This window comes from Quercus lobata, chromosome 6 (genome assembly GCF_001633185.2).
Source record: "Quercus lobata isolate SW786 chromosome 6, ValleyOak3.0 Primary Assembly, whole genome shotgun sequence".
Taxonomy (NCBI): domain Eukaryota; kingdom Viridiplantae; phylum Streptophyta; class Magnoliopsida; order Fagales; family Fagaceae; genus Quercus; species Quercus lobata.
In genome coordinates, this window is record NC_044909.1 from 13,394,277 (window position 1) to 13,624,522 (window position 230,246).

Genomic DNA, 230,246 nt, shown 5'->3' on the forward strand with positions numbered 1-230,246 from the left:
TTAATGGGTCAGGCCCATCTACCCGGGGAGAATCCGAAGGCCCAAGCCGAGGAGGGCTATGGCCCAAGCTCGACAAGATAGCCTATGGATACCGCCGAGGACAGTTCAGTCCTCGGCAGATCCAAAGTTCCCCCCCTAGAAAAGGGGTAAAGAAGGTATAGGACGGAAACTTGGAGGAAAAATCTAAAATATCCTGGGAAAGCTGCTGTTACTGCCATTTAATGCTCTGAACCTGACAGAGCCGCATTCTTTGACTTTTACAACCATCCCTAACGACTTTGAATATGGACTGATGGGACAAGTATCAATCTTGGAAAGTTTAACCCTACGCGTGGACGAAGGACAGTGGACGCGAGCTAGTATAAAAGGAAAAGTAAGTAATCTATGGAAGGGGTTGGGAAAAATGGCCAAAAACCAGAGCCTCCCAACCCACCTCCAGGAGAAAGATTCCAGGGGTGAAGGAAAACTTAAACTCGTACGAACACCGCGAAAAACCCACCGCCTGTCAACCAGGCCCTAGCCTTCCAAACCCACGCTCTACAAATGATATTGTTAGGGGCCTTTTTACGTGCGAACCCGACACTGTTACGGTCCGCCACGAATCGCGTCCTTACAAGTATCTTGACATGATAATAAATAACAATCATCATATTATAAAGAGTAATCATTATAAAAAACAAATGTCATATATTGAAATAAGCAAGACTTATGTGCAGTATTTAGATTCTATTTCTTAGTTAAATAGGCACATGGTTAAATCTTAAGAAAAAAATCTCAAGAGCAGCACCTAAGGTACTGTATTTAAGTTTTATCATATTAAAATTTTTATCAACTTAATTATAAACTACCCCTAAAAAAAAAACTTAATTATAAACTAGCATGATTTTATTTATTGAAACTGCAAATAACTATGGCTTAAATGTAAATTATGTCTTAAAATTTGATGGACTGCTTTATTTTTATCATTTTACCTTGAAAAACAAAGAAAAGTAGACAAAAAAAAGTTATATTTCAATTTATATTCGTACTAGTAATATGTTCGTGCAATGCACAATTGAATTAAAAATTATGTGTAAATAAAATAAAATATTTTCCTAATGTTATTGAAACTATCTCAATCATTAGTGAGTCACTCGAAACTTTAATAGAGCTTATTCTATATTAAATTAATTATCTTAATAATTAAGGAACCATGTCCACATGACAAAAATACATTAATATTATTATATTGTATTAATGTGTAATATATACATATATTGAGCCATTTGGAACGAGCACACTATAAAACGTGTAAGTTTTATTATATTCAATCACCAATTTGTGTTATATATAATCAAAATAATTAAATTAAAATATTAAATTTTATTTAAATTCTATAAAACATTTGGTAATAGAACTTTAGTTGAAGTTAATTTTTAAATTCCTTGAAACTAATAGGTAGAATTTCTTGAAGCTTCTATGGTTTAACAAGAGATTTATACTCTCTCATTCTCCAAAAAAAAAAAAAAAAAAGAGATTTATACTCTCTTTTTAAGAATACAATGATGTTTGTTTAAACAAATAGGCTTCAACTACACTTGTTTTACATGGGTGTGTGTATGTATATATGTTAAAGGCCACATGGCATTTTAAGTGGCATCTAAATCTAATCAGTATTACAATTATTATTTTAATCTCATTGTTTGGCCCATTAGATTTTTTTATGTGCCATTAAATTTTTGTGACCCAATATTAAAAAATTAGTGACTAAAATGGCACGTTTAAAACATTCAAGTTCATTAATAATTTGCATGATAATTGGTATTAGAATTTAATTTAAAATAAATTGTTTTAATAATAATGAGAATGTAATTATTTGTGTAAAAAAAGATAATCATTTGACTTATTCACGTCATTTAAAACCAATAAAAATCTTCTTTGTGTTTGACTTCGTATTTCATCAATTCTAACTTGTCATATATTTGACTTTTTATTTTATTTTAAATTTTGGTTATTTTATAAGAAAAATCAAACAAATACATAGTAAATTGTGATGGGTAAAATATGAAATAGAACAAAAAGTAGTATAAAATATTTGTATTAGTTAAATTGTACATGATTTTACTATTTTTAAAAAAAAAATAATGGAGAAAAAAATAATAGTTCAACTTCTTCTTTTTTTTCAAAAGCCATGTGGATTTTATCCGGTTTCTCTAATTCTATACCCCACTTCTTTTAACTTCCGCGGATAAAAAGTAGCTTACGTTATTGAGTAATCTACGCTGAACGTTATTGCACTCTTTTTAACTTTGCGGCGTCTTGATATGAGTTGGAAATTGGAATTGCCTTTCCTTTTTCACGGTGGGCTCTATTTTTCCTTCAACTTTTTTTTTTTTTTTTGAGAAAAGTATTTTTCCTTCAACTTGAAGCCATGTTTACTGGCTGGAAAGGAATCATGTTATTGAAGACTTTGCATCGCCCACAAAATAATTATTAAATACTATATTCTAATAGTAAAATATTTATGAGTGTTTTTGTTTTCTTTGGTCACGGAAATAACTCTAATTTATTATATATGTTTATTTGTATGTAATATAATCATTCATCAATTTCACTGTACGTATGCACCAATTGGTGCGTGTTATTAGATTGCACTAGCATAGCATGAGGACTTTAAAATATAGCGTACGTGAAAATTACACGTGAGGTAAAGACTACTAGAATTTGTCACTTTATTGGTTGTTGTAGTTAAACGTTTAATCTTCATATATTGTACTCAAAAATTCATGTGATGCTTGCAAGGAAAGCTGCTGTCAAAGTTGACGATATGTATTTTAAAAAAAATGATAAATATGAAGGTTCCTTTTTTTTTGTTTTTGTTCTAATTAAGTTATTCGAAGTTTCCTTCTTCCTTTTTTTTTTTTTTTTTTTGTTTTGAGAAACCGAAGTTTCCTTCTTCTAAAAAGAAATTTATTCGAAGTTTCCTTAATTTTGTTTCTCAACAAAAATATATATATATAAATAAATAAAAACAGTGTCCCTTATATTGTTCCAATTAAGATGTATTTAGGCCCTTAAATGAACCGAATTGTTTAGGATGTGCTTGAAAGATAAAGATATTTATAATTATTTTAAGTTAAGTTCAAATAAGAGAGGTGCTACGTTCACAATATTTTTATAACAAATCATAGGTGATTAGTTGTTATTAAATGTAATTTGAACCTACCACTGAAATTACTTTTCTTCCGTAACAATCTGCTACATAAGATTTGTTATAAAAATGTTGTGAAAATATTGTGGTCATAGCATTTCTCTCAAATATAAGTTTAAGTTGAACTATTAAACCAACTAAATTCAATATTATATACAAATTTTACCCAAAAATAAAATAAAATATACAAATAGCAGTTTAAGATAATATAAACAAAATATTAATCAAACAATAATACTAGATATAAAACAAATCTTAACAGTAATATAAATAAACAATTTTCATCTAAAATTATTTAACAAGATCATAACACAAAAATCTCAATGTACCAACATATTAACCAAAACCAAAGTATTTTACCAAGTAACAACGCACAATGATAACATAAAAACAAATATTTAACAATAATACAAATTAACCACTAATTTCACACTAATTTTTTTAACAAAATAATAATTCAAAGTCCAAACACTAATTTGTTTAACAAAACGATAATTCAAAGTCCAAATGTATTCAATATTTTTTGCATCAAAATAAAGTAAAAATACAAAGTTCCTAATTGCCATAATGGTTCTTTTTTAATTTTAAAAAATTGTGAATTCTGAAAACTTTTCTTGAGATTTGGAGGAATAACACTTCATCCAAAACTTTAAAAAAATGACACTTCCTTCTCATGATATTTGAAAGAGATTAATATATTAGTCATTCCATTAATTGCAGTAATAGATATTCTAAATTTTGAAAAGATTTTCTTGACCAAACTCTATTCATAGCCCCTGAAATGTGGCTAAACATTATCATTTCTCGTCACCAAAGGTCCTAAAAAAATAAAAATAAAATAAAGAACAACTCATCAGCAAATTTTATGCACAACCCAAATAGCAAGCAACTCCAAATAGATTGGTGAACAATTTCTTTAGGTTTAAAGTTTAGATGTACCTGTGCAATTTTTTGGCTTTATTCCATTGGGAATTAGGGCGGTACTTTATTTTTATTTTATTTTGCCCCACACACTTATCCATTCAACTTGGGTAATTTTTCTAATTTTACAAATTTCATTGGATGATCGCATCTGCTTAGAGTTTCTTGTTGTTAGGGTTATGCAAAAAATTTGCTCATGAAGTGTTTTTTTTTTTTTTTTTTTTTTTTTTTTTTTTTAAGTTTGATGATAAGGAAGGATATATAGTATTTAATTTTTTACTAATCATGATTAGGGCTTGGTCAAGAGAATCTTTTTAGATTTTCGGTTTTGTTATTGTTATTAATAGAATTATTATTATGTTGATGATTTTTTTTTATAAACAATGATATTTAAACTTTTTTGAATATTTGACCATTCGCTCTAGCATGTGCAATCCCCTAGTCCCATACATACTAGATCAATATTTTAATTTTCTTCAAATCTCAAGAAAGGGGAGTGTCATTTCTTTTAAAATTTTGGACGTAGTATCATTGCTCCAAGCCTTAATGGAGGTTTTTGTAATTTATCATTTTCTAAAATTATAAAACTGCAATTATGACCATTATGAACTTTGTATTTTTACTTTATTTCAATGCAATGTTGAATACATTTAGACTTTGTATTATTGTTTTATCAAACAACTTAGTGTGAGGCACCCATGATCTGGCTCTACCTAATTTCATTGCCATATCTAAATAGAGAGCTAATAACTATTGATTGAATTAATAGAGATCAAGTATGTAAATACTAAGCACTTTTATTATTTGTTCTTTTGTCATTTTTCACAAATAAAAACTCTTTATCTATTTAGTATTAAAAAAAATGACAATAACAACTTCAAAACACTTGGACAGTATAGTTTGTCAAACACTCTTAACTGTTAAAGGCTTAAAGCTTTATTATTACTATTATTTTGGATAATCTAAAGCTTTATTATTATAATTATTATTCTATAACTAATAAACCCATGCTGGGGGAGATCTTGAAGTTCGTCAAACACTTTGATAATCACAACTCATTTTAAAAGGGACATAAATAGGTACTGCTTTTAAGATGTAGTACATTAAGTTATTCTAATCGAGTTCAAACATATAATTATGTTGAATTAATCAATGTAATTATTGCATTTAAATTTAATTAAATAATTTAATATATTATATTATATTATACCTAAGAAATTGAAACTAAATTATGCCTTTCAAAATTATATCCTTCCCACTAACTTGTTCAAAAGCGGCTGCGTGGATCATTGGATATCCTTTAGAAATATGCTACATTTTTGTCCACATAATAATTTGAATGTAAAATCACCACCCAGCAATCTCATAAAAGAAATAGTGTTCTGTTCTCTCAATAATGGTATGAAAAAAAAACGTAGACGTAATTGCTCCCCTTTTTGTCCACATGATTCTCAATGGAAGTTGAATGTGAATTCACTTAAAATATTTCTTTATAATATTGTTTTGTTTTTTCTATATTAGGTCATGAGGTCATCCATTTTTTAAAGTAATAGGGTACTTTTCATTGAAGAAACCAATAATTAAGCACCTTTCTTAGTGCTTTGTTTAGTCATATAATGGGGTTGCGTACGTGGACTCTCAATAGTGGGATTTTATAATTAGTGCTTGCCGTCAGATCCAAATGAGGTCTCAGCCACAACTTGAAAAGATGAAATCACAGATAAACTCCAATTCATTGTTTGAAGCCAATCCTAATCGCATATTCACGTTATGTAAATAGCATCGGATTCGCATCAATCAAATTTTCTAAAAGATTAAAAATTAAAAATTATATTATTAATCAAATATTTAAAAAATAAGTTTATAAATAATATATTAAATAATATTTAATTAGTATAAAATTTAACATATATATTAAGAATATAAAAAACATGTAATTTAATAGTTAAAAATTTAAAATATATAACCATGTTAATTTTTTTAAATGAAAGTTGTAACCTAAACTACAACAGACCTTTTAACCAAATTTTGTACTCATCGCAATTTTTTACTTTATGCTAAATTTTTTCCTTATCACAATAGCTCGAATGGAAGTTCTCTTTCCATTATCCGTTTTACTTGTCTAATAAATAACAAGCATTTTCAAAAAAACAAAAATGAAAAGTTTAAAGAGAGCTTAGGCAACACGTTAATCTCTCTCTATCTGTCAGGATGTTGACTTTGGATAATATTTTTTTATACATTCCCACAGAGAAGATGGTGCTTGATAGGTAGTGGGCATGTAAATGGAGCAAATAGTAGATGCCACATTGCAAAAGAGAAAGTAATTGCAGGCTACTTTTTGTAGGGTCTACCGACTCTACTCTGGTTAGAAATATTATTACAGGAGCTAGCCTAAACTTGTTAATCAAGGATGTGTTACCCAAAAAATCATTGCGTGATTTAGAATTTATTAACGCATTTGTTTTTTCATAAAAAAACACTGATAGGCTAAAATTTGAATTACACATTTTAAGTTCGGGTGAATTGTCATTTTTGTAGCTAAAATTTAATTTTTAAACAATTTCGCTCCTAAAATTCATTTTTGTTGTCAAGCTTATCTTTCAATCCATTCCCATTTTAAAAATTTATTGCTAACCATAATTTTTTTTTTTATACCAATAAGAAATTTTACTCTATTCTAATCTTAGTATACTTATACAGTGATTTTAATACAACAAGAAGATTCTATTGTTGAGAAGCAGTTTTTTAGGTTGATCACGTTTTATGCATGAAATGAGTTGGATTATTGACTTAGTTACTCATTTATTTTTTATTATTATTTTTGGACAAAGAACTTGGTTACTTGAGACAGAGGGGTAGGTAGTAGGCATATAAATGCTAAGAATTTTAAATAGCACACGCTATATTGATGAGATTTTTAGGGCGTTTGGGCTAGGCGAAGGGTATCTTGAGGATGCTTCTAAATTAAGTATGTGTTTGGGATGCGCATCTGCGCGTTCACATTTCTTTAATTCACGTTTTTAACTTTTTTTTTTTGTTTGCACGTGAATAGTAATTTCACATGGATTTATTGTACAAGGACAAAAAATTATTGTTTATCACTGTAGTAGAACTGTTTATAGCACTGTTTACATACTAAAAAAAATATTAAAAATGAATCTCACAGTACTATTCACATATTTAAAAATTATTTTATTACAATATTTTCAATTTTCAGTTTCAATAACAATAAATTCAATCTAAACTGACCCTAAAACACACCTGGAATTTAAGTTTCACACATCGCAGAAAGAAGAAAAAAACAAAAGATGCTGGTGTCTCTTCCCTGCTTTGTCTGAACTGACTGATTTTTGGTGGGTTAATTTCTCTATTTTCGGTGAAGCTGTTGCCTCAGGGCCTAGGCATCTAGCAGTAGAGTCATTTTTTTTTTTTGAAATCTAGCAGTAGAGTCATATTCATATATGTGTAGGTCTTATTTATGAACAATAAGTTTAGATCCAAGAGAAATTTTACAATCTCCCTCTTTTTTTTCTTTTTTTTTTTCTTCTTCTTGAGGTGATAAATTGTAATTAGTGTATATTAAACATAATATTAGTGATTGTTTGATATGATTGTAAAATTTATTATTATAATATTGTTGATTTATGAAACAACAATGGATGCTTTGGATCAATCCCATCAACGAAAAGTTAATATATGTTCATTTTAAGTTTTAACCAAAAAAAAAAAAATTTAATATATGTTCATCAATACATGATGGGAAAGGTGACATATTGCTCGTCACAAAGACTGGATGGTACATATTCCACGGCTCAGACCAAAGTCGAACCAAATTAAAGTCTATGAAGTGTAACATATTGGGAAATTTGTGAGCCTTCAATGTTGTATGATTATTATTAGAATAGGAATATAAAACCACTACATTGAACCAAAAGAGGTCAAACAAAAAGCTTTTCAACTAGGTTTTGTAATCAATGAAACGCTTGAACCTGGACATTGACCTCTCCACAAACAAAAAGTTCTTCAACTCTTTATTTGGTACTGTAACCAGAAAAATATCTGAGGATTGAGAGCTAGAATGGTTCATTGAGATAAAAAAATAACTAAGGCACTTTGGTAGACTATAATAGATACTGTAATGTAATAGATATTTCTATAACATAATTATTCGGTTGTTTGGTTATATTTTTATTACAATGAATAAACGAGGAATAACTATTCTTTACCAAAAGTACTGAATATTTATTCCTTCATCTTATGTAATAATTTTTTTTTTAAATTCCTAAAAAGCCATTAGTTGCCACATCTTCAAAAAGAAAGAAAATAAATTTTCCTTGTTGTTAATTATTAGCTCTATTTTGAACAACCTAAAATAAGTGTATTTTAGGAAATTTGACTTAAAAATGATTTAATTACATCTTCTTTTTATACTCTACTAAATTATGGATATATTCAGGATTCTATTCTTAAATAGTTACAAAACTAATGAATAGTAATACTTATTACATTCCTACTTAATGTATTCCTTGTAATACTTATTCTTATTCCCATGTAATAATCATTAGAGCACTCACAACAGATGTGGGATATGTGTCAAATGCTAAATATTTGGCACATATCCCACACCAAACACCATTTGACTCCATTTATCAGATGTTCTAAATGTCATATTTTTTGCAACATGCTATAGTACCGTTGCAAATTTGCAACGATACGGAATCAGAATGGTATAAGTTTTAATCATTTTTTATTCTCTTTTCTCTCTCCTCTCTCTTCACTTTATTATTTTCTCTTCTCTCTCACCTCTATTCTCTCTCATCGGTTCCCTCTCTTCTCAGCCACTGATTCCCTCTGTTCTCACTTTTCCCTTTAATTTAAGATTAGTTTGACGATGGCCATTATCATCAGAGGTGCAAGCAGCATGGGCGACGAGTTCGCTGCTCACGGCGCACGAGCCATCGTCATCGCCAACGTCCAAGACGAGAAAGGCCATCGTCATCGCTCTCCGATCTTGCCAATCTCTCTCTCTTTCTCTCTCTCTGTGTTGGTGGTTGGTTGTTTTGATTGTTATTGGTTGGCTGATTTTGGTTGATGGTGGTAGGTTGATCAGGTTGTGGGTGTGAGATTTGGGATGGTTTCAGATCGGGTTGTGGGTTGTGGGTGTGAGATTTGTGGCTGCGTAGTGTTTGTTTGAGTTTTTTTTTTTTTTTTTTGGTAGCAGTGGCTGATATTGGTGGTCGGTGGTTGATCTGTGGGGGTGGCCAGTGGTTGTGGGCTGTGGCGGTTGATTTGCGGGTGTGGGTTGTTGTTGTTGATGGTGATGATAGGGAGGAGATAATATATTATTTTAATGTATAGAATTGAAGGATAAAACATCTGATAAATGAGATGTTGTAAAATGATGTAGTAAAATAATAAAGTAGGTCTTTGGTGTAGTAAAATGACATAATTTATATCACAATTGTTGTGAATGCTCTTACAGTATACCAAACATGCTCTAAGTAAATATGAGACGAGGCATGGCATAATAGAGCTAAAAATCTTAGAAGCAACGATTAGATCTGTCAGTAAGTCAAATCATAATGAGTTGGAAGCGATCCCATGACTTTTTTGTTCTAATACTTGAATCTACCAAACTAAATCTCAGGATGCAAATAATAAAACTTCACGGTAATTCAAATCAGGAATCTTGTGGATCGAATAACAGCTTTATCTGTCCAATTACTGCAAAGGAAAATCAACACAATTCATTAACCAATAGAATTTTTAGATCCAATTCATTAACATTATGCACGGTTCAGGTTTTTTTTTTTTTTTTTAATATATATATATATATATATATATATAATAAAAATAAAAACACATGGCAGTCCACATGGCAATTTAGTTTAGTTCGTTGTTAGTTACATTAGTAATTTCCATCTATTACTTAACGCAGAAATTACTTTGACAAAATACCAAAAAATTAGGAATTAAGTTGGCACATTTCAAATATTTGAGACCAAATTGACACATAATATTAACGTTGTGGATCAAATTCATAATTTACCTAAAATACAATTATAAGCTAATTTAGGACATCAAGAAGTCCAATTAAGAAGGAGAAGGCACCACGTTGATTTTCTTGGGTTGCAATGCATAGATGGGTACTTCACATCCCGGACACAAAGGCTTTGGCTTGCAAATAATCTCAAACATATATATATATATATATATATATATACTAGCCTCTGAGCATGCACTCATGCGCATGCTCAGAGGCTTTATTTTTTTTTGGTAAAGGTTAATATAATTTGCATCTATTATAATTTATAATTTTTTTTTTCAAACAAATAAAAATGATAAACTTTAGAGATAAGTAGTAATTGTAATTCATTTTTTGAATGTGAAGGGAAAAATATCCTAAGTTTTATGAATTCTCTTTTTGAATACAAAATGAAATTTGTTATTGGACATTTATGACCCTATTTCTAAATGAAGTTACTCTTCATTGATGAAGGTATTTTTGAACCATATAAAAGTCCAGTTAAAAGAGGCAAATACTCTTATATATAGTATATATATGTGTGTGTTTGTGTGTATGTTGATAATTCGATAGTTATAACTTATAACAATGGGAGATAATTATTTGAACCTTGGACATTTCTGTTGCAAACATCAAAAGATGTCAGTTAAACTATAAGGCTCTTAACTCAAACATGTTGATTCTTGAAAAGTGAAGCAAATGCACATTACTTGGTAAAAATGTCAAACACACTTATGTTCATAGGCCTCTAGAACCCAAACACAAAGCACATGTCTATAATCTATATCTATATCTATATTCAATATTAAATTGAAGACATTTGATTGTTGGTTGACTTCATAATATTTTGCCACCAAAGTTTTGAAGACCTCACAATTTTACAGTTCATTTTTCTAATATATATATAATTGAATTTGGATTTCATTCTATATTTAAACCCCATTAGAATATTGTCACATCATATTTTCTTTAAATAGTAGAATTGATAGTTCCATATACAAATACAATCATAATAATTTTTTATTAATAACAAATATAATTATTGATTTTATATTTAAGGCAAAAAAATAAAAGAAAGAAATTTATATTACGTTAAAGCTTCATATTTATTGTTCGGGTTACCGACTAGTCTATATTTATATGTATATTAATAGGCAAAACTCAGAAAAAGTCCGATTAAAATTTCAAATTAGAGTCCAATTTTGTGCCATGTGTCAATTATTTATTTTTAAAGAGAGTTTTATTACCAAATTTTAGAATCAAATGTGAGACCGCATCATAAATATTCATCCAAATGAGTTAATGAGTACAAAAAGAACTAATGAATCTAGAATAAATGAATCGTAAAAAAAAAAAGTGTGCTTCATAATAACAAAAATTAAGATTTAATAAATAAATAAATAAATATGAAAATTTTACATTTTATACCTAATAATATTCTTACAAGACTTTTTAAAGAGTTAACAAAATATAAGAATGACAATCAATATTATTTAAATTATATATATAGGAATTATACTATGCATCTTACTGTATATCTTAAAGTGTATCTATGCCTATGCATGAGGTTTTTTTTTTTTTTTTGAGAAGGTATGCATGAGATTAAAAGCTAGTATATATTAATAGGCAAAGCTCAAAGAAACTTTAATTATAATTTGAATTTAGAATCCAATTTTACACCATGTGTCTATATTTATGTGGGGACCACATCATAATTATCCACTTAAATTTTTTAAATTTTTGTACCAAGTGAGTTAATGAGTGCAAAATACTAAAAATCTAATATTAATGAACTATATAATTAAATTTTTTTTATTAAAAAACCAATCACATATACTCAATAAAAATTACCACACATTCTATTTTAGAAAAAATTTATCATAAGTAGTATTAAAATTAGGTAAGGATTTTAATATGTGACTAATTATGTTTACTTTTTTTTATAAAATAATTTGACTAATTATTTATTTTTTTATGATAAAAATTATGTTTAATTTTAAATGTATCTGTGGGGCCAGAGAATTTGTGGTCCCGACCCACTTTCCATTAGGGCCCAAGGCCCGTGCCGAGGAGAGTAGTTGCTGAGGACAAGTAGCGAAAGTCCAAATGGCCTAGAGATGCAGCCGAGGATGACCTTCTCCTCGGCATCCCGAGGACTAAAAGGGAATAACGATACGTCATCAAAGGCAGCCTCCAAAGCGCTCCCAGAGGAAAAGACGAGTGGAATGGGACTCGCACGGGGGTGCAGTGTAGGAATGGTTCAAGGAAAAGACGTCATCTCTGTATTGAATGTGCTAACAAACATCCTAGCCACATTGATGGGAAAAGACCCCTGAACAGTGTGGCTTCGGTTATTGCAACTAACAGAAAGTGGGGGGAGGTGGCTGATGGGACATGCACTCGAGTAGTTGCCTGCCTGATCAACAGATGGTAGGTCAGGATCAACTGAGAAAGGCTATATAATGTAAGGATTCATGCGCCAAAGAAAGTGGGGAGAGGAAGTTCAATGGACAAGATCTATGGACAAACTTAGTTCACCTTTGTGCGTCCACCATGAACACCATGACTAACCACTGTCCGGTGACCAAAACCTAACCTTTTAGCCCACTCTCTACAAATTTATTATTTGGGCCTTTAACATATGAACCCAACACCAATCTGAGATCGTTACAAATTGAGTTCTTACAATTGGCGCTGTCTGTGGGAAGGCTTGTGCGATGGCACAAGCGGTGGTAGGATCAAGCCCCTGTCAAACAAGGGTCTGCGAAAGCCCCTCCATCATTTCCAGCAGACCGCTGTTGTTGCCCTAATATAAAGTCCCACTAGGGGCTACGCTTTGAAGCGCCAGTGGCACGGGTCATTCTAGGGTCTTCCAACATCAAATCAATGCTCCACGCCTTGGCCGAGGGGCTAATTCCCGAAACTTAAAGAAAATCTAAGTTTTGGACAGAGCCAAGGTATTGCATGGTCCTCGGACTCAAACCTATGGGGAAACCAACTACTTAAAGAAAATCTTAGTTTTGGACAGAACCAAGGTCTTGCATGATCCTCGGACTCAAACCTATGGGAAAACCAACTACTTAAAGAAAATCTAAGTTTTGAACAGAACCAAGGTATTGCATGGTCCTCGGACTCAAACCTATGGGGAAACCAACTACTTAAACAAAACTATAAGTTTTGGACAGAACCAAGGTATTGCATGGTCCTCGGACTCAAACCTATGAGGAAACCAACTACTTAAACAAAACTATAATTTTTGGACAGAATCAAGGTATTGCATGGTCCTTAGACTCAAACCTATGGGGAAACCAACTACTTAAAGAAAATCTAAGTTTTGGACAAAACCAAGGTATTGCATGGTTCTTGGACTCAAACCTATGGGGAAACAAACTACTTAAACAAAACTATAAGTTTTGGACAGAATCAAGGTATTGCATGGTCCTCGGACTCAAACTTATGGGGAAACCAACTACTTAAAGAAAATATAAGTTTTGGACAGAACCAATGTATTGCATGGTCCTCGGACTCAAACCTATGGGGAAACCAACTACTTAAACAAAACTATAAGTTTTAGACAGAATCAAGGTATTGCATGGTCCTCGGACTCAAACCTATGGGGAAACCAACTACTTAAACAAAACTATAAGTTTTGGACAGAACCAAGGTCTCGCATGGTCCTCGGACTCAAACTTATGGGGAAGCTAGATACTCCAAGAAAATCTAAGTATCAAGCTCGGCCTAACAACACACATGGCACCTCGAATGATGCCTTTAGCTCCCCAGAAGTATGTTCAGATACAAGTTCAACGCCCCCTGGGCGAGGGTAAGTTAAAATTCCGAGATGTGATCCCAAATATATCATATACACAACGATTCATACGTGTTAAGAAAACTAGTTCAAAAACCATGAGATTCGCAACAATAGTAAATATCGGCAAGGGCAACGAACATGTAATTTAAAGGAAAAAGGAAGAAAAGAATTTCATACATTTGGTCAAAGAGTTTAATTACAAGCAAACTCTAAAGTCCTCAAAACAAAAGGGAAACTAATTAACAGTTAAACTAGAAACAAATGCAAAGGTTGGCCAGGGCTTTTACTTCTTCAATTTCGTTTTGGCCACATCCTGAGAAGGCCGAGCAGGATTAGCCTCAGGGTCTTGGGAGATATCCCCTTCCTGGGAATGGCCTGAAGGGGCTGAACAAAGATGGCCAGCTCCTCGACACTAGAGATCTGAGCACTGACTGTAGACTTGGCAGCCTCTTGAGGCATCTCAGGATTCAGACCTCCAGGTGTTTCTGTGACCTCATGAGGCTCTTTTCCCTCAGTCGACTCGCCAGGAATGACAATGATCTGAGCAGCTTCTGACTGAGTAGCCTCAGTCTCCTGTGGAACGCTCATAGTCTTAGAGCTGGCAGAGGCGGTCTCACAGATGGCTGGATGATACAATACTCTCTCCGCCTTCCACAAGTTGGACGAAGCCTCCACCCCAGCTCGTTTGAGGGCCTCGTCCCAAACCTGGGAGCAGTATAGCCTACATACACCAGGGATCTGAGCTTTAAGGAGGGCCTGGGTTTCAGCCACTTCCGCCTCGTAACCCTCCTCCTTGGCCTTGTCCTTAGTAGTTTCGGTCTCAGTCCTAGCAAACTCAGCCTTCGTCTTGGCCCTCACGGCTTCATCCATGGCAAATTCTGCCACGCCCTTAGCATTATCTGCCTCGATCAGTTTCTTTTTCAAATCACTGATCTGCTCCTTAGCAATCTCCAATTGCTCCCCGGTAGCAAGTAGGCGCCTCGTCTGTTCCTCGGCCTGTTTTTGGGCACCAGTCAAACCTGCCTCAGCACTATCCCTGGCTCTGGTTGCCTCCTTTAAGTCCTCCCTAGCCTTCGCGAGGTCAGACTCGAAATTTTTGAGGGTAAGCGCCGCGTCTATACATTTATTGCGCTCAAGCTCGGCGGTCTTACTCTACCCCTTAACTTCTTCCTCCATCCTATAAATAGTTTGGATAGCCTGCCAATTGAAACAAACACATTATGAACGAGAATCTAGGAGCAAGAATCGACGGAGTTATTGGTTTTAGGAGCCTTACCATACCCAAATACCTCTTCATGTTGAAGGCAACCTCCTGCATCCTCATATTCTTCAACTCTCCCATATCAGTGGGAAGCAGCAGGGCCCTCTCTAGCGCGTCAGCCACATAACCACCTTCGTCGTCTCCAAGGTTCCTCATGGATGTGTCTTCCAGCAATGGCTCTCCGTGGAGTATTGGGGCGGGAAGCCAAGCACTCGGCGCGGATTGGGCATCGATCCCTTTCTCCTGACCTTGATGCCCAATCTTTAACTGCTTTCGAGCTTGTGGGGCTTCGTCCCCTTCATGAGAGGATTGAGATTTCCCCCCATCCATTGGTTCCTTACCCTTGGGACTCCTCTTTCTCTTTGGGTCAGTGGGCTCAGGCCGAGGAGGCAAAGTTGATTGAGGAGGAGTAGGAAGTTTCGGGCGGGGAGATTGTGGCTGCGACTTGGAAGAGGAAGACCTAGTCTAGACGGGCTGGGGCTGGGGTGGGGGAGTTGGAACACTGGATTACGGCTTTCCCTGTGCACCCTTCCCCGGCTGACCCTCAATGAGTTCGAATAAGCTGGTCGAGGGCTTTCTCTTAAGACCCATCTCAGCTCGAGAGGATGTTCCCACTAACAACAGTTCCACTTCAGACAAGTTGGGGTCACCCAGATCACTAAAAGGATCCTCGAATAGGTCAGCTTGGTCAAATGCCCCAAATTCCTCCTCGGACAGACCCAAATCACCTTCGTCCTCCGCTGCCTGGTGAGACGGGGAAGAGCCTGCCAACGGGATGCCCTCCGAGACAGGAGATCCTTCAGAGATCGAAAACCCGTGCTCGACTACAGTGATTGTCGGAAGCCGAGGATTGTTAGCGCTAATCACGTGCTTTGAGTCGGCAAATGACTTCTGGATGGGATCGTACCCTAAGATTTTGTGAGCGGTTTTGACTTGACCATCATCGTCATTTACAAAAACTGCCGCTTGAAGAATAGTCTCCAAATCCACCCGGTTGACCAGATGAAAGTGTCGGTGAAAGGCGTGTGGATCTGCAAAAAAAGGGATGTACATGGTTAGTAACCGAACCACACCAAATTAAGACGGCGCAAAGGATTGGCACCCTCCTACTCTCTACACCCCACCTGGTTCTCCCCCCACAATTGGGCAAGGAAGGCCATCGTGCCATTCCCCGGATACAATAAGAAAGTCTTTGTTCAACCCTTTGTTGGACTCGGAGAGGTACTGGATTAGCCAAACCCTATCGTCTCTCGTCTTCATGTAGTAGGATTTGCCCCTCAAATTTTGGAGATTGTAGTATCAATTTACGTCATGATGGGTTAATCTTAGCCCCATTTTTTTGTTTAAGGCATCTACACAACCCAGAATCCTAAACATATTGGCAGCGCACTAGGTGGAAGCTAATCGAAAATGCCTAAGGTAACTCCTCATTATCGACCCTATGGGGATTCTCATACCCCCCTCTATGAAGGCAAGAAGGGGAATAACCACCTCGCCCGTCCTTCTCTTAAGATGCCACTCCCCCTCCTTGTAGTGCCTCAAACTTACGTTAGGGGGAATCCTATAGTCGGTTATGAACTTTTCCATCGCCTTTTCAGTCTTAACCAACTTTTTCAATTTAACCATCTCTAGGAACTACTAAACAAACTCAGAGGGTGACGGGAGAAGGAGAGGAACAAGAGAAAAATAAACCCAGAAAAGAGAAAGCACAAGTTAGTGAAAGCAGAGAACTTACAGAAAAGAGTAAAGGTTCCTCGGACAGGCTTTTTGTGCTGGAGATAGACTTGAATTTAGATGAAAGTTTGACTGAACCTAGGATATGTGCGCTAGAACTCTTAAGTGCAAAAGTGAAGAGACAAATCAGTTCCAAAAATTATTTATACCTCCCATCGAAAGTAACTGCACGAATTTTTCTGCCTATAAAAGTAAGTAAATATCCACCGTTAGATCACCATCGCGCCGTTGAACGTGAGAAGCACAGAGCCGCCCGCATTTAATGAAGACATGTTTCACCTTCCAAGGCTCCAAGAACGTGTCTCGGGCAGACGAAGAGTCTCTGGAACTGATAGATGACAAGGATTGACAAGCTATGATAGAGGCTTGATGTCATCAAAACCCTACTCTCCGTCCGAGGATTCGGACAGCATGATTTTGAGGGGCTATTGTGGGGCCAGAGAATTTGTGGTCCCGGCCCACTTTCCATTAGGGCCCAAGGCCCGCGCCGAGGAGAGTAGTTGCCGAGGACAAGTAGTGAAAGTCCAAATGGCCTAGAGATGCAGCCGAGGATGACCATGTCCTCGGCATCCAGAGGACTAAAAAGGAATAACGATACGTCATCAAAGGCAGCCTCCAAAGCGCTTCTAGAGGAAAAGGCGAGTGGAATGGGACTCGCACGGGGGTGCAATGTGAGAATAGTTCAAGGAAAAGATGTCACCTCCGCATTGAATGCGCTAACAAACATCCTAGCCACATTGATGGGAAAAGACCCCTGAATAGTGTGGCTTTGGTTATTGCAACTAACAGAAAGTGGGGGGAGGCGGCTGATGGGACAGGCACTCGAGTAGTTGCCTACCTGATCGACAGATGGAAGGTCAGGATCAACTGGGAAGGGCTATATAATGTAAGGATTCATGCGCCAAAGAAAGTGGGGAGAGGAAGCTCAATGGACAAGATCCATGGACAAACTTAGTTCACCTCTGTGCGTCCACCATGAACACTATGACTAACCACTGTCCGGTGACCAAAGCCTAGCCTTTTAGCCTACTCTCTACAAATTTATTGTTTAGGCATTTAACGTACAAACCCAACACCAATCTGGGATCGTTACAAATTGAGTCCTTACAGTATCTATACGTATACATGTGTTACATGCTATTTTTTTAATAATTTGACTAATATTTATATTTTTATAATAAAAATTATGTTTAATTTTAAATGCATCCATGCGTTTGCATAGATTACATGCTAGTATATACAAAATTTGAGTAATGTTACAGACATAAACTATTTTACAATATTTTTACAAACTGCTGTTATGGCAAATTCTTACTAGTTATAATATAGGCCCATCACTAACATCACATTTTTACTTGCAATAGCTATTTGGAAAATATTAAAACTACATCAGCAATTTGTAAAAATATTGTAAAATAGTTTGTGTTTGTAGCATAAGGCATTTGACTTTTGATATTTACATGTTTCACTAAATTCTTGTAATAATATTATAATTTCTTTAAATGATAGAAAAATAATTCCATAAATAAATATAATCATAATATATTCATATTAATAACTACCATAATTAGAAAAATTTATCCTAGAATAAAACAAGAGAGAATATCATGTTTTTTATTTGTAAAGACAAGATTGACCTAAATTTTTTTAATAAAAAAACTGACTTTTATTTATTGATATTAATTAATTAAATATATATCATATATAAATATTTTTCATCAAATTTTTCTATGCATTGCATTCCACATTTTTTTTTTTTTTTGAAAAACAAACACACAGCCTTTGTGTTAGAACCCCTTTCCCTCTCCCTTGTATGTGCGTGTGTTTGTTTCTAAAAAAAAAAAAAAAAGGTAATTGTCCCATATTTCTCAAGAGAGTGTATTATGTGTAATATAACTTAGCTTATCCTCCCTTAAAAGTTACATCCCACGTATTAGCAACTAATATTTAAATACAACTGACTTTATGCTCACATCACTGCCAAACTAAAAGCCGAGTAACTCACCACCAAATCACAAAATTTCGCAAACATGGCCCACTTTTTCAAAATAGTCACATGACACACCCTCGACCGAAAAAAAAAAAAGGACCACCGTCCAAAATCATTATCACACCCGCCCCATTGGTAATTTAGCCGAAACCATGGAGAGAGACCACTCACACAAAACGCAATATCAGTAGATCCCTCCAAAATCGCCCAACAAAACTAATGCCATCATGAAAACCTTCACATGTTGTCTAATCATCATTAGGGAAGCTCAAACCCGACATGCACCACTCCCGAACTACATAGATCTCCCTAACTCACTAAGAATTCGAGTTGTTTTAAGACCACATATTTTTTTTTAATAATAATTTTAGTACTATGACTATTTATCTTTCATTTTTACTTAGATTTATCACCCAAAATCTACCACACCTCATAAATTTTCTCCACTATAAAAGCCACCATGAAACCACAAAATCGCACACATCCCTAAGAAATATGGACACAATGCAACATAGGACATCGTGAGTATATAGCAATTCTTAACAAATTAAGACACGAGATGACAAGAACACGGTAATTAATTAAAAATAAACATTTTTTATGTCAAGGAAAATAAAGAAGAAGAAAATAAATAGATTACTTAATATCATTTATATTAAAAAAAAAAAGAGAGGAAGAAATAAAATAGCAAATTTCTCATTTTATAGATCAGCTACTTGGACCCGGATCCCTCCATTTTCCAATAATTTTTGTCACTTGCAAATCTAAGAGCTTAGTTGGCTGTTCTGGAAATTATCCCAAATTGCTAATGTATGCCACGTGGGCTGGATGGGTCAACTGCCAGTCTGCCACCAATACTTATGAAACAACACAACAGTCAACAGTATGATGCTTTGGATCAATCCCATTGGCTAAAAAGTGATAAAAAATTTAAAATATTAAACATGTGATCTACCTTCAATCTTTTTTTTTTCACATTTGTCAATGGAATATGTTCACACATGTTCTTCATCGATATATGAAGAGAGAGAGAGAGAGACATATTAATCATTACACAAACTGGATGGTGCACGTTACACGGCTCAGACCAATCGCTCAAATGGTTTTCGGTTGGCTTAAATGTTCTATGATTTGTAAGCCTTCAATGTTCTATGATTATTAGAATTGGAAATTTGGAATATAAATCCATTACCTCTAATATATATATGTATGTATATATATAAAGCACATTATTAAAAATAAATCCACTACCTTGTACTTTTCAGAAGAAAAGACAGACCAAAAGGCTATTATTATTCTACAAAAATAGAACCAAAAGAGGTCAAACAACAAACTCTTTCAACTTGTTTTTGTAATCAATGGCACGCTTTCATGTACTAAACATTGACCTGTACACAAAAGTCAAAACGATCAGCACAAATTAACAAATAATTTGAGACACAATTTTCATCAAAATTTGAGAAGAAATCACCCCGAAAGAATGAGAAAACACAAAGATAAGGAGCAGTACAAGATAAAAAAAGAGAGGACAAACTTAGTTCATCCTAGTTGCACCAAAGAATATCTGAATGGTTCCACTTGTATAGCATGTCACCAGGAGCATGAATTGGAGAAAAATATCAATAGTTGCGTGAACTGCAATTCAATTTCTGGTTGCCGGATTGCTTTTTACTTTGTCTTTACAGTGAAGAGTTTGAGCTCGTCAAGGGGGGTTCCTGTGTCGCTAAGGTTGATATTTACTCACAGCAAAGGGCCTGGTGCTCTTTGTGCAGCGTCTCCCAAAGGCATAGCACCTTCCTCGGGCCTTGATAATGGGCCAGAACATAATTTGGTTCACATCCAGCATTGTGAAACCTATCATCATTGATGTAATGCACTTCTTGGCCACTTTTCTTGAATTGTTCAATCCATATGCCCATTGCAACATCTTCTAGTTTAAAAAGCTGAAAATTGTACAAGTTGACAAGGAAAAATTAACATGAGCGAAAGACCAACTTAGCAGCTATCACTAAAATACAGTTCTGTGGTGATTTAGTTATTCCTGATGCATGCATCATGGTGACACTGAAGGCTCAAATGATTCTTCGACATAGAATTCCAAACATGCTATCTTGATATACCTTGGAAATTAACTAGTATAGCTTCCCTATTGTAAGTGTACCTTGATGGCTTGCTACTTTGGTTTTTTTTTGGAAAGTGGGGTGGTCCTAAATGGAAATTTCATTTCAACAGAACAGCCAACAAAACTAGATTACAAACATCCAATTAGATGTTACCTTGGTGGAGACATAGAAGTGAGCTTTTTTAAAGCAGATGGGTAGTTATGTCAGATTGAGACATGGTGTGAGCAACATGGGATGGTAGGAGACCCCGACTCAATGTGTTTATGGATTGAACGGGATTCAAGCTGTGTGTGAAAATGGTTGAATTTGCCAGCAGTGTGAAAGGTGAATGACAGAGCTAGTGAGTGGGTAAGAGAAGGTGTATTGCAGTCTGGTCAGCGCATCTGTTTAGGTTTGAATCCTTTCACCTTGGTGTGGCAAATTGTAAGAAAATTTGGATTAGTTTCCTATGGAAGAGTTATTTAAAGTTGTGGAACCTTTTTATTCAGGCAAGCTCAGACCAAAAAACCAGCGGGATAGACTGAGAAAAGGCATCCAACAACATTCATTTACAACTCAAGTGGACCAGCATATTTCATTCCTTCTAACCCATTTGAACAAAACAGCTTTACCCCCATAACCACAAGAGAACCTCATGTCCTAACCTTGTAATAGCCTGCACCACTACTTGAGTCTCCCACAAATATTACATTGTTGAGGCCATGATCTATAATTAAAATAATTGTAAATCTGAATGCCAAGGCCTCTGCTGTAAGCAGATTAGTTGTATGGATTTTCATGGACCAGTCTTCTAAAATTTCACCCTCTTAATTTCTAAGAATAGCTGCCACAAAAGGTTCCTTGCAGCAGCAGCAGCATTTAACTTAACCCTGTTTTTGGGAGGGGAGGACCTAGTGGATTCACACTGCAAAACTTTATCCTTGCCAAGGTGGATGTTGACCATCCTCTGCACTCTCCTTACAACCTCTTCTGGCCAAATGGACACTTTCCAAAGACAACATTGTTCCTTGCCTTCCAGATGGCTTCAAGAGTAACAGCAGCTATTACATCCCATTCCTGCTTCATTTTTGCTTGCAGTCCTCCTAATGCTGATGCATTCAACAGTTTCTTGACAAACTCCCCTACACCATTAACTTCCAGAGTATCACCCTGAAATTCCAATGGTTTCCAAACCAAACTGTTTGCAAACTCACATTTCTGAAACAAATGCAGTGATATTTCATATCCCACATAAGCAGCACTCCACATCTTCAAATGACAATGCTTGCTGATCCTTCCTTTAATAGGGTTTACGTCAGCTGCTACCCTCTAAAGAAAGAACATTAGCCTTTCATGAACCCTTAACTTCCACAACTTTCACCAAAGCTCAGAATTTGTGTTGTTAAATCTGTAAAGGTTCTGTAGACAGTACATAGACTTAACAGAGAATCTGCTACATTCTGATCAGCTTTGGGCACTAGAGGGATGGAAATTTGAAAAATAGAATCGGCTGATTCCCTGTTGAAATAATAATACAACTTCAGAGGATCTCATTTCCACCAGTTTTCCCTTAATAAGCTGCTGACTTAAAGAGGCATAGCTCCAAGCTCAGCACATCTAGGCCTTGGCTTGAAATCTGGCAACCAGGGAACCCAAGTTTCCTTCCATGCATCTATATCGGTATATCCTCTCTATTCCCCACTAAGTAACAACATCCTTTTTTATTACATTTTCGTATTTTCAATATTTCTCCTCACCCATGATGCAATTCCTCACCCTGTCCTGCCTCCAAATTTTGCTCTCAACACTCAAGAGCAAATATGTATAGCTTAAATGAAGCGACAGACTCGAGTAATCCTTAGAATGACGTTCAAGACTTGTCAACAAAAATGAGAATTTCTAATCTTTCCATTGATTGTTCCAACAAAACCAAATTACCCCCCCCCCCCCCCTCTTTTACTGTACTTCTTTGTGTAAGAGAAGTTTAACCATTTATTAAGCAGCTGACACGTGTATTTCTACTAATTTATGTTAAAGAGCAATTTCAACTATTTATCAACCAAATGATATGTGTTCTAAACAACTCAAACAGACGCTTAGAAAAATTATTATGTTAGCATTGCTTTTGATGTTTGTAAGTCAGAAAATTTTACCCTAAGATCTCCTTCCTGACGGCCATGGACAATGGATTTTGTAATGATATACCAAAGTTGCTTGCAATGACGTTCAAGACTTGTCAACAAAAATGAGACTTTCTTTTATTGTACTTCTTTTTGTGTAAAAGAAGTTTTAATCATTTATTAAGTAGATGATACATGTGTTTCTACTACTTTTTTGTTAAAAAGCAATTTCAACTATTTATCAAGCAAATGATACGTGTTCTAAACAACTCAAACAGAAGCTTAGAAAAATTATTATGTTAGCATTGTTTTTGAGATTTGTAAGTCAGAAAATTTTACCCCCAGATCTCCTTCCTGATGGCCATAGACAATGGATTTTGTAATGATATATCAAATTTGCTTTTAACAAATAAGACAATGGATTTTGTAATGATATATCAAATTTGCTTTTACAATTTGTTAAAAAGTAAATTTTACCTTAAGCTCTCTTTCATGGTGACCACGAACAATGAATTTTGCAATGTCCCGAGAGATAATGTATCCTGGACCATGGGCCCATGGTGGATATGAAGCAGGTGGCCATTCCTTAAAACAAAAAGTTATCATAGTCAGGTCAAAGAGCAAAATATCATTCTTGTAAAGTGAAATCTGACAAGATGGATACCTCAGTGCTTATATACCATTTGCTGTCTTTATCCCTATGGGGTGCTGATTTGAAAGAAATAAGACCATACAAGAGTCCATTAGGTGCCTTTCCCTTGAGGCTAGAGAGAACTTCATCAATCCTAACAAAAGCATCATCATCTGTTTTCATGATAAATTTGGCAGGGAGGATTTTGGTCTGCATAGTAAGAAAACAAGATGTTTCTATAAGCAAATACAGAATTTGAATTTTCAACCATGGACTGCCACATCTAACGATAACCATAAAGAGCATAAGTTAATAAAGCAACAAAGTGCCATGTTTAGTTCTATTCAGTACTGTAACCAGAAAATGATTTGAGGACAGAGAACAAGAATGTTATTAATATATATATATATACATAATATAAGATGAGTCAAGGAATAATATTGCTAACAGCCTTAAAGTAGCAACTAGCAAGTAGAACTGTCAATAAAGTGAACCATAAAGAGATGGCAGCAATCCCATGATTTTCTCTTTCTAATATTTGAATCTACTTAACTTACCCCAAAGATGCAAATTGCAACTGTTTTCAAAGCAATCAAGCTGTAATAATCAACAAAGGGCATCAACTGGATATCCCCATATGCTTGAGCTTCTCTCCATAGCTCATAATTGACTTGGTTGTTCTTGTGCTGCAGGTTCAAAAATATTAAAGTCACCATAACACTTCCTGATCAAGAGTAAATATTGATAGATAGGACTACCATGCCCTATCTATGGAGAGTGTCATAGTATAGCAGTTTTTTAAAAAAAAATCTTTTTCAGATTAAGAATATTAAGAATGTAGGGAACGGTTGTTTCATTCTTTTTCAGATATGCAGTTTGCTTAGCAACTGCATACGGAGCTCAAGATCTTAGGCAATAGCAAGTTAGCAAACAGTGATACTTTACACAAAAAGTTTAACAAAACTTATCTCAACAGCAATAAACAATAACTTATGATTATTGTTAGAATAGTCGTTGAATGGTTAAATTCACCCTTTTATAGTGAGTTAAGCTTTTGGGGCAAATAATTTATCATGGTATCAGCACATATGGTCTTGAGTTTGAATCCTGTCTTCACTCTACCTTCCGTTTAAAAAGTTAAAAATGTCAGTGTTGGACCCCACTTATTACTGGGGATTCTGGACCCACAAGTGAGAGAGGTTGTTAGAACAATGTTTAAATGATTAAATTTTCCATTCCTAATGGCTTAAGCTTTTAGAACCAGTGGTAATCTATCAATTAGTACGCCTAAACACTCTTAACAGACAACCAGCAGAACCAGGAAAACAAGATTACAGCTTTAGATTTCCTTTAGGGAAAGGCCAGAGCAAATGGAATACTATATGAAGAATATCTTGATAAGAACAAAGTTACTCTGCACAGTCTACATTTTATCACTTACAAGGCCAATGAAAAATCTAACAGCTACATCCCCAGAGCGAACAGCCTCATATTGCATCCAAGACCTCCTCAGTGCCATACGACGCTCAAAATTATTTCCCGAAGAGAAAATCCCAATCAACAATATAAGTCGTTTTCTTGAAACTGACGGAGCTTTGAGGTGCTCTACTTCAACAACCAAATCATTATCTTCAGAAACAGGTAAGCCTTTAGCCAAGGCAGATAAGAGATCCAAACCACCCGCCACTTTGACTCTGTTAACTGACCATGGTTCAAGTTTCTGCATTGGTAGAAATTGCATCCAGGGTGGGAGTGATCACTCCTATCAAAATGCATAACTTCAAAGTATTACCCAGCTTCTCACTTTAATATATATCATATAAGTAATCTAACATCTTACCTCCCTATATGCAAAAGACGTTTCATGCCTCCCATTTATGGTCATATGAAAGCCCTCCAGACCAACCCACAATGTGGCAGTGAAGGGATTCCCTTCAACAAATGGGAAACTCACACTTCCATGGGCACTTTCCCTGGAACCATTTGTAAACATGTCACTTGTAGGATGACTTACATTCAGATTATCTTCCACACTGCTCCTGGCAATTTGTTCATTGCAAAGAACAAGTCCATCAACTGCAAATTTGTCAACATATGTTAGATATTAAATTATTAATGGCAAGAATCATTCTTTTGAATCTGTTAAAGAACACAAAAGAAAAAAAAAAAGAAAAGAAAAAAAGAAGATAATTAGTATTGAATATGTGTCTAAATTTTACACTTAGGTACAGGAAACACATGATATGAATGATTCTTCCTATGTGACTTATGTGTTTGTTCTCTGCCAATGCAAAGGATGAGACTTGAGAGTAAGGCTCAGTCGCCAATAAATCTGAAGTAAAGTTTCGAATGCATGCAAGGCTGCAATATATTTGGTTTGCACTAGTCACACTAGCAGTATTCTGACATGATGCAAATCTGGCTAATAAGAAAATTGTAATGGAACATACCTTTGATGATGCTAGCAGAACCATGAGCAGGACATCTTTCCTCTTTGCCCCAACCAGCTTCACTAGTCCATGTATTCTGAACTATAAATGGCTCCTCTGTCATATTATCTCCAGGAAGACTAACATTGAAATGCAAGTTAATAGGAGGTGTTGGCTCCCCAGAAAGTTGCGATCCTACGAGTTCAATTTGAAAGCTTCCATTTTGTCCATTGGGAATGCCAACTAAAGTAATTGAAGAATCCCCAACTAGACCACAAGGGAGCTCAAGAATGACTCCATCACTCATTGCTGTCTTATCAAGTGTACTAACAGAGTAAGGACAATTTTTATTGTTGGAGTTGTTACTGTTGCTAAACTTGGAGGCTTTTTCCTTCTCAATTGTGGAGAGTAAATCTTTCCATGCTATGGAAGCCTCTTTGACTCCATCAGCTGTTTCAGGAAAAGTGTCATTCCTGGAAAGTAGCATACGCATGTGAGCCCATACAAGCAGGGCCTTTGATTCTTCCTCAGAAATATTTTTAGAAGCATACAGATCACTGAGTCCTTCAATATCTTTAAGAGGGGGCTTTTTTAACGGCTTTGATACTTTTTTAACGGTGCCACTGTCCTTCATTTGAGAATCACTGGTTGGATGGTTTCTAAAGAAATCATATGCTGACTGCTTCTGTGGCTGGATTCCTATAAGGCTGTAACGGAGAACCAAGATCACTGCAAGAGCCACGATACACATGCCTCCAGACCACTTCTTCATTTTCAACAAATTTAAGCTAAATTAAAGTAAGAGGGCTGTAAAACCATAGGACTCTTCTTTTATCCATTTCATAAGGAATAATTGTAACTAAATATGTAGCCCTGTTCATGGATTGTCATCTTCTGTCATTGTCAAATAGTTCGGATCAAAAGGAAGCTGTAAAACAGTTTCAAATGTCAAAACAAAACAATTGGTAACATCCAAAAACAAAGCATTTTGGGCCATGGCTCAGGTAATTGAAGGTGTGGGTGGGACTAGGTTATGTCTTAGGATCAAATCTTACAAATTAAAACTCCCAAAAAAAACAAGATAAAAAAATTTTGAAAAAAAAGAGGGTTAAATCAACATTAATTGAAAAGCCCCGTAATTTGCAGAGGAAGTATAGAAAAATGAAAGATATCATAAAATTCTTAACATTTATTATTCATGACCCAAGACACAAAAAATCCTCAACCAAGCTTAATAAATCCATTTGAGTTATTTAAGATGAATCCCAGTTTTGGACTTAAAAACACACACAAAAAGAGTAAAGAACCTAAGCAGCTACGCTTCACTTTTCTTTTCCTTTTGTGTTCTCAACAACCAATTGATCGAAAATTGGAAACTGCACGGCATGGCCAATGAAACACAACCACAAAGTCATAACAATTTCAGAAGCTACCAAAGGAAATCAAACTAAAAACTTCCTAGCTTCTGTTAAACTAATGATTAATTAATCAAATTCATCCTTTCTAAATAACTTTAGCTTTTATGACTAATGGAAATTTATCATGGTATCAAAGTAGGTGGTCCTTAATTTGAACAATGTCTCCCCAGTCCTCACTACCTCCCATTTAATAAGTCAAAAATCCCACACGTTAGGCCGATTAATAATCCAATGGTAATGGCATCTTTTGTGCTGCTGGTTCAAATGCACCTCTCCCTCCTACACTATCTACTTATCTACTTATATATATATATATATATATATATATATATTTTTTAAATAAATAAAAGAGGAAAGATACTCTTTAACCCCACGGATCAAAATTCACCTACTCTCCATATATGTAAGCAAGCAAGTCCACTAACATTAACATAGCATTGTCAACAATATTAACTTTTAATTAACCATTTAAACGACCCAGATCAAAAATAAATCATCCAAGTCCATGTTTGGTGCTTAAGAATCATCTTCATGAGTTTCTAATCTTAGCTATAATAGACAAAGCAATGTACTTAAATATACAACTAAAAATCTTTAAAACCTTCACAAAAATATAGAATCATGCATACCTTACATGGGATTTCGTTCTTCAGTGGGAAAGAACAAAGAACTTGAAGATCTCAAATCTGAAAGTGGAGCAACAAAAACTTCTTTGTTTTTGTTTTCAGTTCGTTTTAGAACTCAACCAACTAAACTGACCCTTTTTTTTTGAGAAGGAAATAAACTGACCATTTGTCTTTTTTTTTTTTTGTCTAAAAATAAATTTTTTAAGCTTCAAGTTTATCTGAAACCTTTAGAGGGGAAGAGTTTTTTGAGTTGTGTTTGTTCAGGTGGGAATGAAACGAGGTCGTTTTTGGAAGGTGGCTTGTCAAATCCTAGTCTTTAGCAGTTGATTACTTGATAGTCTTAGATTAATGCTCTGTCGGAACATGGGGGTAGAAAACAGTGACTGGGATGTTGGGATTAGGATCCGGTGTATTACTAAGGGTATTGCACCGATGCAATTCACCTTCCTCTCTCTCTCTCTCTCAAATTTTGTTTACATTTTACTTTTTAAATTTTTACTTTTTACTTTTTTACTTTTATCTTTAACTGTTTTTTTAATTAATAGTTAAGATTAAAAGTTACTTTTTGCAACTATTAATCTCAACCATTAATAATAATTGCATCGGTGCAATATTTAAGATATTGCACCTAATCTCAATCCGGGAAGTTGAAGGCCTATTTGATGAGTACTATTAAGTGTTGACACTCCGGCACCACCATCTTCCAATTTAATGACTGGCATAAGATTCACGTTAAGTTTAGTGCCATTAAAAACACATGTTTAAGGTTAATAAATGTTTAATTATGAGAAGTAATGCATACTTTTTTTTAAGAAAAAAAAAAAACTTTATTTGGAAATTCATAAAGTAATGAAAATGAAACAAGTAATGAATATTTTAAAATAAATAAATGAAAATCAATGAAATGTAATAATTTTTTAATTACATTACCATTATACCCCTATTTTAAAATTAGATGCCAAATGTTTAGGGGTGTTTTGCGAGAAGGAATGTATGTTTGAGATTATAACTTTATAAGAAAACATGGAGGCATTAGTGTTCTTCCGATTCCTTTTTATTCATTCTATTATTTTCTATTTAAATTATCAAATAAAAGAATCATTTTTGATTCCCTCCATAAAACTCTCAAACAAGAGAATTGAATAAATATTCCCAAAATGATATATATATATATATATATATTTTTTTTTTTTTTCATTCATTCCATTCTCTCCTTTCAATTGGAGTATTAATGATTTTAGCTTACATCCTTACACACATAAATTTTCTGTGGTTGTTTGTGCTTTATTAGACATACTAATAGTATTTTCTTAGAAAAGAAAATGATATACTAGTAGTATGTCCTGGCCATGGACATATTTAATTAAAATTTATATATAAAATAAAATATATATTTAAAATATAGATTAAATTATCGAAATGCACACATATATTAAGTTACTTGCTGTAAGGATGGTATGTAATGTGTAAAATTTATTAATTTAAAAAAAATGATGATAAATAATCAAAATAAATTATGGAAGAAAATTAGATTTCTATCAAAGAGAATCAAGTGTAAGGCTTTCACAAAAATTCTTGTAGAATCGAGAATGAAGTTTTGCAAGTTATATAAGTTTAGACTTTAGGGTTTGTTTGGTTGGAGGGATGAAAAAGTTGGAGAATAAAAAATGGGAAATGAATAGAAAAGTGAGAGAATATAATAAATAGTTAGTTTTCTCTAATATATGTTTGGTTGGAATGATGGAAAAGTGGAGAAATGAAATTCTCATTTGTTTGGTTGAGAAAAAAAAAAATGAGAGAATGAAAAATGAAATTGGTATAAATTTACAATTATATTCTTATTAAATAAAACAAAAAGAACACTTAAAAAAAAAAAAAAACAAAATTTGTGTATGGATATTTCAATATATATATATATATATATATTTTAAAAGCACAAAGCAAAGGATCCAAAAAAAAAAAAAAAAAAAATTTGAAATTGATGGGTCATAGGTAGGAAAACTAGAATCGATGGGTTAGGTCAGGTCATGATTTTTTCATCCTTTTGTTTATTTGCCTTTTCCCCTTTAATTTTCTCTCCAATTTGGGAAGAAAATGTTTTGATGGGCTCGTGGAGAAAACTCTCGGACTCCATTAGTTTTCTTTCCACCAATCCACTTAACCAAACACTCCAATAAATTTCTTTTCCCTCTTATTTTCTTTTCTATTTTTTTCATCCCCTAAAATCCACTCAACCAAACGGAGCATTAGAATATGATTGCACCCTTTATAAAACACGTACTCAATATTTGAAGTATGGTGTGGTTCACCGTGCTTGATTTTCTTCCCAATCTTCGTCGCCCTCAATAATTATTACGAAGACAGATCATTCCTTTAAGGCTTAAGCAACTAAAAATTAAAAAATAAAAATAAAAGAAGAAGAAGAAGATCATATCATTCCTTGTCCCGGAACTCGGCATAGGCGCACATTGTCCATTTGGGCCCTCGAAACAGGCCAAGGCCCATTTGTAACCCAATTGACTTGGATCGACCACACGCCAACCCCTAGGGTCACTCTACTGTGGAAAATTCTGTGACACTACGTTTGTGTGTTATTGAAAGTTTTATGAACCAATGAAAGCTGAAGCTGCAGCTTGGAACCTTTTAATATCAAATGGATGAGAGACCTGCCAATAACTGGTGGATTTTAATTTTTGTGAAGGTGTAACGATTAGAACACAGTTTTTATCTCAATGGTTCACTTGAGCTATTTTGATTGGAATGGAGCATATCACTTTCATTTGGATCCACATGCCAATCACAATAGACCATGTCAACAATTGTGAAAAAATTTAGGAAAAATGTTTTGTTCCAAAGCTTATTATTTATGAAAAATGAATGGTTAATACTAGAGATACAACAAGGTTTACAAAATTTTTCAAGCCCAAGTATTCCATCTAGCATTGGACAAGATGCGAGATCATCACGTGTTCATTTAGGACACATGTTGTGTGCTAATCAAATACTTTTTTGTGCAACTTACTACTATGACAAGTTATGATTGATGCAACATTACTTTCACATAAAACCATTACAAACACTACTTTTATGGTATTCTCAGAACATGTTACTTCAACAATTATTAAAATCTGAAGTATATTAAAATCTGTTACCTCATCGAATTAGTCCCATGTATCAAATTGTTTTCAAAATTTTATTATTTAGTTTTCATGACATACAATATCTATCTCATATTCACATGAATCCTACAAGCATGGGACTCACTTCTATGTGAGAGAAGATATTATATTCACATTTAAGCCCTCTTGTACTTAAGGTAATGGCAATAAACACAGTACCCATGACCAGCACTTTCTACTAGTTAAGCATGATCATAGCCTTGGAGGTACCTAATGATTGCCTAAAATTAAATAGACTGGAATTACTTACAAGTATAGGCATAACTTATCAATAAAGAACCATATAAATTGAAGATTTCAGTATATTAGGTGGAGGAACTATGAACTCTAGTATAACAAGATTGTTTTTACATAATATTATTGGGAGTTTATAATACAAAGGGCAAAATCAGCAAGGCCACCTCAATGGTGCCGTCCCTGTGTAGACCATAGAAATGGGATAATGGATCATGATTCATGATGCTAAATGTAAATAAAGTGCAATAGCAGCAAATCATAACCATCTAGTCTGAAAGAAAAACTTGAATCGATTTCCCTTGATGCTGGAGAGATCTAGTAGTCTGATCCACATCTAATGAGACTAGTCACAACCTTCACCTGTGCTGTACTCATGTAAAAGCGTATCTGAATACTATAAAGAGACTAAGGGGATTCTAATCTAATAAGATTCATAAGAGAGATTACTCACTGGGCGTTTATTAAATGGGAGGTCCTCACTTGTGTGCAGAGACGGCAACATACATTTCTTTGACATGCTCAACTCCACAAAAGCACTACGCGTCAAGCTTGACTTGACTTGCACTAAATCGTGCATGTGGGTGCAAATCATAATAACATGCTCAGAATCTCAAAATATATACATGACCTTGGAATACAAAATGATGCTTGACATAATGTAATTTAAGCTTTACCAAATATACATAAAGGGATTTGACTAGGTTCATTACACAACCGTTATAAGAGACCACAATCATAAACCAAGTTTCAAAATAACTAACCAAAAGACATTCAAAAGCTATATGGTATAATGGCAATGCAATCAAAAGTCACAGACATCATAGGTGATTTGATTCATGCAACCTAACCAACAAGTGAAGAAAATAAAGCATCTGTTCAAGATCTCTGGTAATGCTAAAATGCAAAATCAAGACAGTTGCTGCCTTTTCCAATAGTTCTGTGGCATTGCCTTCACAGGTTAAATAGAACAAAAAGAATAGAAAGATTTATGCTTTTCATACCCTTTTAATCTTCATCTTCATCTTCATCTTCATATGAGTTGCTTTGATTCCAACTCCGAGTACACATCAACGCTCCCATAATATCACGCCCCGAGGACATAAGAGTCCAATCAATCTGCCTTGCTGTTGTATGATACGCATCATACGAAGTGACAATTGAAATGGGGATTGCCAATAGGTCACGAGCCACCCTAGAGAGGATTGGATATTTTGAGCTCGAGGCTCTCCACCAACTAATAATGTCAAAATCCTCAATCCATGGTAGGACAGGTTCTTCCAAATAAAAATCCAGTTCTGACTTTGGGTGCTGACCTTTAGGTTGAATGAATTGTTTGTATTCCTGCACCCAATCAAAACCATCTTTAGAACTCCCACAGCCTTCCTCAACACGTCTGATTTTAGGACAAGGACCATCACTACCTTCACACTCAAAAGAAGCTGAAGATTTACTCATAGGCTTCTCATCTTCATCAATAGTGTTTGCATATTCATCGTAAAGGGTCTGCAAGGCATCCAAAACAGCAGCGACCCGAAATTTGCCATCACTGTCCTCATATTTTAAAGAAGAAAATTCAAAATATTTCTTCTTAAAACGAGGATCCAACAGCGTAGTAAGTGCCAATAGCAAAAACATATCATTCCAGTACTTATCAAACTTCTGAAACATTTTCTCAGCTATAGGTTTGATGAACCTATCTGTGCTCATCGATTCATGAATTAAACTTGCTCGAAGCTCTTGAAGATTATGAAGATAATTGTTAGCTGTAGGATATTTTGCTTCAAACAATTTTTTTGCCACATTATAAATGCTTCCTAGAAGTTTAACAAAAGCCTCAGCTTTATGCCATACATCAGCAGGTGGTAGTTGTATCCCATGATACTCATCTCCAAAAAATTCTCCCATGGAATATAACTCTGAAGCCTCTTTTAGCCCCACATATGTTAGATGCCAAAATGGGCTTGGTTTCGCACAAACCGCAAAATCAAGCACTTCATCAATGATGTCTGCTATCTCAGCCAATGCATCCCGAACAATCACACTTAACATGTCAGCACAACAATACACATGAAATAGCCGACCATTGAGCTGGAACTTTTTCTTTTCTTGTACACGATCTTTAAGTATCTTGACTGTAGCATCATAATCATTACCATTTTTCATAGTGATCGTGAATATCTTGTTCTCAATTTTCCAGTCCGAAAGACACTTCAAAAGCACCTTGGAAGCATAATCTTCCTCCCCCCAAACACGGAAAAAACTAAGAACCCACTTTTTCACTTCCCAACCATCCTCAACAAAATGTGCTGTTAAGCACATATACTCATCACACACTGGAGTATTCAACACATCAACTGAGAGGCTGATTTGACCATTGAAATCAGCTAAAACTTGTTTAATTTTCACTTTCTCTTCCTTGAAGATTTTCAAGCACTCAGCTTTAACCATTTTGACATTGAGAGGATTGGCAAGTGGGTTCAGTGTATGAACAAGATCAAGAAAGCTGGGAACTTCAATGGCCCGAAGTGGCACATCTTCAGCACAGACCCATAATGCAAAAGCTCGGGCTCTTTTTGTGTCATCAAAAACCAGATTCTCACCCACATTTTCATTAGGACCACCAAAACTTTCATTGTCCAAAGAATGGGCTCTCACTTCAGCATCCAAAGCATTCTCTTTTGCATGCTCCCCAGACATTTCTGAAAAATATATCGCTACCAATTGAATTTTATCATGTAGATAAAGAGCTCAAATAAATTAAAATAATGGCAGATGGAAAGAAAAATAAGATCAATCCCTTTCAAATTTTCCAGAAACTAAATTACAACCATTTAAATTTGAGTGATGTAAACTGAACTCGAACAAATTTTAGGGACAAAATATGTATTTTAGCCGAGAGTAATGCTACAGACACAAACTATTTTATAACATTTTTACAAACTGCTGATATGGTTTTAGCATTTTTCAAATAGTTATTGTAAGTAAAAATGTGATGTTAGTGATGAGCTTATATTAGAATTAGTAAGAATTTGCCACATTAGCAATTTGTAAAAATGTTATAAAATAGTTTGTGTCTGTAGCATTACTCTTTTAACCAAAACTATAATCATGATACTCTAGTAACATACACGTGTTATTGCCTATTAATATGGCTTAAAAATGAAATTAAGCCCGTTGATTCTCTAAAGTACAGCTTTTTAAAATCTGACTTTCATTCAAATCTCAACTTATTTTCAGCTAGCCAAAATAAGTTATACCAAACATATACTAAACATGTCTTGAAAAGTAAACACAAATGTTCTTTAAAAAAATCCTGTTGTCTTTGCTCTTGAGAGAAAAAAAAAAAAAAAAAATCCCAATTAGTGGTCTTTTCCTTTTTTTAAAAGAAGAATGTGACATTTCTTATGAACTAAGGGATAGAAAATGAGGCTTTGATGTTTTTTTCTGTCATTATCTATCACCAAACTGAGACTATTTCAGTTGTTCTCTGTGTTAGAGATATTGACTCATATTTTGAATGGGAATGTAACATTGGTTGGTCTCTAGTCTAGACGCTAGCGGGTTAGGGTTTCTTCAAAGTCATTATAAAGTCATTGTAACCCCTTTATTTTCTGATACTAATGTGTTTGGATACCGCTTATTTTACTGAAAACTAAAAATAGTAAAATAATTTTTAAACATATGAATAGTGCCGTAGTACTCATTTTTAATGAAAGTTTTGAAGCAGACAAGGGCCTTTTCATAAGTATCCAAATGGGTACTAAATTTTGCTGTTGTTGTAGTGTAGCCATACTGCCAAACCACGCCACATAAATAATTGTGATGCTTTTCTCTCTATTTAATTAAAATATCTTTGAAGAAAAGGAAAATAAAGACAGACCTTCCTTTATACTTCACTTCAGTCCTAAGAAATATTAGTCCCAAATTATCAAGTCCTAAAATATATATTTCTACTTGAAAAAAAAATATAACCTTAAATCATCATCCAAACCAAACACGCCATATATAAAGCAAAAACTTTAAGCACATTAGCATAAGAAATAATTTCATCAGAGCGATATTTAACTAGCAAAGAAACTACGTTACGTTTTACTTTTACTACTACTTTCTTATTTGATTTTTGTACTTTTTTTTTTCCCAGCAACCAAACAGAATCTATTTCAAAATAATGAAACGACATTGATATTCAGATTAACGTATGACATACCTTATGTCGTCTTCTGAGAGAGAAATGTCTAAGAGGCTCTGCTTCAGAATTCAGACCTTTTCTTTTGGGTTTTGTGGTGTTCTTTGATTCGTTTATACTTTACAGTGACAAAGGAAGTGAGGGAGAGAGAGAGAGAGCACATTGTAAAAACGAGCTGTCGTTTGGTTTTGCGCGGGAAAAACATATCATGGATCACTAATGTTTTCCACGTGGCCTCAAGTATTAAATCGGACGGTTGAGGGTTTTATTAGTGATGGGACTGATGGGCACAAGTACGCACAAGCTTACTTGCTGATATTGTTCGGCTGAAAATTGTCAGTTTTGGGGGTGGAGAAAGTCTACCAACACCAAATATTTGAAAATTTATTAGAAAAATAAGTAAAAAAAAGTAATATAAGTAACGAGTTTATATAATATAATCAATTTACTGAATGTAAAAAAAGTTAAAAGTTTTTTGTGTATATAATATTATTTTTGGGGGGTTTTTCGGTATAAAAAGATGCTGCCAACCCATTAACTTGATGATCAAATTCATTTTTCATTAGTTGGATTGGATTTGAGTTGGGTCAAATTCAAATTTATAGGTTTTTTTTCAACTAATTTGGCCTAACTCGACCCATCATATATATAAATTTATTTTATAATCTTACTTTCATTTTCAATATGATTAATTTTGGTATCTTGATCATTAATTTTCATGAATTTGAAATTTTGAAATATAATTTAGGCAAATTATACGAATGAAAATAATTTATTTTTTAAAAAGTACTTAAATAGTTGATGAAAACCTAAATTTTTAGAAAGCAAGAAATATATTTGCACAACCCTTCGACAATCCAACCTAGGCTTATACACATGTAATAAGTTGAGTTGAGAATTTCTTAATTCAATAATATAGTGAACCTACGGCATAAACTTTTGGGATTAGAGTATATATATATTATAACCCCATGAGTTCAAGTAATTGTCTAGTGATAATGACATTCTTTATGGTAGTCATGTATGTAACATGAGTCTCATCTCCTCCTCCCTTATTATCTACCTCCAAAAAAAAGAAAAAAAAAAAAAAAATCCCCTAACCCCGCATGGTGATCTAGCACTTGCTTCCATCCCACCCCCCTGATTTACTTTCCCCCTTTATGCATTTTGTTTTAGCATCTTGAAATTCCTTGCATGTTGGGATTTTTGTTAAGTAACAAGACTGTTTTGCCCATAAAGAGCTGCTTTTTATATGAGAGATGAACATCTCTTCTCTTCCTATTTGGGTCTTCCTCTGGTTCTAGAGATGGTGTGGGCCCTCCTCTTCTCTTTCTTACGTTAATATTATCCTTGTTTATTACCACACACAAAAGCAAGCAACTCCAGTAACATAAACATAGCATTGTCAAAAATATTAGCTTTTAATAAACCATTTGAACAACCCAGATTAACAAATTAATCATCCAAGTCCATGTTTGGTACTTATGAATCATCTTGATGAGTTTTTAATCTCAGCACTATTAGCCAAAGCATTGTACTTTAGTACTTAAATATACAACAAAAAAGCTTCAAAGCCTACACAGAAATATAGAGTCATGCCCTACATGGGTCTTCATCCTTTAGTGTGTAAGAACAAAGAACTTGAAGATCTCAAATATGAAATTGAAGCAACAAAACTTCTTTGCTTCTGTTTCTTTTCTTTTAGAACTCAACCAATCAAACTGACCTCTATGTTTCTTTTCTTTCTTTTTTTATTCTTTGGCAAAATATAAATGTCAAGCTTCAAGTTTATATCTTTCTTTTGAGTTGTGTTTGTGTAGGTGGGAGTGAAACGAGGTCGTTTTTGGATGGTTGGCTTGTCAAATCCTAGTCTTTGGCAATTGATAAATGCTTTGTCGGCACATGGAGTTGAAACAGTGGCTGGGATGTAGAGTAGGAGGAAAATGCTAAAAGCTTAAAACTACTATAAATTCTATATGCATGTTGGAGGAAAAATATTTCTTAAAATTCTAATATTGATTCTTATATAATTTGATTTAAACTACCTCATCATTCAGAAGATGTAAATAAATATCGATGTGTGATGTTTTAATTATAACAAGATTTCGGTACGTCAAGTGCAGGAGCTATGAATCCCAGTATTACAAAAAAATATGTTTTTACATGATATTGGGAGTTTATAATACAAATCAGCAAGGCCTCCTCAATGGTGCCTTCCCTGTATCTATTAGTAAACCATAGATATGGGAAAATGCCTCATGATTACCATAAGCACACGAGCATGCACGCGCGCACACAGTCCGAAAGGAAAACTTCAATCAATTTCCCTTGAAGCTGGAGAGGTCTCGTAGTCGGATCCATGTCTTCTGAGACTAGCCATAACCTTCACCTGTGCTGTACTCATATTATCTGGATGCTATAAAAGATACTATGGGGATCTTAATCTAATTAAGGAGATTGCTCATTCTCCGTTTATCAATGGGTAATCTTCACTTGCATGCAGAGATGGCAATTAAAATATTCTGGACATGCTCATCTCCACAAAAGCACTACGCCAACTAGTCAAGCTTCACTCGACTAACACCAAATTGTGCATGTGGGTGCAAATCAATAACATCATGCTCCACGTCTCAGATGAACTAAAAAACATAATGATGCTTGACATAAGTAATTTTAGCTTCACCAAATATGCATAAAGGGATTTGACTAGGGTCATTATGCAACCATTATAAGAGACTACTATCATAAACCAAGTTTCAAAGTACATAATTAAAAGACATTCAAAAGCAAGATATATGGCATAAAGGCAACGCAATCAAAAGTCACAGACATCATAGGTATTTGATTTATGCAACCTAATTAACAAGTGAAGAAAATAAAGCATCTGTTGAAGATCTCTGGTAATGCTAAAACACAAAATCCAGACAGTTGCTTCCTTTTCAAATAGCTCTGGGCCTTCTGGCATGCCCTCACAGGTTACATAGAACAAAAAGATCTGCAAGATTCATACTTTTCTTACCCCCTTAATCTTTGTCTGAGTTGCTTTGGTTCCAACTCCGAGTACACATCAAAGCTCCCATAAGATCACGCCCTGCTGAGATTATATTCCAATCAACCTTCCTTGCTGTTGTATCATACGCGTCATATGAAGTGGCAACTGAAATGGGGATTGCCAATAAGTCACGAGCCACACTAGAGAGGATTGGATATTTTGAGCTAGAGGTTCTCCACCAACTAATAATATCAAAATCCTCAATCCATGGTATGACAGGTTCTTCCAAATAAAAATCCAGTTCTGACTTTGGGCGCCGACCTTTAGATTGAGTGAATTGTTCATATTCTTTCACCCAATCAAAACCATCTTTAGAACTGCCACAGCCTTCCTCAACACGTCTGAATTTAGGACAGGGACCATCACTATCTTCACCTGCAGACAAAGCTGAAGATTTACTCATAGACTTCTCATTTCCATCAATAGTGGTTGCATATTCATCATAAAGGGTCTGAATGGCATCCAAAACAGCAGTGACCTGTGATTTGCTATCACTGTTCTCATATTTTAAAGAAGAAAATTCAAAATATTTCTTCTTAAAACGTGGATCCAACAGTGTAGTTAGTGCCAACAGCAAAAACATATCATTCCAGTACTTATCAAACTTCTGTAACATTTTCTCAGCTATAGGTTTGATGAAACTATCTGAACTCATCGATTCACGAATCAAACTTGCTTGAAGCTCTTGAAGATTATGAAGATAGTTGTTAACTGTTGGATATTTTGTTTCAAACAAACTTTTTGCCACATTATAAATGCTTCCTAGAAGTTTAACGACAGCTTCAGCTTTACTCCATACATCAGCAGGCGGTATTTCTATCACATGATACTCATCTCTAGAAAACTCCCCCATGGAATATAACTCTGAAGCATCTTTTAGTGCCTGATATGTTAGATGCCAAAGTGAGGTTGGTCTCCCACAGGCCACATGATCAAGTACTTCATTAACTTTTATCTCAGCCAATGCATCTAGAACAATTGCACACAACATGTCAGCACAACAATACACATGAAATAACTGACCCTTCAGCTGGAGCTTCTTCTTTTCTTGAACATGATCTTTAATAATCTTGACTGTAGCAACATAATCACTATCATTTTTCATAGTGATCGCGAATATCTTGTTCTCAATTTTCCAGTCCAAAAGACACTTCAGAATCATCTTGGAAACATCATCTTCCTCTTCCCAAACACGGCAAACACCAAGTACCCACTTTTTCACTTCCCAACCATCATCAACAAAATGTGCTGTTAAGCACATATACTCACTGCACACTGAAGACTTCAACACATCAACCGAGAGGCTGATTTGACCATTGAAATCAGCTAGAGCTTGTTTAATTTTCACTCTCTCTTCCTTGAATATTTTCAAGCACTCAGCCTTAACCAATTTGACATTGCCAGGCTTAGCAAATGGGTTCACTGAATGCACAAAACGAAGAAATAAGGGATCTTCAATGATCTGAAGCGGCACATCTGCGGTGCAGATCCATAAAGCAAGGGCTTGGCTTGCTTTTGCTTCATCAAAAACCAAATTCTCACCCACATTTTCATCAATGTCACCAAAGTTTTCATTGTCCAAAGAATGGACTCTCGCTTCAGTATCCAAAGCAAGCTCATTTGCTTGTTCCCCAGACATTTCTGAAAAATATACAACCATTTGAATTTTATCATGTAGATAAAGAAATAAAATAAATTTAAATAATGGCAGATTGACAGGAAAAAAAAAAAAAAAAATTAATGCCTTTCAAATTTTCAGAAACTAAATTGAAACTTTTAAATTTGTATGGTCAAAATTGAACTCAAGCAACCTTCTTTGTGCTACTTTTCTCTCTATTTTCACTAACCTTGCTAAGATCTGAAATATTCAACACTCTGTTTGGTTAATTACAATATCTTTGAATAAGAGGAAAATAAAGAATAAAACCACTACTTCAGTACTATGAAATATTACTCCCAAATTATGAAGGTTTCAAATAAAAAAAAAATCATTTTTTTTAACCTTAATCACCATCCAAATGCACCATATTAAAGAAAAACTTTAGGCACGTTATAGCATAAGATATATGATTTCATTTCATCATCTGAGCAATGTTTAACTAACAAAGAAACACTACGTTTTACTACTACTTTCTTATTTGATTTCTTTGCTTTTTTTCTCAGCAACCAAACAGAGTCTCTTTTAAAATAATGAAACGACATTGATTATCAGATTAACGTATGACATACCCGGTGTCGTTGTCTTTTGAGAGCGAAACGTCTAAGAGAAGAGGCTCTGCTTCAGAGTTCAGAAACCTCCATTGTTTTTTTGGTTTTGTGGTTTTCTTTGATTCATTTATAAGAAAGAACTCAAAGAAGTAAGGGAGAGAGAGAGAGAGAGAGAGAGAGAGAGATCCTTGTAAAACGAGCTGTCGTTTGGTTTTGCGCGGGGAAAAAAAAATCATGGGGTCACTATTGCGTTCCACGTGGCCTCAATATTAGATCGGACGATTGAGGGTTTTATTAGTGATGGCCACGACCCACGAGTTTTCATTGACAAATGAGTTACAGTTTTGTTAATGGGCTTTTCATGTTGATTAACCAAACTAAGATCCAATATAGCCCAGAATAAAAATTCGATTTGTTGATAGTAGTGAGAAGTAAATTAATTGTGGTTGTATTTTGATTTTTGCTAAGTTATGTTGATTAACCAAACTGCGATCCAATATAGTGCAAGAATGATTCAATTTGATGATAATATTGTTAGTATAATAGTTACGTACTTACATGATCAAATTCTCTCTTTCCTAACCAATTAAACTTTTAAAGCAATTGATTGTACTAGATTTTAAATGATAATACTCTCCAAGTCTTTTGCATTGGGTTTGTATTGGATTTTCCAGCCGAAATACTTTATAATTCAGCTTCTTAATTAATACACACTAACTTTTTGAACAGAAAAACCAATGCATTAATGGTTTAAAGAACCAAAAATTCTAGGATCACAAACTTTCACACATTTTGCCACAACTATTCTATGTGGCGGATTATGATTGGTGGAAAAAACGTGATGAGTCCATGTAAAAGTAATAGACAACCGATCACAGTCTGTTACATAAAATAATTGTGGAAAATAATATAATAAAAGTGATCTTAAAATAACTTTTCTAGACTTCTAGCACACTGTCAATATTTGTTGGGAGAATAAATAGGAAACAAGAAAAATACCAACAACATTGTAAACTTATGCAGAGTAATGAAATTTGACAACAGCAGAAGTAAAAAAAGCTCATAAAATACTTGACTTGAGTAACGTGAATCTTCAGCATATTACAGTTGCTCTACCAAATCATTCTGAGTCACTTAGAACATAACAAATAGCTGACATTACACTAGCAGGACACAACTGTGGACTACACAATAAGGCATTCTTTACTGAGGAAGCCATCACCCTTAAAGTAGTATAATATGCATTCACTAAAGTAACTAGGCATATTAAGTAAACCTTTCAGCAAAAGTAACACAAAAAGTATGAGCCACAAGAACCAACAAAATGCACCCAATTCTAAATTAATTCATCTACCAATTTGATGTCTTCCAGCATTTCCCCAAACCCCAGAGAAGATTCAGCCATGGATTTGAGTTCATTAGGGACCCAACTCTGAGTACACATTATGGCATTTATCAAGTCTGGTTTGAAGGAAGCATAACGTCGTGGACTGATTCCTCTTTCCATGGTAAAAAATTCATCTCTGGAAGTAACAACAGACACAGGAACTGACAAATAATCACGAGCAATCCTGGAAAGGATAGGATATCTTGGGCTTGCAGCTCTCCACCAACTCAAAATGTTAAAATCCTGGGTCCAAGGCAAGACAGGTTCTTCCAAATACAAATCTAGCTCCGACTTCAGAGGTTGATTAGTAGATTCAATGAACTGCTGGTAATCTTGTAACCGCTTAGAAGCATCAGAACTAAGGCACCCCCGCTTAACTGGCCTGGGAGTCTCAATTTCTGAATTAGAATAAGTACGATTGCTCACAGGATTCTCATTAGTGGGAAATCGGGTATTATAATCATCATAGAGACTGCGAATGGCCATAAGTACGGTAGAAACTTCAGTGTTGCCATCTTTACCACCGTATTTTGAGGACGAGAACTCAAAGTACGTTATCTTATACCGAGGATCCATCACTGTAGCAATTGCCAATACCAAGAACATTTTTTTCCAATACTTCTCAAACCTCTTATGCATTTCTGTAGCCACATCTCTAGTAAGACTGTCTGAAGAATTAGTCTCCTTGGTCAAAGTAGCCCGTACCTCTTGAAGATTCTGAAAATAGATGCCTGCCGTTGAATCTTTTGTTTCAAAGACAGCTTTTGCTGCATTATATAAGCACTCCAAGAGTTTACAAATGCCTTCAACTTTCTTCCACTCATCAGCAGATGGCTTGTCCCGGTCATACTCTTCTTTGAACTCTTCCTTAGCCTCACGCTCTAAAGCCATCTTTAGCCTGTCATATACTGCATCCCACCTACTGCCACTGGATGGTTTCCCAAAGTACATTAGAAAATCAAATCTGTGAATTGTCATCTGTATCACTTCAAATGCATCCTGCACCATACGTTTGAAAATGTCAGCACAGCAATACAGACGAAATCGCTGACCATTAAATTGGAGCTTCTTTGTCTCTTGGACATAATCTTTGATCTCATCAATCTCTTTGTTTTCTACTGAGCCAGTTAGAAATGTAATATTGGCTATCTTGTTCCCAATGTCCCAGTCTTTCAGAACCTTCAAAATGGCTTCAACAATGCAATCATCGCCCACTTCACTTATACGATGAAAATTGAGAACCAAATTCATTAAATTCCAATCTTTATCAATAAAATGGGCTTTTAGGCACATATACTCACAAAACTTTCGACAACTCAGTATATCTACTGAGAGGCTAATCTGCCCATCAAGATTTCTCAATAATGGTTTAAGATTCCCTTTTATGTCCTCATAAAATTTGAAGCATTCATCTTGTACAGACGCAAAACGCACTCTCTTAAATACAGGATTACTGCGACACAATGTCTGCATTAACAACCCCCTTCGAGGCAGCACATCTGTAGTGCATGTCAAAACTGCAAGATACCGGCTTGCATTTCTTTGCTCAGAATCATAATCGTAACCATTAACACTGTTTTTATCATCTGAAGAGGATCCATGAGTGTTACCATGACCACTACCATGGTCAAATTCATGACCACAAGCATCACTGTCTCTTTCAACATCATTAGTCTGATAATTTTCATTATCTGCCTCCATATCTAACAAGCAAGTAAAACAACAGTTAATGATAAACACTGATTCAATATGGATCTAAGAAACAACAAATCTCAATTTCTGAATCTTAATGAAGAGGAAAAGAAATACACAAACCACTTTGGAAACCTTAAGGTTGAACACAAGTACCCAATGGATCTTGAACACACGACCTCACCCTCCCCTAGAATTTATAAGGGGAGGAGGTGCTAGTTGAGCAAGAGTTCATTGGCAAGAACAATTAATAGCATAAATTCCCTTATAATTTTGACAATAGATGATGGATTAAACTCTTCACTCATGTTTGGATTTGAGGATTTAAAACCAAGGATTGGAAGTCCAATTGCTAGTATAAATTCTTTGATGTAAATTTAACAACACAAAGAGATTTGAGCTTTAGAGATTTTGCCCAAACAAAAACACCCATGAAATTATAGATTTGAAATAACTTCTTCCACCTTATCATTTCAAATCCACATATTAATGCAACTTAAATCCATCCATAAATTTCATTAATGAAAAACATTTGCTAGTGATAAATTATCAGTTGTTCCAAAAGCTTGAACAATTAGGAAATAATGAATTTAATCACTTAACCAATATTCTAACAACTATTTCATACTTTATACAAGTCATTTAAACTAAATTGGTAATCCAAAATGTTTCTCTTTAAATACCTCTATCCAAATGTGCCGTTGAGGATTTTCATTCAACAAAACACTTCTGACATATGGATTTGAAATGATATCATTACATTTTATCATTTCAAATCCACATAAGTAAAATACAAAAGCACACATGAATTTCATCAATAGAACAAATTGTCCTTTCATAGTTCATTCTCTATTTATCTCATTCGACCAAAAATCAAATCCAAATACAACTCCTTCACTTCAAACACTACCAACCAAAAGAACCATAAAAATTCTTGATTAAGGAGCAATGTTGATACAAATTGAAACAACATGTTCAAATTAAGACGGGTTTAGATGACAATCTCTTCTTCAAGAAATATCCCACAGGCACGATTGTTCTACACCATCTTTTCACATAAGGGTGGATCCCATTTATGAAAGCCACATGCGGGAATTGGGATCCATCCTTATTTAAGAGAAATGTGTAGTACACTAGCTACGCTGAATAATTTCAACTCTAACAAAATCCAAAAAGTTCCACTCTTCTGCTACATTTTTAGTAGCTAAACAAATATATAACTAACTGAAAAAAGTGAGGGGCCAAAAAAAAAAAAAAAAAGGCATACACCAAAAAACTCATAATCGTAAGTATGTTTGAACTTTTATATAACAATCTATATCCCATTTAGCGTCTACAAACAAAAATGCAGAGAGAGAATAAAAAAACTCCTAAATCTGAACTGAATAAAAGAAAATTTCTTATCATTAATAAAGAACCAATAATCATACACTAACAAGTAAAGTTATTTTGATCCTAAATGACGTATTCTTTTTAAAGTAATTTAATGTTGCATACAGACACTATCCATTTGAAACAAAAAATCACAATCAGCAAGTGAAGACAGAAGACCAATCCTGGTTTGTGGGAAGAGTACATGTAATTGGTTTGATGGGACGGAAAGATTGTAAATCAAAATAGAGTACCATAAATACGTACTCTCTTCTCTCATATGAATATATAGTGAGTCTCACTAATTAAATTCATGGTACACATTAATGGTATTCCGGGAGTACCTAATAATTTTCCTAGAACCAGAAACCTTAAATAATATAATGAGAAATAAATATACCACTACCAATTGAATTTTAACATGTAGAAAATGAAATAAAATAAATTTAAATAATGGCAGATGGATGGAAAACAATATTAATATCTTTCAAATTTTCAGAAACTAAATTGCAACTTTTAATTTTGAGTGACCAAAATTGAACTTGAACAAATTTTAGGGATGAAAAACGCATTTTAGGCGAAGTTGTAATTAAAAAACTCTAGCAACATACACGTGTGCCTTTGTTTAATATGGCTTAAAAATGAAATTAAGCCAGTTTATTCTCCTAAGTACAACATTTTAAAATATCAGTTTTGTCCAGCTAAAGTTCAGTCAAATCCCAACTTATTTTCAGCTCGCCAAAATAAATTATTCCAAACATAAACTACATGTCTTGAAAACACAAGGGTCTTTTTGTTTTTATTTTTTTTAATATATTAAAGAAGAATTTGACATTTCTTATGAACCAAAGGATTGTGATCTGTGTTAGAGAGAGTGGCTCATATTCTAAATTTCTTTGAAAGAGCTATAAATTAATTGTAAACCCTTTATTTTTTGATAGTGAATTTTTAAGCTGCAGTGTAGGCACACAGCCGAACCACTTAAATCTGTGTGTTGTTTTTCTCTATATGTGCACTAACCTTGTTAAGATCTGAATATTCAATGCTCTATTTTGTTAAGGGTCCTATTAACAGTACCCTTAGGAAAATTATTAATAAACCAGAAGATTTTGACTCCATTTTCATGATAAATATAAAAATCGTCAAAAAATTATTTGCTCTTTTCTTTTCCCATAAAAAGTTTCCAAAATTATTTCCTAAATTAATACATTTAGACATCCGTTAACTTTTCCCTTTTGTTAACTACAATATCTTTGAAGAATAGGAAAAGAAAGAATAAAACTTCTACTTCAGTACTAAGAAATATTAGCACCAAATTATGAAGGGCTTCAAATAAAAAATTTCCTTTTTTTTCCCAAAAAAAAAAAAAATCAAACCTTAATCATCATCCAAATAATGCACCATATTAAAGCAAAACTTTACGCACGTTAGCATAAGATATATGGTTTCATCTCATCATCAGAGCAATATTTAACTAACAAACATAGAAACTTCATGTTTTACTACTACTTTCTTATTTGATTTCTTTATTTTTTTTCTCTGCAACCAAACAGAATCTCTTTTAAAATAATGAAACGACATTGAGATTAATGCATGATATACCTGGTGTCGTCTTTTGAGAGTGTCTAAGAAAAGAGCCTCTGCTTCACAGCTCAGAATTTTTTTTTTTTTTTGGGTTATGTGATCATGTTGTATTCTTTCATCTTTGATTCATTTATAACGAAAAAGGAAGTAAGAGAGAAAGAGAGAGAGAGAGAGAGCTCCTTGTAAAACGAGCTGTCGTTTGGTTTTGCGCGGGAAAAAAAATAATGAAGGGTCACTAATTGCGTTCCATGTGGCCTCAATATCAAATCGGACGGTTGCGGGTTTTATTAGTGATGGCCACGAGTTACAGTTTTGTTAATGGGATTTTTATGTTAATTAATCAAACTAAGATCCAATATAGCTCAGAATAAAGATTCAATTTGATGTAGTAATGAGAAGTAAATTAATTTTGGTTGTATTTTGATTTTTGCTAAGTTATGTTGATAAACAAAACTACAATCTAATATAGTGCAAGAATGATTCAATTTGATAATAATATTGTAAGTATAATGGCTACATGATCAAATTCTCTCTTTCTTTATTACTTGAACTTTTAGAACAATTAATAATTTATCATAGCATCAAAACATATGATCTTGAGCTTGAATTTTGAATCCTAAGCTATGAACAACATTCATTTATTAATAATTCTTTTTCACGGTCAAAAAGTAATGACTTTCTTTTAAGAGTAGAAGAGAGTTAAATCTCATTTCTTTACCATCTTCAAGACACCAATTTTTATTTGTGTGTGTTCCGTGGTCTTATTTGAGAACAAGAGATTTAACCAATAATAACAAATAAGTTAATTGGAAAATGAGGAGTACCATGTCATCAAAGTATTGAGGCATACATTGATTGAAATACCTGCTCCTTTACATTTGCAACAATATTGTGAAGATAATTACCTAGTCTATAACAACTCCAATGATCTTGGAATGAGTATAAAAAGAATAGCAAGGCTCAAGATTCAGGGTTCTATAATTCAACATCTAAAATATTTTTAATCCTAGGTATAAAGCCTAGAATTTTGAATGATAATACTCTCCCAAGTCTTTTGCATTGGAGTTTCCAGCCGGAATATTTTATAATTCACCTTTTTAATAATGGGAAATGTTAAATGATATTCTTAGGGCAATGGTTAACAATCCATTTAAAGAAAGTTTTTATGAGAAAAGAAGAAAAAATAATTAATATTTTGACAGCTTTTTCTATTTTCCATAAAAGTGATATCAAAACTTTCTTAAAATGAATTGTTAATCATTGTTCTAAGGGCATCCGTTAGCATGACCCTTTAATTATTACACACTAACTTATTGTCTGGCACACTGAATATTTGTTGGGAGAATAAATAAAAAACAGGGAAGAATACCAACGACATTGTGAACTTACGCAGAGTTAATGAAGTTTCACAAAAGCAGAAGTAAAAAAGTACTTTTAAAATGCTAGACTTTAGCATCGTGAATCTTCAGCATATTACAGTTGCTATAACAAATCATTCTGAGTCACTTAGTAAGAACAGAACTAATAGCTGACATGACACTAGCAAGACACAACTGTGGACTACAAAATAAGGCATTCTTTACTGAGGAAGCCATCACTCTTTAAAGTAGTATAATATGCATTCACTAAAGTAACTAGGCATATTAAGTAACCTTTCAGCAAAAGAGAGACACACGAAGTCTTAACACAAAAAGTATGAGGCATGAGAACCAACAAAATGCACTCATTCTAAATTAAATCATCTACCAATTCCATGTCTTCCAGCATATCCCCCAACCCCAGAGAAGATTCAGTCAATGATTTGACTTCAGCAGGGAACCAACTCTGAGTACACATTATGGCATTTATCAAGTCTGGTTTTAAGGAAGCATAACGTCGTCGACTGATTCCTCTTTCCATGGTAAATAATTCATCTAGGGAAGTAACAACAGACACAGGAACTGACAAATAATCACGAGCAATCCTGGAATGGACAGGATACCTTGGGCTTGCAGCTCTCCACCAACTCAATATATTAAAATCCTGGGTCCATGGCAAGACAGGTTCTTCCAAATACAAATCTAACTCTGACTTCAGAGGTTGATTAGTAGATTCAATGAATTGCTTGTAATCTTTTAACCGATTAGAAGCATCAGAACTAAGGGACCTTTGCTTAACTGGCCTGGGAGTCTCACTTTCTGAATCAGAAGAAGTAGAATTGCTCACAGGATTCTCATTAATGGGAAATCGGGTATTATAATCATCATAGAGACTGCGAACAGCGATAAGCACGGTAGAAACTTCAGCCTTGCTATCATTACCACCATATTTTGAGGATGAGAACTCAAAGTAAGATATCTTATACCGAGGATCCATCACTGTAGCAATTGCCAACACTAAGAACATTTTCTTCCAATACTTCTCAATCCTCTCATGCATTTCAGCAGCCACATCTCTAATAAAACTGTCTGAAGAATTAGTCTCCTTCGTCAAAGTTGCCCGTACCTCTTGTAGATTCTGAAGATAGATGCCAGCCATTGAATCTTTTGTTTCGAATACAGCTTTTGCTGCATTATATAAGCTCTCTAAGAGTTTACAAATGCCTTCAACTTTCTTCCACTCATCAGCAGATGGCTTGTCCCAGTCATCCTCTTCTTTGAACTCTTCCTTAGCCTCACTCTCTAAAGCCATCTTTAGCCTGTCATATACAAAATCCCACCTATTGGATGGTTTCCCAAAGTACATTAGTCTATCAATTATGTGAATCGTCCTCCATATCACTTCAAATGCATCCTGCACCATACGTTTGAAAATGTCAGCACAGCAATACAGACGAAATGGCTGACCATTAAATTGAAGCTTCTTCGTCTCTTGAACATAATCTTTGACCTCATCAATCTGTTTGTCATCTACTGAGCCAGTTGGAAATGTAATATAGGCTATCTTGTTCCCAATGTCCCAGTCTTTCAGAGCCTTCAAAGTGGCTTCAACGATTTAATCATCCTCCAATTCACTTATACGACGAAAATTGAGAACCCAATTCATCAAATTCCAATCTTCATCAATAAAATGGGCTTTCAGGCACATATACTCAGAAAACTTTCGACAACTCAATATATCAACTGAGAGGCTAATATGCCCATCAAAATTTCTCAATAATGGTTTAAGATTCTCTTTTATTTCCTCATAAAGTTTCAAGCAGTCATCTTGAACAGAGGCAAAACACACTCGCTTAAATACTGGATTACTGTGACACAATGTCTGCATAAAAAACCCTTTTCGAGGCAGCACATTTATAGTGCATGTCAAAGCTGCAAGATACTGGCTAGCATTTCTTTGCTCAAAATCATAATCGTAATCATTAACACTATGTTCAACATCTGAAGAGCCTTTATGAGAGTTAACATGATCACTGCCCTGGTCAAATTCATCATCGTCTCTTTCAACATCATTAATCTGATAATTTTCATTATCTGCCTCCATATCTAACAAGCAAGCAAAACAACAGTTAATGACAGAAAACCATCAATTCAACACTAGTTCAATAAGGATCAAAGAAACAACAAATCTCAGTATCTGAATCTTAATGAAGAGGATAAGAAATACACAAACCACTTTGGAATCCTTAAGGTTGCATGCACACACCCAATGGATCTTCAACACACGACCTCACCCTCCCCTAGAATATGTGAGGGTAGGAGGTTCTGGTTGAGCAAGAGCTCATTGGCCAGAACAATTCCTACCATAAATTCCCTTATTATTTTGACAATAGATGATAGATTAAACTCTTCGCTCATATTTAGATTTGACGATTTAAACTCAAGGGATTTGAAGTCCAAATGCTAGTATAAATTCTTTGATGTAAATTTACAACACACAAAGATTTGAACTTTAGAGATTTTGCTCAAACAAAAACACCTGTTAAATTATAGGTTTGAAATAACTTCTTCCACCTTATCATTTCAAATCCACATATTAATAAAACTTAATCCATCCATAAATTTCGTTAATGAAAAAGATTTGCTATTGATAAATTATTAGTTTTCCTAAAAGCTTAAACAATTAAGAAATTGCCAATTTAATCACTTAACCAATATTCTAACAACTACTTCATACTTTATTCAAGTCATTTAAACTAAAATTTGAAATCCAAATTCTTTCTCTTTAAAAAGCACTATCCAAATGTGCCATTGAGGATTTTCATTCAACAAAAATTACTCTAATATATGAATTTGAAATGATTTCTTTGCATTTTATCATTTCAAATCCACATATAAAGTAGATTCAATACCATACATGAATTTCATCGATAGAAAAAATTGCCCTTTCATAGTTCATACTCTATTTATCTCATTCAAACAAAAATCAAATTCAAATACAAATACTTCACTTCAAACACTTCCAACCAAAATAACCATAAAAATTATTGATTAAGGAGCAATGTTGATGCAAATTGAGACAACAAAATGGTCTAATTAAGACAGGTTTGAATGGCAATTCTCTTCTTTATGAAATTACCCTGTAGACTCAATTGTTCTTCACCATCATTTCACATAAGGGCGGATCCCAATTTCCAAAAACCACATGTGGGAATTGGGAACTATCTCTATTTAAGAGAAATGTATAATACACTGGCTACACTGAATAATTTATAATTCTAACAAAATCCAAAAAGCTGCACACTTCTCTACATTTTTTATTAGCTAAACAAAAAGCACAACAACTAACTGAAAAAAGAGGGAAAAAAAGTAATGCTAGTTTTTTTTTTAGGAAGAAGTAATGCTAGTTAATGACAAGTAATTACTGGTTCTAATCTGGGCCTACTACAATTTTTTTTTTTGGCCTAGTAACAGCCAAATATAGGAATTCGAAGAAAAATAAAAAGAAACTCATAATCATAAGAGTATGTTTGAACTTTTATATATCAAAACCATTAAGGCCTGTTTGGTACTAGCGTTTAAATAATAATTTTCAGTTTTTTGTGAGTAGAAAAGTGCGTAGAAATAAGTGTAATGTTGTTTAAAAACTGAAAACGTGTTTTTGAAATGGTGTAATAAAGCGTCTACAAATAAAAAAGCATAGAGAAGAGAGAGAGAGAAAAAAAAAACTTAAATCTGAACTTAAAAACAAAAGAAAATTTGTTATCGTTGATAAAGAACTAATAATAATATACTAACAAGTAGAGTTATTTTGATCCTAAAAATGACAGTTTTTTTTTTTGGAATGAAATTTAATGTTACATACAGATACTATACATTTGCTAAGGAACCAAAAAAGCAAAATTAGCAAGTGAAAGACAGAGAACCAAACCTGGTTCGTGGGAAGAGTACATGCAATTGGTTTGATGAGAAACAAAGATTGTAACTCAAAATATTAGGTTTGTTTGGTACACTCTTCACTCTTCAGAACCAGAACCTTAAATAATGTAATGAGTAAATGTTTTTTATTATTATTATTCTATACTACTATTTAAGGAGTTTCCCCTGTTTGGATTCCACTTTTTTCATGTCTAAGATACCCTCGTCATACCCACTTACAAGTTTTCAACTACCGAGGATAGATATGTAAATTAAAACTCCTACACTTTAAAACCACAAACTCACGTACGCTTTACAGTTTCTATCTCACTTTCTCTCTCTCATTCTTCTTCAAATTAAAGACATTTAGTTTAGCTCTACATCATCTTCTCTTTTTCTTCATATTAAAGATATTTACTGTCAAAGGCTTCAACAAATTTTCAGGTTCTATCTTTTGCAAGTTCCTCTTTGTTTTCTTTTCTTTTGTTTATGATTGACTTTCTTTAAGTTCTGCTTTTTTTTTTCTTATATGTATCACGTTAACTCTTTTTTTTTTTTTTCCCCCTTCTTCTTTATTTTAAAATATAATTTTGAAATAAATGGTTCCTTCATATACTCCACTATTGTACTTCTTAATGAATTTGTCATTTCATGTTGTATGTATTGTGATCCAAAGACAGGGCTGTCTTATGCTACAAAAGAAGTATTCAAAATCATTCTCCAACAGTTAAACAGTATGACTTCCCTTACCTCTTTTAATAGCCTTTGTTTACATTTTAAGAAATTATAACCATGATCACCTCATGAATAGATAGTGAGTTTTTTTTAAAAAAAATAAGGTCAACAATGTCCATCACTCTCTTATTAGGTTTTTAATTTTATTATTTCTTAAAAAAAAAAAAAAGGTTTTTCATTTTATCAAAAGGTTAACCACAATTATCTATTTCTAACTGCATTTGCACTAAATACATCCAACTTTATCAAAAGGTTAATCACAATCATCTACACGTCTATCACTACTAAACAGCTACTAAATTTTTTTATTTAGAATGATTTTTTTTTAATTTGTGTAACTTTTATGTATATCTAAATTATCCAATTAAAGTTGTCTACATCTCAAAAAAAAAAAAAAAAAAGGGTTATCCATCTCAAATTTATGGGCCCACATGCATTTGGTCATCAGGTGGGTTCAAGAAAAAAGAAAAAATCGTCAATACCAACGTGCATGTTATTAAAGAGAAGTTGTAAATTTTAAATTTAATAGTAAAGCAGTTTCTTAGGAGTAAAACATGGGAGAGTGGACTGCAAACAATTTGTTAGGAGTAAAATGTGGGAGTGGAATTCAAACGTGTTAAGGTTTTTTTTTTTTTTTTTTTTTGAATTTGGAAAAAAAAAGGGTCGGCCAGAGTATTTTTTATTTATTTATTTTTTTTACAAAAAGTGGGATTTTTTTTTTCAAAATAAAAATGTGGTAGATAATTTTTTGTTAAAAAAAATTATAACCATAAAAAAAAATACGTTTATGATTATCCGAAAACGTGGTATTGATGATTATCACTACCAACATTTTCGGATAACTATTATTTTATTCAAATGTTTGCTTTATTCTATTTCTTTTTTTTTTTTTTTTGGGAGAAGAATTTTATATTTTCTATTTCTATTTGAATTCAAATATTTCAAACACAAACTCTAACAAACTTAAGCTATTATCTTTAACAACATATACATTCAAACGTTGGTTGGTTAATTAAAGTTTTTTTTTTTTAAAAAAAAATACTTGGTTTAACCCTAATTCTTTTATTTCTCTCAGGTTCACGTACGCACAAACTTTTTGGATTGCATTGAGGAGTCATTGGAATGGAATATTAGATAAGTTCGGGTGAAAGACTTTACAAGAATTATTATATGTATTAAACCTCACATAAAGTGGTTGTTATCTAAGAAACTGTTGTAAAAAAATTTCTTTTGTAACAGAAACTATATTTCTTTTGTATACAATTAACGTGTATCTCTTGCCATAAAATTTTCAAATTAAGCTTTTATTTACTTATGTTATGGATGTGTAGTAAATGACTAAATTTTAGGATTAAAAATACTACATTTTACGAATAGACAAAAAATGATAACTGTCATACATAAAATTTGAAAAAAAATAAAAATAAAAAACAACAACACCAAAAACGTAAAAAAAAAAAAAAAAAAAAAAAAAAGAAGAAGAATGAAAACTTGAGATGTTTAACGTGGGATAGAAAGTGGAAATTTTTTAAATAGTACATAGATAGAGAGAGAGAGAGAACATGAGAGACTTTACAAGAATGGAATATTAGATTTAAAATTTTTTTCCCTAAAATTTAGCATTTTATTTTATTTCAAAATCAATTATGTTAGTGCCTAAATATAAGGATATGGAAGGAGAAATTATAGTAGTAGTTTTATTGTAGGAGTCTTTTTTTTCCAAAATATGGAAGAGATTAAAAAAATAAAAAAGGAAAACGTGAGATGCTAAAAAGTAGGATTTTTAAAATAGTAAATGGATAGATGTGTGTATATATATATTAAAAAAAAAAAAAAGACAAAGTACAAGATGTAAATACTTTGAATTTTCGAAAATGAGAAAACAATAAAAACGATTTCATTTTTCATTAAAAAAAACATATTATTTATTTCAAAAAGTAAATTAAAGATTAAATTAAGAGAGGAGTATATACTTAGTTTAATGCTTTGGTCTAAATTTAAAGTGCGATTTTGAGCAATAGTACATGACAAAAAATGATAACTGTCATATATAAAATTTGAAAAAAAAAAAAAAAAAACAACATCAACAACACCAAAAAGTTATTAAAAAAAAAAAAAGGAAAACTTCAGATGTTTAACGTGGGATAGAAAGTGGAAATTTTTAAAATAGTACATAGATAGAGAGAGAGAACGTGAGAGACTTTACAAGAATGGAATATTAGATTTAAAATTTTTTCCCTAAAATTTAGCATTTTATTTTCTTTCAAAATCAATTATGTTAGTGCCTAAATATAAGGATATGGAAGGCGAAATTATAGTAGTAGTTTTATTGTAGGAGTCTTTTTTTTCCAAAATATGGAAGAGATTAAAAAAGAAAAAAAAGAAAAGGAAATCGTGAGATGCTAAAAAGTAGGATTTTTAAAATAGTTCATGGATAGATGTATATAAATATATATATATATATATTAAAAAAAAAAAAAAACAAAGTACAAGATGTAAATACTTTGAATTTTCGAAAAAGAGAAAAACAGTAAAAATGATTATATTTTTCATTACCAAATAACGTATTATTTACTTCAAAAAGTAAATTAAAGATTAAGTTAAGAGAGGAGAATATACTTAGTTTAATGCTTTGGTCTAAATTTAAAGTGCGATTTTTTTAAATAGTACATGGAAAAGGTACTATTTAAATAATGGAGTGCATGATCAAGCAATATTGAACATGTAGGCCATTGATGAGTATTATGTGTAGTGAAATAATTTTTCATCACACCCCTAGACTTTTTTTTTTTTTTTGGTAATTGGAAAATGTAATAATCCAAAATTATAATAAATGTTCTAAATTAACTCTTACACGTTAGCCATCTATCAGTATGTCCCACGTAATTAAGGGTATTTTTTTTACGGATAATTAAGGGCACTTTAGTAAAGAAGAGATTAAAAAAGTTTTAACATAAAACAACAATATTTTTCTTTTCAGACTTCAACGCCTCTTTGTATATTTGTTTGATATTATATTTATATCCGGTAAAGTAAGAAATTAAATGTACATTCAAATCCTTTAAATCATCACCTCCACAACTCTCAACTTCTAAACTCACTAAGCCACTTCTTCTCTCTCGTACACTTACACACAGACACATAAAGTTACAAACAGACACATTATTTTCTTATCCAAATTAACTAAAATGGCATGATTTTTTTTTTTTAAAGTGTGTGAAATGAGTACGAAAAATTTAATCTAATTTTAACTATAAATAAACTAGCCTCTGAACACGCGCTCACGCGCGTGCTCAGACGCTCTTCTATTTTTTGTGTAAACGTTAATTTAGAATATTTATTATAATTTGAGATTACTACATTTTTCAATCACAAAAAAATTTAGGGGTGTGATGAAAAAATTATTTCACTTGCAAACACATAATACTCATCACACCCCTATGTTTTTTTGTGATTGGAAAATGTAGTAATCTCAAATTATAATAAATATTCTAAATTAACGTTTACCCAAAAAATAGAAGAGCCTCTGAGCACGTGCGTGAGCGCGTGTTCAGAGGCTAGTTATTATTATTATTATTATTTTTTACGGGAATTGGAATCGACGTCTGTCGCTTTCTCTTTTGGGCGGGAAGGTCATTAGGGCTCTATAGCATTGTGATTTTTATTTTTTAACAATTGCTGATACGACTGTCGTTTTTACTTTTATTTTATTTTATTTTTTCATTATGACCTACTACAATTGTCATTTGTCCAATAATTTTTATTTTTTATTTTTTTTGAGAGAGTTTCAACCTATGAAACTTTCTAAATATATATATATATATATATATGATTGAAATTATTGAAATATGACACTTTTGAAACATATGATAAAATTATGATTGTAGTATTTGGATTCTCTTTCTATGAATGAATGAAGTTTGATTTTTTATTTATTTATTAAAATGAAGTTTGATTTTGGTTTCCAAAAAAAAATATATATATATATATATATCTTGTGTCATCTAATAAAAAACTTGGGATACACAAAACAAAACATTTAATAAATAATAAGGGCGACTTTCAAAAATAATTATAGTGAAAGCCCTATCTTTTAGAAAAGAAACAAATGAGGCATTCTAAAGCATGCCAGCTTGCATGCAAGCAAATGACTATTGGTAGTAATAAATAGCTCACTGGGCAATTATTGGTCCTTTAGGGAGTCTTTTTTATTTTATAAAGATTATTCATGTCCTTGTTTACGTTTCTGGTTGAAACAAATTATAACATTTCAGTTCTATATTTGTTCAAATACAATGCTTAGCTAATTTAATGAGTCTAACAAAAACAAAATTTCTTCCAACCTAACTATTTCCCCATTCATTACCCATGGGCCATTTCATCGCTCCATTGGAAATTCCTTTATTGAGTTTGTACTCCAGCCTGGTAGTTTCTATCGCTCCATCCCGAGCTTGGTGATTAAGATCTATTGTAATGACAATACTTTAGGGGAGATCCTTTGAAAAAATAGCTTGTTGCCTACTTGCACATGGATTCAGCAACAGTTTGAAAATGTTAACCTATTTGAAGCAATAGTCTCCTAATTGTTTGTGGCTGCTTGACACATGTTTTTATGTATAATTATCCTTTGTAATCACTTAATATAATTGCCTATTCATCTGCCTTGAGAATCGCCAGATTAATGCCACTTGTCATTTCCCTTTTTTTTTTCTTGATTTTGTGAGGATTGATTATCATTGCTCCTTCCACATGGCCTTACCGCATTCTGCCACATGTTCTATTAATAAATTTATTATTTGGCTTAACAAACATAATCTTTATCTTTGGTATAAGCTAACTTAGTCTCCAAAGGGTATTGTAACTTAGAACCTTTCCATTGATTGTATTAGATCTTAAACAATAATACTCTTAAAGTAATAAAATAAGTAGAAATGAAAAAAGAAAAAGAGAAAGATAACAATTAAGGAAGTAAAAGATAGTATGACTTCATAGAGTAGAATGGGGAAAAAAATTACGAAAGTAGAATAAGGGGAAAAAAATATAAATTGACAATCCCTAATTAATTTGTTGATGATTCATAAAAAGCCCATAATTTTGTGATTTAGTGTTTGTTGTGCTTCTTGTTGTTGTAATACTCGCAAAGTGTTTTGCATTGGGTTAGTATTGGAGTTTCCACTTTCCATTGAGAATAATTTGTAATTTCACCTTGTTAATTAATGCAACACTAACTCTTTTGAACAGAAACCAATTCACTGATATTTTCTTATCTAGCACACTGTTAGTATTTGTTGGGAGAACAAATAGGCAACAGGAAGGAATACCAACAACATTGTAATCCCAACTGCGGCAGAGTAGTGAAGTTTCACAAAATAAATGTCAAAAGAACTCTTTAAAATGCATGATTAGTATCATAAATCTTCAGCCTATTACAGTTGCTCGACCAAATCATTCTGAGTCAGTTAGAGGAGAACAAATAGCTGACTTAACACTAGCAGGACACTACTATGGACTACACACTAAGGCATTCTTTACTGAGGAAGCCGAAGATCGACCAATCTCTCCTTCAGTAGGACAACACGCATTTACTGAAGTAACTAGAGATATGAAGTCTAACCCTTCAACAAAAAAGAGAGATGAAGTTAACACAAAAAGTGTGAGCCACAAGAACCAACAAAATTCGTTCGTTCTAATTCTACAAATTCCATGTCTTCCAGCATTTCCTCATATCCCAGTGCAGAACCGATTATGGATTTGAATTCATCGGGGAACCAACTCCGAGTACACATTATGGCATTCATCAAGTCTGGTCTTAAGGAAGCATAACGTGGACTAATTTCTCTTTCAATGGTAAAAAATGCATCCATGGAAGTAGCAACAGAAATGGGAACTGGCAAATAATCACGAGCAATCCTGGAAAGGATAGGATACCTTGGGCTTGCAGCTCTCCACCAACTCAATATGTTAAAATCCTGGGTCCAAGGCAAGACAGGTTCTTCCAAATACATATCTAGTTCTGACTTCAGAGGTTGACTAGTAGATTCAATGAACTGCTGGTAATCTTGTAACTGGTTAGAACCATCATCAGAACTAAGACGCTCTCGCTTAACTTGCCTGGAGGACTCACCTCCTGAATCAGAAGAAGGATTACTCACAGGATTCTCAGTCTCAGGAAATTGGATACTATAATCATCATAAAGACTGCGAATGGCCATAACCACAGTAGAAACTTCAGTGGTGTCATCATCACCACCATATTTTGAGGATGAGAACTCAAAGTACGTAATCTTATACCGAGGATCCATCACTGTAGCAACTGCCAACACCAAGAACATAATCTTCCAATACTTCTCAAACTTCTTATGCATTTCTGCAGCCACAGCTCTAATAAAACTGTCTGATGAATTAGCTTCCTTGGTCAAAGTTGCCCTTACCTCTCGAAGATTCTGGAGATAGATGTTTGCCGATGCATCTTTTGTTTCAAAAAGAGCTTTCGCTGCATTATATAAGCTCTCTAAGAGTTTACAAATTCCTTCAACTTTCTTCCACTCATCGGCAGATGGCTTGTCCCAGTCGTTATACTCTTTCTTTGCCAAATTCTTCTTTCTCCTCAAAAGCCGTCTTTAGCCTGTCATATGTAGTATCCCACAGATACGATGGTTTCCCAAAGTACATTAGGTCATCAATTGTGGAAATTGTCCCCGCTATTGCTTCAAATGCACCCTGCACCATACGTTTGAAAATATCAGCACAGCAATACAGACGAAATAGCTGACCATTAAATTGGAGCTTCTTCGCCTCTTGGACATAATCTTTGACCTCATCAATCCCTTCATAATTTAGAAATGTAATATTGGCTATCTTGTTCCCAATGTCCCAGCCTTTTAGAGCCTTCAAAATAGCTCCAACAAGGCAATCATCCCCCCACGATGCATTTATACGACGAAAATTGAGAACCCAATTCCTCAAATTCCAATCTTCAGCAATAAAATGGGCTTTTAGGCACATGTACTCATAACCCTTTCGACATCTCAGTATATCTACTGAGAGGCCAATCTGCCCATCAAATTTTATCAATACTTGTTCAGTATACTCTTTCATTTCCTCGTAAAGTTTCAAGCAGTCATCTTGTACAGAATCAAAACTCACTCTCTTAAATACTGGATCACTGATCTGCAACATATTCATGAACATCCCCTCTAGAGGCAACACATTTCTAGTGCATGTCAAAAGTCCAAGAAACTGGCTAGCATTTCTTTGCTCAAAATCAAAATCATCATCATCATCATCATTAACGCTACTTTCACCATCCGAAGAGCATCCATGAGAATCACCCTGATCACTACCATGGTCACATTCATCACCACAAGCATCACCGTCACTTTCAACATCGTTGGTCTGATAATTTTCATGATCTGCCTCCATATCTAACAAGCAAAACAACAATTAATGATAGAACATCTCATCAATTCAAACACTAGTTCACTCAGGATCAGAGAACTAAAAAATTTCAATATCCGAATCTTAATGAAGAGGAAAAGAAATACACTGACCAATTTGAAAACCTTAAGGTTGCATTTGGACTTATGACTAGTGTTTGGATTTTGGCAAAATGGTCTAATTAAGACAGTTTAGACTTAAATACACATTCCCCTATATGAATTTTGACAATAGATGATGGATTAGACTCTTGGGTTGCATTTGGATTTGAGGATTTAAAATCAAGATATTTTTAAAGCAATTGCTAGTATAAACTGTTTGATATAAATTTATCAACACATGAAGCCTTAAGCTTTAGAGATTTTGTTCAAACAAAAACTCTTGTGATATCATGAATTTGAAATGACTTCTTACTCGTTATCATTTCAAATTTGCATATTAGTAAAACTTAAATCCATCCATGAATTTTAGTAATGGAATTTTTTTGCTATTTCATACCCTGTCATTTAAACTTCTTCTCAAAAAAAAAAAAAAAAAAAAAAAAAATTTAATTTGAAATTTAAAACCCAAATCCTTATCTTAAAATACCAATCATTAAAGATTTTTCATTCAACAAAAACACTTATGACACATGGATTTAAGCCAGGGGCGGAGTCGGGGGGGGGGGGGTCAAGATGGGGCACTTGCCCCCCTGACCTGCCCAAAATTTTTCTTTTTTTATGTGTGTAATAGTAAAAGGTGGAGATTTAATTGAAACTGTGATAAGTAGTGCGTGAGTAATTGAGCTATATTGAAAATCTCTTCAGTTACATGTTTCAAAATAAGATTGTAAAGTGCAGAGCCACAGTAAACAACCACATACATTCTTTTTTTCTTTGTGGGTATATATATCTCCCTATCTTTTTGAAAAGTCAAATTCAATTGATATATCATATATCTTCATATCTTTTTTTACTTTATCAATATTTTTTAAAGTTCAAAATTTATAAAAATAAACTTAAATAAAGAAGAAAAAGTCTTAATTGAAGAGACGAAAATAGCACCCAAAAAAAAAGTTTCCTTTCAAAAGTATTAAGATATAAAATTTGGAAACAATTAAATGACAAATTCCATAAAATATATTAGGGGATTATTTTATTCACTATATATTTAAAAAAAAAAAAAAACTAATAAACTATACACAATATAATGATATGCAATGATTTTAGGGGATCTTTCAATATTGAATGATCACTTACTATTCATATTATTGGCATTTAATTGTCAAGTTTGGTTAATATTGTGTATATATGATGCATATGTTGTATGCTACATACACAATATGTATTTGTTTATAGAGACACATGTATATTAGTTATAAATTTTGCCCCCCCCTAAAGTCTAATCCTAGCTCCGCCACTGATTTAATCACTTCAAATTTACAAATAAGCAAATAAAATCCATACATGAATTTCATCAATAAATAGGGGGGGGGGGAAAATGTGTTTTAACTGCTCATGAGTCATTTAACCCAAAACTCAAATCCAAGTCTTTCACTTCAAATACTTCCATCCAAATAAACCATAAAAAATTTCTTAAAGAAGCAATATTGATACAGAATGAAACAACAAAATCTAAGAAGTTCCACTCTTCTCCTACATATTTCAGGAGCGAAACAAAAAGCATAACAACTAAAAAAAGGGCATAAACCAAAGAACTCGGAATGGTAGAATATGTTAGCCTTATAAGCATGCGATTAAATTATTAAATTTACTAAATCTCAATAGTTTAAACTTTTGAAAAAATTGAAAATTTAATACAATAAAAAAGTAGTGGGGTCTGGACAGTCTGTAATTTAACAGTTCGAGCATTTCTATAACAATAAATATATATACCATTTTGAGCCAAGTGAAAAATCCCTTAAATCTAAACTTTCTTATCATTGATAAAGACCCAATAATAATACCACACACATATATGTGTATATATTGAAGTAAAGAGTTGATGAAATTTTATGTTACATACAGACAATAGTTTTGCTTGCAAAGGAAGCAAAGTAAGCACAATCAACAAGTGAAGACAGAAGAAAAAGCCTGGTTTGTGGGCAGGGACGGAACCAGGATTCATACTTGGGGGGGGGGGGGCAAAGCTTAAAACCAAAAAAAAAATTTATGAAAATAAAAACTAACATCTATTTCATATTCAACAAAATACTACATACAAAATAAGTATTTCTTAAACATTTCATATTATAAAACACATCAACAAAGTATAATATACAAAATAAGTGTTTCTTATTTTATGTGTGATTTTTGTTTAGTCCATATTTATTTTTTTTATTTTGGTTTTGTAATTAAAGGGGCATGAATTTTATTTATTTATTTATTTTCTTGTAGGTCAATATCTAAATATTTTAGAGAAGGAGAGACAAATATATATATAAGGGCAAATCTTAATTTTTTTATCCTAATTTTTTTATTTTTTTTATTTTGAAGGGGGGGGCCCCTTTTGCATAGTGTAGGTCCGTCCCTGTTCGTGGGCAGAGGATATGGAACTGGTTTTGATGAGAAAAATGTAAGATTGTAAAATTATCTACTATTATATGCTTGTTTGATACTGCTCCGGACCATGTACTTGTAGGGTTATATAATTACGGGAAAATATTCTTTGGGATTTGGGAGCGAAATATATATTGTTTTATTTTATTTTTCCTTTTGCGTGGGAAGATTATTATTTTTTTTTTAGGATGCGCGGGAAGATCATTAGGGCTCCGCAATAGTTTGATACGACTGTTTTTTTTTTTTTCCCCAAAATTCTATGGCCACATAAAACACCACCACTTGTGCCAAAACTGTTCACCTGCCAGTGCTAGATTTTGAGTGGTGAAAAAAAGTTAGTTTGTATTTTAGAAAATGACACGTAATCAGTAATAATCTGACACATAAAATAATTGTGATAAAAATTGTGATATTTTATATGTTATTAATTTTTATTTTTCAAGTCATGTATGATTGTGATTTGTGAACCATCCGTATAAAGTCTAAAGTCTAAACCCTTTAGAAGAAAATAATAATTTTTGTTCTTTTTTTTGGTTAAGAGGAATAATATTAACAAAACTAAGCTCAAACAGAGCAACAGGACAGAGCCTATTCCAATACAAGCCATTGAAATCAAAATCTAACAAATTGGAAATGTCCATATAAGGACTTTCAAAAACAATAAACTCATCTTCTTGAAGGCCTCCCATCCTAGCTAAAGCATCCACACAACGGTTTGCTTCCTGGAAACAATGCTTGAAACGAATTTGAGGGATTTGCTGGATCAAGTGTCTACAATCATCTAAGAGAGCAGAAGCAAAGATATTAGAATACTTAGTGTTCGCAACAACATCCACAATAGACTTTGCATCCAACTCCACCTCTACTACTAATATGCTGCGATTAACACATAAATTAAGACCGTCTCTAAGAGCCCAGAGTTCAGAAAAAAAACTTGTTGTAATTCCTATTTTGCGAGCAAACCCAGCTACCCATCCACCCTCTTCATTGCGAATCAAACCCCCTCCCCCTGCCAATCCCGGATTTCCAAGGGAAGAGCCATTCGTGTTCAACTTCAACCAACTTGCTACAGGTTTAGACCATCGGATAGGCCTAACAATTCTAACAATGGGCTCCTTGGCTGGCGCAGCACAGAAGTTGTACTCAAAAGCCCTTTGGACTATTCCTTTGCCAAATGGGGGTTTGGCCCAAGACTCCTGAAGACCGTGTGATTCTTGCGCTTCCAGATTAACCAAACAGCAAAAAGAAATTGAATACTCCAGGGAATGTGCAGCTGACCTGTGAGTTTCTTGTTTGTACTATTGACTTTTAACCACTCCTGAATATCTCTTTCAAAGAAGTGATTGTCCACATCACGCACTCCCAATTGACTCCAAATATGCTTCACAACTTCGCAATCCCTTAGAGCATGCAATATGGACTCATTGGTTGAATGACACAGAGGGCAGGAGCTCTCAGGAACAATTCCCCTTGAAAGGAGACAATCTTTTACTCCTATACTATTATGCAAACAAAGCCAAACAAAGGATTGAATTCTGGGCAGGATCTTTACTTTCCAAATCTAGCTCCCCTCAAACTGAGCACCAATACCCACCCTAGTAGCTAACTTATAGGCAGACCCAATATTGAAAGTACCATGCTCTGAATCTATCCAAGTTAACTTATCCCCTCATCTCGACGCCAAAGCAACCGGAATTGCCTAAAGCTCAAGTTTTGTTGGATCCGGAAAAACAAAAGGAATTTTTGTCCAGTCCCATCCACCAACAAAGACAACATCCCTCACTCTCAGATCCATCGCTTCTGGGGTCAAGGGGCCCTGAATGGCTTGCCGGAGAGAGCCCATCTTAGTCCAGTTATCATTCCAAAGGCTAAGATTACTTTCCCTTCCAATGGTCCATCTAACTCTTTTTTGAAACACCTCAGCTCCCTTTTTCATTGCAGCCCACACCTTAGAGCAAGGCAATCTGTCTCTATTACTTGAATTAATTATTCTAGTGCTACAGTATTTACCTTTAAGCACTTGAGCCCATAAAGAACTTCCTTCTGCCTGATATCTCCAGTTAAGCTTTGCTAGAAGGGCCAAATTTCTTCCCTTAGCCGACTGGATCCCTAAGCCACTCTCCTCTTTAGTCTTAGTAACCTTTTCCCAGTTCACCCAATGAGTTTTTTTTGCCGTTTCCGAGGAACCCCAAAGAAAATTCCTATTTACTCTATCAATGCCCTCAGAGATTTTGCTAGGTAAATAAGCACATTGCATAAGTTTTAATGCTTGTTACTATTCTTCTTAATGCATGTGGATAGGGACATGAGAGTTTTAACACCTATCAATGCCCTCACATTGACAACTTATTATATTTTCTATAAAAATGACCCATCTTTTATTACATCCATCTCTTCAGCCTTAATATGATTTTTTTTTGCCCCTAGTTTTATTTTTTATTTTTTATTCCCTAACGTTGGTGTCTAGTGTTTTTCCAAGTACTTGACTATTCTTCTTAATGCTTGTTACTATTCTTCTTAATGCATGTTACTCTCGTCTTGAATATTAGTTAATTACAAGGAAGAATCCCTTAACTCTTGGGGTGACTCTAAGATATTGGCCACAAGTTTTCTTCTTGTGAAATGTTAATATGCCATAAAACTACTAATATTATCGAAAGTATTTGATTCTTTCCAAATTGTAATTTTATTTTTTGTCATTTTTATCAACTTAAATTTTAAAATATTAAGAATCTATTTCCTATAACACACTATCTTATGATATGAAGTGTGTATTTGGATTGCGGCAGCCCAAGGATGAACGCTCGTTTTGCGTTTTTTGGCTGGTCCCATGGCACTATTCATGGATCAGCCAACCCCCAACAAACGCAGCAACAGTGTTTTATGGTTTAAAAATTATTTTTCTACAATGTTTTCAGTAATAAGTTTTCAGTTTTCAGCAAATAAGCGGTATCCAAACACATCCGAAGTAGCTAGCTCCATGTCTCCATGTCTATGTTTAGAGATGATGGGAAATTTTCTTATAGATGTTGTAAAATTTGACGTGTGACAGACATTCCATATTATTTACTCTTTATAATTAAGCTAAAACACTAATGAGTTTCTTTTTAGTGTAAAAGTGTGTTTTGATTTCAAGTCCCTTGTTGGATGACCAAGATCTTCATAAGTTGAGCTAATTAGAATCCTCCACCCAAAAATTTAAAAAAAAAAAAAAAAACTTTGAACTTCCAGCTTCCAACCAATTCAATATGTTGAATGCAAGAAACAATTACAGTTTGAAGAGCTTATTCCATACATAATTAAAAAAAAAAAAAAAGTTATGAGGCTAATTGCTACAATATTCAACTTGCTCCTAGTGATTATGTAACCAGTTAGAATGGTTAGATTTTGTCTCAAATTTCTATTTTGAATTTATTTAGGTTTTTATGGCGCGAAAGAAGAGTCAATTCCTTGCCTCCTAAGGAAAGATATTATTTGTCCATCAAGAAAAGTATTACGTAAGATTTCCTTCTAATCAAATGACAAGAAGGCTGCTATAAAGTGTCCAAAGCTCATCGACAGCATCATGACCAGAGTCCAGTATTTAACAACGAGCCTCATCTAAGATTATCGTACCCTCACCCGTATAGCTGGTTGCGAAGAAGGCCTTCTCACACCATAACATAGACCAAAAAACCTACATGTAGAGGACTCTCAAGTTTCTTTACTCTTCCAAAATATAAGCTTTAGAGACTTTCAAAGTGTATAAACCTAAAAGATTAAATATGGTCATTCGCAGAGAGAAGTTTGGTTCTAGGAGCTGAACATTGAGTAAACATATCCGGCACAGTAAAACCAAATAGCCTGAAAATTTACAGCAGAAGATTTGATAGGAAACTCTATACAAAAGTAAGAACTAACATAGCAATATTAGAGAAAATGCTTGATTTTAGTATCATAAATCTTCAGCCTGTTACATTTGCTCTACCAAATCATCCTGCGTCACTTAAAAGGGAACAAAAGAAATAGCTGACTTGACACCAGGACACAACCATGGACAAAACACCAAGCATTCTTTACAGATAAAGCCAAAGTTCGACCAATCTCTATTCAGTAGTATAATATGCATTTACTAAAGTAACTAGAGTTACGAAGTCTTAACACAAAAAGTGTGAGCCACAAGAACCATCAAAATGCTTTCGTTCTAATGCCTCAGGCTCAAATACAAATCTTCTGCAAAATCCATTTCTTCCAGCATTTCCTCAAAACCCAGAGAAGAAACAACTACGGATTTGAGTTCATCAGGGAACCAACTCCGAGTACACATTATGGCATTCATCAAGTCTGGTTTTAAGGAGGCATAACGTGGACTAATTTCTCTTTCAATGGTAAAAAATGCATCCATGGAAGTGACAACAGACATGGGAACTGGCAAATAATCACGAGCAATCCTGGAAAGGATAGGATACCTTGGGCTTGCAGCTCTCCACCAACTCAATATGTTAAAATCCTGGGTCCACGGTAAGACAGGTTCTTCCAAATACATATCTATCTCTGACTTCAGAGGCTGATTAGTAGATTCAATGAACTTCTGGTAATCTTGTAAATGGTTAGAACTATCATCAGAACTAAGACGCCCTCGCTTAACTTGCCTGGGAGACTCACCTCCTGAATCAGAAGAAGTAGGATTGCTTACACGATTCTCAGTCTCAGGAAATTGGATATTATAATTGTCATAAAGACTGCGGATGGCCAGAATCATGGTAGAAACTTCAGTGTTGTCATCATTACCACCATATTTTGTGGATGAGAACTCAAAGTATGTTATCTTACACCGAGGATCCATCACTGTAGCAATTGCCAACACGAAGAACATATTCTTCCAATACTCCTCAAACCTCTCATGCATTTTTGCAGCCACATCTCTAATAAAACTGTCTGAAGAATTAGCCTCCTTGGTCAAAGTTGCCCGTACCTCTCGAAGATTCTGGAGATAGATGTTTGCCGTTGCATCTTTTGTTTCAAATAGAGCTTTTGCTGCATTATATAAGCTCTCTAAGAGTTTACAAATTCCTTCAACTTTCTTCCACTCATCAGCAGATGGCTTGTCGCAGTTGTCATACTCTTCTTTGCCAAATTCTTCCTTAGCCTCACACTCTAAAGCCATCTTTAGCCTGTCATATGCAAGATCCCACAGATAGGATGGTTTCCCAGAGTACATTAGTTCATCAATTGTGCGAATCGTTCCCGATATCACTTTAAATGCATCTTGCACCATAGATTTGAAAATGTCAGCACAGCAATACAGACGAAATATCTGATCATTAAATTGGAGCTTCTTCATTTCTTGGACATATTCTTTGACATTGTCAATCCCTTCATCATACACCCAGTCAGTTAGAAATGTAATGCTGGCTATCTTGTTCCCAATGTCCCAGCCCCTCAGAGCCTTCAAAATAGCTCCATCAAGGCAATCATCCTCCCACGTTGCATTTATACGACGGAAATTGAGAACCCAATTCCCCAAATTCCAATCTTCAGTAATAAAATGGGCTTTTAGGCACATGTACTCATAAGCCTTTCGACATCTTAGTATATCTACTGAGAGGCTAATCTGCCCATCAAAATTTCTCAATACTTGTTCAGCAGTCTCTTTCATTTTCTCATAATGTATCAAGCAGTCATCTTTTATAGAATCAAAACTCACTCTCTCAAATACTGGATCTCTAATACGCAACGTATGCATAAACATCCCCTCTAGAGGCAACACATCATTAGAGCATGTCAAAAGTCCAAGAAACCGGCTAGCATTTCTTTGCTCAAAATCATAATCATCATTAACGCTATTTTCACCATCCGAAGAGGATCCATGAGAGTTTCCATGGTCACATTCATGACCACAAGCATCATTGTCACTTTCAACAACATTAGTCTGATGATTTTCATTATCTGCCTCCATATCTGACAACCAAAACAACAATTCATGACAAAACATCTCATCAATTCAAACACTAGTTTGATAAGGATAAAAGAAATAAAATATCTCAATATCTGAATCTTAATGAAGAGAAAGAATAAACAGACCAATTTGAAAACCTTAAGGTTGCAATTGGACTTGATGCTATAAATTCAAGGAGTCTGAAGAACATTTAGTAGTATAAATTCCATTATATAATAGATGATGGATTAGACTCTTGGGTTGCTAGTATAATTATTTTGATATAAATTTAACAACACATTTTTTTTTTTTTTTTATAAGTACCAATTTAACAACACTTGATGATTTGATCTTCAGAGATTTGTTAGCAAAAACACTAGTGAAATTATGGATTTGAAATGATTTCTTACACCTTATAATTTCAAATCCGAATATTAATAAACTCAAATCCATCCATTAATTTCATTAATGAAATTATTTTTGTTGCTATTTCGTACTCTATTCAAGTCATTTAAACTAAAATTTAAAACCCTTCTCTTAAAACATCTCTATTCAAAAGAACCATTGGAGATTTTCATTCAACAGAAACACTTGTGACACATGGATTTGAAATGACTTCTTTACATTTAATCATTTCAAATTTACAAATAAGTGAAAAAATGAAATCCATACATGAATTTCATTAACAGAAAAAAAAAAAAAAAAAAAAAAATTTGTCTTTTAAATAGTTGACAAGTCATTTAACCAAAAACTCAAATCCAAGCCTTTCACCTCAAATACTTCCATCCAAATAAACCAATAAAAATTCATGATTAAAGAGCAATTTTGATACGGATTGAAGCAACAAAATCTAAGAAGTTCTTCTATTTCTCCTACATTTTTTAGTAGCTAAACAAAAAGCATAACAAGTAACCGAAAAAAAAAATCCCATTTGGCAAAGAGAGAGAGAGGAAATAATATCCCAAAATCTGAACTTAAATAAAAGAAAATTTCTTATCATTGATAATGACACACTTTGAAGCAATAAAATGAAGTTTACTTTGCCATGGTAATCCAAAATAAGCTCTATTTTTTTCTTTTTTGTTTTTTCTAAAAGAGTAAAATACTTCAAAATAAATATATAAAAAAAAAGTAGAGAATTTATGATTCGTTATGTTCCATACAGACACTACATTTTCTACGGAAGCAAAAAAAGCTCAATAACCAAGTGAAGACCAAACCTGGTTCACGGGCAGAGAAAATGGAATTGGTTTGATGAGCAAGAAGGATTGTAAAATATAATAAGGTGTGTTTGGTAATGCTTCAGAACCACAAACCTTATATACTATTGGGAATTTGAAGCGTGTAGTTTTTCTTTTTGCAGGGCAAGGTAATTATATGACTGTCGTTTTTATGTCACGAACGATTACGAGTCATTTGTCTTTTATTTACTTTTTTTAAAATTTATTTTTAAGTTGTTCATAAAATACAGCACTTTTGAAAAGTAAATCCTGGTTGTTTTTCTAAAAAGAAGTTTTTTTTTTTTTTTTTTTTTAAATTTTTTTATAGTTTTTATTGTAAGGACTTAATTTGTAACGATCCCAAACCGATCTTGAGTTCGTATGTTAAAAGATCCAAATAATAAAATTTGTAGAGTGTGGATGTTCAAGAACTAGATTAACTTCTTTAAAAGTAAAAAGATTCAGCCTCACGTTTATAGATAGACTAGAACCGATATAACAATCTGTTTTCCTTTGAAACAAATACAGTTCTTTGACTTTCAAGCTTTTTTCCTGAGTGTTCTTTGTGTTTTTCTCTACATTTCGATCCCTTTCTGCATGCTTTTCTTTCATGTTATATACCGCCCTCTTCATACCATCTTCACCACACACGTGTAGGTTGAGTTCAGGAGATCTCTTTTTGTCCCATCTAACACCTTCTGGAACCTCCTTCTAGCAGCTGTAAGGCTGCTTCATCACTGTTCAAGTATCACTTCCACATTAATGCGGCCAGAGAGTTGGTTGAGAGGCAATTAATGCAGAGGCAGCCGTTGCCATAGATATTTGTTTGCCTTCTCTCTCTTACCTTTGGTCCCTTATCCCACATTTAGTGGTGACGTAGCTCCGAAGTATGTTTGTAACAAGATGGCGTCCTGATCGTCCTCGGACTCATATTGCCGAGAAGGATTTTGTCATCGGATGAATACTAAACTCACCTTTCGTGATATTCACTCTTCCTTTCGTTTGATTATCCCTTCAATCTGATATGGGCCTCCTCGGACAGGTTTGCATCCTCGGATGGGCCACAGGCCCGATTAACTTGACTTTAATAATTTTAATGACCGACCGGCCCCCACAATAGCTCCTCAAAATCTTGCTTTTCGACTCCTCAGGAGAAAAGATGGATTTTGACGTCATAAGCCCACACCCACTCATGTTTTGGGGCATGCTTCTGACGCTTCAGCATCCCGATCTTGGCAGCATTAAATTTTGGCGATGCCCTTGTCTCTCACGTTTGATGGTGAGATGTAAATCGAACGGTAGAGGGCCTATCTCGTTTAGCGAGTGGGAATTTTACCGCTCACAATTCCTACACGACTACAAAGGCGTTCTTAAATCAATTCTCTTTCTTACCTTCGGTGACCACACAGTTCCAGAGCTCATACATTGAACCTGCCCTTCTCCTTTTTCATCATTTCCCTGGCGTCTACAAACAATTACATCTTGTCCGAGGTCCCTCTTTCAAACCTGTAAGTCTTCTTAAAATCTTTACCACTTTTATTTTAAACTCGTTACTTTTTTCTGCTAAATCCTTTAGAAAAATGAGGAAAAAGAAGAGTCCATTTCGATGTCTAGTTGAGTCCGAGGAAGGTATTAGAAATTTCCGCTCTAAGTATAGGATCCCCTCTACGGTAAGTATGAGGTACGCCGCCCAAGGGGAATGGGTCAACGCTAGACAAACAGAGGAAGTGGTTATTCCCATGATTGCTTTCATAAAAGGTGGGATGACCATCCCCATGGGTAGTATTACTAGGAGCTACCTTAGTTTCTTTAGGTTATCCCCCACCCAGTGTGCCCCAAATATGTTTAGGGTCCTAGGAAGTATAGATGTTCTGAACGAGAGAATGGACCTAAAACTGACCCACCATGACGTGAATTGGGTGTACAATCTCCATCACTTGACCGGATAGGGGTATTACCTCAGGTCGAGATATCCCGAGGTAAGGCTGATTTAGTACCTTCCCACTTCGAACAAGAATCTAAAGGAGGATTTTCTTATCTTCTCTGGGGAATGGCACAATGGTCTGCCATGCCCCATGGTGGAAGGAGTACCAGGTGGGAGTGTAGTCATAGATTCATAACGTTTGGTTTACGCATACATTTTGTGTTTTTGTTTTTGTTTTTTTTTTTTGGTATTCCTATCTCTAACAACGCTTCGCTTCAATTCAATGATTTTGCAGATAGACGTTACATAAAGCCCAACATTAAGTTAGTCAATAAGGCGAGCCTGGACAAGGTATTGAAAGCCGAGATATACGTGAATGAAGCTGACGGCCAACTCCGTGCAGCACATTTAATCCTCGGCTATACCCCTCTATCGTTTGCTTTCCAAGCGCCGAAGTGCGTGATTAGAGCCCGCGATCCTCGGCTTCACCGTATCAATGTTGCCTACAAAGGGTTCGTTGTTCTAGAAGGTATTCCACTTCCCCAATACACATCTTGTACTGAGCCTCTTTTTGTGGCCAGCGTCTCGGCAGGAGCCTCTTCATCCCAGCTTACCCTCAGAGAAGAGAAAGCAGAAGGGAGAGAGGAAGAAGAAGAAGGTGAGGAAGAAGTTGTAGAAGTATCTGACTCCTCGGACGACTTTGGGATTTTTGATCAATCCATACACTCTGGAGAAGGTCCTGACGAGATGAGGATACAAAGGAAGCCCCAAAGAAACTTGTTGGAGTTGATGGAAGGTCAACCCGGGAAGATTGCACCGGCAAAATCAACACAATCCCAAGCTCCATCTCTTCCCACTAGGTCTCCTCCTCCTGCTCCTCGCCAGCCTTCTCGTCAACCTCCTCAGCCAGCCCGTCCTGATGCTGCCGAATTAAAAAGGCGCAGGGAGTAGAAGGGCAAGGAGGTGGTAGACGTTGGCAAGTCTCGTCCTACTCGCGAGGAGGATGCCCAACGAGCTGCAAAGCAGCAAAAAACCAGGCACCAAGCTCCGCAGGGCCAGGAGAGGTCTGATTCCCAACTTTCTAAGCCACAAGCATGGTTGCCAGCACCTATGCACGGCGGGGAGCCCCTGCGAGATGATGCATCTATAAGGGACTTTAACGGCGGCATAGGGCGTCACATAGCCTCGGCCATAGAGGATGCCTTATTGCTCCCAAAAGATATGGCCAAAATAAAGAATATGAGGAAGAATGAACTCATCCTCGACAATAAAAGATACTTGGGCATGGTAAGAAGCTGACTCTTTTCTTCTTTCTTTTAGCGATCATTACTCACCAATATGTACTTTTCACTGATTATAGTGTTAACCTTTTTCCTACAGATTATCCAAAATACTTTCAAGCTGGATGAGATGCTCAATATCTGCTCCAATCAATTAAATGATGAAAGGAAGAGACGGGCAACGGCTGCGCAGACCTTGTCCAAATTTGAGCAGGACTTGGCCGATGTGAAGAAAAAATTACTTGCTGAGGAGCAAGCTCACAAGAGCACCGAGTCGGCCCTAGAAGGCTATCAAAAGCAGGCTGAGGACCAGGGGAACCACTTGCATGAGGCGAATGCCGAACTAAAGAAGGCTCAGGAACAAGTCCTAGCTCTTAAGAAGCACTCGGAGGAAACCCAAAAGCTAAGGGAGCAAGCTGAAAAGTCCAGGAAGGAAGCCGAGAAAGGAAAAACCGAGGCCAAACGAGCAATGAATGAAGCTGAGCAGAGAGGCTACGAGGTTGGTATAACTGAGACTGAGGAGGCTTTGAGAGCCGAGGTTCCAGTGGTGTGCCGCATCTACTATGCAAAAACTTGGGATGAGGCCCTTAACCGAGCTGAGGTTGAGGCTTCATCTGAGTTATGGAGGCCAGAGAACGTATTCTATCCTGAGGCGATCCGTCCCTCAGCTTCTCCACCCCATCAAGCTGAAGCCCCTCCTTCAATCGTTAATCCCAATGAGGAGGTTTTGCCTCAAAATCTTTCTCCCTCTGGCCAGCCAGAACCAGCTAAAGGGGGTATTGCCCCTCCAGGAGCTTCCTCGGACAAGACTGCAACTGCTTCTGAGGCAGAGACGGCCTCCCAAAGTTTTCAACAGGATTTGGCTTCCACGGTCTTGCCAACTGAGGGAGCTACTAAGGATAAAAGGGAAGTCACTACCTCGGAGGCAGACAAATCAGCCAGCCAGGCCCCGAAGATCCAATTTAAATTGAAAAAGTAGGATTTGTTTTGTAGTCTGACTAGAAATTTTGTAAGGATTCTCATGTTTATTTTCTTACCGCTCTTGCTGCTTTATATTATTTTTGTACTTGTTCATTGTGTTACTGTAATTTGGATGGGTTCATTTTGACTATCCTTTGTTTGCATGGGGAAGTTTTACTTATAAACATCACCAATTGGCAATTAAAAATGGATGATAAGCATTAATACTACGAGGTCTTAGGGAGACATTTTAGATACGCACGTATTCTTTCCAATCAATCGAAGCTTTATAAAAAGTTCAAAAACTGAATAAAATTGGGCCTTCAATGCTTCGATTGTACATTAAATGACGTTCATAGATTCCTCTTTAATACTTCAATAGATGTTATAGGGCATTAATTTCCACTAAGTTTGTGATTCGAGAACCTGACGCAACTTAATTTCTGTTCAACACTTCAATACACATCATAGGGTGTTAATTTCCACTAAGTTTGTGGTCCGAGGACCTGACATAACTTAATTTCTGTTTAACACTTCAATACACATCATAAGGTGTTAATTTTCACTAAGTTTGTGGTCATAGGATGTTAATTTCCACTAAATTTGTGGTCATAGGATGTTAATTTCCACTAAATTTGTGATCTGAGGACCTGACATAACTTAGTTTCTGTTTAACACTTCAATACAAGTTTGTAATCCGAGAACCTGACATAACTTAGTTTCTGTTTAACACCTTCAATATATATCATAGGGTGTTAATTTCCACTAAGTTTGTGATCCGAGGACCTGACATAACTTAGTTTCTTTTTAACACTTCAATACATATCATAGGGTGTTGAAACACAGGATGTATGGTTAACGTAAACTAAAAGAAAAACTAAAATTAGACTACTTTTATTAATAATAATACCTCTTGAGATTATTTACATTCTAAGGATGAAGTACAGCTTTTTCATCTAGGTCTTTTAGATAATAGGCTCCTATTCCGGCTACTGAAGTAATCCGATAAGGTCCTTCCCAATTAGGCCCCAATTTTCCCCAATTTGGATTCTTGGTGGTTCCCAGAACTTTTCTCAGCACCAGATCTCCTACGGCTAACGGCCTCAGCTTCACATTACTATCATAGCCTTGCTTGAGTTTATGCTAGTAGTAAGCCAGTTGAACCATCGTGCTCTCCTTTCGCTCTTCGATCAGGTCCAAACTTTTCTCCAACATCGCGTCGTTATTGTCCGAGGAAAATGTACTGGTCCTTAACGTTGGGAATCCAGTTTCCAGGGGGATGACGGCCTCGGCCCCATAGGTCATGGAAAAGGGAGTCTCCCCCGTTGAACGTCGGGGCGTTGTTCGATATGTCCAGAGAACATATGGCAATTCTTCCACCCATTTTCCTTTTGCATCATCTAGCCTCTTTTTAAGTCCATTGACTATTACTTTGTTAACAGTTTCAGCTTGCCCATTCCCTTGAGGATAAGCCGGAGTAGAATAGCTGTTTCTTATACCCAAGTCCGAACAGTATTGCCTAAAGGCATTGCTATCAAATTAAAGTCCGTTATCCGAGACAAGAGTGCGTGGAGTTCCAAATCGTGTGAGAATATTCCCCCAAATAAACTTCTTAATATCTACGTCTCTGATGTTGGCCAAGGGCTCAGCTTCGGCCCATTTAGTGAAGTAATCTGTGCCGACCAACAGATACTTTTTGCTTCCTAAAGCTTTAGGAAAAGGGCCGACAATATCCAGCCCCCATTGAGCAAAAGGCCAAGGGCTGGAGAGAGGGTTAAGAATTCCTCTTGGTTGGTGGATATTTGGAGCGAATCTTTAGCACTGATCACATTTCTTAACATACTCCTGCGCTTCCTTCTGCATATTTGGACACCAATATCCTTGTGTGATGGCTCGGTGTGATAGAGACATTCCCCCTATATGACTTCCACAAATACCTTCATGCAACTTTTCTAGGATTGACTCTGACGTCTCAGGAGGCACACAGAGCAGGTATGAGGACCGTTTGTATAACTTTTTGGCCTCAGATAACCAGTACCGAGGAGCTTTCCTCTGTATTTTCTCAGCTTCTACTTTCTCTTTGGGCAAGATGTCACTTTCAAGGAATTTCAATATGGGATCCATCCAGCTCGGCGCTAGACTGGTTTGATAGACTTGGCAAACGTCCTTTTCTGGTGAGGTGGGGGTACGCAAGTCTTCAACGATGATCACCCGAGGAAAATTCCGTACCGAGGAGGTGGCAAGGGTTGCCAAGGAGTCGACGGGAGTATTTTCACCTCGGGGAATATGCGATAAGTCGAAAGACTCAAACTTTGTTTGCATACGTCTAACTTGGCCCAAATACCCCTGCATTCTTGGATCCCAGGCCTCCAGCTCTCCTCTCACTTGGCCGACTACCAATCTCGAGTCCGAGAATAATTCTGCTATCTTTCCGCCCATTTTCTGGACCATACTCACTCCCATCAACAAAGTTTCATATGCCGCTTCGTTGTTAGTAGCCGAGAATCCTAACCTCAATGACTTCTCGATGATGACCTCTTCGACGGATATCAAAACTAATCCCAATCTTGCTCCCCGCTGGTTTGCTGCCCCATCCACGTACACCCTCCAAGAGGATCCGCCTTGTGTGGATATTAGGCCAACCGATTTTTCATCCATGTTGTCTTGCTTCATATTAACTTCTTTTGGGCACTCGGCGAACTCGGCCACCAAATCGGCAAGGACGTGGCCTTTCATAGAGGTGCGAGGCATGTACTTGATATCGAAAGCACCTAGAATTGTGCCTCATTTAGCAATTCTTCCGGTGTAGTTTGCACTTCTTAGTATGGACTTGAGAGGTAGCTGGGTTAAGATAACCACAGTATGGGCCTGAAAGTAATGCGGAAGTTTGCGTGTTGCATGAACCACCACTAAGATGGCCTTTTCTAATGACAAGTATCTCACCTCGGCCTCATGAAGGGATTTGCTTACATAGTAAACTGGCCTTTGGACGCCACTGTCCTCTCGTATCAAGACGAAACTAACTGTATGAGGGGCAACCGCTAGATAAGCGAACAATGCCTCATCCACCTCAGGACTATACATGATAGGCGGCATGGACAGGTATTCTTTCAACTATTGGAATGCCACAGCACACTCCTCGGTCCATTCAAATCCTTGCCACTTATGCAATAAGCGGAAAAAGGGACGACACCTCTCGGCTGACCTAGAGATAAACCGGTTCAAAGCAGCAGTCGTTCCAGTCAGTTTCTGTACTTCTTTTGGATTCCGAGGTGCTTGTAAATCGTTAATGGCCTTAATCTGATCTGGGTTCACTTCAATTCCTCTATGGGTCACCATGTACCCCAAGAACTTCCCGGAGCCCACATTAAAGGAGCACTTCGAAGCATTCAAGCGTAACTTATATTTTCTCAGTATCCCAAAGATATTCGTGAGATCTTCCACATACTCGGACACCACTTTACTCTTCACAACCATGTCATCGATATAAACTTCAATACTTCTACCAAGTTGTGGTTCAAACATTTTAGTCACCATGCGTTGGTAGGTAGATCCAGCGTTTTTCAAACCGAAGGGCATCACCTTGTAATGGTAGTTCCCAATTGGAGTGACAAAAGTAGTCTTTTCCTGATCGTCCGCGGCCAGCGGTATTTGGTGATATCCTTGGAAGGCATCCAAGAAACTCATCCTAGGATGACCCACGGTTGCGTCCACCAACTGGTCTATCTTCGACATGGGAAATAGATCCTTGGGGCAAGCCTTATTGAGGTTCGTGAAGTCCACGCATACCCGTCACTTTCCAGTCTTCTTTTTTACCACCACCATATTGGCCAACCATTAAGGATAAAAAACTTCCTTGATAGCCCTAACCTGTTTGAGCTTGGCCACCTCACTCCTAACAGCCCCGGTGTGTTCCTTCGATGGTCGCCGAGGAGGCTGTCTCCTGGGAGTAACGGCGGGATTCACATTGAGTCGATGACAAATGAAATTCGGGTCCACACCTGGGGGTTCATACGGGTTCCATGCAAACACGTCTACATTTGCTCGGAGGAATTCCAGCAACCTCTCCTTCTCTTGCAAAGGCAACTTAGCCCCAACTTGGAAGAATTTTTCCGGATCATCAGCAACAGTTACCCTCTCCAAATCTTCACACTCTACCTCATCGGTTGGTACATCCAAGCATAATGCTGGGGGCTTTAATTGCTATAATTCATTATCGGCCGTAGCCGAGGTCTCTGCCTCTGGCCGATGTTGTATAGTCGCTACTAGGCATTGCCAAGCGGCTGCCTGACTTCCTACTATCTCCAACACTTGGCCTCCAAATGGATACTTGACTTTCTGATGCAGAGTAGACGAGACCACTTTTAGGGTATGAAGCCAAGGTCTGCCCATAATAGCCGTGTATGGAGAGAAAACGTCTACGACAATAAAGTCCACCTCTACCACATCCGTACCGGCCTACACAGGCAGTCTGATCAATCCTTTGGGAGCAACCATCCTTCCCTCAAAACTTACTAGAAGGGAGTTGTAGGTTGTTAAATCCTCTGGCTTCAAACCTAGCCCCTTATATAAGTCTGGATACATTATATCCTCAGCGCTACCTTGATCTACCATTACCCTTCCGACATCATACCCACCAATTCTCAGCGTGACCACCAGAGCATCATCATAGGGCTGTATGGTTCCAACCATGTCCTCATCCGAAAAGCCCAGAATCAGGGGGACATCCACCCTGAGTCTCTTCGATGCTTGGGAATGATCCTCGGCTGGGAGTCGGAACACCGATAATACCTTGGAGGGGCAAGATCCAGTCCTCCCTGGGGCAGCAAAAATAACGTTGATTGTACCTAGGGGAAGTCTTGAAGAAGCGTCCCCACACATCTCTGAGCTTGCTTGACTTGCCCTACCGCTGGAGTGATGCAAGAGTTGCTTTAATTTCCCTTCTCGGACCAACTGTTCCAAGTGGTCCCATAAATTCCTGCAATTTTCCGTCGTGTGCCCATGATCCTGATGATAGTGGCAATATAAGTTCGGGTTGCGTTTCCTAGGCTCTCCCGCTATCTTGTTCGGCCATTTGAAAAAGGGTTCATTCTTTATCTTCTCCAAAACCTGTTACACCGGCTCTCGAAACACTGCATTAACCACCTAGGTGTCCGCAGAACCCGACTGCCCGACGAAGTCCTTCCGAGGTCGGTTATTGTTATAACGATCTGACCTGAAATCCATCCTCTCCTGAGGGATTACCTTGGCCTTTCCTTTTCCCTGAAGTTGATCCTCCTCTACTCTTCTGTACTTATCTATCCTGTCTATCAACTGATGTACACTGATAACAGGTTTACCCATCAGGGATTTCCTTAAATCGTGATCGGCTGGGAGGCCAGCTTTGAAAGTACTTATGGCCACATCATCGTTCTTTCCTTCTATTTCATTAAACATTTCCCAGTACCTATCCGAATAAGTTTTGAGAGTCTCGCCTTCTCGCATAGACATAATCAGCAAAGATCCCAAAGGCCGAGGAACCCTGCTGCATGTGATAAAGCGAGCACTAAAAGCCCGGGTCAGCTTTTTGAAGGATTTAATAGAATTGACCCTTAAGCCGTTGAACCATCTCATCGCCACCGGACCCAAACTTGATGGAAAAACCTTGCACATCAAAGCCTCATCCCTGGAGTAGATAGCCATTTTCTGGCTAAAATAGCTTACATGTTCTACTGGGTCCGACCGGCCATCATATAGGGAGAACGTAGGCTGATGGAATTGCCGAGGAAGGACTGCATCTTCTATATTCCTCGTAAAGGGTGATTTGGAAATTTGGCTCAAGGCTTTGTTCATGGCATTGTTACCCAAGCCCCTGCTAGGCGGACTTCTGTGCCTACGTCGATGGCCGTGCTCCTCTTCATAGGAGAAAGTCTCGCTAGGCGGAGTTCTTGATCTCCGCCTATAACTAGCTCCATCCGACTCCTCAGATGATGGTTTGGAGCAAGGTGGGGAGCGTTCTCGCCGGGCATGACGCAACTATTTCTTCAAATCGGCAATCTCACGTTGCAGATTCCCGTCATGCTTTGCATGGGAGACATGACTCTTCCCATGAGAGTGACTTTTAGTGGTATGAGTTGTGCGTACACTCCCCTCACGGCATTCTCTCCGTTCGGGACTCCTATGGGGATCATTATGCTGGGAGCCCCTTGACTCTGCCTGGTGCAGGTTGGCATCTTCCTAATGTGGTCCCGCCACGTAATGATGTGGACCTGCTTCCTCCATCATAAATGTTGCACCGGAAGTCTTTTAAGTTAAAACAAGCTCTTCCCACAGACGGCGCCAATTGTAAGGACTCAATTTGTAACGATCCCAAACCAGTCTTGGGTTCGTACGCTAAAAGGCCCAAACAATAAAATTTGTAGAGCGTGGGTGTTCAAGAACTAGATTAACTTCTTTAAAAGTAAAAAGATTCAGCCTCACGTTTATAGATGGACTAGAACCGATATAACAATCTGTTTTCCTTTGAAACAAATACAGTTCTTTGGCTTTCAAGCTTTTTTCCTGAGTGTTCTTTGTGTTTTTCTCTACGTTCCGATCCCTTTCTACATGCTTTTCTTTCATGTTATATACCGCCCTCTTCATACCATCTTCACCACACACATGTAGGTTGGGTTCAGGGGATCTCTTTCTGTCCCATCTAACACCTTCTGGAACCTCCTTCTGACAGCTGTAAGACTGCTTCATCACTGTTCAGGTATCACTTCCACATTAATGCGGTCAGAGAGTTGGTTGAGAGACAATTAATGCGGAGGCAGTTGTTGCCATAGATATTTGTTTGCCTTCTCTCTCTTACCTTTGGTCCCTTATCCCACCTTTAGTGGTGACGTAGCTTCGAAGTATGTTTGTAACAAGATGGCGTCCTGATCGTCCTCGGACTCATATTGCCGAGAAGGATTTTGTCTTCGGACGAATACTAAACTCACCTTTCGTGATATTCACTCTTCCTTTCGTTTGGTTACCCCTTCAATTTGATATAGGCCTCCTCGGACAGGTTTGCATCCTCGGATGGGCCACAAACCCGATTAACTTGACTTTAATAATTTTAATGACCGACCGGCCCCCATAGTTATATATATAAAAAAATCTATATATATATATATATATATATATAAGAGAAATGTAGGATTTTTTTCAATTTGCTAAGAGAATCCCTTCTCCCTCCACCAATCTATGTTTTGCCTTGCGCTTTGATCCTCGCTACTTAGGTTTGTTTCTCTCTTCTCCAAATCTGTAACTTGCTTTCTTCTTATTTCTTCTTCTTCTCCAAATTTGTAACTCTGGCTTCTTCTTTGTACTTTACACTTTATGAAACTCGAGTCTTAGAGTCTCTAGTTCTCAACTTCCACATAGATAAAAATCCACATCAGCTTTCACCAGAGCATCAAAAACTAGTCTATGAGACTCGAATTCCATGCTGGAACTTGAGAGTTTGAGACTCAAGATGCTACATGACTATATATTTGTGATACTTGAGTTCCATGCTAGAACTTGAGTGGTTCCAAATTAGAATTAATAATAACTTGTCACCTAAAATTTATTATAAAATTATTGTACACGTAACATTTCTTAAAAAGTAATTAGATTTTCTATCAAGTTTTCAAAGCTACCATAATATCACAATATATTTCAAAGACACTAGAGGTTGTCAACTTTCAACAAAATGCCTCCATGATTGTTTATTGTTGTTTTAATTCTTCGAGTTTTATGAAGCAATGTAGGGTTTAGGGTTTAGATAGCATTTCAAATCATTTATCCGATGATAAGAAACCTATTTTGTAAAGTCATGCATGTGTAACTAATTTATTATTTTGAGTAATGACGGCATACAATATCTCATGTTACATTAGGTGACTCTAATCTCATGTGAGAAGGATGAGAGTATATAGTTTTTCTTTTGCGGTGGATACAACTATTATACAAGATACCGCCTTCAAAGAAAAACTATATAAACTGAAAATTTCAGCACATAAATTTTCAATTCGTTTTACAATTTTACATACCGATATTAATGGGAACTTGTTATACAAAACACAACATTAACAGATGATAGACCATTGCATCAGAAAAGTTAAAAAGGTTGGTCAAAGAATTTTTTTTTTTTTAAAGGTAAAAAGTTAAAATGTAAACAAATAACATAATCATGCTCTGCCACTCGTAATACATACGTAAACAAATAACATAATCATGCTTGACCAAAATTCCATAGAGAGCTTTCGACTTCGTTAATTACACAAAACAACCCCCATTTAAACCAAGTTTCAAACAGTCAAGACCATAGGGTGTGCAAATAACATTGCTAAAGATTTCCCCTTTTCGAAAGGTCCAAAAGTATCTGATTATGTGATATCATAGTGGTAATGACAACCTTTGTGTTATTCCAAATATGTTGTTAAACTCCAGGAGACCACTTTACAATAACAGATGAGAAAGAGAATTATCATTGAATTATCCCACAATGGGAGATACAGCTCTTGATCGGTGAATGTCAATTATCTAAAACAACTTACAGAAAATGCCATAAGAGTAAAAAAGGTGTAACTACTAGGATTTCCTTGCTGATCAGCAAATTATGGTCTTCCAGACGAACCAATAAGGGCCAACTATATTTCTGCCTTCTCAAAATCCTACATATACAAGGAAAACTATACATGCAAAAATCTTAAAAGCTGTACATTTGTCAAAGCCACTGACAACCAATTGCAGGAGGTATTACTGTACAAGCTTTAGTTTATACAAAGATATTACTAACATGTGACCTAGTATTCAAAAGATCTACAAAGTCCACTAGCAGCGCTCTTCCCAATGGCTTCTGCTAAATCTCCTACAGGAAACAGCCTCCAATACTAATCTTTAACACCTGCAGTGGCACACATCATTTCATAAGGCAAGCTTAATGCAACTTCAATACGGAAATTACACTAGCCACCAAATAGTGCATTGTACAAACAGCAAAAAAGTTCCACTACAAAAAAGGGAAACAAAAAGAAAGATCAATCTTATTTATTATAGGTAAATTCAACTCATGCACTTGCATGGAATTCAACACCCTGTTTATGGGCTAGGAGATGCCATTTGGTCCAAGGGTCACATTGGTTTCCCAAAGTTTCAACTCTTCTATAATGTACAAATTTATTTAATCCCTGTTTGCTCTGTTGATGCTAATGTTTCATTTATAAAAGATAACAAAATGGTAAACACAACGGTGGACAGTTCATACAATAATTACCATCATAAGGCCTGATCTGCAGAGATAGAGAGATGATCATTGAAATCCCTTTCTAGGATCATTTCTGCAACCAATCTTTTTCCGATATGTCGACCCACAACTTTCTCCTACCAATCTGACTATTAAATGAAGACATTAACAAAACCAAGGGGCAATGTAGCCATCGGTTAATTGTCATCCTGTAGTTGGAGTTTTAATTAGCATAGCAAAAGCATGTTTACTTAGTTCTAAGCTCAAAGAAGCTTTATTTACTCATTGGTTCAAATTAATCAAATAATGACTTAGGATTCATTTATTTTGTGTGCTTTATTTATTTTTTACTATTATTTTCTTTTGTGGGGGGTTTTGGGTGGGGGGGTGGTGCGGGGAAGAGAGTTCCACAGGGGTCATGATCCACAAAACCTTCTAACTTGCCAGGAAACTATTTGTGCTAGAGCAAGGTGAAGGGCAAGGTCGTGGGTTCAATAACAACCAGATGTGCGTCTAATTACCAAATGAAAAGTGTGCACAATCATGATCATAAATGGAAAATGCAAAGTATTATTCAAACAGTATGAAAACACTAACACAGCTATTTCTTATGACCTGAGGAGGGCAGAAGGCCATGGACGATATTTCCCCAAGGGAACAGACTTTTAACTTCAATCAGAACTGCTGCCAAAAGTTGAACTTAGAGGAACCGATGCAGGCACATGTTGGGGGGACCAGGCGCAAATGACTTCCTTCAAAGTAATTTCAGCACTGCCACCATCAGCAATTGGTGAATATGGTTTTGTCACTTTCCTTCTTTTCATTTCCTGAAAAAAATTCAAAAGTGAGTTATCATTACATGGAAAAACCTTAATCGTTTATGTAAACTTTCAGTAAGACATGTCTAAAGATGCGTTATCTGGGCTAATATGTTCCCATAATTGAAATGTAAACACTAGTTACACTACCAGATATGCATAATCTAATCCATAGATGACAGGTGAAAGATGATATACTCAAGAGAAACTCATGCACATCTATTTCAGAAATGTTGAGCCCACAAATGCATAGGCACAATTTCTATGCTTTAAAGTTCATTTTCATACATTTGTAGCATTCTAATCAGCTTTGAGGAAGAAAAAAAAAATGATTGACAATGTTTTTGAAGGAAGGTGTAGACCTTGACCACAGTATCACATGCTCTTATGCCAAATGAATGGAATAACATATGGCATTGGAAACCAACCTTTGAAAGGTTTGACCCATAAGTGTTCGCTGCTTGTTCAATTGAAACGTAAACTTCAAAAGCCTGGTTGGTTTCAGGTTTGCATTTTATAACACGAACCTGCTCCTTTAACTCAGTTGCTCTAGTCTTTAGATAAATAATAAGCCGTGAAGGTGGAGCTTCTTGATGGTCTTTCTGTCCCTGTGACAATTCCATTGTCATAAGGTCATTCCACAATACATCCCATAGTACTGAACAAGGATCCCTTGCTGGGCTGAACTTCCTCTGAGCAATTATGTTGGAAGGTTGCTGTAATTGGAAAAGGGGCAAAAAAGAAAAAAGAAAAAAAGGAAGAGGATTTTATCTTTGTTAGTGACATTGGGTATGGAAAAGGTGGAAGGGATGCAGCACCATAAATTGTTCATTTCAAGCTAACTTACTTGCAACAATATGACCCTACGGTGGGTGACCACAAGGATTTTTTCTTTTGGAAGTAAAAAGTGATCTTCATAAGCATCTGACAAGGCAAACTTTCCACGTACTTTAAATAGATCAACCTGGCCAAAAAATGAACCATATTCTGCCAGCTGCAATATAACCTTCATGATGCAAACAATGCAAATAGATTCAGAATCAAGGTCACATTTATAACAATACAAACGAAAACCCTATATGAGCTGTCAACACAATTAAATAAAGGAAGATAGCTATGACAAATTTTGCAAAAAAGAAAAAAGAAAAAAGGAGCTGCTGAAAATGGCCACAGTTGGAAATTAGCTAAAACCTACAGGTCATCACCATATTGGATAATAAAAAAGAAGATATTTACACCTCAAGACTTAACCATTAAAAAATGGAAAATAATCATAAAAATCATAAGATGCAAGCATAGGCTTCCGAGCTGTTGGCAAAAAAGACCATTTTCTATGGCTGCATTAGATTTTATAGAGTAAAAGTGCAGCTCACTTGAGTGTCTAAATTCTAAGTTATATGCCAGGAAACCAAGGCACAAAAGGTATGGACAGGATTGCTACTAATTAACTGATCTTTAGGAAAACAGGATAATTCACCATGTAATTATCAATAAAAGCATAACGCGCTTCTTACCAAAAGGGCTAACTAACCAGTGCTAATTTTGTAAAGAGGGTCCTGAGAGAAATATCTAGATATAACTATAACCCTCAGCATTTTTGCACGAACTGCCAGATCTCCAAACTTATTCCATTTCACACTTAAAATAAAATAATAATCTCTTTACAGTGGGGATATTAAAAAAAAAAAAACGTCCAAGTGAAATGTCTAGTTGGTCTTTTAATTAGACAATTATCTCCTTTAAACCAATCATCTCCAAAATACATTGGTCAACCAGATGCCTCATGGAAGTTCAGTCAGCAAATGGGATATTTTCTAAAATTATTATTAGATAAATTACGATTCCCCCACCCCTCTGGCCCTCCCCCAAAAGGTGGGATCTGTTGGTGCTCTCCACAAGGAAAATTATATCATAAATTTGTTAAGTGTACTACTATAAGTTAATTGGATCCACTAAGTTGAGTTTAACTTTTTATATATTCATGTTGCAAGGAAAAAATATAATGATTCGGTCAATTAATGGCATAGGGGAGGTATTTGAAGGACAGTATGGTAAATGAGGGAGGAAGAGCTTGAAGTCATAACAAATGAGTGCTATTTTGCAAACTTGGAGGGAGATCAATGTAATTGCCCTTTTTTTCCTTATATGCCTGCCAATGTCCATATAAAAAGAATCCAATCGTTTATAACAATTTAATCCATTTATCTTGTATAACCATATCTAGACAATGTGAAAATAACACTACTAATGTAAGCAATCCATAGTGTGATGAAAAACTAGTACCTGTCCCTGTGCTTTGTACTCATCATATGGTCGAAGCAAATTATCACCACCAATTACACGAGGCAGTCTCTTGCGGAGGAGTTGTTCATCTGAAGTTATAGCAGATGCTATCTTAACTCTCATAGCATTGGCCCCTTCGGTAGTTTTTGACAAAAGATCTAAAACTCCACTCACTGGTTGTGCAGCTGCACCTATTATTCCTTTTCCAACACCCTGAACAAATCCCTCAACACCAGAATTTTTGGCACCTTCAAGAGGCTTTGTCAATATGCCAGTAACGCCTCTAAATAGGCCTTTTGCAAATGCTCCACCTCCCTCTCTGATAACATCACCAAGGTCCTCCACACCCTTCTTTTCCTGCAGAAAAAAAGTTCATTACACACACACACACACGTATATACATATATGTGTACATTTAAGCATACATATTCAATGACCAGCAGATGATCAATCGGTGAAAAATATCTATGAACATGTCAAGGAGGAAAAGTACTCAGGTAAAGAAACGCTATCATGCACTGTATTTATGCAAGGTCAAAAGGGACAGTTTCATTTACAACGAATGTATCATTATTCTGAATATAAAGGAAATATCCAAGATGGAAGGAATGGGCAAAGTAAATTGTATATAGACTGCACTCATTCATGTGAAGTAGGAACATTGAAAAATCCCCTTTGAGCTTCTCCTACAGCTTATTAGTGTAGAATAGGCTAAAGAATGAAGGAATGGCCAAAGTATACTGTTAAATAGTCAACTCTTATTAGGGTGCAGTAACCTAAAATACATTTGCTTCCTTTGAGCTTCTTCTACATATTTGGATTGTTTCATTTCAATGAAAAATTATGTATATAGTAAATCACCTATATGCCGCCCAACATAAATACCAGCACATGTATTTTTCGCCACTCAGTATATAGTCACTGTGGTCTACACTATGCACAACAACAACAACAACAACAACAAAGCCTTAGTCCCAACTTTTTTTAGTCAGCTATGAATTCTCAAAAAGATTAGTCGAGGTTGGTCACATGTATTATTTTCCTCCATTCTATTCTATCCAAAGTCATAGCCTCTGTTACTTCTTTAATTGACATGTCCTTTTTAACCAATTCTACTAATGTTATTTTTGTCTTCCTCTACCTTTTTTAAATATCTCAACTTGAATCAAGTAACTCTTTATTACCGGCGCCTATGGTCTACAATACAAAAACAATAACACGAAGCCTTAATTCCAAAATTTTGAGGTTGGCTATGGATCCTTAACAAATTAGTTAGGACCGGCCACATTTATTCTTTTCCTCCATTCTGTTCTACTTAAAACAATATTTTCTGTTACTCTCTTAATTGTAAGTCATTTTTTATTACTTCTACTAATGTTATTTTGAGTCTTCCTCTACCTTTTATAATTTCCTTCAACTTGGATCAATTCACACTTTCTTACCAGTGCATTAATTGTTATGGTCTAAACATGATCAAACCATCTCAAGTGACTCTCTCTCACCTTTTCATCTATAGGAGCTACCTCTATCTTTAAGTAGATTTTCTTATTTCAAATCCCCTCTTTTTGTGTATTCACAATTTTCACTTATCCATCTTAACATTCTCATTTCAGCTACACTTATTTTATAAATATGTTGATTCTTAACTGCCCAACATTTGGTAATATAAAGCATAACTAATTTTATAGCAATTGTTAAATTACCGATTGTCCCAAAAGCTTAAGCTATTGGGATATAGTAAATTTAATCATTTAATCACACAATTCTAACACTTCTCCTCACATGTGGGCCAAAACTACCTTTTAATAGGTGAGACCTAACACATGGGAATTTAAATGAAAGGTAGAGTGGAGGGGACAATGATCAAACTCAGGATCTCATGCTCTAATATCATGTTAAAGATGAGAATAAAATAATATAGAGAAACGGAAGCAAGAAAGAGCAAAGAACACAAGGGGAATAAAGCCCTAGCTGCTACATTCTTATTGTATACTTGAAACTATTACTATAAACCCTAATAGAGTATATATAGAGACTAGAAGTTATGGTTAGCCCAATATGGGCTTATAACATAACTAGACCTCTTGGGCCATTACATCATCATAAACCCAATATTTTTACAGAAACCTTATAAAACTTTCCCTTTAACTTAATAGGTATTCTACGATTACGCAATGCTCTTGATGCACTTCCCCACTTCATCCACCTTGCTCTTATCCTATCTTTACATGTATGGTCTACACTAGATCTTAGAAGTTCATAATGTCCAATTTGCAGCAATTATAAGAAAATGAATGACAAATATGCAATATTTAGTAAACCTGTCTCTGACGGCTTTGAATGAACTTCTTATCCATTGATAATGCAGCTACACCTTTACTCATATGTCCAAGTGCACTACTTGCATTACCCAATATGTCAACACCTGAGAGCAGTTGAAGAGGTTGGCTTAAAAGATCCTTCCGAATGTTTGAAATAGCAATACTAATCATGGAACTCTGTCTCATGCACACATTCTCATGGAACCTTTGATTTATCCTGACCTGAGTAACAAATATAAAAATAAATCAAACTCATATTTTACACTATAATAGAACAATGTATGATGCCTCAAGAAAAAGTAAGTTCCAATATTACAAGAATCACCCACCACTTTCTTTTAAAGAGAGACAAAATCTCCAGAGTAACTCCCAAGATTTATGGAATTGATAGCCTAAGGTTCAAATGACCGAGCTTTATCAAATATTATTTTGAGACTGAAGTGGTAGGCTAGGTGGACAGGCATACTGGAAATAGTTTACATGCAGTGTTATAATCTGATGCTACTACAGACACCATGCTTATGAAAACATTGAAATCATCTAATGGGATGCCGCAATAACAGTCATTGACACTTTGAAAGTCATTTTCTCAAAACAAATTTGGACCAAGCTACCACTTAGTGAAAATAAATTAAATGATAATGCTCTCATCATGAGCCTGTTGTTTACAAATAATATTGAGGGTGGTAATTTAGATTCAGATGGAAAGTTTGAACGTAAAACATCTAAAAAATTTCTCCAAGCTAAGGAATCATATTAAGACAGATCATAACACATACTGGCATACTCTCGGTGTTGCCCAATGCAGTCATCAAGGATGACCAAAATCCAAGTACACCCTTTGGCCGTTGACTTGGTGACATTGCCATTGAAACTTTGAATCGAACTTCTGAGGTGTTAAAGACTCTGAAATTTTCAAAGATGGTATTATTGGAGCAATTTCAGGAAACCAAATGCATAAAATAACCAGATTTAGAATTACAAGCTTGAAGAGAGATCCTTGCATACCCAATCTGAATGATTGGATCAACTGAAACAGCAGTGGTTTTAGTATCATATAATCGGCTGAGGTTCACTTGCTGAACCATTTCATGAAGGCGCCAAATAATGGGTTCATGAATGTTCACTAAAAAGGCAGAATTTTCAGGTCCCTGTTATAAAGCAATCAGTATAAATATGATTAACGTATGAAGGAAACAAATCATTATATTTCTGCAAGGTATTTAGAAAATTGACAGCTCACTTGGACTCCAATATATGGATAGACACACAGATCTAATGAGCCATTTGATTGCATTGTCAAGGAAAATTTCAAGATATACTCAGTTCCCTCCCCAACTCTCTGTGGCCGGAAGAGAACTGGCATTGGACTTAGGGGCAACTGGTTATCCACTTGTATTCCATGCATTCTTAATTTGAACCTGTAAAAACAGAGGTTGTGGAAGTTGCTTAGTTGAATGATGGAGATGATTGGATAACCAAAAAGAAAATAAAAGCACACCTGAGTAACCTGACCTGCCAAATTAAGCCGTGTTTCATACAATCAAAGAGTAAATTTTCTCTTTAAAAAAAAAAAAAAAAAAAAAAAACAAACAAACAAACAAAAGACGCCACCTATGGCTTAAAAGACATAAGCTCATCAACAACATCTAATCCATCACACCTTTCTTGCCACATGTAAACTTATTATATACCCATCACATTTCAAAATGTTTTTGAATTGCATTTTCCATTTATAAAAAAAAAAAAAAGAAAAGAAGAATTATATGTATATATAAAAAGTTATATCCATCCATGAAAGTGTATACATGCACTCTGGAGGTATCCTAAACTCTTAAGATGTTTTACCATCCAAAAATGAAGTACTAAATGGAAAGAAAATCCTACCTACTGATCCCAGAGCCCAAGCCAGTGGAATATGCTAGAAGAAGATTCTGCACTGAAAGGTATAATATTTCCTCAGGTGTATGGTCAATGATAGAGATTCCAAGCTCAGCAAGCTCAATGATTACATGAAATTCACAATCTGAGATTGATGATAATTGTTGCTGTTGAAAGTCATTTCCAGAAAGCTGTGATGAAGCAGGTAAATGTCTTCTACTCAAGATTCCTTTAGGCTCATTTTCTGGCATCCAGTCACTGATCTTAATTATATTCATCTTCTCCTCTTTTAGAATTGTAACACGTAGAGCTTTAGCAGGTCCACCCACCATGTGAATTGGTTGGTGATCAAAAGTTTCATCAATATCATACTCCTGAGATTTCAATGGATCGGCCCCGTCTACCAGGAGTTCCAACAAATGTCTTCTACCAAGATCTTCCCACAGAAAAGAAGCAGCTGAGTTAGGTAGAAGAAACTGCCACGAATCACTGGTACCATCCACTTGCCGAAAGTGAACGGGTAAAAACATCGAACGATTTTCAATCCTGCTTGTAGAAAGTTGATTATACTACTGGAGCATGAACCAAAACAACATATGCATAACAAAAATAGAAGAGGAAAATTAGAGAGGAGATTATTTTTTACTAGAACATAATTGTTAAAGGATTGGGTTTATGTTGATGTAATGGCCCAAGAGGCCTAGTTATGTTGTACGCCCATATTGGGCTAACCCTACCTTCTAGTCTCTATATATACCCAGTTAAGGGTTCACTGTAGTTGATTACTTAAGTATACAGTAAAGATGCAGCTACTAGGGCTTTATTTTGTGGATGTAGGCTATTGGCCGAACCATATAATCCCTGTGTTCTCTCTTTGTTGCTTCTGCTTCTTTATATTATTTTATTCTTCTTTAACAATAACATTGCACTCACAATATGTAGAATAGAGAAAAAGAAACAAAATAGTTTGACTTAAAGAAATAAATGGAAGACTCTGCAGGCCTATTTCTACAGTAAGAAGCATGGACATAGGTATGGGTACAACAAGACGACACAAGCAATTTCGGAAAAATTATGACATGACAAGGCAAGTACAACATGGGTATGGCACCCCAAATGTAGTGTCTGTGTTTCCTAGTTTCTACATTAGTTTTTGTATCCATTTACCAGTTCAAGAAAATTTCACCACAACTTAATGAGAAGAATACTTCACCTATTTTATCATGCCTTCAGCATGTTTTTACTGTTCAGATTGCACTTAAAAAGAGAGAATAGAACAGATACAGAAAGTTTCCTGAAAAAGAAAAAAAGAAAAAAACCTGTAAGTGCTTGATAATGAATTTGGACGGAAAATAACTTCATAGCGCGAGCTCTTTCCTCCACTTCTTACTGCTACCCTTAACTGCATCTGATCATCTCCAATATCCTTCTTCAAACAAATGCACATCACACCTTCATTACAAACACTGAATGGTGTACTCCATTTGTATCCATTTACCCGCATCTGAAATGGGGGAAAAAAATTCACTGTAAGTCACAGATATCATATTATCCAGTAAAGAAAAAAGATGATTCTATTGAACAGACCTTCAAAAGTTCAACTTTGGCAGAAGACTGCCAGCCAAAGGGTTTTGGGGGATCAGAGGGATGAACCCATGCCACTGACTGAGAATCACATTGCTGCAGGCAGAGACTGCAACCAACCCTATTAATGAACAGGGTGTGTGGCTGAAAATGAACCACCTGAACATGAATGAATAAGCAATTGTTAATTACTGAGGAGCAAATAAACATTCACAATATATATAAATATAATATAGGGAACCTTTTTAAAGAAGAGTCCTTTGGACTTCCGTCTAGCATAAAACCTGCGGGCAAACAAACGCACTCTCTAGAACCAGTTGCTGGGTAATCTAGGGGCTTTCATCCCTGACGGGCTAAGTAGTCATTCACAAATTATCATAGCTTTACTACAATTAAAAATCCTATATACAACAGACCAGCGCATGAAAATTTTCTGTTGTCACCCTAAAGATTTAGATCTAAGGCCTTTGAGCATTTTGGGATTTCCGATTTCCCTATAAATCATATGATGCAGGGATTCTAAGGGGGCTGCTGTTTAGGCTTAGAATTGATTAAGGGAAATGAGAGTTGCTTAGAACAGCGAACAAGGTGTGACAAAACCTTCTTAAGAGAAATCCATCTCTTGAAAATAGCACTAGGCTAATCTATGTAATTGCATTCAAAAACTAATCACAAAGTAACTACAATGTGGTACTTATACTATTTGTTTGACATTGGAGCCTTCTAGATGCTTGACAAGTGTCTAAAACCTATTGGCTAATGCTTAAGCAATCATCTAACTAACTAACTAACTATTCACAAGAGGATTAGGATGCAACAACTTGAAATGCCCTGCATCATTATAGCCTCTTGTAACATGAATAATCAACAATTTTGGATTAATTTTTATCCTAAGATGTAGAGCTCTGTTTTAGGTATTTCAGAATATCACTTATTTTATTTATTGGTTAATTATTTTTTGGCCCAAAAACAATCATTTCACAGTTTATTTTAATTTTTTCATACAAGACCAGGCAATACAGTCTGCGTCTGGTAAGGTTGTACAGAACAGACCATTATAGTCTATAGCTGTGCATAATAGACCGGATAACCATTTAGGTTTTCTAAAAACCTGTACATATTGGCTGGTACAGGATGAGATTAACAACAGAAGATACACAACCACCGTGCAATTGAGTGAATTATTAAAAATTATAACATGATAGCAAATGTGAGATCTACATACTGCAATTAATCACAGAAAGAAAACCAAAAAACAAGTACCAAAATTTATTTCAACCTTTGTTCTGTCTGAGGTCATGTTCAGCACTGCTGAAAGCTTGAAGTACGATCCATCTGAATTGTATGCCTTGACTTCAACCCGTTCCTGAGGAGAAGTTTCAAAGTGTATCACATACTATGAAAAATTTCACACATAAGAGGATAAAAAACTATATCTGAAGTCATCATAATCTTGGGAATATTTAACTCTGTATCCAAGTCACCTTGTTTTCCAGCTCATGAAGAGAAATCCCAGGACTGTAAATTTCAGAATTACGAATGGCAACAGCAACGCCCACCCGTGAAGACAGACGTGCATCTTTGTTAGATGTAAATGATATAAGTCCTGTTCTGCTTGCATAGTCTTGTGGAGAAAGCATGCTAGGAACTGGAGTAGTATCTTCAATCACTTCAAGTACTTGAATATTTCTTCTTGGGCCAGAATGCCTCCTGTCCGTGGAGATTGTAGGATGTTTCAAGGCTATTTTTGCAGATTTAACCGCTCTGGAAAGTAACATAGAGTCTGCATCTGATTTCTCCAAAGGCTCCACTTCCACCACTCGATATGCTAAAGGCAGAGATGAATCATTAATAATCCAATATGGAACGTAAAACCTAATGGTTTTAGTAGCAGCACTTGTTCCTCCCAAGTCACGGTCAATGGTCACGCGCAATCTCCTGCACATAGGATAATTATCGACATCACACAGACCATACGAAAAGTTATTCTTCATTTTTTTTTTTTTAATTGGTTAATTACACATGCATCCACTAGGTCTTGAACCCACTACCTCACCCTCCATCCCATGAAGTAGCAATTGAGCTATAGTTCATTGGTATTCATCATTTTAAATATTACAAGAAAGTAATGTGTTCTATTCATCACCATGCAGATAATTTGTCTAAAATGGAGGAAAAAATTTGTTGACGAGGGCTACAAAATTTCACAAAAGTTCATATATATATTTTCGTTCTATTTCTTTTCCAACACCATCTAAAGCAACATCAAGGTCGTTCACTCTCTCAATGTCCCAAATTTATGTTTTCAAGATTCCTTGTTTGATTTGGGGTATTTGGCGTGAAGAAGCGCTAGAACTTCTAGGTGGTGTGAACGGACTATTTTAGAAGAGAAGCAGCAGTATTTTAAACATTGTTTTGAGTAGATGCTGATTTCAGGAACATACCCTTTTGCTGAGTATTTAGATGTTATGGATAATTTTAATCTTAGAGCTTAGCTGGGTCATTCATCTAGGATAACCCCTGTGTACTTGATGCAATAGTTTTTACATCAATCAAAATTTTACTTATAAAATATATATATATATATGCTTAAAAATCAGGTAGAGAAGCTGTTTTCTGTATAACAGCAAGAATTGAACTCAAATCAAGCTCGACCTCATCATCAAGCTAGATTACATATCCAAGCTTGGTTCATTTTCTTGTCGAAACAAGCTCAAGTTTGTTCATGAGTTAATTGACTAACTTATCCCCATATATAGTAAATACCACAATCAAAATTTTTTACCCCTTAACAAGCCTATGCTAATAATTAATAATTGAATTATAGAAATTGTTATTTGAGATAACCAAATAAAATTATTTTTATTTGTGAACTTATACAAATTAAATTCACCAACCCTGTACTGTTAAAAAATTATATGTAATCATTATCACGAAATGGTCTATTTAAATTATCAATAAATTATAAATAATAATTTGAAATATTATGAGCTTAACTACTAACTTAAACAACCCAATCTCAAGTCTATATAAGTATATTTTTATAAATGTATAAATAATAAAAATATTATATTATATACACTCAAATTGAACCTCAAGTCAATATAAGTATATTTGTTAAAAAAGCGAACATAAAATCAAGCGTTTTCCCATGCCAAGCCCAAGCTTTTTTGTTTATGAATGGCTCAGTTAATTCATAGCCCTAATACCATCACATCGCATAAATAAAGTACTTGTTCACAGAAGATTCATGTTTCATTTGTTTATTTCTTCCTTTCATTTGTTCAGAGAGAGAAAGAGAGAGAGAGAGAGTACATCCATAGAATGTAACAAGAACAGCTTTCAGAAGTGAAGTGAAACTTCCACACATTGCACAAAAAAGGAAGATGTCTATTCAAACAAGAGGTGTTGACAAAACATAAAGACCGAATCTGGTGACCAATACCTAGTGTCCCTAGGAATTCAAATGAGTGATAGCCAAGCCAGATTTTTGAACAACCAGGGTAAAAATGTTGAAATGTATGGCTTTGTGGAAGCCATAAGCAAAGCAATTAGTAATGTTTGCGTTTTCAAAAACCTATTGCTACAGAGGGGAGTAGATGTTTACATTGTATAGGTATAAAAGATCAATTAAGGATGAATCACCTTGAAACAGCAGAGGATCTAGAAAGAGAGGGCCCTCTTAGGTTGAAAAGGCACAACATTCAAATAAAAGAATCAAAGTGCTTTGGAGGTTTCAGTTAAGCCTATATTCATCCACATTTCTTGTAATGAAAAGTTTGATTTAGTCCTGACAAATAATTTGATATTGTACGTAACATAATTTATGCAAAGAGATTAACTTTAGTAGGATTTCTTAGCTCTGGAACTGCAATTAAGAAACTTAAGAACCAGAATGCAAAGAGTCGGCAAACCATTGTATAACAGGAAAAAAAAAGGTTCAATTGGAATCACAGACCTTTTACTTTTCTGGTGGACCATCCAGAAAGAGGAAACATGGTTACTGGAAGAAAGATCCAAAATAAGAATAGGGTCCTGCCAAAAGAATAAATAAAGGAAAAGGAAATAATAAGTATCAGAGGTAAATATTCCACGTATAGGAGTTTTTACATACAGAGAACAGTTGCAAGTATATATTTAGACTAAAGTTAATACCTTCTCCAGAACCCAACCACCCTGAACAAATAATGTAAGATATATAGATTTCTGAATATCTGCTGAATATATGTGTACACTCCTGCGTGAAGAGATTATACCATGTTGTCGCTCAACACAACTCCCTTCTTTTGTTTTTTCCCAGATTGTGAACTCAGCTGGACAAGGAAGTCGATTTTCCAACTTCAAAGGAGAATTAATAGATATTCTCCAATCATAAACAGGTGCATTTAGTTCAGTATGAAGAACCGAGGCATCTGCACCTACACTGAGCCAAAATTGTCTGCTTCCAGTGTTAGAACAACGCAGAAGTATATCCTTCTTCTCAAGTTGATTCAAATTGAATGTAAAATTGGGCATTTTAGTTTCCTGCTTTTGTCTATAGAGTGAACCTTGATCGATGCAGGGTTGGTCCTTTCCGTATGTATAACCAGAACCAACAGTGACTGCACAACCCCATGAGTAAGGGGGCTCAGGAAGATCAACACAAGGACGGACTAGTAAACACTCATCAGAATCCTTGGACGTACTTCTCCAAGGTAAAACAGCGGAAGCACCAGAAACTATGTTAAAACTACTTGTTCCTGAAGAGCGATTCTGACCATGAATTAAAGACACACGACATATGGAAATATCCAATTTAACATCTGTATCATTTACAACTGTTGCAAGACCCCTGAAAATTACGTGCTTCTTGCCATTTTTCATGACAACTTCCATAGCAAAAAAATCATTCTGTAATGATTTGGGGACCACTGACACTGGAAGCAATGACCGAATACATTCCCATTCATCCTCCGAGCTAAGCCCAACCCAAAATCCTATGTCTCTATCTTTAACATTCTCACTTTCTGCATCTGCTTTTAAGTTTGCAATAGTCTTCCTCTCAAAATAAGTTGTAGATGCCAATAGTAAGCCGTGGTCATGCATGTCTTCGACATTGTTTTGCTGGGCCAGCAAAAAGGAACAATGAAGCCAAAAATTATATCGGAGAAAATGAGTATCAGTAAGCATAAACGAAATGAAATAAAATAGCTCACCATTCTCCTTAAAGGATATGACACAAGATTCTGAGCATTATATGGTTGATTCAACATCCTCACTGAAGCTACCTTCTTCAACATGTTTGCACTATGTCCAACAGAAAAGGAAAGGGACCCAATGACTTCACCTGGTAACAAGACACCAATTATTATATTATATTAAATATAACTAAGAGGAAAATTCTGATGATTTTCCATAACAAGTGCAAAGTAGCGTAAAAGGTAGGGGGAAGAAAACCACGCCAAGACTTGATGCAACACTATCTAAAAACAGAACTCCAAATAAATTTCGACCCTTTCAAAGGTACCACATGAAAGAGATCACTCAAACAATACAGATTCTTGTTTCTATAATAAAGTGAACCTGAATCCCGTGAGAACATTTCAGAGGAAGCATGGTTGAAGATAAACACGTTGGTTTCCATAATCAATACAAGGTAAGGGTTATGCAAGGAGTAAGAATTCACTTGACCAATGAATGCCGCAGTAATCTTAAATTTAATAGAGAATGTGAAGCAGCCCAAGTGCAGAAATGAATAAAATCACAAAGTTTGAAACCATAGATGCCTTAGCAACTTTATTTGAAGAAATTCTAATCCAGAGGTTCATGGTCCAGTAACACATACCTTTTCCAGCTTTTGCTGCAAGGTTTGTCACCTCCACTTCCAACTTAGCTGGGGCCTGCATCATATACATGTTGGGATTCTTTTGAAAAGGTAGAATTGTAGGCAAGTTTACTAAAACTTCATCAAGAATTAAAAATACGAAAAAGTACAAATACAAACGTAGGGAGCATGTAATAAGTGTGGAAACAAAATAAATTTACAGAGATGCAGATGAACTTCTAAAACACCAAATTACATGCAAAAGTCAAATAACAACAGAAGTATGCTGTTCTATAAAACTGAAATGCCCATATGGGGATACATTTATGAAAATAATCTTGCAGTCAAAGAAGCACAAGGAAGCCTGTAAGAAATTTACCCCCAGAAAATTTTCAAATAAAGTTTGAAGAGGGGAGAGAGAGTAAAAAATAAATCTTGTATCATGATGTAGCAAAAAAATATAAGACAAAACAAAATCATACATTTCATGTAAGGAGTTCATAAGATACGGAATAAGAGAGAGAATGATGCAATGAGGAGAAAAAAAAACCTCTTCCAAAAGCAGGATTCCACAAAAAATCATTACAATAATTAATCTAAATTGCACCCTCCACTTTGGCTTATAGATACACTTCTGGATTAGCAAACCTTTTGACCAATGAACAGGTTGACATGTCCAAAAATCTGACTAAAATTAGATTGGCATGTCCACAATATCTGTCCAATAAAAAACAATGTATATCTACAGGTTTCTGTAATCCATTCTTGCTTGATAATTAAAGAATTCTCAAGACTAATTGCTTCATCAAGCCCTTCCAACAAACCCAAAACCTTGGAAATTTGCTCGACTCCATATCCCGCTAGTTTGAAGTAAAAAAGGAAAAATCACCTTCCTTTGATGGTCCAACTATATCCTCCAATACAAAGCTGTCCTAGGATAACAAGAGAATACCTAATATTCTTTTTGATAAGTAAAAAAATTATTGATGAGAAAGAACTACCTAGTGTATACTGGATGTAGACATAAGATAACTTCGAGAAAACAATGTATTACAAACAGAATCACAGAGAATCTATGAAATCTAAGATAGAAGACATTTTGTTCGGACTTGAAAAAAGAGAGGGTTCAACAAACCATGGAGGTTTCCACGTCCTCAAAAGTATGCTGATTCCTTCCTCTCCAGTCTCCACAGTATCCCCAATAGACATTGGGGACTAGGTTCAGACAAGAATTTTTTCAAACCAATATACCAAGCTGTCTTAGGCTAACAAGAGAGTGCTCAATATGATATACGTTTGGAGGACTTTGAAGGGCAAAGGTTTATAAACTGTGACACTAGTATGAAGATGCCTCAATCCAATCCAATCCAATCTAACAAAGAGGCAAAACGAGATTTTATTTATATAGTTATTTCATTTTAAAGATTGCAGCTCAAATGGCCCAAAGAGACAGTGAAAGATAAGCCTTGGCCAAACTAAAGAAAACATTCTAGTGCGCTAGATATTATGATAGATGCTTGCAACCAACACTTAATTTTCTGTATATTTCTATACCCACTGATTATAGTTTAGGTGCAATGTCTCCCTTCTAAGCCATCTAAATTGATAGCTCACAAGTGAAATAAGTTAATTCTAATAATAACATAAAAGCAAAAGAGAATAAGCATAGCACAAATTAAAGCTATCTCATAAGTTTTTTTTTTTTTTTTTTTTTTTTTGGGATAGGTAATAGAAGTTTTATTGACTAAAAAGTACACCGTGTTCATGATGGTCAACACACTGTACTTGAAACAAATAAAAACAAATCCAAGAGCAGAATAAGATACCTTTCGAGGAACTTCAAATATGAAAAGTTCATTCCACTTCACAGTGCCTGTATCAAGCTTATTGATTTTTGAAACTAAAGGCTTAACACATTTGGTCCTTGCACTCTGAGGAAAAAGCTTTTGTTGGTCTGTTGCCTGACTATCAATGACAAGGCGCAAAGCACAGAAAAAGTTATGGCTATTGCCATCATCAATGACAGGTAGACCCTGGAAAATATAGAAAAAGTTATTTTCTTTCAAGAGGCAATAGTGAATATGAAAAAATGAATATCTTGACTAAGAATTTCATAATCTTTAGCCAGATTTACAACCTTAGCTTCAAGAATCTGTACAGCTATATAATAACGTGTATCCCTCGAGTCATCCGCAACATTCAACCTGTCTGAAAACCTTGGAGGTGGAATCCAAACAGAAGCACTGTCACCATGACATATCTGGTCAACTTTATCTGAATTTTGCTCAACTTTTTTCAGATAAATATCACACCCAAGTTTATTTTCTAAAATCACAGTCTGAAAATCATCTTCATCCAATGCAGAAAAAGTAGGATCTTCTCCATGTCTCTGATGATCACCAGCTTCCTGCAAAGATAGTGAGCTAGTAAAGCATTGAAAAAATCTTCTTAATATGAAAATCAGCTCAAGATCAAGACCTCATTTAGCTTTGTTGCTTTCTTTTCAAGTTCTAATTGCCTTCTCCATGAAAGAATGCTCCCTACAAAAGTCTCAAGATTTGCAGCACTGACATTTATGTTCAGCATATTTGTAGCAGCAACACGCACTCTCTTCCCAAGTTTTGATGGTTGGTGTATATTGGTATCATAAGTTTCAAACCTTAAAAAAGGTGAAGTAAAATAACATTAATCAAGGGCTAAGAGATTTAAAATTTATAAAAGGAATCAAAAGGCAAACCAAATTTTACTTAAATATTCCATCAAATGGCTCAATCAGGGGCTCCCAGGCTTCTAATTGTGCGTTGAAGGCCGATGAGGCAATAGAGCAAATCAGAACTGCATTCATTGCCTCTAGTTGACCGTGTGTTGCAAGCTTGATATTGGTGATTGTTGTGTCAAATAGTGGTGTCATCTGAAACGGTTAAAATGTATCATAATAAATACATAGATTAGAAGAAACGGAAACAACTTAAACATCAGAATCTAGGTGTTCAGGTCATTTAAAAAACAAACCATTCCACACATGCTGTCAAGAATGGTCAAAGAGAAACGTCTTAGCTTCAATTCAGCAGTTATGTTCTCCTGGGCCTTTGGCTTCACTGAATCACCAATGGTGTAAGCCAAACGACTTGATGGTTTTTTCAGATCAGCACGAGCAAGAAAAGTACAGGCCTACAGAAACAAAAGACTACTATAAACATTATAATTTCCCTCTCTAAGTAAAAGTTTAAAATGAACAATAAGCTATACAGATAACATTGGATCTTATCATCCTTATCCAAAAGTGAAAAGAAAAATCTAAATATAAATAAAAGAAATAGTTAGAAGTATGTAGTGAAATAATTAAATTATCAGTAATTTAACATGGTATCAAAGCAAGAGGTCCTGAGTTCAATCCCTGTTTCCTCCACTCTACCTCCCATTTAAAATCCCACGTATTAGGCCTCACCTATTAAAAGGGAGTCTGAGCCCACACATGAGGGAAAGCGTTAGAAATATATGGTTAAATGATCCTTTTGGGAGAATCGGTAATTTAACATGAACATTTGAGGAAGGAGAGAGAAGTTCAAGATTTACAATTATCATCAAATAGGGAAGCCAAAAAAATCTAGACAACAAGATCAGCGTCCTGGATCAATGAGAATTCATTTTAACCTGATTTTCAACTTTCCAAATGCTCCAGCTTTGAGATGATTTTGAACTTGAAGATCTTGAAATGGGATCGTCAAGAATATTAGCTTGGCTAACAAGATCCATTCTGGGGCAGCAAAATAAATCCAGGCGAGGTGCTTCATCTATTCTGGAGACTACACATCCTAGAGAAGCATAACCAGGAGGAGCAATTGGGTACCAGAAGAAAATGTCATCAAAACCTTTTCCCGTGATATGGGCAACTCTAGTAAACTGCACAGGCTTTGCAGAGATTTCAGGACTATTGGCCTTGAATATTATGCCCAAAGCAGGTGGTTCTAAGCTGAAAGGGATAAAATTTAACTAGACATTGTAAATAGGAACTCATAAAGAGATTAACAGAAATATAGATTAAAAATAACTAAAATATACTATAAAGAAAATTTGCAAGATAGAAAGGTCTCACCCTTCAGTAATGCAGTCACCCAGTATGGCATAACCTGGACGTGCAATAGGTCGCCATATTGAGACTGGACGCCGGAGGTCACTACCCTTGTCCCACCAGATTCGTTCGAAGTTGGGGATTGCAATATAACAATTAGTTGCTTTTGAAATTGATCTAACAATGTCCCATCCAGATGAATTTGCACTCTGTTCATTTGTTTGACTTCTGTAGCCATGATGATCAGTCAAATCTGAGGCTAACTCTTCAGGGGCAGAATGATGCCGATTTGGGTTTACAAGAAGATGATTCAGGTCAAAACTTTTTTCTTTGGTAGGGCATTCAGCTGAAGGATGGGCAAAATATGATCCAACAACATTGTCTAGACGCCAGATGCTAAATCCATTTATGAAACAAGAATTTGAAGGGGCACTAAGTATACATTCTAAACTCATTGTTGATGTGACTAGGTCCGAACGTATACAATAGACAACATGATTTGGTGGCGGCTGGTTTCCTATATTTACTACACACCCCAATGCTGTGTATCCAGGCGGTGCAACAGGCATCCAAAGAGAGCAATCACTATCAAGATCAGAATGGCCTTTACCTCTATCAAATCCTTGAATACCAGATAACAAACCAATGAGATTGAAACCAATGGGCTTCCTCACACGCCCATATGTATTACTCACCGCCACCACTGCTTGTGAAGGAGGAATTGGCCTGAACATATTATGACAAACCAAATTTATCAAAACATAGCATCTAAAATATATATACATCCACATTAAGTCCACAACCAAGCTATCATACTCACCCCACCACCCCCCCCCCCTAAAAAAAATACAACAAATTTCAAAGTCCTCTTTCCTGATATGTTTGTCCTGGTCCACTAAGCATTACAATTTCACCCATATTTGAGGGGGCTGAATGAGAAGGATAAGAGGCTCCAAATTAGGAATCTTATTAGAATATGACGGGTTGATGTCATTTGCCTACAGGAGACAAAGATGGAGCTTATCACTATGGGTTTAATTAGAAATCTTTGGGGTTGTCAACACATTGATTGGGTTTATTTGAGTTCAATAGGTGCTTCAAGTGGGATTTTGGTTATGTGCAATAGGAGAGTGGTGGAGAAGTTAGAAGAAGCTGTAGGTCAATTTTTGGTGTCCTGCAGATTTAGAATATGGGGAATAATTTTGAATGGGCGTTTACCTGTGTATTTTGTCCTAATGTGGATAGGGAGAAAAGGCTGATGTGGGAGGAATTGGCGGGTCTCTATAGTTGGTGAAATTTGCCTCCGTGTGCGGGTGGTGATTTCAATGCTGTTTGCTTTTCTTTCGCTTTTCTTCTGAACGTTTGGGGGCTGAAAACTTCACTCAATTTAAGCACAATTTTTCAGATTTCATTTCCATTAACGGGTTAATGGATATCCCTTTGGAGGGTGGTAATTATTACTTGGTCCAATTCCTTGACTAGATCTAGGATAGATCGTTTTCCCTTTTCACCTGAGTGGTAAGAACACTATCCAAATATCCATAAAAAAACGGCTTGTTAGGGTCTAATCAGACCACTTCCTGATTTCTTTGGAGGTGGAAATATTCATAAGGGACGAAGGCCTTTTCGTTTCGAGGACATGTGGCTTTAGGTGGATGGTTTTGTGGGGAAGGTGAAGAATTGGAGGGACTCTTATCATTTTTATGGAACTCCTAGTTACGGGCTAGCTATAAAGTTGAAAGTTCTCAAGGAAGATTTAAAGAAGTGGAATGAAACAAAGTTCAGAAATATAACCATTAAGAGAATGAATTTGTGGAATGATTTGAATTCCTTGGATTCTAAAGAGGAAAGGTTTTCTTTATCTGCTGATGAGAAGCTTGAAAAAGAGAGGATTCGCATGGAAATAGAGAAGACCTCCTTATTGGAAGAAATTAGGTGGCAACAAAAATTGAGGGTGCTATGTTTAAGGGCCCGGATGGCAATACAAATTTTTTTCACCGAATGGCTAATTCTAATAGAGGAAATAATAGTATTGGCAGCCTCAAGATTGAGGGAGTGTTGACATCAGATCAGGAAGTTATTGACAATGGGATTATTAAGTTTGATAAGATCCTCTACATGGAAGATAGGGTCCATCGCATCAAAGATCCTCTACATGGAAGATAGGGTCCATAGCCCCCACCCGGATTTTTCCCAGGAATTCTGAGGATAGGGCTGACTGGTTGGAGTGACATTTTGATGAAGCAGAGATTTTGGGGTGGTCAAGGATTTTAATGGAGATAAAGCTCCTTGACCCAACGGTTTCCCTATGGATTTTTGACTTGTTGGGCCATTCTATTAAAACGGATATTTTGGAAATCTTTTAGTATTTTTTTGATAATGCTTAGTTTGAGAAAAGTTTGAATGCCACTTTCATTTCCTTAATTCCTAAAAAATTTGATGTAGTTGAGGTAAGCGATTTTTGGCTTATTAGTTTGATTGGGGGGTGTATAAAATTATTGCTAAAGTTTTAGCTAACAAACTAAAAATGGTGCTTGGGGACATTATTTATGAATCTCAAAATGCATTGTTAAAGACATGCAGATTTCAAATTCCATTCTTATTGCCAATGAATGCTTGGATAGTAGGCTGAAAACAAAAGTTTCTAGGGTGTTGTGTAAGTTGGATGTAGAGAAGGCAATATGATCATGTGAACTAGGGCTTCCTCATTTATACGTTAGATCGTTGTACTTTTCCTAAAAAATGGAGAAGGTGGGTTTCTTTCTGCATCTCTATGGTCAAATTTTCTATTCTTATTAATGGAGCTCCTTGTGGGTTTTTTGAGAGCTCTAGGGCATAAGATAGGGTGATCCGTAATCCCCTTTATTGTTTGTCATTGTTATGAAAGCATTTAGTAAAAAATGTTGGATAAGGCAGCGAAGGATGGTCTCATGTTTGGAGTTAGTTTGGGTCCCGTGAGTAATTCCTTTCAGGTTACCTAACTTCTCTTCGCCGATAATACCTTGGTTTTATGTGATGCTGAACTTGGTCAGATTCTACTTCTCAGGTTGGTGTTTTTTTGGATTGAAGTAGTATCTGGACTGAAAATTAACATGGGAAAGTTAGAATTAGCCCCTGTGGGTGTGGTTCCAAATATAGCAAATTTCGTAGATGTGCTAGGGTGAAAGAAAGGCTCATTCCCAATGAAATATTTAGGTCTTCCTTTGGGTACAAATTTCAAAGATAGTTCCATTTGGAACCCTATTATTAAGAAGATGGAGAGGCAATTAGTAGGATGGAAACGGTTGTATCTTTCAAAAGGAAGTAAAGTTACTTTAATTAAGAGTACTTTATCTTATCTAACAACTTATTTCCTATCTTTTTCCTATCCTGGTAGAAGTTGCAAACCATATTGAACAACTTTGACAAAACTTTCTTTGGAGTGGTTTAAACTCACCTGGTGAAATGGGCTATGGTTTGTGCTCCTCTTCAATCAAGAGGCTTGGCTATTAGAAGTTTGAGAAGTTTCAATAAAGCGCTGTTCGGAGATTTGGGAATGAGAAACAAGCTTTGTAGAGGAGAGTGATAGGGATTAAGTATGGTTGTGAAAGGGAAGGTTGGTACTCTCTTCCCATAACCGGTCCTAATGAAGTGAGTTTGTGGAAGTCTATTAGTCGTGATTGGCCTTCTTTATCTCATCACATCCAGTTTGAAATTGGGGTTGGGCCTACTGTTAAATTCTGGCAGGATGTTTGGCATGGGGTCACCCCTTTGAGAAGCTTCTATCCAAAATTATTCACTATAAGTCAAAGTAAGGAGGTTAATGTGGCTGATCTGATGAAATTCCCAAATGGTGTTCGCTTTTGGGATTTAAATTTTGTAAGAGCCATCCAGAATTGGGAATTGAAGTCTTTATCCACTTTCATGGATAGTATTCACGGAGTCTCTTTGAGGGGAGTTGGGAAAGATAAGATTTGTTGGATGCCTGCTAACAAGAGAGATTTTTAGGTTCATTCGTTTTACCAGATATTGACTAAAATATTAGACCAGTCCTTTACTTGGGAGACTATTTGGAAGCCCAAGATCCCTCCTAAAGTTGCTTTTTTTGTTTGGACTGTAACTTTGGGGAATTTTTTCACAATTCATACTCTTTAGAAGCAAAAAATTTGGATTTTAGATTGGTGTTGTATGTGTAAAAGAAATGGGGGGAATCAATAGATCATCTCCTTATCCATTGTCCCATTGCTTTTGACCTGTGGTCTATTGTGTTCACCTTGTTTCGCACTCATTGAGTTATGCCAATGATGGTGGTTGAGCTTTTGGCTTGTTGGCAAGGACAGTTTGGGCGCCATTGGAATGGTGCTATTTGGATGGTGGTCCCTCATTGTTTGATGAGGCACATTTGGCAGGAGAGAAATAACCGGCACTTTTAAGGATTTTGAAAATGTAGTTCCAGATCTTAAAATTTTCTTCTTTAAGATTCTTTTGGACTAGGTTGCAGTGTTAGACTTTTGTTCTATTTTTTCAGTCCATAATTTAATGGACACTTGTACTTTAGGCACTTGACTGTACTTTGTCCCTGATGTATACTTCTTGTATACTCAGGTTACATTTCTTTTCTTTTTTTTCTTTTTCTTTTTTTTAACATCTTTTTCATTACTTATCAAAAATAATAAAAAAACCATTATAAATCCAAAGACCATTCATTAAGAACCAAGTAAAGGTCTCTCTGTCTCTGTCTCTATCTCTATCTTTGGTAAGCAAATTAACTCGCACAACCATTATAAATCCAACTCATGACCTAAACCTCCACCAATTGTTTTTCCCCTAATGGTAAGTCACACATGCACATCAAGTTTAGAACCCACAACCTCACCCTCCAATAGTTGTTTATGAGAAGAGATGCCTTTTGATCCAATGACCATTATATTAACCATATGAACCAACTAAAGGATCATTGAAAAAGCACTTCTATATCTCATCCTTTGAATCTCAATTTAAGTATTGATTAACCATTAAAGTAGGAAACTACAAGAGTAGATGTGGCCACACAAATGTGGAAAGGAAAGAAAAATATAAGGCAGGATGGTTTATGAGAAACTTATAGTCAACAGAAATTACACCAAACTGGAGTAAGAGCCTGAATTTGTCAATCATAAACAAAAGATAAAAAATGGTGACTAGTTCAAACTACTAGAAGGCTGCAAAGGATGTTACTAAGTTATGTCATTTTCTATATTCTGTTTTGTCTTCAAAATAACTAGATGAAAGTACAAGGAACCACAATTTTATTTCAAGTCAAAACAACATCATTGTATCAAAGAATCATAAGCAAGTAGGCGGCACATTCCTATCTAAACACTCGTTCTAGTAATATAACATATTATTTTATTAGTCACTAAAATGAAAACTAGAAATTATCATACTAAAAAGAAAAATTTTACAAATCAATTTAATGTAACTCTACCTTGAAGTCACACAATCTCCCAATATAACATAATTTGATGGAGCTCGAGGTCTCCAAAAGGTAAGGTTATTACAGGTCCCATTTTCTGCACAATATACCCCCATATGTATGTAAGAAAAGAGCAGAAAGTCAATTAAGACTCAGAGAACCAGTTCATGAAGCTACAGAGCAAACTACTCTAAAGAACAATCATTAATGTCTAACAAGAATGTAATAATCAATCAAAATTAAATTTACTCTAGCTGATGTGAGGACAACCTTTAGGGGACACCCATAACCGGTCAAAGTTGGTACAGGGAGCAAGGGGTATTGCATTTCCAAATTCTAATGCAGCAGCTGCCTGATTTTGCAGATTGAGAATGACAGAAATGGCACTAAGTGAAAGATGGATACATATATCAGTTGATATCAGAGAAATATTTGTTTTGTCTTTAACAGAAGTATATCCCCCTGAAATATCCACTGGATCAAGAATGATAAAACCAGAACCAGCCTCGACAGTGAGATCTTTCACCAAGGCTCGAATCCAGGTATCATTTTCTTTTGATGCATACCTGTTCAAATAAATAAGTTATCTACTAGTAAAAGCATAAAATTTGTGATAAATGTTTGCATGCACAAAATTGAAATGAAGATATTATTTCTCAAAAATAATGCCATAAGAGTATTAAAATTCCTCCTCTATTAGGCTGAAAGAAAGATACAAATTTCACAAGTAGACCAGACAAAAGAAGAACAGAGGTAACAGAAACAAGTGAAAGGACTTCTGATACAAATATCTCTCAGAAACTCTTCATTTGCTAAAAGGAGATTCTCAAGTGAAAGCCCAAGCAGGATGGAGATATTCACCTCCATAGAGTAATATCAAGTATGGCACACAATACAAGTAGGCTTCCAAGCCAGTCGTGGGCCACGCTATTCTAACAAAAGGTGCAGCTGAACAACAAAGCTTTACTTAGGAGTGCAAAATACAAAACAAAGGATATAACATGTTACACATGCACACATCAACATAAGGCAACAAAATATACCTTCCTATGATCTACAATTATGAAATTTTAGGAGAATGTGTGTTACTCAGGAAATATGGTCGAAACTGTTCTTTAAAAATTTTTCTCTTAGTTATCATGAGATTTAGCAGTTGAATTCGTTTGATAGAATCCCTGGATCTTTACCATAAGCCTTATCCTGTACACCAATCTTGTGTTTCAAAGAGAGAGAGAGATAGAGAGAACTAAGTCTTAATACCAATTATATCAGAGGCATTAATTTCTTGTTAATAATAAATTTTTACTCCATTTATATCTCCTATAAGATACCTCCTGGGAATAGGACAAACTAATTAGCCCATCAGGGGTGAAAAGTCCCTAGATGATGCAGTTAATTTTTTAAGCTAGCATTAATTTTTAAAGCTAGCTGTTACTAGCTTATGTTGTATAATAAGTAGTTTCCTTTTATTTTTTATAGCCTTTATCACTTTTAACAGAAAATTAGTTAGCTGATAGGTTGTTAGTGATAAGTGCTCTAGCCTATTAATTAGTTAGAGAAATTAATTAGGCATTGGCTAATCACATGGCAGCCACATGGTGGGTCATGTAACTAACTCAGCAGCTTGCATATGTAACTATAAATAAGCAAGGCTGCCATCATTATAACTAGTTGAATTTGAATCCAAGAAATCTCCACCTATAAGGTATTATTCCAAGAGTGTCTCTTGAAGAGCTAGTTCATTCCTTCTTTTCTCTAAGCAACTTAGCTTACTAAAACATCTTTCCTTTTCACCATTTTCCTCAATCACTAGATTAATCAGTAACTAGTTTTTGCAGGCGAGGTCAATTGCTCGTAAGAGTTGATTAATAGTGAGGTTGTACAATATGCTCTGCAATGTGCAAATAATTTGAGCGAAATTCTCCTATGTTATCAAAAACAAAAAGTTATATCCTACAAGGCTATAACCATAGTTGTAAGTATCGAATATGCAATAAGGGCATATCATAAATGCTCATGAATAGCCCAATACATAAGTGCGTATCATATGAATTATACATACCGTACGATACATAGACATGTGGTTTTATTTGATTTAAACAAGTTGTTGACTTTTTCCTAACACAAAATTATTGGGATACATAATTAAGTCTAATAAAATAACATATCCATGAGTTTTCTTCCCCCCCACTTCTCTTTCTCCTACAAAATTTAGACTATACACTTCACTTTAATATTTGCAAATTTTTTTTCTATGCTATGAATAATGTATTAAATGAAAATATAATTATTTTTTAATTTGTTATTATTGTTATAAGCCTACGAAGCTAGAATGCCAAGAAAAAATATAAAGAAAAAAATTATTAGAATAATAAAACAAAAAAGAGATAGTAAATGATAATGAAGAAAATGTCAATGAAAAAATAATTTTGCAAGATGAAGAACATGATGATAACAAACTTAAATGGAGATGATTAAGCAAGATGATGGAAAGAAATTATTATTTTGGCTAATTTATCATGTTTTATCACTTCTGAGTTAAAATCAATTTCAATGTGGACCTAGGAAGCACAAGTGCGGATTTGGGCTTGGGAGCGGCGACTCGGCAATTTTTGAAAAAGTGAGGTGCGGGTGCAACAGGAGCGGGATACGTTTATTAATAAATTATTAAATATATTTTTATTTTATTTTCTATATATTGCTAAACATATTTTTTCATATAATGGTAAACATATACCAATTTAAGAGCAATAGTGATGGAAATCAAGATCAATTGATTGAGAACTTGAACTAGAATTGCATTAAAATTAAGAATTAAAGCTGGAATTACAGAGAAACTGGAGAAACAAGTTTCTGTCCAGGTCTGAAACTGAATTATATTCACATCAAAAACTGATTTTACTCTTACATAGCTAGCCTATTTATAATCTTTAACTATTAGGAAATAAAGTAGCTAATAGTTACATAAGTCAAAGCTTGTCAAAGCTGTAATTAATGAGCATACATAGCAGATATGAGAAGTCAAAATAAGGGGCTGCTGGCAGTCCTAAGAGGTCAGAAAGTTTGGCTGGCTGGTTGTCAGTCCTAATGGTAGAGGAGGGGTACATGGCAGATATGAGAAGTCAAAATAAGGGGCTGCTGGCAGTCCTAAGAGGCCAGAAAGGTTGGCTGGCTAGTTGTCAGTCCTAAGGATAGAGGGTGGCTGCATCATACTCCCCTCCATAAAGGAAACTTGCCCTCAAGTTTCAGTTGGAAAATAAGGCTTCAAATGCTTCACATTGAAGGCATTAGAGATGTTTAAGTGAGGGGGTAGTTGGACTGTGTAGGCATTGTCATTGACTTTAGTCAATACTTTGCATGGACCTACTTTCCTTGCTCCCAACTTGGAATAGGAGCCATGAGGACACCTTTCTTTAGTCAAAATCACCCATACAAGATCCCCTTCCTTGAAAATTAGTCTCCTTCGGTGAATATCAGCAGCAGTCTTGTAGTTTGCATTGGAATGTTCAATTCTCTCCTTGACTTGTGCAAGGACAGATTGCATAAAATCTGTCATTTCTGTTGCTCTTACATTCTCCTTCTTAGAAAGTGGCAAGGGTGCCAAATCTAAGACACTCAAAGGTTTATTTCCATACACAACTTCAAAAGGAGATGTGTTAATAGTCCGATTAAGAGAAGAGTTGTAAGCAAATTCAGCCAAGGGAAGGATACTTTCCCAATTTCTAGGATTTTCTCCAATCAAGCATCTCAAGAGATTTCCAAGACTTCGGTTGACAACTTCAGTTTGACCATCCGTTTGAGGGTGGAAAGAAGTGCTAAAACTCAATTCAGTTCCTATCTTGCACCATAGAGTTCGCCAAAAATGAGCAAGAAATTTAGCATCCTTGTCGGAAACAATAGATAGGGGTACACCATGAAGCTTGTAGACTTCTTTGAAAAATAAAGCAGCCACATTGGAAGCATCCTTCTTAGGAGTCAAGAGAGCGGGTACCGCACAAGGGCTAATACTAGCCCGAATGTAGCCTCTATCAAGAAGCTCTTGAACCTGTTTTTGCAATTCTTCCTTCTCCTTTGGAGCCATACGATATGCTGCCTTGTTTGGAAGGGGTGCACCCAGTACCAAATCAATGGCATGTTGAATGTCTCGCATAGGAGGTAACTCATGGGGAAAAACATCACCATATTGCTGTAATAACTCAGTGACAGCACTAGGAACATCAGTTCCAGCCACTGTGTTGACTGGAATTAATGCGAAAATGTAGCCACTATCTTGACTTTCTTGAATGAAGCTTTTAGAAGCGAGTAAAGAGGTTGTAGAGGATTTAGAAGTCACCTTTTCCTTCATTGGCAGCAAAGTAAATTGCTGATTGTCTTTGCTTAAGGTATAGGTGTTCTTCTTCCCATCATGCATCGTTTGGCGATCATATTGCCAAGGTCTTCCAAGAAGGATATGGCATGCATCCATTGGTACTACATCACACCAAACTTCATCAAAATATTTCTTCCGGATAGAAAATGGCACCAAGCAACGCTTCGTTACTTTCACCTCATTACCCTTCTTGAACCAAGAAAGTTTGTAGGGATGTGGGTGATCTTGAGTGGCAAGCCTCAACTTATCAACCACCTCTTGAGAGACCACATTTTCACAACTTCCCCCATCGATGATCATATTACAAACTCTTCCTCCAATATTGCAAGTTGTATAAAAAATATTGGTTCTCAACCAATCTTCTTCGGAATTGAATCTAGGAGCAAGAAGAGTCTTTCTCATCACAAGTGTCAAGCCCTCTTCTTCTTCAAAATCACCACCAACCTCATTTGAAGGTTGATCAAAGATGGGTTCTCCACCTTCACGTTCAAGCTCTTTTACTTCCTCCAACATAAGAGCCTTCTTCCTACAATCCGAAGATCGATGCCCCGGCTCTCCACACTTGAAACATTTGAAAGTACCCACCTGTTGCTGTCTACCCCCGCCAACAGTGGCTGTTTGGGACTGTTTTGGGGCTGTAATAGCAGATTTAGAACCTGCTGGTTGCTGTTCAACCCCAGAAGTTTCTCCTCTCCCATTTGTACTTGAATTCCCAACCTTATATTGGCTAGAAATCCCCTGCCCAGACCTGGAACCCCACTGTCCAGACCTTAAAGCTGGCCTAGTTTGTTGCTTCTCTACCAGTAAAGCCCGGTTGTAGGCTTCCGACACGTTCCACAATGATTGAAGACTAAGGACATCTTGGATGGATGGCTTCAATCCACTCAAGTACCTTGCAACCATTTGTTCTTCACTTTCATTCAAATCTACCCTTACTACAAGTTGGTGAAACGCCTCCGTATACTCCTCTACACTTCCCTCTTGCTTAAGGTTGTGTAGGTCTTTGTAGAGTGATTGGGTGTAGTTGAAAGGAAGAAATTGCTCACGGAGCTTTTTCTTCATCTTCTCCCAACTCTTGATCTTGACTTTACCACTTCTTTGGCGAGAAATTTGCAATTGTTCCCACCAAGCGGAAGCTCTCCCTTTAAGGCGAATAGCGACTAGCTTCACTTTCTTTTCATCTATAACTTCATAATAATCAAACACCCTTTCAATGGTGTTCAGCCAATCTACAAAGTCTTCCGGTTTGAGACTCCCTTGAAATTCTAGAATTTCAACCTTGAAGTTGTAGTCAAGCCTTGGCTCATTTCTTTCCACATAAGGCCTACCCCTTGGAGGAGCTCCAAAAGGGTTCCCAAAATGAGAATGAGAGTCATCAGACTCATCGGTAGTCTCATGAGGAGGCTGCATACGCTGCACCACCTCTGTAAGTGCCGCAACTTGTCTCCTTAATTCAGCAATCATGTCTTCTCTCTCGATGTTTTGATTCCGTCCAACATTCCTCCCCATTGGAGGGTTGGCTTCAACTCCTTCCCCAACATTCATTTGATTCCCCCTTATTCCGCCTCTCCTTCCCCTCCTTCCTTGAGCCATTAGAAGCTTCACAATCTTTGAAAAAAAATTGTAAATAGAAGTAACAACACAAGTGATCAAATCTGTGATATTTGCAACAGCCACAGATTTGATTGTCACAAGGAACCTAGATCTAAATTCTAGGATCTTGAATGAAGGGAGAAAAAAGAAACACAAGAAAATCTAGGGCTCAAATGATCAAAGTGGTAGGGAAAAAAGAGGACCAGATCTGTGCTCTGATACCAAATGATGGAAATCAAGATCAATTGATTGAGAACTTGAACTAGAATTGCATTAAAATTAAGAATTAAAGCTGGAATTACAGAGAAACTGGAGAAACAAGTTTCTGTCCAGGTCTGAAACTGAATTATATTCACATCAAAAACTGATTTTACTCTTACATAGCTAGCCTATTTATAATCTTTAACTATTAGGAAATAAAGTAGCTAATAGTTACATAAGTCAAAGCTTGTCAAAGCTGTAATTAATGAGCATACATAGCAGATATGAGAAGTCAAAATAAGGGGCTGCTGGCAGTCCTAAGAGGTCAGAAAGTTTGGCTGGCTGGTTGTCAGTCCTAATGGTAGAGGAGGGGTACATGGCAGATATGAGAAGTCAAAATAAGGGGCTGTTGGCAGTCCTAAGAGGCCAGAAAGGTTGGCTGGCTAGTTGTCAGTCCTAAGGATAGAGGGTGGCTGCATCAAATAGTAGATAATAAAGTGACAAAATTTAGGGTTTGAGATGAGTTTAGGGTTTTTTCTTTAAACTAGGATGTCAAAATTAATGTTATGAATACCGCTTCGAACCTTGTTTTGGTTTCTCTATTGGAATGAAATATTTCGATACCAGCTGATTTTGGCATACCGTTTCAAGGCGTACCGTTTTAAGATTACCGATAATTTTATACCACATCAAATTTCTCAATAATCAACATCAATATTCAATAACTCAAGGCAGACCACATATAAGAACCAAAATATATCACAAATCATACTATATAATTTGTATATTTATATATGTAAAATAATAACTACTCTTAAAATAAAAACTTATAAATTTCATTTAAACAAATGACACAAATTTTATCTAAATTGCTATTTTAAACATAACCTAAAATCCTAGAGTAATGTTATATTCAAAACATTTCTACAAAAAAATCTTTAGTAACAAGTTGTTATAAGTTCTCATTTGAGCCAAATACTATAACATTTTTTTTTTAACCACCATTACTAGTTTACCACCCCCAATTTATTGTAAAATTATTGTGAAAAATATTTTGTCGTGGAAGTATCATTACATAAATTCCTAATCCAATAAATAAATTAAAACCTTTGTCTTTTTCTCTTTATTCACCTGCTAGTGCCAGCCAATGTTTACTCTCATCCACTTTTTTTTTTTTCTTTTTTTTTCCCAATACACTCCTCTTTCCAAAGTCTAATCTCCATTCTCCACCACATATTCAACAAAATATCTCACACCATATACTTCTTCAATCTCTTCTTCTTCCTCTTCATTTTCTTCTTCGACCTGTTTATTTTTCTTCATTTGTTTACTTGAACCAGTTGACGCAACAGGCCATCTAGAGACAGGTGAGTGCATGGTTTTCATTTTGTTAATTTCTTTCAGCCCGTTTTGGACTGAATCAGACCGATTTGGGCCCTGTTTCTTTTTCCGTTCCGTTTCGGACTGTATTAGGCCGAATTGGAAAACAACAACAACCAAAAAAAAAAGGTCACAGACGTGTGTGCAGCCGTGTCCATGACTACACAGCATGTCCGTGTGTATTGGACTCGGGTGCACTAACCCTATCGGCGCACCCGTGCTTTCCAAAGGTGGTTGTTATAAACATATGTTAATTTGATTTATTTAGTTAGTTTTGTTAAGTATATTAGATAAGTAATGATTAAATTGGTCATTAGTTGAATATATTCCAAATTTATAATGAATATAACTTTTATACATGCATATCTATAATTTTATTAGGTATTTGTGTATCTTACGATATATGATACAATACAATATGATACACGATACAGAAAAATAAAAAATTGATTCACAATACGATTTACGTTTTGACAATTATGGCTATAACATTATACCTCCAATAAAAGTTTTCTCACATTTTTTTTTTATAAGTAATAAGAAATTCTATTACAAAAATCTCTAAAAGAAAGGCTTCCTAAAAATTAGACAAGCTTTCGAAATTTATTGTAAATAAGCTTTGCAGACATATATTATTTAGGGAAAGGATTTGCTACAACCTTGTATGCAACAATTGCTGCATAAAGGGTAAGGTGGCAGTCAAAAAGAAGTGACAAGTGTCCAAGGGTCATGTGCAATGAACATGACTAGCTTAACCCATGATTTGGTGTCACTTCTCATTAGTTGCCACCTTACCCTTTATGTAGCAATTGCTGCATACAAGGTTGCAGCAAATCCTCTCCCTATTATTTAATCCATCAACATCAATGTGTAATCTAGAATATGGGCATACTCATCTCTATTGAACTTCAAACCTCTAACAATAGCATCTTATCTAACCCATCATGTAACATAAAATGTATTAGAATAATAGTTAAATAATTAAATCTAGCATTCTCTAACAGCTTAAGCTTTTGGGACAAGTGATAATTTATCATGGTATCAAAGCCTCTAATTCCATCTCCACTCTACCTCCCAAATTTAAAATAAATAAATAAAAAAAGAAGAAGAAGAAGAAGAAGTTAAAAATCCTACATCTTAAGCCTGGCATATTAAGAGAGAGTTAGGGCCCACATGTGAGAATGAGGTTGGAATAATGATTAAATTTACCATCTATAATAGCATAAAATTTTCAAAAAAGGTAGTTTATCAAACTGCATCCAAGATGACCTAATGGAACTCTTTCTTTTTTCTTTTCTTTTTTCCCTTGGAACTAGAAACTGAAGCCACAACAGCTTTTAGGGAACAAAAATGACAATTTTGCGATTGAAAACTGTTGAGAAGTCACTTAATTAGGGTGTGCACATGTATGTGAACGTGGGGTGTGTGTGTGTGTGTGTGTGTGTGTGAGAGAGAGAGAAAGAAGTAGAATAAAATTGGCAATGACATATGGGCAGAAAAGCAAAAGCAGATAAGTTGCATCTGCAGAAGAAAAATTGGCTGCACTTACATGAAACTCAAATCCAATTTTGCACGGAGAAGCTTTTCACCAGGGGTAGAATCATCCAAAGAAGACTTTGTACCATCATAGAAGGTGAACTCAGGAGAAACCACCTAAATGTAGATTTAAGCAATTCAAACAAGAATATCATCAGATTGCTACCCTAAACTAAAAAGAATTCAAGAGAAAGAGGCCCAACTTGATTTTTTTTTTAAGGCTCAATTTGAGGAAAATTCAAAGTTTATCATTTTCAATTATTACCATAACTAAGCAAGAACAAACAAAAGTATTAGCAAGGATGAAACCTAAATCGTAGTGTCTACCCAAATTGACAAAACTACACTTAAGTCCAGAGACATGGACATCATCATGTGATTATGTCATGCAATTAGTTAGGATTATGAATAAACAGTGAACAATATTTGATCAACATTAAATTCCATAAGCCAAATCTGTCAGAAGCTTGCTAATAAGCTACAGTGTCTTTCTGTCGGCTAAGTACCAGAGAAGGTTACAACTTGTCTAGGGGAGAATATTTGTAAAGCCATCTGTTTGATATGTCATTTTCACAATATATATCAAGTGCCAAAGAGCAGTTTTTCCAAAATTGTGCAGTGGGACTATGCATAGTGGCAAAGGTATATAAGGTCAATAATAACGTTTGTGCTCCAGTTGAACAAGCTATAGTTTGCAATATGAGAGGCAAATAGGAATTGAATATGTCCACTTTACTCCATGAACTAAATAAACTACTTAGCCCGTCAATGATGAATGCCTCTGGATTACCCAACAACTGGTTCTGGTGGGTAGGGTCAATTGGCCGTAGGTTTTACTAACTAAAGATGAGTCCAAAGGGTTATTCTTTTAAAAAAGTTCCCCATGTTATCAAAAGAATAAAAAAAACAAATTACTCTATGAACTAGAATTTTTCTTCTAAAAAATAATAAAAGGACTACAAGAGGACAGCAACGGGGAAGATAACTCACTTAAATTTAACACCACTATGGAGAGGGGATTAGTAGGATGGAAGAGAATGTATTTATCAAAGGAAGGTAGACTTACTTAGCCCAAAAGTACTCTTTCAAAATTTACCAACATATTTCTTGTCTTTGTTCCCTATTCATGTAGAAGTAGCACATCGAATTGAAAGATTGCAGCGAGAATTTCTAGGCAAAGGCTTGGCTGATGAATCCAAACTCCATTTGGTTAGTTGGGACAAAATTTGTAACCCATATTAGAATGGGGGGTTGGCTGTTCGGAACATGTCTGCTTAATGAAGCCCTACTAGGAAAATGGTTGTGGAGGTATGGTGTGGAGAGGGAGGCTTTGTGGAGGTGGGAAGTAGATTGGAAGTATGGGTCTATGTTGTTGGGGGGGGGGGGGGGGGGGGGGTTTGTTGGTGCTCCAAGGTTGTTTAAGGGACATATGGGGTTAGCTTGTGGAAGTATATCCAACAAGGGTGGAGAACTTTCCATCACTTAATATATGACTTGATGCTTTGTGTGGTAATGAACAAGTTAAGGAGTCTTTTCCCTGAGCAGTTTCAAATGCTCAGGATAAGGAAGCGCTAGTGGCAGATCGTATGAAATTACGCAATGGCTCAATTCATTGGGAGTTGGAGTCGTTTTCATTGTTTTTAGAGTTATTTTTGTATTCTGTAGCAATGCGAGGCTATGGAGATGATAGGCAATGCTGGAGGCTAGCTATTCAGAGGCAGAAGTGGATCATTTGTTATTGCACTGCCCTATTGCCAAGAGTGTCTTTGCTCTTTCTAGGGTTCAGTGGGTGATGCCTAGGAGGGTAGTTTATTTACTATTGAGTTGGCAAGGCCGTTTTGGGCGACACTGCGATAAGGAGATTTGGAAAGCCATTCCACATTGCTTCATGTGGTATATTTGGAGATAGACAGATGCAAGAAATTCTGATGGGCGTGAGAGGCCTACTGTAGATCCAAAGACGCATTTTCTGAGGACTTTATTCCAACGGTAACAGCCTCCAGGATCTTTTCTTTCTCAAACTTGATGGAGTTAATTGATTATTGTTCTTTTAAATCGCAGTTTGTATATGCATATGTATACTACCTGTGTACTTGTTTATTTTTCTATAATAAAATTATTACTTATCAAAAAAAAAAAATTCAACAAACAAAAATATATGGATTTAGATAGAAAGGCAAGAGGCACCTTGGTAGAACTTCATTATGAGAACATCATAAATCTAAGAGACGCAATTCAAAAGAAGTTGACAAAAGTCCAAAGCATAACAAAAACAATTCTAAACTTGTCTAAAGGCTTTTTGCCCATAATGAGAGATCCATTCTCAAAGAATTGTAGTTGTAGGCTTAAAATGGATTCATCAACACAGGATATCTGTTTGACTAAAAATTATAAAGAAGGATCAAACTTCAAGGTCTAACAGAAAAAATAAGGCTGTAAGCAATAATACAAACCGTCAACTAAGGGGGCATTTGGTTCACCATTATGTGCCCTTAATGTGATGCACATTACGATAATGTGACATTAAGGTGTTTGGTTCACTTAATTTTTTCTAACATTAAGGTAATGGAAGATTACAAAATATATCACATCACCCTCTTAAATGGGGTGATCTTACATTACTAATGGGTTGGAGATAATAATATAATGAAATGACAAAATTGCCCATAATAATAAATTGTATTTACAAAATTGCCCATATATATTTTCAAACCCTAGCCTCTTTCTCATCAAACTCAAATCCCAGCCTCCTCTCCTTCTTCCAAAACCCTAGCCTCCTCTCTCTGTCACCAAATCTCAAGACTCCGGCACCGATGACAAACACCACCATCGGCATCATCTCTGGCACTCTTCTTTATCAAAGTCTCTTTCTCCTCTCCCACGGTATCCACCACCATAGTCTTTGTTGCCCATGGTTTCAAATTCAATTTCGTTGGCAAATTTCAATTTCGATTTTTGATTACCTGTGTTGAGCCCTAGAGTTTCGATTTCGTATCCTCCATCTACATTTCACGAACTGGTGGTGGAGATTGGAGAATATTCTTGAATTTTGGTTTGTTCTTTGTTTGTTTGGTTGGTGAGAAAGTGAAGAAAATGACTAAATTTTGTTTGGTTGGTGAGAAAGTGTGGGAAACAGAAACAAAATTGTTTTATTTTCTATGGATTTGAGTTGTTTGGTTAGCGAGAAAGTGTAATAAAAATGTGTCCCGTTATTTTCTGATTTTTAATTAAAAAATAAAATTTTGTTTAGTTAGGTAAAATGGATATGTTTGGAAATTCAAAAGTAAAAATTGTAATGATCCTGTGAATGTTAGGAGCCAACCAAACAAAATAAAGTTATATCATTGTAATGAGAATACATGAATCTAACATCACAAAAATATCACAAGAATGTTACATTACTATAATGTAGCATCATGCAAACCAAATGCCCCCTAACAGTAAACAAAAGGCAAAAACAGTCTAAAAGAAAACTTTATCCGCAAATCAAATCAATGTTGGAAGTTTACTCACCTGGGTTTCAAATGTGAAACTCTGGATCCTATTTGGATCATTTTGAGAATATGAAGAGATATTTGAGGTGTCTGATGATTCGTGCAAGTAGAATATACTTTTTTTGTCAGCATCAGATGAGGATTTGTCCAGCAACATAACATCAACACCATCCTCCAATGAGACTGAGTAGCTACTATCATTACTCAAGTATGTATACTTCCTCAAAAGATCGCCATTCTGGATACATGAACAAAAAAATCAGTTTAAATGTTCATAGAGCTAATGCAAAAGAAATGTATGTGGAAGATAGAGCTAATCCAAGAGTTTTTTTTTTTTTTTTTGGTGGGGGGGGGGGGGGGGGTGGGGAATAAGTTTGATAGTTGGGGGAGGGGGGATTTAAACTTGGACGTTTCCATTAGAAACATCATGAGGTATCAATTGAGCTACAAGGCTCTTGGCAAGAGAGAAGTCACAAACATCATCCTAATAAAACTTGAAATAAGCCAGTGTGGTGTTTTGTGAAGCATAATACCTGATATTCAGCAAAACTGAATTCATATTCATATTTGGATGCCACTAGAAACTAAGATGAAACAACTTAGCACATATAAACAAGCACACAACAAAAATGTTCATAAGCATTCATGGAATCCTTAAAACTTTATTTGTTTCATTGTAAAATGATTTTAAATGTGAAATATTTTCAATGAAACTATTTTACATTTGAAAACATTTTCAATAAAATATTTTTAAGTGTTAAGTGTGATATGTAAAAAATTTCAAGCACAAACCACTAAAACAAGTGGCTTAGCCACCAATGACCAAAGCCAGCAGTCCAGCAATCCAGCAACCCAACTACTAGATGGGGGAGGAAAGCCCCTATGTGTTTTTTTGTAAAATGTTTTACCAAGTTTTTAAAGGTAAAACATTTACAAAGGATTTTACGGTCAACGGAAAATATTTTTAAGTTTGATCAAATTTTACAATGAAAAAAACATGGTAAAATGCTGAAGATATTTCCCGCAAAACATTTTTCAGCAAAACAAACAGAGCGAGCATTAAGATTTTTATACATTGCAGAATAAAGGTCTAGAATTCAACATTAACAAGAACAGTCCATGTTAGATTAGAATGTCGTTACATGAATAGGGTAAGACTTAGGTAGAGCTTCTTAGGTGTTGTAAATTAGGTTCCCCAGTTAGATTCAAACATATGGTTCTACTGAGAATTTAATAATCCTTGGGAAATATAACATTGCTTGTGTTACATTGGTTAACAAAAACATGTGTTTGAATTTAATTGGGGAACCTCATTTATAGCACTTAAGGAACTATCCTTAAGTTTTGCCCTGCATGAATTAAGGAGGTACCATGAACATCCTCATACAATGGCTACTTAAAAGAAATAATAATTAAACAAGGTCACATACTTAAACCAATAAAAAGTCAGTATAGACTTTCCATCCATACTCACACAGTTCAGAATTACATGGATTAACATGTTATTGAACTGAATTTGGAATGCTTACATGACAAAAAATACATTAGCTATGTGATATCCACTATTTGATTCTACGCATACAAGGACAACTTTTCATTCACATATGGAACATGTTATGTTTATAATTTTCATGCCCAGTTCAAATTGATGTTTAGTAGCTCCTTATTCACTTTTTCTTTTTCTTTTTTCTTTTTTATGATTCAATAGTTACAACAAGGGAGGGGGGATTTAAATCCTGGATGTAATGGACGCTTTAGGAGGTGCCAACTAGTTGAGTTACAAGGCTCTTGGCAACTTTTTTTTTCACTGTCCTTGCAATGAAATTTTTGCCTCCTTCCTTAGCATGAGTTTCCTTACAGTAATCTGTTTTACTAGGATTTTTTTATTCTAAGGCATATTTTTACTCCACATATATAAATATGAAACAAATTTAAGTAATATCACAAATAATCAAAAATAGGTTGGAAGCATTTGTACCTCAATTTTTACATTAACAAACCGCAACCTCTTACCACGTCCAATAATTATAATCGGTCGATATCTGGATGAATGGAATTCCTTCACATCTGTTTTCTCACTTAAACAGATAATCTTTCCACAACCATCATATGTGTACTCATCAATGCCCAAAGAATCAGCAACTAATTGTCTACTTGGGGACAGGTGCACCACATCTTCGCTCTGTTTGTAAACAGGTTCCGAGAGTACAACGCTATTTTTCATACTTATTGGATCTTTTCTAGGATCCATGGTTTCATCCCTTCCTGTTATTGTTCCCAAAGCTGGAACAAAGAACTCACCCACAGCAAGAAGGAAATCAGGTACAACAAGAACTCGAGGCTGCTGAACCCGAACCACAAATGATTGGGATGATATTCGCCATCTATAGTCCATCAAGAACATTGTCGATATTGGCACATCAATGTCTAGTCCAGCTTCAGAATTTGTTCTCCTAGAACTGTCCTTGTTCAAGAAAAACGGAAAATTTCCTGGAGAAGCTTGTTTGGAAGCATCAGTAGATGATCCAAGCATCAGTCGCATCTCAGGTTTTGTATCAGGGCGAATATCTAGAATAGAAAATTTGGGAATGGTCACATAGAGGTCAGTTTCAGACAACGACGTCATCCGATATGATACCCAAAGACCTTCTAGCTGAAAAACCAAACAAACGAGGCAGGTAAGTCATACCAGCCAATGCCAGAAAAAGATATATTGGCATATAATATGAATGTCACTACATATAAAAAAACAAATATTTATTTAATTACATATATAGTCAATCTCAAAATCCATTTGCATTGAAAAGACAAAATTACTCACTGCAATCTGAGCTAAAGGTGATGACTCCTGAATGCCATTACACAACTCTAACAAAGCATGGTCGACCACAACACCCACTATAGTAACAGTACGAGATAGTAGCATTTGACTATTCATGTTGACCTTGTCAACCAGAACCTTCATGGCATCCTTTGAATCAGATTTGCTGCCTCGAAAACTTGGAGGAAGCCTAGGCTCTTCACACAAGTTCATTAAACCACAATCCAGAATAACTTTGTATTCTTTGTCAGACATTACACCATGCAATAAACCTACCTGCTTAAAATATCGCCCATCAGTGTCAACTAAAGAATCATACTACACGCACATCCAAAAAATAAATGAATAATACTACAATATAAGATACCATGAAACTAACAAACCAGAAGCATTTAAAATGCACCATAAACCTAAATTTTAAAATAGGACATCTCTGCATTCTCATTCCTCCACCTTTGCCAGGCAGCCCAAAATACCAGTGTCATTCAAGTGAAATCACTCATATTCTGACTCTAGTGTTAGGCAGTCAAAGTAGAATCATAATACTAAAAAATATTATCTTTATAATTCATTTATAATACTCGTTAATGAGTATTATATTTGAGAATTAATTATATTATAGGTCATTAAAAAATGTGAAAACTTATGATTAATGCAATTCAGCATACAAACATATTGTTTGAATGAACTCACAAATATTTAATTTTTTTTACTAACTTAACTACATAATTATTTTCTATATCTTTGATTGCATGTATAATTAAATTTCCTTTTGTGTTTTGCTGATTTTTGTTTCAATTGTTGCTAAAGCAAATAAATTTGAGCAGGAATGCCATATTCCCAATCAGCTGTTTTTTTATATATAAATCTTAGAAAAATAACCATATAAATCATTAAGATCAGTGCGTTTCAGTGACATTACTTGAAAGAACCCAAATTAAAATCCTCCCTCCCCCCTTAATGTGAGCAAAAAAAAATATAAATTCCCTTTTATACTAATAACTAGTCCAACACCTATAAAAAATTAATACTTATAAATGAATTTCATGTACCTCATTAAACACATGACAATAAATTAATATTTTATCATAAAAGAAAAACGTTTTTTTAATAATTAAATAAAAAAAATTTTAAAAATTACTATAAAAAAAAAAAAAAAATCCTATTGTTTTGATGAATAGAAAAGAATACTAAAAATATTTAAACAAATAATTAAAAGTTTTGGTAAGGTGGAGGCTAAATAGAGACTAATCTATTTCCTTCTCAAGGAATGCACCACATGGCAAAACCTAAGGCTATTGCAGCTTAGAAGAGCAAAATTATTAGCTGGGAACTTAGGATAATATATAATAGATACCTTTTATTTTGAAGATTTATCAGAGAAGTGAGTTTAAGAAACTTCATTTCTCAGGAAAAACCAGCACAGGACCTTACACACTGGTTTCTCAACAAATAAGTCAAAAGAAATCCAAGACAAATCATAAATATGATAAATAAAATTATAATTAGAAACAAACAGCATCTATTGAGCATTTCACTGAAGACAAATACTGCAAGGGCAGCTATTGATGTTATGAAACATATCGCACCAAAAGTTCATATAAACTTACCACAACAAGAACAGACTTGGGTTTAAACTCATTGGAACCAATAGAACTGGGAGAAGTAAGCAAGCAACCCAAATATATTTTAAATACCTCAAATACAAGTAAGATCTGGCTTGAAATGAGTCAAGGAATATATATCTAGAGCTATAAAGATATCTCAGACAACAAGGGAGATTAATTTTCCTCTATGACAGTATAACAATGTGCATGGTTATTGTCATTGCAGAAACTATTGAGCACAAAGAAACCACAAAAATTTTAACACACATTTTTCTACTATAGTATGAAAACAATCTCTGGAATTTCAAGCACAAAACTTACCTTCACTTCTAGAGAAAATGTTGGGACTTTTCTAAACACGTCTCTCAAACTTCGGCGCACATAAACCTCAAATCCTTGGACTTCCCTTATCATTGGCTTACCTATACAGCCATCAATTCCTACAGACATGTTGATCCCCAAAACCTGCAACATTGTGCAGGTGTGAACAATAAGTAATTAAAATTGCAACACTCTACTTTTTTATTTATCTTTTCAAAATACCTACCTCGGCATGAAGAACATCAATATGGACAGCTGAAGGATCTTTCTCTGGGCTACCATGCCAACTAAATTCATTTGTCACATGCAGCTGGCCCAGGTCAAGTTGAATGAAACTGCGCAAAATACCAAAAGATTACACTCAAGAACTAAAAACAACACACATTAAGCTTACAAAACATCCAGTCAAAGCAAGAAAATAAAAATTCTGTTTGACCACAACCTTTAAAATCAAAAAAAAAAAATGAGGAAATTATTACTATTATTATTTTTATATTTAAAAAGATAAAAAGAGGAGGACAAAAGGTTCCATAACCATATAAATCCATGAGAAAGAGTTTAGTACCAGACTTTGTAGCCCTAATTTTAAAATAAAATAATATAAAATTCACAGCACAGTAAGAAGATGATTTGACTCAATTTCAAAAACCATGCTCCTTTTGAAAACTGAATGTGGTGATGGGCATAATCTTTTAGCCACAACTATGTTTATGTATGTGGTCTTTCAGCAAAATTAGACCTACAAGGGTGCAGTTCGACGAGAAATTGTATGAACTTGGGAATTTCATTGTTGGGTCAATAGAAAAGGATTTCAAGAAATCTTGGAGGAACTTGAGAGGACAGCTATGGAAAGCCAAAATCTCACAAAGCAAAATTAGAAAGAGAAAAAGGGGGTGTTTTCTATCCAAATATTCCACATAAAAAAGTAATGGTTGCCAACTCTGTCACTCCACTCCCATGATGACCCACCCACACCCCCACCAACATTGCCACCATTATCCAAACACTACTACCATTTTTTCATTGTCAACACCACCATTACTAAGACCTCCACCATCATTGCCACCAACCATTAACATTACCAAAGGTCCAATGCTCCACAGCAAAAGCCACCATGTAGCCGCCAGTACCACCACCATTACACAACGCAACACCAAAGCTACCACCATCTCCAATGCCATACCAACCTCACTGCCATCATTCATGACAGTCGCAGCCACACCACCAACACCCATCATGTAGGAACTTCCATCTATTAATACCAACACCACATATTCCAGCCACTGCCACCGTCAACATGGCCAAAACTGTACATAGATTGCCACTATGGCCACCACTAACTCATCACTTCCTCATAGTTGCCTGCAATACCACCACCACCGAATAGTTATTGCCATTACCACCAATACCATTGCCATCACCACAACCACTACCACCTCTGCCAGCACCACACTCCATAAGAGCAAAACAACTAAATTACTTCAATTAACATAACTTTGGAATGAGTATACTCTTGTAATAAATACCCTTCCCTCTGAGATTCCCAGGTTCCAAATAAGTCATCCAAAAAACTACCTAGAACTCAATCAAATCAGCATTATAAAAGAAGATGTAATGTGCAAATCTACGAACTCTTTGCTCTTTGAATTTCTTGGAATTATGATTATTGGAGTGTCAAGTGAAAGGTCCAGCTTTAGAGAAGCAGCTCCATCTATCTCATATTTCTGAATCAACCACTCAAAGTCACCAACTTTATCAGCAAGCTTAATTGCTTCTTCAGTGTGTGGGGTGGCAAGTTCCATAAAGTACGCTGTTATCTGCAGAAAGCATGTGTTCATTAAATTTTTCATACACTTAAATCAGAAAATATCAAAGAAAAAATGAAGATTAAGGAACAAATTTGCATAAGTACTTAAAAGAACCCAAGAGAAAATTAAACAAGTTCAAGAATGGTTAACACAGCTTAACATGTAAATGATAATAAAATTGTTAGAATATTGGTTAAGTGATAAAATTCACCCTTGCCAATCAGCTTTAACTTTTGGGAGTAGTGGTAACCTATCATGGTATCAAAACAAGTGGTTCTAAGTTTGAACCTTATCTCCACTCAACCTCTCATTTATTAGTTAAAAAATATCATGTGTTGGGCCCCACTTATTAAGGTGGAGTGTTAAGTGATTAAATTCACTACTTCCTATTAGTTTTAAGCTTTTAAGACTAGTGGTAATTTATCAAAAACCATGCTAACTCAACTCAAATAATCACAAGTAGTTTTGAAACCTACCTCCTGAACAAACCTATAGAGAAACACAATGCGAACAGCAGAAAGTCGACCACTCAAGCTGTAATCATATCCTTCGTAATCATCATCTTCAGCACAATAAGATTTGAATTGGAACTAGAAAAGAAAGTGAAAAGAATAAGTGTCCAACACAATTAAAAGGAATATAAACATAAAAGAAGAAAACAAAATGAAACCTGCAATGCATTAGTTTCTCATCGAAGAGAGGATAATGTACCTTGATAAGAGATTCAACTCCTGGATTACGTATATCACAAAGCCAACCCCAAAAATTATCTGTTCCAAGAGACATATCACGGAGTCTAAGATTTCCTAATGTGCCTTCAATGTTAAGAGAACTTGGGTGGACCTTTAAAAAAAAAACCAAAAACAAATTACTCATGTCAGAAGAATAAAATATAAAAGATAACAGAGATCTAAAAAAGATCTAACCTTGAACAACATATGAAATTTTAATTCAGTAATGGAGAAAAAATGTAAGAATAGGAAGAAAAAACAGTGGGGCCACACTCATATTAACATCAAACAGTAATAAAACTCACAAAAATAATTCATGTAACAATTCTTTTTTATTGGCAAGCTACACACACTCCCGATGGGTCTTGAACCCACCCTCTGCCAAGCACTTACAAGGAAGGATGTGCCTGAGCTATTGCTCACGAGCAATTTATGTTAACAATATTGAAACAGAATAAGTTAAAGGCTGAAAGAAGTTGCTAATAACAAGATTTGCATCACCTTAATATCCAACAGGAAACTTTCTTGCACAAACATGGCAAGCTGGGAACCGTCCTCCTTGTTAAGATACACAGCAACACTGTCAACATTCATGCCTAAGAAAAATACTACACGACCTTTACCAAAACCCAGCAGCCCTTTAACATGGCCACTATCTTCAGTCTTCTCTTTGTTCATCAAAGGTTTATCTTCTGAAGTTTTTGTCATGTCTGTACTACTTGCCGCATAACTCACAGAGCTTATATCCAAGCCAAAACCTATTAAAGCAACAAGAGTGGGTCTGTTGCAAAAGAATTCTAGTTTGGACATGCGAACACTCATCTGAAAATTTTTCAATTGAAAATATTAGCATGGCAAACCAATATTGATTTTATCAACAAAAAGCAAACCAATGTTGATACATGTACACTCAAAGTCCAAGATGCTCATCTTAAGTACCTGTGTATCTACACCATCATAATCAGGTGAAACAGAACTCCTTGTAGAAAAGGTAACAGATACAAAATCTGAATTATCACTGCCTTCTGCCTCATAAAAGATCTCGCCAAAAGTGCCCTTTCCTTTTCCCAGATCTTTTTCATGAGAAAAGTCTTCAGAAGACTCAAACCCAGTAGGGTCACTGATGTCCCCCATCACTCCACAATGAGCCATATCCATTATTTGCGAATAAATACCTGTATCTGATAAAGACATAAACTCTGGCAAAGCATCCTTGAATATATCATCGTCCTCAGGAAGCATAATAGACATCTCCTTCGCAAGAGGATCAAATATGCCAGGGGAAGCAGATGATTTCTCATTCTTCTGCACAGAGCAAGCTAAATACTGTGGGCTCAAAGAGAGACGACCTTGAAGCTCATCTATAATCTTTAAGGAGTGCAGCTTCATCTTGACTCTTAAGTCACCTTCCCGACGAATTAGGTGAACCTATAAAACAAAATGGCCAAATGTTTAATGGAAAAACTACACATGAAGAATGAATGAAGATCCAGCCGCAGATATTTGATTGAACTAAGAAATTTTACTAGAGGAATAGCTAAATGATAAGCAACATAGAAAATCCAGTTGTAGACATCACATATACAGCTAATATATGTTTTCAGAGCTATCTAAACGGAGACTAGCATGCAAGAGGCAGTATCTGATGTAACATGTGAATGTAACCTCTCTTTCACACAGAAGTGGGATCCAAGAATATGGGTCCCGCAAATTTGAGTCCATACATTTATGAAAGGGGGGTTACATACACCCAATGCATAAGCTAATTTCTGTGCATGCACGTGCTGAAAGTACAGATAAAAATCTCAACACAAAAATACCAACAAAGGATTTTGCATATTCTCATACAACCCAAAACAATCGAGCAAAAACTGATTGGTTATTCCCTATGATGACAGGGCAAGTCTATGACAGGGAGCCCAATCTCAATCCCATTACAAAGAGAACTCTCTCCAAAAATATGTCATAGCCAATGCACTGAGGCAGAGACAAATTAATTTGAAAAAAATTGTGATATTCAATATTGTGCATGTCCCGAAGTAAGAATACCTGCATCTGTCATATAAGAATAGCTTGAGTTCAAAGAGGGAAGCTTGTGTTGAGGAATCAAGTCCCTCTTTTCCTATTAAACTTCCATATAGGACGGGGCTTTTCTGTTCTTTTTTCATTATTGTTACTTAGCTTCAAGGAAGCACGGATACGGACACGACAAGATACGGGACACGGTGACATGGCATTTCTAGAAAAACTAGAACACAACAAGGTTGGGATATGGAAACTAATTAAGTAATTAATATATTTTAGGTGTATTTTCTATATTTTAACCATATTTTATGTTTATTATTTCAAGTTTAAGAAATAAGTAAAGCCATAAAAATGTTTGAAATATACCTAAATTAATTTAAAAGTAATAATTGATAATAAAAAAGTATATTGATACAGTTATCATGAATTCCTTTTCTTAATAAACTTTTATTTTGTTTAAGTTCTAATAAGACAAAAACTTGTACATGGTTAATTTGTCAAATCTTTTTTTTTTTTTTTTTGATGTGTTAATTTATCAAATCTAATACTATATATAAAAGTAGAAGCCTTGCCCTACAATTAAGGCTGTTCTGCCACGTAGAAAAAAAATCCCAGCTAAAAATCCGCCACGCTTACAATTAAAAAGCGAAACATTATACTGTTTCAGCAACACTAAAATACCGTTTAATATCCTCCTAATAAAAAAAGAAAACTAACTGGTTAAAACTTAAAATACGTCCAGAAGGCTTGATAAAGAGATAGAGAAAGATCAAAGTTCGTCGGTACTAAACACAAACCAGGAAAATAAAGTTCACTCCATCGTTTCAATATTCATTCTAACTGCAACAGTGCCCATCTCTTCTCTGCAATTATTAGGAAGGTAAGTATACTCTTTTCCAATTCAACTACTGTTTCTTGATTTTTCTGGAACTTTCAGTAACGGTAACAGTAGATAGTAAATACCATACCAGTAAACATACAAAAACTCAAAACTGGGTGAAAGAACTGAAAATGGGATGAGCTCTTTGCAGCCATACCCATCCAGGAGAGAAAAACATCACCAAAGCTGGCCGAGAGAGACAACCGCCAAGAAGCAATAAGCAGTGGCCAATTAATGCGCTGATATGAGGTGGGAGAGTTCCACATACTTGATCAAGTGATGGAGAGAGAGATCTGAAAAACTAGGTGATTTTCTTTTTTTAATTCTAGTTATCTAAGTGTCGCAACTGTGTTCCTGCCGTGTTGCGACCATGTCGAAAATCAAAACATAATATATCAACAACAACAACAAGCCCTAATTCTAATATATAGCTTAGTTAGGATCAGCCACATGTATTATATATGGCCAACTGCGTGTCGGTACTCCAACACATCAAGGTTTTTGCCACATTCGTGCTTGCCAGCTTAGCTTGCAAAACAATGTCACTATTGTCTAGTATGACTTCCACCATTTTTTAAAGCAGGAAAATACATATTCAGTTAAACAAAAGAATATAACTAACTAAATATGATTGCTGCTCTCTACATAAAGATTAAAATGCAGAGCTTAGAAACAGGGGAGCACTCCAACTACAATATATTTAAAATAGACACAAAAACAATGGGAGTTTTCCTGGATCTAGTTTAGCAAATTTACTCTTCTTGAAAACTATTAAATTACTACTTGTCCCAAAAGCTTAAGCTGATAAGAAATGATGACTTTAATCATTTAATCATAATTCTAACACTCCCCAAAATGTGTGGGCCTAAAATCTCCCTTAATAAGTGGGGCCCCACACGTGGGACTTTTAATATTTTTAAAAAGGAGGAAGAGTGGAGAGAGTGATGGAACTTAGGTTCTCCCGGCTTTGATACCATATTAAATTACTAATTGTCCCAAAACTGAAACTGTTAGGAAATGATAAATTTAATATTTTTCACGGGTCACTTCAGCCAAATTATGTTACATAAGTGAGAAGAGCCACAGAGCCACATTTTACTTCAATTAAAATTCACAACTAGGAACGGAAGGTACCATAATAGAAAACAAAGTAGCTTATACAAACCTTTCCCCCACCAGCAAGAACCTCAAGAATTAGAGTCTCATCAAGTTTCTTATCAACGTCATCTCCAATCTGGATGATTATATTAGAAACCAAATTGCACAATCAGTAAGCCTTAAAAAACAAAAAGAACTAGGAAAAATAAGTAACAACAACAAAGCCTTAGTCCCAAATTTTTTGGACTCGGTTATAGATCCTCAATAAATTAGTCAGGGTTGGCAAGTAGGGGGTGCCCCAACAAGTATTTGTAGTGGAGTAATTAATAATAGAATGACTAAATTTTATGTTGGTTGTCAAGCCACTGCAATCCTCCATTTATTGGGCTAGGGAGTAGCTGTGAACAAAATATATGACACTAAGCACAAGCAAAGGCGGATGTCCCAAAGTTACTAATGACAAGACAACTTTTAAATCTGTAACATTATAAATAAATGCACCCCATCTGACCTTTCCATATATAAATAACTTTGATTCCAACAATGCCCCATTAATGACAAGGTCAGCTGTTTTCAAATTTGTGGTTTGAGGTTCACCAAACTCAGCTACACGATCATTTTCTCCAAGTACATCTACTGATGGAGGTGCCTATATGCAGCATATATACAAATTAACTTTTCCAGTAATAAGAGACAAGAAGATGAATAATTCAAAGATTAATTTTAAAAAAAAAAGATTTAGACCATACAGATGCTTGATATGTGGCCAGTATTAGTCCTTTCAACCAAGTGGTCTTTTCCTCCTCATCACGAAACTCTACAATCAATGTACTAGAAGATTCTAAAGCCTGGAAAATATATATTTAAAATAAGTTTTTCTTATGCATAGAAGAAAACAAATTCCATGCACACAAATAAAGCATATGGTAGATATAATGATATGTTTTCTCCCCCAACACATTAAGCATTTCACCACACAACGTAAGAAAGCATGCAAAAATTTCAGGACATTGCATATTGAAAAATTGCTAACATTAACTTTCCAAATAAAGTAAATATCCCTCAGAAGCAAAAACTACGTAATTGAAATCTCTCATTAAGTCAAATTAACCAAAATCAGCATCAACTGTTGGCCTCCACATAATTGTATTAGTTTTACCCAAGTACGTCGACAAGGAAATAGTGTCGCTCGTGCTTTGGCTAGATGGGCAATTAAGACGCCTAATTTAACTGTCTGGATGGAAGATGTACCACCAAACATTCATCATGTTGTTCAGGCTGATTCAGCCTCTTTTGATTAATTAAATGAGTAAGTTTCATTCTCAAAAAAAAAAACAGTTGGCCTCCACAAAATTCAATGCTACTAAAATAGAAAAGTTTAGTGAATATTCGGAAATGAAAGAGAAACATTTGCTAAGAATATTTTATCAGCTGGAGTTGATAGGGGCTTTTCTTCATCAGCTGCAGTCTCATATTCCTCTTAATGAGGATGGAGATTGAGTGAGGTGGATGTTGAAGAAGAATGGAGATTTTGATATTCACCCTTTTTATAATGCTCTGAGGGAATCTTTTTCTGTCATTTTCTCTTGGAAAGGAGTTTGGGGGTGAAAGCCCCATGAAGGGTTTCCTTCTTTGTTTGGACAGGGGGAGAAGATTCGCACAGATGATAATCTTAGGAGAAGAGGTTTTATAATAGCAGATTGGTGTTGCATGTGCCAGTGTAACAGGGAGGATGTTGACCATCTCTTGATTCATTGTGAGGAAACCTCCCAATTATGGAGTTTTTTTTTTTAGATCTTTTGGAGTCTCTTGGATCTAACCTAAGAGAGTGCTTGATCTTTTGACTAGATGGAGGAATTGGTTGGGAAGCATTCATAAAATATTTGGAACATGGTACCGCTATGTGTGATAAGGATTTGAAGCATTCAGGGGACCAGCTCATTGCATTGGTTGTGGGCACTCTATTTGATTGGTCTCGTGCTTGGTGACTTACTTCTAGTGATTCCATTCCGATGTTCATAGACACTCTTTTCTCCTATACATAATTTATTTTTCTTCTTGTTTGTACATATTTCTTTTGGCTATTTCATCCTTTTGCATGAAGTAGTCCTCTCTTTTCAATAAATTTCATTTATATATATATATATATATATATATTAGGGGAAAAAAAACATATGAATATGCAAAGGTGTATGTGTGTGTAATTACCAATTGAAACGGACCATACTGTTAGTTTTAGTAGTAAGGCATGTACATCAACAACAACAACAACCAAGGCTAAGTCCAAAGTTATTAAGGTAAGCTATGAATCCTCAACAGATTAGTCAAGATCAGCCACATGCATTCTTTTCCACACTTTATTTTATTTGGGATCATACTTTCTATAACTTCCTTAATTGACATGGGAAGAATTAAAAACAACCCCCTCTTAGACTACCAAATAAAAACTACTGAAAGGAAATAATTATTGTAATCCACATGAAAGAAACAACAAACCACAAACAATATATTACTTTAAAAGAACTAAACTTACCTTCTGAATGTCCATCCCCCTGAAACTCACAGCAAGACAAAATGAAGAACCACCGACACTTGCTGGAGGAACCTCATGCACTTGTCTGCCAGCCATACTGCAATATCCAAATAATTTGAGTATAAAAGAACCTAAATATTGTGATTATTAAATCACTGAGAGCCTAGAAGATTAAATATCCAAGAAATACACGGAAGGAGAAGAGGAAAGGGAAAACCTTGTGCATCGCTGGTAGCTCTGGGACTTTTCTGACTCCAAAACATAAAGATATAAACCTGACAACACAAGGAAACATGGCTGCCAAGTAGCCACAGAATTTCCAATCCCCTGAAATAAGAAATTCATATTAGGAAAGATTAAATTTTTTTTTTTTTTTTTTGGGGAGAAACAGGAAAGATTAAAATTAGATACATAAGTACAGTGAACAGCCAGCCAGCTTATTTCCCTTGGAATTAAGAATGCACCTTCCAGAATAGGATTCTAGCATCATTAGCAATATCTGCAGGACTCCAAGGAGCAAGTTCTGCTTGGAAATAATCAACAGTAGACTGACCACGGGCTTCCACTGTACCATATAATATGTTTAACAATTCCATGAGTCTGCTATGCCTTGCTGGTGAAAAGTGAATGCCAAGGTTTGGCACTTGAATAGAAATGCACGTTGATGGGTACCTAGGATGAGGTACTTTGATCTTCAATAAACAGGTGCACAAGTGCAATTAGCAAAAATTTCATTACTGGCAAAAACCAAAGTAACACATGTATCAAGCAGCATAAACAAATTATGTGATCATCATAGAAAAAACAAACCTGGTCAACAAGTACTACCATTCCACACCTATCAACTAGAGAACAGAAATTCTCAACTTTTTCTGTCGTAGAAGATACTATTCGCTGACTATTGTAATTTTGTGCGCCTAAAGCACAGTTCTGACAGTTAGAACTAGAATCTGTAAAGAAAGCAGAAATATCTCTTCCAGATATTAAAAAACGAGAATATAGATTCTGCCTCTGGTCATCCAACTGACATTCCTGCAATAATGACTGATCATTTCAGCCAAACCAAACACACATAGAGCAATCGAAAAATTCATAACTCAAGTTGCATACCATGGTGTGCAATGTGAAATGACCAAAATCCAAAAGAAAATGGCTATCACATGTGGAGGAGCCACAAGTTTTGATAGGAATTCTAACTTTAGGGGCATCAAAATCAATGTCAAGAGCAAACCTGAAACACAAATCAGAAATAGAAATGGAATGAATGGATAATTACTAATTCCATAAGAGAGAAATAAAGCACACCAATAAAATGACATGATAAACCGAAAGGCGACAGAATATAGACTTCGATAGGGTAGAAATGAGACACATATCTGACACCAATTAGTTGGAGTTAGGGCTTGGTCAAATTAAATTGAGTGTATAACTACTGATAAAACAAATCACATAAAAAAAAATTATAAGAAAGTAAGTTCAAATGATTGATGTGTGCAAGAATTAAATAACCAAATAAATGAACAGAGAAAAAACATTAAGAAAGAAAATTGAGAACGTGTTAACCTGCTCTGTTCTTCTAATACCATATGAAATTGCTCCTGTGCTCTACGAGTAACTTTCTCGATCTTCATCTGCATTTGGCATTGAATAATAGAAGATTAGTTTGACAAAACTTCAGTGCCATATAAAATATTTTGACATACATATTAACATTATTACCTGCAAAACAGTTGCAGTTTCCCAAGCAACAGTAGGACTAACTGCATTACTTCTCTTCAGAAACTCTAGAAAGCGATCACAACTTTCCATCAAAAGCTGCAAAACAGAAGGATTTAGGAAGCTTCATACAATGCGGGAAGCAAAATGGTGGGGGGAAGGACAGGAGAAGGAGAAAAATGTACAAGTAGTTCACACACATTGCTGCATTGCCCTATTGCTTCAGATCTGTGGTCCATGGTTTTGGGTTTGTTTGGAGTTCATTGGGCGATGCCAAAATCTGTTGTTGAATTATTTGCATGCTGGCAAGGTTGGTTTGGTTGTCATCGGAATGGTTGTGTTTGGATAATTATCCCCCATTGTTTGAGGTGGTGCATTTGGATGGAAAGAAATAACAGGAGTTTGGAAGATACAGAGGGAACTATGCCGGATCTCAAGTTATTACTCTTTAGAACTTTATTGTACTGGCTGTCAGCTCTGAAGATTCTTTCTTTATCTTCTGTTGTTGATTTACTAGATTCATGTATTTTTGTAACTTATTGTTTGCCCCAATATACTTTCTGCATACTTGGGTGACTTTTTTATATCAATAAATCTTTATTACCTATCCAAAAAAAAACACCTTAAAAGACTATGAGTAGCGATTACCACTAGTCCCAAAAGGCTTAAAATAATAGGAAATTATGAATTTAATCACTTAACTATTATTCACACTTCCACTCACATGCGGGCTTCAGACTACCTTAATAAGTGGAACCTAACACATGAAATTTTTAACTTTTAAATAGGGGTAAAGTGGAGACAATGTTCAAACTTAAGATCACCTGTTCTAATACCAAGATAAATTACATAGTCCCAAAAGCTTAACCTTATAGAAAATTTTGAATTTAATCACTTATTAAAATTCTAATAAGTAATCTACAAAAGAAGATAGAGAGATACAACATCAATCATATATACAGCAGGCAAGGAAAATTAACTTTTGGCTACCCAACTATGGTACCATCAAACTAAAAGGAAACAATTGGAAAGGTTAGAGAAAATGTGGATGGCTTTCCATCTTTGTGGATTTAGTCAGGAAAAAGTTCTTTTGCAAGTGCAATTCATAATGAACCTCATATAGTAATTTTCTGGAGTGAGACCCAATACCAAGCATATTCTTAAAGTTGAAAACACAAGCTAGGGTGTATCAAAAAGGCATCTTAAGCAGAGTAAGTAACGACTCCTATATGTATGTTGTTGAAAGCACACATCACTCTCAGTCCCTCTGTCCACAACTACAACTAAGAAATTACCGTAACGTGGCAGGGAGAAATTTTAGCTGAAAGCCTCCAATCAACATTCTCCCCAACTGGTGAGTGTACAAAACTAGCAGCTAATGCATTCACTTTCTGCTCATTACAGACACTCTGCATAATAAATGACAAAAACAATTACAAATAGTACTACAGCACAATTCATAAATTGAAAATAGAGCATCAACTGTATCTCCAGCAAACATAAGAATAAACACCCACCTAATAAAATTAGAAAATGTAGTAAAGTACAATAAACTTGGAAAACAAACATTCAAAATTAGTTCAATTTGTTAAATTTACAAACAAAAATCTATTCTGGAACTCACTCAAATTTTTCAAAATTCCATCACAATCTAAAACATTTATATTGCATTTGCAACTTAATACCTTCCTTCCATCAAAACCTTGTAATAAAAGGAAACAAACCTGTGCAAGTGAACCTTCAGGCGCCGATAATCCATAGAATCTCAACAACACATCACAGTGAGTACTGCGATGCTTAAACTTGGTAGACACATGAAGTTGTTCAAATCTACCACAAACAATCTCAGTCTGATTTATATTGATGATCCTGGCAGCAGCCTGACCAATTGATACAGTTACCAAAAATTGAATCATATTCTGCATGTCCTTTCCTGAATGTGATGTCAACTCGTCATCCGGCTGATGACTCAGTAAATTATTTATTGCCTGCCATTCCTCTTTAGTTAGTCTTTCCTCTGTTAGCTGTGATCCCTCGGAAGCATCCCCAACAGAGTCATCCTCGGCTTCTGCATGCCTAAGATATAAAGGAAACAAAAATAAATTCCCATGAACACACAAACACAAGCTACAAGCAGAAGTTTCAGAGAAGCCACAGATAAGCAAGAAATTAGGAACGGCTAATAACCAAAGAAACAAAGACAGGGCAACATAATTTATTTCCAAGAAAAGGTAGCAAGATAAGAGTCCCCACAAACCATCTAAATGAAAGCCAGCTTCTCTTTTTAAGCCTCCTCTGTTCAGCTGCTTCCTTAGATTTCACAGATTCGACCTTGGCGTGTGCAAGTAACCTACATTATACATGCACTAATCACAAATTAGGACAGATTCTGATAAATTACCTATTGTCCCAAAATCTTAAATTATTAGAAAATGGTAAATTTAATCACTTACCCATAATTCTACACTCCCCTCATGTGTGGGCCTAAACTCCCCATTAATAACTAGGGCCCAACACATGAGATTTTTGACATTTTAAATGGGAGGTAAAGTGAAAACAGGGACCAAACTTAGGACCCCTTGCTTTGATACCATGATAAATTACCGATTGTTACTCAAAAAAAAAAAATACCGATTATTTCAAAAGTTTAAGCGGTCAGGAAATGGTGAATACTTAACCATAATTCTAACAAATTCAAAGACTATATTCTCTATTTAGGTAACAAATTTTTATCAAAAAGGAAAAAAGATCATTTGAGTAAAAGAAAATTAAGCGGTAGCTAAAGAAGATTAAAAAAAAAAACCTCAAAAGTTCCAAGGAACACTAATTTGCGTACCTCCATAAAAGAATTACTTTGGAATCAAGGTCTTTCTCAATTTCTCTAATTTCTGCACTGTTAACATTTGGCATATGTTGCAGTGAAACAGCATACAACTGAACATAACGACGACGAAGATGACAGAAATGCTGAATTCGGTCCCATGAGAATCGGTAACTGAGTTCGGAAACAGGTGTAAAGTCAGATTCAACTTTAAAAGTGACTCTTCAAAGAGCAAACTTCAAAACACAGGGCATAGCCAATATAGATGTGAAAATATGAACCACATTTTCCAAATTATAGGACATTTTTCTATTATCTATAAGTTTTCTCATTATTGATTTAACAGATATTTAAAGAATAACACATATATTACCACAATTTCTTCTGCTGCAGGCCAGCTTGAGCAGCATACCGCCACCACAAATGAGGGCCCTCTGAAACTGGCACAACAGGTCTTAAGTGAGAAACTTCAACATATGCTTTGTATCTTGACACAACCTCCAGTAGTCTTATCCAATCATGATATTGCGCCTATGCAAGGAGAAAAAAACTCTTAAAAAGTTGATTCAGGAACGCCATTTGCATGCCAAGTAAGTACCAAAAAGGAAGAAATTTGCAATCCATTTTCTCTTATAAAATTGAGCAAAAATTATTGAAGGAAGACAACCTCTGTAATTGTTAAAGAGACATCACTTAGGACAAGAGAAGCCTTCTCAAACGGAACCTCTGGATCAGTTCTTTCTTGATTCCCAAGGCGATGATATTTTAGGACTCCATTAATAGGTGACACCACATAGTTACGATTCATTGCCCACTTAGACACCTTTCCATGGTCAGCAGCTGGTTCATTTATACCATCTTCAAATATCTAGTTAAACATCAAACCAAAGAGGTGAACAGAACAAAAAATAACACAAAATGTCTGATTTTACCATGTTGCCAAAAGCAAATGCAGTTAATTATTAAAGTACATGGGCTGGTACTTCGATAGTACTGGGAACAAACCTCGATCCACTCTTTCGGACTGAGATCCTCCCATCTCTTGTCTATGTCCCAAGGAAGCCTATCTGAATCATGATACATAGCAAGTCTCTCAAGTTGCAACGACTGTAAGAAGAATAATAATGCATTAGTGCAAATACTTTGGTACTAACTTTGGTCATGCATTAACCCAAAAATAACAAGAAAGAAGATCATCCAGAGAGCCTTCATCAACACACAACATACAAACTCTGATAATTTCCCTCTAATAATTTCAAAAGCTTAGTTCCTTAACTACACACAAAAATGTAATCCTAAATCGTGATTCATCATTCACGGGATATAGATGCATCTAGATTTCCTTTGCAAATTCGCCTATGCAATAATTACTTTATGGGGTCCACATGTAAGGGCCAATTGAAGTAAAATTCATATGGTTTTATTAACAGTCTAAGAATGAGTCTTTAGGGTTAAAACAGTTTTTTATTTGGGTTCTTATTTTATTAGTTATGGTCAATTTTATATTCAGGAGAAAATCTGTAATTTCAGCAATTCCCAAGAATTAGTAGTCTTTTTTAAATTTAATTGAATTCAGAATCTTCTTGGAGATCCTAAATATCTTAGGTTTTATTTTCTTTGGGTCCAAGTTAGTCTTTTATTAGGTTTTACTTTACTAGTCAAACTAGGAGTCCTGGTTCTAGTAGGAGCCCTAATACTACTAGTACAAGAAAGAGTCTTTACATAAATTGTGCTCAATGTATTCACATAGAGGCAAGTTGGCCTTTGTGAGTTCTTTTCTCCCTTTCTTCTTCTAGGGTACAATTCAAACAGCCCCAAAAACACCATAAAAACCTCTCTTTTCTTCTTCCTTACAACCCCAAATCAACCCCTTTCTATTACCTATCAAAACCCTAAATCTCCACATACTTTTTCTACCAAATAGCCAAACTCATCAAATTGCCTTCTAATTCCTATGACACCCAATTACCCCTTCTTAAACAATTCTAAACCTAGATCTACAAGTTCTCCTAACCCTAAGCCCATCACAAACACACCTAGACATCTTCCGCAATTTGTCCTACGTCATCCCAAGTGTACAAGCTCCTTGGCGGAATTTGATCTATGTGTGCTAAAATAGCAACAAAAATTACTAATCTTTTTTTTAAAAGTAAAAATTTTATTAAAGAAAAATAAACAAGTATGCAGGTAGTATACTAGATGCAAATACAAACTACGATTCAAAAGAACATTTATCAATAAACTCCATCATATTTGACAAAGAAAACTTCCCTGAGGCCAGTAACCATTGGAACAATGTCCTCATAAAATATATCTTTCTCCATTTGTTTATATTTTCAAGTGTTTGTTTGCAGGTAAAATTAAAGTGTGATCAAAGTTGTAAAATATTTTCAGTTGACTGAAAATCCTTTAAAAAAAGTTGTAAAACCTTTTACCTTAAGAATTTGGTAAAACATTTTACAAAAATAAACAGTGGCTTCCCTCATCCCATCTAGTGAGTAGGTCACCAATCTAGTGGGTTGGGCAACTGGTGTCGGCTGTCCTGTGTCTGAAACCATTGTTCGAACAATCGGTACTGGAGATCTGATAAACCGAAGCTGCCATTCCAGCAACCGATTCTGGCGGTCCGATCACCAGATCTCCGACACCAGCAACTCCAGTGGCTGAGCCACCAGCTTTGGTGGTTTGCTTAAAAAATTTTACTTGTCGTACCAAACACCGAAAAAAAATTTACATGTAAAATCTTTTACTTCAAAACAAATGGAGCGTTCATGTCTATAGTTTACCTCTCACACCCATCAAAATTCCTTGCATTTCTCTCCCTCCAAATACACCACATCAAACAAAGAAGAATGGCCTTCCAAATCTCCTTATTGCAATGTCACCCAAAATGGCCATGCCAACTCACTAGTAAATCAACAACCCCCCCAGGCATACCCCAAAAAGAGCAAAGACCATATCCCGTAACTTCTTGGCAATGAGGCAGTGCAATAACAAATGATCCACTGTCTCTCCATAACCCTTACACATGCAACAATAATCACTAGAATAATATTACATTCTCATGTTTTCTACTGTTGTTAAAATTTTCGCAAATGAAGCTGCACAAAGAAAGAGTGCTACTTTTGTTGGTGCCACAGGCATCAGATGTTTTTCCAAGGAAACAACTCATCACCCTTAGGAGCGAACGATCTATAATAAGTTTGGACCTCAAAACCCTTTCAAATAGCCAGCCTCCAGCATAGCCTATCATCTCCACAGCCTCACACTTCTATAGAATACAATAACTCTAAAAACAGTGAAAATTACTCCAACTCCCAATCCTTGAGCCATTGTGTAATCTCATATGATCCGCCACTAATGTATTCTCTTTTTTTTTTTTTTTATGAAAATTACTAATCTTAGTTATTTGTGGGTTTATTTTCATGGAATCTATAACATATTCATATCATTTTCCTTTCAAGATATGCAATATCTCTGTACCATATTAAATCATCATGTATCCATGACATATTCACGTCATCATCATTTTAAGATATAATATATCTATGTATCATGTTACAACATATCCATGATGTACAAACTGCTTGTAATTAATAATTGAAGTCAATAATGTCACTTAAACAAGAGGACTCATTAAAATGAATTTTCTCATCCCCACCCCTATCCACCTATAAAGGAGGGAAATAAATATATAAAAAAATCTTCATTTTGATTCTTTTTTTATTCTTTTCTAAAGAAAGAAATTCTTTCTTCACACTTATCAAAAAAGAAAAAATCATTGATGACATCAGCAAGGGGATCATGGCTCAACACAGTTTACCCAAACAATTGAGCCACAAAAATTAATCCTACTTTTAATTGATGACAGCAACGAGGGATAAAGGTTCAATATGTTTAACAAACAATAAGCTTTGAAGGGAGTGGGGAATAGGGATCCTCTGATAAGTAAATGTAACTCAACCCCATACAAGATTGAACCCGTGACCTCACCCTCTGCCCATTACCCATAGAGAATGGAAATGCAATTTAGTCTAAAGACCATCTCATAAGATTACTTAAGTGTGGGATCAGTTCTTTTTCTAATTCTTTTCGAAATCTTATAAAACTTTTTTATGGCACATTTGGTAACGTTATAATAGACCATGTAATGGAATAGCTATTCCTTAGGAATAACCATTCAGTTGTTTGGTTGTCTTTTTATTACAAGGAATAGCAATTCCTAAGGAATGACTACTCTTTAAAATGTAGACTAACAATTCCTATTTTAGAGAAGATGGAGCAAAGACTAGCAGGTTGGAAGAGATTGTATTTATCTAAGGGGGGTAAGCTAACTCTTATTAAAAGTACTCTCTCCTCCTTACCTACTTATTTCCTTTCCATTCTTCCTATACCTAGTAAGGTTGCTAATCGCATGGAGAAATTACAGAGAGATTTTCTTTGGAGTGGTAGTAGTGGTGATTCTAAATTACACCCAATGAATTGGGCTAAGATTTGTAAGCCAATGCAGGTTTGGGGGTTGGGGATAAGACAATTGCGAAGCTTTAACTCTGCCTTGTAGGTAAGTGGTTGTGGAGGTATGGTTTAGAGACAAATGCATTATGGAGGGGGGTTATAGAGGCGAAATATGGAAATGTTTGGGGTGGTTGATGCACGAAAAAGGTGACAAATGCTTATGGTGTTAGCCTCTGGAGGTTTATTAGAGGTGGTTGACTTAATTTCTCTAAGCTCCTACGGTATGATGTGGGTGATGGTACTAGAGTGAAGTTTTGACAGCATGTGTGGTATGGGGATTGTACCCTCAAAAAGGCCTTTCCATATCTTTTTTGTGTTAGTAGGGCAAGGGACTCTTTAGTGGCGGAGGTTATGTGTTGGTTTGGTGGGAGGCTACATTGTAATTTTCAATTTTTTCATCCACTGCAGGATTGGGAGAAAGATTCTTTTGATCGAATTATGGACATTATTTACTCTTCAAAAGTGCAGGGGGTTGGCCTTGACAAGGTTTGGTGGAAGCCAACAAAGAATAAAGGTTTGGTGCAATTTATAAATTTATGTTGAAAATGATTTTATTTTAGGCTAAAATGTTTTTTATTTAAAGATTACTAAACACAATTTTTTTTAGACTTGTTTATGCTTTATTATTTTCTATTAACTTTAAAAAAATTGTGAAAATTCATTTGAAATTTATTTAAATTTGTTTAGATATTTTTTTAGTAAAATTTTGTTAATTTTTATCATTTTAATACCTCTATTTGTATTTTAATTACTATTAAATTAATTTTGACGTCATTATGGTTCGACCTCGGTTGAACCTCAGTCCAACCTTTAAAACCTTGATCCTCTCCTTTTTCCGTTTCTTTGAACGGTCCAAGTCTGAAAAGCATGCTCCCCACTACACCAACACATACAACACCACCCTACTAACTTATAACCTCGCTTAAGGAGATTGTCACACGAGTTCTGTTAGAATTTCTTCTTGATTGCTTGTAATAGATTCAAGTACTTTATGCTCATCAACGTGAACATGAAATACTCTTCTCTAAATAAAACTTCTATTACTTATCAAAAAAAAAAAAGATTCATGAAATACTCTTCTATCAATAAAACTTCTATTTCTTATCAAAAAAAAAAAAAAAAAAAACGATTGTCACACATGAGGATCTTCCCCCATGCCACACTCCAAGCAAAAAAAAGAGACCTGCAGTAGGGCCTTAACACTCCAAATACTCTTCCACAGGATGCCAGGGCAATGCCTTGTGACACTCTTCACTTAACTATTTTGGTAAAAGAAGCTTCACAAGAAAAAAGAAAACCTCACCTTTCGCAATTTATCCAAAGCACCACTAGTGTCAAAGGTTTCATTTCCCCGCTCATCCATTGTAACAGCAGCAAGTTTGGCCAAAGTAACACCCGAAGAAAATGGATGCCCGGGATTACTGCAAAACAAACAGTTGTTTTTCAACAGTCAGACAGTCGGTATTTAATCCCATTCATAAACAAATCAGGATAGTAGAAAACTAGAAATAAACAAACAGATAAATAAAGATCTCATGCTTCAACAGAAGACAGAAACATTCAGAAAAACATGTGTCCACCAACCTGACAGAATCCTCATATCTAATATGTACATTGCTAATCGATATCTTAAGATTTCCGATAATAGTAGCAATTAGAGAACCTAGCCACGAATTTCCAGGAGGTGGCTGCCAAAAAAAAAACAATAATATGAATTGGAACACCAAAATGTGAATATATCACCATGTTTTCTCACAAACACTGGAATTTAAGAAGCAAGCTTGAGCAAAACATACTCATGCACTCTGAAAATACAATCATAAAGAAAAGGAAAAAAAAATAAAACAACTTGGCCAAACATCATGCCAAAAATAAACAAGACAGAAAAAAGTAAAGGTGGACTTAAATAATTTATAATAAAAAATTAGCAGCATATACTGGCTGCCTAAAAGTATGAGTATGATCACTAGTAGTTAGGAATCAATTGCTAAAAAGTTTGAAGAAGCAAAGCTCCTCATGATTATAATGACTTCCAAAAATATCTAATTGGGCCTTATTCAATTGTTCAACCATGCAAATAACATCTTACACCACTTTCCCTTACCTTGTCATAAATTGATGCTGCCTCTAGCTTTGTCACAAACCACCCATATCAAATTAACTTGACAAACCATGAACATAGAAAGCTGCATGTACCCCCACAACATACTCCATAACACCTTACTAGACCAAACTATATTTATCCATTACAGATGCAAAAAAGACAAGATCTGAATGCCAACCCTCAATATAATACAGTACAACACAAAATCACACCAAAAATAAAAATAAGAGAACCACAGTGGTATCTCTTCTTTTTGTTTTGCATGACAGAAATAACAAGTGGGTTGCAACCACATTCTTTTCTAACCTGGAAAAGAAATAAAACAAGACAAACAAACTTACAAAAAGACAAGTAGAAAGTATGACAGAGTAATACAAAATTTGGGCAAAAGATTTTGCTTTTAAATTCTAATCTGATTGAGAACTTCTTCATGGCTTCAACAAAAGACGCAACCCAAAATTTTGGCTTCACAATAGAAAATACCATGAACATCAACCAAGACAATCATAGCAGTCTTTGTAGCCAGGATGAGAAATTGTCAATGCAAGTACAAATTAGAAAGTCCGACAATGTAACTATGACAGACAAAATTGAAACATTCATTGACAAATGAAGCAAGATAAACATAAATAAAATAAAATAAAAACCTACCGAAGTATGAAAATCACTGCTAAAAAAATAAATTAAAACTTACTATCTATAAAGTAGCTCTATTAGATTATGATTAATTCCTATACTCATAGGGGCATTAAATTTATAAGCTTACACTTCCTAGCTTTGACCTTGATATTGCTTCCAAGGTTGCTGACTCTGCTTCCTGCATGCAAGAGAGAAAAAGTATTTAAAAATAATAATCATCAAGGACAAAGATTCCTAAGCGCGTGGCTTTTTTTCTTTGGACTGCTGCCCATGGTCGGATCCTCACTTTGGATAACCTAATGCTTAAGGGTCGTCCTCTAGCTAATTGGTGTTGTATGTGTTGCTCTGATGGAGAGTCGGTAGACCACCTTCTTCTTCATTGTCCTATTATACATTCCCTATGGTCTTTCATGCTTCAGGCTTTTGGTATTCATTGGGTTATGCCGGGTTCGGTGGCGGGTTTGTTATCTAGTTGGCATCAATGGCTTGGGAAGAATAATTCGGAAATTTGGAACTTGGTTCCAAGGTGCTTAATGTGGATTGTGTGGCTGGAGCGAAATCGTCGATCTTTTGAAGATAAAGAGAAAACATTGGAGGAGTTAAAGATTTTATGCCAACGCAGTCTAATGGAGTGGTCTCAGTGTTGGGGTTTTACTGAGTGTTCTTCCCTCTCTGAGTTTATGCCTTCCCTTAGCTTAGTTTCCTGACTTCTCTCTTGCTTTTGTGTTGTGTAGTGTTGTGCTGTGTTGCTGTTTTATTGCTGTTGTGTTGTGTTGTTGTTCATCATCATGAACATCTTGTACTTCTCTCTTCTTTTTTTTCCTCTTTAATATAAGTTTTCTAATTACCTATCAAAAAAAATCATCAAGGACAAAGAAGGAAAGTATCTTCCCATATGCAATGGTAATAAAAACACCAACAAACTTACACAAGTATGCCATTTCAACATAAGCATATCACAAAATCCAAATTCTAGGCTAATTACAGAAATTAACAATTTTTATGATTGCAAAACTATGTGTCTGGGAAAAGAATTTACTATATTGACCATATGCTTTTACCTATTTTTCTATGAGTAATGAAAAATTAATTAAATGGAGGAGAGACAACAGTTTGTGTAAAGAATAACAAGAATAAAGAATTACATATGAAATGAAAGAGAATCAATAAAATCTACAACCGAATGTATGTCACATGGGCCAAGGGAGCTAAACCACTCAAACAACATTCTCACAAATGATCATTTTAGCACCATAATTGAGAGCTCCATTCCATTAAAAGTTCAGTTGTTTCAATCCCTACATCAGGAGGTTGGAAATGATAGAGTTTGAAACTTGAGATTTTATAGGGACTTCCACGATTGGGAACAAGAAGCAGTCTTCTCTTTCCTTGACTTTATTCAATCCCGGATTCCTAGGGGTGTTGGGTGTGACAGTCTTCGTTGATGCCTTAATGGTAATGGTAAGTTTGATACCCGGTCCTATTACCATGAGATTCAGGATGTTCCTAACTCCATTTTCCCTTAGAAGGTTATTTGGAAAGTTAAGATTCCTAAAAGGGTAGCTTTCTTTTTGTGGACAGCAGCTCATTGTTGGATTCTTAATTTGGATAATCTCATGCTTAGGGGTCTCTCTTTGGCGAATCAGTCTTGTATGTGTGTTGTAATAGGGAATCTATGGACCATATCCTTCTTCATTGTCCTGTAGCACATTCTTTATGGGTGCATTTTTTTTTATTAGTAAGAATGATATATATACGAAATGCTACTCTATGCATGAAAAGCACAGAGCAAACCCAAAAATTACAAGAAAAGGGAAAGAGAAAAGAAACAAAAGAAAAACAAGCAACAGATTAATTACAAAAGAGAAGAGAGCTAAGAAAAGAAGGGAGAGAATCACTAGTTGTGAGTCCCCAAACCCAAGACCAATCAAATTGAGTTCCTCAAAAGTCCGCATATGCTTCAGGTCTTTGGGATTCAATGGGTCATCCCAAGCTCTAGGGAGATTTTGCTGTTTTATTAGAGCCACTGTGCCAGCGAACTCTTTTTGATTGCTCTAGGTGTTGGGGTTCTTTGAATTGTTCTTTTATCATAGAGATTCTTTTTTCCTCTTAGAATAGTCTCTTGAGTTCTTTATTTCTGTCTCTGTTTGTTGTTTTTTCCTGTGTTCATCATCATGAACACCTTGTATTCTCCTTTTCTTTTTTATTATCTATTATGAATAATATGACTCTTATTACCTATCAAAAAAAAAAAAGGAACTCCAATGTTTACCAAACCAAGCCCCCACCCCAAGAGGACCACAACCTTCTTGGGCATCACCCGACGAACATAAGAGCCAAACTCTGCAAATCCCAAGCTATCAAATAATGGATTAATAAATGATACACAGTTTCACCACTAGACTTACACGTACAGCAACAACCAACCAAAACAATACTCCAATCCACTAAATGATCCATATGCTTTTACCTATGTATATTTGAAGATGATTCATAAGAGAGGAAAATCATGCATGGAAAACATCTTAAAGTGCCTCTCACAAGGTATAAAGAGATGCATGCACAGACACACATGTATATCAGAATTTTACCTCAATCTGTTGACGTTTGGCTTCAAAAAGTTTTTCCCTGTCCTCCTCCTGAAAAGAGTATTGAAACAAGATAAACCCAGACAAGCCACAGACTTCTCTTTAGTGATAACTGATAATGATATCAATTATTTCCATTAAAGAGAACACCATCCTACCTTAAGAGTTCGACCATCAGGAGCTGGATGAGCAAGAACAAAAACACGATCAATGAGAACAATCACAGGTTCTTTTCCCAAACTTTTCCAAGGAACCTAAAATTAATAAGGCAAAAGGTGAAATGAAAGAAATTATAAAAATTAGAACATAAACAGCATATTTCAAAGCACATTAGGAAACTAAATTATAGTCTGGATTTCCAGTCACTGTGAACATCAAGTGAATTACTATTTTGATGACAATGTTTCAACAATATGTCATCATATCTCCCTACCAACAAAATTTGACACAAATATGCATAACCTAAAAATTATATTTGAAGGCTGATAGTTTCACTTCCCTGACTCTACATATTTAGTACTTTTCAAGTTCCCCACTTAAAATATTTCAATCTATAATTTTTGTATAAATTAGTAATACACTAATAGCAGCAAAAACTTAAAATTTCTAAGTATCATCGGTAATAAGAACAGCCTAAATGGATATTCAATTGGATCCCCTCTTATGGCAGCAGAAAGGGCCATAGAAGACACCTGAAGGATCCTCCCAACTACAACAAAGGCTTTTCTTCACAAGAAAAATTCCCTTCTGATGTTCCAAAAAAGGCTACATGAACAATTAATTTTACTAAAACGTTATCAATCAAGATAATAATAATTTCTTTTAAAAAAGGCAAAACATAATGGATCCATATACGAGTAAGGACAAAAATTTGGTCTATTTTATCAAGACATGTAATGAAATGCAGCATACAAACAAACTAGAAAGACCAGACCATGTCTCATCCATCTAAAAGAACAAGAAATAATTCTACCTAATAAAAAAATGATAAAGAAAATAAGATGAAATTGATGGGAAAAAATAAAAAACAAGGGTTAGGATTCAAATGTCAGCCATTGTGCAATAGATACCAAGAAATGCTACCTTTAATGTTATGGTACCAACAAAACCAGCTTTCACAGTAACCGGAAGTTTTAGTGAATTTAGTGCCTCTGCCTTCAATTTCAAATCTTTGAGAACAACATCACCTGTGAAAGATATATATGGAACATTTTAAATGGATACAAAATTCTTTAACTTCATAGAAAGAATTAATCATCACTGATTGTTTTTTAAGTAAAAAAATTATATTCAAAATAAATAAATAATAATAAAGATAGCACCTTGAATACACAATATGTGTACCAAACTACCCCTTAAGAATTACAATCACAAGTCCAAAAAGATATTCTGCCAAAGGCAATAACTCAATCATGCACTATGAAGCACGGGTGCGTTTTAGGACTCGGGTGCGGGTGCGGTTACGGGTGCGGGACTCGGCAATTTTTGAAAAAGGTGGATGCGGGTGCGGCGGGACTCGACGATTAAAAAATTATTAAAAATATTTTTAATATATTACTAAGCATGCTTTTTTATATAATAATAATAATAATAATAATAATAATAATAGTATAGAAATAATAAGAATAAAATAAATAGATAATAATAAGTAAAAAAAAAAACAACAAAAAAGGTTGGAGGCTCTCACGTGTAGCTTTCCATTAAAAAAGAAAAAGAAAAAAAAAAAAGAGAGAGGATGTGGCTCTCACGTTTGGTCAGAGAGGGACAAAAACCAAAGAAAAGTTTTTGTACTTGTCAAAAAGAGAAACAGTAGTTACGTTACAGAAGACTTCCAGAGAAAAAAGAAAAAAGAAAAAACAGAGAACAACTCAGAAGATGATGCAAAGAAGAACACGAAGAAGCAAATCAGTCCACCGGCAACAGTAGCGTAAGAATATCCAGTCCAGTCCAGAAGGTTTTCTTTTTTTTTTTTCCCCTTACCGGCCGATTTCCTTTTTCCGGCCGAAACACGCCGATATTCTGCCGATACAATCCGATTCGGCCCGAATCGGCGCGAATCCGTCCGGTTCGGCGCGAATCGGCATGCGTGGGAGCCGCATCGGTGCGAGTCGGTGTCGATTTAAGCCGCGTCGGCGCGAGTCGGGAAATCCACGTGGCACGACGCGGCACGGACGCGCGGTCTGCGGCGTCCCTCCCGCGTCGGCGTGTCCCGCCGCGTCGGACGCGGGTGCGCTGGGTTCGGAGCCGCGTCCGTGCATCCCAGATCATGCAAGCATCTAAGCACAAATTATTTGAGATTTGACATGATTTTGTCAACCAAGGTCACATCAACAAGTCAAAACACATTTGTACCAATGAACTCCAGTATGTTTCACATATTTAGTAAACATATTGCTTCTAAAGGAAACAACTCAAACAGCTCAAAAAGAGAGGTGCAGGATCAGTACACCACGGCATACAAGCAAGCTAAAGATCAGGGAATAAACCTTTCCAAACACTGATTCTCAAAGCCTCAACTGAGAGTCCATGGACATATTCACCCAAATACCTTCGAAGCAAATGCAGAACCTGCCAACAAGGATCATAAGCAACCGCTTTATCCACATGATTTCCAGACAGAATTATTAAAATATAATGAAGTATAACACCATCTCACATCCATAAGCTTTAGAAAAGTAACATAAAACAAGCTCTGAATCAAGGATGTAATAAAAAAAATTGCGCAAATTGTCTTAAAGCACAGTATGATGATAAGGAGGAAGAACAGAGAAAATAAGAAGGGATTAACAAGGACAAGTTCATAGTCCAAATGAAGGGTTCAAACTTCCCATATGAAAGGAAGACCAAGAGTGCGCCAAGCTCTCTTAGATTTTTCCCTTTTTTTTAGAAGTAAATAGATAAGAAAAAAAAATTATAAGTACAATGGTTACAATAGAGTAAGTAAATAAGTATTTTATTGAACACAACTACTACATACACACGAAAGTGAACATTAAGAAGTCTAAAGAATTACATAAAGTTATGTACATAAAGATGATGATTCTAAAAACTTAGGAATTGAGTTGGTATTAATGAAACCCCAAGCCCTAGACCAATCAAACAATGATCTAGAAAACAGCTCTATATTACTTATCAAAAAATTGTAGCTCTGAAGATTCCACAAACTCAAATGTACAAAGATTATGTTCCCGTAGCAGAGTCCACATTAAACATAATGGGACAAAGTTCCAAATATCCAAAGACTGCTTGCCTACCCAATTTTTCCATCCATCCAAACAAAAGTTCAATGACCTTTTCCAGTAGAAGCCAATGAAACCCAAAGGAACGAAACAAAAAACTCCACAACATAAAAGCAACACTACAGTGTAACAGAAGATGCTCTACTGTCTCCCCACTACAACGACACATACAGCACCACCCCACTAGTGTGAATCCTCTCTTAATGAGATTATCACAAGCGAGGATCTTCCCCCATGCTGCCTGACCGCAAATGCACAATTAGAATTTTAGAAGGGATATCTACCCCTTGTTTCCACAAATTCTACTACCATTTTTTTGTTAAGTACAAATTTTACTACCTTAGGGCAACCATTAGTCATCCTCATGCATAACCAGGACATTTCAGCCACAACTCTCTTATCCTGCTCCCGTAAGAAAGTACCCCTAAATTTTCAAAAAAAGTATGAATTTCAAACCTATCATCCTTTTTTGTCTTGTCTCTCATCTATCCCAATGTTCTCAATATCATTGTCAACTTATAGATTTTTTTTTTTTTAAATAAGGAATAATTTTATTGAAACGAGACTACTTCATAAAAAAGACACAAAGTAGCCAGAAGAATTACAAATGGAAAAAATATCTACACATGAATTGACACTATGAAAGATTAAACAAAATTACCATCTGTGAAACCCAAAGCAAAAGACCACCCATAAAGAGAACTAATGAAAGATGCTACCCCACATGTACTCCACATCTTCAAAAGTACGTCGATTCCCCCCCCCCCCAATACAGTCCACAGCAAACATAAAGGGAGAAATAATAGTTTTTTTTTTTTTTGTTAAAAATAATTTCACTCAAAGTAAACAAGAGAAAAAATACATAATACAAGACTTCCCACAAATGGAGATCACAAAGTCAAAAGCATGCTATCTAAGTGGTCTAAGGAACAACAAGACGGGATGTTGCCTAAGACAACCATTTAGTCAAACAAACACCTTAGCAAGGACTACCTCATAACATGAATTGGATGGTCTACAACATCAAAAGTTCTACCATTACGCTCTAGCCAAATTGTCCACAAGATGCACAATGGGACAGAATTCCAATCTTTAAATCTAAGATGACGTTGATACCTCCATTGCCCACAGCTTAATAATTGTATAACTGTCTTCAGTGTAACCCATGATACTTCAAACAACGAAAATACAAGCAACCATATATCTCTCACCACTGTACAATGACACAAAAAATGATCAACAAATTTGCCACTGATAAATATATTGTGGTTTGAAAAATGGCCCACCATTAAAATTTTGTCCAACCAGATGATTTTGATGTACCATAGTATATAACCTGTGTACTTGAGACAATTTTTCAATTATCAATAATAAATGTTTTTATTTATCCAAAAAAAAAAAAAATGTCCAATGCTGCTACCCAAGCAAAGAACAAGATTATGAGACCTTCCAAGGCACCTTAACACACCATCAGATGCTTTCCCCCAAGGAAAATTAAGCCTTATAGAACCCTTGAAAACACCATATAAATAGATTTTTTTAAGTGACTTAAACAATAAAGCATGACAGGACCTCTTCTTAATTTTTTATTGGTAAGTAACACAGCCTGTGATTACAAACTTACAATCACCACGATGTGCCATTTGAACTAGTGCTTACAAAGCACAAACACGATTTGACATACAATTGCCCCGTAAAATTATCCCTTCTGCTATATTGTATCACACTTATCTTGACAAACTTAAAATAAATAAAAAATGAAAAAGGAGGCAATGAGACACTTGAAAACTAAATCCAAATTCAACATCTTCAACTATTCTCGGTTTGGTTCATTCACCTTCACAACCCTCATTGTGTACGCTAACATTCACTTCCTATTCCACTTAACAGTCTTCAGATACTTAAACTTAGCTCCGAGTACAAAATCACTGCGTATCATACTATCATTATGCTATACCAACTAATTAACAAAGAAGAACGATAACGTGATTTCAAAAACTGAAAGAAAAATGGAATTAGAATGATACATTGCCAATAACACTCCACAAAACACTAACAAAAGTGTAATTCAAAGAAAAATAATCAAAATCATACTACAAAGCAGTAATTCAAGCTTTTTCATCAAATTTTCACAAACTACACAAAAATCAATAAGTTCATAGCCACGAAACGAAAATTTAATAGTTAAAACCCTTACGTGAGCTTCGAACATGTTGAATAACCAAGCCGATTCGAATCGGCCACAACCGGAACGAGCTCTATAGTCCGATCAAACCGCAAATAGACGACGATCGAGGGCGCGAAGCCGCCATGGAATTGCACAAAAGTTGCAGAGAAGATCGTAGCTCGCCGAGAATTTGAAAAACAAAATCGCTAGGGTTTGTTTGTTGAAAGCTATTCAGAGCCTTTCGAATCTGAGAGTCTTTGTGAAGAAATGAGTGAGAAGGAGAGGAATGAATTAGAATGGAATTTATTTATATGTATATATTTGTAGGAAACGGTGTCCGTGCGAGTGAGTGAATGACGAAATTGAATATAGAATAGAGTAGAGCCACAGAGGGATCGCGGTCATTTGTAAAATTCTTTGTGTGTGTGAAATTACGTGAGGGTGCTCGGTTCAGTTGCAATATGTCAGTGCGGTCCCTTTTCTGTTTTCTAACTACTACTGTTCAAAGAGGTCCTTTTGAGTTGTTTCAAACTTTCTGGCTCCATTGTAATGAGACGGTTTGTCCTCTACGTGTGTAATAATGATAATTTGCTTAGGGATAATGCAAAATAAATGACAAGATCTTCTCCAAATGGCAATTTGCCGTCCATGACCGTTTAGAGGGGAAAAATAAAGACAAAGTGAAATTACAAATAAACTCCCGTGTTTTTTTTTTTTTTAACAACAACTCCATAATTGGGGAAGGAAATATCAATGTTGAAACTCTACCTTATCTATAAGAAAATATAAATAAATAAAAACTTTATTATAATTCTATCATATTTTCACAATACTTTCGCAACAAATTCAAGGTGATAAGTTGTTACTGGTTAGTAACAATAAATAAAAACTTGTCATTTGAAATTTACTGTGAACATAACATTTCTCATGTTTTAATTGTAATTATTACATTTTCTCTTATTATTGACTATAAATAGTTCATATCCTTTGTGTGACTTTGATGACCATATAAGGCAAAATGATATGGAATACATTTCTCTTCCTTTCATTTGGAATAGATATAATCTATTTTACGGTTTTTATTTTAGATTTAACAATATACAAAATGTCATATTATTTAAAATTTTAAACTACATGATACCACACACACACACACACACACACACACACACACATATATATATATATAACTTTATGTGGGGTCATGGGCCCAGATCATACAATTGGGTTTTGGGCTTAAGGTCCAAGTCGAGGATAAGGGGTCGTCCAAGGATGGGTAAGTATAGCCAAGGAAACCCATGCTAGTGGATAAGGAAGACAATATTGAACATAATGGCCTAGGAGTTTGTGCCGAGGATGAATTTGTCCTCGGCTAGCCAAGGCCGAGGTCCATAAAGGATGCCTGCCATCTAGAGGTGCGATCCATGAAATTCTGGAAATATGGATAAACATTGCAGGAACAAAAGACAAAGAAAAATCCCAAAATATCTTGGTAAAAGCTGCTATCACCGCATTGAATGCACCCCAACTAACTCCCTGGCCGCATTAATAAGGAAGTGACCTCTGCACAATATTATTGCAGCCTTACAACCACCCCAGAAGACTTCTAGAGGGGGCTGATGGGACAAGTATCAGCATAAACCATCAACTATCCACGTGTAGGGTGGAGATGAAGGAAGATATGTGGTATAAATAAGGGTAGAGACCCCAGAGATCGGGGGGAGAAAAAGGAGAAGAGAAAGCACTGTAGCAATTTCAACAACTCCTGTAACCATTATCATCCAATATATACTAGAACAGAGCTCCTCAGATTGTGCCGAGGACAAACCCTCTTTGATAAACCCGATTCATCCTTGCTTGACTGTGATAAACACCATGATTAGCTATTGTCCATACACTAAAACTTAGCTCTTCGACCCACTCTCTACAAATTTATTGTACCGGGCTCACTGGTCCAAGATCTCATACATCTTGGGCTTGGGCTGCAAAACGTGGCCCTACACTTTAAATAATAATATTTAATCTTAATTATTTTGTTGACATTCTTGATTTAAATTTTTAAATAATGTAGCACCAAATGTACCTTTAAATTTTTATTTTAAATTTAACACTTGTCTCATATTCTAACATTTATTTATTTATGTTGTTAAAGTCCACCAATGTTCACGTGGGAGATGCCAACTTAGGTTGCCCCCTATACCCATTTTTTGTTATTAAAAAAAAAGTTAAAGTCTACCAATCAAATTCATTGTCACATTATCAGTTTGTGAACATTTATGGTAAAATTGGTAATAACTTTAGCATTTTCCTTTCAAATAAAGAAAATCATTATATATATATATATATATAGGGTTGGGTTTAAGTTACACCTGATGTAACTCTAAGTGATCTTATACCACTTAATATTTTTTTTAATTGCATGCGAATTTTGACAAATCCACCATTAGATTACATTATCTTCGTATATTCTCCATGCTTGCAAATTTTCAAGGTGATCAAAGATTAATAGTCATGTCATCAATCAATTGTTTGAATTTAAGTTTTTGTGGTTTAAAATAATGCATAATAGATGAGTTTATGAATCGAATAGTAAATAACATCTAATTAACATAAAAATTGGCAAGAATGTTAACAATATATAAAATATGTAATTCAACGGTGGAATTTTCGAAATATGAATTCTATAATAAGTTATTGGGTAGTGTAACATTGTTTAGAGTTACGCCATGTGTAACTTGAACCCAACATATAATATATATATATATATATGAGATGGGTTCAAGTTACACATTTTTTAAACTATTGGATTTAAGTAGGTCCAATGGTCAAAAAAATACCCTCATTAATGCTAATATACTAATTGATCTTGTAGGGAAGATAGGCCTAGAAATGTATATTGGGCCACGAGCCCTATTTGAGGACACTTAGTAGTTCGAGGACAAAGGAATGTTGATATAGAAGTACGGGCTAATGAATACAGGAAGGAGGTTGGTCATAAGGGTTCGGGAAGGTGGTCCGAGGACAAATGCATCCTCAGCTTAACAAAGCAGAGGTCAAAAAGGCTGACATGCCGTCAACAACAACATTCTAGGCAGTTCTAATGAAAATGACAAGCATCAGGAAGGAATAAGACAAGGAGGAGGTAAGAAATATCTAAGGGAAAGCTGCTACCACCGCATTAAATGTTTTGTAACTAACTATCTAGCCGCATTAATGTAGAAATGATACCTGAACAGTGATGTTCAGTCTTACAACTGCCTCTAAAAAGTACCAAAAAGGTGCTAATGGGACAAGGATAAGAGCCGGCCATTTGATCTACACGTGGAGGGTTAAGATAGAGTAAGGGGAGGTAATATAAAGTAGAAGAATCTCATTACAAAGGGGGATCCGATAATTGAAAGGAAAAAAAAAAAAAAAAAAAACTGTAGCACTAAGAACTGTAATTCTAACCAAGTCTAAGAGGAATATAGATATCCAAGTATTACTCTCCTCAAACATTGCTGAGGAAGAATTTCTTTTCACAAACCTTTTTTTTTCATTGTTTTTCTCACTTTCTCAGTATCTTTGGTCCATTGTGAGCATTGTTCGATTCATTGAAGTCTAGTTTTTAGCCCACTCTCTACAAATTCATTGTATTGGGCTCTTTGGGCCTTAGTGTGCTTTTGGATACGGCTTATTTTGCTAAAAACTGAAAACAATAAAAAAAATAATTTTTTTTACTGTTTATTACTGTTCAGCACTGTTCATTGGCCTAAAATCACTGTTCATGGCCAATGAATAGTACATAACGCGCTAGACTTTAAAAAAAAACACCCAAAACTTCAAAACGCGAACGCAGCCGCACTACCCAAACGCACCTTTAATCCATCTATCTTTTGGGTTGAGGATCCAAAACCCGCCCTTACAGATCTCATTTATTATCCCTTATTTAATACATTTCATACCTATCTCTAAATCCCAAAAAAAAAAAAGTCTACCTCTCTCTCTCTCCTCCATAATCACGTTTATCTCTTCTCTCTCTTTCTCCTCCATTGCTTTTCTCCAAGTCAATTCCATTGCATTTCTCTTAATTCCGATCTCACCACCATGCTCCTTTCCTCACCAACATGAACACTCCAGATCTTGTCTCATGAAATAAAACATCAGTAATAATGGCAATGTAGTTCTTTCAACAATATTCTAGACATTTTTGTTGGTGTCTTTTTATGAGCAGCACACATGTTTTTATACTTTAATAGTTAGATTCATTATTTTTCAAGTACAAAAATGGTTATTACTAAAGCTATGAAATGTAATCTAATAGTTACTAAACCCAACTCCGAAACACATTTAATGGGTATTACTAAAGCTAGGTTAAGTCTCACGTGAATCAGTAATCTGATATTTCATAGATTACTATGTTTGATTTATTTTTTCCTTCACCTTAAAATTATAGTTCGCAATCAAACTAATATGTAAAGGTAATAGCTAGTCATCATTTGGCTGGTATTATAATGAAAATTATATATATATATATATATATATATGCGTGCACATTATTATTACCACGACCATCTCTTTATTAATTGGAATGTGAGGCAGAAAGTCCAATAAAAATGTGTAACTTTTATGAAGTTATACCTGGTGTAACTTTTATGTAAGGTTTCTTTTTTTTAAAGAGTTTTAACTTATAGCGTCCGCTCCTAATAATATCTCTTTATCATCAGACCAAGACACCAATCAGTTTTTGATGTAGACAATGATTGAACCTCAGATCTCTTATACAACTATCAGAGATTTTATCAGTTGAGCTAACTGGAACCCACAAGTTTCATATCTATATACTAAATAAATAAAAGAGAGAGAAAAATCATTTTTTTTAAAAGTAAAATGATATTTTATTGAACCTTTTCATGCGTTGCACGAGTTGATGACTAGCATTATATTATTGGTAAGGACAATATTATGTATGGTAGTTAATTATATAAATGGTTACCAAAAAGGCCATCAACTAAAATTTGACTATTTCGGTGACATAGACAGTTACGTATAAATGCTGAAAATTTGGATCATATGCTTACCAAAAAATGACATTTACATTTGTGGATGCCCCCAAAAAGAATTTTGAAAGATATATTTTTGGGTTTCATCACACATTAAGAGGCCGTTTGGTTATCCAGTTTAAACACACGCGTTCAGTGTTTAAACACTAAACATGTGTTCAAAAAAAGAAAAACGTGTTTGGTCATCCATTTTCAACACAGGTTGTTTGGAAAACATTGTTCCAAAATCGGTTTTCAAACACACAGTTTTGAAATCACCTTCAGCCGGTTTTTAAACAACAAAACAAGTGTTCTCAATGGCAATTGGGTAATTATCTTGAAAATGGTAAGGGCCCACCTAGACAGGTATGTCTCATCTCTTCTTCTCACAATTATCCCAAAGTCTTTGCACGCCGAATCCCAAAGTCCACCTGGTCAGCTTTTTTTTTAAATCAAACACAAATACCAAACACATATTTCTGTTTTTTGAACACTGAAATATGTTATTTAAACTATGATACCAAACACATTTAAAAAAAAAAAAAACATTAAAAACACGTATTTCAACAACACTTTTTAAAACCACAATTTTCACATCATTTTAAACAACAATTTTTGAAATCCATAACCAAATGGGCTCTAAGTCTTTAGCGACGTGACTCATGTGTGCTTATGTATTTAAAGTGAGGTGTGTGTGTGTGTGTGTGCGAGTCCCTTTTTTCTTAATTTTATTTTAAAAGTCTCCACCAACCATTGGTTTTGTATTAGGTATGATTGGTCACCTAAATGTCTAATTTATTTTAAGTTACCTAATTAACTAAATCAAAATTTAAAGGTTCGTTAATTAAGGTAAACCAAAAGTCTCTGAACCAAAGATCTTGGACTTGGAAGTTTGGTTACGTGTCAGGAAAGTGTTGAGCACCTCACAACGCCTATCCAAAAATAGTACATCATTTTAATTTATTTCAGACATTAACTCTTTATGAAGAAATAGAATACTTGGCATTTTGATTTTTTTTTTTAAGGTTTTTGCAAACAATATACATACATACACACGCACACACATATATATACACATGAGTAAATATTTATGTATAACTATTATGTGAGTAGTAACTCCAACAAAATATGCACAATCAAAACATGTAAGATATTTACTCCAAAAAAAAAAAAAATATGTAAGATATATACATAAGTACCATGTGAAAAAGCATACAAGAATACTATACAATAATATGTGAGTATCTATTTATTATATAGCTAGCACGTGAATACTAAAAACTATACAAAAACAAACACAACATAATGAAAAGAGAGGGTTGGAAGAATAACACCTTGTTGTCATCCACCATTTTCTCTCTCTCTCTCTCTCTCTCTCTCTCTCTCTCTTTTTTTATTTTTTATTTTTATTTTTTTTTATCCATGCAAAAAGATGACAAAAAGAAACTAATTAGTGCCAAGAATTGTTAGGAACAATGTAAGCTTACAGGGTGTTCAAGGACTCAAGGGAATGAGTCTTGAACACTAATCCATGTCGAAGGAGAAATTGATGCCTCTATCTAAGATATTGGGAAACCAAGCTGAAACTCGACTATGGGCTCTTGAGATGATACCTAAAGGCTTTCGATGTGATGACAAAGCCTATCAAAGCAAGAAACAAAGGCTGCACATGACAAAATAGCAACAAAAGCTCAATGAAAAACACGTTACAGCACTTAATTAGTACATTAATGGTCCTGGTCCGATAGTTCAAATCAATCCTCTAGTGGTACAGTATTATCTCCAGCAGTAGGGTAATTTCAAGTTAATAAATGTGTTTACATGGTAAAAATCATATTTTTTTTCCTTATTATTATTAAGTCAACATGAGGGAGAATTTCCATAGTTTCCAAAACATTATGGCATTCATCATAATAATAAATAAGGATTAAAGGCTCCATAGTTACAAATAAAAGATGGAAAATAGGATGGAATGAAGGGAGAGAAAAATCCCCAGCTCAGTGCAGCAAGTATTAAACTAAGATTTTGGTGAGTATGTGTGCATAAGGCATGAATTAGGTGAATGTTGGCTATTTTGAGTGAGTGAGATAGGATTGATATTGAGATTGAAGCTTTTTGTGAGCAATGGGTTGTTTGTGACTAGTTGGAGGACATTTTTAAGCTATGATTGTGTAAAGGGGGGAGAAGAATATCTGGGATTAGATGAGTGTAGGCTAAAGATGATGAATGGAGAGCTTACGGAGAGCTAAACCACTAGCAAAAATGGCAAACGAACCCTAAAGTCTTAGAGGGGGTGGCTGTCCCTTTGTGGGCTGAGGTGCTTATGCTTTTTATAATAGAGTTTAGAGAAGCATTAATTAACAAGTATCCAAAAAAACATAGGTCTTCTTCAGGGGAGCAGGTTAGCTGAATTAATAACCTGGATTTAGCCTAAAAATTGAAGATTTGCTTTTGGAATTATTTTTCTTCTTTGGGCAAGATAGTATAGTAATCTTGCATTAAATGCTAAGATTGCTGAGATTGTGTTCAGCCAATGGGATTAGGCAATTATTAAGGAAGAATCCTAGTACTGCAACTGAGATTTGGACCCTAGGAAGTAGGATTCAACACCCTAAGCCAGGTGTCAAAGTTTAGGCCCACTTTAGAGAGTTCCGCTGAAGATCCTTTTATGCCCTCCAAACCATATGTTCCCAATTTTTTTCCCTTTAGGATTCATGGGCTTGGCACATGAATCATGTCTTGAACGTGTTTTAACATTTATAGCATCAATTTGTTGAAGTTTGTATAATTTGGTTTCAGCTCCCCTTTCGTTGGAGGTGCAGTCTTGAGGAAGATGATGGAGTTCCTTCATCCTTTTGACTTCAACTGATATGATAGCCCTTGGGCACTGTTCACGTCAGGTAGAGGGTAGCAGAAAACTAATAGGACAGCCCTTAGTCCATTCTTAAAGGGTTGGTTCTCTTGTATGAGTCCCTAGTTGTTTTTTTTTTTTTTTTTAGGATTGAACAAGGGCTGTTTGCCCACTCTCCTTTGCCTCCTGCTGGTGCTTTTTGCTTGGGCTTGCTTACATGGGTTGGGTTGTATGCACATGTTGCCATGGGTTTTCATTCCTCGTGGACTTTTATTAGTAAATATTTTTGGTTTTTTCATAAATACTTGCAATGGGCCTTTGGGCAATTAGTTGTAATGTTTGAAACAATATGATAAGTTTCAAAATACTTTTGTAAATAATATTTGCTTTGATGAATTCCATGTTGCAATAATGTTCATGGTTTCTAATAATCGTATCATAACTTAAATGATGATTTTGTGGGTTTGATTGTTTACCATGAGTGTCGAAGGCATATATTATGGATGTTGCGATGCAAATGATGTCCATGTATTTCATGGGTTTATAATATGAGAACATCATTTTCAAGATAACTCCCAATGAGTTTTTTTATAAGACGATTGCCATGGTTTTTGCCATGGTAATATTTTACCATGATATTTTTTCTTTGTCAAGTATTGATAATCTTGGGCTCTTTTTTGACAAAATAGCGCCAATGAAAATTTGGCTTTGATATTGCCAATGAGAATTGGGTTTTGATGTTGCCAATAAGAATTGAACTTTGATTTTGCCAATGAGAATTGGGTTTTGATATTGCCAATGAGAATTGGGCTTTTGATATTGTAAATGTGAATTGAGCTTTGATTTTGCCAATGAGAATTGGGCTTTTGGATAGATAAATTTCCATGAGTTTAAATCATAGGTTTTGATTATGGACTTGCCATGAACTTGAATCATAGGCTTTTCAAATATTGCCAAGCATAAGTATTCTTGGGCTTTAAATAAAATATGATGTGTGTATTTGAAAATAAATAGGTGGTACTTAAATAAAATTAGGTGTAAAAAAAAGTACCCTAACAATCCACAAACTACAACTATTCTAAGAAAAAGCTTGAGAATAAAAGTTACAATAATATTAACTTTAATATTCTAGTAAAGCACTCTTTTCTTAGAAAAGATTTTACTGTGAGATTTTGAGGGAAAAAAAAACATTTTTTTTACGTGGTAAAAGTGTTTTATGAGAACAATTTCTTTTTGAAACCATGTATTTTTTGAAGGATGCTTTTTTTTTTAAAAAAAAAAACGTTCTTAGAAAAAAAAAAAATTTTGACATATTTAAGAAGTACCTTTGAATTTTTTTTTGAAATGAAGCCTTTTTGAAAGCACTTTGGAAAAACATTTTTGAAAACATTTGACAACATTCGTTTTCTTATTTTTATTTTTGTAAGTTTTGGCCTACCTTTTTTTTTTTTTTTTAAGAAAACAGATTTTTTTTTTTTTTAAAAAAAAAGCAATTTTCAGAAAAAACAGATTTATATTCCCTTAAAAAAAACAGTTTTATATAAAAATATAAAAATATAAAACAATTTTGGGAAAAAAAACAGATTTTTAATTTTCAGAACAGTTTTTCAGAAAAGATTTTTTTTTTTTTGAAAGCAGTTTTTTTATTTTTTTATTATTTTTTTTAGATTCTTATAAAAACAGCCCTTTTATGAAAATAGATTTTATAAAAAAATTTTAAAATATATATTTTTTTATAAAAGTTTCGGGTTTCCCCCTAAAAAAGGATTTTTTTTTTATTTGAAAAAACTTTCTTTCTTCTTAAAAAAAAAAAAGAAAAAAAGAAAAAGAGGAAAAAGCATTTTTAAAAAAGGTTTTGTTTTGAAAAACTTTTAAGAAGAACAAAAGAAGAACATTTTTTTTTTAAAGACCTTCCTTTAAAAAAAAAAAAAAAAGATTTCATTTTTAAACAAAGAGGTGGGAAATTTTTTTAGAAAAAGCATTTTCTTAGAATAGTATGTAGGGGAAATGTTTTACCCAAGCATATTTATTTTACGGCACATTATTAATGAGAAAAATAAAGGAACAACAAAAATAAAGTGCAGAAAAATAAATTGCATGGAAAATAAAGAGCTTGAAATTTAAATGACATAAAAGCAAAGACTTGAAATTTAAATGACATAAAAGTAAAGAACTTGGAATTTAAATGACATAAAAGTAAAGACCTGAAATTTAAATGACATAAAAGTAAAGAACCACCGTGCACCCTTGGTGCGGCGGTTATTCCACAAGTATAAATTGTTTATGGGGTGTGGGGGGTAAGGGCCGGGATTCAAGTCTCCATGAGGGAGCTTCACACACATATACACTTAAATTGAATTAGAGTAAAAATTTTATTTTGTATTAAAAAAAAAGAGCTTGGAATATTGTAAAGATTGATTAAATGTTTTTTCTCTCTCTTAAATAGATTTTAATCTCTTTCAAGCCTTGTGGATTCTTCAACATGAAGAAATGAGAGTTCTAAACCATCACCATTCTTATAAGGCATACTAATATTGTGCTCTAATGGAGGTTTAAAAACCATTTAAGAGAGATAGTATAAAATCTTTTTTTAGGTATTTAGATATAATATACATGCGTGCGCACACACACATAAGTGCAATGAAATAAAAAGGAAGAAGGGATGTGCAAGGAATTAAATGGGATGACATAAAATAAAAGGGATGGGGATTGCTTAAAAGTAAATGGGATGACATAAAATTAAAAGGCAACAATAATAAAATCCCTAAATGCATAGGTGGGATGAGATTTCTTCCCCCTAAGGGTACTTCCCATGCCTAGCCTAGGAGATGGTCCAATACCTATCTAGGGATACGAACACAATAATATAAATCAAAAACAATAATATGAACATTGAAATAAAGAGATGGATATATACATAATATGTACAAGAGCCTAGTAAAAATAAAGCAACTATGAACAACAAGCAAAATAAAAGAAATGATTTTATATATATATATATATATATATATGGAATTGATGATTACAATATAGTAAAAGGGGTGGGATGGGTTTAGTTATTAAGAAACTAACCCATCCTAGAAGCCTTACCCACAAAGATTACAACAAAGAAAAAAGGATGAGGCTTTTTTATGTAGGGTTTCCTAGAGAGAGAGAGAGAGAGAGAGAGAGATTTTTTTTTTTTCTAAAGCTATTTTTTCAAAATTTTCTCACTTTTTTTTTCCAGATTTTCCTCACTAATTCTCTATTTTTCCACACTTTTTCTCCTATTTTCCCATATTTTCTTCTTCTTATTCTTTCACAAAAATTTGGGGGGGGGGGGGGTATTTACACTAGTGCTAGCCTCCTCTTTTTGCCATGTCATTAGCCCTTTTTGTCTTTTTCTGATTTCTAGCCTGATTGTCATGTGGCTATTTAGAGGCCTTTCTGAGTTCCGTTTTCTTCAAATTTTATATACACAGAAAGCTCTGGATGACCAGCTTCCAAAGGTCCTGGCCTCATTTAATTTGGAGCTACGTTCGTCGAGATATCGCGCTCGAAAGGAAGGTGACGCAAAGCTGAAAAATTCATATCTTCCAATTCGGAGCAAATATCATCGAGCCCTTTAGGTGAAAATTAACTAAGATCTTGTTTTTCAAGATGGTTTAGCCCAATCATTCCAGTTCTTGCCCAATCAATACAATTTATTGCACGAAGTTGGGTAAAAAACTGCTAGTTTTCTTGAAAATAACAGTGAAGATTTCATTAGGGCTTCAATATTTTTGTGATATCTCATTCGTTTTAATTTCGATTTTGGCCCGTAAACTATCGTTTCGAAGGGAAAGACATGCCCTACAAGACGGCCTAGAATTCAACAAAATCCAACGGTTGGATCAAAATGTCAACTTTTTTACCATACCTGATTAGGGGTTTGGTCATATTTGCTGTAGAATGGATTTTTCAAATGTTGTGATTTTTTTATACAACGTTCAAACAAGTTGTTATGATTTTGCACTTCTTTTTTTTTTTTTTGGGTCTTTGTCTTGACACGTGAATCAGTGCTAGACAAAATACGGTATCGACAACATTAACCAAAAAATAAACATTTGCAATATAATTGTAAGCTTTTGTTAATGAACGTCTTAAAGGCAATGATTAAAGTACATTTACTGTCCATTTGGGAATTGCTTATTTCCAGTAATTTATTTGCATAGTGTTTATAAAAAGATACAATTTTTTGTAACTTTTATTTAAATGTGTTGCAAAAATGTAATAACTAGTTTATTTCAAAAAAAAAAAGTTTGATTATTCATAAAAAAATCTAAAACAAAATGCTAAAAGCTAAGGTTAGGTTTGGTAACAGTTAAAGAGAAGGGGAGAAAGAACATTATTGTAAGCTTTCAAAGGTGTTACTAAAAAAATTAATAAGACCATTAACTCTTTATGTAATAATTTATTATTGTCATCAAAATTTGGGGATAATTAAATAATAATGTATTTGCATAGGTTTTATTTGATATCTATTTAACTAATAAATGTTTATGCAAAAAAAAAAAAAAAAAATCCTCTCTAGCGAATAACTAAAAAAATGTGATGAACATTCCTCTAAAAAAAAAAGAACATTATATCTGTAGGGTCACGATTCGTGGTGGACCGTAACAGTGTCGGGTTCGCATGTAAAACGGCCCTAACAATATCATTTGTAGAGTGTGGGTTTGAAAGGCTAGGCCTTGATCGATAGGCGGTGGGTTTTTCAGGGGGTTCATACAAGGTTAAATGATCGTCACCCCTAGAGTACTTCTCATGGAGGTGGGCTGGGAGGCTCTCGTTTCTTGGCCATTTTTTCCCAGCCCCTTCCCAAGATTACTTAGTTTTCCTTTTATACTCGCCTGTATCCATTTATCCTTCATCCACGTGTAGGGTCAATCTTTCCAAGGATACTTGTCCCATCAGTCTATCCCCCAAAGTCATTGGGGGTGGTTGTAAAAGCCAAAGAATGCGGCCCTGTCGGGTTCAGAACATTAAATGATAATAACAGCAGCTTTCCCCGGATATTTTAGATCTTTTTTCCGAGTTTCAGTTTTATACCATTTTTACCCTTCTTTACGAGGGGGAACTTTGGGTCTGCCGAGGACTAAACTACCCTCGGCGGTACCCAAAGTCTATTTTGTTGAACTTGGGCCATAATCCTCCTCGGCTTGGCCCATAAATCATTTACGCCCTACAATATCATTTTGAGATTTCTTTATATATATATATGTGTGTGTGTGTGTGTGTGTGTGTGGGGCGGGCAAAAAGTAAGTAAGGATTATGTTTGGTACAAACTTGCTACTCTTGCTCACACAATTAATTTTTAAGAGGTGGGATGCTCAATCAACCTTAAATGCCCTTAATAAGATGAAAAGATTAAAGTGGAAATGTTTGAATTAATTCCAAGTGTAGACAATAAAAAAATAATAAAAAAGTTACTGTTTACGCGCAGGTTATTGTTTATAAGCCTAAATGCATTGTTCATGTCTCATGAACAGCGCAAGAGGTGCTGAAAAAAAAAAAAAAAACATTTTTATCCAAACATATACTTAAAATGCTTGTATCAAGGGTCCTCGAGTTTAGTCTGAGATAGAAATTACAAGTAGTTTTTCAATTTCAAGGAGTCCATCCTCCGATCCAAGAGCTTCTTGGCTTTATATAATCAGCCAAGATGTATTTGAACCTTACATTTGGAAGGTCAGGATGGATTTCTTTGATACTTGTCCCGTCAGGGCCATACTAAAAGGCTTCTACACTGAGGTATGAGCTGAGTGGACACTGTTCATAAGTCATTTTCCTCATTAATGCGGTCAGCTAAGTGGTTGCAGTGCGTTAAATGCTTTATCCATCCTTTTTCCTTTCTTCCTTGCTTGGCGACAAATTTTTCTCTTTGCCCTCGGTTTGCACCCAACAACCGTTAGCCTTGGTTCTTGGTTCCCTGAGGGCATGTTGGCATCCTCGGAGTTCTTGTCCATTGTAGTCTTTCTGCACTTGCATAAGGTCACTTGTATTTTTCTGAGGACATTTTGCTGGTGCCTTTTGGGGTTCGTTTCCTCGACGTTGTCCTTAATCCCTTTGTTTGTATTCACGGATCCTCACCTCCCCACAATATATATACATAACCGAAGTTTTTGACTTTTTATTGACATCTCTAGAGCTTGCCATATCATTATAATTTTTTTTAAACAAAAATTTTAATTTTTTTAATTAACAATATCAACTTAACAATGAGTGAAACTCTATCTCTCTAACAAGTCTAACTTAAACTTAAACTCAAATGTTGATAATTTATCTCCAAATTTGCGATGTTAATTATGAACACTATAAAAGCTGTGCAAACCTCAATATATTTTTTTTAAAGCTGAGTAGAGGTATGAACTCTTCTTCTGTTATTTTCTTCTCCTCTACTTTGTTAAAAAAAAAAAAATATATATATATATATATATGTAGGGACGCAAGTCGGAATATATATTGGGCCTTGGGCCTTGTCCGAGGAGGAACAATGGTTCGAGAATAGATCAACAACAAGAAAGACGTAATACTTCGAACTTCATGAACAAATTATGATTGTAGTGGCTGGGAAAGGTTATCCGAGGAGGAATATCCCTTCGGCTAAATGCAACGAAGATCAAGATGTGCCTTCTATCATCCAGGGTGACGTTCCAGGAGGTTCTATTGATAAAGACATGCACTATGATCATAAAGGAAGGATGAGAGCTAGGAAGTATCTAAGGAAATGTTGCTGCCACCGCATTAAATGCTCTGCAGCTAACTTTCTGATTGCATTAATGTGGAGAAGACCCTTGAACAGTGCTGTCTTGGTTACCCCAACTCACAGAGGGCCTGAGAGGGTGTCCAATGAGACAAGCACTCAAGTAGTGGCTTAGATGATCAACAAGTGGAGGGCCAAGATCGTCCAAAAGGAACTATATAATGTAAGAGACCCTTCATGGAGAGGAGATCAAGAAATCAAGAGAAAAATACTGTAGCAATCTGGAACAAAATTTGTAATCAAACTTGTGAGAAATATATAAGAACTAATCTTCTCGGGATTGTGCCGAGGATGATTTTTTTTAGTTTAAATCAATCTATCTCCCTGTTCTTGTCATTTGAGCCCACTTTACTTGTTGTCCAACTCATTTTTGTCCAGTTTTCCAACACACTCTCTACAAATTCATTATTTTGGGTTTTTTGGACTAAGGTCCATCCATCTTTTGAGCTAGGAACTCGAATATGGTCCTTACAATATATATATTTTATGGTTTTTCATGTATTTTTTAAATTTCATACATGAACCACCAAACCCTACGCTTGTGACTATATATGATTTTTTTTTCATCGTTTAAAATTTAGATCCGTTAAAATTTAAAACTTATTACTTTATGGGTTCGTGTACTTTTTGTTTTTTCTTATATTTCCCTTTTGAATAGCATATATTTTTTAAATTGTTTCAATAACTTATTCTTTAATTATATATCTTTTTTGGCATTTTGAAAGTTTTAACAACTGAATTTGTGTTAGTTTTTGCAATATTTGAACATGTTTAGCTGATTTTAATGACTATACCATATCTTATTCTTTTGAAAGTAATTAATTTTTTTTAAAAAAATATTTCTCTATTGTGTAATCATATACATTTTGTTTTGTTTCAAAAATTTATAGTAAGTAAATCTTATAATTCTTTAATATTTTTTGGCATTTCAAAAGTTTTAAAATTTGAATTATTCTTTTGATGGTGACACATCTTTCTCTTATATTTTTCCGTTGTGTAGTCACACACACACACACACACACATATATATTTTATCTATAATTTGTATGCTCTAAATCTTTTGATTCATTTCAATAATTATAGCCATGGATTATTCTTTTGAATGTATAACATATTTCTCTTATATTTCTTTATTGTTTAGTTATATATATTTTGTTTTATTTTAATAATTTCTAAGTAGTGAATCATCTGATTCTTTAATATTTTTTGGTCTTTCAGAAGTTTTAATATTTGAATTTTTAAGTTATTTTTTTGCAATATCTGAAACTGTCTGACAATTTTTTTGTAAGCCATTGCACGTTCAAGCAATGACTTCTTCATTAAATTCCAACACAAATTGAAGTCAACAAGAACAAATCATGCAATGGTATAGTTTGTTAATCAATGTAAGATTTTATAAAATTATTTTAATCTACCTCACAAATAGATACGTAGGTTCCTGTGCATAGCACGGATTATCGACTAGTTAATTAATATATCGCTCATGACCTTTTATATATATATATTTTTGAAAGAGACCTTTTATATTTTATATTGATCTCAAGTACATTATATGCTCTAGTGCATATGCATATCTATATGTAAATTTTTTCCCTTCGAAATTTAATCCTAACTCCGAGTGTGCAGATCCATACACTGAATGTAACTCTTTTATGTGTCAAATGATAATCTTTTTTAAAAGAGTTTATGCTAGTAATTTAAGATACCACTCCATGAAAATTAACACTCTCCACAATCTACATGCACACAACCTCAATGGAATAGGGACACGTTATAATATACGGACCGGATCACACTTGCGGGTCCAAGACTTGAATCATTCAAGTCTGGTTCAAGTTGTGCACTTCGCAAAAATGCTTTGTTGCGACATGGATAGTCCTAACGCACTTAGATATGCCACATGCCATGCGTACTACAGGTTCAAGTGAGCCGGGTCAATAATCACATGCGTGAGAATCTTTTTTTATTATTAAAAAAAAAAATAAAAAAAAAAAGCTAATGGGGCTTGTTTATATGGTCCAGATCGTGTAAGGTCCCCACGCAAGTCACATGTAGCCCAACCTAAGAAGTCCATCCAAATCTTTAGCCCATTTCGTGGAAATTTCTTGCCGAGCAAGTCAGTCAACGTATTAGTTTCTACTTTCTAATCCTCTATTCACTCTTAGCCATTTGCAAGCTCTCCATGAACTCCCTAGGTTGGCAAATAAAATTTCAGCTATTGGCTGATCTTATCCTATCTTCTCAACGAAAGGAGTGGAACTGCAAAACGTGTCTTGGAAGTCATTTCAAAGGTAAAAGTTTGTGCACAAGCTAGCCATGAGTGCATTATAGACTTCCATGCTTCACTAGTCTCTTTTACTAAGTTTTATATATCTGCGAATTGCCAGGTATGCCAGGCGAGTGCACCAAATGGGTCTAACGTGATCTTATTTTAATTTGTGGAAGTTATTCAAACACATTTCCATAAGTGTTCTTCAGATATTTTATGTGCCTAAAGCAATAATATTCATAATAGGGATTAGTGACGTCAACAGGAGGAAACAGGACAATTTGCAAGCATAATTTATAATTTTCCCTCCCACACTCACCATACATACACTACCGCATGAATTAAAATTGTATTTAAAAATATAATATCAAAATGGAGTGTGCAATAGCGAATATGTAATAAAATTTTATGTTTCCAAATTCTACTGTTTGTCCTTATTCACTATTACTATTTATTACTACAGGGCCGTCAGGCTAAAAAAGAAATGAAAAAAAAAAAAAATAGGATTGCCAACTCTTCAATTTTCCATGGCCTAGTGGCACTAGTGCAATATAATATATATTCATGGTAGTGACTAGTGAGAGAGGAAGGATATTAGGTGATGCGGGAGATGCAAGAAAATTATTATTTAATATTATTTATGTTTGCAAGTCAATTGTATTTTTATGTTTTAGGTCATATTAGTTTATTGGGCCATTAATATTTTAATTTGGAAGCAGGGTTATTTTCGTAATAAGGCAATTAGGGTTTCCTAGCCAATTAGAATTAGGGTTTAGCAATCTTTATAAGCAACCTATTATACTCCTTAAGGAGATAGTTGATATTTTGATGAATGAAAAAATGACCGTTTGGTCTTTCTTTGGCCTGGTGTTGACTCTAGTTCTACCTTAGGTGCTGACTCCTAGTGGTTTCCCCGCTTGGTGTTGACTCCAAATAAGGCCTAGGTGCTGACTCAATTTTGTTCAATTTTGTTTTGGTTGTCGTGCGTGATTAGGATAACACATTAACACGCAATGCAAACATATTTTGAGTGAACCAGGTTGTCAAAACAGACGCAGAGAACTTATTCCAGTTATCTATGCTCACAAGATCTACCATATTAAAATTTTCATGCACTTGCCACTAGGTTGTTAATTTGTTCTATTTTTTATTTTACTTTATAAGATCTACTTGAAGGAAAGCATGACACAACATGCATCCATGTGGGCTCTGTGACACAGAGACGAAACTAATTTGCATATAGTCTGATGCATCACGAGCATTTGAGCCTCCACATTCATGGACGATGAGACGATCACGTTTAATGGTACTAAGCATTTTTTTTCCTGGTTTATACTCTTAATGGAGAAGACAACAAACCATGTTTTGCATATTCTTATTAAGCACAAGTTTTTTTTTTTGGGAACATTAAGCACAAGTTTTCACCCCAAAATCAAACAAGTATTAGGGCAAATTAGAAATCGTCACCTTCTTATTTAATTTGGATGAAACTCGACAAAGTATTTTGCACAAGATTGCAAGCCTTTGGTGGAAAGAATAACAATTAGCTAAGATCAATTTTTGTATTGTTAACATATGTCCTCTCATTTGCTGGTAGGTTACAACTTTTTCAGTCGGTTAATTTATATTTTCACTTATGTAATAACCATGGGCGTTGGGCCTGGTCCTAGCTGATGGCATCATTTGCGTAAGATGATCTAATCAATTCTATAACACAAAAATTGTAGGTCATCTCATCTCACAATAATGCATCAAATTTCCACATATATCCCCCTTTAAATATGTCAAAATTTCACTGGGCAAATAACAAAAATAATTCAGAATCTTTGTTAGATTAGATGAATTAAGCTCTTAATGCGAATCTTGAAAATATATAGTCCATTCTCTTTTATGTCCATTGGTAACCATACATGTGGAACCACTTTTGAGCTCCTTCTTTTTTGTTGTGTTTGCATCATGAATACCATTCTTGAGGTATATATTGCAGTAAACTAGAGCAATCATTACACCATATGCAACAAAAAAGGTCTTGAAGAAATGGGATTCGGGATCAATAAAATAAGACCACCAAATTGCTCCGGGTGATGGTTTCCCAGCCACAAAATTTATGCTGTGTCCTTTTTAAGCTTGAATAATGTTTTCTAAGTACAAGTTAAGGGTATCAATTGTCAAATGCAAACATTATATAGTACTCCAAATTATCATTTAATATTTTTCTCACCCGTGACATGCAGAAAAACCAACCCGTGAATTCCCAGCTGACACGTGGCGCCACTCCATTATCCCCTTTAGAAGAAGCATCTAGAGATGGCCATCTTCAAAATTCAGCAAAATCAACTTATCGCAGCATGTGAATTTTGCTGTTGGAACTCTGATAAGACAACCTCAACCTAACTTCTCTCTCTCTCTCTCTCTCTCATAAGTCATAAGGCATGATAGGACCCTACATCTCGATTAGTTTATTTCACTTGAAATGGTTCATTTCAAGATTACGATTTTCTTGAATGTAAAGCATACGAACTATTTAAGTGATATGATATTTGTAATATTTAATCTAAATCATGAAATGAATTATTTTAAACAAATGATTTTTTTTTTTTCTTTTTACATTCACTATACTACACAATATTCATGATTGGTGTGCTAAAAATTTGAAATATATGTCCTCATTTCAAAATATGAAAAGAAAATGTTGACATTTAAAAAAGAGAAGTGTTACATTTAAAATACTTTCACAACAAAACCCGATTCAAAGTAACTTCAGTTATAAGTCAAATTAAAATTAGTAACAATTTATCCATGAACGGAGCTATGCTTGGCATTCCCCCCTTCCCCCCAAATTTTTTATTTTATTTAAAATACTAGTATATATTTATGTACTAACTTTAGCAATTTGATTCAATAAAACTACACTTAATCCCCCATTAACAATATCATTGATCCTTTTAAAGGCCATAAAAAAGTTATAGATCTAAAATCTAGAACAAAATTAATAAGCCCAAAAAAATTAGTCCAACAATAAAAATGACAAATAGCAAAGCTAAAAATGATTAAGCTCAATCAACTAATTTTACCCAAAACAAACAACCTAATCTTTTAAAAGATTTTAACAAAATAATTTTTTCATTACCCAGTAGTAGATGTATGCATCAAAGACACAAACATAAACACACACAAAAAAAAAAAAAAAAAAAAGAAGCAGCAAACACACGTCAAATTCCATTTCTATAAATAATTGCATTGTAATATATTAAGAAAAAATATTTTTGTATTTTTGTCTTTGTTGACGGTTTGTTAATATTAAATAGATATCATTTTTAATTTTTTTTAGAGGAAAAATGATGCTTATTTAGTGTTTCATAATGATTTTTTTTTATACTTTTATCCCTAACTTTAAATCTTGACTTACCCTTAAACTTATCATCTAAATTTTGATGTGAAAATGTGTACGTAACATTCTATTTAAAAAACTGTCTTTCAAACAAAGAGAACCTATTTTTTTTTGATGCTGCGGACACGGGACCCTCTCAGGTGGACCCATTAGCGCAATAAACCAATAAGAGAGATGGTGTGGGGAGAGCATGAAGCTTAATCCGATGTGTCATATCAGAAAACTATAAACACAAAATTTATCAGGCACAAAAAGTGCACCTCAAACTCTCAATCACTGGTATGAAACAGACTTTTGTGTTTCGAGTTTGATTATGTTCACCCGTGAGAGTCTACACGTGACAGACTACGACAAACACGTACATCTAACATGCCAAGTTTTAGTTCCCCTGTAAAACCTAACCTCTATAAAATGCCTCTCTGGGCTCACATTTTTTTACATAGCAACTCATACACTCATACATACCATTTAACGTTGGCCTTGCATGCTTATGGTGACGTCCAAAACTTGCCAAGCTCCCTAGAATCCAGCGCCTTGATTCAGGTGAATTCAGTTCTTCAATATTAGTACTGTAGTATTGTTAATATATGTTATTGTTTGTGCTGTATAATTGTTTTAATGAGGGGTCACGTGAGAATTACAAGCCGGAATGGTTATTTTATTGTAATCGCCTGTTTGGTAGGGTGTTTTAAGCAATATTGTTCAATGTTTAAACAACAGCGTCAGGCTTAGGTTCAGTGTCCAATAATACTGGACCCATTGAGATGATGACATGTGTTCACTTTTAGACACGTGTTATCATCTGACCGGGTCCAGTGCATTGGATGCACTGGACCTAAACCAAATTCTAAACAACATTACACATATTTTCAGTGCACTGGACCTAAACCAAATTCTAAACAACATTACATATATTTTCATATACTTTTTTACTCATATGTATTTTCAAAAAATATAAATAATATTACTAGAACAACATTATCAAACGAACCCTTAATTTCACGAGAGATGGGTTTTTGCAAAAATTGGCTTATATATATGGACAACATAGGGATTTGGATGTACCCGTGACTGGTTTAATTCTGTTGTCGCGCACCTACTACATGGCATGGCTGCCTTGCTTCCTAGTTCTATGGCCACAAGGTGCTAAACAACAACAAAGAGTCACGAGTTAGTCCTTTTGCTTTTACATCAAAACCACCATGTTCACCCATTTGCTACTGCCATCTTAATATTCTCTCATCCCCACATTCTCAAAACTATTAAAGTAGCTCTCTCTCTCTCTCTCTCTCTCTCTCTCTCTCTCTCAGCAATAAAGGAGGTCATGAGTGAAACAACAATCAAAATATTGGCATCACATGGAATATTTACATGTCTTGAGGGAATAAAAGTATAAAACATCTCAATCAATATTTGATGGTAATTAATGGCAATAGAGATTGGGTTTGATATTACAAAGATGGAATATCATACTTATTCATATGTAACCAAAATAGAATAGTGGTTGGTAAGCATCGAAGTTAATTGATTGTCTAGATTTATATTTATATATAATTTTTATTGAGAATTTGATTTATTACTAATAAGGCCAACTGATGTATTTTTTATTTTAGACACAATTTTTTTTTAGGGGAATTTTTTTTAGACAGAGAACTTAAAAGTTTGAAGACCCTCATATATATGTGTGTGTTACCAAAAGAAAAAAAAGAAGAAGACACTCATAGGTTAAAACCAAAGTTAAAAGTGTCATTTGACCAAAACTTCCTTTTTGTAGATGGCAGTATGAGGAAAAAAAAATTTGTTGACAGCAATATTTGGACTGTTTTTGTTTGTTTGTTTCTTGAAACATATATTTGGCTTCTTTAATCATATAATACACATACATGTGTTGTGTTGGGATGTTTGTGTCGATATATGTGGGTGTTTGTATATGTATATCAGCATTCCATGGTGATCCAAGGCACCCGAATGTCAAGATGTAAATACTATACAACTCGTTTGTCATGAAACGGTGCTAAAACTCTTTCTCATTGTATGAACAAACCTTTGGTTAATGCTCCTTACATATTTTTTAAGTTATTCCCAGTTTAACATACAAAGGTACCCTAGCAATCTTCAAGAACAGGTGCATCTGTTGCAAAGAAGTGGCAAATTATTCTTCAAATAAGAAAAAACAGTGACACTTTCTAATACATTTAAATGAAGAAAGTGTTAATGATGGTTAATACTTAATATGTTGTTAGGACTCAAAGACTTCTCTACCATGCATGACTATATGATCAAAGTCTCAATAAAATAATAATTAACTGCAATATGGTTTTACGAATCCTAGGTGCCAAGCCACACCAATGGTACTTAATTTATTGCACTATTATTACCAAAAATAATTTATTGCACTATAATGCCATTGAGATTGCTCATGTACCCCTACATGAATGGGTGCAAAGGAGAGGATCATTTTCCTTCTAAGAAAGCATGCACAGCTTAAGATACAAGGCCACGAAGAACACATTTGGTTTTTGCACACTTCTCTAAGAAATAAGGGGATAGCAGTTCACAAGCTCAGAACTATTGAAGATACAATTCCTCACAGCTTTTATCTCACAAAAAACAACAGTTAGTGAATTAAAAAAGAGAAAAAGAAAGAAAAGCTGAAACATGAGATCACTGGGGCACAAAACATTGAATCAGACCAAAGAAAACAGAATGAGAAAAAGAAAAAGTTAGAGACCATTAAAAATAAAATCCATGTACAACAAAATATTGCTCTGCCAAGATTGTCACATAAGAACAACCTACAAAATCCCTACAAAACCCTCCAACCGTTCCTAGAGACAATGACATTTTAATCAGCTGGTACTTGACACGTGTCAAACTTATGACACGAGAGCAATTCTTCTGAGGAACTTTTAGTCTGGGTATATAAAGTATATGAGCCTTTGCTTCAAATTGTCTTTGCCAGGATAGTTTATTTGAAGCCTCTAGTAGTTAACTCATTCTTTCTCTGCCATTAGTTTTCTGCAATTATAACTATTTTTTTGTCATTTCCCAGAGGAACACTTGTGTAGCATTCTGTGGTGGTTCCTGTTCTATCATTAAGACATTCTTCATAGTGTTGAAGACTGTCTAGATAAGCCATCAAATATTGCTTATCATGGACCTTGTTCACACTCTGTTAGCCATTTGGATCATAGCCAGCCTTGTCTTTCAGAATTCAAGCAATGTCGAAGGACGATATCATTACCACAGGAAGCCGAAAAGTTCTAATAGAGGCTCCTCTGGTTCTAAACCCCCTGTATCTTCCCCTGATCCTCAAGTCCCTTCATCACCAACTAGTCCTCCTTCTGCTCCTTCTGACCCCTACCCAAATGACCCTGGAAATTCTAGTGCAAACTGTGTTTTTGATGTGAGATCTTATGGGGCTGTTGGAGATGGTTCAAATGATGACACTGAGGCATTCAGACAAGCATGGAAAGAAGCTTGTGCAGTAGAATCAGCAGTAATTTTGGCTCCTGAAGATCATAGTTTCATAATCACTTCAACAATATTCTCAGGGCCATGCAAGCCAGGACTTGTATTCCAAGTAAGTAATGAAACTCCTTGCTCTTTATCTCATTTCAGTGTATTGCTATAAATTTTTTTGTGGTCTATACAGTTCACTTAATTTTAAGCTTTATTTATGAAAAGGTGGATGGAATCCTAATGACACCGGAGGGACCAGATTCATGGCCTAAAGCAGACAGCCGCAAGCAATGGCTTGTGTTTTACAGACTTGACCAAATGACTTTCACAGGAAAAGGAACCATTGAAGGAAATGGCCAGAAATGGTGGGAACTTCCCTGCAAGCCTCACCGGGTAGTTTATCTTTAACCCAATTTACACTTCTTTTTTTTTTTTTTTTGGTAAAACAATTTACAGTTTTACACTATGTTAATTCTAAGAAGCATAGACACAAACATGGGCGCGGTGTGACATATGACACGATAATTCTTAAAAAATTAGGCACAACACTGTTGAGATATAAAAATAAATTGATTATTATATAGCTTTAAATATATTTTATATATTCTTAGACATATTTTTACCTTTATCTTAAGTTTTCAAAGTAAAATAATAATTATCAAAATCTTTATATATATATATATATATATAATCAAAGGAATTTTTTAGAGAAAAAACCTTTTTTTTCCGACATTGAGGACACGCATACAAGAGTGTATGGAAGGATGGAATATTTTGCTAAATGCTATTTTGTTATTTCAGGGTCCAAATGGGTCGACGTTGAAAGGACCATGTGACAGCCCTGCAGTAAGTTGAATAATCAGCAAAAGCCAATTCAAAAATTTTAGTTACTAATTTGATTTTTTTTTTTTAACTGACTTAACAATCTTGTTTACTATCTTTACAGCTAATTCGGTTTTTCATGAGCACAAATTTGGTGGTCAGTGGTCTACGAATCCTAAATAGTCCTCAGTTCCATATGAAATTCGATGGTTGTGAAGGAGTATTGATTGAAAAGCTGTCCATCTCTTCACCTAAACTCAGCCCCAACACCGATGGGATCCATATTGAGAACACTAAAGCTGTTGGAATATACAACTCCATGATTAGCAATGGTAGGAAAATGGTGTGACTTATTTACTCAATTTGGCTAGTGTATACTTTATTCAGTTAATTGTATTAGATATTAGATTAGATGTAACGATTATACTTGATTTAAACAGGTGATGATTGCATTTCGATTGGAACCGGGTGTTCAAATGTAGCAATAGAGGGTGTCACTTGTGGGCCTAGTCATGGGATCAGGTGCATTTTCTCTTTCTCAAATAAGTATAAATCTTGCCTAACTACCTATATGTTAAGGTTGAGTGAAGTATTCATTATGCTTCAATCATGTCATTGTATTGACTAATGCATTACAAATAATATAATTATCTTTCACAATTAAATCAACTATGTTGCTTATTGATCAATGTAGCCATATAGATAAATTTAATTAATTTCAACTATATTGTTCATTGACCAATGCAGGCACATAATTGAATTTAATTAGACTAATGAACTGTAGACATGAAAGCAAATTCAAGGAAAAATTAGTTGTGACCACTAGGGCGGGTTCAATAGCAACTTGGAGGTACATCCATAAAGAGGAAAAATGAGAATCAAAAGGCAAGAATGGCCTTTATTAACATCTCCTTGAAGCCATGCAGCACCTGCCTCATTTAATAAATCGCTTTAACAGTTGAAATTATTTTAATTTCCAGATAGAAAGCTGAAAGCAAATAAATAACCCATATAGAATCCTAGGATAGATGTATGTATACTGGATAGTTTAATAGTATGTTGGTTTATTGGATCTTGTCAACGGGTCACCTAAGTACATTGTTTAAGAAATATATACTTAGATTTAATAGTATGTTGTACTTAGATTTTTTAATTAAATTCAACCATGTAATTACATTAATGTAATTTTCTCCTAACGATAATTAAACTCTACCATGTGAGTTATTGATGCATGAACATTATTGAATCTAATTCAAAAATCTAAAGTAGCAAATTCATTGAATTTGTAATTTAGTTTTACCTCTTTTTTTTTTTGGTTGATGAATAGTTTAGTATGAAATGGGACCAACAAACTGAATTCTCTTTCGGTGTGCCTGACTTAGTTACTCTCATTTATTTTCTGCAGCATTGGAAGCCTTGGAGTGCACAATTCCCAGGCATGTGTTTCTAACATTACAGTTCGCAACGCAGTCATTAAGGAATCGGACAACGGGCTCAGAATCAAGACTTGGCAAGGTGGGACGGGTTCAGTAACAGGCATAGCATTCGATAACATCCAAATGGACAACGTTATGAACTGCATTATCATAGACCAATATTACTGCTTGTCAAAGGCTTGCTTAAACGAAACTTCAGCTGTACATGTCAATGACATTTCCTACAGGAACATAAAGGGCACCTACGATGTGCGCATGACCCCTATACATTTTGCATGCAGTGACACAGTCGCTTGCACAAACATAAGACTTTCAGAAGTAGAGCTTTTTCCACAGGAGGGGCAACTGCTTGAGAATCCATTTTGTTGGAATGCTTATGGGAATCAGGAGACTTTGACTATACCTCCCATTGATTGCTTACGAGATGGGGAGCCTCAGAATGCGTTTGAGCCATCCACATATGAGTGCAACTGATATATTTTAGTGTTTTCTGGTGATTAATGTTATAGAATACTGCATACAGCCCAAGAGGCCCTTCTCTATTTTGGGTCATTATTATTACTTTAAGCTCCATCCCTTTTTGGGCTTCCCCCTTATTGTGTGATGAGATGTAGACAAGGGCCCAATTTTTTGGGCCCATATTGTAATAGATTGGGTGCTTACATTATAGTATTAATGTCAATGCTAGAAATTGTTTCAAGACCGATCCATTGTTTGATCCACATCATAACGTAATAATTCATCTGATTGATGCATAGACAAATAGAATTAACGATATTACTTGTGCCCATACCTAAATTCTTAACAATAGAATTAATGAATTGTCTAAGCTGGAACTGCCGGGGGCTCGGGAACCCCCGGTCAGTCAGAGCGCTGCACGATTTGGTGCGTCGCTGGAAGCCCAAAATTGCCTTCCTCATGGAGACAAAGTCGAAAATAAAGCGGATGGAGAAAATAAAAAACCAGATTGGTTTTGCAAATGGCCTTATTGTCCCAAGCAGGGGCCGTAGTGGTGGAGTGGCTATGCTTTGGACCAGGGATGTAAACTTGAATGTCAACAGCTATTCGGGGAACCATATTGACGCCATTGTCAGGGAGTCTGGGGAAAATTTCCAATGGAGGATTACTGGCTTCTATGGTCACCCCGATACTCATCGAAGGCACGAATCTTGGCACCTTCTTGCTTTCCTGCATAGTCAATTTCTACTTCCATGGCTGTGTTTGGGTGATTTTAATGAAATATTATCCATAAATGAAAAAGATGGGGGAATTACTCGTCCCCAACATCAAATGGAAGGTTTTAGGAATGCTGTGAATTTTTGTGGATTTGTGGATTTGGGTTATAGTGGTGCTGATTTCACTTGGTGCAATATGCAAGAGGGTGAGAATAGAATTCAATTAAGACTTGACAGAGCCTTTGCTAACACTGAGTGGATTGGGAAATTTGATGGGATGAGAGTTTACCACATTGTGGACTCAACTTCTGATCATTGTGCTTTGTTTCTTACTGATTCCCCCCCACAACGCGTATCCAATGCTAAACGATTCCACTTTGAAGCCTTATGGGCTAAGAATGAGGAATGCAGGAACATTATTGAATCCGCTTGGGGGATGGGGGTGGATTTAAGCACATCAGAAGGTATTATGGAAAATTTAAAGCGTTGTGCCTTTGAATTATCTAGCTGGAGTTCATCGGTCTATGGCCTTATCCCAAAGAAAATCCAATTAAAGCGAAATGCCTTAAGTGCCCTTACACAGCAAGATAAAAATGGTGAGCTAAGTTCTGAGATTAGAAACCTGAGAAGGGAGTTGAATGGGCTTTTGGAGGATGAGGAGCTGTATTGGGGTCAAAGAGCCAAGGCACATTGGCTAAAGGAGGGTGATAGGAACACAAAATTCTTCCACGCCCACGCTTCAGATAGGCGTAAACAAAACACAATCCTGGGATTATGGGATGAACATGGTAGATGGTGTGTGGAGAAGGAATCTATTGCTCGGGCAGCCGTAGACTATTTTGAAAACATTTACTCCACTGCTTTCCCCACTAGGGTTGAGGAGGTCGTTGATGCCATCCCCTCTAAGGTGACTGAGGAGATGAATGAAAGCTTATCTCTTGCTTTTACTAGAGAGGAAGTGGCTACAACTCTCAAGCAAATTCATCCTACCAAAGCTCCTGGACCGGACGGTATGTCCGCTATTTTTTACCAAAAATATTGGAATATTGTAGGAAATAGCATTACTAATATGGTCCTGAATGTCCTCAACAACAATCTGCCCATGAATGAAATTAATAAAACTAATATTTTCCTCATCCCAAAAACAAGCAACCCAAAGAAAATGACTGAATTTAGACCCATTAGCCTTTGCAACGTTACCTACAAGCTTATCTCCAAAACTTTGGCCAATAGACTCAAAAACCTTCTCCCAGATATCATCTCTGAGAACCAAAGTGCTTTTACTCTAGACCGCCTCATTACGGACAATGTGCTAGTGGCTTTCGAATTAATGCACTACCTAAACCACAAAACAACGGGAAAAGAGGGTTATATGGCTGTTAAGCTTGATATGAGTAAGGCTTTTGACAGGGTAGAATGGGTTTTTATTAAAAGGGTCATGGAAAAGCTCGGTTTTTGTTCTAAATGGGTGAATCTCATTATGCAATGCATTACATCCGTCTCCTATTCAGTCCTATTAAATGGGGCGGCTTATGGGAACATCACTCCATCCAGGGGCCTACGCCAAGGCGACCCCCTCTCCCCGAGCCTTTTCCTTCTTTGTGCTGAGGGACTCTCGACCATCATTCACAAGGCAGCAAGAAATCACTCCCTTAATGGCATTTCTATTTCCCGTAATTGCCCAAACATTACCCATCTCTTCTTCGCGGATGATAGCATCCTCTTTTGTAAGGCTAAGCCCGAAGAGTGTCAAGAGCTTAAGCAAATCTTTCAGAGGTATGAGGATGCTTCAGGCCAGAAGATTAATACAGATAAATCCTCGGTTTTTTTCAACCCAAATACTCATCAGGATATAAAGGATGCAATTTTTGCCATTTTGGGGCCGATGCAAGACTTAAGGCACTCCAAATATCTTGGTCTCCCATCTTTCATCGGAAGGTCAAAAAATCAGGTCTTCTCTATTCTTAAGGAGCGGGTTGGGCAAAAACTAGCCGGTTGGAAGGGTAAATTGCTCTCTATGGGTGGAAAGGAAATCCTCATTAAGGCAGTAGCCCAAGCGATCCCCACCTACTCTATGAGCTGTTTTCAGCTCCCACAGGGCCTTTGTGATGATCTTGAAAGCATGATAAGGAACTTTTGGTGGGGCCAAAAGCACCAAGAGTCAAAAATGGCTTGGGTGGGTTGGAAGCAAATGTGTCATCCTAAATCTAGAGGGGGTTTGGGCTTCCGGAACTTGCGAGCTTTTAATCTAGCCATGTTGGCGAAACAAGCTTGGAGAATCCTCACAAACCCAACTTCCCTTATCGCTCGGGTCCTCAAAGCACGCTACTTTCCTTCCGGTGACATTCTTAGTGCTACTCTTGGCTCTAACCCATCCTACTCTTGGCGGAGCATTTTTAACAGCTTAGAGGTTATCAAGAAAGGAACTCAGTGGCGTGTGGGCAACGACAAACAAATTCATATATGGGATGACAAATGGCTCCCCACTCCCACCACACACAAAGTCATCACTCCCCCTAATAACCTCTCTTTATTTCCCATGGTCTCTTCCCTCATTGACCCGGCCACAAAATGGTGGAGAGTTGATGTTATTAGAGCAACCTTCCTTCCCTTTGAAGCTGAAACAATCCTAAAATTGCCTCTTAGTCGAAGCTTGCCTGAAGACAAATTAATATGGATGGGGAACAGACGTGGGGAGTTCACTGTGAAGAGCGCTTACCACTTTGCCCACTGCTTGCTTGAAGAAAAGGATGTTGTGGGAAGCTCTATGGGTGATCCTCTCAAGCCCCTTTGGAAGTGTTTATGGCACCTCAACCTCCCTGCAAAGATTAAAATCTTCGCTTGGAGGGCTTGTGTCAATGGGCTGCCTTCCAAGGAAAAGTTGCGCTCCCGTGGCATTATTACCAGCAATGAATGTCCGATTTGCTATGGGGGAATTGAATCTATTCATCATACTTTATTACATTGTGAGTTTGCTTCCCAGGTTTGGAATCTTTGGTGTGATGGGCTGCAGCCGATCCAAAGGAGCAGTTGGGCTCTCCCTGATGTGGCCATGTTCATTCTTGCTCACAAGCCTTCTCAAGATCTTGAATTTTTCTTCACTGCAGCTTGGGCTATCTGGTATAACAGAAACAGAGTTGTTCATGAAGGCAAGTGCTCTTCCCCTTTACAGGTCTGGCAGATGGCTAGAAGTTCCATTGAGGACTTCTCTGATGCAGCAACCATTGATTTTTCTGCTCCTAGGCCGTCTCTTGCTGGTTGCTGGTCCCCTCCACCTCCTAGTGTATTCAAGATTAATGTGGATGGAGCCTCTTCGGACCTTGATGGATCCTCTAGTATTGGAGTCATCATCAGAGATTGCAATGGTGAAACTTTTGCTGCCCTCTGCAAACCTCTTCAGTCCCACTTCCCAGCGGAATTAACGGAAGTCCTTGCTTTGGAGCAAGGTATTTTGCTCGCCCAAGATCTGCAGCTCACTCATGTGATGTTTGAAAGTGATGCTTCCAATGTGATAGATGCTGTCAACGATTCTGCCTTAGGGACTCCATTTGGGCACATTATTCAGGACATTATTCAAGCCAAAGAAACCTTTTCTTTCTGCTCTTTTAGGCACATAAACCGGGCTTCTAATTATGCAGCTCATGAGCTTGCTCTCTTTGCCTGTAGGAATGGATCTCATCATTTGTGGAAAGGGGTCACTCCCTCCTTTTTAGAATCAACTGTACAAGCAGATTTACTGCTCTAATAGACCTGCACAGCAGGCTTCTTTCTGTAATCTCCTTCTTGTTTGCAATGAAATCTTTGTTCCTTTAAAAAAAAAAAAAAAATTCTTAACAATATTACTTTTGTTTGTGTTTATATCTAATTTTAATGAAACAAATAACTCAATTAATAAAAGTGGAGGACATGGAGTTTAATTCCCCTTTTTGGTCTCGCAGGCAAATTACTCTCGGAAAGGTCTTATATTTTGTATTACTTTTATTCGACCTATTTATTTATTTAATATTCGCTATTCGATATAAATATCATTTTATAATTAATAATATTTATTCCTATATCTCTTATGCCGCGGCTTACGCCCATAGAAGCCACAAATTGAATTGTCAACAATAGCAATGCAAACACTAGGAAAGTCAATATAGAGCAATTCGTCAATATCTTCGTGATAACTCTTTTGTTAAACAGAAGAAATTCAAGTCACTTTGATATTACTATAATTGACCAAAATAAATATTGTGAGCACATTGTCTCGCACTCATGGGAAGCACTCATGGGAAGTACGCCTTAGCCGAATGGATCAAAGACAGAGATTTGGGAGTAGTCACCTAGTTTAGATCTAGAAATCAAATTGGACCTCTTACATGGGTCTACATACCAAATTACAGGTTCGGAGTTAGAGTACAGCTTAGGAAGATGTTAGGCACGCAAGATTGTCGTACTTGTGGGCTGGCCTCCATTATGTGTTGATAGGCTATGTTTAATAAATAAGTTATTAAAAGAGTCATAATCATAAATCTAAACATACATCATGCACTGAACAAAAAAGAACATAATCAACATGTTAAATATCACATAACATAAAAAGAAACACATTAAATCACAAATCAAACAAATTACGCAAAAATCCAAAACTGACCCTCTAACTTTCAGTCTTTTTCATTTCAGTTATCTAACTTTCAGTTTTGCCATTTCGGTCCTCTAACTTTTAATTGTTGTCAATTCGGTACTCCGTTAGACCTCAGTTACTTGCTGTTGTTAAGTGAGCCAAAATGACGTTGTTGTTGTTGTTTTTTTTTTTTTTTTTTCATAAATTTTGGAATTAAAAGAAAATTTAAAAACTGTTACTAAAAAAAAAAAACATTTAGGGGAAGAAGAACCCTTGGCTCCTGAATATGGATCAGACAACTCTCTTTCTCCAGAATATGCTTCTCCTCCACCTTATATCGAAGCTACGGCACTTGAAACTGAAGACAATGGCTTCTACTCTTCGCTTGAAGCTCCTGTGCCCGCTCCATCCATGGCTATGGAATCGGACACTGATGAGTCTTCTCCAAAGCTCCCTCCTGCAATACCCTTTAGTTACAGTGTTAAACATTTGGGGGAAAGGAAGAACTGGTTCGTGCTGGAGCTACGGAGTACACCCTATCAATATCTTCATCTCGGTCTCAATCTCTGCAACTTGGTCTCAATATCAAAACTCCATCACCTTCATCTCGGTCTCAATCTCAATATCTCGGTCTTGGTCTCAATCTCTACAACTCGGCCTTAATATCAGAACTCCATCACCTTCATCTCGGTTTCAATCTCTGCAACTCAGTTTCATCTCGGTCTCTCTCAGTCCTATATGTTTTTTTTTAATAACATTTTTTTTTCTTTTAATTCCAAAATTTATTATAAAAAAAAAAGAAGAAAAAAAAAAAAAAAAGCCAAAACAACGTCTTTTGGCTCACTTAATGGCAATAGGTAATGAGGTCTAACGGAGTATCGAATTGACAACAATTGAAAGTTAGAGGACTAAAATGACAAAACTGAAAGTTAGAGAACTGAAATGAAAAAGGCTGAAGATTAGAGGGTCAGTTTTGGATTTTTGCCAACAAACTATATTAAACATGGAAAACTAGCAATTAAATAAACACACAAGGAAAACATATCAAATTAAACCTAACATGGAAAACAAAATATCATTCAATTAACCTAAAACATGGAATTCAAAGTCAAACAAATCACAAAACATATGGAAATTAATTAAATAAAATAAAACATCATTTTCTGCCCAAATTTAGGTTTGAGGTGCGTACGCATACTCAACCATGCATATGCAAGGTTGAAGTCCTGTATGTCCATCCTTGAGCATGCGTTCGCATCCTTAGCACAGAAACTGTAAAAATCACATGTTTAGATTAAATCAATTGTATACTTGAGTTTAAATCAAAGAGAAATACAAAGGAAACACCAAAACTAAATGAAAAACTACATCATTGCCATATTAACATACATTAAAGAATATATCACTATAACAAAAGGAAACACATGTGAAAAGTTCTACATCAATAAACTAACTTGATATTTAAGGACATAAACGAAACACAAAGGAAATACCAAAAAGTAAGCAAAATTAGATCATGACTAGATTAGAACCCATCATACAAAACATATTATCATCATGTCAAATAACTATACCAAATCAAACAACAATAATGGCCTAACTTTAAACAGCCATAACTCATTTATTTCAATCCAAACTACACAAAATATATGTTCAAATTGAAGCCCAAGATATGTACTTTCAAATATGTTAGGTTCTAAAGACTTAGGTATTTATGTATTTAGAACTCTAATGTGCATTGTTGGCAAACCATGATCAAAACAATGTGTTTAGAAGTGTTTTAGTCTTGTTCAAAGTTGTACATTTTATGTAAAGTTGGAATCGAGCTAATGCAGAAAGTATTATGCATTTCGGCCTGGCTCGATCGATCGAAGCTTAGGCTCGATCGATCGAATCTCGGGCAGAATGTTTTTTTCTGCAGATTTCCAACTCAGCCCTAGTTGTTTAAAACGTTTTAGGATTTTTTAATTTGTCCTAAGTATAAAAAGAAACCCTAACCACGTTTTAGTGTTGCTCATATTGCTGTTTGTGTAAATCTCTTGTGAGATCTAGAGGAGTTTTCCTTTACACAAACTTAGGGTTTTCAAGGAGAAGATATTATCTACACCTTGATGATCAACTCGGTTGCTGCCATTGAAGCTTAAAGAAAACACAAGCGGGTGTGCTTGTATCTGGTGGTGAATCCAAGAAAGAAGGAGTCCGTAGATTTGGAGCTTGCACGTAGTCGTGTCAGTAAGTTCTAGTGGTTGGTAGCAATAAGAAGTCGAGCATGGGGGCTTGTAAGTCTTATTGTATGAACTTCGATTCTTTCAAGATAGTGGATTCAAGTTTACCTTGAGGATAGCTAGGTCAAATCCTCCCCAGGTTTTTACCGGTTTGGTTTACTAGGTGATCATATCTTGTGTTATTTATCTTTCTGCTGCTTTGCATGATATGATCTTTGTGATTGTGATAACCTAGATTTGTTAAATTGGACTAAGTAACAACTTGACTAATTACCTAGGTTAAATCAATTGTGTTTTAAGGGGTCTAAAAACTATCAAAATAAAATAAACTTAACTCAAAAATTATTTGTGAATCAAATTTACGGTAAAAACAATGAGAAAATATCATTTTTCAGCATCGTTATCAATGCGATTTGAGCACTTTTTAGTTGTAATTACCTTCGAACTATTGAGAATTCTTTAATAACCCTTGGTTCATGTGTGTCTACATATATAATAATTCTATTTTTAAAAAAACGGGTTAGCCCTCAAAATTACAAAACCCTTCTCTTCTGAACCAATTCCTATTCACCACCCATTAAAGCCATAATATGAGAGGCCAAGTCTTCTTTTGAAAAAAAAAAAATTATTCTAATCCCACAGCTCCTTGATAATATGTATGATATTGATCATATATGAAGAATCAAAGAAGATTTGGTGGGATAATTGCCATATAAAATACTGTTGAATGCCTTTAGGATGGATAAAAATCTTAGAAAAAATAGCTTAAATAATCTAACAATTTTGTATGATAGTTACTCAAAAAGTAGGTCATGACGACCATAGCCACCATGTGTCGAAAGTGCCACCAAATCTACAATCTTAGCTATTAGAGAAAAAAAAAAAAAAAAGGGAGGCTAAGGGCCTGATTGGTAGGAAGATTTTTGTTTTTGTTTCCAATATAGTATAAAAACAATTTTCAAAAAATTGAACTTGAAACTAGTTTTCAGATAATAATTTTTATATTTGACATGTTTAGCTCCCACTTTTAAAAACAATTTTCAAAATACTAAAAACAAAAATAATTGTTTGGGAGACCATTTCTATTTTTGAGATTTAAAAAAAAAAATTGCAAAAAGTAACGTATAGAATCTGTAGATTACTTTTTTATTTATTTATTTTTTATGGATAATGATATGGAAATAGAGCTCATCATGTTTTTTTTTTTTTTTTTTTTAATGATAAGTTTCAAATTTGAAGTGTGAGAACTTTTTGTGATAAAGATAAACTCCTAAATTTAAGAAATAAAAGAGTTTGGACAAATATGTGGGGTCCACTGTTTTCAATATATTTACAACTATGTCAATAAAAACATTTTATGTATCTTGAAAATACCCCCTATGCCGTTTTCAAAATCCCGTTTTAAATCAGGAAAATATGATACAATTTTTTGAAAACTGTATTTAGAAAATATTAGCCAAACAATAAATTCAAGTATGGGACCCACCATTTTATGGATTGCAAAAAAAAAAAAAAAAAAAAAAATATATTTAAATACTCTTACCAAATAGCCCCTAACATTTAAGTTGTGATGAATTTGAATCTTTCTTATTATATGACTAGAAAAGTCATCTTACCGATGATAACTAATATATATTTTGGCTATGCTAATAAATCGTTTTCTCCTATCTAATAAAAAACTGATAACTTAATGAAATTTTCCACAAGTTGAAGTAGGGGTAGCAAAATTGGACATGATCTGAGAACCTGACATGACATGACACGAAATTAACAGGTTATGGATTGAGACTTATTGGGTTTGTGTCATATTCGGGTTGACATGACGGACTCGTTTGATAAATGGATTGGGTTAGTGTTTGTAGTGGGACTTTTTTACAATATTGGGCTGGGTTACCTCTTGCGGTATTAGGCCCTAATGTTCTGAGTAAGGGAGTCGAGACTGGTTCAGCTGCAACTCACTTTGGTCTGGCTTGTGCACAAACTATGCCTCGTTTGCCAAGCTTTGATGACAGGCCTATGGCAGGCAGAACTGCTGCGGGTAAGTTATGACAGGCAAATATAATAAGGACAATACAAGAAATAGTGGACAAAATGAATAAGAGCAGGCGACGAGGGAGACCCTGTAGGTCGAAAGTAGAGAAATAAATGAATAATAATAATGAGGTTATTGAATTAGAGAAGGGAAAATCAGTCTGCCATGCTAAGTAATGTCGCGGAGTTGAAACCAAGAAAGTAAACCACTTCCTCAATGCGACTAATCTCCCAGGGGAAAGAAATTAATTACTTTGAGAGAATGGGCCTGAATGGTTCATGTTTAATGGGTGATCCTCTGTCTTTTTGATAAAGAGCAGGGCCTTAGAGGGAGAGAAGAGATCAACCTATTAGTGTATGTCTGCCATTCTATACTTTCTATTCTCTATCCTTCCTAGTTTTTCTTTTTTTTTCTTCTTTCCTTCCTTTTCTTTCTCAGTGTTTACTTGCTTTTCTTGCGAATCACTCTTAGAGGTTACTATTACAGTGTTTGTGATCGTGATTGTGATGCTCCCTTACTGTGCATGGCAAAGCCCCTTTTTATAGTGCCTGTTGTGAACGAATTTTACTATTTTAGCCTTTAACAACCTTTGTCTAGTCTGGGTGTCCTTACCAACCACTTACTGGTTTGCCAACCACCACCACTTACCTGCGCTAGCCATGGCACCAGGCAAAGAAGGTTATTTTGTTTGTTTACCTGTTGTGCTACAGTGAGTGCTCTATCTCTCCCTATCCCTTATGACATGCATCTAGTGGTCCCAGCTCATCCTTGCTTCCTTTGGGTGGTATGTCATCCCAGTAGGACGCATCCCCCAAAAGAGCCCAAGCAGGAACCCTAGAATAGGTTTTCTCCTCTCTCCACCACCAGACCATGCCTTCTTACCTCTGACCCATGACCTCACCACCTCTTGTATTGGCTGGGTACAAGCTGGCGAGATCTGAGCCTTGTGCGTGCTTCACTTCCATGTATATCCGAAATCTGCCTGTTGGTCACTTGTCCGCCGTGGTCTAGAGACTTGTTGGCATATCCTACCGCCCTTCCTTGGCTTCTTATGGTGTGAACCATTTTCTAGCTTTTCATTCTTTAAAGCCTGCTTCTTTCGGGGCTGGGCTTTTACTTGGTCATGGGCTTTTCCTCTTTCGGTCCACTCTCTTATTCTTTTCTGCAATTTTTGTGTGTCCTGCCGTATTGCTCTGTCATTCTTATCGTGGTGTTATTTGACCCAAGCCTACTGGGCTTTTTTGGGCTTGTTGCTTATTCTTCCCTCAATGACTTAGTATAGTCATTTGAGCCTTTTTGGTTACGTTAGGCATCCTTGGCCCATTTACTTTCCTTGGGCCCTTTTGGCCCTTTTCCTAACTCTGCATTTCCATGAGTTTTTACTAACTCCTTTGGGCTTTCTTGGTCCAATAAACTTATCCTTCATCTTTAAGATTCATGGACTTTCCACCAACCCCTTACTTTCCCTACTTTCATTACTTTGAGCCTACTGTGGCTCATTTTCACTTTTCTACGTCACATACTACCCATGGATTTGCTTATTCTCTCTTTCCGGGTTCTTTTAGGCCCGTCTACTTCCTCAAGGCCCATTTACTTGTTTTATGGGCCTGCAATCCATTATTCCCACCATCTGGGCTTAATAGTTTTTCTATCCACTTGCTAACTCTTTTCTGTCCATGTTGCTGGGCTTCTTCTTTCTATCGGGCTTCCAAAAATGATCATCAACAATGTTCAACCTATGGAACCCATTTGACCCATTTAATTAAATAAAATTTTACCAATATACCCTTCAAACCCTAGGTATATAAACTTATTAGTTGTTTTAGTTTATTTTCTTTAACATATTGTGATTGATTATTTGTAGTATTGAGATATACTTTAATTTTGAATGATTATTTGTGATGTAGTTACTCATTAGTTCTGAATTTTATATTTAAAATATTTATTTGTTTGTTTTTCTTAAATTTTTTTCTTCATTTTGATAAAATCAGATAAACAGGTCGACACGACTAACCCGTTTAATAAATGGTTGTGTTAGGATTGAGGAATCTTGACCCATTTAATAAATATGTCGGGTTAGTGTTGACCCATATAGTCAGATATGCATGAGTTGATACGACATGAACCCGACACACGAAGATGAATTGCCACTCCTAGGTTGAAGCCTCAGGTAGAAAGTAGGTTCAATAATTCATAAAATTTCTAAAAATAAAATATTTCTATATGATAACGTGGAGCAAACAAAAACAAATAGACATAGACATAAACATAAACATAACAATTATTATAAAAGTGCAAGAATGGAGATTCAAATCTAAAGTTCATAAATTTGCTTAAATCAAAGTTAGTTATTCTAAATACTGGGATAGGTAATTTTGTTGTAAGGTTTTTTTGGATGTCCAGTATATAAGTTGGAATTTTTTTTCCATTAAAAAAACACTATGTTAAAAGGCTGAAAAGATAAGTACTAGTTTTTGATTTCATCTCTTTTGTATATTAGATATTTCAACAACTGAGTCAATGTACAAAATTTTAACTTAAAAAAGATTTTTAGGATAATATAAAGAATAAAAATCTTAGATACTCACACTGATGAAAGCAATCGCCACAGTTTGGATTGGTAAAAAATGTTATTTAGATTATGTTATAATTTAGTCTACTAATACAGTGACAGAGCTTAGTGGCTTCAAAGGAATGCATTTGGATTTTACGCCACATCTTATAATGTATTTTAAAGAAGCTATCAGTTGGAGAACGTGAGAAAAATATTAGATGATAGACGTGGGAGAACAAATACGTGTTGCGTTCTTCCTCCAATGATGATTGCTTTAATATCCCTTTTCTTCAAGGATTCCATTAGTTGGAATTAAGACTTTTTCCTACTATTACTTTTATATACTTTTCATACATGCAACAACATTTTTAGCAATACCTATCACCCTTAATTTTGAAATTTATCCTTCAAAGTTTCGGGTGGTAGGAGTTGCAATGGCTAACTCCATCGCCATTGTCTTTTTTAGTTTGATACTTTCACATCAAATAATTTAGTTGGGAATGAAAATGCATGTTGTAGCATCTTGCATATTATCACAACCATTATCCTTAAACTTAAAACCAAGAATAATTATACATATAACTATTATATAATTAAAAATAATTATATATAATACATATGTAAAATGTCAATCACACACGCATGAGCGTGCACACACACACACACACACACACACATATTATATAATGGGGAAAAATAAATAATTGATTAAGAAGAAGACAAACGCATAAACATAAACATAAACAATTTTTAAAACAATGCAAATTCTATTACTTTAGAGTTAAGTATACCAACCAATCGGGTAACCAATTTTGTTTCAAATTTTTTGTTTGGATATATGTTATATTTATTTTTCTTTAGAAGAATAGATATTTTATCATTTTATATTATATCATCTCTCTCTTAATATATGATTAATATGATATGTTTTTTAGGATTTAAGTATCATGCTTGCAGCCCAATTGTATATTTAGGAAAACATGGTGTTAGAGGTTGTAGTCCCAACCCGTCAATTTCCTTTGTTGGGCCAAATCCATGCAAGTAGAGGGAACCATGTGTGGTGTCTATCATGGTGGTGATTCAATTGATGATATGTCCCTCCTAGTTCAAGGGTTTCACATGGAATCGCCACTTATTTTATTCGAATGGGGGAAAAAGTACAACATTTTATTGATTTGATAAAAAAAATGTTAATCAATATAACAAGGGTATTATAGCTTTTCGGTTCTAGATACAATTTAAGGACTAAATAACTTTGGTCCTAGTTACATTTTAAAAATTGAAAATTACACGAATAAATATTAATTTATAAATTATTGATCTCATTTTAAAGACTAATTTATAAGGTGAGAAGGGGTTAGGCAACCCACCTTGCTAAGTGAAGCTGATGTTCTAAATCCTTAATCTGAGTTTAAAGGCTAAGTTACAAGGTGAGAAGGGGTTAGGCACCCACCTTGTCGAGTGAAGCTAGTGTTCTAGACTATAGCTACCAATAGTCATGTCACATTATGCAAGAAAACATGTTATTAACACTTGAGAGCATCATGTTCTTCATTAAATAGGATTAAGACTAGTGCTCAATGTGTGACTAGTGAAAACCTTACTCTAGCATGTGTTTATATAATGTGGATTGAAAGCTTAAAGCACGGTGATTGTGTGTACCAAGTGACAAGAATTTAAAATATACATATTTGAGATAAAAATTTTAAGGAATCCTAAGATCCATCATAGTGCATGAGCATGTAAGAATATAATCATAAACACATACAAATATCAAAGAAACAATCAAACCAAAAAACATGCTTAAATCCTAGTTTCTATCATACAATCAAGCTAAACATGTCTATAACACTATAAGCACACTAGACTAACTTGCATACAATCAAACAAACAAGGGGGGAGGATTCCTCTTAGAGGATTTCGATGAGTGAGACAACAAATTACTTGGTTACAAACCTGAGACTAGGAAGATCGACGTTTGCCCCGGTGTGATCTAACTAGGAAGATGAACCATAAGGTGCCTTCTTTGTTTTTTTTTGTTTTTTTATTCTTTAAAACCCTATGAGAGAACCCTGGGTATGGGGGTCCCCTAAAAACCTCAAGGAGTAATGCAACAAGATACCAAAATGTAATTCGAGACTAGGAAGACCATATTGCTTTTTTTGCAATTCGAGACTAGGAAGATCGAACCATAGAACGAGCCTTTCTTTATTACTTCCTTTAAAACTCTAGGGAGTATGGTGCAAGAAAAATCGAAAAAATGAAGGGAATTGATGACTAGTGGGTCCAAGTGTTGATTGATAATTAGATTGCCTCTCTGTCTGTCAATTGGAAAATGGAGACCAGGTCTAAGTGTCAATTGGCACTTGGGTCTAGGTCTAGTCATGAATCTTTCCTATTTTACTTGATTTTCACTAAATACTTTGATTTTCAGGCAAATATCAGCCCGCATAATCTCACTCAAACATTATAAGCGCCTAATTTTCATATAATTATTCATAAGTTAGAATCAATTACATCAAAATCAAGAAAATATTAATGTTTAGTCATTAGATTAATCAAACGTGTGCAATCCTATTGATAATTTTGATAAGAACCATTGAGATTATTACAATGATTTTAAATTTAATACACTTGTGAGCAAGTAGAATCAATTGTTCATAATAACACATGATCGAGCTCCAATTATGCAAATTCATCTTAGCCATCAAATCTTCATTCCATGATATCCTTTAATCCAATGGTCAAATGAAGGCTCGTGAGTAGTTGTTTTGATCACTATGACTATGATATCTTATGTTCAGATATTGGGTTTATTAGTGATTGCAACGAGTCTCAATAGCAACTTGACTAGTCTTTTGGGGGGTATAAGTGTAGGTGTGGCTAGCATTTTTCTCAGGTTATTACAAAAGGTCTTGTGACAGCTTCAATTTGGTAAGCTTATATCACAACAATCACACTTAAACAAAACAAATTATGAAAAGACCAAAGTGGAAATTCTGGAACATAAGCTTGAGTTTGATACTACTTTCCCAAGTCATTCGTATTCTAATCAGTCCTTTTGAGGAACAAAAAATTGGTTATATTGTTTCATGGTAGATCAATGAATTATTGGACTGAGCTAGATTTGAACTAGCATAGACATATTGCCAACATTTTATTGTATATTCAAGCATCAACCTATGAAGAATCAATTTTTAATTCTATTAATTCATGATCAGCTTTCTTGTGTAATACCCTACTCCTAGTTTTCATAAGATATTTTGGATTGATATAGATTGGCCCCCTGTGAATATTGTTTATTATAATGTGAATGATTTAATCATTAAGCAAAAAACTATTTGAATTTCATAATCACATGGAAAAAAAAAAATAGACGTCATCATCTCATTTCAATCTATATTTTTAATGTTCGAAGGTAGGAGAATTTCACCAAGCACCGACCAACCTTAATTTTTTAACTTTTTATCAACAAAAATACTTTCTAATTATATATTCGATTTGTATGCCAAAAAAAAGTACAATAAGGTGTAATGTAAGTACTTCAATAGTAAATAATATAATTTGTTAAATGGCTTTTAGTTTGGGCCTTAAGCCTAGATACATTGTGGGGCAAGTTGGGCATGGCTCCTCTATAGAATGAACTTATTTTGCTAGAACCAATCTTCGTACAAACACAAAATCTAAAAACCAAAGAGAATACAATTAAGTAAATGTTAGATAATGGATATCAATACGTGTGTGTGTATATATATATATATATATATTTTTGTAAGATGAATTGAGCCACAAGATTTTTGGCCCAAACTTTTGCAATCTTATTGCTTTACCTCAAGATTACACAAAACTTTAAAGTTTGGGATTCAAATTAAAGTGGCCTTGTTTGGATTATCTTTTTTGCCAAAGGATTCTAGTGAAGAGGGTTTTGTTGGAGAGAGGAAAGCTTCCTAGTGACGCATGTTAATACCACTCATTTCAGGGTAAATGGTTTTTTCTGGGCTTATGGTGAATGAAATGTGGATAAATGCTCTATTATATATATATATATATATATATATATATATATATAGAATAAAAGAAAAAGGAATTGAACCTTAACTATTTTTATCCTCAAAAAACAGACCAAGGTCTTAGACAGATACAACCTATACACTAACCCTATCACAAAAAAAAAAGACTGCTAATCTAGAATTGCCCCGCTATATTTGCACACCTGTTAACAATGGAAAATTTCCCATGACAACAAATTTTCAAAAGCAAAGAGATGTTTTCCATAATTGGATAAATTATTAGATGTACTACCATCATTGTCATATAAGGATAATTCTAATGTATAGGATCCACAAGTATGAACAACCACTGTGTGAGAAGAGGGTATAATACACGAAATTAACTGAATAATTTCACCAAAAATTAAGGTAAGCTTCATTTGAGCCTATGAAGGTGTCAAGAATCAAGATGTTCTTGGTGTTTACTTCTAGTTGGGTTGTCTAGTGGTTCATTGACCCACCCAAACTGACTGGATTCGATCAACTTGAAGCCCAGCGGGTGGACCTAAAACCCATGGTCGATCGGATTCGGGTCTATATGTAACAAAAACTGATGATTCGGGGTGGGTAGCGGATTAAGGAATTAAAAACCTATATTACTCGACCCAATCGATGGTTTCAGATTTAAAAAAAATAAAATAAAATTATTTGTTCGATTATTTCTAGGAGAACACGTGAAGACAGAAGACTGATTGGACTAAAGCACTGACTTGTTAAGTGTTACACGCTAACTAAAACTTACACGCAAAAGAAAATCAACCAAAATCAAATCATAAAATTTAGAATGGCTAAATTTCAAATCAAAATCAGAGTTCCACTTTCCCATGCCACCCATGGCCATGATGAGCCCTTACTCTTTACTCCTTAGACTTAGCTAGTTACCCTCAAGGCCTCAACCCTCATCTCTCTCTCTCTCATAAATCAGTCTTCTTTTTGTTCTCTCTACTCTCTAGTCTCTCTAGTCTCAAGGGTTGATTTCAAAATCTTTCTTTTTTATTTTGAAACAAACAAATCATTTACATCAAAATCTTTCTTCACTCCAATGGACCAAACCATAGTTGTTGGTTGCTGCTGCGGCCGCCTCACACCACACCTAACACTGCCGCCTCACTTTCTTTCCACCATGGGTTAAGTCTTCTCAGCCTCTTAGTCTCGACTTCCTAGTCCCAGGTTAGGTAAATTTTCTTCCTTTTTCATCCCTCTCTTTTTTATTCTTTTTTTTTTTCTTTTCTTTTGTGACAGGTTTATCATCTTGTTCAAATGATTTAAAACTTAAAGATTAGGAACCAAAACTGACCAAGAGATTGGATTCAAAGATGAAACCCTAAAATTTTTTTTTGATTTGATTTGTTGGGTCAAAGACTTGATTTATCACTTTTCAAAGATGAACTCCTAATTTGAGTATGCTCGTTCGTGTTATCATTTTTCAAAGACTTGAGTTATCTCTTTTCTGAGTGTGCTTTGTGTCTATTTTCGTGTTTACTCGTTACAGATAGACATTATAGTTAGTTTGATTCTTTATTTTAATGTGCTCTAAGTGTGCTTTGTATCTACCTAGTTTTATTTTTTTTTTTTTTTTTTTTTTTTTTTTTTTCTATGATCAATATACTTGTATCTTCATTGTAAAAAAGAAAAAGAAAAAAGATGAACCCCTAATTTAAAAAGATGAAATCTAAACACATTTTTATTTTGCTTATCTGATTGTATTTTATTGCTCATTTGTTTGATTCATTTTGCGTTCTTAACTTAAAAAATTGAAACCCAAATTTTATACAGGAGTTGAAAGTTGTTCAAGTAGGCTACTCTTTTTGCTTCATTTTCAAGGTCGAATCCCTAATAGCTAAAAGTTCTCTAAGGTGTCATTTCTCTTATGTTGTTTCTCTTTTAACTTCTTGTTATTGTTTGTTTGTTACTTTTGTCGTTGTTTTTGTTGTCGCTTTGACCTGTTGTTGTTGTTGTGTCACTTATGTGTGTTCTTATTACTAGGTTAGTAGTATCATTATTATGGTATTTTTCTAATGCTTAAATTTAATATCTTTAGGTTATGGAACCCTTTAGTGATGCACCCCCTTCCCAAACAATACCTGCTGCCCAAGTTGAACTTGTTGCCACTCCAACTAATGCTGAGGCACTTCCACCTAAACCTAATGGTAAAGCCAAGGTGAGTGAGATAGTTGCTGGTTATAGTAATAATAGGAAAAAGTTTACCATTTGGGATCATTTTGAAAAAATACAGATTAGTGAGGGTCATTTAAAGCTGTTTGCCATTATTGCCAAAAAAACTTATCTTGCTAATAGTAAGGGGCATGATACTACTAATTTATTGTATCATTTGCCAAATTGTGTTAAGAACCCTAATAGAGATGCACTTAAAGGGCAACAAACCTTAGCATTTGAACAAAAAATGAATGGGGAGTAAGGGTTTCAACTTGTACCAACAACCTTTACTGTTGAGACTTCTAGAATGGCACTCGCTGAAATGATTATAATAGATGAGTTACCTTTTAGGTTTGTTAAAGGGTATAGGTTTCAAAGATATTCAACAACCTTACAACTTAAGTTGCGAATTAAGGATATCTCATCTTGTCAAACTGTGGTTAGGGATGTGATTGGCATTAATGGTGTTAAAAGAGAGAAACTAAGGGAAGCCTTGAAAGGTCATAGGATGTGCCTTACTATGGACACATGGACTAGTATTCAAAATTTGAATTATATGTCCCTCACATGTCATTTTATTGACGATGATTGGAACTTGCATAAGAGAATTCTGAATTTTTGTCAAGTTGAAGACTATAAGGGGGGAGACTATAGATAGAAAGATTGAGATGTGTTTGCGTGAGTGGGGTGTTGATGACATATTTACCTTGATAGTGGATAATGCTTCTTCTAAAGATTGGAAGGGGACTATTTTAGAATATAAGTTCTTGCACATAAAGTGTTGTGCACATATCCTAAATCTGATTGTGGGAGATGGTTTGAAAGAAATTGATGCGTCTATTGCTAGAATGCGTGAAGCGGTGAGGTATGTGAAGTCCTCACAAAATAGAAATTAAAATTTTAGGAGTTTTATGGAGAGATTAGGCATTGAATCCAAGTGTTTACTAAGTCTAGATGTACCTACTAGGTGGAACTCTACTTATCTCATGTTATATACTGCTGAAAAATTTGAGAAAGTGTTTCTAAAAATGGACTTTGAGGATGATAGTTATTATTCATATTTTATGAACAAGGAAAATAGTGGTGGGTTGGGATCTCCTAGTGGGTTGATTTTCAAAATTGTAGGATATTTGTGGGTTTCTTGAAACTTTTTTACATTGTAACAAAGAAGTTCTCCGGTTCTTTATATGTTACTTCAAATACCTTTTTTGATGAGATGTTTGTGATTCAAGAGAATATTGCACATAAGGTATTGTGTACATATCGTAAATCTGATTGTGGGGGATGGTTTAAAAAAAATTGATGCGTCTATTGCTAGAATGCGTGAAGCAGTGAGGTATGTGAAGTCCTCACCAAATAGAAATCAAAATTTTAGGAGTTTTATGGAGAGATTAGGCATTGAATCCAAGTGTTTACTAAGTCTAGATGTACCTACTAGATGGAACTCTACCTACCTCATGTTAGATACTACTAAAAAATTTGAGAAAGTGTTTCTAAGAATGAACTTTGAAAATGATAGTTATTCTTCATACTTTATGAATAAGGAAAATAGTGGTGGTTTGGGATCTCCTAATGGGTTGATTTTCAAAATTGTAGGACATTTGTGAGTTTCTTAAAACTTTTTTACATTGCAACAAAGAAGTTCTCCGGTTCTTTATATGTTACTTCAAATACCTTCTTTGATGAGATGTTTGTGATTCAAGAGAATATTACACATAAGGTGTTGTGCACATATCCTAAATATGATTGTGGGGGATGGTTTGAAAGAAATTGATGCGTCTATTGCTAGAATGCATGAAGTGGTGAGGTATGTGAAGTCCTCACCAAATAGAAATCAAAATTTTAGGAGTTTTATGGAGAGATTAGGCATTGAATCCAAGTGTTTACTAAGTGTAGATATACCTACTAGGTGGAACTCTACCTACCTTATGTTAGATATTACTGAAAAATTTGAGAAAATGTTTCTAAGAATGGACTTTAAGGATGATAGTTATTCTTCATACTTTATGAACAAGGAAAATAGTGGTGGTTTGGGATCTCCTAGTGGGTTGATTTTCAAAATTGTAGAATATTTGTGAGTTTCTTGAAACTTTTTTACATTACAACAAAGAAGTTCTCCGATTCTTTATATGTTACTTCAAATACCTTCTTTGATGAGATGTTTGTGATTTAAAAGAATATTGCTCATTTAATTAAATCTCAAATTCATCTCTTGAAAAACATGACAACTAAAATGAAAGCTAAATTTGAAAAGTATTGGGGGAAAGGGGATAAAATTAATCAGTTTTTGTATGTGGCTGTGGTTCTCAATCCAAGAAAGAAAATGAGGTTTTTGAAGTTTTCTTTTTCTGAAATTTATGAGGATGAAGTGGCTAATGAGATGGTTGATTTGGTGAGGAAGACAATGGATAGGTTGTATGATTATTACTTCTTGTGTTGATTCACCAAATGTGGTAGTACTAAGTGAGAGTGGGAGGACACACATAGAAGGTGATACAATTGGTTGTACTGATCCATATGCGATGGTTAATTCTTGATATGAGCGTTTCTTAGAGGCTGAGAAGTCTATAGGGTGTAGTAATGAGATTGAAAAATATTTGGCTAAAAATTGTGAGAGTAGAAGGGATGTGAAATTTGAGATTTTGGGGTGGTGGAAAGCCAATTCAAATAGGTACCAAGTGCTATCCAAAATGGCCAGGGATGTGCTGGTTGTACATGTTTCTACGGTGTTTCTGAATCGGCATTTAGTATTGGAGGGCACATACTTAATCAATTTCGAAGTTCACTCTCTCCTTTCATGGTTCAAAATCTTGTTTGTGCTCAAAACTGGCTGCAAGCCCATGTCCCAATTTCTTTTCGCAAATCAAAGGGCAAGATGGAGGCCTTGGAGGATGAATTTCATGACTTAGGCAATATGTTTAACTTCCAAACTTCTTGTCTATTAAGTGTTATTAAATGTGTCATATACTTGGTTGTGTGTTTTAGAGTTTCAGTCCTTATAACCCCAGGCTACTACTACAAAGTTTAGGCCATTTTGTAGTGGTACTTTGATTATGTAATATATTATAACCCTGTTTAAAAAACTCTATATACTAATTTCGTGTTCGTGTGTTCTAATAAGTATTACTGTTTCTTCAAAAAAAAAAAAAAAAAACTTGAGCAAAATTTAATCTATTGCCTTAATTTTTTCTTTTCTAGTTTTGAATCAAGCAACAACAGCAGCAAGTTCTAATTCCTGCTCAAGCAAAGGTGGTATCCATACCACAGTTAGTATTAATGAATGATCACTGACCGGGTATGTTTTGCCCTTGTAATTTTTGTTGATATTGGTTACTTCCCTTTTGGTCATTCTATAACTTTTGTTCTTTGCCTTTATATATTATTGATAAATATTTTTTCCCTTTGTATTGTAGGAGGAAGGAAGGTCGCATTTTGTATAAGAGGCAGTTTTTCGGATATATTTTGGACAGATGTATAGCTTTTCTAACTATACATGAACTCTTGCTTATAGGAAGGAAAACTTAGCATCTATGTAGTCTTTCCTTTCTATAAGTTATGGACTTGTTAACTATAGATAATAGAGTAGTTCTTTATTGTTTTAGGAAAGCTATTTTTTGGAAATACTAATCGTATTTCATAATTGTAACTAATTATATATATACTGCTGGGAATATTGCCTGCTGCCTTGGTGGTTTACTGCCTTACAGACTTGTGCAGTAACTGTCTTCTCTGCTACCTCTATGGCTTACTATATATATATGTGGAATTATGAAGATGTTCTAGTATTTGTAGCAATGCTTGTTGTGTGGTCCTGGAAATTTACTTGATGTGTAGAATGGTTGGCAGGTTTAATATGTGTTTAGATTGACTTTTATATGTTTCAGTTTTCTTGAGGCAATTTTGAGGTACTGCCCAGTGCCAAGCCTTTAGGCTTAGGCAATTTGGAAAATATTTGTTACTTGTAATGTGTGGATGATTAACAAGTGGTAAAAAAAATGCTATTTTGTGCATTTTTATTTGTTTGATTGATGCCTAGGTTTTACATGTTATTGATGTTTAACAGGTGGTAAAAAATGGTATTTTGTGTGCTTTTATTTGTTTGTTATTGTGCCCAGGTTTTACTTTGTATTTTTTTGTTCCCAAATGTCAATATGTGAGTACTGAGAAGTATAAATTTGGACTGATATTGTTTCAAGTAGAGCCTGAAGGCCCATTTTAAAGGGCATTGGCCTACTAGGAAATATTAATTTGGATAGATTTAAGCAAAGCTTGAAGGCCTATTTCAAAAGAAATGAAGTAAAAAGAGACCCAATCTGATATGATAAGATTCAAAAACTTTTAAATCCTTGTAATTTAGAAAGCCCAATAATTTTGGCCAAAAAGGCCCAAAAAAATTAAATCCATGAAAATCTACAAATTTGGTCTAATATGTGGTCCAAACCCGCCAAACCGTTGAATCTGATTCTGACCTGCCCCAAATGACCCGACTCGACGAGTCCAACCTGAATGTTCAGTTGAGCGCGGGTCAATTTTCCAGCGACCCGACCCAATCAGGTCGAGTGTGGGTTAAGCCCAAACCCAAGCCGAGCCGACCCGTGGACAGCCCTAACTTCTAGAATGACGTTTGAAAAACTTAGTAATTTGTTATTAAAAGAGTTTCTTTACTGATTGTATATTTATTTTTGATACATTTTAAGGGAAGGATTTAAACCTTGTACATTTTCATTGGATACACAAAAAAAAAAAAATGCCATTTGAATTTTATCTTTATATATTAAGAGGATTCAAAAAGTTAGTTAAAGTTTTAAAAAATGTCAAAAATACCCCTAATCTAATTAGATAATTCTTATTCTTAAAAAAAATGGGGTTAAAATTGTAATTTAATAAAATAAAAAATAAAAACTACCAGAGAAACTTTTTTCCTAAAAATTAGTACACTTTCTTTAAATATATCTTACGCACGTTTGATACATTTTTTTTCCTAAAAACTAGTACGCACTAAACCCAATAATTCTCTCATTTTCAAAATCCTAAATTTTAGTTTCTTAAAAATTCCTTCCTATGTAACCCCACTATCAATAGATAAATTCAAATTGAAAAATTATATTAAAATCAAAATAAAAAAGAGCCTTATCGCATGTGCAAAACACGTGTGATGAGGCTAGTTATTATTATTATTTTAATTGATAACTTGATAGTTACAACAATGGGGAGGGGGATTTTAAATCCTAAATGTCTTTGATGGAAACACTAGGAAATGTCCATTAAAACTACAAGACTCTTGGCATGATTTGAGGTAATTGGCCAACAAATTGTTCTTTATGTTCACTAATATCAAGCAATAACTAGGCTAAAATGTAAAGGCCCTCTAGGTTTGGGTTAGTTGCAAAAACATCCATTGGGATCCAATTCTTCCTTGTAAATCTTTGAGGTTTTCATATCTACCAAATTGACCCCTAGCTTTTGCTAGCTTTTTATGAATTAAAAAAAAATCATGTGAGCAATGATGCGAATAAATTGGAGAATCTTTTTAATGTTTTATTTTTTTCCATAAGAGCTAACAAAAGTTTGTCCCAATGGCCAATTTGACATACATAGAAACCTCAGGGAGTTAATAAGGAAGAATTTAAACACTAAGAGGTGTTCTTAAAATTGACCTAAATTCTAAAGGGTGTTTTTTCATTTTGGCAATAACTCAAATAATCCGTATTTTGGGGGGGGGGGGGGGGGGGTGGAATGTGCTCACTTTTTAAACATTTTTCTTTTGGGTAAAATACAAAAACCACTCATGAGGTTTGAGCTAATGCTAGGCACTACTCAGATATTTTAAAATATCTAATTTGCCCCTAAACCTAAATGGCACTTGAAACTATTTGGGCTTATTTTCCCAAAAAACTAATTTATGGTCAATTTACTTGTCACAATGCAATCCCACAATGATTGTATTGTGGCAATTATATGCATGAGGGAGTGTTTATGTAGTAAATAGTAGATTAATAATACTCAAAGATGGTCAGGGAAGCTGAAAAAGGCTAAGGATTAGGAAAACTTTCAATTTTCAAACAATGTTAAATGTGGTTTATGCTTATATAAATTTGATATATTTAAAAGTATGGGCTGTGTCTCATATCATATTAACGGTCAACCCAAACCTCAAGGATAGTTTTTATATTGGAGAAATTACATTTTACCATCTTAAATTATATCATAAATTACACTTTACACCCTAAACTATACCATAAATTATACTTTACATTATAAACTTTCAAGAGTATAATTTAGAGTTATAAAGTGTAATTTCTCATTTGTTTTAAAAAAATTGATAAAATTAGCAATCGAGTCTTTTCATGTGGTGTCATCCAAAATAACAGCAGAATTGATGGAGGGTGCAAAGTGTAACACGAATTATAGTTTAAGGTGCTAACTATGCATTCTAAAAGTTTAGGTATAAAGTATAATTTGGGGTATTATTTGTTTTGGTAAAATGTAATTTTCCTTTTTATATTTTACTCTTTTTGTTTTGCCCTCCTAGAAGGGCATACCGTTGTCCCGAACCACAACGTGACGCCAAGTCGTTGTTGCTCCCTTCATCATAAAACGCAGCGTTTACTTCAGTCTTGGAAAACTACAGCTCCAGCTCCACACCGTGCAGGTACTCTCTTTCTCTCTCTCTCTCTTCCATTGCCGCCGTCGTGAACTCTGAGAGTTGTGATTCAGTTTTCTCTGATCAATTCTACTTCTAAATTTCCCATTCGGCAAGTTTCCCTTTAATTCAAACTTAAGAAATTTAGTTTTCGCCTGCAAACTGTTCGACAAAATGTCTCTAAGAACTCTATGTGCATTTTATAATCCTTATTGATCAACAAAAAACGAACCAAACACAATTGGCCATCTATGATTGATTACTATGTTAATAGATAATTCTATATTATCTTTCAATTTTCCTTTATTTTTATTTTTTATTATTCGTAAAGATTGTACTTTTGAAGCTAATGTAATGTGGTCATGGTAGTCCTTCTCTCAGTTATACAATTCGAAAGCAAACTGAGGAAACATGCCGTCTCTTCAAACCGCACTGCCTCCTGAACTTGCCAACAATGTTATCAGAGTTAGTATCAAATTCTTCTTCATTTCTTTATATTCTGCCATTTCTATTTATTATACAACAGTTTTTTTTTTCCCTCACTAATTCAGGCCTTTTGTTGTAGCTTTATCGTGAATGCCTTCGACGAGCTAAATACATCGGTCATCGGGTATACAAAGTTCCTCTCCCTCTCACACTCACACTCACACACATAAAATTTACTGAGAATTTGAGTTATAAGTATAGATTCAACTTTAGGTACTTATTTGGGGATCGTTACTGTATTCTATGTTGTACTAAAAATGACTGTTTTAATCAATAACGTTTAGGTCAAATGCCATTTCCTTGGTTTTTTCAACCGAGACGTCCAGAGTTTGATCCACCCTCCCCCAATTTTTTTTTTTTTTTTTAAAAAAACGAGTGTTTTAGATGTTCCGATTTTCATGCCTAGCTTGGTCAGAGCAGCTTGCAATATTCCAGCTTCATTTCACACTCTGATTCAAACCCTTTTCCTTTCAAGCTTTCTTATTGCCCTTGAGAGTTCCACATCCCAGCGGCCTATTTGACCTCCCTCCATATACTTTGAGTGAATGAGCATTCAAAGTATAAATGATCTTTAGTTTCCAATCTTCCTCTGCAAATGATATCTCAATTATAGCCCCAATTAGCAAGCCTATCCCTCGTTGCAGTTGCAAGCCTGTTTTGCACATCCAACTAGCAAATAAAACCATGCTTAGGAACATGCTTCGTATAATCCTGCTCCAGTTTACATCAAGAGCTTTTAACTCTAATTTGCTTCCAAGCTGAGGAACAGCTAAATGCTTTATTTGCAAAAGGAATAAAGAGCCCCTGGTCATCTCCTCCTATTTCGACCTCATTCAAACTAACTAGGATTCTTACTAAGTACTACGATCTAGTAGCAGACAAGCAACATTACCCATTGTGGATTACACTAGACAGCTTTGCTGAAAAGTAGCTGGCTGCATGATAGATGATTTGATGACCAAATTTATGATAGAGAGGGCCTTGGGATGCCAGTTATCATGCAACAAATATATTGACATATCTCGTCCAACCTTATGTTTAATTAGAGGCCTTCTACTCTATTGCAAAATCTTCCTCCACCCACAAGAACTATCCTGAGAAATTTGGATTCAACTTTAGCTACTTTTATGTTGGTTTCATTACTGAATACCATGTTGCATGAAAAATGAGTTTTTCTGTTCCATATTTCATGCCTGGCTTGGTCAGAAGTAGAATGTGCTAGGTCTTTGATTCATTTTTATTTTGGATTAAAACCTTGTAAGAACAATTAGCACTAAATCATTCATGTAGTTTAAAATTTAATATAAAAAAATCCTGCAAGAAAGACCAGATTCAAAAATAAGATATCATCCCTGGAATTCTTGACACACTTTCCATTGCAGTCTTTCTATGTTTCTCTTGGCTGAGCTGTACATTTTCCCCTCCGCCCCAAGTATAAATGTCATTTTTTGAATTGTACATGTATGGTTCTCCTTGCGAAATCCAAGCTCACATTGTTAATGATTGTGTCCAATTGTACTTAGAAGATATAGGATGATAATTTTTCAATGATTATTTAGTTTCCAATCATATTGAGAAGACATGAAACTGACTTTGGGCCTCCTCTTTTTTTCTTTTTTTTTTCCTTCTTTTAAAAAAAATAAAAAATTATGTAGCAACATAACACAGAACTTATAGTTGACATGGTGAGACAGCAGTTCAAAAAACACATGCACGAGACAGATCCAGAGAAGATTCAGAAGTTGAAGGATGAGTGAGTTTCATCTTGTCTAGTTACTTGCATGTATTTGTGCATGTTTGGGTTGGTGGGGAATATAGTGGAAACGATGTCTTTGGCTGTCGGCTGGGTTATATTGCCAGGGTGCATCTTAGTGGGTTGCTTGATCCTTTAATATATACTTGTCATTAATTGTTTTTACTTGTCACAGACACATTTCTTCTTCTGCATTAATCCTTGTTTGCAAAGCTTTAATCCTTCTTTCCTTTGTTTTGCAGTGCGGCAAGGGGACTTATAAATCACATACTATATGAGTCTGAGAAGATGTCTGGTCGTAAATTCAGCAAAAGCGCTTGATGTTGTTCAGAATTTCAATTTATGAGTGCTTTCAGTTGGTGTATCAGATCATGTTTTGGCAAAATAATAATATAGACTTGAGTGGTCTCAATTTTTCTTGTTTATGACTTTCATGTTGCATGTGTTGAACCCATCAGGTTGAATGAAATTGGCATTTTTTAAATTTGCACAGTGGCCTTTCTATGTTGTTCATTTTTCATTTATAAAACTGATGGTTCATGATAAGAAGAGAAATCTGTGTATACTACCTATGTTTTATATGTGAAATGAGTCAAGCATAGACTTCTGTCCTTTTGCTTGGCATTTGTTAGCCGCTTTAGTGATCCGAGTCCTCAACCCAAGCAAACCCATCAATGCAGGCAATATGAAAGGAAAGCCTAAACTCTTTAACTTCTTAGTAGCCTTAAGCCTGACAAAGTGTATTACCGGTATTTTGTGCCCAAAATAAATGACCCTAGAAACTCTTAAACCCTGAAAAAAAAAAAAAAAAAAAAAACTCTAATACCCTAATTTTCAGGGCTTTCCCAGCACTCTGCTTTTGTTTTTAATCTTATTGTTTCTAATGATAATCTCTAACAAGTCTTCTTTAATTCTTCAAAGCTCATCCTAATCTCACGAGATTACTGCCTTAGAGTTTTAGCATCAGTTTGAGGGGTTTGTCATGTTCAGTTGGAGTTGGATAAATGCCATTTTTCAAGTATATATATCTCAAAGTTAGATATTTTTTCTCAAGCAAAAAAGGACATTTTCTATTTGTTAATCTTTTAACTTTTAAAATAATTTTAAGCAATTGTGTCTCCCTAACCAAGTAAAATTGTCAATGCATGATTTTAAAATTCTAATTTGTGGTGATCAAAGCAATATACCATGCTTATTAAAGTTTCTGTACCGTGCTTATTGCAAGTCTCAAAACTTAAAAAGAGTAAAAGCAAAACCTCAGGTTGGATGATAGGATTTTCTTAAAAAATAACTATAAATCCGAAACTATATTATTAGTTAGGCAACGTTTCAAACTATTTTTGTTTCTAACCATTCGAGTCCTCTGGACTCGAATTGTTAGAAACGAAAATAGTTTGAAATGTTGCCTAACTAATAAAATAGTTCGAGGGATCTGGTTATTTTAAAAAAAAATCCTGATATTGCGCCCCTTAAAGAACAACCAAATGTGGCTAAGCATGGATAACATTCCATAATGCACGTACAATATTGTGAGGCACTGGAATATAACACATATATAAGATTCACTTCTATTTTTAGAAGAACTTTTTGTTACAAATCTTCTCCCACTAAATTTTTTTGCATAAGCCTTGCAGCAATAATGGCACAGATTAAGAGTTATAGAGGAGTACAAGGTTGGAGAAAAGTCATTGCAAAATTCCTCCATGTTCATTAAACTATCCCTGCCACTATATGTTTCTTTGATTGACAAAGTTTAGCTACAAAACCAGTTGTAACCTAAGATTACAAACTGCTCTAATAAAATGACATGTGTAAAAAATAACATGTGCATTGCACATGATTACTTAAGTAAACTTAACCCAACTAACCCTAGTTAACTACACCACCTATTAAAAAAATAAAAAATAAAAACTAAAAACCTAAAAAACCAAAACTTATAATCTCTCTCGCTCTCTCTCTCTCAACGAAGAAACCCAGACATTGGGTCAACTATTAGAGATAAGCTGCTAAGGAGCTCCAAAATCAACAAAGAAACCCAGCTCCCACCAGTCCCAAACCCTCCGTCTTCACCGCTGGCCAACCTTAAATCCAGTACTGTCTCCACTGCCAGCCCACCACCTCAAATCCTGTACTGTCTCCACCGCCGACCCACAACCTCAAATCCAGTAAGCTCAAGTTCCTCTTCCCCTCCATCATTCTTGAAGGTACTAGAGCAACTTCTCCCTTTAGCCACTCCTTTCTGTACCCTCTCATTCTCAACCCTTGTTCCTTCCCCAAAATTTTAGGCTTCACCTGTCAATTTCAAATCATCTTCAAGTCTATCATGTTCTTTGGAAGAACCTTGCTAGTACCCTAACGGAGCAGGAACTATATCAAAAACAAGGATCTCAACTGCCATAGAGCTTGATGAACCACTAACAGAAAATGAAGCTCCCAGACTACTTTGGGTTGGCCGGCCGGCGGTGGAGATAGGAGGCTATGGGTGATCGGTTGGAGCTGGGTTCTGGGTTACATTTTACAGAGAGAGAAGTCCATGAGAGAGAGAGAGAGAAAGATCATACGTATAGACTTTTTTAGGGTTTTTAGTTTTTATTTTATTTTTTATTTTTTTAATAGGTGTTGTAGTTAACTAGGGTCAGTGGAGTTAAGTTTACTTAAGTAATTATGTGCAATGCACATGCTATTTTTTACACATGTCATTTTATTAGAGCAATTTGTAGCCTTAGGTTACAACTGGTTTTGTAGCTAAGTTTTGTCCTTCTTTGATATAACTTAGTAATTTTTTAGTAGTTTTTTTCTTTGAATTTCCATATATTGGCCCAACCCTGTGATAGAAAGCTATTGAGGCTCATTTTTGACAAGCCCAGTAAGAGAAAAGGCCCAGCAACATGGGCAGGCCAAAGTTAGCAAGCAAGAAAAAACCATTGAGCCTAAGTGGCAGGAATGAATGGCTTATGGGCTCATAAAGTGGGTTTTGAGGAAGCCAACGGGCTTGAATGGGCTTGGAAAGAGAGAAGAAGCAAACCCATGGGCAGTATGTAGAAAAGCAAGAATGAGCCACAGCAGGCCCAAAGTAATGTAAGCAAAAAAAGTAAGGGGCTAATGGAAGACCCATCAGCCCCAATGATGAGGTATAAAGTAATTGGGCCAGGAAAGCTCAAGAGAGTTAGTAAAGGCCCATGGGAAAGCAGGATTGAAAAAAGGCTGAGGAAGCCCAAGAAAAGCAAATGCGCCAAGGATGCCCAAGAGGGAAATGGGACACAGGAGCTCGCAAACAATATAAGAAAAGGCCCAGTGAACACACTGAGTCATTGGAAGGGAGATAAACAGCAAGCCCAAAGAGGCCCAACATGATTGAGTTAAACAACATTACAGCGGGAATAGCAGAGTGGAATGACAGGAAATGCTAGCAAGGTCACAGAATGAAATACAGAGTAGGTCGGGGGAAGGAAGGCCCATGGTCTGACAAGGCCCAACCCCCAAAAGAAGCAAGTCATAAAGAATGGCAGATCAGAAAACAACCCACGCCATAAGAAGCCAAAAGTGCACAGCAGAATGTGCAGACCAATCTCCAGAACACGGTAAATGCGTGAGCAATAGGTGAAGAAGGTGAAGCATATGCGAGACCCAGGCACCATCAGCCTGTACCCAGCCAATATAGGAAATGGTGGGTCATGGGTCAGAGGTAAGAGAGGGCATGGTCTGGCGGTGGGGAGAGGGAAAAAACCTATTCTGGGGTTCTTGCTCAGACTCTTTTGGGGGAAATGTCTTGCTGAGATGACATGCCATCAAAAAGAAGTAAGGATGAGTTGGAACCGCTAGGTGCATGCCATGAGGGATAGAAAGAGAAAGCACACACACTGCAACGGGTAGAAAAGCCACGACAAGCAAACAAACAAAATAGCCTTCTTTGTCTGGTAGAGGGGAGCGGTACAGCCAGCACAGGTAAGTGGTGGTGGCTGAACAACTGACGATCAATAAGTGGTCGGCAAGGACACCCACACTAGACAAAGGTAGTTAAGGGCTAAAACAGTAAATACCAGTCACGACAGGCTCTATATAAAGGACCCCTTGCTGTGCACTGAGGGGGGAGGAAAAAATCACAGTAATAGGAATTTCTAGGAAAAACAATAACCAGAAGTAAGCATTGGGAAGAAAAGGAAGTAAAACAAAAGAAAAGAAAAGTAAGAAGTAACGAGAGGAAAAGAAAAACAGAGAGTTTTGAATGACAGGCATACACTAATAGGTTGATCCCCTCTCTCCCTCAATAGCCTTGCTCTCTATAAAAGGCAAAAGATTTGTATTTGGGCATAGACCATTTAGGCCTGTTCTCTTAAAACAATTAATTTCTTCTCTGAGATTACTCTTGTTGATGGATCGGTCGTCCCTTTCTTAGTTTCAATCCCGTGTATTACTTGGCATGGCAGACTAACACTTTGATTTTGCTAACTCTATTTATCTTTCACTTAGCTTATTCTGTATACGGAGAGTCTTTTGTTGCTCACTTTTATTTATTGTGGCTAAAAGTAGTGACTATATTTTCTTGTGTTATCCGTATTATATATGCCTGTCATAACTTGTTTATAGCGGCTATGCTTGCCATGGGCATGTAACCGAAGCCTGGCAGACGTGGTGTAGTTTGTACACAAGCCGGACCAAGGTGGGTTCCAATTGGACCGATCCCAACTCCCTTATCCAGAAAACTTGGGCCTAGTGCAGTAGGAAGCAACCCAACATTACAAACAAGGCCCACCACCTTACAAAAGCTATGCAATCTTCTGAACTTCCTTTATGTGGCTGATTTTACTACTTAGTTCCATGGGTACTAATGAATTTGGTTAAGCAAACACATAAAGCATATTTTTTTCTATTTGCAACACTGGCCATGAGCAAACTCATAAATGTGAGGTAAACCCTCCAAATTAAAATGTCCAAATTATTTATTTCCATCAATATTCTTATCTAATGCCTTTGAAATCAAGATTTCCAGAATAGGCAGTATTTTCCAAATGATCCTTTATGAGGAATATGCATAATTGATACTCAATGCGAGACTTATCCTCTGAAAAGTATGTGGCCAATATTCTTATCTAATGCCTTTGAAATCAAGATTTCCAGAATAGGCAGTATTTTCTAAATGTTCCTTTATGAGGAATATGCATAATTGATACTCAATGCGAGACTTACCCTCTGAAAAGTATGTGGCCAACAGTCCATTCTCATTCGTGTAGGACAGTCAAGTGAAGTAGGGTGACCATGCTACCCTGCTAAGTGCTAAGTGCTAATTGATTTGAAGTGAAGGACATGTTTGTGGTCAGTGAACCTAATATTTCTTCTTGGAACGAATCAAAGATTGAGATCATCCTCAAGCTTTTGTCGAACTATTATCTTTTTTTGGAAAACTTTTACTAAACCAGACATTATTATAAATATACAGATTCTTGAAAAATTATGAGGGACTCAGTCCTCGTGAGGTGACGAGTCAATCGGCTGTGAAAATTACAACACTTCGTATCATACCCGCATTCTACTGCAATTGAATACTAAGGACCCATCATCATAATAGCTCCTATAGATTAAGTGTGTGAGAGAATTGTGGCCACTACTTTCACCACATCTCTGTCCCAACAACCTTCTTTTACCATACACTATGCCATTCAACATGCAGTGATGCTGTCTTCTGATGAGTGGCTTGCAATGTTGGTGAGCCTCAACCATTGCGTTGAAAATATAGCATTATTAGTATGGATGTGAGGTTCCAAAGCCAAACAGTTCATTCTCAAAGTAATTCACCGGTACTGCCCATCATCAATTTCTTTTTCCAGTGGTATAGTTTTGACGTGATCTTAACATGTCAAATTCACTAGTGCTTTGTGGTCCAGTGTTTCTTAGCTACCTTCTCACCATCCTGTTTTGCCATTTTGTGGGTCTAGTTTTGAAGTGATTTTGTCTTTTCTTCTTATTTTTTTCCTAAAGGACCTTGCAGTTTCTTTGATCTCAACTAATTACTTGTGAGTGCTGCAAATCATTTTCATTGGAAATCATTCCATTCTTGTATTGTTTTATCTTATTTGATTTTATATCCAAGAGTTTACGATGTTAAAGTGACTGGAACAAAATACTTTATCGGTTGAACTTATTGTTTCTCAATATATATATATATATAAAAGTTGAACTTATTAAAACCCACTCACTTAATTTTACATCCAGAGTGTTGCAAATCATTTGCATTTGATGTTTTTTTGAAAGACCTTGCAGTTTCTTTGTACTACTTTACTATGAAACTGCCTCGTTGGCAAAATTTGCAAAATAATGTTATTTTAATAGTAATTATTTAAATTGACACCTTTTTGAAACAATTTGAGAATATGGCCTTTTTTAGTTTTGAAACCATGTTTTCTAAACGCGATTTTACTTAATTTTAAAAACATGATTTTAGCACTTAAAAATTAAAAACGGGTTTCTAAAACATGATTAAAAAAATGTTAGTTCCCCAAATAGCTTAAAAAACAATGTAAATTTATATAATTTATATTAATGATTAAGTTTTTTTTTTTTTTTTTTTGGGCTCAGCTCGTTTATTAAAAAAAGCCTAAAATTAAGGCTCAAACTTGGCTTGTTTATAAACAAATAACATGAACAACTTTCTCAAAAAAATGAACAAGATTTTTATTGAATAAAGCTTGAGCCTGTCCATGGACAATTTTTTTTTTTTTGCTTGGGCTCAACTCATTTATTAAAAAAAAAAAATCTAAAATTAAGGCTCAAGCTTGACTTGTTTATAAACAAATAACATGAACACGATTTTTATTGAATAAAGCCTAAGCTGTTTATAAACGATCCATGCGATTGAGTTGATAAACGAGGTTCCTAAATTAATCAATTCCCAAGTGATTTCTAAAGAAATCAATTCTGTTTAGATGAAAACCACACACAAAAATTTCATCTAATTTGAAAGAATTAAATAAGAGATAATGCACACAACACTTTAGAAAATCTTTTTTGACCTAAACAACATGGGAAAAGATTCCCTTCAATTGAATCCTCTAATTCCTTCCTATTTTTAGCAATATTTGAAGCACTTGTCATTTATTTTATTTTTAAATGCAACGTGTCTTACATTTAAAAAAAAAAAAAAAAAAAGGAGGAAACTGGAGAATTTAATGGGAGGGGATCTCATCCCTAAAATTTCATATATCATAAACCGCTTGATTCTGCCCTAATTTCTTCCTTCATCCAATTAAATGTTGAAATTTTCTTAGGAAGGCAAATTTTTACTAATGTAAAACTTCTAGTATTTCGAAGATCAAAGAGATATTAGAATGATTATGAGGACCACAACGCTCATGAAGTGAACTGACATGAAGAATGTTCCCACTGAGGTCACAAGTCAAACGGCTGTGAAAACCGCAACAACCCACACCCACATTCCCCTGCAATTGAGGACCGAGGACCCAAGATACAGTTTCTTTTGATGGAGGGTGTGAGAGCCTCTACATTCACTGCATCTCTGTTCCAACAAATCTCTTTTCATCTTACTTTGCTTATCCAAATGCATTCTTACTTTTTACATTGCAGTAATGCAGACATTTGGTTGGTTTCTGATTAGTGGTTTGCAACGTGGATGAGCCTCAGCCATTGCCTTGAAAAAAATCGTATCAATTTGAGGTTCCAATCAGTTCATTCTCGGGCATCTCATCAGTACAACATTCATCATTTTGTTCCAGTTGTATAACTTTGAAGTGATTTTAACAATGTCTAATTGACCACTGGTTTTGTGCCTGTGTTTCTCAGATACTTTCTTGGAGTCTTCTTTGACTAGCAACTTAAAAGGGGATGGAAGTATGGCACAGGAGCGCAAAAGCATGATCTCTCTAGATTATACTGAATGTTAAATTCCATGTAGTAAAATAATAAAAATCCTTTGTCTTGCCTTATGCTTCAACAATCGCAGTTAGCACATCTCTTTTTTCCCCTATAAAGTAACCAAAGTTTAAAATTAAAATTTAAAAAAAAAAAAAAAATCAAATACAAACATGCTGCAGTTGGTGAAGCAAAAAGTGGAATGGACAAAGGATTTCTATTCATCATAAAAATAGCATGTATACAGATGGTGAACTGGTTCCAACTATAAAGGCTAGAAGACTTTCATTATAGTATGATTGATCTTTTGCATCTTCTATACCATGCTTACTGCATGGCTCAAAAACTTACAAGAGTAAAAGCTAAAACGGGGCATGGGGTAAAATAAAAATAATGCCTGTACAATCTCTTGCTATAGTGTCAGTAATTGGAAATAAACATAAAAAATTTAGTATTGTCATTCATAAAACTTGTGGTTACAAATCCCTCCCCTTTAATAAATTTTATAAATGCATAACATGTTGAAGGCAGAGGGATAGTCATTGCAAGCTCTTTTCATGTTCATTAGATCATCACTACAAGAACTTGCTTCTTTTTAGATACCTGACAATATAAACACAGCCAATTGTTGCAAGTTCATATCTGAGTTCTAACTGCCTTTCCCTAAATTAGATGGTCTTGGCTCTCCAGTCCTTGGACTAAATGGCCCTCTTCCACCAAGCCGAGGACTCTGTTCCCCTCTCAGTTCACTTATGCGAGGGCTGTGTACACTATCTGACAGCCGTGGGCTCTGTAGGCTTCTAAATTCTTTGGAAGGTGTTGCTGTGCAGCTTGTTAACTTGAGACTGCACATCCGTCTAATCTCGCCCCGACTACGTGTTACTATCCCATCTAGAATCTCTCCATCATCTCCAAATGAAGCTGTCCGTCCCATTTCCCCATCCTGCTATGGACAAATCAAGAAAACGAGATACATAAGTTAAGCTGTATTGCTAGGTCACCTTAATCACTTTCTATTCTAAATCCATTTTAATTCAACCCGAAAAATTACACTACATTGATTACAAAGAGAATAGATTAGCAAAACTGAAGTTCTTCAGATTTTCTGAATTCTTCTTCCTAGGCATGTAATGTATATATAGAATGTAGTATGTAAGGAAAAACAAATAGAGTTTATCTACAGGTTGAAGCAAAAGAACTAAAATTGTAAAGTTGCTAGCTTTTTCTGCTTACAACAAGTTTGGTAGGGGGATTAAAGCCCAAGTTCTCCCCATAGGCACAACCGGATAGTACCACTGAACCACAAGCATAATCAATAAAGGGAAGTTGAGCAAAAACTTACTATTGCTAGGTTGAATGATAAAGCTGGTGCCTCTTCATACTCTGCAGCATCTAAATCTTGAAGGTGTGCCGCTTTGAAAAACTTGGGCAAAATGTATTGTCTCACAGGAACCAAAAGCATAATCATTAAAGGGAACAGAACCCCAGCAATTGGAACCCATGTGATCCCAAAACAAACAAGCAGATAAGCAGTCTGGAAGATTGTAAAAATTGCAATGGTCTTGAAAGGTACAGTTTCCACAAAAGTGGCATGGTACTCCTCCAGTACTCTGAAAAAGCATGCAATATGGTTAGTTCCATACCATTCACGTTTATAGGTAAAATGATCAAAGAGATGAAGAAAGCAGCTAAGAGCCTACTTGTATCTTCTACTTGGAGCTGTGAAGAGCAATAAGATTCTTTCCCAAAACTGGTTACCGGGTAAGCTTTCAATGGCCATGAAGGCAAAATAGCCCCAGAGTACTGAGGTTGGGATCTTCTTAAGGAAAGGCATGGCTGCAACACATCCTCCTACCATCATAGCTTGAAGCAGGTTACTGAGCCGCTGTTCTTTCACCTCAACAGGCAGTAAATCATCAATCTCTTTCTCAACATCAAACGTGCTCTCATCAACCGGGGCATTTATATTCCCCGTGCTTGAAGCTATTTGAATTGTGGAGTCTTTCAATTCCTTTAATCCCTGCTCAGAATACAAATTTAGGCAAGGTTGCATACTTTTCGGCACCATAAGAATTGATCACACTTCAGAAAATTTAAAATAATAATAAAACCAAAAGGAGAACAAAAAAATCATGAACATTTATTAGACTAACATTATAAATCAAGCCGTCTTAGCCTTTATATTCTCACAGAAATTATATGAACTATATTGGAATCTCTAATTAACATGGCCATAATAAGGTTCTTTTGAAACAAAGCGTTGGATATCCAAGATATGTCCATCAATATTTGGTTTTCTAGTTTCTGCATTGTGTCTTTTCTATGTAGATACAAATGTGACTATCAACAGCAGTTTTCTGCTATGTTAGACAAAGAAAAGAACGAAAATATGAAGTCATCATACCCTAGCTGAAGGTTCCTGGTAAATTAAAGGAGTCTGCATCTGTTGATAGGCTTCTTGCATGCTTCCATACACTTGTCCCAAGCTTGCATTATTTCTCATACACTTGCGTGCTGTTGCTACAAGTCGATTACGAAGTAACTGCAAAACAGGAAGATGTTGTTATAAGGATGTACATACACAGAATCTATGCATGTGTATGTTTGCATGGGTGTGTGCTTGACTATGTCTGCATGCACATCTGTGTTCCTGTGTGCCTGCGTTCTGAATACATTATAGTCAACTATTTACTAAATGGGATTTATGGATATTCATAGTAGTAAACTGGCAGTTTCTTGGATGCAACATGAAGAGCGAAGAGGCTGAGCAACTGATTGGCTACTAGTCAGCAAGCTCTAAATTTGGCAGCAGAATAAAGAACCTGGAATTATGGTATCTTTGTGTACCTGGTGTTTAAGCGTAGCCAAACTTTTAGTATGCATTGGAGATTGAGGAATAACTCCATTTGATGGAGGGATCCCAATGAGACCACACAATATGACCTGTCATGCAGTAACAAGATTTCAAATGAGGCAAGTGGGTACTAAGTGCTGTAATTTGCAATTGCATAATAGAGAACTGGAAGAAAAAAAATGGACAACACAAGAAGGGCATTTGCATACCATGAACCCCAAAAGAAGTAAATCATAATGGAAAGAAGGGGGTTTTCTCAAATTGAACTCTTTCTGCTGGGCGAGTTGAGAAGCCACACTGTGGTCAAAGTAGTAGAGCACTGCAATCATTGTTGCAGGAATGAAAGCCCCAATTATATAGAGAACCGGCACATTTAGCATGTCCTGTCAGTTTTAGGTTAAGCCATTTAACATACTCTTCTAACTATAAGTATTATAAAGGAACAAATATATCAAGCTAAAGGGCATATAAATATACAATTTTCCAGAATCACAAACCTTAATGACAGTCCAATTCTCATATGCACCTGGTGACCATGGATTTGGACTGAAGAGTCGTCTTGGGATTCCTTTTGGAACACTTCCAGCTGGTAGATAGGAAATAGCTGTCCAAACTACAACCATCAATGGCACACCATAATCTGCTATGAAGCCTCTGAGCGATCCTGTGGGAGTTAATAATGAACTCCATAAATTGAAAGAACACTAGAAGGACCTACAGCAGCAAATATGGTTCATATAGACAGGTTTAAAGGTCCTTCAGTTGTTTCTCTCTTTGAGCTCAAATTATTGATATTCACAAAGGAGTCCCATCTCATGTACTCAGTAGGCAGAGAAGCCAATTTTCCACCAATTCCTCTTCACATTTCCCTTCCCTTTATGACATCTTCTACAGGGAAAGAATTGGTGAGCCTCCTAGATATCATGAATGAGACTACTTGTTTGCATCGTTTAAACCTATTGGCTAAGGAAGGCTCATAAACTGAAACTAGGAGTGCTTTAAATGAATTTCTATGGCAAGCAGTAACTTAAGAGTTTGTAAGACATTGGAGAGGCTGACAACCTTAAACAAGATGCATGGGGAGTGGAATTCCTTGAAAGTATATATTTAAAATGACTTACCAGACCCATACCGCCAAGACCTTGCTTTTCTGCTTCTTAAAGCGGTAAGCAGAAGAGCAAATGACAAAACTAAAGCAAACATGCCATTTGAAAATCTCCATGAAGGCTGAAACTCAATTGAATTTGGATTTTCTCTTTCAGGTATACGAAATTCTTCAACAAGTCCCTAGCAAACCCAATTAAAAAACAAGCATGAAACTCTATACATGCAACTATTGATATTATGTGCTTCAAGGAGGGTGGGCGGGGGTGTTGGAGGATGTCTCTTACTTTTATAGCTTCTTGCATGAAGAGCATTGCAATAAGAAGGCCAAACAGTTCCCCAGCTATACGAGTAAACCTATTAATAATGGAGCAAGCCCCTAACACAGCCAGTAGGAACAGCAATATGGCAGTCCACACACATACCCTGCCCATCCAAATGACCATATAAGTTCAAAAAATATAAACAGAATTCCTAATCAAAATTAATCAAATGTCATAGCAATTAACATCAGCAGAAGAAGTTGCAATATCTTTCCATTAGATGGCAATAAGAAAATACGATACCATCCAGTCCATGCTAAAAAGAGCTTTGATCCCAAATCTGGCCTATCTTTAGCAAACTTGAACATAAATGTATACATAATCACGGTTGGCTCTGCGACTCCGAGAATCAGCAAAGGTTGACCTCCAATGATTGAGTGTATAATTCCACACAGTGCTGTAGAAGCTAATGTTTGAACTGCTGTTAGAACTCCATCTGTTGATACCAGTAAAAAATCTTGAGATACTTAACACACAAATAGTTATATACATAATATATGCACCATTTCTGGCCCTAGATAAAAATTATGAGATGCTTAATTGAAAATTAGCAGCAACATTTAGACAATATTCAAACAAAATGATACCTGTACTTCTATCCAACTGTTCTCCAAAAGAAATAACTGGGATTGCTGAAGCAAAGAATATATATGTAGTGGGGGCCAAAATCCTAGGAAAAATCGAAACAAGTTACTAAGCTAACATCATTATTTTGTGTCAAATTCAGCAATAGTTAAATGCCACATTTAATATTAACCCAAAACCTTATAATTGAACTACATTTATTACACAATCCATAGTTCTCGTGGCAGGAGAAAAATATACCTGAAGCCTGCCTTGAATCCACCAGTCCAATCTTGCTTGTAACACATCAGCCTCCCATTAAGATCATTCTTGATTCCGCGAAATGGCACAAATGTCTCTTCCATAGCTCCTTCTTTACTAGGACCACTGAGAGCACCTTCTTGAATGCCTTAACAAAGGACAGTGCTCATGCCAATCTGGTTGTGACTTGTGACCAAGGTGAGTGAGTCTGGCATTGGAAGATTAACAATCTAAAATTTATGTTTGAATGACATGAACATAGAAAAACAAAGACAGAACTTAGATGTCATTTGGGTATAATTAAATCATAATTATACAATTTTGACCCACACAGGAAAAGTCAGAATTGTGTTACTTGGGCACAACTCAGAATAAATAAATAAAAACAAGAGCAGCATTATGCAGACCTGGCCCTAAGGTATAGTAAACATCATACAAATCACAGTAACAACTATGGCAAAACCTCAGAAACTTCAAAATGACAAAGGCATTGTAGTATTTTACCACTAAGCGACAAACAAGACTGGCCCTTTTGCTTGTATTGAAGTTTAGCATTCACACAATGTGGGCACAGAACGTTTGTAGGGAAAGGCTCCAGATATTTAAGCTTGGAAAGTGTGGTGAGAAGGGACTGTATTTGATGCTGATATAGTAATGTGGGTCAATAAAAGGAACAAAATGAACATCACTGTCAGTGTTGCACATTTAAAAAAAAAAAAACCAAAATCTAAAAGCTTATTTGAAGAAGCCTACCAAAGCTAACAACCAAGAAAAGAAATGTAAATATATAAATATATGGAAAAACAGGAAATTCAAAGTAGATGCATTGTATAATACTTACCACCTCAAAGCATTGAAATTTAAAAGTGATAAAAAAGAGAGAAAAATGTAGGAGCTTTTTCTGGCTTTGAAAGTGAAGATGGAGAGAGTTGTGATTAAAATAAAAAATAAAAAAAAAAAAAGGTGCTTTTTTGAGTGCATATGGATATGGGGGAAGAAAGAGTGCACTGCCAACCCATGACAAGCTGGCCTGGAAAGAAGCACCCAAGTAGCTTCTCCAATCTCTACAGTATTTTTTTCTTTATATTATCCTGAATTTTAAATATATCTGTATGGTTTATACTGTGTTATTATTGGAGAATACACTGGGAACAATTTGGAATGGAATGTATGGTGTCTTAACACTCCCAATAAAAAAACTTGTAGAGGGATTCCTCATTATAGTGTTTTTTTTTTTTTTAAATATTTGAGGAACCTCATTATAGTGTTAATGCATTGGAAAAAAAAAAATTTGCAGGTAATGGATAGTCTCTTTGATAAAGTATTCATGAAGCAATATGGTGGGGAAGAATCATATTATCTCTACACTTATAATCGCACCATGCAATAGACAAGTTATGTATTATCTCCATCCAATCTTATGTAATATATTAGATCACATCCATTTTTGTCTTCTTTTAATTAACTATTCAACAAAAAATATACAATAAATTTGATCTGACATTATATAATGTGGAGGCAACACAGCATAAATTAAGTTCCACATGAAAAAGATGGGTTTCAATTAGTTAAAAATATGTTATCATTAAATAAATGATTTAGAATTGAATCTTGCTTATATACCTACACCAAAAAAAAAAAAAAAAAGAGAGTATCTTAACATGACGTTAAAAACAATTATCATGGAATAGATATTATAAATTTAAATCCTATCATATGTATATAAAAAAAAATTCACAAAAAAAAAGAGAGATAATTATAGATATGACAATTGAGCTTATGATAACAGGGTGTGACTTTGTGACTGACTACCAAATTATTCTCCAATTAGCTTGACCATGGCGCCCACCAATTAAGGAAAATATAGCACCTTCTTTGTTCCATAATAGATGATACTTTTGAGTTTTGAGACTAAAGGAGATTATTAATAGAAAGGTAAATATTTTTTATGAAATTTCTGAAAGTGTCATTTATTTTACTTTGGCTATTGATGCAAAATTTTCAAATATAATGATAATATGAAAACTTTTACTTATATAAAATGAGATATTTTTTTAAATGATAAAAAAAAAAAAGAAAAAAAAAAAGGCTTTCATGTATTATGAAACACTAAGTTTAATGATAAAAAAAATACAAATCTTCTCACAACCGATATAAGTTTGTGATTGGTGCATAATAGAAATGGTAAGCCAATGTGAAATTGATGTTGCACCAACTACAATTTGTTATCTTTGTAAATTTTGATTTTTTTTTTTTTGCATTACTTGCTATTGAACTCCAATAATATGGTTGATTGAACTTGGGATCTCCAAATTTACATTGTACTTCAAATTAATGAGCTCATCACCCAGATAACTCTGTTAGGCATGTGTTGAAAGGGCTATCTAGGTGATGTAGAATTGGAGTAAACAACTGACATACACCGATAATATGGTCAACTGAACTTGGGATCTCTAGATTTATGTCATGCCTCAAAGTTCAAACCAAAGAGTTCATTACTCAGATACCCCATTAAGTATGAAATGAAAGGAGTATTTAGGTAATGTAGTAGAATTGCCATGAACAATTGAACATTATATAGAACTAAAGTACTAAATGAACATTTTGAGTATTACTTTAATTTTGAAATCCACGCGGATTTACTGCATCCAAAAGCACACCTAAAGTCTTTATCGTGATTGGTTGGAGAGAAAAATAGAAAGGAGAAAGGAGAGAACGGATAATTGGGATGGGGGAGGAGAAATGGTGTTTAGTTAGGGAGGCGAGTGAGGAGAAAAAATAGTGGGGTTTAAGAGTTTTCTTTTCGGACCCACCATTTGAGAAACAATAGCTTTCTCCCCCAAATTGAGTAGAAAACTAGAGAGAAAAGTGGGGAAGAGAGTAAATTGATGAAAAATTACCCATCTCCCCTCCTCATTTTCAGTGTTACTTTTTTCTTTTCTTTTTTTCACCAATGTTATATTTTTTTCTTAATTTTGATTTTTTTTTCCTTATATACTATTATTATTATTTTCTTGGAACTAACGGCATAGACGAAGATTACATGCAATTTATATTTGTTATCATCTAATTTTTCTTCTCAATTAAACAAAATTTTTTTTTATCTTTCTACTTTTTCATCTCAAACGAATCAAACCAAGCATTTTGACCAAAAAAAAAAAAAAATCCTTTTACTTTTTCACGGCTTTCCCGTTTTATATGCTCCCATGTTTTCATCCTACCACTTTTTAACCTCTTTCCCATTTTATCCTCCCACTTTACCATATTTTTAATTTTGAAATCCACTCAATCCGACAAAAGAGTCTACGGTGACTGAACAAACATCTTGACTTAATTCGTAAATAAATGGTGACTGGTGAGGCGCCAGGGGACAGTGGTGGAGGAACAGTACGAAATGATTAATAAACTCCTAAATCTTAATAAGCCGAATACTTTAAGCCACAGCGCGTGTCTGTTACGGGATGCAGAGATAAGGCTAACGTGACAGCGAGTGGTAGTGATGATTGATGATAAAATTTCAAAGGGCAAGACGAGTTCAAATAGTTTTGGAGTAGTGGATTACGCTCTAGAAAGTCCCGCGATTCCTGCATTTCTCATTTCCAATAATTTATTTATTAATTTGTTTTAAAAAAATTGGTAGTCCTTCGAGATTCTTATGGATCATTCGATTTCAATGCGACCGTCAGATTCTTATGGATCATTTGATAAGCCAGTCTCTTTTTATTTTTTAAAACAATAAAATTAAGGTCGTTTTTTAAAGAGAATTTCAACTTATAACGTCTGCTCTTGATGATCTCTTTATCATAAACCAAAACATCAATTGATTTTTAGTGTAAACGGGGATTGAATCACAGATGTTTTATTCAATTATTAGAAACTTTATCAATTGAACTAATTAGAATTGAGAATTAAGGCTGCATTTGTTTCGAAATTTTCGTTAACAAAATTTCTTTTTGAATCTTTTTAATTTTTTAATAATCTGATAATTATAGGAGGGATGATTTAAATCATATAAGTCTCGGTTTGAAAAACCAAAAGATAACAATTGAGATACAAGATTTTTAGGCATTGTAATGAAATGTTAGTACATATCTAGCAACTGCTACAAATAAATTTCACATTATAATTTTTTTTTCCAATAGTAACTCCCCTCCCTCACTCTTCACAAATTGACTGTTAATCGCAATCACCAATTTTTGATCAGCATTAACAGTCTATTAACTTATTTCAAATCACAATAGCCAATTTTCTACTTAATTTTGTGTGTAAATTTTGAATTTTGAGTATATTTAATTATTCAAGACACCCATAGCACCCAACAAAAAAGTACAAAATGTTTTCCTGTTTGGAACTTTTTTTTTAATTTTAATTTTTTTAAAATAATTCTTTGAGACCTCAAGATATATTAATAAAATTAGGCTTCGTTTGTTTTCTTGTAAGGTGTTTGTTTTATTGTAAAATTTGAACAAACTTGAAAATCTTGGAAAGAACCAAAGTTTTAGATTTGATAGGGATGTGTATTTTTCATTCATTCCCATCAAGAGTAGCAGGTATACAGAAATTCATTTATATACTAACTTTCTAAGTTTTTAGAGAATGGGTTATTCACATTTTATTTGATGGCTAGAGACAAATTGAAAGCTAAGGAGTAATAATTATAATGATTCCCTTAGGAGAAATAGAGATGTCTCCTACATCAAGGTTTTCATACCTGGACCGTTCATTGAACTGTAAAAGGAGAGGTTCAAGATTTTTGAGGTCGAACTAAAGTCGAACCGGGGTCGAACTGTAATGATATCATAATTAATTAAAGCCTAAATATAAATATTAAATTTATAAAACTAGAAAAATTGACTAATATATCTATACGTGTGAGGGAAATTTAATGATTTTCAAGAATATATTTAATAATTAAATAAGAAAGTTAATAAAATAAAATAATAACCATGAAAACATTAAAATTTATAATTAATTTTTGAAGTAAAGTTGAATATCTTTGACGGATTTTAATTATATATATTTTTTATTCCTTGTAAGAGATGGATAATTTAATTAAGTAGAATAAAATTGTGTTAAGTTGTTTTCATAAAAAAAAATTAAAATTAAAAAAAAAAAATTGCTAAGGGGTTCGACCGCATGGTTCTTGCCACAGTTTGTGCAGTCCAATCTCGGTTTTAGGGGTTCATGGAATTGTCACATATGCTCGGTTCTCTATGCTTAAAAAACCAAATTTCAATCTGATTCCTAGTTTTCACGATCTGACCTCCTGGTCCGGTCTGGGTCTGAGAACCTTGTTCTACATTACCCATAATATGTGGAAGTATTGACGTAATTTCATAAAGTGAAATGCAAGGACTCGTGGATAGAGCCATTCATGGACTAGGGGAGCAATGGCCCACCCTAATTTTTTTTAAAATAATATAATTATATATTTAGGTACCAATTTTGGCAACTTTGTTCAATAAAATTACATTTTGTCCCCTTTATTTTTCATTATAAGAGAAATGCTACAGTTACAAAAATTTTTACAAAATTTTTATAGACTATTGAGGTAGCAAGTTCTTGCTGGTTAGCATCTAAGTCCACTACTTACATTACTTTTTTACTTACTAATAACCACTAATCACAACAATTAGTAAAAAAAATTGTAGATCTAGTATTTTCTTTCTTTTAAAATTCATAAAAAAATTTATAGATCTAAAATCTATATATATATACACACGCAAGCCCAAAATATTAGCCCAACAACAACAATTACCGATAGACGATAGTAAAGTTAAAAACAAATTTGATACTACTCAACTAATTTTACTTAAAAGTTACCATTGCTTTTGAGTAAAGTTGTGGTGTGCCTATGTGCTAGAACCCCTTTCCATCTCCCTTGTGTGTGTGTGTGTTTGTTTCTCCAAAAAAAAAAAAAAAACTAATTTTACCAAAAAACAAACAATTTTTTTTTTTTTTTTTGAGAAAGAAAAACAAACAACTTAACCCTATATAAAACTTTAAACAAAATAATTTTGTCCTTACAAATAAAAGACACGATCTACACACACATAAAAATAATAACAATAAAAGAAAACCTCTATTGACTAAGTAGTAGAGCCGAAAGTTGAAGTCATTGCATGCAACTAATAATAAAACCGCCCCTCTAACTCCAAGTCCTGACCCGTCCATGCAGGACTCAATTGTACAGGACTCAATTGTATGGATACGTAAAATACATGATTTCCAATACTTTTGTTGACCAGAAACTCTTTGTAAAAAAAATTAAAAAATTGTAAAATGTTTACCAAAAAAATTCAATAAAACAAATTTTAAAACACACCCTCTTCTCTATTTCTCATTCACACAGACCCCCACCCATCCCTTCTTTCTATCTTCAATTGGTGTGGGCATCATTCACAAATCTAGAGCTCTATTGTGATCCATCCATTACTATGGAGCTTCATCACACCCATCGCCACCTTGAGATTTGGACCGCACCCATTTCCGTCTTGAGGAGCTTGGCCGTGATGCCGTGATGGTCTTAGATCTAGAAACTTCGGTTCTTCTTTTAAATTTCACAAGTAATTTTGTTGTGTTTTTGTGATTCATGGTTGTTAAGAAATTTGTATTTGGTTTTCTAATGGAAACTTGAGAATTTGAATTTGGGTTCTTGAAATTTTCAAGTTTCTATGAAAAAGGATTTTTTTTTTTTTTTTTTTTTTTTTTTACATCATGCCAAACAAAAAATGAATTTCGTAGTACTTTTAGGAATGCAACCAAAAACCGAAAAAGCAAATGTTTTCAGCTAAAAACATTTTACAAGGAAACAAACGGAAACTTATGTATAAATTGAACCCTTTTTTCTTTTTCTTTTTTGGATTCCAGCCTTATTTTCAAGATTGCAATTAAATTCAAGAAAAAGTGTCAATTTTTTGAAAAATATTTAGAAAACAAAGCATTTTTGAGATATCATTTTTCATATGGAGTAGTATTCTATTTAGAATTGATCTTTATACTTGCATATTGTTAAATCTTCTACACTTTTTTTCTAATATAAGTTTTTGTGAGATTGGGGGTAATGGCCGAAATTCAAATCTTCATAAAAAAAGCTTCACAAATATATACAATTAAAAAATACTAAATCAAAATTCTATCTCGGAAAAAAAAAGATTTTATGCTTCAATTTTTCCTTATCTACAATTGATAGTGACATTTCTAATTTTATATTATGAAAAGGGGAAATTTTAACTTCAAACTTTGATTTTTTTTTTTTTTTTCTACTTCTATATCTATTATTTAATTTATTCTATCTAACAAAAGTCGTACTTTTGCCTAATATAGCTACAAATTTCCATGTAAAAGAAGTTTTTCCAAAAGGGCATGTGGGAATGATATAGTCTGGAGGGCCCTAAAGCAAACTTAATCTTTACTCTATCCTTAAATTTGGTCCATTATCACAATCATTCTTCATCATTACAAGATTCTCAAAAAAAAAAAAAAAAAAAAAAAAAAATCTTCATCATTACAAGATGAGATTAAATTCAATAAGGAAGTAGTGTAAAACTCATATTTTACCCCTCTAATCTTAACATGCCACATCATCTTATCACATATTTAAGAATAAATACAGTCTCAATCAATTCTAATACCCAATATAAATTTAACCAAATTGAGAATTTATTGAGATGTTATTAGGTGTGATAAGATGTATTGAATTTTAAGTAAAATGCTGATATGAAAATTACTTATTGGATAGTGTAAACTATAAGTTTTACACCCCATCTTTATAGAATTTAATCTCTCAAAAGAAAGGTCACAAGTCAAAAAGAATTGCTATAAAATAGGGTAACTGATTAGAATATTCTAACATTAATTAGTTCATATAATCGTGGGAGGCCATTGCCCAAACAAAAGTGAAATTATAAGTCTTTTCCAAAGCCATGTTATCTATCAATCAATAGATTCAACACTTTGATTGAACACTCAAACTTGACACGACACCAATATATAATATGTATCCACTCGCCTATAATTAATTCCATACACCATATATTTTCGCAATATAACACCGTGTGTAATAGATTTTTCCATAATTTCAATGTCAAAGATAAAAGTGAAATAATCAACCCCAACAGAAACTCATTGTCAAAAAAGATATCTTATTCATTCAACCTATGCATAATCAATTTCTTTTTTTCTTTTTTGGTTAAAGCATAATCAATTTCTCTCATAACATTTATACGTCACACAATTATGAAATCCATATATCATGAGAAGTACGTTATATGTACTGGATACAGAATAAATAAGATACTATTGTTCATTATCAAGGTTGCATAATGAACAGCTGTGGAAGCTTGTTAATACTCTCAAAAACCTTTCCACACAAAGCTTGCCAATACACGAAAGCACCAAGCCACCAAGGACCCGCTACACCATGACTCACAAACTCAACAAACCCTCCCCACCCTTGTATCTCTTCTTTCTTCCCTCAGTAGTCACCCACAAATTCCTTTTTCCCTATTTTGGCACTTTGTGCAAGTCTTCTATCTTCTTATTTTGGGGGTGCAAATTTAATGATTTTGTTTCGCACAAAACAAATTCTCATCCCTTAACTAAGGTTGCGTTTGGATTGGGCGTTTTCTGCCCAATCCTGCGTTTGCGTTTTTCCAAAACTTTTTTTTTTTTCACGCGTTTTGGGGCGTTTTGGGTGTTGTGGCTACTGTTCATGCACTGTTCAATGAACAGTAGCCGCAAACTTTGACTTTTTAAATTTTTTTGGACCAATCACAGCACATTGTGTACTGTTCATAGACCCACAAATTTCACTTTTCAGTAATTTTTTCATTAAAAATGGGTCCCACGATACTATTCACACATTTAAAAATTATTTCGCTACAATGTTTTTCAGTTTTCAGTTTCAGTTTTTAGTTTTCAGCTGTATCCAAACGGACCCTAAAGAGTAGCAAAAGCTTTAGGGCAAAAGACAGAAACCATATGTCGCCCATTTTATCTATAATCTATATCATGCAGTACTGTACTGTAGTGGTAGGTCCTTCTTTGGTGGTTCTGCAATCTGGGTTGCAGACCTTGATATGTGTGACCATAAATTTTTTTTAAAAGAATTTGGTATCTACCTCTATATACATTTTAATACCCAAAACTTAAAAGAAAATTGATTAAATTTTAATTGGGTTTTTAAATTTTGGGCTAAGTATCCTATTTATTTTTTAATTTTGTGCCAATTGAATTATTAAGCATAAAAATCGAAAAGTTCAAATCCAATTAGATTCTAAATTGGATTTCAATTGGAGTTCAATTTTCCACCATGTGTCCATCTAAATTTTTAATTTTTGTAACAAGTGAATTATTAGATGCAAAAACCGAAAAGTCTAAAATCAATTAAATACTAAATCATATATGTATAATGAAAAATAATTACATATTTTAAAAATGTATGATTTAAAAAAAGTGTAAGCTAATACTATATATAATTTGAACTGCATAATTGTAATTATT

General features: G+C 35.0%; 12 protein-coding genes across 25 annotated transcripts; 2 read left to right on the forward strand and 10 right to left on the reverse strand.

The window, feature by feature from the left end:
* Positions 1-19,920: 19,920 nt before the first annotated feature.
* Positions 19,921-28,637, reverse strand: LOC115995323 (hydroxyproline O-galactosyltransferase GALT3). 4 transcript variants are annotated; one of them, XR_004093328.1, is made up of 9 exons: positions 28,265-28,633; positions 26,239-27,145; positions 25,629-25,864; positions 25,230-25,508; positions 24,346-24,474; positions 23,822-23,998; positions 23,635-23,742; positions 20,470-20,878; positions 19,921-20,323 (listed from the first exon to the last, which is right to left on the reverse strand). XR_004093328.1 is itself a non-coding variant. In XM_031119840.1 (8 exons), exons 2-8 carry the CDS (start codon positions 26,987-26,989, stop codon positions 20,866-20,868), a joined length of 1,677 nt encoding a protein of 558 aa, XP_030975700.1. In that variant the 5' UTR covers positions 26,990-27,145; positions 28,265-28,637; the 3' UTR covers positions 20,353-20,865. The 4 variants fall into 4 exon arrangements, 2 of the variants coding, with proteins under 2 accessions (XP_030975700.1, XP_030975699.1); XR_004093327.1 differs by having other exon boundaries at positions 20,446-20,878; XM_031119840.1 differs by lacking the exon at positions 19,921-20,323 and having other exon boundaries at positions 20,353-20,878; positions 23,838-23,998; positions 28,265-28,637.
* A 3,714-nt stretch (positions 28,638-32,351) lies between these two features.
* LOC115995324 (zinc finger BED domain-containing protein RICESLEEPER 1-like) lies at positions 32,352-35,976 on the reverse strand. Its single transcript, XM_031119841.1, has 2 exons — positions 35,885-35,976; positions 32,352-34,376 (listed from the first exon to the last, which is right to left on the reverse strand). The coding sequence occupies exon 2, from the start codon at positions 34,372-34,374 to the stop codon at positions 32,683-32,685; it is 1,692 nt and encodes a 563-aa protein (XP_030975701.1). The 5' UTR covers positions 34,375-34,376; positions 35,885-35,976; the 3' UTR covers positions 32,352-32,682.
* Positions 35,977-38,592: 2,616 nt separating this feature from the next.
* LOC115950762 (zinc finger BED domain-containing protein RICESLEEPER 2-like) lies at positions 38,593-41,234 on the reverse strand. Its single transcript, XM_031067998.1, has 2 exons — positions 41,145-41,234; positions 38,593-40,556 (listed from the first exon to the last, which is right to left on the reverse strand). Exon 2 carries the CDS (start codon positions 40,552-40,554, stop codon positions 38,887-38,889), a length of 1,668 nt encoding a protein of 555 aa, XP_030923858.1. The 5' UTR covers positions 40,555-40,556; positions 41,145-41,234; the 3' UTR covers positions 38,593-38,886.
* Positions 41,235-42,180: 946 nt separating this feature from the next.
* LOC115950947 (zinc finger BED domain-containing protein RICESLEEPER 1-like) lies at positions 42,181-47,246 on the reverse strand. The gene is made up of 2 exons (XM_031068230.1): positions 47,176-47,246; positions 42,181-44,213 (listed from the first exon to the last, which is right to left on the reverse strand). The coding sequence occupies exon 2, from the start codon at positions 44,209-44,211 to the stop codon at positions 42,460-42,462; it is 1,752 nt and encodes a 583-aa protein (XP_030924090.1). The 5' UTR covers positions 44,212-44,213; positions 47,176-47,246; the 3' UTR covers positions 42,181-42,459.
* A 1,639-nt stretch (positions 47,247-48,885) lies between these two features.
* On the reverse strand, positions 48,886-50,619 carry LOC115949862 (zinc finger BED domain-containing protein RICESLEEPER 2-like). The gene is made up of 2 exons (XM_031067130.1): positions 50,173-50,619; positions 48,886-50,109 (listed from the first exon to the last, which is right to left on the reverse strand). The coding sequence occupies exons 1-2, from the start codon at positions 50,617-50,619 to the stop codon at positions 48,886-48,888; spliced, it is 1,671 nt and encodes a 556-aa protein (XP_030922990.1).
* Positions 50,620-67,049: 16,430 nt separating this feature from the next.
* On the reverse strand, positions 67,050-70,405 carry LOC115995019 (zinc finger BED domain-containing protein RICESLEEPER 2-like). Its single transcript, XM_031119418.1, has 2 exons — positions 70,280-70,405; positions 67,050-69,082 (listed from the first exon to the last, which is right to left on the reverse strand). Exon 2 carries the CDS (start codon positions 69,078-69,080, stop codon positions 67,326-67,328), a length of 1,755 nt encoding a protein of 584 aa, XP_030975278.1. The 5' UTR covers positions 69,081-69,082; positions 70,280-70,405; the 3' UTR covers positions 67,050-67,325.
* Positions 70,406-79,588: 9,183 nt separating this feature from the next.
* Positions 79,589-80,056, reverse strand: LOC115949863. Its single transcript, XM_031067131.1, has one exon. It carries the CDS (start codon positions 80,054-80,056, stop codon positions 79,589-79,591), a length of 468 nt encoding a protein of 155 aa, XP_030922991.1.
* A 2,834-nt stretch (positions 80,057-82,890) lies between these two features.
* On the reverse strand, positions 82,891-154,494 carry LOC115995017. 2 transcript variants are annotated; one of them, XM_031119416.1, is made up of 64 exons: positions 154,091-154,494; positions 151,141-151,222; positions 149,738-149,841; positions 148,813-148,908; positions 148,658-148,705; positions 146,194-146,244; positions 144,908-145,011; positions 144,627-144,744; positions 139,814-139,915; positions 139,476-139,676; positions 139,182-139,339; positions 138,824-138,982; positions 138,245-138,337; positions 137,712-138,063; positions 137,283-137,396; positions 135,991-136,086; positions 135,835-135,902; positions 135,382-135,502; positions 135,082-135,303; positions 134,736-134,963; positions 134,489-134,598; positions 134,272-134,368; positions 132,488-132,586; positions 132,250-132,387; positions 131,806-131,874; positions 128,675-129,163; positions 128,237-128,557; positions 127,716-127,847; positions 127,481-127,594; positions 126,829-127,013; positions 125,423-125,531; positions 125,197-125,340; positions 123,269-123,544; positions 122,426-123,100; positions 120,467-120,685; positions 116,967-117,070; positions 108,145-108,440; positions 107,887-107,971; positions 102,465-103,166; positions 102,023-102,341; positions 101,381-101,539; positions 101,116-101,279; positions 100,847-101,027; positions 100,506-100,775; positions 100,195-100,401; positions 98,390-98,444; positions 97,761-97,891; positions 96,721-97,668; positions 96,524-96,600; positions 94,050-94,503; positions 93,845-93,931; positions 92,569-92,724; positions 92,301-92,485; positions 90,988-91,527; positions 90,344-90,521; positions 90,109-90,251; positions 89,880-90,006; positions 89,101-89,322; positions 86,780-87,136; positions 85,344-85,502; positions 84,925-85,212; positions 84,294-84,505; positions 83,709-83,887; positions 82,891-83,339 (listed from the first exon to the last, which is right to left on the reverse strand). In XM_031119416.1, the coding sequence occupies exons 1-62, from the start codon at positions 154,103-154,105 to the stop codon at positions 84,350-84,352; spliced, it is 12,459 nt and encodes a 4,152-aa protein (XP_030975276.1). In that variant the 5' UTR covers positions 154,106-154,494; the 3' UTR covers positions 82,891-83,339; positions 83,709-83,887; positions 84,294-84,349. The 2 variants fall into 2 exon arrangements, with proteins under 2 accessions (XP_030975276.1, XP_030975275.1); XM_031119415.1 differs by lacking the exon at positions 83,709-83,887 and having other exon boundaries at positions 154,091-154,493.
* LOC115995018 lies at positions 110,635-114,755 on the reverse strand. Its single transcript, XM_031119417.1, has one exon. It carries the CDS (start codon positions 113,834-113,836, stop codon positions 111,113-111,115), a length of 2,724 nt encoding a protein of 907 aa, XP_030975277.1. The 5' UTR covers positions 113,837-114,755; the 3' UTR covers positions 110,635-111,112.
* A 20,316-nt stretch (positions 154,495-174,810) lies between the features above and the next one.
* On the forward strand, positions 174,811-180,797 carry LOC115950686 (polygalacturonase At1g48100). Its single transcript, XM_031067913.1, has 7 exons — positions 174,811-174,916; positions 177,426-177,956; positions 178,061-178,228; positions 178,637-178,681; positions 178,782-178,989; positions 179,098-179,179; positions 180,063-180,797. The coding sequence occupies exons 2-7, from the start codon at positions 177,528-177,530 to the stop codon at positions 180,565-180,567; spliced, it is 1,437 nt and encodes a 478-aa protein (XP_030923773.1). The 5' UTR covers positions 174,811-174,916; positions 177,426-177,527; the 3' UTR covers positions 180,568-180,797.
* A 24,593-nt stretch (positions 180,798-205,390) lies between these two features.
* Positions 205,391-208,259, forward strand: LOC115993736. Of its 3 annotated transcripts, none has more exons than XM_031117704.1 (5): positions 205,391-205,543; positions 205,916-205,999; positions 206,100-206,144; positions 207,676-207,773; positions 208,016-208,259. In XM_031117704.1, the coding sequence occupies exons 2-5, from the start codon at positions 205,946-205,948 to the stop codon at positions 208,092-208,094; spliced, it is 276 nt and encodes a 91-aa protein (XP_030973564.1). In that variant the 5' UTR covers positions 205,391-205,543; positions 205,916-205,945; the 3' UTR covers positions 208,095-208,259. The 3 variants fall into 3 exon arrangements, with proteins under 3 accessions (XP_030973564.1, XP_030973563.1, XP_030973565.1); XM_031117703.1 differs by having other exon boundaries at positions 205,394-205,543; positions 205,904-205,999; XM_031117705.1 differs by lacking the exon at positions 205,391-205,543 and adding an exon at positions 205,569-205,646.
* A 7,768-nt stretch (positions 208,260-216,027) lies between these two features.
* LOC115994888 (probable boron transporter 2) lies at positions 216,028-221,773 on the reverse strand. 8 transcript variants are annotated; one of them, XM_031119209.1, is made up of 14 exons: positions 221,584-221,771; positions 221,247-221,385; positions 220,743-220,950; positions 220,505-220,587; positions 220,161-220,353; positions 219,882-220,020; positions 219,612-219,777; positions 218,988-219,154; positions 218,700-218,873; positions 218,484-218,579; positions 218,041-218,178; positions 217,337-217,656; positions 216,979-217,246; positions 216,028-216,579 (listed from the first exon to the last, which is right to left on the reverse strand). In XM_031119209.1, the coding sequence occupies exons 3-14, from the start codon at positions 220,844-220,846 to the stop codon at positions 216,286-216,288; spliced, it is 2,142 nt and encodes a 713-aa protein (XP_030975069.1). In that variant the 5' UTR covers positions 220,847-220,950; positions 221,247-221,385; positions 221,584-221,771; the 3' UTR covers positions 216,028-216,285. The 8 variants fall into 8 exon arrangements, with proteins under 8 accessions (XP_030975069.1, XP_030975070.1, XP_030975063.1 ...); XM_031119203.1 differs by having other exon boundaries at positions 216,061-216,582; positions 221,584-221,773; XM_031119206.1 differs by having other exon boundaries at positions 216,061-216,582; positions 220,743-220,972; positions 221,584-221,773.
* Between the last annotated feature and the right edge of the window lie 8,473 nt (positions 221,774-230,246).

What these genes read in the sequence shown, in the direction of transcription:
- LOC115995324 (XM_031119841.1), bottom strand. Translation starts at nt 34,374, where the DNA reads ATGTCTGGGGAGCATGCAAAAGAGAATGCTTTGGATGCTGAAGTGAGA.
- LOC115949862 (XM_031067130.1), bottom strand. Translation starts at nt 50,619, where the DNA reads ATGGAGGCAGATAATGAAAATTATCAGATTAATGATGTTGAAAGAGAC. An exon ending in ATTGGAATTTGATGAATTGG is followed by an intron (nt 50,110 to 50,172) that starts GTTCTCAATTTT and finishes GCCACTTTGAAG; the next exon opens with GCTCTGAAAGACTGGGACAT.
- LOC115994888 (XM_031119207.1), bottom strand. Translation starts at nt 220,846, where the DNA reads ATGGAAGAGACATTTGTGCCATTTCGCGGAATCAAGAATGATCTTAAT. An exon ending in TACTTCTTTTGGGGTTCATG is followed by an intron (nt 218,580 to 218,699) that starts GTATGCAAATGC and finishes ACTGCATGACAG; the next exon opens with GTCATATTGTGTGGTCTCAT. An exon ending in ACCAGGAACCTTCAGCTAGG is followed by an intron (nt 217,657 to 218,040) that starts GTATGATGACTT and finishes TATTCTGAGCAG; the next exon opens with GGATTAAAGGAATTGAAAGA.
- LOC115950947 (XM_031068230.1), bottom strand. Translation starts at nt 44,211, where the DNA reads ATGGAGGCAGATAATGAAAATTATCAGACTAATGATGTTGAAAGAGAC.
- LOC115950762 (XM_031067998.1), bottom strand. Translation starts at nt 40,554, where the DNA reads ATGTCTGGGGAACAAGCAAATGAGCTTGCTTTGGATACTGAAGCGAGA.
- LOC115993736 (XM_031117704.1), top strand. Translation starts at nt 205,946, where the DNA reads ATGCCGTCTCTTCAAACCGCACTGCCTCCTGAACTTGCCAACAATGTT. An exon ending in TTGCCAACAATGTTATCAGA is followed by an intron (nt 206,000 to 206,099) that starts GTTAGTATCAAA and finishes CTTTTGTTGTAG; the next exon opens with CTTTATCGTGAATGCCTTCG. An exon ending in ATTCAGAAGTTGAAGGATGA is followed by an intron (nt 207,774 to 208,015) that starts GTGAGTTTCATC and finishes TTTGTTTTGCAG; the next exon opens with TGCGGCAAGGGGACTTATAA.
- LOC115950686 (XM_031067913.1), top strand. Translation starts at nt 177,528, where the DNA reads ATGGACCTTGTTCACACTCTGTTAGCCATTTGGATCATAGCCAGCCTT. An exon ending in GACCATGTGACAGCCCTGCA is followed by an intron (nt 178,682 to 178,781) that starts GTAAGTTGAATA and finishes CTATCTTTACAG; the next exon opens with CTAATTCGGTTTTTCATGAG. An exon ending in CAACTCCATGATTAGCAATG is followed by an intron (nt 178,990 to 179,097) that starts GTAGGAAAATGG and finishes TGATTTAAACAG; the next exon opens with GTGATGATTGCATTTCGATT.
- LOC115995019 (XM_031119418.1), bottom strand. Translation starts at nt 69,080, where the DNA reads ATGGAGGCAGATAATGAAAATCATCAGACTAATGTTGTTGAAAGTGAC.
- LOC115995017 (XM_031119416.1), bottom strand. An exon ending in GTCCGAAAGAGTGGATCGAG is followed by an intron (nt 139,677 to 139,813) that starts GTTTGTTCCCAG and finishes ATGTTTAACTAG; the next exon opens with ATATTTGAAGATGGTATAAA. An exon ending in CTGCAGCAGAAGAAATTGTG is followed by an intron (nt 138,983 to 139,181) that starts GTAATATATGTG and finishes TTCCGAACTCAG; the next exon opens with TTACCGATTCTCATGGGACC.
- LOC115949863 (XM_031067131.1), bottom strand. Translation starts at nt 80,056, where the DNA reads ATGAGATGGTTCAACGGCTTAAGGGTCAATTCTATTAAATCCTTCAAA.
- LOC115995018 (XM_031119417.1), bottom strand. Translation starts at nt 113,836, where the DNA reads ATGGCTCAAGGAAGGAGGGGAAGGAGAGGCGGAATAAGGGGGAATCAA.
- LOC115995323 (XM_031119839.1), bottom strand. Translation starts at nt 26,989, where the DNA reads ATGAAGAAGTGGTCTGGAGGCATGTGTATCGTGGCTCTTGCAGTGATC. An exon ending in TTAGATTTTTCATTGGCCTT is followed by an intron (nt 24,475 to 25,229) that starts GTAAGTGATAAA and finishes TTGAACCTGCAG; the next exon opens with CACAAGAACAACCAAGTCAA. An exon ending in TTGCAATTTGCATCTTTGGG is followed by an intron (nt 23,999 to 24,345) that starts GTAAGTTAAGTA and finishes CTTACTATGCAG; the next exon opens with ACCAAAATCCTCCCTGCCAA.